General features: G+C 43.5%; 4 protein-coding genes, 1 long non-coding RNA gene and 1 pseudogene across 7 annotated transcripts; 4 read left to right on the top strand and 2 right to left on the bottom strand.

Annotated features, from left to right (window-relative positions):
• The first annotated feature begins 18,615 nt into the window (after positions 1-18,615).
• LOC124526542 (allergen Fel d 4) lies at positions 18,616-22,693 on the top strand. Its single transcript, XM_047099586.1, has 7 exons — positions 18,616-18,715; positions 19,073-19,209; positions 19,927-19,997; positions 20,713-20,823; positions 21,148-21,243; positions 21,444-21,489; positions 22,419-22,693. The coding sequence occupies exons 1-7, from the start codon at positions 18,626-18,628 to the stop codon at positions 22,426-22,428; spliced, it is 561 nt and encodes a 186-aa protein (XP_046955542.1). The 5' UTR covers positions 18,616-18,625; the 3' UTR covers positions 22,429-22,693.
• A 16,919-nt stretch (positions 22,694-39,612) lies between these two features.
• Positions 39,613-42,878, bottom strand: LOC124526538 (uncharacterized). The gene is made up of 5 exons (XR_006965688.1): positions 42,653-42,878; positions 42,337-42,458; positions 42,046-42,174; positions 40,138-40,428; positions 39,613-40,052 (listed from the first exon to the last, which is right to left on the bottom strand). It is a non-coding gene; the product is annotated as an uncharacterized LOC124526538 (long non-coding RNA).
• Positions 42,879-75,259: 32,381 nt separating this feature from the next.
• SLC46A2 (solute carrier family 46 member 2) lies at positions 75,260-85,527 on the top strand. The gene is made up of 4 exons (XM_047068078.1): positions 75,260-76,544; positions 77,992-78,075; positions 78,487-78,643; positions 84,620-85,527. Exons 1-4 carry the CDS (start codon positions 75,413-75,415, stop codon positions 84,675-84,677), a joined length of 1,431 nt encoding a protein of 476 aa, XP_046924034.1. The 5' UTR covers positions 75,260-75,412; the 3' UTR covers positions 84,678-85,527.
• Positions 85,528-88,462: 2,935 nt separating this feature from the next.
• On the bottom strand, positions 88,463-206,298 carry SNX30 (sorting nexin family member 30). 3 transcript variants are annotated; one of them, XM_047068060.1, is made up of 10 exons: positions 206,012-206,298; positions 151,999-152,190; positions 140,375-140,485; positions 127,068-127,226; positions 122,617-122,812; positions 120,960-121,159; positions 107,453-107,539; positions 96,587-96,739; positions 95,035-95,090; positions 88,463-88,646 (listed from the first exon to the last, which is right to left on the bottom strand). In XM_047068060.1, the coding sequence occupies exons 1-10, from the start codon at positions 206,165-206,167 to the stop codon at positions 88,463-88,465; spliced, it is 1,494 nt and encodes a 497-aa protein (XP_046924016.1). In that variant the 5' UTR covers positions 206,168-206,298. The 3 variants fall into 3 exon arrangements, with proteins under 3 accessions (XP_046924016.1, XP_046924020.1, XP_046924029.1); XM_047068064.1 differs by lacking the exon at positions 88,463-88,646 and adding an exon at positions 88,850-94,865 and having other exon boundaries at positions 206,012-206,295; XM_047068073.1 differs by lacking the exon at positions 88,463-88,646 and having other exon boundaries at positions 88,850-95,090; positions 206,012-206,293.
• Positions 127,509-127,609, top strand: LOC124505326 (uncharacterized; annotated as a pseudogene).
• Positions 206,299-236,154: 29,856 nt separating the features above from the next.
• Positions 236,155-255,464, top strand: INIP (INTS3 and NABP interacting protein). The gene is made up of 5 exons (XM_047068053.1): positions 236,155-236,275; positions 237,424-237,506; positions 250,966-251,068; positions 253,656-253,746; positions 254,861-255,464. Exons 2-5 carry the CDS (start codon positions 237,482-237,484, stop codon positions 254,954-254,956), a joined length of 315 nt encoding a protein of 104 aa, XP_046924009.1. The 5' UTR covers positions 236,155-236,275; positions 237,424-237,481; the 3' UTR covers positions 254,957-255,464.
• The last annotated feature ends 2,942 nt before the right edge of the window (positions 255,465-258,406 follow it).

Raw genomic sequence — 258,406 nt, 5'->3', positions numbered from 1 at the left:
CCTCTGAAACAGCATACCTGTATTCCTTGGATAAATACTTAGTAGTGCAATTGCTGGGTCATAGGGTAGTTCTAGTTTTAATTTTTTGAGGAACCTCCATACTGTTTTCCAGAGTGGCTGTACCAGCTTGCATTCCCACCAGCAGTGCAAAAAGAGATCCTCTTTCTCCACATCCTCACCAACATCTGTTGTTGCCTGAATTGTTAATATTAGCCATTCTGACCGGTGTAGGGTGGTATCTCATTGTGCTTTTGATTTGTATTTCCCTGATGATGAGTGATGTTGAGCATGTTTTCATGTGTCGGTTGGCCATCTGGATGTCTTCTTTGGAGAAGTGTCTATTCATGTCTTTGCCCATTTCTTAACTGGATTATTTGTTTTTTGGGTGTTGAGTTTGGTAAGTTTTTTGTAGATTTTGGATACTAACCCTTTATCTGATATGTCATTTGCAAATATCTTCTCCCATTCTTGTCAGTTGCCTTTTAGTTTTGCTGATTGTTTCCTTCGCTGTGCAGAAGCTTTTTATTTTGATGAGGTCCCAATAGTTCATTTTTGCTTTTGTTTCCCTTGCCTCCAGAGCCATGTTGAGTAAGAAGTTGCTGCAGCCAAGATCAGAGAGGTTTTTGCTTGCTTTCTTCTTGAGGATTTTGATGGCTTCCTGTCTTACATTTAGGTATTTTATCCATTTTGAGTTTATTTTTGTGTATGGTGTAAGAAAGTGGTCCAGGTTCATTCTTCTGCATGCCGCTGTCCAGTTTTCCCAGCACCACTTGCTGAAGAGACTGTCTTTATTCCACTGGATATCCTTTCCTGCTTTGTCAAAGATTAGTTGGCCATACGTTTGTGGGTTCTGTATTCTGTTCCATTGATCTAAGTGTCTGTTTTTGTGCCAGTGTTTTTTTTAAAGTTAGGGATAGAAGGGAACTTTCAGGATATTTACTAGAAACTTATGTAAACATTGTGAATAACTAGAAGCATTCTTACCAGAAGCAGTAATGAGAAATGATTTTTCATGTCACTACTATTAGCATTGCTCTGAAGGTCCCAGATAATAGAAGAAAAAAACCGAACTGGTAATATTTCAAAAGAAGAGAAAAAGAACTGATATCATTTGAAATGATATGTTGGGTGACTAGAAAATCCAACTGGTAGAACTAGTAAGGTGGAGATATATAAACTATCAACAGTGTATAAATAAAAAGCTGTCTTAAATAGAAGAAATAGAAAATGTAATGGGAAAAAGTGACTGTCACAATATTGACAACAAATTTTAAAATACCAGAAATAATCCAAGAGATGTTTATAGGATAAATCTTTCCTGAAGAACATAGAATAATGTAATAACAAGAGAAACATATTTGGAAAAATAGTTGTCAATTTATTTCAAATTTATCTTTGTAACTCAATGAAATTTTTTAAAATAACATTTTTATTGTGATATTCTCACACCACACAGTTCACTCTTTTAAAGTACAATTCAGGGGCGCCTGGGTGGCGCAGTCGGTTAAGCGTCCGACTTCAGCCAGGTCACGATCTCGCGGTCCGTGAGTTCGAGCCCCGCATCAGGCTCTGGGCTGATGGCTCAGAGCCTGGAGCCTGTTTCCAATTCTGTGTCTCCCTCTCTCTCTGCCCCTCCCCCGTTCATGCTCTGTCTCTCTCTGTCCCAAAAATAAAAAAAAAAAAAAAAAAAAAAAAGAAGATAAAGTACAATTCATTGGTTTTTAGTATATTCAGAGTTGTGGGACCATCACCACTATCTAATTTCAGAACATTTTCATCACCTCAAAAAGAAACCCCATACCCATTAGCAGTAATTCACGATTGCCCTTCTCCCTCCAGCCTCAGGTGACCACTCATTTACTTTCTCTTTCTGTGGGTTTTTCTACTGTGGTCTTTTCATATCAGTGAAATAACAGAATATGTAGCCTTTTGTGGCTGGCTTCTTTCACTTAGCATAATATTTTCAAGATTCATCCATGTAATAAGTATCAGTACTTCATTTTGCTTTATGGCTAAATAAAACTCCATTGTATGGATCTACCACAGTTCATTCATGAGTTGATGGACATTTCAGTTATTTCCACTTTTTGGTTATTATAGATAATGCTGCTGTAAACACTCATGTATAATTTTTTGTGTGGACATGTTTTCAGTTCTCTTGGATATGTGCCTTGGAGAGAGAGAGTTGAGTCACAAGTTAACTCTGTGTTTACCTGTTTGAGGAAATGCCAGATTATTTTCTAAAGTAGCCGCACCATTTTACAAGCCAACCAGCAACATGTGAGGGTTCCTATTTTTCCACATCCTTGTCAACATTTGTTTTCTCTGTAGAAGATATGTGCATATTTTCAAAAATATTTACACATATAGGGGCGCCTGGGTGGCGCAGTCGGTTAAGTGTCCGACTTCAGCCAGGTCATGATCTCACGGTCCGTGAGTTTGAGCCCCGCGTCGGGCTCTGGGCTGATGGCTCAGAGCCTGGAGCCTGTTTCCGATTCTGTGTCTCCCTCTCTCTCTGCCCCTCCCCCGTTCATGCTGTGTCTCTCTCTGTCCCAAAAATAAATAAACGTTGAAAAAAAATTAAAAAAAAAAATAAAAAAAATATTTACACATATATACAGTAGGTATATTTTCATAAATATTTTTATAAATATACATATATGTATGTTTTCTTTGAAGAAATGTTCAGATCCCTTGCCCATTTTAAATTAGATTGTCTTTATTTAAAAAGTTTTAAATGTTTTTATTTATTTTTGAGAGAGAGAGAGAGAGAGCGCATGCACGAGTAGAGGAGGGGCAGAGAGAGAGGCAGACACAGAATCTGAAGCAGGCTCCAGGCTCTGAGCTGTCCGTACAGAGCCTGACCCAGGGCCCAAACTTGTAAACCACATGATCATGACCTGAGCCAAAGTCATACATTTAACTGACTGAGCCACCCAGGCTTCCCAGATTAATTGTCTTTTTATTGTTGAATTGTAAGAGTTCTTTATGTATTCTAGATACTAAAACCCTTATAATTTGCAAATATCTGTCCCATTTTGTGGGTTTTCTTTGGACGTTCTTTGAAGCAGAAAAGGTCTTAATTTTGATGTAGTCCAACTTACTTATTTTTTCTTTTATTGTTGTCCCTTTGGTGTAATGGAGAGTTGAAGATTTATGTATTCTAAGAGTTTACAGTTTTAGTGCTTACTGTTAGATCTATCATCCATTTTGATTTAACTTTTTTGTATATGGTGTGAGATAGGAATCCAACATCATTCTTCTGCATGATATTCAGTTGTCCCAGTACCTTTGTTGAAAAGACTATTTCCCACATTTAATTGTCTGAGCATCCTTGTCATTCAGTGACATTTAAAAATTTTAGCACACTAAATATAAGTATATTTGAGTAATTAAAAGAATGTTAAAAATTAGGAACAACAAATGGGGCTTGTCTTCCAAGCAATTCACACAGTAGCCTGTCGGAAACAAAATAGTTGGTACACCATAGATGAAACCATTGGATCTGGAGAATAGAAAACAGAAAAATGTGTATATATGAGAATCTAGTTTATGGTAACAGCATAGAATAGTAGAGAAAGAATAGACTAGTCGTTAAATGATATTGGGATGATTGGCTGTTTACTTGGAAAAACAATTACCTCAGCATACACAAAACTAAATTGTAGAAGGGAATAAATGAATGCTATTTTATGGTCCATGAGAAAGCTGGGCACATAAGTCTGAAGTTTTCTTCAGATCATTCCACAACCATTATTGAATAAATACAAATTTAAGAATTTTGAAAAAGTTTTATTATAACCACTGACAGAATTATGGCATGAATCTCTGATTTGTGGGGCCCAGGGCAAAATGAAAATTCAGGAATCCTTGAAAATCAGGAATCCTTGTTCAAAAATGTGCCCTGAAAGGTACAAAAATATTAAGAGGTTTTTTTTCCTTTCTGTGGTCTTTTTGGTGTTTTTTAATTTTCTGTTTAATAGCATTCTAACTAAAGCAAAATTTAAAGTATTAACATAAATTTTACTTTTATCTTTCTATTGTGCAATGTCAGCTTTAAATGCAACAAACAGCATTCAACTCATATGTGGGATCACCAAAATTAAGCAAGTTGGGTTTTGTAATTCACATATGCACATGCATTTCATTCTCCCAGAAGAGTAGGAAAATGTTGCACAAAACGAATGCTCTTTATTTCACTTCTTGACATGTGCACATTCTACCAACACTCTTTCCCTCCAGCTTCCTGATGAGTAAGGACCAAGAGGAAAAGGAACTATGTGTTGTACTACCTTTTCTTTTCTATCTGTGTCATAATTTTCAGCATCAGTAAATGCAAGTATGTAACTCTAGTGACAAAAGCTAAGATATGGTTCCTTGGTATCGTTTGTATTTCTTAAACCATTGCTTGCTTTCTGAGATGGAAATGAATTTCTCATTCAAACAGCTCCGCCTACTTTCGCTGTCACCACCTGTACTTATTCAGTTGTAGATACAAAACACTTAACCTTTCTTAAGTCTCAACTGGATTCCTACATGCTGTGGGTCCACTGCAATTCTCTGTTCATGGGACGGGGAAAACATCATGTGCAAAGGGATGGTAGGGAATGGCAGACATAAGTACTGTGCATATATCCTCTGTCCATGCACATGCTCCATTGTCCCAATGGGTTGCACTCTTGTGAAACAAGCCCTGCACGTGCACAGCCCAATACATTTGATTCGTCTAGTCAGTTTACAGATTGATCCCTGCTGCCTAACTGGTGAGTGGAGCATGCGGCATGGCGATGGCCTAGTTCAAGGCTGCCCCAGGGGAGGGTCAACTTACCACTGAGCCAGCTACACCGCAGGGCTGTGGACTGTGTACCCACTGACAGGAGGGTGAGCCTCCAGCTTGTCCAGGGCTACTTGAAGTATTCTTCCATGTGTGAAGAACATGAACATCAGGCTGGGTGTGCAGGCTTCCAGACAGGTGGCTGTGCTGAAGTCTTTACTTGGTTCTTTTTAATATGAGGTATGCTGGAACTTTGTAGTATAATGTTATTACACATCTTTTCTTCGCAAAACTTCCATTTTCCTGAGAGTCACTTACTGCTTTGTAGTTTTATTTTCTTTATGTATGTCTCCCCTATTCATTAAGTATCTGGCAGAAGTATAAGTTGCTTTTTCTTTCTTGAAAAAAATTTTTTTTAAGTTTATTTATTTATTTTGAGAGAGTGAGAGAGCACAAGCAGGGTAAGAACAGAGAGAGTGGGAGAGAGAGAATCCCAAGCAGGCTCTGCACTGTCAGCACAGAGCCCAATGCGGGGCTTGAACTCATGAACCGTGAGCTCATGACCTGAGCCAAAATCAGGAGTCGTCGCTCAAGTGACTGAGCCATCCAAACTCCCCGCCTTTTAATTATTTCTTTTCTTCCTCTTCTTTCTGTTTTTTTTTTCTCCTCCTCCTCCTCCTTTTAAACTTGAAGACACATTCCTCGCACTCTTCCCCCGTCCAGTCAGGTACTTGCTCTTATGCTAACTTTGTCGCTGTTAGAACATTCCTTTGCCATTATTCCAAGAGTTCCCTTTGCTTCTCTCTTGTGTACCATCCCATTTCCACATCTTTCTTGTTCTTTGCTTCCTTCCTCATTTTATGACTCTCTTCTACCAGAAACTTCCCAATAAAGGATTTGTGGAAATGAAAATGTTCAACTTTTCCTATGTGAAACAGTGTTCATCCTATTCCTACATTTGATTGGCTGTATTTTGTAAACTCTAGGTTAAAAATGACTTTCAGACTTTTGAAGTTATTTTGCCATCATTTTTTAGCTTCTAATGTTTCTGTTTAAGAATGCCATCTGATTGGGGCACCTGGGTGGCTCAGTCAGTTGAGCACTTGACTTTACCTTGGGGCATGATCTCACTGTTTGTGGGTTTAAATCCCCCCTGTTGGGCTCTGTGCCAACACTCAGAGCCTGGAGGCTCCTTTGGATTCTGTGTCTTCCTCTCTCTCTGCCCCTCCCCTGCTCCCGCTCTGTGTCTCTCTCACTCTCAAAAATAAACATTAAAAAATTAAAAAAAAAATGTCATCCTATTTTGCATGTGACATTTTTGTCTTGTTTCCTTTTTTAAAAAAAAAATTTAATCCAAGGTAGTTAATCCAAGGTAGTGTAATAATGATTTCAGGAATAGAATTTAATGACTCATCACTTACATATGACACCAGTGCTCATCCCAGCAAGTGCCCTCTTTAATTCCCATCACCCATTTAGTCCATCCCCCCTACCCACCTCCCCTCCAGCAGCCCTCAGAAAACCCCTCCAGAAAACCCTTGTTTTCTGTATTTAAGAGTCTCTTATGGCTTGTCTCCCTCTCTGTTTTTATCTTATTTTTACTTCCCTTACCGTATGTTCACCTGTTTTGTTTCTTAAATTCCACATATGAATGAAATCATGTGATATTTGTCTTTCTGTGATTGACTCATTTGGTTTAGCATAATACACTCTAGTTCTATCCACATTGTTGCGAATGGCAAGATTTCATTCTTTTTGACAGACGAGTAATATTCCATATATATATATGTACATATAGACATATACTACATCTTCTTTATCCATTCATTAGTCAATGGACATTTGGACTGTTTCCATAGTTTGGCTATTGTTGATAATGCTGCTATAAACATTGGGGGAGGGTGTGTGTGCCCCTTCAAAACAGCATTTTTGTATCCTTTGGATAAATACCTAGTAGTGCAATTGCTGGGTTGTAGGGTAGTTCTATTTTTAATTTTTTGAGGAACCTCCATACTGTTTTCCAGAGTGGCTGCACCAGTTTGCATTCCCACCAGCAGTGCAAAAGAGATCCTCTTTCTCTGCATCCTCGCCAATATCTGTTGTTATCTGAGTTGTTAATGTTAGCTATTCTGACAGGTGTGAGGTGGTAGCTCATTGTGGTTGTGATTTGTGTTTCCCTTACGAGGAGTAATGTTGAGCATCTCTTTGTGTGTCTGGTAGCTATCTGGATGTCTTCTTTGGAGAAGTGTCTATTCATGTCTTTGCCTGTTTCTTCACTGGATTACTTGTTTTTTGGGTGTTGAGTTTGAGAAGTTCTTTGTAGATTTTGGATACTAACCCTTTATCTGATATGTCATTTGCAAATATCTTCTCCCATTCTGTTTGTTGCCTTTTAGTTTTGTTGATTGTTTCCTTTGCTGTGCAGAAGCTTTTTATCTTGATGAGGTCCCAGTAGTTCATTTTTGCTTTTATTTCCCTTGCCTTTAGAGATGTGATGAGTAGGAAGTTGCTGTGGCTGAGGTCAAAGAGGTTGTTGCCTGTTTTCTCCTCTAGGATTTGATGGCTTCCTGTGTTTATGTCTTCCATCCATTTTGAGTTTATTTTTTGTGTATGGTATAAGAAAATAGTCCAGGTTCATTCTTCTGCATGTTGCTGTCTATTTTTCCCAACACCATTTGTTGAAGAGACTGTCTTATTTCCATTGTATATTCTTTTCTGCTTTGTCAAAGATTAGCTGGCCATACATTTGTGGGTTCATTTCTGGGTTCTCTTATTCTGTTCCATTGATCTATCTGTGTGTCCCTTTTTGTGCCAGTACGATAATGTCTTGACGATTACAGCTTTGTCATACAGCTAAGTCCTAATTGTGGTGCCTCCAGCTTTGGTTTTCTTTTTCAACATTACTTTGACTATTCAGGGTCTTTTCTGGTTCCACGCAGATTTTAGAATTGTTTGTTCTAGCCCTGTAAAGAATGCTGGTGTTACTTTGATAGGGATTGCATTGAATATGTAGATTTCTTTGGGCAGTATCGACATTTTAACAATATTTGTTCTTCCAATCCATGAGCATGGACTGTTTTTCCATTTTTTTGTGTCTTCAATTTCTTTCATAAGCTTTCTTCTATAGTTTTCACTGTATAGATTTTTCGCCTCTTTGGTTAGGTTTATTCCTAGGTATTTTATGGTTTTTGGTGTCATTATAAATGGGACTGATTCCTTGATTTCTCTTTCTGCTGCTTTGTTACTGATGTATAGAAATGCAACTGATTTCTGTACATTGATTTTATATCCTGTGACTTTGCTGAATTCATGGGTCAGTTTTAGCAGCTTTTTGGTGGAATGTATTGGGTTTCCCATATAGAGTATCATGTCATCTGCAAAGAGTGAAAGTTTGACCTCCTCCTGGCCGATTTGGATGCCTTTTATTTCTTTGTGTTGTCTGATTGCTGAGGCTAAGACTTCCAATACTATGTTGAATTACAGTGGTGAGAGTGGACATCCCTGTCTTGTTCCTGACCTTAGGGGGAAGCTCTCAGTTTTTCCCCATTGAGGATGATATTAACTATGGGTCTTTTGTATATGGCCTTTATGATCTTAAGGTATATTCCTTCTATTCCTACTTTCTTAAGGGTTTTGATCAAGATAGGGTGCTATAGTTTTTCAAATGACATTTTTTTTATATAACTCTTAGATTCTTTTTCTCCAGTGTTCTCATTTAAGTGTGGTATTCCTTGATTTTGGTTTCTTCCATTCACTGTCCTATAAATCCATTGTTATCACTTTATTTTATTTTATTTTTTTAACTTAAAAAATTTTTTAAATGTTTATTTAAAAAAATTTTTTTAATGTTTATTCATTTTTGAAAGACAGAGACAGAGCACAAGCAGGGTTGGGGCAGAGAGAGAAGGGGACACAGAATCTGAAGCAGGCTCCAGGCTCTGAGCTGTCACCACAGAGCCCAACGTGCAGCTCGAACTCACAAACTGCAAGATCATGACCTGAGCTGAAGTCGGATGCTCAACTGACTGAGCCACCCAGGTGCCCCTAAATGTTTATTTATTTTTGAGAGAGAGAGAGAAAGCAGGGGAGGGGCAGAGAGAGAGGGGGACAGAGGATCCCAAGTGGGCTCCGCGCCGACAGCAGACAGCCCAACATGGGCTCATACTCACAAACCATGAGATCATGACCTGAGCTGAAGTTGGACACTTAACTGACTGAGCCACCCAGGTGCCCCATTGTATCATTTTACATTCTACCAACAGTGTATGGAAATTCTTCTGGTGTGTGTTGTTGTCAGGTGTTTAGTTTTGATTTTGTTCTTGCCATTCTCGTTAGTGTATAGAAATAGGTCATTGTAGTTTTCATTTTAAAATGTAAACAAACGGGCTCCTGGGTGGCTCAGTCGGTTGAGCATCCAGCTTCGGCTCAGGTCATGGTCTCACAGTTCGTGAGTTTGAGTCCCATGTCAGGCTCTGTGCTGACAGCTCAGAGCCTGGAGCCTGTTTCGGATTCTGTGTCTCCCTCTCTCTCTGTTCCTCCCCCGCTCGTGCTCTGTCTCTCTCAAAAATAAATAAACATTAAAAAGAATTTTTATTTTTTTTTTTTTTTTTTTTTTTTTTTTTTTTTTTAGAATTTATTTATTTTTTTTTTTTTTTTTATGAAGTTTATTGACAAATTGGTTTCCATACAACACCCAGTGCTCATCCCAAAAGGTGCCCTCCTCAATACCCATCACCCACCCGCCCCTCCCTCCCACCCCCCATCAACCCTCAGTTTGTTCTCAGTTTTTAACAGTCTCTTATGCTTTGGCTCTCTCCCACTCTAACGTCTTTTTTTTTTTTCTCCCTTCCCCTCCCCCATGGGTTCCTGTTGAGTTTCTCAGGATCCACATAAGAGTGAAACCATATGGTATCTGTCTTTCTCTGTATGGCTTATTTCACTTAGCATCACACTCTCCAGTTCCATCCACGTTGCTACAAAAGGCCATATTTCATTTTTTCTCATTGCCACGTAGTATTCCATTGTGTATATAAACCACAATTTCTTTATCCATTCATCAGTTGATGGACATTTAGGCTCTTTCCATAATTTGGCTATTGTTGAGAGTGCTGCTATGAACATTGGGGTACAAGTGCCCCTATGCATCAGTACTCCTGTATCCCTTGGGTAGATTCCTAGCAGTGCTATTGCTGGGTCATAGGGTAGGTCTATTTTTAATTTTCTGAGGAACCTCCACACTGTTTTCCAGAGCGGCTGCACCAATTTGCATTCCCACCAACAGTGCAAGAGGGTTCCCGTTTCTCCACATCCTCTCCAGCATCTATAGTCTCCTGATTTGTTCATTTTGGCCACTCTGACTGGCGTGAGGTGATACCTGAGTGTGGTTTTGATTTGTATTTCCCTGATAAGGAGCGACGCTGAACATCTTTTCATGTGCCTGTTGGCCTAAAAAGAATTTTTAAATGTAAACAACAAAAATATCAAAATGTCATTTAGGTTCACTTCCTCCCCGTACGAAAAAGAGTAGTAATATCCTTTTTGGTTGAGGAATTTGGAAATGAGACTTTTATATATTGTCGCTAAAGTATCTATCTGTGCAGGCCTTTTGGATGGGAATTATCTATTAAATAAATCTTCACTTCCTGTCTACTATGCCAGGCACTGTCCTAAGCACTAAGTAAAATGGGGGATAAGACAAAGTCAGTCTTAATGAGAAAAACAGATGATAAAATAAACACAAGATCTTCTATATCGTCGTCACTGCTAAGAAGAAGGTAAATGGGGGCACCTGGGTGGCGCAGTCGGTTAAGCGTCCGACTTCGGCCAGGTCGCGATCTCGCGGTCCGTGAGTTCGAGCCCCACGTCGGGCTCTGGGCTGATGGCTCAGAGCCTGGAGCCTGTTTCCGATTCTGTGTCTCCCTCTCTCTCTGCCCCTCCCCCGTTCATGCTCTGTCTCTGTCTGTCCCAAAAATAAATAAATGTTGAAAAAAAAAAATTAAAAAAAAAAAAAAAAAGAAGAAGAAGGTAAATGGTATGCCACAAAGTAAAGATGGGAGGTTGGCAAACCTAGATGGCAGGGTCATAGAAGGCCCTTCAAGAAGGTGATATGTAAGCAATTTGCTTAACTAAAAGTAAAATGTGTTTATCTCTTTTTTTTTTTTTTTTTAATTTACATCCAAATTAGTTACCATATAGTGCAACAATGATTTCAGGAGTAGATTCCTTAGTGCCCCTTACCCATTTAGCCCATCCCCCCTCCCACAACCCCTCCGGTAACCCTGAGTTTGTTCTCCATATGTATGAGTCTCTTCTGTTTTGTCCCCATCCCTGTTTTTGTATTATTTTTGTTTCCCTTCCCTTATGTTCATCTGTTTTGTCTCTTAAAGTCCTCACATGAGTGAAGTCATATGATTTTTGTCTTTCTCTAATTTCACTTAGCATAATACCCTCGAGTTCCATCCACATAGTTGTAAATGGCAAGATTTCATTCTTTTTGATTGCCGGAATATGTACGTATACACACATACACACATATATATACATATATATGTATATATACACGTATATATGTGTGTATGTATATATATATATATATATATACATACACACATACATACATACACACACACCACATTTTCTTTATCCATTCATCCATCGATGGACATTTGGGCTCTTTCCATACTGTGGCTATTGTCGATAGTGCTGCTGTAAACATGGGGATGCAGGTGTCCCTTCAAAACAGCACACCTGTACCCCTTGGATAAATGCCTAGTAGTGCAATTGCTGGGTTATAGGGTAGTTCTATTTTTAGTTTTTTGAGGCACCTCCATACTGTTTTCCAGAGTGGATGCACCAGCTTGCATTCCCACCAACAGTGCAAAAGGGTTCCCCTTTCTCTGCATCCTAGCCAACATCTGTTGTTGCCTGAGTTGTTAATGTTAGCCATTCTGACAGGTGTGAGGTGGTATCTCATTGTGGTTTTGATTTGTATTTCCCTGATGATGTGTGATGTTGAGCATGTTTGCATGTGTTGGTTGGCCATCTGGATGTCTTCGATATGTTTACCTCTTGATCAAGAGATTTCTCCTGTAGAAATCCAGATTACAGAAATATACACACCTACACACATACACACAAGTGTGCCAGGGTTTCACAAGTGTTTCCTCTCTTGTCCCACTGCAGTGCATTCTAGTTCACAGCAGCCAGGGGTCACCTCTGAAAACTCAAATCCCATCATATCACTTCCCTGCTTATAAAACCCTTCAATGACTTGTACTTGAGGTAAAATCTAAACTCCTCGTCTTATAAAACCCATTCCCTATTTCTAGCTTAATTTTGTTTCATACCCTTTACCCCCTCTCTATTTAGCATCCAGCCACCCTGGTCTGTTTTTTCTTCTTCACATAAGCTAAGCCTTCGCACTTACTCCTCCCTCTGTCTGAAAGCTGTTGCCTACATACTTCCTGTGTTTGGCACATTCTCAGCCTTCTGGTCTCAGCTCAGGACTTGACCTGAGTCGTCTTCTTGACCACATGGTGGCTGGTGTTCCATCAACTTGGTTAAACCGAGAACCAGATTACTCAGCAATGCTTCCTCTATATAGTTCCGGTTAGAGTTGGCCAAAAGAAGAGCTTGCATGACATTTGGAAGGCAGAAGTAAAGCAATGGCCATTACTCTCTGAAGTTCATTATAGTCAGATGAGGTGGTGGACAGATAGATGCAGACACACCCAGCTTGTACTTGACCTCCCTACCCTTGCTGTACTTCTGCCATTTTTGGCATGGAATAATCTGGGAATTGCTGAAATGTTTTAAAATAAAGTATACTTTTTTTTAAGCAAAACAGGCCTTTGTAGTGCAGCTGTGATCGCCCATCCTTTGGGAAAAAACACCAGAGAAACATCAATTTGTTGTTAGATGGTGAAATTTGCCAAGTCCTATAGAGATCATTCAGTGCTTCCTAATGGGGATGCTATTGATATTTTGGATGAAATAGTTCTGTGGGGGACCAGCCTAGGTATGGCAGAAGGGTTAGCATCCCTGGATTCTGGTCACCAAATGTCAGTAGCACTCTCCAATTACTGTAAAAAACAAAAATGTCACACTCCTCCCCCATTTCCAAAACCTTCCAGGACTAGTGCCCTCCATAGTTATGAACTACTGAATCTTTGCATTTTTATCCCAGGTAAATGGAGGCCAGAGAAGGGGAAGAACTTGCCTAAGTCACAGACAAGACGTATATAAAATAATCAGAGAAGATTTATTGATAACTTGCTACACAGAGCCCAGGCATTCTACTAGAAGCTGGCTGGGGTGGGGAAGGGGAAGAACACAAGAAATACAAAACGTGGTCTCTAGCCTCAGAAGAGAGGAAGAGAGTGCAAAGACTAATTTTTATTAGGAACTTATTGCATTCTAGCACTTTCAAACCTTTTCTGTTATCTTTGCAACAATTCTTTGAGGAAACCAAAGGCTCGCAGGGCTTAATTGTAGTCAGAATTTGAACCCAGTTTTTTTATGACTCCAAAGTCACTATTATCTTTTCAATGGAAAGATGGCCTTCTGGGTAACCTGGAGCCATATGTACATAATTACTTGCTGAATTTCAATGGGTGGATCTGGAGGCAACTATCACTGGATTCTTGGTTTGCTTACCTACAGGGAGTCCTCATGCTGTGGTAGAAACTTTAAATTAGAAAAGAAGGTAAAGGCTTATGTTTTCACCCCTGCTCCTACTCTAAGTGGGAAGAGAACTCTGGACTTCTTTTGAGAAGACTACTTATTTCTAGATATTAGGATGGTGTGCCAGACATAAAGATGTATTACTCAGATTCTCCTTCCAAGAAAAGTGCTCATGGCTGAGCTGTGAGAGTGAGGTTAGCTGATAGCCTCCACTGTTAACTCATTCAGATTTGCCTCAGTTCTTTTTTTTTAAATTTTTTTTTTCAACATTTATTTATTTTTGGGACAGACAGAGACAGAGCATGAACGGGGGAGGGGCAGAGAGAGAGGGAGACACAGAATCGGAAACAGGCTCCAGGCTCTGAGCCATCAGCCCAGAGCCCGACGTGGGGCTCGAACTCACGGACCGCGAGATCGTGACCTGGCTGAAGTCGGACGCTTAACCGACTGCGCCACCCAGGCGCCCCTTGCCTCAGTTCTTGAGCTAAGGTACTGGTCTTCTTGGGGTGGCCCAGCCAATGACTGAGCACTACTGTGGTACAAGGTCCTATCTGTGTCTGCCTAATGCAGGATGCTTCTAACATGCTTCAGAGCTTCCCACTGGCCTGACAGAGATGTTGTCAGCTCTGTGTCATCTTTTCCTAATCCTTCCATAGTCTTGCTGCCTCCTTTTTCCTTTCACAAATGTTATTCCCTGATAAGCCTTTTATACCACTAAATCTGTCTCAGCATCTGCTTTTTGAGGACCCAGCTACCACAGATGGATTGTAGTTAGCTCCAAACAACCTTTCATCAGTGAAGGGAGTGGATATTTTAGAACTGGATTTGAGCTGGTACCGGCAGAATGGGTGCTGGGAACCAAGAAATACTTCTACTCTGGCACATGAATTAAATAAACTTGTGTTTCTTCCTGTTCTTCTTGGCACTGGTAATGTCTTGGTATTATATAACATGGCTTGAATGTTCCCACTGGCTTTCTCAATGAGTGATTTGTTCAATTAGTCAAGAGTGTGACTGAAGACAAGGTCACTAAGTCCATTTCCAGCCAGCCAGTTGGCGTGAGTCAAGTTGCTGGGCTATAAATTGGCGGTTATCTATTTATATATGGATTCCATAAGCCCCAGTCATTTGGGGGCTTGTATGCCAATCATTTCTCAACCACCTGGCAGACTGTCCCCCTTCCTTTGGGTCACTTATAAAATGCCCTATATTTGGCATTGAGTGAGGAAGTCTTAATGTGGTTAGTGACCAAGTTAACTTGAATCCATGAATGGAAAAGAATAGTTTTTGCTTTTTGGTATGGAAGTGTCTCCTAATTCCTTATGAGAAGAACAATATCTCCAAATCATCAATCCAACCATTCATCTTTCAAATATTTGTTTACTAAAAAGAGTTGTTACTTGTCCTTCACTTGATCAGGCTCTTGGCAGCTACAACTACAGAATTGTATTTTTGAGGAATCTACACGCAGCTTCTTCAGTAGTAACTACAAAGCAGATGCCTCTGAGGGTCTAAAGCATTACTCTTTTCTGTTCCGTTGGTCCTTCATGTCAGAAACATTAAGCTTTGACCTGTGCAGTGAAGTCATGAGAGTAGGGAGTCTGGGATCAGACAGTCTTGGGTTCAAATATGGGTTATCCCACAGACTGGCTGTGTGATCTTGGTTGGTTTACTTAACCTCTCTTAAGTCTTAGTTCATACCTCTGTAAAACAGGAAACCTATCATATAGAGGTATTATGAGGATTATATGAAAGACTATTTGTAAAGCACTTAATCTAGTATGGAGCTCTTTATTTCTGACATTAAAATATTATTTTTACATATCAGGCCCTTGGACAGAGGATATTTGTACTGCTGTATCCTCATTGTAACTATTTGCCTTAGTAAGTGGATTCTGGCACAGTCCAATCCTTGAACTTTTAAAAGTGACTTTGAACAAGGCCTTCTTTCTTTGATTACCAAATTGTTCCCAAGTTTGATGAACTCTAAAAGCTTTAAATATAGCAGTTGCTGATGCAACTTGACTGTAATGTAGCAGTTTGGATTCAGGTGTCATGTTTGAAATGTGGCTATATGATTGCATATTAGCTCTCTGGTCTTAAGAGGTCGGTAGATATTTGGGGCCTAGGAAGTTCAGCCCTGGAATAACTGGCTACCCTTAACAAGAATGAGGACCATCTCAGCTGATCCCATAGAAGAGAAGGTGCAAAGGTCAGCTCCCCAGCACAGCAGCAGAGGCCGTGAGGTACACTTAGTCCATCTGCTGCTGTTGTGCTGAGACCGGCTCATCAGAAGTGCTGTTTGTCCGCTAGCAGAGAGGAAGGGGTCCATTTCCTTGGGGCTCATTGGCTAGCAAACCAAGTCAATTCTCACCCCTTTCTCCACAAAACCTTTACTTCCCAGAGACCCTCTCTACCCCTCTTCACTGGACTGGGAGAGGGCTGAAGTCTTTTAAAGCGTGTGTTCCTTAGATGAAGCTTCAGTCATCTGGAGGGAAAAAATTCTGGCTCTGTACCTGAAATTAAGTGATTGGTTTTTAATTGAATCAAATTATGTTTTTTTTCTCCTTTTATTCTTCATCTTCATTACTATTGGCTTCTCTGTTTTTATATATGTGTATATGTGTGTGTGCATATATATACATTTTATATACACGTGTGTGTGTGTGTGTATATATATATTTTTTTTTTTTTTGCCAGTATTTTCTCCCAGTCTGTGGCTTGTCTTTCGTCTTCATTACAGTAGGCTTCTGTTTTTATATGTGTGTCTGTGTGTGTGTAAATATATATATGTATATATATTTGCCAGTATTTTCTCCCGGTCTGTGGCTTGTCTTTCATTCCTTTTAAAGAATGACTTTTAAAGAACAGAACTATTTGATTTTGATGATATCCAATTTATGACTCATGCTTTTGGTATTGTATTTAGGATATCTTTGCCTAACGTAGGGTCACAGAGGTTTTCTTCTCTGTTTTTGAAAAGTTTTGTAGGGGCACCTGGGTGGCTCAGTTGGTTAAGTGTCCGACCTTGGCTCAGGTCACCATGTACGGTTTGTGGGTTCAAGCCCCATGTCGGGCTCTGCGCAGACAGCTCAGAGCCTGGACCCTGCTTCAGATTCTGTCTCTCTCTCTCTCTGCCCCTCCCCTGCTTGTGCTCTCAAAAATAGACATTAAAAAAAGTTTTGTAGCTTTAGATTTTTCAATTTGTGTCTATGATCCATTTTGAGTTAATTTTTGTATACAACATAAGGATTGAACTCCCCGGCATCATTTGTTGAGAATATATCCTTTGTCAAAAATCAGTCATTCATTAATACAACACTGTCTTTATTATGGTAGCTTTATTTTAAAAATCTTGAAATAGAACAATGTTTATCTGCCAACTTGTTCATCAATTTCAAATTTATTTTAGCTATTCTAGACCCTTTGCATTTTCAAATTTTTAAAATATATTTGCCAATTTCTAGCAAAAAGTGACTACAGGGATATTGAGTTTTGGTTAATCAAATGGAGGGAATAAAGTACACAGACTTTGCCACCAATTGAAGGTCAGTTCTCCCATCTCAAGGGATAGAAAACCCATAACCAGCCCATAATGGCTAAAATTATATAGACCTCAAAATACCAGTGCCTGGATATCAGTTGAACATAAATTAGGAATGGCCACACAGGAGCTGGCAAGACTTTTTAAAGTGAGCCACAGATTGAATGCTACAACCCCTAGGTTCACTGCCCTCTACTCAGCTCCTTCTTTGATACCAACCTCTTTCTGTTTGGGGGAAGTGAAAAAGGGGATAAGGCACAAGGCAGAAATGAACCATAAGTTTAACAAGCCCCTTTCTAACTTTCAAGACCTATGCTAAGTCCCACCTTCTCCAGAAATAATTCTCTGACCCTACCAGCCCAATATGTGCTAAACATGATGAGGGTTCTTTCTATACACATCATCTCATTTAATCCCTATAGTAATCTATGAGGCATGTATAAGGAAACTATCAGAGGAAGTTAAATCTGTCCTCATAGCTTCAAAATGACAGAAATAGGAAGGAAGCCCAGATCTACATAACTCCAAAGTCATGCTCCCTCTTTCTTTAAATGTTCATTTATTTATTTGGGGGGGGGGTGGGGAGGGGGAGAGAGAGAGAATGAATGAATCCTAACCAAGCTCCATGATGTCAGTGCAGAGCCAGAACTCATGAACTGTGAGATCGTGACCTGAGTCGAAATCAAGAGTCAGATGCTTAACCAACTGAGCCACTCAGGCACCCCCAAAGCCGTGCTCTTAAGCCCTTTCTATGTGATACCACCTCTCTAGTGTCACTCCTTTTCTGACCTACAATGGTATGGACTTAATCCCACTCAGTTGGGTTATTTCATATGCTTGTAGTGTCAAGTTTTTATTGATTATATGAAGTATTTCCCCAACTCCATTGATAGTTACTTGAAGCAAGGGATGATATCTTGTACTTCTCCATTTCTCTTATGGGGCATATGGTATAGTGAGGTATACTCAGTGATTAAACACTTGTCCATTCATTGTGGGGAAAGAAAAAAACGTAGTGATTGAGTTCAGAGAATAAGGAAAAGAAATTAAAATATACTGAATAGAAGCCATATTTCATTATTTTATTCAAACCTGTTTTGATCAACTCTATTTTACTGCTTTGTGGAAGGTACTATCATCTTTGGTAGAGGTAGTGTCTTTGCTTCTGAAATTAGTAAAATTGAAGTGATGCACCCAATTCTGCACACCATGTGAACAATGGAACATAGATTCCCTACACATTCCCTTTCCAAGTTTTATTCCATTCCTGCCTCACATAATTGGCTCTCTGATTCCAAGCCAGATCCACAGTTAAATCTGGTTCCAAAAGGCAGGGTTTTTTCCACTATTTTTCTTGAGTGTGTGTTTTGAGAAATTTAAGGTCATTAAGTAGATCTAAAAGAGAGGAGATTGCCAAGTTTCAAAAGGGCAAGAACAGTCTTTGGCCTCACACCAGTGAATGATACACCATTTCGTGGAGTGGGAGGAGGGAAGGTGGTGTCCAATGGATGAAAAAACTGGACCCAGAACAGATATAAAAACAGAGGAGCCGGGGACTGGAGCCACCATCAGGGAGAGACTCGCTCCCAGTGACTGTAGGGAAGACCGTGCTATTTCCTGCCAAGATGAAGCTGCTGTTGCTGTGTCTAGGGCTGACTCTAGTCTGTGCCCATGAGGAAGAAAACGTTGTGAGAAGCAACATCGATATTTCAAAGGTAGAGTCTGTAGAGTATAGTAGCTTCTGCCCTTGTGGGGTAGCGTGGAGGATTCTGAAGTAACGTGGTCCTACCAGAGAACAGGAGTTCCTTGATGTATTAGACCAAAGGGGTGGTTTCAGACTTTTGACTAAGAGCAATTGTACCATATTAAAAGAGAACACTTGGGGACCTCTGTTCTTGCTTTAGGGATGGTGGAAAGAGCGCTAGATGTAGTACCAATTGACCTGAGTTCTAATTCCATCTTCACATCATTATTATGAGTCCTGGCGCACAGGCCAGGTTCAAGGAGACAAGTATTCCTATGGAGTTCCCTCTCCCCTTTTCTTACCCAATCATTTTACTGATTTATTGCAGATTTCAGGAGAGTGGTATTCCATTCTCTTGGCCTCAGATGTTAAGGAAAAGATAGAAGAAAATGGTAGCATGAGGGTTTTTGTCGAACACATCAAAGCCCTGGACAACTCTTCTTTGGCCTTTGTATTTCATACAAAGTAAGTGTGGTCTTTGTCACTTGGGAGAGGAAACACGGGAGTCTGAATATGGTGTTGGAACTCTGTGTGTGTGAGGGTACACATACCTTCTGGGTTTGTATTAAGAGTCCATTATCTGACACTGATCCAGGACCTGAAGAACCTGGGCCTTTTCTAGATTCAAAGATAAGAATTATGACAGAAACAAATTCAAATAGGAGTAGAGGAAGTACGGATGGGGTAGAGGGTATCAGAATCATAAGTAATGTAACAGTACAGCATAAGTTTGGAGCACAGGACTTGGAATTGACAGCCTGTCTCTCTCTTGAATCTCTTATGTATGACCAAGAAACTTCATCTGTTTCCACCCCAATTTTCCCTTGGGTAAAGAGGATGATAATTCTCTTTAATGGTTTATTTTTTTTGCAAGGACCATGTGAGGTAATGTTTGGAGAGCACTTCTGTGAGAGGCTGGCACATGGTGAACACTAAGCTAATTATCTAGACAGGTAGTTGTAGTGATAATAGTGGGAAGTAGTGGCAGAGTGACAGTAATGGAAGTAGTTGACTCATTCTTAAAGTATCACAAAGTAAAATAATGTAAATAAAAGCTCTTTGGAAACTGTACTCCCAAAAACGTTCAACAATGAAGTGGAATCAGAAACCCAAATTATAGGTAGAGTGTGAGGGAGCTGGGGCATCAATATCTCTTGGACATCAGCTTATTCTGTTTTACAGAGAGAATGGAAAGTGTACTGAAGTATTTCTGGTTGCTGACAAAACAGAGGATGGTGTATATAGTGTTGTGTGTAAGTATATTAAAAAGTCTTTCTAAATTCTACTTCCACTCCAAGAATTTAATAAACGCCAATATCTTCAAGATCTTGACCAATTCCTGATCAGTAGCTTATGTACATTATATAATGAGGGGCCATCTAATAGCCAAATCCTGAATCTGGAAGAACCTTGGGTAAAAAAAGTCAATGCCTGGCACATAATACCATCAGATAAAGAAGGTAGTTTGCTTATATATACCTCCAGCAAGAAAATTGACAAAAAAATAAGTGGTGGGACAGCTTCTCATTCCCTGCCTACTTTCTGATGATGTCTGCTGGTCATTGCTATAGCACATCATCGCTCAGGATATAGAGCACTGGGTATGTAATGCCAGCGGGCCTATAGAGAGGATAGAGACACATAGTTGGCAGAAATGGTCAAGGGAGGTGGGTGAGTCTCAGGGAGGATGATAGAGCATAAGTTGCTGCTATGGCTGAATTTTTCTACTACTAGTAGTCAAATACCAGTATCCCTTGGATGTCGCCTCATGAAGCCCAGGGAGATGTAAATGAGGACATTAAATATTACTCTATCTTCCAGGATATGCACTTGAATTTGTTTCGTAGTTGAAAATAAGTAAAGGGGTTTCCTTACTTCCCGTGGATCTAACAAGCTCTGACCTATCAAGCTCTGAGAGGCCAGCACACGGTGGCACAAGTTCTGAACTGTGTTCTGTTTCCTCCACAGATGATGGATACAATGTATTTAGCATAGTTGAAACGGTCTATGATGAATATATCCTGTTACATCTTCTGAATTTTGACAAGAAGAGACCATTCCAACTGGTCGAGTTCTATGGTATGGTATTTTCATGCTGACACTCATCTTGGGGTGGGGAAGGAGGGGAAGGAAGGTAAACCTGGAGACAAAGTGGTCCTCCCAGTTTTTATCCTGGAATGTCTCTCCTCCTCTGAAGACAGATGCTCACCTTTGGTAATCTGTCTTCCTGCCAGAACCATATCCTAAAGATGTCAAATTCAAGACAGGTTATAACCCATCCCCAAGACTTCCGCCTGAGCACCCAATCAGTGCTGTCCATTTTCCATCCATCTGGAGCCACCCCCTTATGAGCCTCAGTGACAAATACATAAGACACAGCAGTTACTGTCACTCTCCCCACAGCCCGAGAACCAGATGTGAGCCAAAAACTCAAGGAAAAGTTTGTGAAATACTGCCAAGAACATGGGATTGTTAACATACTTGACCTGACTGAAGTTGGTAAGTATTGTTATTTTCTAGTTTTCTCTTCTTAAATTCCCATGTTACTGAAGGGGGAAAAAAACAATAACAACAACAACAAAAAAACAAGAGAAGGCAGTACCCCCAATCAGTCCCCTTTGCCTTAACCTAGAGAATCATTTGGTTTCTCTCTGGCAAATAAACTGGGTTCGGTGTTTGTATGTGTTCTGTCTCTACAGATCGCTGTTTACAGGCCCGAGGAAGTGAAGTGGCCCAGGACTCCAGGTTGGTGATCTCTGATGGAAAGGGGGTGGCCCTGGGATCAGTGCCTTCCAAAAGCATTAGGAGTTTGTGTCCAAAGATGACAATAAAAATAATTTGGTAAGGAAGCTTGTGAGGAGAGCTTGAGATGTGGAATTGGAGGAGCTGGGTTCAGGACTCATTCCTACCATGAACTTTTGAACAAATGACCTAAGCATTTACCAAGGGAATAATGATGTCTACCCTGCAGAGTTACCATGTGGACATAATGCTGGCAAAAGACTTCAGTAATTGATGACATGCTAAAAATCATTAAGACTTAAAATTTGAAATGGAGAAAGGGTAATAGGACACGAGTATGAAACTCACATCCATTTCTGTGTTTATGGTTGGTCTTCCAAGCCCAGAAGGCATTTCACCCTCCCAATTTACAACAAACATTTCTTCCTTTGATCTTTGTACATCCTTAACTTTTCACCTGGGAATAGAGCTGTCTGAACTTCCAGTTGTCTTTTAAACTGGAAAACAGACACTGAATCTTCTCATCAGTTACCTACCTTAGATTTATTGTGGAGCTTCATTCAGATAATGTAGCTTGCGTAAAGCAGACATTTAATAAAAGGTAGCTATGGCTTTGCCGTTATCTCTCAATTTATCTAAAACTCTTCAAAACTTCTAGTGCTGAAGGTGGCAGAACAAGCCTCGGATCCTTCATTGCTCTCTTTTTTTCATAGATTCAGTTTGGGGACAATAAATACAAGATCAGCAGTAGAAAAAAGGGGGGGCATTTATTCATTGCCCTCCCTCCCCTATTCTGGCAAATAACATGTTACAATACAGCTTGACATCTACTATTCACCATTTGTCTCTATAACAGAAGTTCTTTTTGCTTCAATTCAATCCAAGGAATGCTTAATAAGTTTCTGTGTTCTCTTTTTCATTTGCTTATTTAGTGTTGAGTGAATGCTTCCTTACCTGGGCTCCAGGATCTTCCCTTCTGTGGTCCCCACACCATCTAGTGACAAGTGCTGTGACCTGATTTCCATCATAATCACATAGGAAAGCATTATCTCTGCATCTTCAGAATCTTCCTTAATTGTCTAGGAAAACATTAACCAACCAAGATTTCAAGATTTTCTCCAAATTTTCCAGCTGTCTTTCCCATACCCAGGAGAACTCTATCGTGAATAAGAACTTCCTGTACCTGGTCAATAAATGATTAGCCTTGCAGTCCTGTGGTTTGTGTATATGGGAGTGTGGGGCCGACAAAAAGCAAATGGGGGGGACCTCCTTGGCTCTGCACCCATAATCCTTCTCTAGCTTCTCAGAATCTTTCCTGAGTTTCTCCCTCTGCAGTAATTCTCTGTCCCCATGAGTGCTGGTTGCCCTTTGATTTGCCTGTTTCTTGGTGATCTGATAAGATAAACTTTCCCATAATTTGCCCCGTCTTAGAATTCTCTTTCTCCATGGACTGTTGCTGAGGCTGGTACCAGCTCAACATGTTTCAGGACATGTCCCCATATTTTAGCTTCTCTGTGTCATCCGTCCTATTAGATGGTTAGTGTCCTTCCGTACTCTTGGAAAAGTTCCTTCAATCATCACTGTTATCTGTTGTGAACATATTAGGTGAGATTCCATTAAGTGTGAGCAATACCTACCTTCAATAATCTGGGCTTGGTACAGTCAGGAGGCATCAAGGAGGCAAAATGCTATCAGCCTCTTCTTTTGGGAGCTTACAGGGAAAGGGAAAAGGAAATTAATGATCTTCCACTCACAATCCTTTTGCAACAGTGTAAAACTTACACATGGGTGTTGGGGCAGAGCAAGACCTGGGTGGGAGTTGTCATACAAAAAGAATGACTCAGTCGTTATGAACGTACGGTTAATTAGGGAGAGCTTTATAGGCATGTGACCCTCCCCACATCTTACTCTGCCTCCAGGTCAGAAGAATAAGTTAGGTTCAGACTTAATTGCTCCAGACTTAAGCATTTGGTCTTATTGGCTGAAATACGTCAGTAGGCTTTGTAGAAAGTCAACCTGTCATGCATGCGAAGATCTTTTTGTTTAATTGAAATGTGGTTGACAGACAATGCTGTTATTAGTATCAGGTATACAACACAGTGATTAAACAAGTCTACCAAAATGGAGTGCCATCTCCCCGATGCCAGAACTCAAGAAAATCTAGGACCCCTCATTTTTAAATGTTAGCACTTAAGGGATAGAACAGCTGTTACCCAGAGGGGCATGGCCCAACATAACCCTGAGAGTGCTTAAGGCATTACCAACAATAACAGTGCAAGGAGGGCCACAATGATGATCGATGAGGGAAGATGGCTGGGTGTGCCACATGTCAGCCAAGAGGGAAGCACAAAAAGACCCTCTGTTGTTCCTAGGTCAAGATGGCAGCTGGAGCTCACACTGAAACTCTTACCTGTACTTCCCAACTCCCACAAAGTTATTTTCATCCATGAGTGGTTGCTAAAATAGGTGTTTCTGTGGGGTATGCGATGAGGGGTCACACCGCCTATTCCACCATCTTGCTGATGTCAACCCAGATTAGCTCACCAAAAAGACACAGAGAGAAGGACATTGAGTTTTCAAACCTGTTTTCTAGAGTATCAAATGAATCAGGCATCAGATGAAAGTTATGGTGGAAGCATTCATCACGGGGAGCTATGCTATTGTTTCTTCGTACACTGTTCAGGAACTGGAGGGCCAATCCCCTTGGGAATTTTCCACCATCATATTTAAATTATTAGTTGTTTTTTAATAGTTTCTTATCATCTCATTGCCCATCAGCACATTCTTGGGTCTGAAAACAAATTGAGCTGATTAAAGGAAGGAAAATAAATCTACTGCAATGAGCACCAAGTGTGAATTAAGATTACTCTGTAGATCATATGTACCACGTTTCCTCCCAAGAGTTAAAAGTATATGCGAGGAAACTCTGCTTGTGCATCAAATGCAGTGAGGATTCTTCTTTGGCATTCAGCTGGACAGGAGAAATGGGTCCCGGATTGATTTTCTGTTCACTGTAACAAATCACTACAAATTTAGTGGCTTCAAAACAGGACAAGTTTTGGAGGTCAGAAGACTGACACAGGGCCCACTGGGCCAAAACTAAGTGAACCCCAAGTCTGTCAATTTATTCAGATAATCTTCTATGTCCTTTCTTAGAGTTTTTAAGTTTTCTCCTTAGTAATGTTTTTTATTTTTGAGAAAGAGTGAGCGAGCAGGGGAAGAACAGAGGGAGACAGAGGATCCCAAGCAGGCTCTGTGCTGACAAGAGAGCCTGATGTGGAGCTCGAACTCACGAATTGTGTGATCGTGCTGTGAGCCAAAGTCAGAGGCTTAACCGACTGAGCCACCCAGGCGCCCTTCTCCTTAGTAATTTTCTAATCTTCTTGTGTGTTCTTGGTTGTTGGTTCCCATATACTTTCACTATTTGTTTTCTGGGTTTTTTAACCATTAGTTATTACCATGAGTTTTTGCTGGTATAGAAATGTTATTGATTTTTGTAAGTTGATCTCTTTAGCAACCTTGATGGCATTTTTTAATTACAATAAAATCAATCTAATACTTTGTGGATTCTGTTGGTTTTATAGATATGGTCGTATTATCTGCAAATACATGTTAATGTAGGTCTTCGAATCCTTACACGTCTCTTTCTCTTTTTTTCTCTTTTCTCCCTGTAACATTAGCCAACCTCAGGAATACTTTAAACATTGAAACCACACTTTCTTTACTAGGGTTTGGCAAACTGTAGCCCACAGGCCAATCCTTCCCTCTGCCTATTTTTGGATAGCCCGTGAGCCAAGAACATTTGCAATCCATGTGATATTAGAAACACTAATTTTCAACCCCAGTTAAGCAAAATGTTATTCCCTCCTCCAATTCCATTCTAATAGACCTACATTAAAATAAATTATACTCAATATATTTTAAATTTCATCAGAAATATGAAAATATGTTTTCTGTGTTATTATATTGGTACCTACATAATATTTTTGATTTTCACCTCTTGGCCTGCAAAGCCTAAAATATTTATTATGTGGTCTTTTAGAGAAAGAAGTTTGCCGGTCCTCTTTTCTATACATGGCCTCTTTCCCCCACAAATAAACAGGTTTGCCAAACTGAACCCCTCAGAGTGCTTTCAGTAAGATGGGCATTTGATTATACATGATTGTGGGATGAAAGAGATATTTATAAGCTGTCCCATTACTGCTCTTCTTCAAATATCATGACTGACTTAAACCTGAATAGAGGAAATTTAGATAAATGTCAAATAAAATCCCAGAGTAAATATCAAACTAGGACACCCTGAGGTTATTTGGGGATTTCAAGGACAAGGATAAAGATTCCAAATCTCTATTCTTGGCTTAGAGGACTTTGTCATTTGATTTCTCCTGTCCCAGAACTTTAGTTGAAACTGTCTGTTCCTGGAAGCAAGCCCATTAAGATACTAGCTGTTGTTAAAAATTAGCATTTCAGGGGTGCCTGGGTGGCTCAGTCAGTTAGGCGTCTGACTTCGGCTCAGGTCATGATCTCGCGGTCTGTGAGTTCGAGCCCCGCGTCCGGCTCTGTGCTGACAGCTCAGAGCCTGGAGCCTGTTTCCGATTCTGTGTCTCCCTCTCTCTGACCCTCCCCCATTCATGCTCTGTCTCTCTCTCTCTCAAAAATAAATAAACGTTAAAAAAAAATTAAAAAAAAAATTAGCATTTCAGAAACACTGTTCTGTTGGTTTCAAGAAATTTATGATGGATATGTTTTGGTTATTAGAATAGACAATTTTGGTAAAGAAAGAGGGCTGGAGTGCCAGATTGTTCAGGAGAGCCTGGCCAGGAAATAAGACCTGCTCAACAGCACAGACAACGATTATCCAGCTGCCAGGATTCCCACAACCTAACGTAGCTACCCTCATTCTCCATGTTTCTGTCAAGGCTGAATTAGTTATGCACATAATTTTTTTTTTAATTTTTTTTTTAACGTTTATTTATTTTTGAGACAGAGACAGAGCATGAACGGGGGAGGGTCAGAGAGAGGGAGACACAGAATCCAAAACAGGCTCCAGGCTCTGAGCTGTCAGCACAGAGCCCGACGCGGGGCTTGAACTCACGGACTGTGAGATCGTGACCTGAGCCAAAGTCGGCCGCTCAACTGACTGAGCCAGTCGGTGCCCCAGTTATGCACGTAATTTTTTGCATTTTCTAGAGATTTATGTCAATGCTGTCACCAGTATGTATGCTTCTTTTGTTGTTCTGGCTAATTTCAGCTGGCGTAATTATTTTGAGGCTCATTGATTTTGTGCTCGTCAGTAGTCTGTTCCTTTTTATTGGTGAATAGTGTCCTGTTTTACAATGTACTAAAATTTTTAATCTATTCATCTGTTAGTGGACACTTGGCTTTAATAACTAAAGCACAATGAACATTCACGTATAAGTCTATCTATGGACATGCTTCTTTTGGGGCATACCTAGGAGCGGAATAGCTGGGCCATTTACTAGGTGTGTGTTTAAGTTTTTAAAGAAATTGACAGACTCTAGAGTGGCTGCATCATTTTACGTTTCCATCAGCAGTGTATGAGATTTCCAGTTCTTCCATATCCTCACCAACACCTGGTATTTTAATGTTTATTTTTGAGAGAGACAGACAGAACGCTAGTGGGGAAGGGCCAGAGAGAGAGGGAGACACAGAATCCGAAGCAGGCTTCAGGCTCTGAGCTGTCAGTACAGAGCCTGACACAGGGCTAGATCTCACGAACTGTGTGACTCTGACGTGAAGTCAGAAATTTAGCCAACTGGGCCACCCAGGTGCCCCCACTTGGTATTTTAGGTAGGAAAAATTAATAATGTGTTACACAGAACCCCAAACTTCCCAACGTTCCCTAAAATCCAAGGAAAACATATGAAGTGCCTATATGGAAATAAAACTGGTAACCAAATGTTTAACAGATGTACTAAGTACCTTTGCAACTTATTACCCAGACCTTTTTTTTTTCCTCCTTTGCCTTTAAATATCCCTGACTACAGGAAAGACTATCCAATGGAAAGAAGATGGTCTCTTTAGCAAGTGGTGCTGGGAGAACTGGATTGCAACATGAAGGGGAATGAAACTGGACCACTCTCTTACACCATATACAAAAATAAACTCAAAATGGATGAAAGACCTAAATGTGAGACAGGAAACCATCAAAACCCTAGAGGACAAAACAGGCAACAATCTCTTTGACCTCAGCTGCAGCAATTTCTTACTCCACATGTCTCCCAAGGCAAGGAATATAAAAGCAAAAATGAACTATTGGGACCTCATCAAGATAAAAAGCTTCTGCACAGCAAAGGAAACAGTCAGCAAAACTAAAAGACAACCAACGGAATGAGAGAAGATATTTGCAAATGACATACCGGATAAAGGGTTAGTATTCAAGGGGCGCCTGGGTGGCTCAGTCGGTTGAGCGTCCGACTTCGGCTCAGGTCACGATCTCGCGGTCCGCGAGTTCGAGCCCCGCGTCGGGCTCTGGGCTGATGGCTCAGAGCCTGGAGCCTGCTTCCGATTCTGTGTCTCCCTCTCTCTCTGCCCCTCCCCCGTTCATGCTCTCTCTCTGTCTCAAAAATAAATAAACATTAAAAAAAAAAATTTAAGGGTTAGTATTCAAAATCTATAAAGAACTTACCAAACTCAACACCCAAAAAAAAATAATCCAGTGAAGAAATGGGTACAAGACATGAATAGACACTTTTCCAAAGAAGACATCCAGATGGCCAACAGACACATGAAAAGATGCTCAACAGCACTCACCATCAGAAATACAAATCAAAACCACAATGAGATACCACCTCACACTGGTCAGAATGGCTAAAATGAACAACCCAGGCAACAACAGATGGTGGTGAGGATGTGGAGAAATGGGAACCCTCTTGCACTGTTGGTGGGAATGCAAACTGGTACATCCACTCTGGAAAACAGTGTGGAGTTTCCTCAAAAAATTAAAAATAGAATTACCCTACGACCCAGCAATAGCACTACTAGGAATTTATCTAAAGGATACAGGAGTGCTGATTCATAGGGGCCCATGTACCCCAATGTTTATAGCAGCACTTTCAACAATAGTCAAATTATGGAAAGAGCCCAAATGTCCATCAACTGATGAACGGATAAAGAATATGTGGTTTATAGACACAATGGAATATCACCTGGCAACGAGAAATAATGAAATCTTGCCATTTGCAACAGTGTGGATGGAACTGGAGGGTATTATGCTAAGTGAAATAAACCAGTCAGAGAAAGACATGTTTTCACTCCTATGTGGAATTTGAGAAACTTAACAGAAGACCATGGGAGAAGGGAAGGGAAAAAATAGTCTCAAAGAAAGAGGGAGGCAAACCGTAAGAGACTCTTAAATGCAGAGAACAAACTGAGGGTTGATGGGGTGGGGGGGGTGCGGGAAGGGGATAGAGGGGAAAAAGGATGATGGGCATTGAGGAGGGCATTTGTTGGGATGAGCACTGGGTGTTGTAAGTGATGAATCATGGGAACCTACTCTCGAAGCCAAGAGTACGCTGTATATACTGTATGTTTGCTAGCTTGACAATAAATTATACTTAAAAATAAAAAAAATATTAACTAACTAGCTAGCTAGCCCTGACTGATTTGAGGCTTGTTCTCCCATCTCCTCATTTGACTGCCTTGGTATCCCACAGTCTGGCTTTGCTGTGTGTCAGGCTCACAAAGCCAGGGTCAGTTACAAATTAGGCAAGCCAGCCACACGCTCTTTGCCTGTGGTTCATGGGTCCCCAGCTGTAACACAAGTCCCATGAGGAAGGCAAGCAGCTGCCTAGGCTCTTTGTCCTAGGGACTGTCCCCAGGACTCCACCCTGACAGAGGGCCACCGACCTTCTTTGATGCTTAATTCTTGTGGCAAAGAAACCTGTTTCTCGGTCTTTTTTAGTTTCCATTTGGCGAGTACCCCGTGAGGGTAGGTTCTTCTTCCTCCCATGTGGGTTGGCTCTCTTACCCTCTTTTTTCTTGCTCCTTAATGGAGCAAGAAGGGGTTAACTAGAAAGCCATTTGGTTCAATTGATGAAACCCTGACTTTCAGAGAGGAACACATGAATGCTCACAGAGGTACTCTGAGCTTCTTTGGTTTGTTGCCACAGCTTTTGGTATCTTTAGATAAAACCAGCCATGTTCTAACTGGAAAATGGGAAATGACGATTCATTTCCTTCTTGCAGCCCCTTTGGGCTGTATTCTCCAAAACTGGGCAATTTTTTTTTAATAACATTGTTTGACAGAAATATTCATTTGACTCTGGAGAAAAATGGCCAATAATGGATCTGTAAATTACACTATCTTGCGATTTTATTTTATAAAAGGGAGATATTTGGAAATTGGGCCTTTAAGATTTTGTTTGCACCTGATTTGCATATTTGTATGTGGTCATGTATGTTGTCAGTGTGAGATATTTTCTCTAACCTTCGGTGGTATTGCTGAGATCAGCTTGTAAAAAGAGCTTTATTTCCTTGGTTTAAAGGCAAGCACTTGTAAGAATTAGCCATTCTAAAACTCAGAGGCAGGTTTGAGGCATGCTCTCCAGACTCTTAATTTGACTGCCCTTTCTTTGGACTTTCCTTGAAGTCTCCAGGGTTGGCTTTGCTGCCCGTCGGGCAGATGAACGTGGGTTCAGTTATAAAACGAGTAAATTGTAATATTGGCATGTAAAAAGCTTAAAACATTGCTTCTTCATCACCAGAAATGAACATGGTTGCTTTGTGTTCAGTAAGACTGGGATGCTTTTCCTAGAACATCAAAGATGAGTATCCCTTTTGTTGATTCTGAAGTTCTACCAATTGTATTTGGAATATAATTCAATCTTTCCCCACAGATTAAAAATGTGGGTTTTTTTTTTTTGCTTTTTCTCATATTTTAGTTTACAGTGTAATGATTTCAGGAACAGAATTTAGTGATTCATCACTTACATATAACACCCAGTGCTCATCCCAACAAGTGCCCTCCTTGATGCCCCTTGTCCATTTAGCCCATCCCCCCACCCAACACCCCTCTAAGCAACCCTCAGTTTGTTCTCTGCATTTAAGAGTCTCTTATGGTTTGCCTCCCTGTTTTTATCTTATTTTTACTTGCCTTTCCTTATGTTCATCTGTTTCTTAAATTCCACAAGTGAAATCATGATATTTGTCTTTATTTTGCTTAGTTCCATCCATGTTGTTGCAAATGGCAAGACCTCATTCTTTTGATGATGGAGTAATATTCCCTTGTATATATCTATACCACATCTTTACCCATTCATCAGTTGGACATTTGGGCTGTTGTTGATAGCACTGCTATAAACATTGGAGTGCATGTGCCCCTTCAAAACAGCATTTTTTTTTATCCTTTGGATAAATACCTAGTAGTGCAATTTCTGGGTTACAGGGTAGTTCTAATTTTTTGAAGGAACCTCCATACTGTTTTCCAGAGTGGCTGTACCAGTGTGCATTCCCACCAACAGTGCAAAATCATTCTCTGCATCCTCAAAAAAAGTGGTTTTTAAATGTAAGTTTTCCCTAAACATTTGTCCCCAAACCCATTCTGATACAACTATTCCATGAACAGTTGGGTATTGCAAACTAGAAGACCAGGAACATTGTCTAGTGTATGCCTTTATTTCTGGTTTTCCCCTGGGGTACATCCTAGTATCACTCTCTCCACTCACCCACCCACCCCTGCACCACACGTCTTGGAGCTGGGTGTGACCATGTGGCTTGTTCGAGCAGTAATCATTAGAAGTGATGTACATCACTTTCTGGAAGGAGTTTTGAGAGCCAGTATGCATTTTATCCATCTCTTCCTTTGCCACATTGCCAGTACTCAATAGTCACTCTATCTACCTGGTCCCAGAGGGTGATGACCCAAAGCTCCAACTTGTGATGGTGGTTTGCTTTGAGAAAGAAATGTTTATGGCATTGAGCCACTAGGATTTGAAGGCTGTTATCACAGTGTAACATGGCCTACCCTGCCCAATACATGGGAGTCCATTATGGACCCTCAGGTTTTGCTAGGAAAGCAAAATTCCTTTAAGTTTTCAAGTATATTGCCATGGAGTTATACCTAACATTCTCGTGTATTTTGTAGTCTTGTCTAATTATGTTATTAGGTATGTTGCCTTTCTTAATCTAATTCTGCTCTTGTGCTATATGAATCAACCTATTGACAAAGACGAACAAACTTTTAAAGACAAAAGTTTTATTTTGTCTTTAGCCTAAGTTAGGGCAGCTGCCTGGGCACAAAGAGTGCTCCAGTGAAGGAACATTTAGTACGGGGTTAGAGGTGTTTTTATATAAAAAGTTACAAATGACAAAGAACATTCCAGAACGTTACAGGATTTATCTTATGTTCTTAGTATGTATAAGCCTGTATAACTTTAATCTTATGGCAACAAGGTTTCTTTTAAATTTGTGTTTTTTATTTTTGTAATATGAAATTTATTGTCAAATTGATTTCCATTTGTGTTTTTTTTTTTTCAAACAAAGCTGTTTCGAAAGGGTACCTGCACCCCAGTGTTTACATCAGTGCTATCAATAGCCAAAGTGTGGAAAGAACCCAAATGTCCATCAGTTGAGGAGTGGATAAAGATATGTGTGTGTACATATATACACATATATATATATACACGTAATGGAGTATTACTTGGCAATCAAAAGGAATGGAAATCTTGCCATTTGAAAACTACATGGATGGAACTAGAGAGTATTATGCTAAGCAAAATTAGAGGAAGACAAATATAACTTCACTCATGAATTTAAGGTACAGAACAGAAGAACATAAGGGAGAAGCAAAAATGTAAGAACAAGAAAGGGGACAAAACATAAGAGACTTCAAATACAGAGAACTGAGGGTTGCTGGAGGGGGTTGTGGGTGGAGGGATGGGCTAAATGGGTAAGGGGCATTAAGGAGGACACCTGTTGGGATGAGCACTGTGTTATACGTAGGGGATGAGTCACTGGAATCTACTCCTGAAATTACTGCACTATTATGCTAACTTATATGTAAATTAAGAAAAGAGGGGCACATGGGTAGCTCAGGAACTTGATTCAAGTGGAATTTCAGGGGGAAGAAAAACCGTTTTGTTTTTGTAACTCCAGTATACCATATGCAGTAGGAAGTCCTACTGAGCACCAAAAATATGACACATAATATGCAGGAAGATTTGTAGAAAAGCACATGGATAAGAGAACCATGTTGTTATCACAAAAGAATAGATACAAACAGAACAAAGCACAAATTTACTGTTAGAGTTCTGCATCCAGGTGACTCTTAGATGTTACCTGCATTAGAAATCTTAGCCTCCATCTTCAAAATGCTTCAGCCTTCTCAGGCCACCCTCTAGATGTATTTAACAGTTTTAAGCTTAAGTTTCCAGCAACGTTCTTACTGCTTCAAGGCATGTTTACAAATACATCTGTAAAATGCTTGGAGAATGTGTTAAGGGAATAGCACAATTAGCTATGTGGCCTGGAAGGCTGCTTCTATTTACAAGATTACTGCTAGGGCTCCCAGTTAAACATGGTAACTTGGACACAGGATTACCTGTGTTCTATCCTGAAACCCCAACTATAGTGAACTTAGATGTTTGAGAGGAGAATGGAGGCAGAATCCCTTAAAAAAACAAAGAATAAGAGGAGGTAATAGAAAAGAATGATAACAGATTTGGGAGTTGGCAAGCAGAACATCAAAGGCTGTGTTAGCAAACCAGAGAGAGTCAGAATGCAGCATCTGCTGGGGAAAGAGAAAGCTAAGAAGAATTGGGATCTTTTATGCAGCACTCCGGAAAGGTCCCAGCCAGGGACAAAAGGAACATCTGGTACGAGAGATCTGAAATGCCCTATGGCACCACCCCTGCGGCAAGCCAAGAAAGGAGATGGTCCAGATTGGTACCAGGGGGAGAGTAGCAAGGGCAGGGAGGAGTAGCAAGTTTCTGGATGTATTTTGAAAGACAACCAATAGGATTTCTTGATGGTACGTGTAGGAAGAGAAAAAGAATCTTGGGTTTTTGCCCAAGCAACAGGAAAAGTAGAGTTGACGTTAGTTGGAAGAAAATTACAAGTTTAAAAAAGACCAGGTGTTCACATGTAGACAAGTTTGAGATGCCTATTGGACATCCAAGTGGCAATGGTGAGCCATTATCCGTTATCAGTGGTCAAGAAACTAACATGCCTTCTACCCTTCTGTCTTCCCAGTCTGTCACCCAGGCACGTGAAAAAAATCCAGATGTAAGTGAACACAACACATACGGAAATGCCATTGAAGATGGGCTGCTCCCCTCCCCAAACAATATTCACTCCTCATTTCTATATTGTCTTGGCTTTGGCAAGTTTTCCTATGAAAAATCATAATTGTTCACTGACTGGCATAGTTAAGCCAATAGGAGTCAAGACCAGATCCATTCAATTTGTACTCTAACAATATCAGAATCTGCAATATTGTCCTCAGGTATACTCCAGGGTTCCAGCTGAAGCAAGCCCACGAAGCCATTAGTGTCCATCTACATAAGTGGCTCTTTCCTTAGGTTTCTGTATCAACTAAAGCATTAATCCACAAGGTACAGGATGTATTAACAATTGCAGTTACCTTGGCCCCCAAGGGGGAAGTCTAGGGTAATTCCCTCATCCATAACAACCCAAGCCAGAGAATTAAGGCTGACCTGGGTGCCCACTAGGACCAAGGAGGTGCTTCCTTAAACACTTCCAGGTGACCTCTTCAGGTGTAAGCCACTGTTTTAGGCGAGAGAAAAGCTGATGTGTAGCTTCCACATAAGCCATACAATCCCAGGAGAGAATATAGTGCCCTTGGAAGAGTTTAGTTTTGGGAAGTTCCCTGAACTAGGATCTACATTCTGCAGAAAGCACAGGTTGACAGCAGCTCCAACATGGCCTCCTAGCCGACGGAAAGTCTTTGGGTCTCCGGCTCATCCATTTGGAAGGTCTGAAGACCATTTAGTTTGTCTCAGTGCTAGCCGGGTCACATCTATCTACATCATAGAATGGTCAGAGCCATCTGACCGAGGAGGGCAGACTCAGCCAGTAAATTTCTTTCACCCATTTGGGAGGGACCTACCGTGGACTTTCTCCTACAACACAGCTGAGGACAGTTCTGAAAGACAGGTCATTAATGCCCTTTCCTCCCCTGACCTGAGCTGCTTTGTTGTTCCCTGCCACCCAGGTCTTCTGTCCCATGTCAGTAGCTATAGCCACTTTCTGTCTAGTCATCCCTTACTCATTCGAGCTTTTCATCAAGAATCAGGTGAGAGACCTTTTTATAAAACTTGATACTTAAGTTGGAATCCCTTGGGCATCCCTTTCAGGGAATGATAAACAACCTGAAGTACTGATAAACAACCTGAAGTACTATCAGGGGCGAGACAGGCCCTGACTGCCACAGGTGGGGGTGGTCAAAGGGCTGCTGAAATCCATCTGTAAAGCAGGAGAAGGGGAAACCTCCCTTGCGATATGGCCATCCCCACTGTGGGAGAAGCAGGTCAACTTACGGCTCAAGTCACAGGCTGACATGCAACAGTAGCCTCTGCATCAAGAGCAGAGTTAGGTTCGATCAGACAGTTGATCCCAGTAGGTCTCAGATGCCTGGGCATAAGCCAGTTCTGAGTGACCCAGACGGTTCAATCAGCAAGCATAACATCTTTGATTGTTCTTCCACTTGGAGAAGTGCAGCCTGCCCAGACAGCCAGGCCATTGACAACAGCCCACACGTCTGTGTTCTGCCCAATGGGGTGACCACATCTACTTCTACTGCAGGGCTGGCTCTGAGGGGGAACAGCTATATCAGCTCAGTGGACACTGCGAGGTTTCAACTTCTCTAAAACCTCATCAAGCCAGTGCATTGTAGGCTCAGAAGATGGCTCCACTGGGCTAGGGTCTTTGGCTCCAGCTGGGGACAAACGGGGTGTGTGCAGTAACTGAAGCTTCCATAAGGAATTGTGTGCTTTTCCCCCAAGACAAGACAAGATACTGCTGGGGTCAAGACAGCAATGTTCTTGAATAGATGAGGCCATTTCTTGACAAGACTTTTGGGCTTTTTCTCCCTTGTTAGTCTCAGAGTCCAAGTTAACCAACCCCAGAATGGCAATTTGAGAACTGAGCATCACAAGGCCTTCACAGATCAATTATTCCAACTCACTAAGAGCTAAGAGCAGCTTTCCAAAAGGAGTCCCTCTGATGTGGCTATAAGTCTTAAAACCCCAAGGGCAAGTCCAGGTAAAATCTGTCTCCCTTTGTTAAAGGCTCTAATCTGCAGAGTCAAACTTGTTCGGTCTCAAATGCTTAAAGAATCTAAGGTGTTAGGGGTCCTTTGTGGGGTTAGGATGTAGAAGTTAGGGCAAAGATAGCCCCTTTTCCCCCTTGAGTGCTAGAGAGATGGGATATCTTGAACCCATCTATAAGAACAGAAGAAATTTTACTTGGCACCCAGCCCCTCGGATTTTTTCAGATTTGTCCACCACCCCTGCTGACAGAAGTGTGTAACACTGGTCAGGGCCATGGAAACAGAGGTCTTGTTGGTTGGCAGTCAGAAGCCTATGTAGTGAGAACTTCGGACATCAGAGGGTAGAGGCTCCCATGATGAATTCTGACCCTCATACTGGCAGCAAATGGCAGTGGAGTTAGTCCTACTAGTGATTTTCTATATAGAGCTCTGCCCCTAGCAGGCTAATCCCCTCTGGAATGGGGAAAGGCAAGCATATAACAACTCTTACAGGATGCAGCAAAAGTGGTTCTAAGAGGGACGTTTATAGCAATACAGGTCTACCTCAAGAAAAATTGCAACCTAACCTTACACCTACATCTGAAGGGCTGGGGCAGGGGGCATTTGGGGGGGGGGGGGGAAGACACACACACACACAACCATAGGCCAATATCTCACAACTATAGATGCAAAAATCCTCAAAACTTAAGCAAACCAAATCCAAGTAAACATTTAAAAAATCCTACAGCACGATCAAGTGGGATTTATTCCTGGGATGCAAGACTGGTTCAGTTTTCACTTATCAACATGATACATTACATCAATAAGACAAAGCATGAAAACCACATGATCAAATAGATGCAGAAAAAGCATTTGACAAAGTATAACATGTATTCACGTTAAAAACTCTGCCAAGTTTAGAGAAAACATACCTCAACATAACAAAGGCCATGTATGAAAAACCCACAGTGAACATCATACTCAATAGTGAAAAACAGTTTTCCCCTAAGGTCAGGAATAAGACAAGGATGTCCACTTTTATTCAACATAGTGCTGTAAGTCCTAGCCATAGCAGTCAGACAACGTAAATCAAAGGCATCCAAATTAGCAAAGAAATAAAACTACTTGTAGATGACCTACTGTATGTAAAAAACCTTAAAGCTCCACCAAAAACTATTAGAACTGATTATTGTATTCTGTAAAGTCACAGGATATAAAATCAGTATACAGGGGCACCTGGCTGGCTCAGTCAGTAGTGCATGCAACTCTTGATCTTGGGGTGGTGAATTTGAGCCCCATATGGGAGGTAGGAGGAGTTTAAAGAAAAACAATTTTAAACATCAGCGTACAGAAATTTGTATTCGTCTCCACCAATAACAAAGCAGCAGAAAGTGAAATTAAGCAGACAATCCCACTCATGGGGTGCCTGAGTGGCTCAGTTAAGCATCCAACTTCATCTCAGGTCATGATCACACAGTTTGGGAGTTAGAGCCTTGCATTGGGCTCTGACAGCTCAGAGCGGAGCTTGCTTCAGAGTCTGGGTCTCCTATCTGCCCCTCCCCCGCTCATACTCTCAAAAATAAGCATTAAAAGATGTACAAAGAAAACCATCCCATTCACAACTGCACCCAAGACAGTAAATTATTGAATAAACTTATCCAAAGAGGTGAAAGACCTGTACTCCAAAAGCTAACAGATGAAATTCAAGATGCAAAGAAATGGAAAGACATTCCATACTTGAGTTGAAAGAATATCATTAAGAGGTCTATACTACACAAAACAATCTGCAGATTTAATACAATACTTGTCAAGAATACCAACAGAATTTTTCACAAAACTAGAACAATCCTAAAGTGTATGGAACCCTAAGATTTGTATGGAACCATAGAAGACCTCAAGTAGCCAAAGAAATCTTGGAAAAGAAAAACCAAACGAGAAGTGTCAATTCTAGATTAAGTTATAGATTATAAAACAGTAATAATTACAACAGTATGGAACTGGCACAAAAGTAAGCAGATCAATGGAATAGGGCAGAAAAACCTAGAAATAACCCACAATTATGTGGTCAATTAATCTTTAATAAGGAGGTATGAACATACAATGGGAAAAAGTCTGAAATGGCACTGGGAAACTGGACAGCTACATGCAAAAGAATGAAACTGGACCACTCTTTCACCATGAACAAAAACTCAGTAACGGATTAAAGACCTAAGTGGGAGACCTAAAACCACAAAAATCCTTGAGAGCACAGGCAGTAATTTGACATCAGCTACAGCAATATTTTTCTAGATCAGTCTCCTAAGGCAAAAACAAAAATACAACACAACTATTGTGACTACCCCAAAATAAAGAGTTCCTGCACAGTGAAGGAATGGGAGAAGATATTTGCAAGTGATGTATCCAACAAAGTAACAAAAATATATAAAGAACAGCGACAACTTAAGACCCCAAAAATAGTCCATTTAACAAGTGGGCAGATGTCGACATTTACTCCAAAGAAGACATAGAGATGGCCAACAGACATGAATATATGTTCAACCTCACTCATCATATGGAAAATGCAAATCAAAACAGTGAGATATCACCTCAGTCCTATCAGGATGGCAAACACACACACACACACGAAGAAAGTGTTAGCAAGGATCTGGAGACAAAGGAACCATTGTGTATTGGTGGGAATACAGACTGGTGTAACAGCTCTGGAAAACTGCATGAAGCTTCCTCAAAAAGTTAAGAATCTAACTACCTTAGTTCCAGTAATTGCACTACTGGGTATTTACCCAGAGAAATAACACACACACACACACACACACAAATTCAAAGGGATACATACACTCCAATGTTTATTGCATTATTTACAATAGCCAGGATATGTAAGGTGTCAGTGTCCATCAATGAATGAACGGATAAATATGTGGTATGTGATTATTCAGCCATAATGAAATCTTGCCATTTGCAACAACATGGCTAGAGTTACAGAGTACAATGCTATGTGAGAAGTCAGAGAAAGACAAATACCAGATGATCTCACTCATGTGGAATTTAAACAAATGAGCGAAGAAAAAAAAAAACTAAAGAGAACTGATGGTTACCAGAAGGGGGGGATGGGGATAGGTCAGATAAGTGAAGGGGATTAAGCAGTACACTTATGATGAATAAAAAATGAAATTTAAACTCCCACAGTCAGATGTAGACACAACAAAGAAAGCATATTGGGTCAGCCCAAAGGATCCCATAACCCAAGATCACATTAGTTTTTCTCCTCACCAGGACCTTGAGCCCCATCCAGGCATCCCTTCCTGCCCTCGACCCAAGTAGGATAGAGACTTTGGCGCCTGTGTCCCCACCCTGCCCCCATCCAGTATTCCCTAGATGTGGCTTTTTCCTTAGAGTGGCTGGTGGGAGGGATGCAGGAGCAGCGGAGAGGGAGAGACCAGCTCTGCACCAGCAAGCAAGGCCTATGTACTGTTTCCAACAGCCCGTCAACTGCTCATAGCATCTCCCAGTGTAAGAGTGAGCCACCACCAACAGCACTATTTGGGTTTCAGGTTTCAATCCCACCTTGCACCGGTCAGTCTCCTTCACGGGTAGGCCAGAGAGAGGCTCTTAGCCCATTACCACTTGGGCCAAGAGCACTTGCTACCAGATCCCAGGGTATTTGCTTCTCCTATCCCCTAACCCAGGCTGCAAAGGGTCTTGTCCTTTCTTTCCCAGAAAGCCACATTTCATTCAGCATCCCACTCTATCAAAACGATCAAGAACTGTGGAGAGTCTGAGACTATTCTTGCTTGCAAGCTAAGGAGACCTGCCACGTTCTACATGCTTCCCAGCAGACAGCAGGAGCTTCACATTTGGAGTCCCTTTGCCCCCCACCCCCACCCCAAGTCCCCTGGCAGCAACGTGGAACAGGCTTAGGTTGATGCTATGCACAGAGTGGCTGTCACAGGAACCCTAATATCCGGAAACCCCACCAGTTTAAAGAGGCTGCCAACAAAATGGCAGATTTCAGCCACCTATCATAAGAACATTTCCTCAGGAGTATTCAGGAAAAACCCAGCTTAGTTTTCAGTGACTTACAAATGGAATTCCGGCGAGATATGGATCTCTGCAATAGAGGTACCAGTGCCTACCAGTTCCTACTGTCTCCTCCCACATCTTGCTAGATCCTACGACACCAGCCCTCAGCTTGGGTCTGGCTGAAGTCCAGAGCCCATTTTGTTCTCCATCAGCTCCGTGCTGTGGTTCTGACAACATGGCCTGGCCTCCTCCTTGTATAGGAGATTCCATTTTTTTCTTTGAGGATGTGGTCCCTTGACTTGCTCAGTGCTGTGGGTGGGACCTGTGGAAGCAAACTTACATCACACAGGGGATACTCCTTCCCCTTTCCCAGGGGGTGTTCTCTTGGGAAGAACCAGGGGACCTACCTTGTCCTGACAGGAGTGCTCTCTTCCCATTCCCTCCAAATGAAGATTACTTTTTAATGGTCTTCACGGTCCCCCATTAGTATTTAACTTCCTCAAAATCCAGGTTTGAGGCCTTCGGAGTCTGGGGTCTGTCAGGAAAGTCTGCTGGTTTGGTGAGAGCGAAGAGGGTCGCAGGGGCCTGGTATTTCGGCTGGCAGAATGGGACTGGGGGACATGGAGAAGTCGGAGTTTTAACTCAGGCCTACACTGCGCTCATTTTTCAGGAGAGGCTCTCCGATGACAAAGGCTGCCCTAGGGAATCATTGAATTCGAAGCCAATTAGGAGAGTGAAGGAGAAAAGTGGAGGTTTGTTAAAAGAGAAAACAATTTAAGTTTCGAGAGAGCTAAAGCAAGCACACGAGCAAGCAGAGGAGAGGCAGGGAGAGAGGATCCCAAGCAGGCTTTGTGCTGAGTGTGGAGCCTACTTGGGATTCTCTCTTCCTCTCTGCCCCTCGCGTCCTCTCTCAAAATTAACTTAAAACCACCCCCCACCCCGGAAGTGAACAGGTGAAACTTGCCAAGTGCTCGACCTCAGCGTACAGCCAGGCCTCATCATCCTCACACTTCCTACTTGGGTCCAGGCTCCAGGTGTTTTCCTTTGTGTCCCTGGTCCCAACCCAACGAATGGGAGAAGACAGCCTTAGCAAAGTGGCTCTCCATGGGGAGTGATTTCTGCCCCCAGGGGACGTTTGGCAATAGATACATGTTTTGGTTATTGCAGCTAGGTAGGGGATGCTACTGACATCTAGTGGGTGGAGGCCAGAGTTGTTGTTAAACATCCCAAGTGCGTAAGATAGTCCACCTGCCCCCCACAGTAAAGAATTACACAGTCCCAAGGATCAGTAGTGCCGAGGAGGAGAAACCTTGCAAGGGGTGAGTGTAAGTCTACCCTCAGATGAGCTCGGTTGGTGTTTAAGGCACAGAAATCCCTCATTCAGACACTTCATACAGGTGCACTGAGTTTTTTAGATGTATTTTTAAAAGCTTGTTATTTTTGAGAGAAAGCATGAGGAGAGAAGCAGAGGGAGAGAGGGGGACAGAAGTTCGGAAGCAGCCTCTGCACTGACAAACCATGAGATCATGGCCTGAGCCGAAGTGGGATGTTCAACCAACCAAGCCACCCAGGTGCCCTGGGTGCACGGAACATCCCCTATTAGGCTTAAAGATAATTATTTTCCGTAATTTTCTCTGAAGCTCCACTGTCTGCCTCCAGCAGAAAATAGTCTTCCTGATTTCAAAATAGACTTTGACCCTTTCTATTGGAGATTGAATCTCTTCTGGATTAGTACCCCATGCTTTCAGGATTTCTCTCTTATTTTTGTTTTTCGCTCCCCGAAGAAAATTCCTAGGTGGGGGGGGATTGTTCTCACTTTGGGGAGACGGCAGTGACAGCCATCAAGTGCCCGCTGGCTCGTGCTGACTTTCAGAGGCATCCGGCCCCTGCTGCCCCCAATGCTAAAGCCCTTCCCAGCCCCCAGTTTCCTCTCCCCTCCGCTTCCCTGGTCTCTTCTCAGCTGCTCTTCCTAAGAAGGGGGCCACTGCAGGTACCCCGCTCCTCTTTCTGGGAGGATTACCATTCCCAAGCAGTGAGGAATGGTCTCCCGCTCGCCCTACAACACTCCAGAGCCCAGAGGACTGCTGGGGGGTGGGGGGGAGTGGGTTTCTCGCACCTCTCACCCCCCCACCTCCAGCCACCACCCCACTCTGCTGCGGTGGCCTAGCTGGAGGCGCTTTCCGTACAGGTCACCTTCATTCTCTGCCTCTCCTCACACTCCCCCAGAAATCTGGTCTGGGGCTTCTGTTGTGACCCCACTCCTTACTACTGGGGGGCACCAGAAAGAGGTAGCTCAGGGTCACTCAAACACTCACCAACACAGAACGCTCTTAACATTCCCTTCCAATTCTCAGGCCAACTCACGTCCTCCTTCTGTGGTTAGAAGCAGCTTTCTTCCACGTCCTTGGTTATTCGTAAAGCAACAGACCCCTAGGCCAGGGCACCTGGGGGCGTACAGAATCCAGAACAAGTGGTCACACTCTGGCCTCAGCTTCAGACCTCCATAATTGGAAGCCCTGAGGGGAAAAGCAGCCTCTTGGGTGTTGAGCTGTGACGGTGGTAAGAGGGAGGGGAAGAAAAGGACACAAATAGGGAAGAAAAGTTACCTTGATGGTTACAGCTGACAATTGAGGGGAAGGGAGCTGTTGCTGGGGTCCTGCTGACCACCGGGAGCTGTCACGTACGAACTCTGCCAGAGCTGCATACTTTTCCAAGAAAAGCCAGCAACCTGAAGATGTACGTGAAATGTCTTGGTTTTAAGTAATGCCAAGATCTTGTAGACCAAGGGAGACTGGTTTGGTGGCCTGATATGTCCTGTGTGCCGTAGGCTTGTCTCAGCCTGCCCTCTGGCAACCACAGGGGGTACGTGGGAGGGAGAGGGAAAGATAGAGCCATTCTTCCAAACCCCGGGACAGAGCTTACCATCTGAAGTTCCCCCCAAGACAAGAATCTCACTGCCAGCAGCTTGAAGTCCATGTTCACCGTTGTCTGAACCGCCAAGACCAAGAGTTTCAACGTCCTAGCAGGGTCAGGCTTCTGTGCTTAAATACTTTCCCCCAGATGAGCCCCAAGCTGGAGCGGGGTTGGACTGCAGGCTACAGGTGAGTCAACTGACCCCAGCTGTGCAGACGGGAGGCAGCAATCCCTGACCCATGGCTGATTGGTTCAGGAGCCTTCTAGGAGCCAACCTACAAGTGAGGATGATTCTGTCTCTCTCAGTAAGATACTGGTGCACCTGGGCTTAAATTGTAAGTCCCTTGTGCATGAAAAAAGGATTTTTTTTTTCCTCTTAAAGGAAAATATGTCCCATTCATATGTTAAGCCTTTTGCTGCATATACATAAGCCTTTTGCTCCTTGAAAAATAGCGTGTTTTGCATGAATTAAAACTTTATGTCGATATGGCATCACACTTTTCCTTCTGCAACTGCTTTTTCCCATTCACCTCCTGTTTGTAAGATTTAAATAAACAGAAACGGGTAAAATCGTAACCATAAGGAATTTTTTCTTTTTTTTATTGTGGTAAAACACACATGATATAAACTTTACCCTCTTACCTATTTTCAAGTGTACCGTTTTAGCAGGTGTTAAGTACATTCACAGGGTTGTGCATCATTACCACTCACCTCCAAAATGTTTTCCAGCTGATAATATTAAAACTCTATACCCATCATTATAGAATATTTTAATTTGGAAAATTCCAGATTAAATAACAAAGGATATAGAAAATTTAGATAATCATTATTAATAATCCAAATATTATATATATACATATATATATATATATATATATATAGAGAGAGAGAGAGAGAGAGGACTATGAAAATAGTATATATTCACTATTTTGGGGGGTACAATACCTGTGGTCATGGGTTTATTTTATTTTATTTTTTTAAATTTACATCCAAGTTAGCATATAATACAACAATGATTTCAGGAGTAGATTCCTTAGTACCCCTTACCCATTTAACCCATCCCCCCTCCCACAACCCCTCCAGTAACCCTGTTTGTTCTCCATATTTATGAGTCTCCTCTGTTTTGTCCCCCTCCCCATTTTTTATATATTTTTTTGTTTCTCTTCCCTTATGTTCATCTGTTTGTCTCTTAAAGTCCTCATATGAATGAAATCATATGATATTTGTCTTTCTCTGACTAATTTCACTTAGCATGATACCCTCCAGTTCCATCCACATAGTTGTAAATGGCAAGATTTCATTCTTTTTGATTGCCGACTAATACTCCATCATATCATTTTCTTTATCCATTCATCCATCGATGGACATTTGGGCTCTTTCCATACTTTGGCTATTGTCAATAGTGCTGCTGTAAACATTGGGGTGCATGTGTCCCTTCGAAACAGCATACCTCTATCCCTTGCATCAATACCTAGTAGTGCAATTGCTGGGTCCTAGGGTAGTTCTATTTTTAGTTTTTTTGAGGAACCTCCATACTGTTTTCCAGAGTGGCTGCACCAGCTTGCACTCCCAACTTGTGGTCATGTTTTAGGCCACAAGGAAATTATTCATTAATTCCGTGGTTATAGAAAATTTAAAACTTTGATTTAATCTTTTAAAACTCTTTTTAAATGTTTATTTATTTATTTATTTATTTATTTTGATAGAGAGTGTGCACGTGAGCAGGGGAGGGGAAGTGAGAGAAGGACACAAAGAATCCCAAGCAGGCTCCGTGCTCAGCGCAGAGCCTGACCTGGGGATTGATCTTACGAACTCAAGATCATGACCTGAGCCAAAATCAAGAGTCAGACACCTAACCAACTGAGCCACCCAGACACCCCTAAAAAAAAAATCTTAAAATTTTTTTTTTTGATGTTTACTTATTTTTGAGAGAGAGAGTGAACAGGGAAGGGGCAGAGAGAGATAGAGACATAGAATCCGAAGCAGGCTCTAGGTTCTGAGCTGTCAGCACAGAGCCCGATGCAGGGCTCGAACTCACAGATGAGGGGCTTGAACTCACAGACCAGGAGATCATGACCTGGGCCAAAGTTGCACACTTAACCAACTGAGTCACATAGGCACCCCCTAATAAAATCTTTTAAAACTCTAGATGTTAAGTCACAGTGCTTTTAAATGGGAAACCTTGAGACATTATAGCCTTGTTCATACAAGTACTTTAAGAATTAAGAGTTCAGGGGCGCCTGGGTGGCGCAGTCGGTTAAGCGTCCGACTTCAGCCAGGTCACGATCTCGCGGTCCGTGAGTTCGAGCCCCGCGTCGGGCTCTGGGCTGATGGCTCGGAGCCTGGAGCCTGTTTCCGAGTCTGTGTCCCCCTCTCTCTCTGCCCCTCCCCTGTTCATGCTCTGTCTCTCTCTGTCCCAAAAATAAATAAAAAACGTTGAAAAAAAATTAAAAAAAAAAAAAAAGAATTAAGAGTTCGGTGACACTCCCTGGTGCTAAACATGTCTTTTGCATATCATGCTCTGAGGTGACTGTCTCCACAAATAACAGGGCTCAGGAGGGGAGTGTTGAAAGCCTGCCTATCCAAATGTCTGTAAGCTAAGAACTGACTGCAAACTTCCTGTTCCTCATGGGATGTGACCTTCCGGTTCATAAAAGGGACCAATTGTTTATAGGAATGCAGTCTGTTCAGTTGGACTAATCAAGCATCGACCAAAAAACAGGCGAATCACTAAACAGAAAGGCCAATGGAGAAAACAAAACAGAAAATCCAGATATGTAGCCAAGTGCATATGGGAATTTTATATAAAATAAGGCAGTATATCCCGTCACCGGGGAAAGGATAGACTTTTAATAAGTGGTGTTGCCATGACTGACTAGGTCCATGGAAAAAGAGAACACTAGGATATGCTTCAAAATGGCTCAGAGAGCTACAGATAAGGGGGGAGAAACCAGAAGAACGAGAAGCAATAAGAGAAAATATTGATATAATTGACTACACAAAAAAATCAGAAAGCTTTTGCATGACAAAATATACTCTATGGAACAATCAAAAGATAACTGACAAACTGAGAAAAAAATGTTGGTAACATATCACAAAGTGTGAATATCCCTAATTTTCTTAAAAGCTTTTAAAATTCAAAAAGAGGGGCGCCTGGGTGGCGCAGTCGGTTAAGCGTCCGACTTCAGCCGGGTCACGATCTCGCGGTCCGTGAGTTCGAGCCCCGCGTCGGCTCTGGGCTGATGGCTCAGAGCCTGGAGCCCGTTTCTGATTCTGTGTCTCCCTCTCTCTCTGCCCCTCCCCCGTTCATGCTCTGTCTCTCTCTGTCCCAAAAATAAATAAACGTTGAAAAAAAAATTTTTAAATTCAAAAAGAAAATAATCGATGTCAGGATGAGAAAAAATGGGGAAAAAATAGGAACAGGCCACAGAAGCATAAATGCAGATGACCCTTAAATATGAAGAGATAATGCACCTCACTCAGAGGAGAAAAACAAGTTAAAATTATACCGAGATACAATTTCTTACCCATCCAATTGGCAGAAACTCCCCAGTCCGACCATCTGCTGTGTTGGTGAGGCAATGGGCAGACAGGTGCTCTCAGAAGCCGCCGGTGGTCTTCTGGGGGGTCTTTCTCTGGAGGTTCATGTAAACCAGCCAGCAGGACTATAGCACCACCTGCTGCAAATGTCAAATTAAAAAAAAAAAAGCAGATGACCTTTTTTTAAAAAGTTGAAACAACTGGTAGAAAGGATTTGAAATCCCCCCCCCCTTTTTTTGTCTTCTTTAAATCACTGGAGATAATGTGTGTATTAAGCCTTTTAAATTATTTTTGCTGAATTTTACTTTTCTAAAACTTTCATCACTTTCCTCTAAAACCATTGCCTGATTTATGTTTCCAACTGTGACAGGCCTCATTCCGTTAAGAAAGTCACACGTGCACACACTACCAGCCTTTATTGATAATAATAAATCTTCAGTGATCTTTAAATGTAAATATATTGCTGAGGAGCACCAAAAGAAATGATGACTGCAATGGACTGAGCATGGCAACATGAAAATCCATGCATTAGGTGTCTAACATAATGCTGTGCCTTTTGTTTTCTATATGTTTGAGTCACAGATGAACAGAGCGCTGCATCAAGATGACAAGAGAACTCCAAATCCATTACAGTAAGGGGTCAAGAGTATTTGTCAATGAGAATACTTTTCAAGCAACCCCACTGGTCGCTTTAGAATTCCAAAATGAAAACTGTTACAATGGCGACATCTGGTGGTCACCCTCTTAACCAAACGACTAAATGAAGCACCACCAACAGTGGAACAATCTGAGATGATGTGTCTCCTTGTGTGATATACTAGGAAGCACACTGCATCACCTATGACAAATTCTTGCCCTAAGTGTTTAACTTGAAGTTAATCGGGCCTTTAGCCCTAGGCTCCAGTTTACAGGACATGCAAGGGATACAGGAACAGGTTAAATAGCACAATGGGGAAACAGACCATTCCAGAAGGTAGAGTATTAAAACACAAAACAAAACAAAAAACAAACAAACACCTGGCCTATTCTCTTCAAAAAGTCAAAATCGTGGCGGCAAAAAGTCAATGATGTAGGGAAAACAGTAGGAGGATTGTTCTCAGGGTACTATTGATCACTGATCTGTTACTTGAAGTTTCTGATAAAGGTTCACTGTAGCCAATAGAGTCACATTTTTTGGTAGATGAGGTAAAGAACTGCATGGTGCCTACATTTGACAAAATCCCAGAAAGCTGCAAGACGTTACTAATAAGTTGTGGAGTTGAAAGGAACTTTTCTAACCCATCAGTTATAAAACTACTGTCCTATCAAAAAGTGATCAGTGTGCAACAAACCTGAAGGGGAAAAAAAAAAAAACCCAATATTACAGAGATGTGTCAGGCAGTTAATACAATTTGTGATATTTGAGGTATGTTTTAGCTTTGTGATATTTGAGGTACAGTTTAGCTTTGTGACATTTGCAATTTGTTGTGATTTATTTTCCCATTTTTTTTAAAGCTCCATGCTCAGCAGGACTTGAACTCACAACCCTGAGATCAAGAGTCACATGCTTAACCAACTGAGCCACCCAAGCACCCCTATTTTCTCATTCTTAATAAGTACTCATTTGGGGGTCTAATTTTGTTTGAGTAATTTTAAATTTTGTTAAGAAGGTCCCCAAAATTATATAAGCTCAGGTCCCACAAAACTTGGGTCTGAATGTGATGTCAGACAAGGTGCTTTCCCTCCAAGCCTGGAGAGTGGGGAGGGGCGGTAGGAAAGGGACAGTAATGAAGCTGGAGAAGGGAACCGAGGGCAAGCCACAAAAGGTCTTGATGCTAAGGGGCTTTTCTCTTGCAGAAAACAGGGAGCCAAGAAGAGCCCTAGGCAAGGGAGTAACGTGATCAGAGATCAGAACTTCCACGAGCCTTGTAGGGGAGCCCCGGATCAGGGAGACCCAGGGCCGCCTAATGCAAGAGTCCTAATGCAAAGGTGAGGACAGGTTTTCAAGAGCTAGGGATCCAGTCGTGAGCTTTACCCAAACTTCAGGAGAGACTGCAACGAGAAGGGTTGTTTATTTTTTTTTCAACGTTTATTTATTTTTGGGACAGAGAGAGACAGAGCATGAACGGGGGAGGGGCAGAGAGAGAGGGAGACACAGAATCCGAAACAGGCTCCAGGCTCTGAGCCATCAGCCCAGAGCCTGACGCGGGGCTCGAACTCACGGACCGCGAGATCGTGACCTGGCTGAAGTCGGACGCTTAACCGACTGCGCCACCCAGGCGCCCCGAGAAGGGTTGTTTAAAACCTGATAGAACATTCCCCTTTAAGACAGTTCTTTAGGGGCGCCTGGGTGGCTCGCGTCGGTAAGTGTCTGACTCTTGATTTTGCGTCAGGTCGTGATCTCACGGTTTCATGAATTCAAGCCCCGAGTCAGGCTCTGTGCTGATAGTGTGGAACCTGCTTGGGATTCTCTCTCCCTCTCTCTCTGCTCCTCCCCCTTCCTCCCTCCCTTCTCCCCCTCTCAAAATAAATAAATAAACTTAAAAAAAATTGTCATGTTTATTTAGTCATATACTTGGATTTCCTGTCCCTTTAAGCTATCTCCGTAGAAACGATTCGTTATATGATTCCACAACTTAATCGGTTTGCTAACAGTTTTTCAATCAGGTGTTTACACATGGGGGTTTACTTCATTTCACTTATAAGCGATACTATAAAGGTGCCTTAACTCAAGCATCAGACCACCTTTTGGCATAACATACAGCAAAAAACATTTTTTAAAAATGCTGGCAGTACAGCTTGTAAATCAAATTAGCTCACAATGTGCACACGTGTTTCCCGTAGGGGAGCAGCATTGTTGCTATACCACAGTCAACCTGGGCCCACCCCCTATATTACAAAACAAAAAACTACCTAGCACTATTGATTTAAAATGCCTTTTTGTTCTGAGATTGCCCCAAATCGCCACTGTTTGTGACAGCAAGTTCAGCCATTTACTGTTTTTCTTCAGAGAGAAACAGACACTCTTCTTTTAAGTAAGCTCCACACCCAGCAGGGGGCTTGAACTCATGGCCCCGAGATCAACAGTCACAGGCTCCACCAGCTGAACCAGCCAGGCATCCTGAGAAACACTCTCAACAACCATCTTTGCCCTCTGTCTACCAGGTGGGCCTGCGCTGGCAGCAGCTGTTTGGGGCAGCACAGATTAGAAAACAATCACTTTAAAAGGATTATCCGGGGCGCCTGGGTGGCGCAGTCGGTTAAGCGTCCGACTTCGGCTCAGGTCACGATCTCGCGGTCCGCGAGTTCGAGCCCCGCGTCAGGCTCTGGGCTGATGGCTCAGAGCCTGGAGCCTGCTTCCGATTCAGTGTCTCCCTCTCTCTCTGCCCCTCCCCCGTTCATGCTCTGTCTCTCTCTGTCCCAAAAATAAATAAACGTTGAAAAAAAAATTAAAAAAAAAAAAAGGATTATCCACGGGGCGCCTGGGTGACTGCGGCTCAGGGCATGACCTTGCAGTTTGTGAGTTCGAGCCCCACGTTGGACTCTGTGCTGACAGCTCGGAGCCTGCTTCAGATTCCGTGTCTCCCTCCCTCTCTGCCCCTCCTCCCCCACACATGCTCTCTCTCTCTCTCTCTCTCACTGTCTCAGAAATAACATTCTTTTAAAAATATTATTAAAATTTATATTTTAATATATTAATTATTAAATTAAAAAATAAATAATACTGTGTATTATCTGTTACACAGTAGTATTGTGTAATACTTTGATTCAGCAGCTAAACTACTATGTCTCTGGCCTTAATTTCCCAAATGCCAGAATCCTTAAAGGTTTTGATTAGGCATGAGCAAACGAGAAAGATAAGGAACTCTTCTTACACAGAAAAGCTGAACTTGAGGGACTTTTCTGTTGATTCTCAGATCATGTTTACTTATTTATTTATTTATTGAAAGTTTATTTATCTATTTTTGAGAGAGAGAGAGCACGAGAGAGCACGAGCACAAGCAGGGGAGGAGCAGAGAGAGAGGGAGAGAGACAGAAAATCCCTAACAGGCTCCACGCTGTCAGCACGGAGCCCAATGCAGGGCTCAAACTCACAAACGGCGAGATCATGACCTGAGCCGAAATCAAGAGTCAGACATTTAAACCACTGAGTCACCAGGTGCCCCTCAGATCATGTTTTTTTTATTAAAATTTTTTTTTCAATGTTTATTTATTTTTGGGACAGAGAGAGACAGAGCATGAACGGGGGAGGGGCAGAGAGAGAGGGAGACACAGAATCAGAAACAGGCTCCAGGCTCTGAGCCATCAGCCCAGAGCCTGACGCGGGGCTCGAACTCCCGGACCGCGAGATCGTGACCTGGCTGAAGTCGGACGCTTAACCGACTGCGCCACCCAGGTGCCCCTCAGATCATGTTTTTAAATAAAAAGCCTTTTATACTAATTCACCTGTTAAAGTACGAATAAAGAAATTATTCTTTTCAAATATTTGATCAGAAAGTGAGCACATGTTTAACAGAATTCCTGATATATAATAATACATTGTGAGATGCTAAATCATATGCTATTTTAATCATGTAGACAACATCTAGACTGATCAAAACTCTGAGAAATTTTTATATGGCTTTACATGGGGGGAGCTCAAATGTTAATAAACTTGTATTTTATACATACTCACCCCAAATAAAGTGGATTCTCGTGAGATGTTGTGCAAAGCTGGAAATAGACAATGCTGGCAGGACGCTCCTGGCTGATCAGGCTGAGCACGCCGGTCCAAGACCTCAAAAGCATGTGAGAGGCAGGGGTGGCTGCAGGCCAAGGAAGAGAAGATCAAACCTTTATGCAAGGAGGGAGAGAGGTAGAATTAAGTCTCTGCCCCTCTCCTGTTTGCACAGTGCCCTCATCAAAAATGGAGCATTAAATAAAACACATCTTTATACACCAGGGGTTACTTTAGGTCACATAGTCTTAAACCTGAAATTAGAATGTCCCCTTCAATATATTCATTGACATTTTGATGTTCATTGCACAAACAGGTCTTCTCCCTTCTCCTAGGGCTGAGGCCAACTGCAGACTTCAGGGGAATGCCTTTTTCTCTTTTTTCCTGCTACTCGTCCCTCAGATTCCTAATGGCAGCTCCTAGCCTGTCTGAGGTTGGATTGCAGGGAGAAGTGAAAAGGTTAGTGCTTGGCCGATACTACATAAGATGGCTTTGTGTTCTCTGACCTTGGCAGGCGGTTAAAGCTGACACTTTCTTGCGTGGGTGCCCATGAGGGGTTGTCCTAACTGCTACCCCATGCTGTAGCCAGGGCTCCTTTGACTTGCTTCTTCCTGTCCGTACATCCATCTCCAGCATCTTCCTATAATATGTCCTAGAATCTTCCCTGGAAGGTCATCCTCTTGGATTAATCATGGTCAATATTTTCTGTAACCGTTTCTGAGAATCTGTGGGTTTTGTCCTGCCTTTTGTGGGGAATACAGTTGTTTTCCAAGTGCACACTCTACTGTGTTCCATGGCCACTTTGGCATATTCAGCTCTGGATCAGACACCGGTTCCCTGGGTCCCCAACAGCAGAGAACAGGTGTTCAGATCCATCAGATGGACAGGATCCCTGAAGGAGGCCTTTGCCCCTAGTTACTGAGAGGTGACCGCTAGGCCCTTAGAATATCCCACCTGATAGGAGTGCTTTGGTTTACCTATGGGCCTTGGGCTATACCAGATAGTCTAACAGCGTGGCTTATGATGGGGGGTTAGGGCCACACAGTTTCAGCTGGACCTCCAAGGACTAGAGACTAAAGAAAGTTCAGCCACACAGGCTCCCAACTCTGTCTGCATGATGGAGCTCTAATAATAACTCTGAATACCGAGGCTCAGGTGAGTTTCTCCGGTTGGCAATACTCCATGCATATTGTCACACATTTTTTCCAGAAGAGTAGAACCGGTGTTGTCCATGGCTCCCTTGAGAGAAGACAGCTGTAGGCTCTGTCCTATGCACTGTTTCCCTTGGATGACTTCAATCTGTATCCTTCTGCTGTAATCAAGCATAACTGTGAGTATCACAGCTTTCATTGAATTCTGCGAGTCTTTTGAATGAATTATCAGACCTGCAGGTCGTCTTGGGAACTCTCCAAACTCACCATTGGTGTCAAAAGTGAAGATCTTGGAGACAGTTTCCCTTACATTGCAAGTATCTTGCACAAGCAGATGTTCAATAAATGCTTTTTCTTTCTTTTTTTTTAAGTTTATTTCTTTACTTTGAGAGAGAGAGCACAAGTGGGGGAGGGGCAGTGAGGAAAGACAGAATCCCAAGCAGGCTCCCCCCTGCCAGCACAGGACCCGATGTGGGGCCCAAACTCATCAACTGTGAGATCATGACCTGAGCTGTGATCAAGAGTCAGACGCTTAACCGATGGAGACACCCAGGCGCTCCAGTATTTTTTGAATGAAGGAGAAATGAAGCAATCTGTATATACTAACAGAGGAGGCCAGGCCAGTTACCTAAGGGTAGTGTTTTCTCAAATACAGTATGATAAAATTTTGTGTTCACATGACTTGCATGACAAAATTAAACTTTTTAATCCTGTGGGTTTTCTTCCCAAGTACACTTGGACTTTTCCGGTCAAATCTCAAACATATTTCCATTGCTACACGACTTTAAAATTGAAACACCAAGCCGTTTTCTGCCTGAAGAGGGGGAATAACAGCGATATTAGAAAGCTCTGTACAGATCATAGGAGGGTTTGAGGCTGGCCTCGCAGCAAGGTGTACTTTCCTCCAGAGCTACTCCAGTGTGGACACCCAGAGGGCAGCTGGCCGCAGGAGAGACAGACCTTCCACGGATACCTGGCAAGTGCTTCACACAGTCAGGAATGACCATGCCAAGAAGCCTCAGGAGTACAAAGCTGCTGGCTGTGGACAAAGTGAGGTCTCCTCTCAGTATGAGACCATACTATTTGTGACCCCAGAGAAGGATAAAGCCTAGAAATGTAACTTTGAGGGCTTCCTCCCTGCTCTCCTTCCTTTGGGAACACAAGGAAAGCTCTCTGTCTCCTTTGGCACCTTTGACCTCAGGGACAGGTTACTTTCCATAGACATTTCAGGGCCATCATTTCCTTCTACAGTATTTTCCAGAGTGAATAGCTGTGAGGCAGTTGCCATAGAATCATATGAGAGAACAGAGCGTTCATATGACAATGAAGCCCAGACGTGGAGAAAAGAACTTCACATTCCTGATTCCTATCAGCTTTGTGATGGTGTGAATTCTTCCAGGAAGCAATTCTGGCCTCAGAAATCACCAAAGAAATATTGGCTACATTATCCAAGACCTGGGATCACTGCCCTTTCAACTTTCGGGTTTCCAATTGAGGGATAAAATTTTGATCAGATCTCCTCAGGTAATGCAAAATTTTACTTCAGATTCCCATACTGTCCTTTGAAGAATTCTCACTTCAACTCTAGAAATTTAAAGTCATCTTCCACTTTCAAACTTCAGTGTGTCAGTTCTTCATTAATGTAATCCATGTGTGAGGTGGTGCCTCCCAGCCCTTTAATTTCTAGAGAACATTGGCTTGCACCCCCCTCAACAGTCTATAGAAGTCCAAAGCTTTCTCAACATTCCCTATAAGTTCCCAGGGGGTCCTCAAGTTTTCCTGGCTTCCAGCCTCGTTGTGGGCTGCGTTTCTCTGCTCAGCCTCTTCTACAATTTTCACAGAATTCCCATGTTCACAAACAATTTTAAGTGTTTTATATTTTCTCAAACATTTGGCGCAAGTTCAGTAGTGGAAGCAACCTCATATTGAACTTGAGATATCACCATTCTCAAAAATATCCACCTGGGTGGCTCAGTCAGTTAAGCATCTGACTCTTGATTTTGGCTCAGGTCATGATCTCATGATTCATGGGATCAAGCCCCGCATCAGTCTCCATGCTGATGGCATGGAGCCTGCTTGGGATTCTCTCTCCCTTTCTCTGCCCCTCCCCTGCTCATGCCCACTCTTTATCTTTCTCAAAATAAATAAATAAACTTTAAAAACTATATATACTTTAAATCCCCACACAAAACACCCCATCTAATCGTACCATCTCTCTCCATCCTTTCTTCTCCAACCTATCCCAACATATTTCATCATTGTAGCAGAGTCATTTAATCATCCTACTTTGTCACCATCGTTCTTGCTCTTGAGTCCCATTCTCTATTAATCAGTTTATCAAGACATTTGCCTAAACAACAGACAGTTCTCTGAGTGAAAAGAACCCTGTGTAAACAATTAAAGTGTTTTTTCTTCATTTGATAAAGAACTGCTGGGTTCAACCAGTCAATGATTATCCCTGCAGACCGTTCATTCATGGAAACAGACACTGTTTTATACTGGGTTCCCCCAGGACAGACTCTGAAACAGAGTATGTAGAAGGTCCGTCAAGGAGTGTTCTTGGAGGTACCCCTGTGAGGAAATCAGGAAGGCAGGATTGGGCAGAAGCAGAGAGATTGTAGTAGGATTGCAACGGACACCATAGCTCTGGAGCTGTGCTTCCTGGGAATGACATGGAAATTCGGGCAAAATGGTTCATTGTGCTGAGTGTGATTATGTGATTACTAGGGAGAAATACAGCTATGGGCCGGCAATATTGCCAGCAGCCAATATTAGATGCATTTGCCCTGAAGAAGGGATCTGAGTAAATTCTACAATATCCACTGAAGCTCATGCTTTGCCTCTCAGATGCATCTGGGAATGACTTCTCCATAATTCTGGTTGGCTTGGTTTGCTGGGAAACTTACAAAACAAGGGCTAGTGAGAAAAACTATAGACCCCCCCCCCACACACACACACTGCCACAGCTAAATTGAGGGTATAAATGATACTCATCATCCCCTCTCCACCTCTCATTACATATTCCCCTCAGCCCCCGCTGATCTGCGTAACTTACCTGGAGAGATGACCAAGACCATCATCCCTAAGGTGGCTGTGCCTAAATCTACTGTCTTTCCCAGGCTTTGGCTACTACCCTTGTCCACTTACCATTAAAACTGGCCCTTCATGGATCTTTCGAGCACTAAACATATCCTTCCCTGCCCCACTGAGTAGCAGCAGCACTAATTACTCCTGAATTTCCTTTCTTGCCTGCTAGTCTCTTGACACACGAGGCTAGAAGTGCCTGAGCAAGAGCCATAGCTTAAAGTTCGATGGAATTCTTACTGTGTTCCCTGATGGAAGCGGTCCCTTCCAGACCTGCAAAGTGAAAGCTACAGGGACGGGAAGCACAAATTCCCCCAAGGGGGTCACTTGGAGTGATGGTAAGTGGAGCCATTTCTACTTCCATCTTTTGGTTTCCAGAGCTATACATTCTGCCTTCTGGGAACAGGGAACAGCACCTTCTAATGGTCACTGATTTAGGATGTCCTGGATGGTACCTCATCCTGATAGGATGTTAACTCTAAACTGAGATCTTGGCTGGTCTTACAAAGACTATTCTGCCTGACCTCTCGGTGATGAAATATGTGATAGAACTAGAGAATCCCATGACCGTGCACCAGCTACCATGTTTCTTTTGCTGCAAAGTAGGACCCTTTGATCACTTGCTGAAACCAGTCCATAAGGTCTCAGGGGGTGGTGCTGGCTGAGACCCCACATCAGGGAAGATAGACCCATATAAAGAATATGTATTGATCCTGGTCAAGGTGATAGCTGCCCCTTCTAGTGCACAAGGGACATATTACAGTCAAGTTGCCGTCAAGTGGCTGGTTAGTTTCCGTGCGGATGATGCTCTGTCAGGGGCTCAGTGCTGGTCTCGGCTTCCAACAGGCCGGACTTTCAACAGACGCAACATTCCTACCTTGGCAAACTTACACAACCAGCTATACCTCCCAGAAATTTTCTGTTGGGAGGACTTCCTGCTCTCTAGCAGCACCACTCCTGAGAAAGGCGCTGGTACAGCAGCAGACCCTCGGCTCGCGTGGGCTTGTTAAGCGGACACATTTGTGAACCGACCTCAACTTTCTTTGCCCCTCCATCAGCTGTCCTAAGAAATCCCTCAGGCAGCTAGTGCTGAGAGAGAGGCACTGGATGACATGGGATCTGGGCCACCTGTTCGTGCAGCGAGCTCGCCGTCCTCTGGCCCTCCTTGTGCCCCATCCCAGTGTACCCCCTTCATCTTATGACAGATCGCTCTAGGCCCACCCAACCTCACAGTTCGCTAGTCTATAGATGGCATAGCCTTTCTCCAGTAAGTGCAATATCCACTACGTTCTCCTTCATGGAATTTGGAATTCGAGTAGGTTAACAGAGTTTTAATCATATTGTCCTCTCTGGTCTGGGTTACATTTTAATCCCAGAGGCCAGAAATATTCTTCCTCAGGGGTGCCTGGGTGGCTTAGCGGGTTAAGCATGCGACTTCGGCTCAGGTCATGATCTATTTGTGAGTTCGAGCCCCACGTCGGGCTCTGTGCTGACAGCTCGGAGCCTGGAGCCTGCTTCGGATTCTGTGTCTCCCTCTCTCTCTGCCCTTCCCTGACTTGAGCTCTGTCTCTCAAAAATAAATAAGCATTAGGGGTGCCTGGGTGGCTCAGTGGGTTAAGTGTCCGACTTTGGCTTGGGTCATGATCTCACAGTTTATGGGCTCAAGCCCCACGTCAGGATCTGTGCTGACAGCTTGCTCGGAGCCTGGAGGCTGCTCCGGATTCTGTCTCCCTTTCTCTCTGCCCCTCCCCGGCTCACACCCTGTCTCTGTCTCTCTCAAAAATAAACAAACATTTAAAAATAAATAAATAAATAAATAAATAAACAAACATTAAACGTGTTTAAAAAATATTCTTTTTTTGGTCATTGATAGATAGTTGGTCACTGCATATTTTATCTTTATCACTACTATTACACCTCTAAGCTTCTCCCCACTAGTCAAAAGAGCCAAATTTCCTAACCCTGTGGTAAGGAATCTTCACCAGAATGTCTTTGCCCCTCCTGTGGACTTCAGAGCCAAGCTTTAAGTAAGTTCTGTAAATTCTCATGGGAAAAGCCTTCCAGGCACAATGGTATTGAGCTTTCCTTAAATACATTTTATTCTGTGTATTTTATATTAATTTTCCTGTGAGCTGGTCGAATTATTGGGTTCTTTATGTACACTCTTTCTGAGTGATCGCATTTATTCCCGCGGCTTCTACTACCAGTGTGCCATGTCTTAGATCAATCACCATTACCATCCCAGGATCTAAAAGTATGCTAGCTATAACTCCGTTATTCATGACCCATCGTTTTTATTAAATCACAAATCTGATAGGCTAAGAGTGCTATGCTGTTAAATTTTGCACACGGCACTACTTATGAGGCTGAACACTTGTTCAAGGTGAAAATTACCTTTTCCTATTTGAATCGACTCTTCTGGTCACTGTAGTGGAATCTGTGGCACTCTCCCCAGCTCGCTCTTCCGGGACTGACACATTAAGCCCCTCAGATGCTAAGAGGGTTCATGGCTGTCGGCGGTCAGCTGAGTCCCCTCTGGGAACAGATTTCAGCTGAGGAGAGAGCTGCTTCACCGGAAGTCACACCCCCTTCTCCAGGACAGTCTGAACCCAGTGGCTGATCAAGTTGTGGGGAGGGAGGCCTAAACTTAACAGAAGACCACGGGGGAGGGGAAGAAAAAAAAAAAGGTTAGAGAGGGAGGGAGCCACAACATAAGAGACTCCTAAAAACTGAGAACAAACTGAGGGTTTATGGGGGGTGGGAGGGAGGGGTGGGTGGGTGATGGGTATTGAGGAGGGCACCTGTTGGGATGAGCACTGCGTGTTGTATGGAAACCAATTTGACAATAAATTTCATTAAAAAAAAAAAAAAGGCTTAGCGGCCTTGCCTCAAGCTGGGCCAGCTCTGAAGGATCATCCCACCTCCCCATAAGGTCAGCTGAGGCCTTATTGCAACTGCATTGCAGTTCACCTCCACCCTCTGACTGACGGCCCTTCTCCCTCTCCCTCCTGGTGATGGTCCCCGCAGCACTCCGCGATAAACCTCCCACACACAAATCTCTATCTGAGTCCGCTCCATAGGGAACCCAATGTATGCGCCCATTTTTAAAACCTGAGAATGTTTGTCTTATTGTTAAAAAAATTTTTTTTAATGTTTCATTTTTGAGAGACAGAGAGAGACAGAGCATGAATGGGGGAGGGGCAGAGAAAGGGAGACAGAATCCGAAGCAGGCTCCAGGCTTTGAGCTGTCAGCACAGAGCCTGATGCAGGGCTTGAACTCATGAACCGTGAGATCATGACCTGAGCCGAAGTCGGATGCTCAACGAACTGAGCCACCCAGGTGCCTCCTCTCTTACCCTTTATTATGGGACTGTCCTCACCTTCCTTCCCCATCTTGCTCTTCTGAGCTAAGATATGATATGGAAGAGATTGTTGACCCAAATTGGGGTCACTTGCCAACTCCTGGACTGGGGCTCCAGTCTCTGATCCCTTCTCTAAAATAGGTGCTCTGGTGTCTTGGTCCTCAGAGGTGGTAAGGTGGTGAGAAATTGAGCCCTATCTACCTACCTCTAAAGAAAAACTGAGGCCTCAGCTAAAAAAGGTTGAGGTCCAAAGATACCGAAATAGGGCAGTATAAGCCTGGGGTTTTGGAAAAAGAAGGACTATGTGCTGACAGGGAATTGGGAGAGAGTTCTCACACTGAGGGAAGTGAGCCAGTAGAAAGGAACTCCTGTGTGTCCTCTGAGCCCAAACCCCATGAAAAGTCTAGGCTGACACTTGTTGGTCTCCTATATGACAAGGGGACAGAGGCAGGAATCTCTGATTTCAGAAAACAATTAGAGCAGGTCTCCTATTCTCGGTGAAATGTGGTAAATTTGAGAAAACTTGCCTCACGTGATATTTTCCTAAGACATGTTCAGTGAAAAAGTATTTATCTTTGAGTAGCTTAAAAGCTCAAAACTGCCCAGAACACAAGATGTTCTCCCCTAGGGTGCCTTCTTCCCACGTAATACCTCATGTACATGTGGCCCATAGTACCTTCTTCCCTGTGGCCTTCTCCAGTGTCTCCAGTCCTTCCTCTTTACTGTAGAATCCTGACCCGTCACTTGATCCCTCACCATCCTAATTCTTCAACGGGCTCCTTTCCAGTGGCTCTCTTCCTTCTGTCCCAAATCCTCCCCAATAACCACGCTTGAAGGCCAACATCATGTTGCAGAACTCCACAAGGCACCGCTGACACCATGGTCTATGGGAATGCCACCTCCTGGAGCTGAGGAGGGCACACGATGGGACGCGTCAACAGTGATGGATGGGGAAGGGAGCTCCCTCTGCTCACTAGGTGGCGCTCAGGCAGTTTTCAACTGCACGATGTGCCGATGGTTCAGAGATTGACCAAACCGATTTGGTGAGTTTATTACCATTTTTTAAGTCAAGTAACCCTCTATTACAAGGGTCCTGGGATTATAGACTCAGATTCTTTATTTTATTTTTATTATTATTATTATATTTTTTTATTTGAGAGAGAGGGAGCACAAGCGGGGGACAGGGGCAGAGGGAGAGAGAGAGAATTCCAAGCAGGCTCCACGCTCAGCGCAGAGCCTGATGTGGGGCTCGATTCCACAATCTTGAGATCATGACCTGAGAGGAAATAAAGAGACACTCAACTGACCGAGCCACCCAGGCATCCCTAGACTCAGAGTCTTTAAAAAAGTTTTGAGTTTGCATATCCTCAGCTTTAAACATCTCTAGTAGAAGCAGTATAATTCCTACTAAAACAGCTTATCTGCTGTTCAGTCATTTGCCTGTACATTCATTCAAGAAGCATTTACTGAGCACCTACTATGTATCAGGCACTGTGCTCTATAATGAGGATTCATGTGAGGATAAAAAGAAAAAAAGCATGATGTCTACACTTATGGACCTTGCAGGCATTAATCAAAAATTCATACAAATACCATTAAACTGTAACAGTGGAAAGAACTGCAGATGAGAGGTACATGATGCTATGAGAACACTTAATCGCTCAAGACATGAAGTCCAGGGAAGGCTTCCTTGAGAATGGATGACTGAGTTAACATCTGAAGGGAGAGTAGGCGTTGATGAGATAAAATGGAAGTGGAATGTCATGAGCAGAGATAAAAGCATGAGGGGAGTTTGAGGAAGCAAATGATGAAGACCAGTGTGGGTGGACCACTGTGAGCAAAGGAGTGTTGAGTGGGGGTGAGGGCAGACAGGAGCAGTAGGGAGAGCCAGACCCAATAAGCCTTCCAGGCCATGACACAGACTGTGGTCTTTATTCCGAGAATAATTGGAAACCGCTGAAAGGTAATAAGTAGGAAAATGATTTGATCGTGTCTGCACTTTACAAATAGAACTTTGGCTGCAGCATGGCTAAGATAGTGGGGGGGCCTTACTGATGTGGGAAATAATTTATAAGATTATTGTAGTAGATTGGGAGAGAGAAGTTGGTGGCTTGGACCGAGGTAGGTGTTTGCAAGGAATTCTTGACTTAGAGCAAAGCAAAATTTACCTCTAGTGGCCCCAGCAATTTCTTCTGGGATCACAAAGAACAAGTCAACTCCCCATCAACATGGCGGTCCTTTAAGTAGATTAAGGAATGGGCTGTCCCACCTCCTTTTCACTTGAGCTCATTGAGGGATTTGGTCTTTTTTGGCCAACTGAGACTGTTCCATCTTGCCCTCGTCACTTTGTCCTCCTTTCTTCCTGTTTAAGAAAGTATGATTCTTCTTACAGGTCCTCAAATGTACTAAATATTAACTCACTGTCTTCACTGCCCCTTTTGGAACAATCTTAGTCGGCCAATAAAGACCAAATCCCTCAATGGGCCCAAGCTTCTGGAAGATTAATATGAACGCAAAAGATGGCATTGAGATGGTGCCCTGATTACAGTACGAAGACAAACAAGAAAGAGTTAAACCTACAACCCGGCAGCTAGAAAACCAGAAATTAACACCCTAGTCTCCATCAGGCTGACAATAACAAAAATCAACAGTTATTGAGACGATTTTAAACATATTACATACTTTAACTCACTTTGTCCTCACGACAACCCTTAGGGTAGGTCCTAACATTGTTCCCATTCTACTAATGAGGAAAAAAGGTAGGGGAGACTAAAATCACACGGCCGGTAGGCATCAGAGCCAGGACTCAAAGACTAGCCTGACTTCAAGGGCCTGTGCTCTGAGCGACCACACTACCCTGCCTTCCTGGACAAGGAAAATTATCTTCAAACTTGAAAGGGAAAAATAGATATGATGAAAAGGAATTAACCCAAACTGGCTTAGAGAAGAAGATAACCAAAGAATTCAGAATCACTTGATTAAATTCCAATATAACGCCCAAATGAAAAATATTTTAAGACAACAAACGAAGAGTCAGATATAAATCCAAAATAAGTCGCTCATCTTTAAGAAATATTGGAAGATGGCTGGAGATGCTCAACAAATTAAAAAGACAAATTTCCAAAACAGAGAAAGGATCGCTTTTAAGGAACTGACTTCCTTTATATTTCTCTCCATCTTACCTCACTTCCCTACTAGTATCTTTTATCATTGTCCGGGAAGTACCAAATAGCTTTAGAAAAGGCTCTGAAATTTTGGCTCTTTTAACCAGTTACCCACTCATTTTTCACAAATATTTCTCGAAAATCTGCTCCAAGCCACACAGACTGCTTGGTGCTGGAGAGTTGAAACAGGGTTCCTATCCTCAAGCAACTTTCTAGTGAGTCATATCATTACTGATACAGTAATTACAAAAATGGGGGCATAATTATCAACTGAGTCATAAACCAAATGTGCTATAGTTATTTAAGAAATTGGTCCCAGAGAAGTTTCTGGTTTTTTAGTGAAAAGCCAGACTGCAAATGGCTCTTCTATTATATTATTTTAATGAAATGTACACAATGGAAATCCATATTTAAAATCTTCCAATGACGTTAAAAGTTGGAGCGTAGTCTTATAGGAAGATTTTGCCTAAAATTAGAATAAAAATTAAGGTTCTAAAATTATACTACACAAATCATTGAAACATCGTTAAAAACCTTAATTTAAAAACTGAAAGTGAAGAATATGCTTTATAAGTCAGTTTTTTTTTTTCAACGTTTATTTTTTTTTATTTTTTGGGACAAAGAGAGACAGCATGAACGGGGGAGGGGCAGAGAGAGAGGGAGACACAGAATCAGAAACAGGCTCCAGGCTCCGAGCCATCAGCCCAGAGCCTGACGCGGGGCTCGAACTCACGGACCGCGAGATCGTGACCTGGCTGAAGTCGGACGCTTAACCGACTGCGCCACCCAGGTGCCCCTATAAGCCAGTTTTAAGACTTATTGAGATATACTTCATACGCCATAAAATTCATTCTCGTTAATGGTACAATGTAGTGGATTTTAGTATATTCACAAGGTTCTGCAGCCACTGCCACAAATTCAGCACCCTTCCTATTGCCACCTCCCTACAGGCCCCGGTGACCACAGATCTATTTTCTGTCTCTATGGATTTGCCTAACCTGGATATTGCATATAAACGAAATCACAGAATATGAGGCCTTTTCTGTCTGACTTCTTTCACTTAGAATACGTTCAAGGTTCATCCATGGTATAGCATGTACGTGCACTTCATTGCTTTTTATGATGGAATAATATCCTATTATAGGGACATGTCACATTTTATCTGCTCATCAGTTGATGGAAATTTGGGTTGTTCCCACTTTTTGGCTATTATACATAATGCTGCTACGAACTTTTATGTTCCAGTTTTTGTGTGGACATATGCTTTCTATTTTCTGGGGTATGTACCTAGGAGTAGAACTGCTGGATCACATGCTGAGTCTATGTCTAGCCTTTTGAGGATTTGCCAGAATGTTTTCCAAAGTGGCTACACCATTTTCCACTCCACCAGCAGTGTGCAAGGCAACATTTATTATTGTCTTTCTTTTTCTTATTATAGCCATCCTAGGGGGTGTGAAGTGATATCTCATGTAGTTTTAATTTGCATTTCCCTGACGGATAATGATGTTGAGCATATTTTCATGTGCTGATTGGTCATTTGTATATGTGCTCTGGAGAAACATCTATTGGTATCCTTTGCCCATATATATATATATATATATATTTTTTTTTTCTGAGAAAGAGAGAGAGAGAAAGAACACATGAGTGAGGGGCAGAGAGAGAGAGAAAGAGAAGGAAAGAAAGAAACAAAGAAAGAAAGAGAGAAAGAAAGAAGAAAGAAAGGAAAGAGAAAGAAAGAAAAAAAGAAAGAAAGAAGAAAGAAAGAAGGAAAGAAAGAAAAAGAAGGAAAGAAGGAAAAAGAAAGAAACAAAGAAACAAGGAAAGAAAGAGAAAGAAAGGAAAGAAAGAAGGAAAGAGAAAGAAAGAAAGAAAAGAAAGAAAGAAGGAAAGAAAGAAAAAGAAGGAAAGAAAGAAAAAGAAACAAGGAAAGAAATAGAAAGAAACAAACAAAGAAAGAAACAAAGAAAGAAAGAAACAAAGAAGGAAAGAAAGAGAAAGAAAGAGAGAGAGAGAGAAGTGGGGCTTACCTGAAGTGGGGCTCAAGCTCACCCGATGTGGGACTCAAACTCATGAAGCATAAGATTGTTACCTGAGCTGAAGTCAGATGCTTAACACCTGAGCCACCCAGGTGCCCATCCTTTGCCAATTTTTAAACTGGGTCATCTATCCTTTTATTATTGAGTTGTAGGCATTCTTTATATATCCTAGATACAAGTCCTTTATTATATATATGATTTGTAAACATTTTCTCTCATTCTGTGGGTTGTTTTTTAATTTTCTTGAAGGTGTTCTTTAGAACACAAAAGTTTCTGATCTGGATAAAATCCAATTGGCCGGTGAGTTTTGAGCATAAGTGGTGGATGGATGTCACTTCCTGGGCCAACTATTTAATTGCCAATGTGAGTATCTCTAGAACTCTCTTTAAATGGTGACCAGAAGTGTTTTAGTTGGTGGTGGTCCTGAAGGATTACAGTGAGCAGAGCCCTCCTGCTAACCCATGGTAATAGAAACGTAGCCTGAGAGAGAAATAAATCTTTGTCATTTTAAGTCACTGAGATTTGGAAATTATTTGTTACCACAGCATAACCAAGCCTATCATGACTGATACACATGTCTTTTGTAATTCATTAGTTATCAGAATATTATCAAATATGAACCAAAAGACTTTTAGCTCTATGAACTATCGAGTACTTTATATTTCTTTCCATATTCAATCAATAATTTCATATAGCCATTTCATATGGGAAAATGCCCTTGATATATTAAGTGAGAATACAAACTTTCAAATTTAAACTTTTTACAAGTTTATTTATTTTTGAGAGAGCGAGAGAGTGAGAGAGAAAGAGAGCATGAGCAGGGGAGGGGCAGAGAGAGAGAGAGAGAGAGAGAGGAAGAGAGAGAGAGAATTCCAAGCAGACTCTATGCTGTCAGCACTGAGCCCGATGTGGGGCTCGAACTCATGAACCATGAGATCATGACCTGAGCCGAAGTCAAGAGTCAGACCTTTGACTGAGCCACCCAAGCACCCCAAAAACTTTTAAATTTAAAAACAAAGTGCTAGAGTGTTGACAGTGGTCATGTCTCTCTGTTGGATTCGATTTTTATTTTTTCTTCAGAGCTTGTCTATATGTTGACATTTATTTTTATAATTTTATATTCAATATTCACCTATTTAAAACATACATCTACCTTAGAAATGGCATTTATATGTTTATTATTAGAAGAAAATCTAGGGGTGTTAGGGTGGCTCAGTCGGTTGAGCATGAGACTCTTGATTTCAGCTCAGGTCATGATCCCAGGGTTAAGGGATCGAGCCTCATGTAAGGCTCCTTGCTGAGAACTTAAGGTTCTCTCTCTCTCTCCCTCTACCCCTGGCTTGTGTGCTCTCTCTCTTCTAAGGAAGAAGAAGAAGAAGAAGAGGGGTCCCTGGGTGGCTCAGTCACTTAGACTTCGGCTCAGGTCATGACATCCCAGTTTGTGAGTTTGAGCCCCATGTCGGGCTCTGTGCTGACAGCTCAGAGCCCGGAGCCTGCTTCAGATTCTGTGTCTCCCTCTCTGTGCCCCTCCCTGCCTTACACTCTGTCTCTCTCAAAAATAAATAAGCATTAAAAAAATGTTTTTAGGGACACTTAGGTGGCTCAGTGGGTTAAGCGTCCGACTTCAGTTCAGGTCATGATCTCACAGTTCATGGGTTTGAGCCCCGCATCGGGCTCTGTGCTGACAGCTCAGAGCCTGGAGCCTGCTTCGGGTTCTCTGTGCCCCTCCTCCACTCGCACTCTGTGTCTCTCTCTCTCTCTCAAAAATAAATAAATGTTAAAAAAATTAAAAATGTTTTTAATAAAAAGAAGAAGAAAATTGAGCATGAAAGATGTCAACCATTCTGTATATTTTTATCTTGCCGTCTAACATTTATAGAAAATTATGACAAGAATTGTTACCTCATATCAACAGAATACATCTCCTACACATTTAAGTGATCGGCCAGAGGACACAATTTTACATGCACTGAGTACCGGTGCAATGGATCATACTAATTTCGTATTTTTCATTTAATGTTCTGGAATCGGGAGTTACGTAACATAATCACAAATACAGGTTTATGTCAAATGAGCTGCGGATTATCTTTATTATATGAAAGCTTGTCCGAGATATAATATGGCTTTTATCTCAAGATGATGAATGGATATACGCATTACCCCTTCTTCCACTCAAAATATTATTGAATGCAGAGGGAATATATGCATAAATAAGAATAGCTCCATTGAGTCAAAAACAAACAGGATAGAGGCCATCAGTGACCCAGGATGATCAAGGAACATCTGAAAAATGCTGAGCAGATAGAATCCGATTGAAGGCAAAACCCATGGAGCAGAGAAGTCCCCAAAAGCAAACCAGTCGAAAGAGGAGAGAGAGAGAGCGCCGTTCTGCCCCTTTATTAAAGGGAAGTCATGTGACAAACTCCCACTGCAATGACTCAACCCAAATGTTCAACACACTGACCTGACTTCTGGAAGGGGAAGCAGAGGCATATTATTTTCTTCTTGGCCCTTCTGTGATTCTGCAAGTTTCACAATATCCACATGTGGGAAATCCCCTTAACTGTTCCATTTCTTCCTCAGCCTTTTACACCAGGTTTGTGTGTCCCTGACACTTTCACTCCCTGAAACCAGAAAGTGACTATGTGCCTAATCAGCTACAGAGCTGTTTCCACGACAGTGTGATGGCCATGCTTCTCCACGATCTACTTTTTGTATTTCACAAAGCGAGATCTGACTGAGAAAATAATAGTTCAGGCAAGCAGATACTGAGTCAGGGTGACTCATATGCACACATATTTCAGTTTTAAAATAGAAGGAATGCTGCCCTTTTTTTCTTGCTTTCTGTCTTCCCTAAATAACACGACATGGTTTTTGAGACAGGGCTTAGGTAGTTAGGAACGGAAACTCTATTCTCATTTCTTAATTTTTTTTTTTTTAACATTGTGAGCATTTTTCACTTTGAGGTAGCTGATCATGTGCTGGGTGAGGAGTAGAGCTCAGAGCCCCACTCCTCTAAATTAGGGAAGTTCAAGTCTCCATCAGCACCTGACAGGTGGGCTCTTTCATCCTAGAGAATCCCTGTGGTGAAGCTCCTGAGGGGATAGAAGTTGTGGGGGGGGGGTGGTTAGGGTGGTTAGGCTGAGCTGAGAAGCACAAATGTGTGTGTGTGTGCGTGAAGAGTTGTTATATCCCGACCAAAGAGGATCAGCCACAGCTGGTTAGCTGAGGTGGATGTGATCCCAAAGGCTCCTTTGCCAGAAAGGTTTCTTGGTGTCTATATATGAGGAGCTGCCAGGAGGTAACGAGACAGGAAATATGGAAATGTGGGCTGTAGCTCCTGGCTGTACATCCGGCCCCACTGCAAAGCTTTCAATAAATCGGGGCTTGGAGAAATTTAGCAGAATTCTGAGTTGACCTTTGTAGATTTTACTGAGCAGTGACAATCTGTCCAAAGTGAGTACTGATGTGGCTAAGAGTCTCATCCCAAAGGATGTTAAACTTAGCCCCATGGCCACATGCTACTCTGCTGCAAATCCATGCTAAGATGCCGGAGGGTTAAGTTTAGTGTTATCCACCATCACTGCTGGAGACAGGGCGAGTAATGCTATGGAAGGTCTGAGTCACAGAACTTAAAGACTAGTCCTTACTAACGAGGACTTGGGGCCTCAGCTTTTTCAGGAGGCTGGTCTAAATAAAAACTAACATTTCGCCTTCCTGTCTCTAAAAGTCTAAACCCATGGGTTCCCCAGATAAGATCAACGGAGTATATTTATTCACTTATTTGACAAACACGAATTGCATGCTGCTAGGTGCCAGATGATGTGTTTTCGCTTTGATGGCAACAAGAACGTGGTCCCAGCCCTCGTTGATTTTACAGTCCAATGGCACCAAATATATGAATCAAATTTATCACCGGAGCCACTGTAAAAATTGCAACTGTGACAAGAAAAGGAGTTATATAGTACCAAGGACCCCTATAAGGGGGGGGGGGAACAATGACTTATCTAGAAAAGTCAGCAAATGCTTTCCTGAGGAAGTGGGACTGGAGCTGAGGCCCAAACGATAAGTAGATGGTAGCTAGGCAAAACACAGGACATTAGCCGGTTCTAGATAGAAGTAACAGCATGTGCAAAGGCCTGTGGTAGGAAGAGCAAAGAACATTTGGGAAGCCAATATGGCTGGAGTAAAGACAATAAGAAGGGAACATGGTACAAGATGAAGGGGGAAAAGTAAGTAATGACCAGACTATGCAAGGCTGGCAGGCCACTGGTATGGGGACTCAGCTTTAGAACAGAATGTGTATTGTGTAGAGATAAATCTGGTTTTAGTCCTGGAGAGGAATGAAAATGGATACAGATAAACCAATTAGTAGTTTATTGTGTTGGGCCAAGCAGGAGATGACAACTCAAAGTAGGGTGCTGCGCTAAAAACAGAAAGAAGTGGCCAGAATCTAGAGATATTTAGGAGGTTAAATCAATATGCTTTTGTAAGGGATTGTGTCAAGAAGGCTAGAGAAAGATATCAAGTGTATCTTTCATCTTCTAGCTTATACATCTGGATGAATGACAGTGCTGTCACAGTGATAGGGAACGCTGTAATGGGGGTGAGTTTGGTCTTATGTTGAGAAGACATCCAGCAGGTAGTTCGTGGGTCTCTCTTGGAGACAACTTAAGTCATCTACATACACACGGTAGTTAAAGCTACATGTGTGGATGAGATTATTTAGAGGAGAGACTAAGGAGAAAGCCTATGAAAGGAGCCTGAGGAATTCTAACTTTAAAGACTGATTAGAGTTTCAGGAATCTCCAAAAGTGAAAGAGAAGAGTGGTCATAGAGATAAGCCAGGAGGGTGTGGTGTCACCTAAACAAGAGAATAAACTCACAGTTCTAGGAAAGAGGTCAAAATGCTCAAAGTTTGCTCAGAGTCAAGTAGGGTGATGTGGGATCACTGGTGACCTCAGAAAACCTGTTTTCTGACACGAAAGAGCTGGAAATAAAGTAGAGTATGGTAGAAGGGCTTGAAAGCTTGAGAAGAACGGCTAAAGTCTGAACGTGTGATTTTGGAGAATGAAAGACTGAGGGTTGGCTGGAGAAACAAGGTAGGACTGTGGACTGTGAAACAGTTGGACTGTCATTGGAGTTAGTGAAGGTATCATTCAAATCTGCCCTACGGTGACACTTCCCCCAACAGTCCTCAGTTACTTGAATGCCAGCGGGTCATTGGGTTCATCAAGGGGTTGATGTGAGTTGAAAAGACAGAAGCACCAGAGAGTTTGATCTATTTTAGAGGGCGTTGTTGAAATAATGTTCCAAGAAATCAAAGATAAATAGTAGAGGAAGGGAAGAGAAGGAAAAGGCTATGGTTTGGAAAATCATACATTAGTATAGGGTTATGTGGCTCCTGATTGGACCATACAATCACGGACGTGAAAGCAGTTGAACAAACAACACAGAAGAAGAGGCTGTAGTCAGAGTGGGATCTTTGCATGGATGGTTTTGGAGGTGACACAGCTATAGCTGATGAACAGATCCAGAATCCAAGGGGGTCTGTGACTCACGAAGGGGTAAGTTCTCTAGAGATGAGAGGCCTTGGGTTTGACTCTATCAAATCTCTGCCATTTGCAATTGATAGAAAACCGGAATCGAACTGGCAATTACAAAAGAGAATGCAGAAGCTTTTGTTACTAAGAAGGAGAGGGAGTGGTTTAGCCTCAGGCATAGCTCAATGTGCTCTGCTCAGGCTCTCCTCCGTACAGGTTCCCATCCTGGCAAGCTCTTCTCTGGTGGCAGCAAAACAGCTGCCAGCACCAGGCTTTCATCCTCACCAGTCAATATTCTCTTCCCTAACTATTTAAGCCAAAGTCCTGGGCCTCAGTCTTATTGGTCTGAATCTGGGTCACATTTCCTTCTCTAAACCAATCACTGTGATCCCAAGACACTCACTGTGATCGGCCGGAGCTGAGTGTTGTTACCAGAGTAAGAGTCAATGTATCCTGACCGGCAAAACCAGCAGATGTCTTTCTTCTTCTGCAATGTGGAGCAGGTTGTTCAAGAAGCTATTCAGGTTGGAGGCATAGCCTGGGGTAGAGAGGAATCCTATAAAGCCAGAGTCTGTGATGAAAGAAGAGCCTGGTCTGGCCTGGCATCAGTGACGTCATGTGTGAAGCAGAACTGGAGTATTAGTACAAGTACCTTTTGATAACTCTACAGACTGAAACATCTTTGAGGACAAAGGATCTTGCATCCCTGGTACTTTCTAGTGGGCTTGATATTTAAAAAATGCTTGTATATGGATGGATAGGTAGATGGGTGGGTGGATGGATGGTTAATGAATGAATGAGCAAATGAAGCACTGAGTTTGAAAATACCCTCAGCAGGAACAGGTTCACAGTATTTGACGGAAGTGTTCAACAAAGAAATTCATTTTTAAAACGTCTCTCTTCTATCCAATTATGTCAGAAGTGGAGCACCATGAAAATAACAGACTCCGAAGTCACACAAACCCAGGTGCAAATTCTGGCTCTGTACGAGCTTGTGCAAATGACAAGCTCCCTCAGTCTCTGTTTTCTCACCTATAAAATTGGGCAGCACGACGGGGCCGCCTCCAGCAGAAAGGCCGATGAGACAATCTCCCAAGAGGTGTCACTCATTATGTTGATACATTGATTACAGACGGGGCCCAGCTCTCAGCCTGACACTATAAAAAAAAAAACTCCATTTCGTCAGCACATGGAGAGGAAGCCATTTCCAGATAGAGTCCCACGTGAACCAACTTACAAAGGCAGATAGATGAACCAGAATGCCAACTTACTAATTTACCATAGGAAATTATTTGGAGTAACTATTCAAATCACTAGCACTTTCTCCCTGTGTGTGCAGCTATATTTGGGAAGTAAAAACCATGACCAGAAGATTGCTCGTGGTCATGCAAGGGGACTGAGGCTGCCTCTTGCTGGGGGTGATGGACTGGCCACTGGGAAACCCTTCACAGACAGGGCTTGGATGGTCACTGACAGGGCTTGTCTCTGCCTCCTAGGATGAATTGGTGCATCTTCCCTTGGTTCCATTACATTTTTGTGTCCGTGAGGGCATCTGATTTTCCTCATTTGCAATGTCTGGGGGAAAGACTGAACTCAGCCCCTGAAATATTAACAACAGAGAATAACACCTCAAGGGTGTCCCTGGTCCTCAAGATCTGGATCAATGGCCTAACTCCCCAAGTCCATAGCCTATTAAGTCCTAAGCCTTGTTCCAGATTCCAGCAAATCCTTGGGAGATCGATGTTCTTGTGGTGTCCTCCTCCTCCTCCTCCTGCTGCTCAGCATTGTGTCCGCCCAGACACCATCCGCAGCTTTCTTACTCATTTCCACCAAAACACAGCACTCACTCCACCAAAACATTCCCGAGTAGACTTTTCTAAAGAACTGAGGGAGCAGGGAGCAGCCTCAGGAAGGGTTCACATACACGCAAGAAGACAACGAACGATCTGCTTAAAACCCTTATTAGACATTTCTATTCTTCTAAGGTCCTTCTGACCACCCAGACATGGGGGATTCCTGTCCTGGCCCATCCCACCAACGCCCCAGACTCACTTCCTCCCCACACCTCTTTTCCCTCGCCCCTCCCCCGCACCCCCCCCCCCCTTCTCTCCCCGCCCCTCCCTCTGGAGAGCACCAGAGGAGTCCCTGTCCTCAACTCACTCACAGAGCTTCTACTCCCTCTCAGGAGACTCGTCCATAGCTGAAACCCAGGCCTGGGGATTTCACCTTCTAACCGATCTAAGGTGTTTTCCCAACAAACACCGTTCCTTTCTAAAATGAATTTTGGAGCCATCCGTTAAGAAAACAGAAGTGTTTCCTAACTTGATTGTAAACTGCCTGGGATATACATTTGATGAATAAAGTTCCATCCACTCCTTTGTTCCTCTCCATTTATGTAATACACTGTTGATCAATAATAATTACAAGATGACTAAGGCGTTTCTGCTCCTTTCCACATTCCTGTGCTGGTTGAGAGGGCACCCTCAAATAAAGCCCTAGTGCTTGTATTTTCCCAATAGCTATAGGCTTGCAGAGACTAGTGCCAAATACTGACTTCCCAACTTACTAGCTGTGTGGCCTTGTGCAAATTACTTAACCTCGCTGGCCCCAGTTTCTCCAACCATAAAATGAAGTGATAGACTAGCTTATGGACTTTTTGGGAGGACTACATTCATTCATTCCTGTAAAGTGCTTAGAACACAGTAAGGGCTCAGTAAATATTAGCTGCTCCTCTTTTTTTTTTTTTTTTTAAGTCCCTTTCTCCTCAAATAGTGTGACTTTTGTACTTTAATAAAGTCAACCTTGAGCTAGAGACTAAAGTGGCAGGGTCAGGGTTTACCTTGGCTCAAGGCCATACCCTGCTAATAGTCTAGGATGGCCAGGCACTAACTCAGCTGGAGCCTACAGTCAGAGATGGAGGGGGTAGTGGGACATGATGAAAATATAATCCAAACTAGAGTGGCCGAAACTGGCAGAAATACAGACTGCCCCGGGTCTGGTTCATTTCCGGGTCAGAGGATGAGGTCCAAGGTTGGAGGGTCCCGGGGCTGGCTAGCATCATGATGACCTGTCCTAGATCCGGGGGGGATCTCTCAGAGGCCCCTCAAATTTCCTTAGTTTCACAAGAGGATGAGAAGAATTGAGACAACATGGACCCTCCCAGGGAGGATAAAGTCTACCCTCTAGAGTCTGCAACCCCAAGAGTAGACAGACTGCTTGATGAAATGGCCAAAGTGGCCCATACAGTTCAGGTTGCCATTCTCACGGCCATATCTGACTGCTGAATACCATTTCCCTGTAACCTACCCATCCCCTGGAGCCTCTGCACTGCACAGGGACAGGCTGGCTTGAACTGGTTCGCTGCAGCCTCTGAAAAAACAGGGTTAGGAATGGAGTGGGAGAGCCAGGCATGGGCTGGGTGAAACCGGCACCTCCCAAGGTGGGCCTAGGCAAGGGGAGGAAGAAGGGAGTGAGAAAGCTTTGAGGGGGACTGCAGGGCACATCTTGATGGGAGATGGGTCTATTTGCAGAAGGCAGAGTTGTCTGGGTCGGACACAAAGGGCTGAGCAGTGACCGGGAGGGGAACAGAAGATTATAGCTCAGTTACAAGGCAAACATATCTGCACAAACTCATTTGGAGTTTAGTCCCTCCTTCCATGAATACATTATCTGTTTGACTTTATAAATGCTCCCTGCGCACCTGAGTCTCCCTTGTGCGGCTTCAGGGTCCTGCTGGTCCATGCTGCCATGGCTGTGTCGGGGCCAAACAGACAAGGAGACAGGTTGTGTGTTTTGACTCTCCATCCCTGCAGTGACCCTGAAGAAGCGTCTTTCTTCTTGGGGCATTAAAAAAAAAAATTTTAATGTTTATTTATTTTTGAGAGAGAGAGAGAGAAAGAGAGAACAATGGGGGAAGGGCAGAGAGAGGGAGACACAGAATCCAAAGCAGGCTCCAGGCTGTCAGCTCAGAGACCGACGTGGGGCTTGAACCCATGAGCCGTAAGATCATGACCTGAGCTGACATTGGACGCTTAACCGACTGAGCCACCCAGGCGCCCCCTTCTTGGTACATTTTTGCCCCTGCACCACCCATCAGCCTGATCCTTTTTGCAGAAGTGTGCACTTAAAGGAGGAAGCAAGGCAGCCAGAGTAGCAGAGGGCTCAGGCCAATCCAGGGCAGCGAGCCCGTGAAACGGAAGAGCAATTGCAAGGAAACAGAAAGGGTCCTGGGGATTTTATTCGGGAGCAGACGACTCTGGCGACTCTCTTCTTTCTGGTGGGATCTACCCCCTGCCAGAGAGTTTTGCCATCTGGAGGGACACCTAGGGCTGGCAGGACCTCTCTGTCTGTCCCTTGGCCCTGAGGTTTGAGGCTGGATCCTGCAGGCCGGGGCACATGCTAACTCCAGGCCCGCCAGTGCAGGCACTCGAAGCGGGACTGTTCTCCCAGAGGCCTTTGTCTTGGTCAAAGGGCTGAGCCTCGCTTCTCCTGAGGTTTTGTTTGTTTGGATTTTTTGTTTGTTTGCTTGCTTGCTTGCTTGTTAATTGTGGTAAGAACACTTAACACGAGAGTTTTAACAAACTTTTAAGTATATAACGTATTGTACAATGTTGTACAGCAGACCTCTGGAGATTCTTTATTTGCTTAACAGAAACTTTATGCCATTGATTAGTGATTCCTCCACCTCTGAAACCACCATTCCACTCTTTGACTCTATGAATTTGACTATTTTAGATACCTCACGTAAGTGACATCACGCAGTATTTGTTTTTCTATGACCTGCTTATTTCACTTAGCATAATGTCCTCAAGTTTCATAAATGTCACCAATTGCACAATTTCCTTCTTTTTAAAGGCTGAATAGTATTCCATTGTATGCACACATATCACATTTTGTTTATCCATTCATCCATCGGTGGACATTCAGGTTATTTCCACATCTTGGCTATTGTGAACAATACTGCAGTGAACACAGGACGGACATCTCTTCGAGATCCTGAAAATAAACAAGTGGGACTCCATCAAACTAAAAAGCTTCTACACAGCAAACGAAACATCAGAGTGAAACACAACCCACAAAATGGGAGAAAATATTGCACACTTTCCAACTGATAAGAGGCTAATCTCCAGAATATATAGAGAACACCTACAATTTAATTGTAAGGACAAAAACAAAAACAAAATAATAGCCCAATTATTAGTTGGGTTATTAGCCCATTGAAAATGAGTTAATGACCTGAATAGATAGTTCTCCAAAGATGACACACAGGTGGCCAACCAGCATGAAAACATACTCAACATCACTCATCATCAGAGAAATGCAAATCAAAACCACAAGGAGAAATCGCTCACACCTGTCGGGATGGTTATCCTATCATTAAAAAAAGAAAGAAGATAACAAGACAACAAGTATTAGTGAGGGTGTGAGAAATTGGAAGCCTTGTGCACTGTTGGTGGGAATGCAAAATGGTGCAGCTTCTATGGAAAGTAGCATGGGAGTTCCTCAAAAAATTAAACCTAGACCGACCCTATGATCGTGGGATCCCACTGCTGGGTTTTCATCCAAAAGAACTGCAATCAACATCTCAAAGAGATAGTGGCGCTTCTCTCAAAGTCTTGCTACCCAGATCCCTACAGCAAGCAACACGGGTCCCCTGTTGCTTTTACAACCCAATAAAATAAAACCTCACACCGAAGCCCCGAGCCCAGGCAGAATCCTAAGCCCTCCCCACCACGCGCCCAGACTTGCCCTCCAGAAACAGTGGAATCTTGCTCCCTGCCGGGAGGGGGTTGGGGGGGGGGGGTCTCAGCCCCGGCCGCCGGGACAAGCTAGGGGAAGGTCGGGGCACGCCTGGCTGTGGGGCAATCGGCCCTCGTCAGGCGGCCGCGCTCGTCGGAGCAGCGTGACGCGGCGACCGGAGGGTGGCGACGCGGGGGGCCGAAACGGGCGGTGCGCTCCCCGGCGCCCGGCTTCCTGGGCGGCCGCTAGCCCTGCTCGGCCGGCGGGGGCGGGGGCGGGGCGCGGCCTTAAAAGGCCGGGAGGAGTGGCCGTGCCCGGGGGTCACCGGCACAGGGTCGGCCGCTGTCACACGCGCCCCGGCTCGGCCCCGTCCCGCGCGCACCCGGGAGCACGGCGCACAGTCGCGCTCGCACCGAGTCCGGCCAGCCCTTCCGGCCCGTCTCCGAGAGCCCTCATGGGCCCCGAGGCCACCTGCCCGTGGAGCGGCCCCCTGCCTCGCCTCCGGGTGAGGACCTTGATCGAGCCCGTGGTGGCGTCCACGCAGGTGGCCGCCTCCCTCTACGAGGCTGGGCTGCTCCTCGTGGTGAAGGCGTCCTTCGGAGCCGGGGCCTCCTCCAACCACAGCGCCAGCCCGTCGCCCCGGGACGCTCTGGAGGACGAACAGCAGAGGGCCATCTCCAACTTCTACATCGTCTACAACCTGGTGGCGGGCCTGACGCCCCTGCTGTCCGCCTACGGGCTGGGCTGGCTCAGCGACCGCTACCACCGCAAGATCTCCATCTGCGTGTCCCTGCTGGGCTTCCTGCTCTCCCGCCTGGGGCTGCTGCTCAAGGTGCTGCTGGACTGGCCCGTGGAGGTGCTGTACGGGGCGGCGGCGCTGAACGGGCTGTGCGGCGGCTTCTCCGCCTTCTGGTCGGGCGTCATGGCCCTGGGATCCCTCGGCTCCTCCGAGGACCGCCGCTCCCTGCGCCTCATCCTCCTCGACCTGATCCTGGGCCTGGCGGGATTCTGCGGGAGCATGGCCTCGGGGCACCTCTTCAAGCAGATGACTGGGCACCACTCGGGGCAGGGCCTGGTGCTGACGGCCTGCAGCGTGAGCTGTGCCACTTTTGCACTTGTGTACAGCCTCTTGGTACTGAAGGTCCCCGAGTCGACGGCCAGTCCCAGGACGGCACTCCCCGCTGTGGATACGGTGTCAGGCACAATTGGCACGTATCGTACCCTGGATCCCGATCAGTCAGACAAGCAGGGTGTGGAGGGGTACCCTCCATCTCCCGGGAAAGCAGTGCCCAAAAAGACTGTCATCGCCCTGCTCTTTGTGGGTGCCGTCATATATGACCTGGCAGTGGTGGGCACCGTGGACGTGATGCCCCTTTTTGTGCTCAGAGAGCCTCTCAGGTGGAATCAAGTGCAGGTGGGCTATGGTATGGCAGCCGGGTACACCATCTTCATCACCAGCTTCCTGGGCGTCCTGCTCTTCTCCCGCTGCTTCCGGGACACCACTATGATCGTGATTGGGATGGTCTCCTTTGGGTCGGGAGCCCTCCTCTTGGCTTTCGTGAAAAAGACATACATGTTCTACATCGGTGAGTCTGGCATTCTCGGGGAGGCAGGACGAGGACACGGCCGGCCCCTTGAGTCGTGGGGCCGACACCAGGGATGCTGTGGTCCGGGTGTCCCCAGCTCAGGCCATACCCCCTGCCTAGGAAGTTACGAGGGAGACAGGATCATGTGCAGTTGAGTTCATCTGAGTTGTACTGTCTACTGGGTCATCTGTGTTACCCGCCGAAGTGGCCTCGAGTGATGCCTGTGGCTCTAGGAAGTCAGCGGAGGTTGGTCGGTGGGCCCGTGGTCAGGAGGGAAGGTTTCAGGTTGGCCTTCGGAGACGGGGTTGGATTTCTTCTCTCCAATTTTAAAGGGATAAAACATTAAGGTAATCAGGCTGAAAAGGTCCCTTAATTAAAGTCATTTGGGGCCAAGCATGGGCTATTCAAAAATGGATTAAAAAAGGCACAAATGCCTTCCACAACCAATGTAATAAATTCTTTCAAGGAAGCAGAATGAAGTTTCCACCCGAGGACACAGGTCGGACAACCACAAGCAGAGAGCTCTTTAGACCAATGTTGGAATAGAACTTTCTACACTGATAGAAATGTCCTAAATCTGGTCTGTCTGATAAAAGCAGCCGCACGCCATGTGTGGCTATTGAGCACTTGAAATGGGGCTGGCACAACTGAGGAGCAGAATTTTCAATTTGACTTGATTTGATTTTAATTAACTCATATAGTCACACGTGGCCAGTGGCTAACACATTAGAAAAAAACAACTCTACACGGTTATCAGAGGCTCTCCCTTGGCTGAGGTCACACATCTCAGAAGACACCTAACAAAATGGCAACTTAGGTTTGGCCGACTCCCAGATAAACGGGCCACGTGCGAAAGCCAGAGTACCCCTCTCCCCTTCCCCTCCCACCACCTCTACCTTTGTCCCCCCCCGTCCCCCCCCCGCCCCCCCCCACACACACTTAAACACACAGCACATTGGGGTTAGGAATAAGGCATGTGAGAAGGAAAGGTGGTGGCGGCTGTACGTGTGGTATACACTCCTGGATGCAGTTTGCCAAAGTTCCTGGCACTGTCTACCAGAGGGCTTCATGAATGGCGACAGAAGACACCTCTGTCCCAGGGACAAGGAGAGGAGCCTAAAGTCACTCCCGTGACATCAGCTCTACTTCCCTAGATGCCACGTAACTCTGCCGACGAAGACACCCTTCACTACCCGTCACCGTGCCAGCTGTGCCCTGCCACGTCGCAGATGGGTCTGCGGCATCTATGGCACCGTCAGAGCTCAGGGGCTCAGCCCGCCCCGGAGAGGGTGTCAGCCTGCAGGCGGAAAAACCACTCCCTGTGGGGCAAGCCCGTGGGGATTGTGGGGAGAGGGGGAGGTTCCTGGTGAGGCTTTTGCTTTTTCCGATTGACTCCTTGGCCAAGCCTGGACACGACGAGGAGTGTTCTCTTGTGATTTCTTTCCAGCTCGAGCTGTCATGCTGTTCGCTCTCATCCCCGTCACAACCATCCGATCGGCAATGTCCAAACTCATAAAGGACTCCTCTTATGGTGAGTGAAAGGAATCTCTCAGAAGTTCTCTGCCCGGCCGGTTTCAGAGCTGCTTGGCTTGAGGCATAGGGTTCGGACTTGCAAAAGGCCCATGAGACGGTGCCAGAAGCAGCCTTGAATACTCTAGGAACACTCCGGTGTCCATTAGAGCAGAGGGGGTGAAAACAGGAGGATGGGAGAGACTCAGAAAGTCGGTCACTGAAAAGCCACCGTCAAAGGAGGACACTGCTACCCGCAGGCTGCAGGAAGATGCAGCTGACGGAGCCAGGAGTCCCGCTGGAACGAGCCAAGACTGAGAGGCGGCCCTGGGAAGGATGCGGAGTCTCCTGAGAGCTCCCTAGAGACTCGGCTAGCAGCTAAAATGGAAGGGACAGCAACATATCTTCTTGGTAACCTCTGTCCCTTCCACAGGAAAGGTGTTCGTCATCCTGCAGCTGTCCCTGGCTCTGACTGGGGTGGTGACGTCCACGGTGTACAACAAGATCTATCAGCTCACCATGGAGAAGTTCGTGGGCACCTGTTTTGCTCTCTCCTCCTTTCTCTCCTTCCTGGCCATCATCCCGATTGGGTAAGAAAGGAGAGTCTGGTTTGGGCTGGGGCTTTTGGGCTTAGGTCAGGGCCTCTTGGACCCTCTCCAGTCTATTATCATAAAGAATTATTTATTTGCAGCATTTATGCAGTGGGTTCTGAGGGGGCTCTCCCATAAATAAGAAGTCCTCCTGTTCTCCCAAGCTAATAATCTGCCAATCTGGGAAACCCCCGAACTCGTAAATAATGAATAGAGGGCCACAATCAGCTGGTTACTTCCTGGCAGTTTTATACTTCCTTTTGATTAGAGGCTGGGATTAGATATCCTCTTGAACCACTCCAACGTCTTCTCTGAGGTCCTTTTAGAGGAGAATCATCCTGCCTCACTTCACTTCCATTCTCTCCACGCCCTCCAAGGGCTGGGCACCTGGCAGTGCCCCGGAATCTCACATGCCCCTGGACTGTGGGAGCTCCTGGTAGGACTTGAGCAATTCCTTTGATCTCTGTGGGGGAGTCGTCTCATTTGTAAAATAAGAACACTCAGGTCAGGGAGATAACAAGCAGGAGGAAGGCTGGAGAAGCCCAAGAGAGGCAGTCTGCGGGGCGCCTGGGTGGCGCAGTCGGTTAAGCATCCGACTTCAGCTCAGGTCACGATCTCGCGGTCCGCGAGTTCGAGCCCCGCGTCGGGCTCTGGGCTGATGGCTCAGAGCCTGGAGCCTGCTTCCGATTCTGTGTCTCCCTCTCTCTCTGCCCCTCCCCCGTTCATGCTGTGTCTCTCTCTGTCTCAAAAATAAATAAACGTTAAAAAAAAAAAAAAAAAGAGGCAGTCTGGTTCCACGGTAAGAGCACTAGCCTAGGACATCACCAAGATGATCTTTGACCAGCCCTGTCCAGCGTGAGTCCCAAGAGCAAGCCATGTATGTGATTTTAAACTGTCTCGTAATGTTTAAAAATGGGAAGACGGGTGAAATTAATTTTAGTAACACATTGGACTTGACCCAGCATATCCAAAATACCACTCCAACATGTCATCAATTTACAAAATTAATCAATGAGTTGTTTTTTTGTTTTTGTTTTTTTTTCACTAAGTCTCTGAAATCTGGTACGTGTTTTATGCTGATGGCACATCTCAGTTTGGATCCAGGTTGAACACATTTCAGGTGTTGAGCGGCTGGCATAGCTAGTGACCGCTACATTAGACAGCACAGCTTCAACCTGTTTAGGCCTGTTTACCCCTTCTCCTTTAGTGAGGTCCTCTCAGGCTTGTATCACTCCCACCAGAGGAGAAAGGAATACAATAAACCTACCCACCGTAACATGTGAGGGATTTGATAAAGATTTGCATTTTATTTTATTTAATTTTTTAAATTTTTTTTAATGTGTATTATTTTTGAGAGCGAGAGAGACAGAGAGCAAGCAGGGAAGTGGCAGAGAGAGAGGGAGACACAGAATCCGAAGCAGGCTCCAGGCTCTGAGCTGTCAGCACAGAGCCCGACGAGGGGCTCGAACTCACAGACTGTGAGGTCATGACCTGAGCTGAAGTCGGACGCTTAAGCTTAACCTACTGACCTACCTACCCAGGCGCCCCAAAGATTTGCATTTTTAAAGGGTCTGCCTGGTAGCACAGAGAAGTCTACACATCAATAATGGTGGCATTACAGGCAGCAGAATAGAAAATAACTGAAGGCAGGTTGAAAGAAGTGGGAAGTGGATGGGGGGAAGACCCTTGTTGGAATTCTCACATCACATCATAATGTAGGTCCCTGCCCACATAGAAGGTTGAGCCTCCTTAGACAGAAGCCGTCAATAATGAAGGCTCTTTGCTCTATTTCATAGTTGAGAAAAGAAAGATTTGAAGTGAAGGAAGGGAAGGAGGGAGGGAGGGGGATGGAGGGGGATGGAGGGAAAGAAGGAAGGGAGGAAGGAAGGCAGGCAAGCAGCTGAGAATCTGTGTAAGCAGCGGCATGATTATGAGGGCCTTCTTGGCCCAGTTCTCATTTTTTCAAGGTGTGGGACTGAGCCGGACCTGTCCTCAGACTGCCCAGCCCTTAGGCCTTTTCCTGTGCCCCTATTTTCATGCGAGTCTTGGCTGAATGGGTTGGGCTTAGCTACCAAGACTTAGCACGCAATGCAAATCTGTCAGGAGCCCCAGTTTTTTGTCCAAGTGAGTAATGGATTAGTAGCCATGCCACTTGGAAGTTTACCCAGCCCTATTTGGCACACGGGCGAAATATTCTCATTAACCTAAACAAACAAACAAACAAAGGAAAACAAAAGAAAACCAGTCTGACTAATGGGTGGCACAGCTAGAGATATAAACGAACAAATGAAAGCCATGAGAAAATAGCAACAGTCGTTTTCCTTCCCACAGTTTCGTTGCTTCGTGTGCGTACTAAGTGGGATCCTGTGCCTTTGTTAAGAGACTTCAGGGCACATGAAGGAGGTGGGCCGCCCTTGAACGTCTCACCCCAGTGCGCTGTGTAACACGCACTTGGACTTGGCCATACTTTCCGTGCACAGAGTCTTATATCACAGATGCAGGGACAGAATCTTGTATCAGTCGAGTAAGTACTTGAGTGCTTGTGTGAATGAGGCACGTTAAGTAATTGCTAATTATTTCCCTGTCTTGTGGCCATTCAGCAGTAAAGAGACACATGTGCAAATAAAGCCTCATTCGCTGTATGCTGGAATCACCTAGAAAGGCTGAAAAAATCACTGATGTCTGGATCCCACCCCCAGAGATTCTGACTCGGTTGATCGGGAGAGCAGCCTGGGCCCAGGCCTTTTTAAAAGCTCTCCGGGTTATTCGAATATACAACCAAGATTGAGGACTCTGGTATAAAGGGAGTGTTTCCATTACCTTTCCCTTCCGTGAAGTCACTAAATAAACGAGATCCTGAAAAACTCTTACAGCTAGAAGAGGCCAAGGCTGAACCATCAATCATCAAGTGACAGCGACAGGGAAAACCAGTAGAGCTTTCTAACCACAGAAAGAAAAGCTACGTTCCAATGACATAAAAGCCCAGGAAGGCATGTCAGAGCAGGGAGGCAGAGGACACAGTGGAGGCAGAAGGCGGGGAGGAGGGGTCCCTGGGTCAGAGCTGCCAACAGCCTGCTTGCCAGAAGGGACCGTGACCCAGGCCTGCCTGGTACCAGAGTGAGCCCATTTCACGTGACTGTGAGAACCTGCCCTCTCCTGCTTGCTCCTCTTTTTTTTTTTTAATGTTTATTTCTTTTTTGAGAGCCAAAGCACAAGTGGGAGAGGGGCAGAGAGCGAGGGAGCCACAGAATCCAAAGCAGGCTCCAGGCCCTGAGCTGTCAGCTCCGACGCGGAGCTCAAACCCACGGACTGCAAGATCATGACCTGTCCGAAGTCAGATGAGAAACTTACTGAGCCACCCAGGCGCCCCACCCTCTTGCTCCTCTTGCAGTTGGGAGATGCTGAAGAAAGAACTTTCTGGCTCTGCCCATCCTCAACCCACTTGCCACTCTATCCCTCTCCTCCCTCCCCACCTGTTTCTTAGTAATAATAATAGCAACCCTGTAACTAGCTCTTATCATGTGCCAGCTACTACTTAAAATGTTTTAATGAATTTAATCTTCCCCCAAAGCCCTCTGACGTAATTACTATTACTGTTCTGCAAATAAGGATACAGAGGCGCTGAGGTATCACGTAACTTGTCAAAGGTTCAGAGCCCGTAAGTGGCAGAGACAGGATTTGAACGCAGGCAGTCTCTGATCCTCTACACCGCACTGCTTCTTAGTAGAGTCACCAGGTGCCAGGGTGCCACCTGTGCCGTCTCCTTAGAGAGCTCCCTCCTCGGGCTGGCTGCGCTCTCCTGAATTCTTACCGGAACGGACACGCGAGCGCCACCCTCTCTCTCTCCCCAACCTCCTCCTCACGGTCAGCTTCTGCAAAGGCTCGTGTGCACCTGCTGCCTGCGTCCTCACCGCCCACTCACTTCTCAGCCCAGACGTCCGAGGTCCCCCCTCGGCCAGCAGCGCTCTTCTCACTAGGGCCGCCGACCACTCTTCAAAGCTGGATCCAGTGGACTCGCTCAGCCCTCATCTCATCCCACGTGATTCTCCGCGGCCCCAGCACCCGTGCTCACTCTTGGCCGTCACTGGGCTTTCTCAGCACCTCATCACTTCTTCTCTACACACCTCCAAATGGAAGATTCTTTGGGGCTCTGCTCTGGGTTCTCGCTTCATATGCTCTCTCGAAGCAATCTAAAGCACTTTCAAGACTTCAAATTACCACCTGAGTTTCCAAAATTGGGTTCTTGACGCCTTCCTATGCCTGCTCCCCCTCCAGCCTTTGCCGCCTCCCTAAATGGCACCACCACTCACCCGGGGGAGGAACCGTCACCAAAGTCTGCCCTCATCTTCATCTCCCACACCTCCAATCCGTCAGGCCTCACTGACTCTACCTTCAAAACGGTCCTCAAATTCATCCTTTTTTTTTTTTTTTTTTTTTTTTAAATCACTACTGCTACCACCCCTAGGCCAGAGCACTTGAACGACCGGATTAGCCTCTGGACCATTCCTCCCATGTCCACTCTTGTTCCCTCCCATCCTCTCTCCACCAGGTGCCCAGAGCAATTTCCTTCAAGTGTTTAAACAGATCACATCATCTCCTGCTCAAAGCTCTGCTCTTGGCTTTCACCGCTGTTAGGATACAAACCCAACGTCTTCCCATGGACCACAAGGTCCTCTGTAACCTGGCTTTGCCAACCTCCGTAATTTCTGTTTCTGTCACTAACCACCCTCCGCGACCCCAGGTGTCAGCCCCAGGAGCGACCCCTCATGCTCTTCCCCCTTCTGCGCCCATGCCTCCTTCTTAACCCAACTAGATGTGGTCTTAAGCAGCATTTTCTCAAAAAGCTTTTGAGACAAATCCCTTTCTTAATCTAAATTAGGTCCTTTTATCATATGCTCCCAAAGCTTCCTCCATTTTCCTTCATAGCCTGATAGTTGACGGTTAGGGGTTATCTTTTCATACGCTTGCCTACCAGACTGTAGGCTCCCTGAGGGGAGGAACCATGGCCGTTTGGCTCAGCACATATCATCTGTGTCCAGCAGAGAGGCTGGCCTGTAAGAAGTACTCAAAAAGTATTTGTTTAATGAATGATCTGTTGGAAGGGTGTGGCACCTACTAGCCAGCATTGCTGGCCATCCGTATCCCAGAGCTGCCTGTCGGCTGACCATGAAGGCAGTGGCTGGCCATCGCCACCTGGCTTTGCTACTGGGGTCTACAGTGGGGGTCAGCCGCAGAGGCAGGGCTGTGACCTGGTGTCGGCCCACATCTGGACTTTCCTGCCAGCTCTTTAATACAATGAGTTTTGTCTCAAGTACAGTGCGTGTTCCTCCCTATAGAGCTCTGGGACTCATGGAAGGTGGGACATCAGAGATTTTGGAAGTTCCCGCAAAGCTTTCCCTTAGAAGGTTTGGACTTAAGTTGGCACCCCATCCAGCGGCTTCCAGGTGTTGACCATCAGCCAGGAAGAGGTTGCTGTAGCCTAGAAACTGAGGTTCCTAGAGCTCAAGCATGAGAAAACCGAGGATCCCAGAGGTGGAAGGACATGCCAAAGGTCATACAGATCCGAGACTTCAAGTCAGAGCTCCTAATTCCCAGGCCTCCTTTTTTTTTTTTTTTTTTACAAATATTTGAAAACAATGTAATGAGAATTTATGGAACAGATAAAGGGGCTATGGAAGGACAGAAGATGAGGCAGCGAATTCTGCTTGGATTAGCCCAATTTTGATCTTGAAATACACGTGGGAGTTCATCAGGCAGTGGTGAGATGGAGAGAGATTTCAGGAAAAGGAAAATGTAGATGCAAAGGGCTTGAGATATTATAGGGCTGGAATGGGCCATCTCTGCACTCAGAACAACATTCTGGGGACAATGGTCAGAGCCTCTCAGTCTATAGGTGGTAAAAAAGGCGGCCATTGGTGGGAAGGAAAAGGCACACCCTTTGCCCCATTCCAACTGTTTGTCTTGTAATTCTTACAGCATCGTGGCCTACAAACAAGCCTCATGGCTGCAATACGGAGACATCGCAGAGAAATGAAGGTGCTGACCGACGGGAGCTGAAAATACCAGCAATGGCTTCTTTTGAAGTCAACAGAAGGGACTGGGTGCTAGTGACCAAAGCAAGCCACTGCTCCAAAACCCCAGGTTCCAGCCAGAGTTGGCTTGGGCATGAGCTGCTCTGGCTCAGGGGTCCCTGGCGGGTGGGGAAAAGCACTTTCTTGGTGATAGAACTTTCTCAGCTTTCAGACGTCCCTGTCAGAGGTTAGGTTCTGGGGACAGTAGAGGGTGAACTTCCAAGGGTTAGATGCAGGGGGCCGTGCGCAGTCACACGAGACGCATAAAGGGCTTCAGACAGCAGCCCCTTTTCTTCCAGGAGTTGGTTCTAAGGTACCACTAACTAGTCACCTGGGTGCCGTGCTGGGGGTCCCCCAGGAAAACTCAAGCCAAAGCATGCATTTTCAACAGCCTAGAGGGAGCACAGAGGGGATGCTTTGTAAGAACTCCCAACAGTGAACATCAGCCAATATATATATATATTTTTTAATTAAAATAAAACCTTGAAAAAAACTTAGCTTTCTTCCCTGAGGCCTTGTTAGCTGTGAACACTCAGGAGAGATTTGGGGCTGAGGCTCTTGGCTTCAGGGTAGTTTTACTGCCGTCATTACTGTTGTTTTTAAGAAGCAAATATCAAACGACTTTCTTTAGTGGACTATTATATGGCATATTTTCAGTCAACAATACTTCTTCCCAAAGTGGGTGGTGTGGAGAGAGAGGGCAGAGGAGATAGGCTAAGAGCCGTCTTATTTTGAGGTACCTATTTTTACAGACTATTTTACTTACACACAGAAAAACAGGCTCACCTCCAAATAAAATCAACATTTACTGTATGCGTGTGAATCGTTCTTCCCCGGCCAGACTCCCTCTATAACTACAGGCATGGCATTCTTATACTGGGGTAAAACTTAAAGCTAGGGAATGCATCTCAAGCTCCAAGCGTTTGGGCTCAGAGAGTTTACACCTCTGATCTCTTGCAGGGAATAAACAAGCCTTTCTGGCATGTCTTCTAAGGTCCCGGCACCATGCTAGGTGCTGAGATACGGCAAGCACGTGACTGCTCATCCCCTGACAGAATGTTCTGTCCAGCAGGTGGAACAGACAGAACAGCTGGCAACCACATATCCTATAATAAATGCTAGCATAAGGGAGCATCTAACCAGGTTTAGGAGAGCAGGGAAGGCTTCTCAGAAGAAGTGGACTACGGTAACCCTGGAAGGATAAGGAGTCACCCAGGCCAGAAGTTAAGGGACAGTCCAGGCAGAAGAAATAACAAGCTGGAAGGCCTGAAGGTGAAAATATCTTTTGATATAGGAATTCAATATAAGGGGAGCAAAGAGGGGGGGAGGGACAGGTACCAAAAGGACAGAATCAAGACCAGGAGACTGGAGTGGTAGGGAGAAACAACAATACACATATAGAGCCTTAAAAAGAGTTTCTCTTTAATTTGTTTAATGTTTATCTATTTTTGAGAGAGAGAGAGAGAGAGAAAGAGAGACAACAGGGGGAGGGGCAGAGAGAGAGAGGGTGACAGAGAATCCAAAGCAGGCTCCAGGCTAAGCTGTCAGCACAGAGCCCGATGTGGGGTTCAAACTCATGAACCATGGGATCGTGACCTGAGCCAAAGTCAAGATGATTAGCCGACTGAGCCACCCCAGGCGCCCTGAAAGTTTCTCTTTAAAGTAACAGGGATAGCTGGTGGAAGATTTCACGCAGGAGTATGGAATGCGTCCTGGCATCCCTGAGAATGAACTGGGGCAGGAAGGGGCAGAAGGAGAGAGAAGACTTGCAGAAAGGACACAAGAGCAGAGAGTCTGGTAGTAACCCAGGTGACGGACAATGGCGGACTGACTTTGGATAAGATGTGAAGGTGCAGAACAGTAGAGGGACTTAGAGAAATCCTTGGGAGCTGGCGGTCAGCAGGAGTTGGTGACAGGTGATCTGCAGAGGGTGGGGCAGATGGAGGCAAGAATGCTCAGATTTGAGGTTCAGGCAACTAGGAAGAAGGCAGAGCCTCTCCCTGAGACAGACGACACGGGCGGAGGTGGGATGGGAAGTGGAGTTCAAGGCCAAGCTTACCTTGCTAAATTCTCACCGATTATGCTCCTTCCTCTTGGCTCCTTGCCTCCTGTCCCAGCCCCTGATCGGCTCCCCAACCCGGATGAATCTCATCATTGGCAGCTCCATTCCTGCTCCTGAAAAGCTGGCTTGGAGCATCCAGAAACATGTCCTTATTTGCTCCCGCTCACCCACCATACGCTTGTGGGTTTTAACCTGAGCTGGGCTCTCAAAGCCCCAGCACTGGCTCCTTTTCAATTTGTCACTAAGGTGGCAGTTTTGACCCTTCTCCACTTGCCCCAGGTCACCAATTCTTCTAACAGAGGTTCTAACCCCTTTGGTCTTCTCAAAGTGTGGTTTCTGAACCAGCAGCTTCAGTATCCCCAGGGAACCTGTTAGAGATGCAAATTATTTGGCTCCACCCCAATCAAACTCTAGAGCTGGGGACCAACAACTGGTGTTTTCACAAGCCCTCAAGCTTAAGAACCAATGTTATCTATGGGCCTTTCTCTTCTTAAGAATGTTCCCTGAGTCCCTCTCCCCCTCTTCCTGCATCCCTAATTTTTTTTGTTTTTGTTGTTAAGTTTATTTATTTTGGGGAGGGGGGCAAAGAGAGAGAGAGGGAGAGAGAATCCCAAGCAGGCTCAGTGCTGTCAGCGTGAAGCCCAACTTGAGGCTCAAACCCACAAACCAGGAAATCATGACCTGAGCCGAAACCAACAGCCAGACACTTAACCAACTGAGTCTCCCCCCAGGCGCCCCCATCCTTAATTCTTGAGGCCCATAAAGCTCTGTCCTTGGTATGTTCCCCAAGTAATCTAGTCTACTCTCAGGGATTCCAGAACACTTTTTCCAACAATCTGGTCGACACCTCCACCTGGATTTCCTGAAACATAATTCCAAACCAAATTATTCTCCCACCTCACCATCTAAGCTACTCCAACCTTTACATTTTTCTCCTGATTGTTTTCACGTGTGAGTTAATGATGTCATCTCCCTGCTCCCAGGCTTGAAAACGCCGTCTCATCTCTGATCCCCTCCCCTCACCACAGAAATCTCTTAAATTCATCACCCTTCCTATCGCCCATTGCCACAACTTTTATGATCTATTCCCATCTGTTCCCCAGGGCTTCAGTCTGACCACAGTCCACCAGCCTACTATCTCCATCACCTTCTTAAAGCAGTTACGAGAAATATATACCCCCCCCTTAATTTTCATTTGACAAAGCAAACGGGAAGGATTGTTATGGGAATACTTGCTATTTAAGTTGGCCATACCTAAACAAGTAATAGAAGAGTCTTCCCGTAAGAGCAGTCCAGTCATCTAAGTGTTGGCAGACATGTTGATGCTTTATATATATACATTATCGCCAATCCCATCAGCAACCCACCAAGGGAAAGCACGTCTTCATTGCAAAGATCAATATACTGAAGTTCAGAGAAATGGGACTTGCCTAAAACCACAGAAGTAACGAGTGGAAAAAGCTGAGATCTGATCCCAAAGCTCTCTTATCCCGCCTTGCTGCCTCATTGTGTATGACTGTAGTCTTGGATTAGTGATGTCTACTGTCAGTAAGTTCAAGTGCATTTCCAGTACTTTGGGGTCATTAACCGAGCATTCCGGTCTCCCTTCGAAACACACTCTTGACACCCTAACGAACCACAGGCATTTCTTCTTGCCTAACAGATTTTTTAAAAGCATCAGGGCAGTTAAAAAAAAAAAAAAATCAGGAAATGACTGGTCCTGACTGAGAAGATGTTGTGCTTTGCTATGGGATGGAGTAGGAAGAAATCCTCACGAAAGTACCTGGGCTGGCTGCCAGGCTGCCCGCCAATCACAGTGGTTGTGAACAGACACCAGGTAGTTTCTTCATTTCCCCAAATCGGTGCCAACCTGTGGGGTGTAGAAGGTAAACTGAGGATAAATCTACGGAGAAGTAAAGAAGAGTAAAAATAGGTTAATTATATCTTTTTCCTGGTGCTCTGTATATCCTGATTCTTGCAGGCAAACTCATACCTCTTTAGAGAAAACAAGAAAACAAAATACAAGGCACACGTGTTTTCCTGTTGTGTAAAGTGTTATAAATGACAACACAATTCAAGGTAAAGAAAGCATCATTCGTAGGTTTATTGGTCCATTACTTTAAGTTAATTGAGGTAAAGAAACCTTTTAAATTTACAAGCTAATAGTTAACAAGCAATACAAATTCTTTTGTTTACCTCAAAATGTAATACTAATTTCATAGTAAACAATGGACAGAGTTTTTTTATACACAGATATATGAAAAAAAGTGGACAAAAACCTCGTGCCAGCATCAAAAAATGCAACAAAACTTTTTTTTTTCTTTTTACAATCTCTGGGTTCCATAACAAAGAAAGAAAGAAAAAGGTGACATTCTTTTTAAAGTTTGGTAGCTTCATGAAACAGAGACTTTGACCTGGGAATAAATCACTTTCTCGTCCACACACATTCTTGAGCACATTTTTTTTTTTTTTTTTCACAGCTTCTGATTTGGCTTATTGGCAGCATGGAGAGAAGAGAACACATTTACACGGAGGGAGGACTTCATCAATACCTTGGGCGGGGGGAGGGGTTCTTCTAAAATTTTAAATGTGAAGAATGACCTCTAAAAATAAGAAATACAGTCCACACTTTGGACATGACCTAAGCAAAAGTTTTGAATCTCTTTTTCAACAGTTAAAATACAAGTTAGAAAGGTTGCTGGCAGTTTATTTTATGGAAATATATCAGATGTACATCATCTCTCAATGCATTCCCAATGCGCGGACATCGAGGAATCAGGCACACGGAAGTACAATGGTTGGGGGTGCCTATGGGACAGGACCAGACCTCAGGGGTGTCCAGGTGGTGGTGCTGACTGCTAACAGCTGCTGGTTTGTTGTTTGACGAAGGCCCAGCTGACACAGGTGTCTTTTTGTCATACAGATTCTCATCTTGTTGGCAATCTGCTTTCCCCTCCCCGTTCCCACACTGCGGAAAAAAGCCACCCCCCTTTTCTCCTTCTGGTACCATCAAGACTGAAGGGTTGGTCTGAGACTGTGAACAACCTGTTACTCAGGGGTGGGGACAGGTGTGACCTGCTCTGACCTGGCATGCAGGAAGCCCAGAATCACCTGGTGAGGGGGTGGCATTGCCAGGGACATGCGTGTTGCAATACTCCGTCACTGGTTTTAATAGTAAAAGCTCTATTAAAATGGACTAAAGAATCAATGGGTTTTAGGTTTTTGGCATTTCAACCTGTGGAGAATTTCTATCTGACACACGCTGCTCTGAGCCCCCCACCCCGCCCCCAGTTATCTTTTAAAAAACTGTTCCGCAGAATTGGGGTACACCATTAATATTGTCATAATCTAGAGTTCTCTGTATCTACGTGATTTGTCAATGCTGATACCATATATCCTCTACAATCGAGAGTGTGCCAAAAGGCACTAAGTTAATCTTTCACACTTTAACACACACACACACGCACACACACACACACACACGGTTCAGTGGTCCCTGTGTTTCCTTACATTATCAAAAATATCATTTGGCAATAGCAATACTTAGCTTTCTCTTCCCAAAAGGCAGCCCTAATTATGAACCTCACTTTCTTATTTCTTTAAGAGGGCTGAGGACTGGCTATGTTAGACCTCTAGCATTTAAGCTGAACAACTGATTATGTTTCTAAAAAATTCTTTCTATCCAGAATCTAAAACACACTAGTTGAAGAATAAGGCATATTAGTAGGTGTTGACAATTCTCAAAAAGTAGAGTTAGGCTTTCAACAGTCTGTGGCAATTTTAAAGTCTGGATTTGTTGATTTTCAAGTGCTAAACACACAGAATGTTTCTATATAAGACAAATACCTTACTGGTTTGTTATTTTTTTCCAAAGTACTTATTTACAGGCTATCTATAGTAGTAAAAACTGCCTGAAGAACATATTTTTCTGCCACATAGAAAGGGTTAGACAGCCAGACCCGGAATGCAATTCAAACATACGATTAAGAAACAACGATCAAACTCCCCGTGACAAAGGCCTTTCCTCCACCTTTCCTAACGCAGATAGCTCTGTGCACGCTCTCATCCAGGCGACTGTAGGGAGGCCAGACATGCTTAAAGCAGAAAGCTAACCACCTATTGGGTGGGCTGATGAAAAATCAGGTTCCTGGTTTATGCACTAAATAAAAAAAAAACCCCACGAGGAAGCAGAGAACAACTCCAACACACCCAGCTTGATAGGTCAGTCTGACCCAGGGCATCATGACATTTTACTCGAATTTACTGATAAATGCCACCTGCCATCTGAATGGAGAAAACATAAGAGGCTATGTCCAATCTGCTGCCATCTTGAAAGTGAGAAGGCAAAGCCAAATTCCCAAAATGTTTTGTAAATGGGGATGGACTGCAGTGTTACTCCAGCCTGACAATTAGATTACTCAGTTTCCACGGGCCTTTGAGAGTAGGCATCCGGGAAGGTGGGCCACAGGCTTGCTCTGCCCTGCCCTGAACACAGGCAGCCTCTCTTGAGCGGGAGCACCCTTCAGCGCAGCTTGAGGAGAGGCCAGGTCACCCCATCCCGACATCCAAACAGACGAGGCCAACATGGGCCCGGGAGGCTGTGGCGATGTCTCTCTCCTGCCTGCCTCAGGGCAGAGGGTAGAGAAGGACTACTCTGCAGTGTAATGAATGGCATGAAAACAAAGCCAGGGGCCCGCGATGTCAATGCTCTTGACGGCAGGGCCAAGTCACTCGCACCCTGGGTGTGTCCCAGGCTGACACCTACGGGCCCAAGAGACACACTCCACTTGCAGACAGGCAGTCAGGTCACCATGCCCTCCTCTAAAGCAGGACTTCCTGTCACTTCAAAACAAAGGTGGCCTCACGAGAAATGAGCAGCAAGCGTGCATTTAAATCCCTCGTGTGGATGGCGACTGTAAAACATTTAATTCGACAACATGTAGAACACGCTCCAGGTGTGGCTGAAATTTGGCATGAAGACAAACTTAACGTTACATTCACCACGACCCCCGGAGTCGTGCTGGCTTTTGTTGTTTCACCTAAAGGAAGGTGACTGGTGAGTTCAACGAGCAGCACAGTGAAATACGAGCCAATCATCTCCATAATTGCACTTATCTGAGGTCACTGGGAATCATTAGTAAGTCTTATTAAAGGACAAAACCCAGCCCCAAACCTGGCTGTGAAACGTGTTCCCTCCTCCTTCAGGAAGAACAGAGGTTTTTTGGCTTTGGGCAGAGTAGCCTAGAATCCCCTTGTGGATCCACCACATGATAAGGAAGACCGCAGTGTCCGTATCTGCCACAAAGCACAAGTGCTCCCTTCAGCATCAAGTGCATCTCTAAAATCTGCTCAGTTTCTAGGAATTCTCTCTTCTGCCTTAGCCTGGATTTTTAACCTGGGTGAATGAACCCTTCACTTCCCGCACCCGAGAGGCAGTTGATAGGCGTCACTCTGCATTCTGCTGCCATGTGCCCAAGACTCAAAACCTGTCCAAGTCTGTCTGCCTGAGGTCAAGCGTGTCCCCAAGCAAAAGCCTCCTGGGACACAACTATGAGAGAGGAGGCAGTGATCTCAGCACCACGACTTTGTGGAGCCAAGAAGGACGGGGTGACGAAGCCTCTACGAGGCAGTCTTTGGCACAGAAGTCTCCGGTCACACTTCTCACAGGGAATCCCCTTCATGCTCACAGAGATGAAAGGGCAAATGCCTGGGACTCCTGACCCGCAGAGGCTGGACGAGCCGTGGGGGTCGGGGAGGCCCGGGGAGCCTCCTTCACTGCCTACCGTCCCTTCTTCCTGGGCCTCCTCACCTCATCTGCCGCCAGCCTGAAGGAAGGGGCAAGCGTCCCTTCTCGGGCAAGACCATTTCTCCAGGGGAGTCTGGAACATATTCTGGTTCTCCCAGCTCTGGCGTCAGTGTCCCAGCTCTCCCTGGTGTCTTAAAGCACAGAAACATCACATGGCAAACAAACGGAGAAAGACAAGCCGTAAGATGCCCGAGTCCCCTCCGAGCTAGTCTTCTGCCTCCAATAACGTAAGGAACGACTGCGTCCCCCCTCCACTCCCTTCCCGTATGTCCCAGAGAGGAGCCCCATGACTGTTTTGAAGGGTTGCCTTCTTTTCCAACTAAACTTTCCACAGGAATGCTCCTGGGCTTTGGCAACTAGCGGCAGATGAGATCCTGGTCTTCCCATCAACTCTTCCCACGATTCTTTCCAAGCACTCATGACACCAGACAACGTTTTTAAAGCACGCATTCCACAAGGCAAGGCTTCGCACGTTCCTGGAGATGAGCGCTTGCTGCTGGGTCAGTCTAGTGCCTTCCACGAAATATCAAGAGAGGGCCGTCAACCCATTATTGGATATACACCCTGTTCTACCAGCAAGCTGTCAGCTTGGACCCAGACGTCCATCATCCATACCCGCACCAATGTGATGGCTTAGAGGTAGCATGAAACACGGACTCACCACTCGGGCTAGATGGCCTGTCCTTACCCTTCTGCTTCGATGAATCACTTCTAATTGTACCAAACAAAAATTCACATCGCAGGATTTGAGAACGGCGTGAGGGGGTCTGATGGTGCAGGCAAGTACCGACGGATACAAAAGTTCTAACTGAAACCGTGACTTCCTCAAAACATGAATGAAACAGAGCCGAACTGTTCTGCGCTGGCCTACTGCTGCACCCCTGGCATCACGGCAGTGGCCACCCAAGGTCAACGCCGCGGGCGCGAGGGGGTGGAGGAACCTCGACACGCTGCACGCGGCTGGGTACCTGCGGGTTACGACCCACGTGTGCGCCAGCGCCTCGGCCCGGCTGCGTCGCGACAAGAACACTAACTGCCTCTTTGAGGCTCAGGTTGATCATTTTACGGGGAGATGAGCCACAGACGGGAGAGCGCAAATGTGGCATAGGTAGCTTCACTTCAGGAGGAAAGAAAAGGAGTAAAGGAGTTGGAAGATAGATCCTCTTCGTCAGTTTCGTGTCGGTTTGAAGACTTGAGATGCAGCCAGTGGTCACTGGGGAACGTGGCTGCAAGTTGAAGAGGTTTTAGCTTATCGAGAAGCAAAGGGCTCGCTGTTAGCACTTGTCATCTTCGAGGCCCATCCAGGTACCGACTTCTCTTTCCGACCAGGGACTATTGAGGGTTAAAGCACTTCATATGGAACATGCACACGGAGTTCCCAGAACCTCCACTGTGTCACTATAGCACACCAGCCTCTCAACAAAAGGCCGCCCAAACACTCCGTGGACGTGGTAGGAGACACTAAATTAGGAGTTCTGGGTGAGGTAAAGGCAGACGGCACAGAGCAGACGTGGAGATGGGGCCTAGTATACGCCCACTGACCCCAGTTACTGGGAGCTACTCTGACCTCAGACAACACGGACTTCCCACCACGGGCCTCAGCTCTACTCTGACGACACTGAACAAGCAAAAGAAAAACACTGAAGAACTTCACAGAGAAAAATGCACCCCCCCCCATTTTACACAAAAAACAGTTTCCAATCTACCGCATTCTAGTGTCAGAAACAAGTTTGGGGAGCACTGCCCCCTCGGCTCCCCGAGGTATCGCACGAGGACAAGGACACTGGCTTGCTCATTTGGGCACGGACGCATACAGATGCTGATATAAATGGTCCTATGTGAACCAGAAGCCACAAAAGAGGTGCCACTCGTCACAAGCAGGCAGCAGGCCACACTCACAGCTATAGGCCACTGTACATTAAGGACTTTCCGTGGAGGTGCCAACACCCCCTTCTAGGCTGAGACAAGTCGATGCCCACACAGGTCAATTCCAGAGTCCCCGTGTGTCTGTGGAAAACGAGAGCTGCCCTCTGTGCCCGCCTTCCTCGTGTCCTGGAAAAGCAAGAACCGGGCTCTCTTCCACCACAGGCAACCATGCTGTCCCCAAACAGGAGACTGTAATGAGATGTCAGAACATCAGCTGGGTTGTCTCGTCCCTCAGCTGCAGATCTTAGTGTTCCAGATTTAATGGGCTCCTTCACAACACGGAGGTATGCTTCTTTCGCTGAGAGATGATTATAGCCTTACAGACTCCACCAAGGAATAAATACTAACGGAGAACCACTGTCAGACAAAGGTGGGTGGGGGGCGGGAAGGGAGAGAAATACACAAAGGAGAGATGATTCTGTGGCTGTTTTCTCAGTGCCACCTCTCTGGCACTACAGGGACGTCCTGGTATGGGGTGCCATGCCCTGTGTAGGTAGAAGAGTCTCGGTCCCAAGAAGGAACTTACTTGGCCTCTGGTTTCTCCTGTAGTAGTGGAATAATCGACTCCCATGCCATGAGGCACTGAAATGACAACACACACACACACATTTTCAACATCAGATTTTAGGAGCAGGTTCTTAACTCTTCTCTGAGCTACCCTTTTATTGTTAGTCCCACCGGGTGACCTCTGTCTCATGTCTTGTCTAAGTAATGTACGTACATAATGTAACATCCGAGGTCTACGTGGATTATCCATCACTATTAGAAACTGGGGATGTGGCCAGTGTTTGCTTTGAATATATCATCCCCATCTCTGAGACGAAAGACAGCAGGGTCTCTATGAGGCCTTAATGTACCGTCCACACAGCTCACAGCTGGCAGAAATTCTTTCCCTTCAAAAAGCAGAAAAGACGGCAAGCTGCAAGCCCTCAGGAGGCTCTAGGTCCTCAGCCAAGAGGAAGACTTGCTCCAGGTGTGGGTAGGACTTGCACAAGGATGTAAATGATGGTGATGTGAGCCAGCCACCTGACTCAGAGTGGGTGGAAACCCCACGCCTCCTTACTGACCTCAGATGTTTTGCTTGAATGGGCCACTCTTAGATCTCCCAACAGGGAATATAGGGGGAGGAAACTCTACTTACTGCATTTCATCGGATCCAAACATCATCATGTATCTTACATTCACTATTGCTAGTCCTCACAACTCCATGCAGTAGGATCATTATTCCTCATCTCTCTCTCTCTCTCTCTCTCTCTCTCTCTCTCTCTCACACACACACACACACACACTTCATATGGAGAAGATGAGACCCAGAGTGGTTACGTAACTTGTCTAAGACACGCAGCTAGTAAGTGGCCAAAGCGGATATTCTTTCCACTGCAGCAATCCCCTTTCATTCCAGATCCTTGTGAAGGGCCAAGAACCTAAAGACTGGCACTCTCCTCTGAGAGCACCCTACTTGGCAAAATGATCCTCCCTTTGAGCAATCTCTTGCATAAAGGGCACAACAGAAGAACCACACAAGACCTTGTGTAGAAGGAGCTCGGGGTGAAGCAGGTCTTTGTGCTGAGTCATTTGGGAAGGAGTTCTGAGCAGGTAGGAGGAGAGAGGCATCCTTTGGTCAAGTTGGGGAGCGGAGTGGTAAAATTACTCCATGCTTCCTTCCTTGGTGACTCTGAGGTTGGAGTAGAAACTAGACTCAGACCCCACGTAAGGGAGCCCCAGGAGCCTCAAGGAGCTTGCTTTCAGTGAGAGACCCCAGGGCCCTCTGGGTCCTGCTCTCTCCCTAGACTGCAGGCCTCCTGACTCAGGGGCGCAGCTAGCCGCCAGGCCCAAAGGGCCCGGGAGAAGAGAACTGCCGCTTCCGTGAGCAGCGTGTGCACGTGAATGCCCTGTGGGCACCCCCACGGGGGCCTCTGCTCCCAAACCTGGCGCCGCATCGCATCTCGCACAGTGGGGCTAGGACCCGCAGGGGTGGCTGCTGCTGGATTTCGGGCAGGCCCTTGCCCCAGGCTCTCTCTGGCTATTAGACGTGCTTCCTCACTGAGAGGGCTGGGTCTTGCCGGCACACTCATTACCTTCTCGTAGTATTGGATGTTCTTGTCGGCCATTCCCATGAGCAGCTGCCGGAAGTCCTGCCTCTTGTTGCTCTGCCACCGCTCCATGTCGGCTTTCAGATCAGCGTTGAAACACTCCATCCGATCCTGACATTTTTCAACATCTGCCGGCACCTGGAAGGGGAGTGCATTAAAGAGGTGCTCTGTACGTGTAACTTGGTGACTCATGCCTCGAGCTCCCTTGCCCGAGGCCAAATCACTACATTAAATGCCATAAACACACTCCCTCCTCGGCGGGGGGTGGTGAGGGGCATTTATTTGAAGGCAGAGCCTTGGGTTTTCAGGTCTAAGAAGGAATTCCGAAAAGTGCTATCCTGACCCAAGTCTTTGAACCCATCCAAGCACAGCAGAGACTCATGGGGGAAACACCCCACCCCCACCCCTGTTTATAAACAGGAAGAAACACTGCAATTCAGAGTCCAATATCTTTGGTTCCCCCTTTTTACCCATCCCTATATAAAAACGCGTGTAGATTTTGCAAATGTATGGCACTTATTGGGCATTGCCCTACTATTCTCCTCGGTCCTGTAATGAAACCAGAAAAGGTTTCCCCGTATCATAGGAGTATTCCCTTACTTGTGACATTTGATAATGCCTACCCTCATTCATCACAGAATTAATTGTAGTAAGATTACTGGCCCACTGCTCCTCTGAACCTCACTTTACAAGTAATCTAGAGACCTGTCTCTGCTCCCCCAGATAGCAGATAATCAAAAATGATGAGTCAAAGTTAGGTTAATTCTGAGGAAATAGGAAAAAGATCACTTATGCATGTCGAAAGAATCTGAAACATGAAGAAAAATATAGCAGGCAATTTCAACTTTTATTTAAAGAAGTTTAGACTTTTGCTTTGCTCTGGTGAGTTCATCCATCCTACACAGTCGGAGGGCCTTGTGGCTACTCTGGTCCCCAAAGCACAAAGCTGGCTCCTCTCCTCACTCAAGAGCACCACAAGCCTCTGAGGGCTGCCAAGGGGCCAACATACCTAAAACTGGGTCAGACGCCCACCTGCCAGATGCTTCCGGGCAAAAAAATGAGGCCTTGTACATTCTAAGTGCTGAGGCCTGTGACCCCAAATGTCTCCAAGCTGTGGGGCGCCATGAAGGGTCAATCCCTACCAACCTGGGAAGTTTCATACTCAGGCCTTACAGGCAAGTAGAGGACCCAGAAAAACCAATAAAGGGAAGGCAAAGGCTGAGGAAGCCGGACACAGGGCTTCCAGAAGGGCCGAGGGCCACACGGAACGTGTGGAGATGGCTGCAGATGCGGGAGCAAGGAACGTGAGCAGCCAGGGGCGGGGGTTTCAGGCTGGCCTGGCATGGGGTCTGAGCTTTGGTGAGGCAGAAGGAGTTGGGAAGAAAGAGACAGAGAGAGGCATCCCGGGAAACTTAAAAGTAAGGAACTTTTCTTTGAAGAGGGAGAAAAGCCTTTTCCAAAGCGCTGAGGTTCTGGAAGAAGAAAGAAAAAGGACTTGACTTTTTCTTCTGATGCCATGACTGAAGTCTCTCTGCCTTTTGCTGCTGCCTCACCTGTCACTTGTTGCCCACCTCAGTGGGGGGGAAGTGAAGACCAAGTGAGCCCCCGCTTTGCCTCTTCGGAGCAGAGCCTTCCCCAGGAACACAGTGAACCAGCCTCAGCGGAGGCCCCGTGAGCCAGCGTGTCCGGGTCTCACTCTCCAGCAGGCACAGTCCACCTCCCTTATTCCTCTCCTGGCTCCTGCGCATTTAAGCATCAAGGTGCAAGTTCCCTGGAGCAACTTCCTCTTTGCTTAACAAAACTGCTGTGGCCAGGAGGGAAAGCAAAGGTCTGAAAAGGGAACCTGGTCAGGGCCCGCTGAGAAGAGGGAGGCCAGGGTCTCTGATACAAAGGAATTCTTTTCTAGGAAAGATTCCCAGGTCGGTTCTGAAGACGGGAATTCTGGTTGACCCACAAAAATTAAGAGTCAAGGGGCAGCTGGGTGACTCAGTCGGTTAAGCGTCTGACTTTTGATTTCAGCTCAGGTCATGATCTCACAGTGCGTGGGTTTGGGTCCCCGTGTCAGACTGCACTGACAGTGTGGAGCCTGCTTGGGATTCTCTCTCTCTCCCTTTCTTTCTCTGTCCCTCCCCTGTTCATGCACACGCTCTCTCAAAATAAATAAATAAATATTTTTTAAAAGTTAAGAGTCAAAACCATGGCTCTGGATTTTATGATTACCTGAGCCTCAATTTGGGAAACATTTGGGACTCATCATTTTCACGACGTACTCTGTGCTTGGCACGGAGGAAGACCAAGATACTTTGCTCTCGGTAGATGGCTCTCGTCTCAGGTTGCCTATAGTTGAGCTGGGAAGGCACTAAATGTGCCTGGACATCAGGGTGAGAGGTTACTGGTACCTTCTCTTCACCCAGCCCCGCGGTGAGCACGCTGAGGGGGACCTGGACAGCCAGTGCAGCTTGGATGAGGGATCAGGCCTCCTTGAAGAATCAATCCCGCTGAGGAGACAGTGGGAGGAGGGCACTCCAGAGTGACGGTATGTACAGGTGAGAGAGGGAGACAATGCCTGGGCCCACCTCAGGAATAGCTCACAGGCTACAGTGCCCACAAAAGCATAGAGAGAGAACGCCAGCCAGCAAGATGGCGGCAGGGGTGAGTGCGGGGGGAGTGGTGCAGAGTAAAGAACAAGAAGGCTGGGTTCCTGAGGCCAGGTTTGGTCAGCTGCCCCCTTTTTTGGAAAATAGAAAAGCCTGTGCTTCCTCTAACTATACAAACAGTTCTAGAGCCAGACTTCCAGAATTTGAATACCACAGGTACCACTTCCTAGATGGGTGATGTTGGGCCTCTCCATGCCTCAGCTTCTGTTTCCGGATAATACCAACCACCTTATAAAGTTATTATGAGGTTGAACAAGATAATATGCATAGAATACTTGGTGCCCGGCATAGATTAAATGCCCCCCAAATATTTCTTAGTTCGGATCAGTATCGATACTGTAAATTGCTATTCTTACAAGATGTAAGTGCATGTGCCTAGCCCCTCCAGCAAGAATGAACATTATGAACTTTATTCCATGTCATACAAAAAGGTTTCTTTTTTGTCTTCCAAATATAAAACATTTTTAAATATATTCTTTCATACTTTACACCACTCTTCACCCATGCTACCTCACCCTGAGATTTCACCAGAGATCAGAGATGAGTCAACACCAAAATATACTGGCACGAGATCACCCCAGGTGCCCTGCAACCAGGGTGGCGGCTGTAACACAAGGGAGACGGCAGATCAGACTAACCTGGTGGAGACACAACTGACAGATGTGGCAACCCACTGCACGTGAGAAATAAGACACAGCTGTCAGAGAGGAGCCTGAAGTTTATAGTCTGGGTGACTGGGGGGGGGCGACAATGCATCGTGGGGCTCAGGATAAAGGACAGGTCCGTGGACCAGAAAAAGGAGGCAGCTACAGCCATGCGAAGGGTGAGCCCCCCCTCCCCACCCAAGAGGGGGCTGAGACAACTCAACCATAGCAACCACCTGGTTTGAGTATGGACAAAGGACATAAATGGATATTTATCCAAGGAAGATCTACAAATGGCCAGCGAGCCTATTAAAAAATCACTGCACATCCCTAATCATTAGGGAAATGCAAATCAAAACCACAGTGAGAACCACCTCAAATCCATTAAGACGGCTACTACAACAACAAAAAAATAAGTGTTGGCCAGGATGTAGGAAATTGGAACCCCTGCACTTGTGTAAAACTTTAGTACGGCACTTCCTCAAAAAAACAAAAATGGAGTCACCATATGATCCAGCAATTCAACTTCTTTTTTTTAAGATCTTATTTTTTTAAATTTTCTATTTAAAACATATTTTTTAAGGTTTATTTTATTTTTGAGAGACAGAGACAGAGACAGAGTGCAAGCAGGTGAAGGGCAGAGTGAGAGAGAGACACAGAATCTGAAGCAGGCCCCAGGTTCTGAGCTGTCAGCACAGAGCCCAACATGGGACTCAAGTTCACGAACCACAAGATCATGACGTGGGCCAAAGTTGGATGCTAAACTGAATGAGCCACCCAGTTGCCCCTATTCTTATTTTTTTAAGTTTATTGAGAGAGAGAGAAAGCAAGAGGGAGAGAGAGAGAGAGAGAGACAGAAAGAGAGAGAGAATCCCAAGAAGGTTCCACGCTCAGCACAGAGCTGGACACAGGGCTCAATCCCACAACCGTGAGATCATGATCTGAGCTGAAATCAAGAGTTGGATGCTTAACTGACCGAGTCACCCAGGTAACCCTAAGATTTTATCTTTAAGTAATCTCTCCACTCGGGGGGGTTGGAAATCACAACCTCAAGATCAAGAGTCACGTGCTCTACTGACTGAGCCAGTCAGGCATCCCTGGCGATTCCATTTCTGGGTGAATACCAAAAGACTGAAAGCAGGATCTCACGGAGATGTCTGTCCTCCCATATCCACTGCGATATTCACAACAGATAAAGGTGAAAGCAACTCAAGTATCTGTCCACAGATGGATGAATAAACAAAAAGGGGTATAGACATACAGTGGAATATGCTTCAGCCTTAAAGAGGAAGAAAATTCTGACATGCCACAACATGGATGAACCTTGAGGACATTTTGCTGAGTGAAATAAGCCAGTTATGAAAACAAACAAATATTATATGATTCTACTTACAAGAGGTGATAGAGTAGTCAAACTCCTAGAGACAGAAAGCACGATGGTGGTTTCCAGGGGCTGGGAGGAGGGGGAAATGGGGACTAATTTAATGGGTACAGAATTTCAGTTCCTCAAGATAAAAAAAGTACTCTGGAGACCCATTGCACAACAGTGTGGATTTACTTAACATGACTGAACCGTACACTTAAAAACAGTAAAGACGGTGATTTTGGTTATGTGTATCTTGCCATGATGCAAAAATTTTTTAATATATGGGGAAATCAAAGAGAGGGTTGGAGGGTCAAAGGGTGGAATTCATGGAGAAGCCTAAATCTGTAGGGTTAATAAGGGGATCAGCAAAGGATACTAAGAAAAATGAGCCCAGAAGCAGGAAGGAAGTCAGAGTGAGCAGAGTGATAGTAACACAAGGATGGAGAAGGAGGAGAGGGGAGGAGGAGGTGAAGGAAGGAGGAGGAGAGGGGAGGGTGGAAAAGAAGGGACCAAGAGGAACCAGGAGTTGGGATGAGCTGTCTGAAGCAACCAGCTACTGAAGGTGCCCAACTTAATGAAGAGGAAGGCGGCCGGCCCACACACTCAGGCTCCCGGTGTTCCCCCTTTTGTTTCTTTCTGGATGGTGTCCTTGTAACCATCGGTTCACTGACCAGGGACAACCAGCATTGCTCATCTGTGTTTTAATTTTTTGATTGAGGTGTCATCAGAGTTGTGCTATCTTGTGTCTGAAGGACGTGGCAATCGTGATACCCAATGCTGACAGCTGGCTGTCACTTATCACAAGACACCAACAACAGAAAAAAATCACCAGGTAAGACTCCAAAAGATAACACCTCTAAGTAGATAACAAGGCTGCGTTTGTCACAGTGGCTCCCTTCTCTCTCGTGAGAATTTTCGTTACAGAATATGCGTTGTTGGAGCGATGGGAGAGGGGTAATGTGGGATGAGCTGAAGCATTTTTGTGGGTTTGGGAGCAGGGTGGGAAGGAAATTCACATGAATATGTTGGCGTCGAAAAGAGTCTTCCCTTCATGTTCACTCCTATTGTTCGTGTTAACGTATAAGCTTCCCGTCCAGTTTGAAATGCAATTCCTCAGCCCCTCTTTGTTTCTAGTAGCAGCTTTGCTGTCCTCCCTGGCTTCTAGGGAGGATCATATTCGAGGATTTCCACAAGTCTGCGGTCCTGACAAGTGCAGCAGAAGGCAGCCCAGTAAGTGCCTATCATTTCGCCGACATCAAAGCTAAAATGAGGTAAGTCGAGTCTACGCAATTCAAATGTCCACTTGCCTGAGAAGAAACCTCTTCAGAGTCTGCTGAGTTTTCTCAACCCTAACAACAAGCAAAACTTTAAGTTCTATGATACTAACATTTGCCCTCAGCTCTAGGCTCACCCCCGCACACGGACAAGCCACAGCCACAGGGGTTCCAGCCAGCAGCGGGGGGGCCACAGGATCCCTCCCCTTCTTCCTAACGCAGCCACCCTGGTGTGAAATTCGCAGTGAGGGCCGAGGAGACCCGCAAGGCCACTTCTCTCTTCTGGGTTTTGGAAAGGTGATCAGTGATCACTGATCAGTGAGCCACTCCACGGCTTCACAAAAATCAACTTGCCCTCACTCTTTAGAGCCTCTTTTCAAGATTTCAACCTCTAAACAGGTAATTCCCTAGGCTTGCTACGTCCCTCAGATGTTGTTAACACACCCAGACCCCTGTGAAAACTGCCCGTCTTTGGGCAAGATACTCTCTTTCCTGCATCCCCATGACGGACCTATGAACAAGGCTGTTCCCGCCATAGTCACTGACAGAGTCCACCAGGTCCTTGGGGCTAAGAATCGCCCTAACCCACTTCCTGACACTCTGGCTTTTCTCTCACCGGTGGTAGCTCTGGGAAGCGGAGCTCAAAACCACACAAAACAGGGTCACCTGGGTGGCTCAGTCCATTGAGTGTCTGACTCTTGATTTTGGCTCAGGTCATGATCTCACGGCTTGAGAGTTTGGGCCCCGCATCGGGCTCTGGGCTGGTAGCACAGAGCCTGCTTGGGATCCTTTCTCTCTCCCTCTCTCTATCTCTTCCCCTCCCCTCAGAATAAATAAATAAACTTTATACACACACACACACACACACACACACACACACACACACACGAAACAAAGCACGGCAAAACCTTCAGCTACTCACTTCCTAGGTACCTCTGATGGGCTGTCAGGGAGGACAGGCGTTCGGGAGGGCTGGGAAGGCAGGGGAAACTTTAGAACGCAAGGAAACCATGCCTAAAACAGGGCAGTCAAAAAAAATTTTTTAAAGCAAAGTTAAAAACAAAAACCATAAGGGCAACAAACCAGAAAACGAGGTTCTCGGTCAGCACTCCTCCTAGAGATGAGCAGAGCTGGTATGGGAAGCAGAGGCTCCACCAATGGAGCGTCGGCTCCTACATCAGACACTGCTGCGCTGACCTTCACGTCTCCACAAGTCACACGTATGAAGCCCACAGGGCTAATGAGCAAACCAGTGCAAGCGGGGAGACGGAGCTGAGGAGCTGGGGAACTGAACCCAGGGTGATCGGAGTCCAAATTCTGTGCTCTTTCTACCAAACCCTTTTCCATTTGCAGAGGCCGCCAACGGAGCCCTCCTCCACCCACCAAAGTAGCTGCTGTCCCAGATCCAAACCTGGAGGCGCAATTTCTGCCGCTCCCACGGTGAGAGCACACTCATGGGCACCACCACCCCCGTGATGACAGTCCCTGTTTTGTTAATTACCACAATTGCTAAAAAAACGGCAAAATGAGCACTGGCATGGCTCAGTGTCTTGCCAGAAAGAGGGCAGACCAAGACTGCTCGCCCACAGTGTGGTGAGAGAATGGAGGCATGTTTAGGCCACCTACTTAGTCTCACCGGCTGGGAAGAAACCCTTCCCCCTCTTCTAAGAACTCCTGTGATCAAGAGAAGAGTCCTATAGGTGATGCTCTGGGAAGGTGAAAATAGCAATAGCAAGAAGATTTTGACACCCACTGGGAGAAGAGGAGGCACCCAGGCCGGCAAGAGGTGGAGAGCGTTAGAAAGGAGCCCCCGCAGCTTGTCTGGCTGGAACGTGGGAGCCAGAAATGGCCGCTCCCTGGGCTCCATCTGTTCCAAGGCGCTGTGACCTTTAGGCAGCCGGCAAGCCAGGACAAGGTCAGCATTTACTTTGGCGTATTATTCATAACCTTCGGCTCCTGTCTTTACAAAGGAACTGTCCCGTACGGAGCTCAACAGAGATTAAATGACAAACCAGCCTGCGAGAAAGCTTGTATTCAGTGGTGAGCAGCGATGAATGCTGTCAGAACATCTTCCAAAGACAGGGTCTTCGGCTTCCAAACTAGGCCAGTGACAGAATGTGCCAGCCCTCCCTCCCTAGCTAGGAAAAGTGACTTCTATATTTATATTGGAAAGCTAAATTGTTGAAATGAAATTTTGAAATCTATAAACACAGTATTTCCTGTCATTCCTTTAAATGAGATGGAGATATGGGCTCAGCAAATGGCACTGTGTTCCAGAATATCACAGGGATGGCTAGGAACTAGTCAAGGCAACGGGCAGCTGGAAGACGGAGGGTGGCTGTGCACACAGCTGCATTCCCATCATGGTCCCAACACACAGGACGGAAGCAGGCCAACAGCCTGTGGCAAAAGGAATGGAAGAGAGGTGCCTAGCATTCTGGCCAAGTCCCAGCTACACACACTGGGCCAGTGACAAGAGTCCCTCTCCGTATCATCTGGATTTCCATCAGATGTATGCAGACTTCACTCTCATGTAGGTCACCACGGGTGACACGGGCGGCCATGCCACAGGCATGTATTGTATGCCTGCTGCGCCTAGCACACTGGATAAAGACCTTGGGTATCAACAAAGCTGGGCAATTCATCAAGCTGCTTTGTGGCTCTTTCCTCACCCATGAAATGGGGAAGAATAATGCCTTCCCTCTGGACCTCAGATGACTGTTGTGGAGATCGTGTGAAACAATTTACATATATATATATTTTAATACCATATGGGGGCACCTGCGCGGCTCAGTCAGTTAAGTGTCCAACTCTTGATTTCAGCTCAGGTCATGATCTCAGTTTGTGAGTTTGAGCCCTGCATCAGGCTCCACGCTGGCTGCACGGAGCCTGCTTGGGATTTTCTCTCTCTCTCTCTCTCTCTCTCTCTCTGCCCCTCCCCCACTCGCACACTCACTCATGCGCTCGTTCTCTCTCAAAATAAATAAAATAAACTAAAAAAAAAAACTGCTATATGGAGCCAGGGTGTGCCACTTCTGAGGTTTGGGTTTCCAATTTCCACAGCTGGTTCCTTTCTGGGTGTATCACAGTATGGCTACCACAGCAGCAAGAACCAAGGCAGAGGAAGAGAAACAGTTCTGATGTAAAACTACTTTCCAGAACCCTGGGCCCCTGTTATTTATTTTTTTAATAACATTCCCTACCCCACCCCCTTTTAGAAAACGACTATACCTTCCAATTGCAAACAAAAAGGAACACAGTAACATAATGGTAACTGGCAAGGTGCTAAGGTCAGGCTGCAGGATTTCATCCTGGCTCTCATACTTGCTAGCTGTGAGATCGTGGGCCTTGGTTTGCTCATCTCTCAAATGGGAATAATAATGGCTCCCAAACCACATGACTGTCGTATGGAGTAAATGAGATAAGGTAAAGAGCTTAGCACGTTGTAAGCGCTCGCACATCGGCTATTACTACTCTTGTCTTTAATCCCGGCTGGGGGAAGGAAAAGGCAACACATGGCAAGGACTAGTACACCAGATGCATTTTTACAGTATGATCCTCTATCTAGACCCAGAGCCCTGTAGCTGAGGGTATCTTAAATAAGTTCAATCAGTGCTTCTTAAACTTTGTGGTAGAGAACCACTATTCGGTGGCTTTTTTCCCCAACACGACAGAGCTGTAGACCTACTATGCATAACTAGTGTGTAGTTTGCTCCACATGAGCTAGTTTGACAACACTCATGCTCAGTGTTCAACAAGGGTCAAATTGCTATAAAACTGCTGACTCTCAGCTTCTGCACCTTTCCTGTCATGGATTGGCGACAGCTTATGGATGAGTAAGCAAACCACACTTGTGAGAACACTGATCTAGACTGTTCTTCCCTTTCTCATCAATCCCATTTTACAGACAGGAAATGCCCTTGAATGGCAATGCTGAAAGTCTTAAAAAAAAAAAAACTCAGGGGCGCCTGGGTGGCGCAGTCGGTTAAGCGTCCGACTTCAGCCAGGTCACGATCTCGCGGTCCGTGAGTTCGAGCCCCGTGTCGGGCTCTGGGCTGATGGCTCAGAGCCTGGGGCCTGTTTCCGATGCTGTGTCTCCCTCTCTCTGACCCTCCCCCGTTCATGCTCTGTCTCTCTCTGTCCCAAAAATAAATAAAAAACGTTGAAAAAAAAAATTAAAAAAAAAAAAAAACTCAGGAAACAGCAGAAAACAACCCCCCGTGCTTCCAGGAATTGCTGTTTCAAAGGGACACATGCACCCCCATGTTTATAGCAGCACTATCAACAATAGCCAAAGTATCGATGGATGAATGGATAAAAAAGACATGGTATATATATACAATGGAGTATTAACTCGGCAATCAAAAAGAATGAAATCTTGCCATTTGCAGCTATGTGGATGGAACTAGAGGGTATTATGCTAAGTGAAATTAGTCAGTCAGAGAAAGACAAATATCATATGACTTCACTCATATGAGGACTTTAAGAGACAAAACAGATGAACATAAGGGAAGGGAAACAAAAATAATATAAAAACAGGGAGGGGGACAAAACAGAAGAGACTCATAAATATGGAGAACAAACTGAGGGTTACAGGAGGGGTTGTGAGGGGGGGGATGGGCTAAATGGGTAAGGGGCACTAAGGAATCTACTCCTGAAATCATTGTTCCACCATATGCTAATTAATTTGGATGTAAATTTAAAAAAACAAAATTAAAAAAAAAAAAGAAAAAGAAACTTCCAGAAATAAGACATCAAAGAGAACAAACAGGAAAAAATGACAGTGTGAACACAGCCCAGCTGGCACTGACCACCTTAGCTGTGTGGATCTGGGGACAAGGCTTCACTCAGCGCCAGCGAGGCGACTGCAGCCTTGTGGAGCCCAGCCCTCCCTCAGGGGCTCTCCTGACCTTGGGGCGGTCTTCCTTCCTCAGGGCCACAGCTTCTAGTTTGGCTTCGTACTCTGCTTGCACTTGGTCCCTCTTCTTCAGTACGCTCTGCGGGAGGAGAGAGGGGAAGAATGTAACACAGAGTTCACAAAGGAGCCTCCAAGGCCCAGGCAGTTGATTCTCGACCCCTTTCCTCCCCCAAATCACGGCGCAGGAGGCCCAGCCGCGTGCTCCCAGGACAGTCTGGCTGTGGTGTGACACAGGCTTGTGACACGGACTCCGGAGGAAGTGGGGTGGAAGAGGGGCCGCCTGTTGTCAGAGATTTCCAGCACAGTAACAGCCTGATACTGAAAGCAACTGAAGCTCCGGGCAAGGACAAGTGGGGGACACTGCCCATCCTCAGCCACACTGATGAGAGGTCTCAGCTTCTCTGTGTGCAGAGAGGACTCAGCTGTGGAGCCTGGAGAGTGACAATCCAGGATGTTCTCTGAACCGTTCATGGAAAAGTCTATGTCAGGAGAGTTCTGGACTCTGATTCATTGAGTTGATCGCTGGTGGACTGATTCGCTCATTGATCCAAGAGCCGCTCATCTGTCCACCCCTCTGGACCACGTATGCAAAGATCAAAGAGATACAGCCCCTACCTGAGGGGTTCCAGCTAGGGAAGAGGTGCATAGTACAGAGCTGCATCTATGTACAAGTCCAGAATCCCTAGAACCACATGGTGCGTCATCTAGAGTGAGTGATAAACGAGCTCAAATAGGGCCAGCCTAGACAGGACCAGGATGAGGCAAGCCAGGTGCCCACAATGCAAAATTTAAGGAGAAAAATCTCTCTCGGGCTCCTGTAAGTGCAAGGTCGGCACCTGAGCCGAGCATCTCCCTAAATCTGTGCCCTGGGCGTCTCCTTTGCCTTACCTGGTTCTGGCTCAGCTACTAAGACCACACTCGGTAGGACAGAAAAGGATGCAATCCACAGTCTAGAAAAACATCTGTTTCTCCAAGGGTTTCTTTTTCCTTCTTTGAGTGTAAGAAGCATGAACAGCAAATTAAGAGTGATTAAGAATCTTCTCGCCCACTACCTCAGAAGTCACAAACCGCTATGGAAGTTTCCAATCTCATGCTTTTCCCATAGGCACCCTCCAGCACAGTATGGAGTCAGGCCAGGAGGAGCCATTCCCTGGCTAGGCGGGGGGCACCTTGTGTCCCTGATAATGTGCTAACGAGTGAGGAGCAGCTGGACAGCTGAGTGCGCTCTGGGGGGAAACCTTCTCATGCAATGTGCCAACACGGGCAAACTCAAGTCTTCCCCTGAAGTATCTCCTTTGAGAAGAGTTCTACCTTGAGAAGAACATGAGGTAAAACTTACAAGAACTTATCTTTTGTTTGCCACTCATCTTTCTCCTGAGTGCTCTGAAGTTCCCTCCCCACACCCATCAAGCTTTGAGTAGGGATGTTTGCAGTGCTGTTCCACACAGCTCTCTCCTGATGCTGGAAACTGCCCGTAATCCACACTTAATACAGGGGCCATTAGCCCCACCTGCTGATTGACCTCTTGAAACTGGCTGGTCTGAGCGAGGAACTGGATTTAAACTTGTGTTTAACTGATTTGTATTTAAACTTAAATAGCCACCTCTGGCTAGTGGCCGCCATATTGGACAGCACATAGATACATACAGTAAAAACACAAAAAAGTTAGGGGTCTTTTATGGATTTCATAGAACCCAGAAAATATTCTAAATCTACTAGTCTGGTACCAGCAGTAATAAAAACTTGTAATCTCTACCCAAGAGAAAGAAACACACAGTGCTATCCATGGAGACACTTATGCGGTTCCCCAAGGCATGACGGGACAGCAGGGAGGGGCCGACTGGCCTCCTCATCACTGCCGTGGACTCCCCTCATGGCACACCTCATATCCGCCTGGAAAAAGCACATACCCAGGCTAGGAACGGGTTGAGCTGTTCCAGTGATATACTCTCTGTCAGTTGTGGCAAGAACCGCATAACCAAAGCTAGAAATGCTCTCAGAACAATGCCCTGGAATCCAGTCAGCACAGTGTGGGGCTTCCTGTCCCCCCGTTCCGTTCCAAGATTCTCTGCTGAGGATGCCAAGACCCGAGAAGGGGAGGGATGGCAAGAGATGTCAGCCTCACACAGCCACACCAGACAAAATTTGTCTCCTCTCCCTCTCCTAAAGCAGGTGAGGGGATCCCCAGATTCAGCCACACTCCTTCTCCTAGTTAGCGTGGACCCTCCCTGGCTCCTCGGTCACCTGCTACCCCCACGTCACCTGAAGTGACCAGAATGCTGCCTTCTCATGCAGGCTGCTGGAGGATTTGCACATACATCCCCACCTCACTGGGCAGCAGAAAAGACTCACGATGACCCTGCAGAAATAAAAGGGTATTATCCCCATTTTATAGATGGGAACACTAAGGTACAGCCGAGGGACCTGGCTGATGTCACACTGCTAGCAGCACAGTGGTGACTCACTCAGGCAGTTCCTGAGTGAGTTCCCACAGCGTGGGGTTTCCCAGTCTGACTGGGATCCCAACCACGCTACAGGTTGGGAAACATGTTCTGAATCCAGCTGAACTAAGACTACCATCCTCGTTGGAAGCATCTTTGCTCACGGTTGGTGATGACCTGAAAGGTGCAGCCTCGTACTCCAAACAGCACATGCTATGTTGATAAAACTGGTCAGACCACCCTGTGGTTAACGGGGCCTGAGCCTGAGACTGCAGGGGCCAAGAGGCCCAGTCAGCAGCTACAGAGAGGTCCCTCCATCCCTGAGTGACAAGCAAGAGATATTCACCGTCTGGGCGACTCAGAGAACTCTGTAGGGGTCCCTGATTCTAGTGGGTACCATAAATCCAAAGGTGACGTGCATGGAGACACGTTGCTACTTTGTGTCTATCTGCTCTTCTCCTACATAGCCGTCCTCATCCTGTTTCTGCCCTGCCTTTCTGTGTCTTCATTCGTGACCCAGGCCCTGGGGATACAGCAGAGAACAACACACACAAAACTCTTGCCTTCACGGAGCTCACATTCCAGAGAGGAGGCAGACATCACACAGTAAAATATATTAATACAGAATGAATGAGGCAGTGCCGAGCGTTGAGGAGGAAAAAGAGAATAAGACAGCAGGACGTAAAGCGCCAAGGGTTTGGGGGATGACAGAACTGTCCACAAAGTAGCCAGGAAGGGCCTCGAGGAGGAAGCGGCTTTTAATCAGACGTGAAATAAATTTCTCTCATATGCTGCGGGTTTTTCTTAATGTAGAACCCTTCATCGTGATTTTGAAATGGTCCTAGTAATATGGTACTTCACTACCCTTCTTTTCAAATGTAGAGAAAAAAAATGACTCCATTTTTTAGCAAATAAATTGTAAGGAAAAACAGATGGGGAGGGATTTTTTAAATACTTAAGAAACATATCAAAATATGAATTTTATTTGGATCACGATTTGGAAAAACACCTACAAAAACAGTGCCTGAGACCCTGGGGAATGAACACTCCAGCTTCATTGGAGTTTATCGGTTTATCAGTTTACTGGCTATTTGAAGAAATCTTAAGAAAAAATTTTAGGTGTGATGATAATGTGGTTCTTTTTTTTAAAAGAACACTTGTATTTTAGAAATATGTACTAAATATTTTTGTATGAAGTGCTCTGATGTCCGGGATTTGCTTTAAAATAATCTAAGGGGTTCGAGTGCCTGGGTGGCTCAGTCAGTTGAGCATCCGAGTTGGGCTCAGATCATGATCTCATGGTTCATGGGTTTGAGCCCCGTGTCGGTCTCTGTGCTGACAGCTCAGAGCCTGGAGCCTGCTTCTGATTCTGTGTCTCCCTCTCTCTCTCAAAAATAAATAAACATTAAAAAAAATAATCCAAAGGGGGGCACCTGGGTGGTTTAGTCAGTAAAGTGTCCAAGTCTTGGTTTCACCTCAGGTCATGATCTCATGGTTGGTGAGACTGAGCCCCGTGTCGGGCTCTGTGGTATCAGAGCTTGCTTGGGATTCTCTCTCTCTCCCTCTCTCTCTGCCCCTCCCCTGCTTGTGTGTGCACATTCTCCCTCTCTCTCTCTCAAAATAAATAAAGAAAACTTAAAATAAAATAAAATGAAATGAAATGAAATGAAATGAAATGAAATGAAATGAAAGTAAAATAATCCAAGGGGTGGAGAGCAGGTGGGCACAGAGCTAGAACAAGATGGGCCATGAGTGGGCAACTGCTCGAGCAAGCAGATGGGGATATGGGGGATTGTTACACTTCCACTCTGCTTTTAGATGTTTCAATTTTTCCATAATAAAAGAAAGTTAAACAATGGACATATAATACCAGTCATCCAAAATGCTAATAACAAGCTAATAATAAACCACTTAACTACAATGACAACAGTGTCTGGAAGTTAAATCAGACACATTCTGTGGTTTGGCGTTCAATCTCTGTACTGGATTTTTTCCAGAAAAATACCGCAATGGTCAGGATCAACTGGAAATCTCAACATTCCAGCTCCACCCCCAGAGCTCATGCTCAGTCGTCGGCCGGTGAGACTGTGGGCTCACAAACTTGTGGGAGGAGGAAGAGGTAGTGCAAAAACAGCTCCCAACGCAAAAGGTCAGCAGCTACCAAAAAGCCTCCTCACGTCCGGAAGGTTTTTGAAGCTTCAAATCTTTTCGTAAGAGGGACGTTAGGATGCAGGGTTGAGGAGGCAGATGAGAGCAGTGAGGACTGCTCAGCCACACGTAGAGAACTGCAGAGCAGAATGGTTCACACTGTGATATGCCAGGGGCTGGTGACCCAAAAGAACACCCCCCCCAAGGGGGATTCATGTAGAATAATGAGTGTTCAGTAGTAAGGAAAGATGATCAAATGGGAATAAAAATCAAATACCCAACACAGCCCTGTAGCTAGGTTTTGGGTGGCCCTCTAGGAGAGTATTTACCTGCAGGCAGGAACATGAGACCGACCTTGGTCCTGGTAACATAATTTCTGATTAAATGATTGAACTTAGGTGGTCCCTTTTGACATGCTCTTTTGACTCATTCTATTGGAAATGGACCACCTGTGAGTTAAATTTTCTAGGCCATGTGGGTAATACTGAAACCACAGATTTGCCCCTGGTTTTAAGAGATATTTGTTACAAAAGTTAAATTTTTTTAATTAAAAAAAAAAAGGTATTTGTTACAGAAAATTTGGAATATAAAGAAAAACACAAAAGAAGGGGACCTCTCATCTTCTGGGCACAACTGGTAACATGGTATGTCTTCACTCTCTAGTTTGTTCTCTTGAACGACTTCTTTGATGCTTCCCATTTCTGTGTTTTCTCTTCCTGGCACTCTTGTTATTCAAATGGTAGATACTGAGGTCTCTGGTCCTCTCATTTTCAAATGTATTTTTTTGTCTCAAATCCTCCATCCATCTTTTTGTTTCACTTTACAGGCGACTTCCTTAACTTCTAATTTTTTTTTTTCATTTCTATCATGGTTTTAATTTCCATGAGCTCTCTGCTCTCTAGATACTAAAAAATTCTTGTTTTATTGTTATGACATCTCTTTCTGAAGATATTAATGATTCTTTTTTCTTGGAAATGTTCTGCTCCCTCAATGATGTTTCACTCGGTAATACTTTTTTTTCTTTATTTTTACTTGGTATTCATTTTAGAACCTTCTCTTAAATATTCAGTGACCTTGTCTGCCCACTCATCCAATAGGGAAACACTAAAAACCTAATTGAAAGCTCTCTGCATGTTGAGGGCTTGTTGACAATTCTCTACAGGGACCCTGCTGGGTCATTTCATTGAGGAACCTTCTCCAATACCAGTCAGTATCTTCAAGTTTCTTCTCTTGGTCTGTTTAGACTTTCTAGAAAAGGCTCTTCTAATCCTTGAAGGGAAGATATAAGGCTGAGAGCCAAGCACAGGAAGATGACTAAAGTGTCAACATTTGGTAATCTTTTACTTAACATCCTGATTTTAGGATTTTAGCCCCCATCCTCAACGGTGCCTGGGGCCCCTGTGTCCAGAGACCCTCTGTGTTACCCTCCAGAGAATATGCCTCCAGTTCTGGAAGAGTATAGAAGAGACAGTCACCCCTGTGTGAGGAAGGAGGTCAGAACTAGAAGCTCTAACTTCTTAAACAGATTCCTAATTTTTCTCTTTAGCTTTCTCTCCCCCAATCGCAGAGGTACTTACTTACTTAGCACTGCCAATTCTCGACCTTTTTTGAAGGATTCTATGATGTAAACCAGGTGGCCGCTTAGTTTTTTCCCCGCACAGTCAGCTTCAAAGACAGCTTTTTTTTTTTTTTAATTTTTTTTTTCAACGTTTATTTATTTTTGGGACAGAGAGAGACAGAGCATGAACGGGGGAGGGGCAGAGAGAGAGGGAGACACAGAATCGGAAACAGGCTCCAGGCTCTGAGCCATCAGCCCAGAGCCCGACGCGGGGCTCGAACTCACGGACCGCGAGATCGTGACCTGGCTGAAGTCGGACGCTTAACCGACTGCGCCACCCAGGCGCCCCCAAAGACAGCTTTTTTGAGGCACTTGAGACCATTATCCCCTCTCAATTTGCTTTCCAGTCCCCATTGTACTGCTACTATTTCCTTCCCTGCTGCTTTTTATCTTTGCAGCCTTATACTTCAAACAAAACAAAAACACTCTAGTGTTATCTTGGTGAGGTCTCATGAAAAAGAAGTTTATATATTTAGTCTGCCATCCCTGGGAATCTCAGATTTTTAATTTTCACATATTTTTCTAACTTTTTGAAACATTTGAGATCATGTACATTTCTACATCTTGCTTCTTCATATTTTCAAGAAATCAGGCCCTCAATATATAATTACTTTTGTTTAGGAAAAAGGACTTCCCCCCCAACTCAATTTTCCAGAAAATCTTCATCCTTGCTTTCTTTTTCTTTCTTTTCTTTTCTTTTCTTTTTTTATTCAAGTTAGTTAACACAGTGTGGTCTTAGCTTGAGGAGCAGAACCCCGTGATTCATCTCTTACATATGACACCCTTGCTCGTCTTAAAAAGTGCCCTCCATAATGTCCATCACCCGTTTAACCCATCCCCACACCCAAAAGCACTACGAGTGACCAAACGTAAAGCCTCATCACTTGACTCATTAGCTCCACCTTGTGGCTTGTAAGGAAAAAGGTAGGCAGACCGCAAAAAAAATACCAATAACTGACATTTGAAAAAAGTTATCCTGGAACATTGTTCAAAGTATCTCCAACTCGAAGAAAAACTCTGTCTTTATTTATTTTTTTTAATGTTTATTTATTTTTGAGACAGAGAGAGACACAGCATGAACGGGGGGAGGGGCAGAGAGAGAGGGAGACACAGAATTGGAAGCAGGCTCCAGGCTCTGGGCCATCAGCCCAGAGCCCGACGCGGGGCTCGAACTCACGGACCGCGAGATCGTGACCTGAGCTGAGGTCGGACCCTTAACCGACTGAGCCACCCAGGAGCCCCAAAAAACTCTGTCTTTTTTTTTTTTTTTTTTTTTAAATTTTTTTTTTTTTTTCAACGTTTATTTATTTTTGGGACAGAGAGAGACAGAGCATGAACGGGGGAGGGGCAGAGAGAGAGGGAGACACAGAATCGGAAACAGGCTCCAGGCTCCGAGCCATCAGCCCAGAGCCCGACGCGGGGCTCGAACTCGCGGACCGCGAGATCGTGACCTGGCTGAAGTCGGACGCTTAACCGACTGCGCCACCCAGGCGCCCCAAAAACTCTGTCTTTAAAACCAGACTTCTGCATCTACATCTCACAACTCTAATCATGATCACCAATGACCCCCATATTATTGAATACAATGGTCACTATTGATCATGATCCTTCTAAAAACTTTTCTCTTGGCTTCCTCTACTATTTTTCTTCTACTACCCTACCAATCCTCTGAGTCTCCTTTTCCACTTGTTCCTCCTCATAATTAGGTACTGGGCCACTAAATATTGTCATGCCTCAGGGCCAGACCTAGACTATTCACATGGAGCTCATCTCACTAGATGGTCTACTCCCCTCCCATGGATTTAAACACCATCTATTCAATAGCAAATGACTCCCAAATTTCTATTCTCACTCTGAATTAAATTCATAACCAATTGCCATGACATCTCTACTTTAATGACTAATAGGCAGTTTTGTGCTCAATATGGCCCAAACAACTTGATTCCCAACCGCCCAATCTGTTCTGCCCCGAACTTCCCCATCCCAATGAACGGGAACCACTGTCCACCCAGTCGCTAAAGCCAAAAACCTAGAGGTCATCACCAATCCTTCCTTTTCTTACTGCACATTAATATAGCAGCAAGTCTGGTTGGCCCTTCATTCAAAATCTACCCAAAGCCACCACTGTAGCCCAAGCTCTACCACCATGGTTATCTGCCACATGGCTCCCTGTGACGGTCTCCTGAATGTCTCCTTGCCTCCACTATCATTCCCTACAACCCATTCTCCACATTGTAGCACTAGCTGTCTGCTTAAAGTAAAAATTGTATCCTGTCATTCCCCCGCATAAATCCAAACGCCTTCCCTTTTGTTCCTAAGATTAAAATCCAGACTCTTGCCAACCATGGCCTTTAAGAAGACACTACTATACATGTGCTGGCCCCTACCTATCTCTTTGACCTTGCCTCCCCCCACTTGCTCCCTTGCTCACTGGACTCCACTCACACCGGCCTTTCTGGTCTGCAAAGACCACCAAGGTCATTTCTGCTTTAGGACCTTTGTACCAGCTACTCCTTCTGCCTAAAATGGTCAATTCTCTGGTCCTTGCCCAGCTAACTCCTACGTGTTGATTCAAGTCTGCAACCGAGGCCACCTCCTCCATGTGTCTGTTCCTTACCATCCTCTTCTGACCCTCACCCTACCCTTGTCACTCAGCAAGACCTCTGAGATAAGCATGCTCTTTGAGTTGTAGATAAACCCATTTTTTAAAAATAACAAGATACGCGACATACAATCGTTATATAATTATTAATGCTCCAAACTGACAAGTCAAATTCAATTAAACATTTTCTGACCACTTTTCTATGAATAAGGCAGTGGGAAAGAAGACGGTTCTACCCTAACCTTCTTAAAGCTTCTCCTACCCATGTCCTGGTCATAAGGATGCCAGTATTCAAAAGGCACCGCCCAAAATTTGGTAAGGACTCTAAGATGTTCTCTTCCAGTCTATCACTATCCTAATTATGTTTTACACACAGTCTATAGGATGTGAAATCCCATATAAGGGCTCACCTGCACATATCTTCAGGGTGTTTAACTTGAGTCTTGGACCTGAGGGTAACTTTGGTACACCTCCCTCTTACACATCGTTCACCCTCTCTCCTCAGCATCCTTGAAATACATGACTTCAACCATCTTTCTAGTACAAGCTGTCCTCATTGTTCACTGAACATTGTTCATCTGTTCCACAGGGCCTGATAACAACCCCACCTTTTCTGTGCTTTCTTTCTACCTCCAAATGGAACAGAACATACCCAGCCACAAGTGCATTTAAAGAGAGACAATTTGAGACTCAGCCTTGAAAAGCTGGAACTGATCTGGTTTGCTTCTTGGCCAATAGTAAAGACACAGATACCAGGTGACTGTTCTTGAGAACTGTGGCCGTGGAACAGAGAAAAGATTTATCAGTGGGGCTCTATTCCTTCATCTATAAGGTAAACAAGAGAGACAAGATGATCCCAGAGACCTTTTCAAACTCAGAGAGGAGCCTTCACCTTAGCCCCATTAGGAGAACCTCAATGATCTCCAACATTTTCTTCATGTGGGAATCAGCTGACCCACATGTACTTCAAATCCCTATGGCCCAGGCCCCTGACTCCAAATGATGAGGACGAATTCTCACTTTGATCCACTCAAGACCATCATAGAGAAACAGACTGACGAAACATCAACACACCAAGACCTCCCTGCCAAAACAAAACTGGAAGGACTGTCTCAGTCCTGAAAAACATCCAGTCGTTGATACCAAACACATCGCAACCAGGCCTCCAGCAAGCTCTCTACTGCATGTTTAGTTTTCATGTTGAATAGCAAAGTCTATCCCACTTACCTCCAAAAGCACAAAGTTAGTTTGGAAATGGAATCATATAACTCTCTCAGAGAAATAAAACTCAGCCAAGAGGGGTGTCTGGGTGGCTCAATCGGTTAAGCATCCAACTCTTGATTTGGGCTCAGGTGATGACCTCACGGTTTGTGAGTTCAGGCCATGCATTGGACTCTGCACTGACAGCACAGAGCCTGCTCACGATTCTCTCTCTCCCTGTCTCCCTGCCCCTCCCCCATGCTTGCTGGCACTCTCTCTTTCAAAACTAAATAAACTTAAAAAAAGTCAAGCTAAGAATTCTTGAAGAGCAGCAATATCATGAGACAAAGGCAAGGGAGCCACTTAAGACACTTATTCCCTTCTCCCAAAGTCCTTAGACTTGGCCACATGAACCTTGACAATCCTTAGGAATTTGAAATAGTTGAGTGTTGGTCTAGCCCTGCATGGAGAAAATGCTGGAGGTCATGGACCCATGTAATCGTGGCATTGTCATCAAGTGACTCCTGTCTTACCCAGACCACTCTGCAGGACCTTTTCCTGTTGGAAAAAAGGGAGCAGGTGACCTTGTCTCTTTATAACCGGGCTTAGCTCAGCTCACCGATGGGACAGAGCTAAGGTTTCAGAGACCTCCAGTCAACACTTCCTCCTTCCTCTGCCCTTCCCAAAAAACACTGCATACACTCCCATTCTCCCAGCCTGAGTAACCTGATTATATGTTTTCAGGCTCAGTGAATAAGAAACTCAATACATATGCCTCATACACGGGGTGAAGAAAGAGAGCAAACAAACAAGTGTTTCTTTGATGTAGAACTTCAGTTACTCACATAAGCTTGTATCTCACTATATAATTATATTCTAATAAAGACGCCAGATAAACCTGTACTAAATGACAAACGTGAAATCCTACTTCAAGTACAAATATATATTAGGTACTAACATACTTGCCAAGTGCAAGAACAAAGTAATTTGTATTGTAATATCCCAGGACTGTGTATGCATCAGATTTTCAGTCGAGCAAGGTTAAGGGAGGATTTTTGATGGAGGATGTGTCTATATAAAAGACAAATTCAAAGATACCCCAGGGATTGTAAAATTTTATTTTTGTTTACAAAAACAGATACTATTAACTTTACAAGTAAAGCAAAATATTCTGGCTCATTTTAAGCAAGTCAGGATGTCTTTTTTTTTTTTTTTTGAGATATAATTGACATATAACATCATATTAGTTCCAGGTGTCCAGCATAATGATTGGATATTTGTATATATTGTGAATGTTCCCCACATAAGACTAGTTAATATCCATCACCACAGATGGCTCTAAATTTGTCTTTGATAAGAACTTTAAGATCCACTCTCCTGGCAACTTTCAAATACACAATACCGTATTATTAACGACGGTCACTATGCTGTGCATAACATCCCATGACTGATTTATTACTTATAACTGGAAGTTATAATGAAAGTTAGAATTAAATATGCAATGTGAGGGTCTCAGTAGAAAAAATGCAATAGAGAAAAATGTGTAGGAAATTCGTGGAGTCAAGAGCTGTGGTTTTCAGCCTCAGTTCCGATAATTACCAACAAAACTGCCTCAGGCTAATGACCTCACATGCGAGTTTTATCCTTATCATCACCATACCTACCGTCATTTCCACCTTACTGATAAGGAAATTCATATCATTTCCCTGCCCACTGTGAGAGCCAGACCCAATCTTGTCTTTTTAATTAAAGTGTTTGTTTCATTAGCAGTTTTATAGAGAGTATACAAGAGACAGTGAGTCATTCTAGCAGGAACGGTTTCCATTGTCCACAACGTAACATGTATCAAGAGCCTTAAAAGGTTCAGACCTGATGAAACAAAATGGAATGTGGGTAATGGGTATATGGGAGTCTGTCATACTATTCTCTTTGCTTCTATATATGTGCTTGAAATTTTCCATAATAAGGGTGTTTTTTTTTTTTTAATTTTTTAAACTATTTGATTCATTACCTTTTACTCCTCCTCTTAAGGTATAGAATACTTTCATATTGCCATGATCTTTCTGGGTTTCCATTTTTACAACCCAAAGTTGCCTGATGAGTTTCTCTCAAGAGATTCTTGCCAATCCTCTCTTAAAGGGGTGTCCTAGATCTGTCCCAAAGACAGATCAATAAACCAGAGGTCTCCATTGGGAAGGAGGTAGGAGGCTACTTGGGATGTTCAACACAGAGCCAGATACATGTCCTTTTCTGTTGGTCAGGAAGCCTGACCCTTTTGTCTAACTGATGCCACACTGTAAGAGTCCCTCTAACTATGCTCTTAAACTGGTTTAAGTACAGGCTGGAGTAGTTACTAGGGTAGGCATTAAAGCATCTGACCCCATCCTTATTTTGCATGGAGAATTTGAGGTTGGAAATCATTTGTCCTCACAGCTCCTCTGTCTTTTCTCATCCCTTGCTGTTAGATCAAAGCCATTCTGATTCTTATTCCATTTGTACATCATCCCCCTCTCCCTTTTTCTTTAAAATCATCTAAAATCTTATAACTTTCATTCTAAAATTTTGTAGTGATATGCTGTGGGTTGGCTCATTTTTCATTTCTTTTGCTGGGCAATCAGCATGCCCCTTTTTTTTTTATTTTTTTTTTTTACATTTATTTATTTTTGAGAGACAGAGAGAGACAGAACACAAGTGGGGGATGGGCAGAGAGAGAAGGAGACACAGAATCTGAAGCAGGCTCCAGGCTCTGAGCTGTCAGCACAGAGCCCGACGCGGGGCTCAAACTCACAACTGCAAGATCATGACCTGAGCTAAAGTCAGACGCTCAACCAACTGAGCCACCCAGGTGCCCCCCCCGCTTTTTTTTTTTTTTTTTTTTTTACAGCATGCCCTTTTAATTTGAAAACTCACATCCTTCAGCTTTGGAAGATCTTCTTGTATTATTTCTTTCATAATTCCCTTCCATCAGCCTTCTCTGTTCTCCCAGTTAGGATTTCTTCTCAGATAAATGTTGAACCTCTGAGATTAATCCTCTATGTCTCTTACTCTTTCACATTTTCAGTATTTTCACATTTTTGTTCTACTTTCCAACTACTTGGTTTCCTTATTTTACTTTCCAAGATTTCCTCAACCTCATTTTTTGACTTTACTCCTCAATTTCATCTCAGCAAGTCAGATTTTAGTTTCCAAGAGCTCTAATTATCCAATTATTCTTTTTCCATAGCATCCTGTTCTTGTTTAGTACATGTTATACCTCCACGAACTCTCAGAGAACATTAAGAGTTTCTTCCATACTCTTTTCCTTCATTTAATTCACATCCTTGTTTTGCCACGAGTTCTATTTATATGCCTATGAGGTCAGTCCATATGTGTGATCCTACCCACCCATGAAGAAGGAAAACTACACTACGTGTGAATAGGCAATAGTTACTTTTTGAAAATGACTAAAACAAGGAACTTACTTAAGTGCACGAGAAGTGAGCATGCTTACCTTCATAGAGTCAGAGTATAAAATATATTCCCTGAGCACAGGTAGAAAGTCTTCTGTCATGTCATCCGTTAGCTCTTCCAAGGCCGTCGAGCAGTTGCCAATGCAAGCTGAGACGCCCTCCAGGGGCTCAGCTAGCTCCCCTTCTAACGCACTCCACGTGGAGTACACAGGCCCGTATTCTCTCAGCTCTACAAGGTACTCTGAAGGGGAAAAAGAAACTAATTAAGCCTTGGCTGGTAATTAAGACAATCACTGGTATCACTGGTATTACTGACTCAGTAACAAGAACTCCCTATAGTCAGATGTATTTCCTTGGCCATTCACTGACCTGAATGTGCTCTCCTTTAAACACAACATTGTTTATAATTTTTTTAATCTCTAAACACCCATCTTATAGTTAATATCATAACATCACCTGACTTTACCCCATAATGGGAATGCCATGACTCTGGATAATGGGGACCACAGTGCTTTCTGGGGGAAGTGGTAGGAGCCACATCCACCAACTATCTTCAAAAATAACCACTCACCTACTCATAGAGTGAAGACGGATTTTTAGCAGCAATGGGGACAGAGTTTCACATAGGTTTAGGGGGATGTTTTTAAAGGAAAGAAAAACCAGTCACAATGGAAAAATAATGGGATTCTAGGAAGTATTTTGATATGGATGTGGTCTCACATAGGCAGAATTACTCTCGCTCAGAGGTAACCCCAACACCTTGGTCCCATCAGAATTTATTCCACATGCTCCTTAGATGTGGATGGTACCAAAAGCTATCTCTAGCACCTGCAGGCCCTAATACCATCAGTGGGTAGAGGATAATGAAAGTACAGGGAACAAGGGGAAATATCAATTTATTTACTCTCAGAAAGAAAATCTAGCCCATCATCTGTCACCAGGATTCTTGCCTTTAAAGCAAAACATTGCCATTTTTTAGTAACCAGTGGATGGCTGCTGCTGGAGAATTCTTTTCAATATGTGTCAGATCTTGGGCCAGCATGATTGTCAACACTGGTCTGATCTCTCTGGCCTCCACATGTGTGAGAAGACAAAAGGTCCTAACATTCTGGGATACAGAGAAGCAGGTGACCACAAGAGGGCTGGGGAGAAAGTGGTGGTAACAACTTGGTAGGTTAAAGAAAGGTCTGACAAGTCCCCAGGTCAGGAAGAGTGGGTCTGAAATGAAGCAGGAGTAGGGCAGGTGAGTCAATTTCAAGTTGAAGGCTCATGAGGATCATAACTTTGGCAAACACAGGTCTCGAGGCTGTCCTTTTGAACCATCTTTCTGGCAGAAAAGGTACCAAAGTTTTGCTTTTTAAATTATAATTCCTATGAATGAATGGAAGTTGAGTCAATGTCTCCACTTTTAAAGCTAAAGTTGAGAGAGAAAGAGAGTCATGGAAAAGCCTGGAAGCTCAGAAGTGGCTGTTTGCCACGAAAGCAAACACAAGGCTGAAGAGCAGGGCAAAGGATGGAGCGCAAAATTATAGTCTGGTCACAACGACCTCCTCTGCTCCCTGTATTTATTTATTAGTTTTAGAAGTGAAGCACGGCCTCGTTCTGTCGTGCCAGTATTTCTGCAGTTTGATTCTGCTGAGCACACACGAATGCGCACACGCATCCTGGGCACGACCAAGATCTCGACAAAGGGCTCACCTATTTCTTCTTTGATGATCCGCTGGGCTATTCGATCAATGGTTCCCAGTTTGAGTGCAAAGGTATCTAAGTAGTCGCCTATGGCTGCAAACTCCAGAGGTCGACTCCTCAGCTTGTAGCCTCCGGTGACGTGCTTGACGGACTCGCCCACTCTAGACAGCAATGCCATCCCCTGCCTCTTGTAGGCGTTCAGGTCCTAAGGGTGACACGTTAACAGACAAACTCAGTCACTCCCACAGCCAGGATTCGGTGAACCAACTCCTTTAGGTGGTTTCTTCTTGGACGTGGAAGACTCCGGAAACAAGGACTCGAGTTAGAGGACTGACCACGTACATAGCAGTACTCCTCCCCTTGCCATTGGAAACACCAAGCACACAGGTGTGTGCTTTCAGCAGAGCACCTGAGCATGCTGTCCTTCAAACTCAACACTGTTTCTAACACGATTCTTTTAACGTCCCTGACAGAAGAAGATGAAGATGAAGAAGACAGCGAACTCAAAGATGAAGAAGAAGAAGTCTCTTTCTCCCATACAAAATATCCCAAGTCATCTTTAGGAACAAAATTCTAGAGCTGAAATTCATTCCATTCATTTATTTATATCTCAATCAAAGCCATATAAAGAAAGGAGGGAGGGGCGCCTGGGTGGCGCAGTCGGTTAAGTGTCCGACTTCAGCCAGGTCACGATCTCGCGGTCCGGGAGTTCGAGCCCCGCGTCGGGCTCTGGGCTGATGGCTCAGAGCCTGGAGCCTGTTTCCGATTCTGTGTCTCCCTCTCGCTCTGCCCCTCCCCCGTTCATGCTCTGTCTCTCTCTGTCCCAAAAATAAATAAACGTTGAAAAAAAAATAAAAAAAAAAAAAAGAAAGGAGGGAGAAGCGGGTGAGCGCAGGAAACAGCGACAGAAAAAGCAGTGCAGGAAAATCCAAGCCAAGGATCGATGTTGTAAACAACAAAACATTTTACGGCAAAACGGGAAATACATTGAGCTACATAATCTACTGTATCTAAATTTAAAGAGCATATTAATCTATCAGGTCAAATAAACTTCCTATCATCAAACTCCAAGAGGAACCTGTAGCATCTCCAGATTGTTCTATGTCATGCCTTCAAAAATGGTTTCATGGGGCACCTAATGGCTCACTCGGTTGAGCATCCAACTCTTGGTTTTGGCTTAGGTCATGATCCCAGGGTCATGGGATCAAGCCCTGAGTCCGGCTCCATGATGAGCATGGAGCCTGTGTAAGATTCATTCTCTCTCTCCCTCTCCCTCTCCCTCTCTCTCTCCCTCCCCCCTTGCTCTCTCTTCCCACCCCAGCCCTACCTCACTTGTGTGTGCAGGTGCTCTCTCTCTAAAAAAAAAAAATTTTAATGGTTTCACACAAGATCAGATGTCTGTTCCTTATATCCACCCTCAATACAAACAGAAAAGTAATTCCCAGTCCTAGTAGGGCATGTCTACAGGGAGATAGCACAAGGCCATTGCTTTCTGGTCACCTCGTCTGATTTAGGGATAGAGCAGAGAACAGGCAATAGCGGTTAACACAGCTGTCCTCCCACGTGACAACACACAATCACACACAATCACAGATTCCGATCTTCATAAGTGTCTGAAGTATAGTCTGCTCCTTCTTCTTTATGCAGCCAAAGCCTTCACTTTTGCTCTTGATCCCACTCTTTCCTAGCTAGACTTCGCCCACAAGCAAGGCTCCCGCCCCACTGGCCACTCCCTCTCCTGTCTGTATCTTCAACTTCTAATCCTTGAGTCTGTAAAATACGCCAGGGCTCACCCATCTTCAAAAAGGCAGCAATTTCCTCTTCCACACACCCCTGTCCAGTCTCTCCTCTTCCTTTTGAAGTCAGGCTACCTGAGAGAATGTTCTTCTAAAGATTCCATCTCCCCTTCCAACCTCAGATACTCTAGACGAAAAACACCCCTGCAGACACCAGGTTTTCACAAGATTCTAACTGAAGCCTGGCAGTTCTTGGCATTGCTTCTACAATATTTTTTGGAGTGGGGCTAGATCCAAAAGGGCTCGGTGGACTGCAGAAGCTCTATTTCAAGTAGAGGCTTAAAAGAGAACCCCCAGTTAACCAAGTCAATTCATATATAGAATGAAGCTATTTAGTAGCACCTGACTGCTGCACGCATTCTGCCAAAGATGAAAAAAAAATTATTCGAACACGTTTGATACTGAGCATCTCCTCTACCCTCTCCGAGCATTACTGGCTTCTCTGTAATGACGCTTCCAGTTTGCGACAAGATCGGGTCATCCCAAGAAAGAGGAATACCTCTTCCTTCGCTGTGACAGAACATGTAAAGGGTTTGCCTAAGAACAAGACCAAGGGAGGAGGGCACTTGTTGGGATGAGCACTGGGTGTTGTAGGTAAGCGATGAGTCACGAGAATCTACCCCCAAAACCAAGAGCACACTGTATACAACGCATGTTAGCTAACTTGACAATAAATTATAAAAAAAAAACCAAAAACAAAAAAACAAGACAAAGGTTTTCAAGGTGTGTTAAAAGGTGGAGACAAGAGAGGGGGAGATGGGGAGTCACTGTAGTTTCATGTCACACAGTGCAGTACACTGTTTCAGGCTCACAAGATGAATAGTCGTGTAAGTGTGTGAATATACTTAACGCCACTGAAATGTGCATTTTTTAAAATGGTTAGGGTGGTAAATTTTAGATGTATTTTACCACAATCAAAAAGAAAGAAAATAAAAGATGGGGGTATTTGGTACATTTAATTCAGCAAGTAGAACTGAATGAGGGTTAGAATTGGTTGTTTTAGAGCCAATGCTCTGCATTCACTCGCGTGAAGTTGGATTTTGATTAAGACGCTGAAGGACTTTTTTTTTTTTTTTTTTTTACATCACCTTTCATACTGAATACCATCCGCCACACGCAAATCTTTCCACTTTATTTTTCACATAGATTCCTAATGACCCACGGTCCGTGCATTCTCTCCCATTGTCTCTCTGTTCAGTAAAGATGACCAAGACTGAGGCCTGCCTGAACAACGACCTGATACGTGGGTGAGGCACTGAGCTGCATGTGTGGAGAACAGGATGGATTTCACTCTGCATACGAGCTGAAAGAACTATATTCGAGGATCTGTTCACCAGGAAATACTTATTTTGAAACAGAACATGGGTTTGACATGGGCGGTGGGGGACAGGCCTCTGGGAAAAAAGAGAAGATGAATGGGCATGTCATCAATGAGGGGAAAAAATGTCAACTGAGGTTTAAAGAAAAAATACTAAAGGACTTTGTCATGTGGTTTCCATTGTCTGGAGAACGGCACCCTCTCTAAAATCTTTAAAATTGACTGACTTTAAAATATTTCTCAATTTTGCCATTTTGAGAAAGAAAACTGGGAATCCCGGAGCCTCAACACCCTTGCCAACATGAAACAAATTACCTGTGGCCTGAGTTTGGGAATATGATTCACGAAAGTAAACAGATGGGGCCGCGAGGAGCTGGCATGAGAGTGTGAGCCTGAGATCCCATTTCTGTAGACATTGAGGGCAGAGTGTGTCAGACTTCCTGCCAGTTCCGCCAACCGGAAGTGCACAGAGAAGCCAGTGAATGACCAACCTGGGTGTGAACACACAGAATCCGGCAACTATGTGGGACTCAAATGTTTCTCTGGCAAATGCTTGGAAAATGCCCACCCAATAGGAATTTGGCTGCGGGCAAGCAACACTGAAGTAGTCTTTGTCAGGCAGTCTGATTTAGAGCGGAAGTTTGGCCTCTGGGGCCTTAAAGACCTAATTTTAAATCCCAAGTGATGCCACTTGAATATGTACCAATTCCCTGAACTTCAGTTTCCTTATCAGTAGAATGAGATGTTGAGTAACCTCTCACAGGGTTCCTGTGAAGAACATCTTTATCAAACACTCATTAGATGTTCTTTCCCTCAGGGCCCACTTGTTGGTTAGAATGGCCTCACCTATTGAAATGCCAAGAAGAATTCAAGGAAACACTTATCTTTGTTTAGGCAAGTGAAAATACTTCCTCTCTGCTGCAGTGGGGGTGTTTCTCCTGAATTCTAACATGGAAACCAGGATGATGCAAATGAACACCAAAAAAATAGAGGGATTTGATGACATCCACTATAGTGGGCCATTCCCAAAGGTGGTTTGTGAGAGAGCAAAGCAGCTTTTAAGAAAGAGCCCAAAGAGGGGCACCTAGGAGACTCAGTCAGTTACGCATCTGACTCTTGACTTCGGCTCAGGTCATGATCTCATGGTTCTGGAGATCAAGCCCAGTATCGGGCTCTGTGCTGATGGTGTGAGGCCTACTTGGGATTCTCTCTCTCCTTCTCCCCCTGCCCCACCCCCTCTTCTGCATGCTCTCTCTCTCTCTCTCAAAATAAATAAACTCAAGAAAAAAAAAAAGAGCCCAAAGAATGCTAATTTGGGGGAGGAATATGAAAAATTCTGTTCTTACCTTAGCAGTAAGGAAAACATTAAAGTGTTCATTGAAAGAGAGCACAGGATGATCTGTAATTCTTTTTAGGAATTTATCCAAAGCTTTTCTTCTGGTCTCCACAAACTCTTCTGAAAAACGATCTACAACACCCTTCACCACAAACTTCTCAGGAAGCGGCTATGAAGACAGGAAGAAAAATATTCAGAGTAATTGATAAGACCGTGGAAAGAAAAACCACAGGCTAGCAAATAATTCTTGGGACTCATTTGTCCAAGAACATATTCCTTATTCAGTTGGCTGTTTAGGTAGGCATCAACAGAAACATTTCTGAAACACAGAGATGGAGTAAATCACAACTATCCTTCTCAGTTTTAGAACTCAAGAAGTAAAATGCTAGAGAATAGTCCCTGGAATACAGCAAACAGTCAGTCAATATTTTTCCAGTAAATCCAGTCACGCTCGCTTCAGCAGCACATACCCTAAAATTGGAACAATACAGAGGTTAGCATGGCCTTTGCGCTAGGATGACAGTAAATCCAATAGTATGGCTATCTACACATTGCTTAACACACAGGGGGTACGAGAGAGTTAGGGCCGGAAAGATGGTCTAAGGAGAGAAGGCAGACAATATCAATCACACAAAAATTTATTTAAATATATTTAAATATATTATTTTAATTAAATATATTTCGATTCTATTCCCAGTTCAAGGGGTAAAAGAACTTGATGAATGTGAAATAAGTACATTAGGCAAACCCTTGTAGCTAAAAAATACCTTTTCTAAGCCAATCTTTTGTGTAGGTGTATGCTTGAAAGTTCTTTTTTTTTTTTTAATATATGAAATTTATTGTCAAATTGGTTTCCATATAACACCCAGTGCTCATCCCAAAAGGTGCCCTCTTCAATACCCATCACCTCCCCTCCCCTCCCTCCCACCCCCCATCAACCCTCAGTTTGTTCTCAGTTTTTAAGAGTGTCTTATGCTTTGGCTCTCTCCCACTCTAAGCTCTTTTTTTTTTTTCTTCCCCTCCCCCATGGGTTTCTGTTAAGTTTTTCAGGATCCACATAAGAGTGAAAACATATGGTATCTGTCTTTCTCTGTATGGCTTATTTCACTTAGCATAACACTCTCCAGTTCCATCCACGTTGCTACAAAAGGCCGTATTTCATTCTTTCTCATTGCCACGTAGTATTCCATTGTGTATATAAACCACAATTTCTTTATCCATTCATCAGTTGATGGACATTTAGGCTCTTTCCATAATTTGGCTATTGTTGAGAGTGCTGCTATAAACATTGGGGTACAAGTGCCCCTATGCATCAGTACTCCTGTATCCCTTGGGTAAATTCCTAGCAGTGCTATTGCTGGGTCATAGGGTACATCTATTTTTAATTTTTTGAGGAACCTCCACACTGTTTTCCAGAGTGGCTGGACCTGAATGTGAGACAGGAAACCATCAAAACCCTAGAGGAGAAAGCAGGAAAAGACCTCTCTGACCTCAGCCGCAGCAATTTCTTACTTGACACATCCCCAAAGGCAAGGGAATTAAAAGCAAAAATGAACTACTGGGACCTCATGAAGATAAAAAGCTTCTGCACAGCAAAGAAAGGTCTTAAAAATGTAATTTCCTGGGGTGCCTGGGTAGCTCAGTTGGTTAAGCGGCTGACTTCGGCTCAGGTAATGATCTCACAGTTTGTGTGTTTGAGCCCTGCGTTGGGCTCTATGCTAACAGCTCAGAGCCTGGAGCTTGCTTCGGATTCTGTCTGTCTGTCTGTCTGTCTCTCTCTCTGCCCCTCCCCCACTCATGCTCTGTCTCTTTCTCTTTCTCTCAAAAAATAAATAAATGTTAAAAAAAAATCTTAATGTAATTTCCGTTGCTCTTACTCAAACAAATTTCTCTGTAATATTTACTTTGAGCCAATATTGTGGGCAATTTAAACCTACCTGGCTACTGAGGGATCTTTGAGCTTTGACCTATTCCCATAGTAGCTTGATTAAATGCTTGATTAAAAGGCCTTTCTTGTTACTGCAGTCACAGGGAGACTGTGCATGTCTGCTAGTGTGCAATATGAAAATGTTTGGGGTATGAAATATTAAAAGAACGTTTGCATTAAAAATTGAGCAAAAGATTGGTAGACATTTTTTTCAAAGACCTACAAATGGCCAACAAGCACTTCAAAAGATACTCACATCATTATTCATTAGGGAAATACAAATCAAAACCACAGTGAGATACCATTTCACACCCATGAGAATGGTCATAATAAGGGAGGGAAGGAAGGAAAAACAGCAAAACAAAGAAAAGAACAATGTTGGTGAGGATTTGGAAAAACCGGAACAAGCATTTACGTCCACAACCCCCTTCAGCCCCATATTCTGACCATATAGAGTTTTTTTTTTCTTTTAAATTATAAACCCTCAGGGCACCTGGGTGGCTCAGTCAGTTAAACATCTGACTCTTGATCTCGGCTCAGGTCATGATCTTACGGTTTGTGAGTTGGAGCCCCATGTCAGGCTCTGCATTGACAATTTGGAGCCTGCTTGGGATTCTCTCTCTCCCTCTCTCTCTCTCTGTCTCTCTCTCTCAAAACAAATAAATGAACTTTAAAAATAAAGAAACCCTCAAGTTCACGCACATACACACAAAAACAGACACAGGACTTCACCAACCCCAAGAAGCGGAATCTTAAGGTGTTTGGAGTGGGGAAATCAAGAAGCAATCCAGATTTAGAACCCTTTCAAAGACTTAGAAACTGGCAACATCAACACCCCTAGAATGCAGCACTTGAGATATGAGGGGATCCAAAACCCTCAACTTGAAAGGGCTTTGGAAAGTCAGTATGATTTAACTCCTAAATAAAGACTGTGGTTCCATGCCTCCTGGGTTCATATCCCACCTCTGCCAAGCTTTCTGACTTCGGTCAAGTTCTGTAATCTCTCGGTACCTCGGTTTCTTTGTTAAAAAAAAAAAAAACAAAAAAAAAAGCTAGCAATAGTGCCAGCCTCTTGGTGTTGTTATAAGGATTAAATTAGCTACTAGGCTGAAAGTGCTTTACACAATTCCTGCCACAGAGTGAACACCAATAACAGTGGCGGGGGGGGGCAGGGGGGTTCTTTGTTGTCGGAGTGGCAGAAGCTTCAGGAAGTATTGATCTTCAGAGGCAGCCATGTTCAGTGAAATCTTGAGATGGTGGGAGTACGATGCAGAGAAGAGGCTATGAACTGAGGGGCTTCTTTTAACTAGATCAGGAGTTCTAGAGAGCACAGTGGAAAGGTTGGAAATGAAGAAAGAGAGGGGAGTCAGGTCAAGACTAAAATTACAGAGCCACATGGAGATAAGATGTCCAAGTAGGACATCCAGTGGAGCTCATGCCTGGGGAGAATATTAGAAACACAGGACGGGGTCAGATATACAGACCATTCAGCCCAGTGTTCTGGCCCAGTCAAAAGCACAGGAGAATCTGTCTTAATACGGTATGGTTGTTCTTTAGGATAACTTCCTTATTTTGATCAGTTCTTCCCCCATTCCCTTAGATAGCCATTGTCCTTAAACCCTACACTCAACCCCCAACCTTTAACCCCTCAACCTTTAACCTTTAACACTAAGCGGATTACCATGTCTCTGAAGTAGGAACCAAGTATAAGGGCATCACATAAACATTCCCTAACCATGTTGCTTCCTCCACAGATAGACATCTCAAGTCCATTTCTCAGGTCCCTGTGGACAACATACCTCCCCAACTCACCACAAAGCTAACTATCCCATCTGTGTCTCTGACCCGTTACTTCACAATCATGCGTATGTTGTCATCAATTAATTATACCTTCTCTTTCCTGTATCTTCAACATTTCCTCCTCGGCTGGCTCTGTTCCCGAGTCTACAAAAATATGGCTCGTTCTCTTCCTACCAAAAATAATAAACCCAACTACCCCTTGACCTTACATCTTCTCCACCCTCCTTCAGGGCTCATTCAACCTTTTTGAAAGAATTGTTTCTCTCTTTTTTTTTAATTTGAGAGAGAGACAGAAAGAGTGCATGAGCAGGGGAGAGGGGCAGAGGGAGAGAGAGAGAATCTTAAGCAGGCTCCATGTTCAGCACGGAGCCTGAGGCGGGGCTCAACCCCATGAACAATAAGATCATGACCTGAGTAGGGGCGCCTGGGTGGCTCAGTTGGCTGAGCTTCCGACTTCGGCTCAGGTCCTGATCTCATGGTCTGTGAGTTCGAGCCCCGTGTCGGGCTCTGTGCTGACAGCTCAGAGCCTGGAACCTGCTTCAGATTCTGTGTCTCCCTCTCTCTCTGACCCTCCCTGATTCATGCTCTGTCTCTCTCTGTCTCAAAAATAAATAAACATTAAAAAAAATTAAAAAAAAAAAAAAAAAAGATCATGACCTGAGTAGAAATCAAGAGTCAGATGCTCAACCAAATGAGGCACTCAGGTGTCCCTAATCATTTATCTTAATTTCCACTCCTTCCATTGGTTTCTCAACCCATAACCTTCCTCCACCCAAAACAAAGCTGTCTTTGGTTCTGCCTTCAATGCTACATTTCTCTGCCTTATCCCCATCCAATGCTGACTCCTTTTTTTTTTTTTATGTTTATTTATTTATTTTGAGAGAGAAAAAGCGTGCTTGTGTGGGCCAGAGAGAGAGGGAGAAAGAGAATCCCAAGCAGGTTCTGCCCTTTCAGCACAGAACCCAACATGGGGCTCAATCTCATGAACTGTGAGATCACGACCTGAGCCAAAATCAGGAGTTGGACACTTAACCGACTGAGCCACCCAGGTGCCCCCGGAGACTGCTCTTTTAAAGATGATTGATGACTTTCTAATTATCAAATCCAGGGGATATTTTTCTGTTAGTATTTCATGACTCCTGTTGAACACATTCTGGTTTGCTTATGCTGAATAGGACTTGGGAGGAAAGCCTAATGAACAGATAAGTGGCTAGGTGTGCCTCATTTAACATAACAGATAATGTGAAATAGTTATTCATTCTTCAGATTTAGTACATTGAACTTTATGTTTAATGAATCAGGGAAGTGTGCTATTTAAAGGAACCCTGCAGTGAATCCTTCTGCAAACAGAAATTTCCTTCTAACCATTATTATTCCCACATGTACAGGGCTTCAGAAATTTGTTTCTTCCTATTTCAAGCCTTAAAGGGCACATGCCTACAATCAGCCTCACCTTCTACCTTCTGACTTGTTTGTGCAGAGGAATCTGGGTTGCTGATGAAATCAGGCACATCTATAGATTGTAAATGAGCAAGTGAGGAGCTCAACAAAGCTCCAAGCACGTGGTAGATGTCGTCTGCATGCCAGCTCTTTTTATTACCTTCTAAACATTGAGAACAGAAGGCAAAGGGGAAGTGGACCAAAGGGTGGAACTTCCACGTATCTTTTAGGCCAAAATGTTTTTTAAAAACCCTCTGGGTATGTATACCATTTCACATCCACTAGGATGGCTATAAAAGGGGGGTAAAAAAAAAAAAACAGGAAAAAACAGGAAGCAAGTAGTGGAGAAATTGGAACCCTCATACATCGTTGGTGAAAATGTAAAATGGCACGGCCCCTGTGGGAAACAGCTTGGCGGCTCCTCAAAAAATTAAACGTAAAACTAGTATATGATCCAGAATTCTATTCCTTGGTATGCAGCCCAAATAACTGAAAGTAAGTGTTCAAACAAAACCTTGTACAATCAATGTTCAAGGAGCATGATTCAAAATAGTTGGGTTGGGGAAAAGGGGAATGAGAAGTGACTGCTTAGCGGGTATGGGATTCTTCTGGAGGTGGTGAAGATATTCTGGAATTAGATAGTGGTGGTGATTATAACACACTGTGAATACACTAACAGCCACTGAGTTGCACACTTTAAAATGGTGACTTTTGGGGCACCTGAGTGACTCAGTCGGTTAAATGTCCAACTCCTGATTTCATCTCAGGTCATGATCCCAGGGTCAGGATAGTGCCCGCCTCGGGCTCCACACTGAGCATGGAGTCTGCTTGGGATTCTCTCTCTCTCTCTCTCTCTCTCTCTCTCTCTCTCTCTCTGTCTCTCTCTCCCTCTACCCCTCTCCCCTGGTCATGTGTGCTCTCTAAAAATTAAAACAAATAATAAATAAATAAAAATAAATAAAATGGTGAATTTTAGAGGCACCCGGGTGGCTTAGTCGATTAAGTGTCCAACTCTTGTTCTTAGCTCATGTCCTGATCTTGGGGTTGTAACTTCAAGCGTCATTAGATTCTGTGTTGGGTGTGGGACCTACTTTTAAAAAAACAAACAAGTGGTGCCTGGGTGGCTCAGTCAATTAAGCGTCTGACTTTGGCTCAGGTCATGGTCTTGCAGTTCTTGCGTTCGAGCCCTGCATTGGGCTCTGCACTGGTGGTGTGAAGCCTGCTTGGGATTCTCTCTCTCTCCCTCTCTCTCTGCCCTTTCCCCATTCGTGCTCTCTCTCTCTCTCTCTCAAAATAAATAAATAAACTTTAAAAAAAAGGGTTTAAAAAACAAAATGGTGAATTTTATGTTATATGAATTTTACCTCAATTTTTAAAATAAACTGGGGTGATGGAAGCAGATGTCAGAGAGCAGAGAAGAGGCTGTGCTGCTGGCTTTGAAGGTGGGGGAAGGGGCCATGAGCCAAGGGATGTAGGAAGCCTCTGGAAGTCGGAAAGGGCGAGGAACAAACTCCTCCCTGGAGCTTCCAGAGGAAATGCAGACCTGCCACCTTGATGTTAATCTACTGAGACCAGTTTTGGACTTTTGACCTTCAGAACTATAAAGTAATATATTTTTGTTGTTTAAATCACTTAAAAAAACAAAAACAAAAACAAAAACAAAAAACTCAGCTGGAGCGTGCGTGAGGGGGAGTAAGAATAGAGATGAAATAAGATCGGCCACTGGGGATAAATGCCGAAACTGGGTGTGAGTACATGAGGGTTCATTGCACTGAATCACTCTGCTTTCATATATTTAACATTTTCCATAAGGAAGACGTTTTTTAAAAACTACACATGCCCATACATGTTGAACCTACAAAAAATCCTATTTGCAAAGCATTACAATAACCCATTAAATATTGCAAGGTATAATCTTATAAAACATTTACATTTTTATAGCACTTGATACTTTGGCAGAGCACTTTCACGTGTATTTTGTTTCATAATAATTCATAAGACAGTATCTTATAATCTGTGAAACAAAAGCATGCTTCTTGTAGATTGTCATGGAAAGCTACTATTTTGGAGTGCGAAATCTGGACAAAGATTTCAATTGCTCAATCTTGAAACGGTCCAACTTCCCCTTGTCAGCATTTAAATTGCTTCTTCGTCAAATATTAATTTGCAATGAATGGCACATTTCAATTCAACAAATACTTAGCAGTACACCCACTACATGACAGAAAACTAATTTTCCTACCCTTATCAAACAAACAGAAAACACTGCTCCTAAGAAAAAAATAACAAACAAATAAATAAAAGAGCATCAAGATAAGAAACTTTACCCCCATAAAGAACCACCATCAAGCTTGGTTTAATTCAAAGTACTTGAAACCTCAACCAATGTTCAACTACTTATTAACTTAACCTACTAAGTAAGCTGAAAGTACGTATATGCTTTTTTAACAGTACAAAAAAGAGGAACCAACTAGAAAATGAAGTTAGAGTTTTTACTGATCATTTCACATTAAGAAAAACAGTTGCTGCATGACAAATTTCTTCTTAATAATTCCTACCAGTTTACCGCTACCAAACTGGGTATATAATTAATACGAATGCATCCTTCCAGCAAAGCTTCCTTCACAAAAATTGAAGCAAACGTTAACTTTCCCAGTACAATGAAACACTAAAGAGTTTAATAAATGCTTGTGCTTCGTCTCCAAAATCTATCCGCACCCATCAAATCATGAGATCTGTTGTCATAACTGGTTGTGCCCCCAGCAAAAGAAGTATTATAACCAACTTCTGAGCCAAAAAATAAACTAGGAAACAAGAACCATGTTACAATGAAGACGTTCCTGTGACTCTGACTATAAAGATAATACAGTGAGTTGTCACTACTAGATGACAGACACATCCAGCACTCTTCTAGGTGTAAGGTGACCTTTTAAGAACATGTGAGCATTTCTGCTTTTCAAGTTGCAGAGCAATAAAGCAATAAATATAAAAAGAAAAAAATATATAGAGGGAGCCTGGGTGGCTCAGTTGGTTAAGCATCAGACTCTTGGTTTCGGCTCAGGTCATGATCTCATGGTTCGTGAGTTCAAGCCCTACATGGGGCTTTGCACTGACAATGCAGAGCCTGCTTGCGATTCTCTCTCTCCTCTCCTTGCCCCTCCCCCTCTTGTGTGCGTGCGTTCTCTCTCTCTCTCTCTCTCTCTCTCTCTCAAAATAAATCAATAAACTTAAATGCACGCATATATATTTACTTATATATGTGTGTGTGCTGCAGCCCTAGAAAATATCAAAGTACTGTTAACAGGCCAGAATTTGTTAAAGACACAAAGCAGAAAAGACTGAATTGAGAGAAAAGTCAGTCAATATTGACCATCTTGTGATTCTACTCAGGCAAAGGAAAGGTTGGCCTAGGAAGTAAAGGGCTGCGTTTCTCCAGTACAGCCCCAGAAGCTGCCAAGTTCAGAGTCAGAGGGGCTGGAAACAGGCCTGAGGACAGTCAATGGGGAAAGGAAAATGAAAGAATGTGGGTTTCTCCCTAGAACCGCAGTCTGGCTGGCTGTTCGCTTACAACTGCACATGGTCCCAGTGAAGCCCAGGTAAAATGGGAACTTGATCTCCATGTTCCTAACACAAGTAGTATAATCGGAAAGGTCAGGAATTCTCACACATTTTTAACCATAGCTGACTTAAACTGGCGCACATACACACACACACACCCAGAAACTCATTCTCCCAAATTTTCCGACTAATTCAAAAGACTCTGAAGTTCATCTTGAAAAATAAAACATGTGCAAACAGCTAGAAAAGCCCTGAAAACAAGTATATTGGCAGGTGGAGGCGAGTTGAGGACCTGTACAACCAGATGTTGAAATGTTCTGTAAAGTCATAATAATTCAGATAGTGTAGGAGGGGCACCAGACTAGAAAGATCGATGAACCACAGGATCAGAAGCAGCCCAAGCACACGCAAGTCTGATGCATGATTTGGTCTGATGCACAAATGATGATAAAAATGAATGATTACTCATAAGTGGTTCTGGAACAACAGAAAACAGAAAAACACAACAGTGGTTTTCACCACCTGAAAAAAGTACAGTCCTCCCATGTCACATCAAAACAAATGCTTCTTTATGTTTTCATAAAAAATTTTAAATGTTTATTTTTGAGAGAGGGTGAAGAGCCGAGAGAGAGGGAGACAGAGGATCTGAGACGGGCTTTTGCACGAGAGCCCAGTGTGGGACTCGAACTCACAAACCGCAGGATCATAACCTGAGCTGAAGTCGGACACTTAACCGACTGAGCAACCCAGGCGCTCCAGAACAAATGCTTTTTAAATATACAAAAATGAAGGGTAACTTCATTTGCAGATATGGAGTTTTTACAAACCAATAAAAACAACATAAAATGAAGAGGCAAGTCATAAAAGAAATGCCAAAGTCCAATAAAGTCATGGGAAGATATTCCGCCTCATTAGTTAAAGACATGAAAACTTACTGTACAAAAATGAACTCAAAATGGATAAAAAACTAAAAGGTACGAGCTACATACCTTTTAGTACATAAAATTTTAGAAGCATTTAGCATATAAAAAAGATTTTAGCATGTAAAATTTTTAAAAGAAAACACAGGTGTAAATCTTCATGACCTAGGATTAGGCAATTATTTCTTAGATAAGACACCTTTAAGCACAGTGAAAGAATAAACAGATAAATAAATAAAAAACCTTTGCACTTCCAAAAGACACCATCAGAAAAGTAAAGAAAGGGGCACCTGGGTGGCTCAGTCAGTTAAGCACCCAACTTCGGCTCAGGTCATGATCTCACAGTTCATGAGTTCAAGGCCCACGTCGGGCTCTGTGCTGACAGCTCAGAGCCTGGAGCCTGCTTTGCATTCTGTGTCTCCCTCTCTCGCCTCCCCTCCCCTGCTCATGCTCTGTCTGTCTGTCTCTCTCTCTCTCAAAAATAAATAATAAACATTTTTAAAAAGTTAAAAAAAAAAAGAAAGTAAAGAGACAACTCATTCATCAGTAAAACTTTTTGCAAATTGTTATCTCTAATGAGGGATTTGTGTCTAGATTATATAAAGAACTAATACAACGCAATAACAAAAAGATAACCCAATTTTAAAATGGGTAAAGGATCTTAAAGATATTTCTCCAGGGAAGACGACCAATGGCCAAGAAGTACGTAAAAAACATTCAGCCGTCAGGGAAATGCAAATCGAAACCACAAGGAGATACCACTTCACACCTACTAGGAGGGTTATAATCAAAGAGGCAAATAATAACAGTGTTGAGGAAGATGTGGAGAAACTGGAACCTTCATACACTGCTGGTGGGAACGCAAAATGATGCAGCCATTTTGGAAGACAGCCTGGCAGTTTCTTACAAGATTAAATATACAGTTACATATGATTCAGCAATGACACTCCCAGGTATACACCCAAGAAAAATGAGACCACACAAAAACCTGCACACGAATGTTCACAGCCACGTTACTCATAGTAGCCAATAAGCGGAAATAACTCTGACATCAAATGTGAGCAGGTAGACTAAAAGTGACAGGTCCATACAATGTAATATTATTCGAAAATAAAAAGTAATGAAGTCCTGACAAGTCCCTCAACACAGATTAGCCTTGAAAACATTATGCAGAGTGAGAAAAATCTAGTCACAAAAGACGATATACTGTATGACTCTACTTTATACGAAATGTCCAGAATAGACAAATTTATAGAGACAGAGAGATTAGTGGTTGCCAGGTGCTGGAAAAGACAAGTTTAGGAGTTACAAGCAAGGAGAGGAAGGTTTCTTTTGGGATGATGAAAAGGCTCTAAGGTTGATCATGCTAGTGGTTGCACAACTCTGTATACTAAATATATTAAATATTGATATACAAATATACTAAATACTAATACTAAATATACTAAAAGCCCTTGACTTGTATATTTTAAATGGGCAAATTGTATGGTGTATGAATTATATCTTAATAAACCCGTTTTTTTAGATTAAAAAAATGAAAATATAAACAATAGTTATATGTTGCATGTCTACTAGGTCTCTATTTGACAACAAACTTTCTAGGCAGGGTCCCTTGTCCATATTATAACCCCTGACCTCCCCCACAGTACTTACCAGGCCTAGTAAAAGACTAACACAAAGTCGATGCTTAATAACAGATAGACAGTTTCTAGTCAAGTTGCTGGAGGATGACGTCTGAAGGGGAAAACAAGAATTTGTTTCCAGTTTGACTTTCATGTTTGAGTTACAGATGCCTTCCTATATTATATCTCTCTCCACCCCAAACATGTACCAAGAATTTATGAATAAATTTATGTCTCCATTTGCTTCTAGAGTACTTTCCTACTCATTGTTTCTACCCTGACCACAGGAAACCATACTCAAAGATACTCATTCCCCAGGCATTCTGGAGACTTCCATCCTCTTTCAGTTCTGGCTTCAGGGTCGATGCATGAGTGCTACCAGCAGGTGTCTCTGTCTAACCAAACTTCAAATACACTAGCTGCCAGCAGGTGGTGCATAATTCCCCCTCAGGCACAGTGTGAGCTAAACATAAAGAACGCCTGACTTCCTTCCAAACAGTACAGCATGGAACAGGAGAGAAAAAAAGAGTAACCGTATAGTGGAGAAACCTGACAAGCACTACGTCAAATAAGGTGATTGAGGTTAATATCAACAGTGATAAATATTGCTGATAGCATGTACCTTTCGTATGATGTGATGAGAACGGCACTTCCCCTGCCCCCAGCAAAACACATTACCCTAAGTTTAATCATGAGGAAAACATCAGACAAATCTCAAATGAGGGACATTCCACAAAACGCCTGACAGTTTTGAGTATTGTCAAAGCCATAGAAAATAAGGAAAGCCTGAGAAAGTATCACAACCAAGAAGAACCTACAGAGCTATGACAGCTAAAAGGAAGGTGGCATCCTAGATGCGATCCTGGAACCGATAAAGGACATTAGGCAAAACTGAGGAAATCTGAATAAAGGACTTTTAGTCGGTAATCATGAATCCTTACTGGTTCGTTAATTGGGACAAATGTGCCATACTAATGTAAAACGTTAGGCAAAGGCAGGTGTGGGCTATATGAGAATCCACTACACTACCTTCGCAATCATTCTGGAAATCTAAAACTGTTGTCGAATACAAAGTCTATGAAAAAAATGATTCACAGCTGCCAGTTTTGCCCAATGACGATTCTATTTTAAGTAACAGTTCCAACTGCTTAAAAATGAGTTTCTTCCCCTGAGAAAGAATGCAGTCCCCGGCAAACTCCATCATTTCTATCACGGCATATTCAGCCTCTTCGAACCATGGCGGGAAAGCACCGGAAGATGCATGCGCAACATGAAAATTGGCAGTGCTAAGAAGTTATTCAACCAAGGGTTTCACTGAAAGATAAAGCCTCTCTGAAGAGTTTTATGACCCAAATTGCGCTCAAGTCCCCAAAGACCCAAGAAACATCTGGGGTCTAAATGGTTATTATTTCTACTGGGGGAAAAAAAGTAGTCAGAAAAATACTCAATATGTATGTTGATTTAAGTAGTCTTTTAAATTTTATTTGCTCTAGTTCTGTTTTTTTTAATGGGTAGATATGAGTAATAGATAAATATTATGCTGCTGCTGTAAACGGAGTTAGGTGGCTTGGGGTCTGTTTTTGAAATGAAAAACTAGGATTGAACGGCGCCGTGCTAGATTCCTGCTCCCTGAACTACCCGTGTGTCTAAAGAGAGCCCAGCTGGCTGTCATGCGAGGCATCACCTGGTGGCAGCTGCCCAAACCTCAAGAACGTATGTCTGGAAAGGTAGTAAAACAGACAGTCTTTCAGTGGCAGCAAATCAGAATTAGGACTCTTTATACCTCAAAAAACTGTCATAATGAAAGTGAAAATCTACCCCAGCCTACTCAAGAAACCAGCATGAGGACAGCAAACCGGAAGCCAAAACCCCGAACGTGATACATCGGATAGCATCTGTGAAAATGTTTCATGTACGTTTGGTGCGAGAATGTGGTATAAAAGGTAAGACAGAATCTGCCCTGAATTTAAGGGGTGAGGGCTGAGTAAACATCCTCAGGAAGGACAACGAAGGAAAAGAGAGGAACCAGCTGTAATGACTTAGTACCTACGGGAATGAGATGAGTCGGCTGGGATTCCTCCAGTTTGTTCCTCAGCCAGTCAAAATCCTGGTATCTTCGACGAACAGAATATTCTGGCAGGTCAAACTCTACCCGCGTACTCTGCAAATAAGAAAGGTGGAACAAAGTAAGTCTAAGGGAATAGTACCATGTCTTGGCAGAAAGGAAGGAAAAAAGCTCTCTTTGAAAAACCAAACTGGGCAAGAACACACTTTCCTTCCACCAAAGCACCAGCCAAAAGGCAGCAATTACCAACACAAAATGAGGAGTCCAGGCCCCCAGGGCCCGGCTCAAAAATCCAGGATCTAGAATGAAAATGTCGAGGCTTTTGTTTTTGTTTTTTTCCCCCTGCCCTTAGGAAATGGAACTCCACTATCCCTCAGAATGTGTTTAGAAACATTTGATTCATTTCCTCCAGGCTTAACTTTGAGGATTTCTTTTAGCAGAATAATTCTGAGGATATTGCTACTGAATCCCAATCCATGTTTTCTGTTAAAAGAAATGAAGTCTCCACCTTCTGCTGAATATGCTGACAAGTTTTATCAAAGGCTGAGGGAAGACAAGCAGACAGAAAGAGCTAAGGGCACACCTGCTCGTTCAAGAGCCAGATTGGATGAAAATAGAAAACGTCTTGTTTCATGTGCCATATTCTGCGAAAACTATAACCTTGGAACTATATTGTATTTTAGATGATTAGAAAAAAAAAACTAGAAAGGAATGCCAAGATGTCATTGTACTGCAGAAAAATATTCATCTCATCTCATCTCTGTTCTTGTTAATTTTTCTGAAATTGCGATTGCAGCACTCTGGTAATGAAAACCAGTGCTAAATAAAATGAAATTAATTTATACCAAAACAAGATTTTTACACGTTAGTTTGCCCAGACTAAAACCGTGTCTCAGCTAAAGCATTTTCCCCTATGAGGGTATAGACTATATACCACAGTCATAGCTCTCAGAAATGAAAGGTCAAAAATAAAAATGGCTCAAGCCACATTTTATAAATTTACTCTTTCAGGCCGAAAGTCTGTTTTAATCCATGACCCTAAGAAAATCTTAAAAACATATGAACAAGCGTTAGCCATCAAAGAAAAAGCTGGGAACAGCGTTGGCATTGAAAATTATGATTTCACCCTTCCCAAAAGCCGTGCTCACACAGTCCAAGCAAAATTGTGAAATTAAAGGATTCGGTCTTGGACTGAACCCCAATTAACTCTTTCTGTAGCTTTTCCCCTTTCCAAAGTCCCATGCACAACCTTCCCCTATGATGGAGGGTACAGGTGGGAAGACGTGAGGAAATTCATTCAACCTAAGTGTTTGTGATTTATTAGAAGACTCCCCGAGTGAATCAGCATTGTCGAATTGGGGAGGAAAAAAAAAAAGAATGCTTGAATTAGAAGAAAAAAAAATCACTGCTGATGAATTTTCAGGCATGAGGCTGATGGAAATTTGAAGGGTAGGTAGGCTGACACTCCTTCCAAGGCTGGGTGAGGAAAGGCCTGGGCAGGAGCATTCCTAGCACCTACCAGATTCCTGAGACGCCACTAAGCCTCCCAGAGCCTAGGTTTCCTCAACAGTAAGAAGAGGGTTGGAAGGGACATTCTTCAAATCCCCCACCAGGCTCCATCTGAGGACTTGCCGACGATGGGCCCATAAAAGGTGGATTGTGATGTGTGGCAAATGCAACCTGTTTTCACTGTAAATGCAGTGATGGAGGAGTCTACTTTTTGCCTTCCTAAACGTTACATGTTATCAACCACTTCTCTTTATTATGCTTTTGAAAATCCTCTTCATAAATTGTAGTTTATGTAACGTGTCTAACTTTGAAATCAGTATTTGGTAACTATAAAAAGCAGTATGATAAAACACAAGTTTTGTTTCCGCTGTAAACAAGCTCACTGTCGGGGAACTGGCTTTTTTTTTTTCCCCTTCGACTTACTCAGGTTAGACATACTTATTTTAAAACTTCAGGAAAAATAAAAGAAGAAAAAATAAAGATCGGTCATAAACTCTCTTAAATTAAGAGGGAAAAAAAAAACCCATGATTAGTATTATGGTTTATATCTTTCCATATTTTTTCTATGCATATCCATTCATTCACTCATATTTTCTAAGTCTCTAACAATTCTTAGATATCTTTCTGTTAGCAAGTTCAAATCTAAGAATCTCTTAAATTCCTAAAGACAGAATTACTAGAGAAAAGAGTACGTGTAGTTTTAACTGACAAACTGCTTCCAGAAATATATCAACTTATATTCTTAACTGCATATTCTCCTCAACCAGTGGTTGTCTTTAATGGACTTACAACTGAAAAATAGTACATCATCTTTGTTTTCTTTTGTTTGTTTTATTTTTTTAACATATATTTATTATTGAGAGACAGAGAGACACAGAGTGTGAGCAGGGGAGGGGTAGAGAGGGGGAGACACAGAATCTGAAGCAGGCTCCAGGCTCTGAGCTGTCAGCACAGAGCCCGACGCAGGGCTCGAACTCACAAACCATGAGATCATGACCTGAGCTGACGTCAGATGCTCAACCAACTGAGTCACCCAGGTGCCCCTGTTTTCTTTTGTTTTTAATGACTATTGGGGTCGAACATCCTTTGAAATATTTGTTGGCTATAGATTTTCTTTGTGAGGAGTTTCTTTTTTTAAATTGTCAGTCAGGTCTTTTTCACTTGTGTAAGTTCTTTATAGCAAAGGGTTTTTCTGATACAGAATTTTAAAATTCAGCCATTATTCCCCTTTATGGTGGCTACAGTTTGGTGTCATGAATAAGAATGCTGTCCCCATTGCAAGCTTTTAAAAATATTAACCTGTGTTCTCTCCTTTATTTATGGTTTATTTATTTTTGTCTTTAATTCCTACCATTCTACTTCTAGGAATCTACCATTAGAAAATACTTTTTAAACGGTAGCAAAGATATTTGTATAATGATGTTCACTGCAGTACTATTTAAAATAGCAAAGGAATGGAGCACTCAGGTGGCTCAGTTAAGCGTCTGACTCTTGATCTTGGCTCAGATCATGATCTTATGGTTCGTGAGGTGATGACACAGAGCCTGCTTGAGATTCTGTCTCTCATTCTCTCTGCCCCTCATCTGCTTGTGCGCACTCTCTCTCAAAATAAATAAATGAACTTTAAAATACAATAAAATAAAATAGGAAAGGAATCAAAACAACCTAAATGTCCAACAATAAAAACAGTTAAGTTATAGGATATTTATTCTATGATTATCAGTAATCATGTCTGTAAGACATCTTTAACATCAAATATGCTTCAACATAGTTTTTTTTGACAGAGAGAGAGAGCATGAGAAGAAGAGGGACAAGGAGAGAGAGAGAGAATCTTAAGCAGGCTCCACATTCAGCATGGAGCCCGACGCGGGGCTCTATCTCATGACCTGAGCCGAAATCAAGAGTCAGATCCTTAACTGACTAACCACCCAGGCACCCCTGCTTCAGTATAGTTTGAAGAAAAAAACACCAAGATTCAAAATTAATTGCACATACATTATGATTTCATTTGTATTAAAAATATGGATATAGGGGCACCTGGGTGGCGCAGTCGGTTAAGCGTCCGACTTCAGCCAGGTCACGATCTCGCGGTCCGTGAGTTCGAGCCCCGCATCAGGCTCTGGGCTGATGGCTCGGAGCCTGGAGCCTGTTTCCGATTCTGTGTCTCCCTTTCTCTCTGCCCCTCCCCCGTTCATGCTCTGTCTCTCTCTGTCCCAAAAATAAATAAAAAACGTTGAAAAAAAATGTTTTAATAAAAAAATAAAAAATAAATAAATAAAAATATGGATATAAAAGGTTAGAAAAAATCTAGAACTCATAATGACAACTGTCCTTTTTTATACTCATCCTTATTAGGTGCCTCGTTAGCATATTAGGTAGTGTGTCTCATATATCCATCCTTGTTTCCAAATCTTCTACCATTCTCATATAATACTTCTTTTTATAAATTTTTTAAAATGTTTATTTATTTTTTGAGACAGAGAGAGACAGAGAGAGACAGAGAGCATGAACAGGGGAGGGGCAGAGAGAGAGGGAGACACAGAATCTGAAGCAGGCTCCAGGCTCCGAGCTGTCAGCACTGAGCCCGATGCGGGGCTAGAACTCATGGACTGTAAGATCATGACCTGAGCTGAAATCAGATGCTTAGCCGACTGAGCCATTCAGGTGCCCCAATTCTCATATACTTTCATAATCACACACAAAAAATAAAGCTCCTTTATGGATATAATGGCTTAAATAAAGGAGTAAAAATTTGATGCTTTGGAAAGCAATAAGGTAAACAAAAACTATCATGAAGCAGAAGGATATTCATGATACTTTACTTTTATCACAGTTTGTTCTAGAAAAGATATATGATACATGAAATATGATTAAATGACACAAATTAGAAGTAGGTGAGAAAGATCAAGGGAAAAAAAAAACAAGGACAGAGAGAAAAACTAGAGCCACAAATGAGGCTAGGCACACTCACCGTGGAATTCTGCACACCTGCTAAAACTGGGCCACAGACACTACTGTGGATTTCTGGAGAGAAACCCAGTCAGTTTTGAGACTCAGAGTACTCCTAAAATATGCAGGCCAATAAAAACTCCAACCAGGAGCATGTAGTAAAATTTTCCTCTGTGAAATTCAGGGTCTAACTTGGTAAGGAGAATAAAGTAAAAAGGGGTTTTTTGCTCTATTTTCTAGTAACAATAAAAAAGAGAAAAGGGTACACCCACAGTTCCATTATCAGAGACAACCACTATACTGTTTTGTGTCTCTCCAAAATCTAGAATGCCCCACAAGATCACAAGGTCATGGGTACTCACCTAAAGTCAGATCTACAAATAGGTAACAGAGTGCAAGAGTTGTACTGAAGAATATTCATTTTTGCCATCATTCTATGTGAATATCTCTAGGCATCCCTGCCAACTTGTGGTCTTTGTGTGTGTGTGTGTGTTTTGTGTGTTTTGTTTTTGTTTTGCAAATTCAACACTTTAGAACACCTAGCACAGATCCACAGGGCAATCAATCCCCCCACCCCGCAGAGCATCTGTCCATTGGGCCTCATCTTACCACAAAAGAACTCTTATTCCTCAGGAGCTGATGTGCCTAACTACTGTGGCCTGGAGCCCCTCCAAAGAATTCCCATTCAACCCAAAATTTACAACCAGTTTACTCTAGAGACATTTGGTCTTCATCAGAAATGTCATCTGTCCAAGCCATAGCCGGATCCCCGTCCCTTCCCTGCAAAGGGCCCTCTTCCCTTGTCAAATATTAGCCAGCTAATCTCATCCTGCTTCAAAACCCTGCTACCCTAAGAGGGTACCTGAGAATCATGACCAGGGAGGCTTCTGGTCTCTCCTCACGCTCCTCGGGGCTTCCTTTCTCAGAGCTTCATTTTACACCAAGCCCTTCTGGAACACCCATTCCGTAATTAAATTCCTGTCCTTCTTCCACTTATTCAGATTCTGAAAGCTGGCTCTCCTCTGGGACTACAGCCTCCCTGCTGTCCCATCAGGTAGAACGCTGCTCATTTTCTCACATCTCACAAACTCCACGCCACCCCCCAAGACCAAGAGGTGCTGTTGCTATCCCCTTCACTCCACACTGCTCCCCAGCCCCATGAAAACCCTTCAGAGGCTCAGGCCATCAAGGTATGTGTCTCTATACCTCTCACACCTGTCATCTGCTGACACCCATCCTTTTCCTGATTCCCAGAAGACTCTAGTGCCTAGCTCTTGGGCTTCCTTTCCAAAGCCCTTCCAGAGTCTGGGTGCCCCTGAGATCCAGGTGGTTCATGCACACAACACCCACCTGTGAGCCACCAGCGTCTCCTTCCACTCCCATCAGGCTTTGTCACCTGGCAGAAGTTCAGACCTCCCTCTATCTAACCAGCACCTCCTGTATTTCAGACTCTTCCATTTCCCGACACCCTTGGTTCTGCAGCCTCTTGGAACCTACAATTCCTTGACATTCTGTCCAATCCCATATTTACTTCCTTTCTTATTCAGCATCAATTCCATAACCTATCCCCTTTTATTTGCCAATATCCTAAATATCCCTTTCCTAGTGTCCATTCACACGACTTTGGCAAAAATGCAACCGTGCACTTCCTGCTTACTAGACCCAGGTGTGTGAGCACGCTCCTGGAGGAAAAGCAACATCGGGCAAACACACTAACTGACACAATAAAATCTACCACTGGACCCTCAACACTGCCAAGTAGTCTCATACTTCCTTGGTCAGCTCTTTCTCTCTCATTTTCCACATCAGTTAATGAGAAGCCTGTAGAAGTCTTGAAAACTTCTCAGCCTTACTTCTAAACCTCCCCTTCCTTCTTAGCAGAAGACCTCGAGGGAAAACTGCAGCTAGAAGCACAGAGCCCTCAACTTGCTGCCACAAAAACCAAACAGGACAAAAATTCCCTTCCTCCTCTAGAAACAATGGAAAAAGTATACCTCCCCCAAAAGAGGCCACTCATTCCATCCACTTCTGCTCAGGCTATTCGCCCTCTCTGCTCTGCGGCTTCCATCCTCCCCTCCAAACTTCACCTGAATGTCTCCTCTAGCAACACTGGGCTCTGGGCACTTACACAGGTCATGTCCATCCTTAAAACCAAACAAAAAGCGCCCCCCTCCCTTCAAGTCCGCACCTCCTCCAGCTCCTGTTCTCACTTCACCTGCAAACTGCCAACACTCGTGTCTTTCTTCTCACTCACTCGAACCCACTGCCAACTGGGTTCTGCCCCACGACCCCAGGGCAATTGCGCTCACCACAGTCACGGATAGCCCTCTTGTCATCAAATCTAACGCCCGCTTTGCAATCCTTGTGTATCCTTGATCTCTAAGTGGCACCTAGCCTGAGAAGAGCCAGTTGGGGCACAAGACTTGGTGCTTACTAAGGAGATGGGGTAAGAGACAAGAGGAGGACAGCTCCTAAAGGAAGCTGAAGGCTCCTGTCTATTTCCACTTCATCAGTTTCAACAGCCAAGCCAGGTAGTAGACGGTGCACAGTGCTGGGGAAGTGGGTGGAGCCATCCCTCTCTGGAAAATCATGCCTTGTGGAAGTACAGCATAGACAGATCTGGATTCAAGTTCTAGCTCCATCACACATCAGCTGCATGTCTTTGAGTAATTTTCTTAATATGTCTGTGTCTCCGTTTCCTCATCCACAAAGGAAAAACACCACCTATACCTGCTTCAGTGAGCGGTATACAGAGGATTAACTGACAATATATTTAAAGCACTTGGCACGAAATAAATGGCAGCTCACCCATATAGCAGAGCACTGTTGTCGTCTTAGAAGTGACAGCATGACGGTGTGCTTACTGGCATTTGCTAGCAGAGAAAGATGCCGCACCACATGCAGTGAATGGGCAGCCTGCAGAATACTCATTTTCGTACGTGGATAGAGACAAATTGCTCAGAAATTTAGAAATGATTATTTCCGGCTGGTGAGCTTATAGATGCCCTTTTATTTTATTGTTTTAGCTTACTTGAATTTCCTAGTTTCTCTACAACAAGCACGTATTACTTAGATAAAATAAAAGGTTTCTGTTACAAAAAAAGCACAGCACCAGCACATGGTAAGTGCTCAGTAATTAGTTACTATGATGATGATACTTTCTAAAAGCCTGCAGAGAAGAGCCAGGGTCTGCCTGCTTGCCTTGAAAATGCCCAGGCTGGGGCGCCTGGGAGGCTCAGTCGGTTGAGCGTCCGACTTCGGCCCAGGTCACGATCTCGCGATCCGTGGGTTCAAGCCCTGCATCGGGCTCTGTGCTGACAGCTCGGAGCCCGGAGCCTGTTTCAGATTCTGTGTCTCCCTCTCTCTCTGACACTCCCCTGTTCATGCTCTGTCTCTCTCTGTCTCAAAAATAAATAAACATTAAAAAAAAAATTAAAAAAAAAAAAAAAAAAAAGAAAATGCCCAGGCTGGCTCCCCACCAGACTGGAGAGGGAAGGTGCCCATGACTTGGGTTGGGGTAGAGAAGGGCTCTGCCTGCATTGGCTCTCAGTCCTAGGCTCATTTTATCTCAAGCAAAAGCAGCTCTCTACTTTGTCCAGCTTTGGTCATCAGGAATCTGAAGTAGGACAGGGGAGTCAAAGCTCAAAGTAATAAAGTATTTGTACAACCTCATCCTCTGACCACTATCTCTGCTAGAAAACCACAGCAGAAGTGGGGGTCCCAGGGCAAGACCAGTGTGTGAGACCCTGTGTTCCTGTTTGTAATCCTCCTCTCATCCCCACACATCACAGGGTGCGTGGCTACGTAGTGATATGTGTAGATACGCTTTAATGCAACGTTCAGAAAGAAGGTCCCAAATGCACCACCAAGACATTAACCTTGGTGTGATTACCTGAACCAGGAAAAGAAAAGGACTCTGGTTTGAGACAGAATTGACAGTAAGAAGTAAAACTTAATTCTGCAATGAGCTCACCCAGAGGTGGGAGCATCACAGAGAAGTGAAAATGTGGAATTAGAACTTGGAAAAGTTCTGACTTACAGGGAATCAAATAACCCCACAAAGAAGGGACAAAGACAAGAACACCGAGGAAAGGGGGTAAGGAAGGACGGAAACAGACGGGCACAGGGGAGAGCGGTGGCCAGCAGCAGGCGCCTGAGCCTGTGACTCAGTGAACAGAGGTCCCGCAGTACTGGCATTCTGGGAGGTCCGCTGCAGGGCAGAGGAGTCAAGGAGGGTGGGAAGTGGTAAGGCTGGCGAGCACTGCTGTGCCAGCGAGGCGGTCACCTCGTCATTCAGCTGTTTTAGAGCATAAATTTCAGAAAAACAGGTTTTGCATTTCGCTGACTACAGAGTAAAAAATACGTTGGCCCTGGGGCAAAAAACGGAAATAATTCACGGGAAGACGGGTATCAACCTAGGACCTCTGACGACCTAACATCCATCTAAGCATCTAGATCACTGCCTGAGAAATAACAGGCACCCGGGGACAACGGTGACAGGGGAAGACTGCGTGGATGCATGTACATGTGCACACATACGTGGACAAATTTTCTAATGCGAACCAGGTGCAGAAAGCGACAGGGCAGTAATAGCAAAGAAACGTCTGACAAAGGCTGAAATGTCCATAGGGAAAAGATACTCTATAATCATTGCATAAATAGAGATTAAAAAACTAAGCTCTCTCTATATTCATATGAACATGGAAAGGTCTTCAAAAATATTGTAGAGGGGAAGTTAGAAAACAATATTGCAGTGAAATCTGAATTATATATATTTTAACTATATATGCACATATGTAAACACAAAAAAAGACTGGGAAGGATGTATACCAAATTTCAACAATGGCAGCATTTAGCGAGAACAACTTAAGTGAGAAGGGCTAAGTGAGACTTGTATTTGGTCTTTATCATCATTTACTTTATTTTTCACAATAAAGTATTTATAGTACTTGTACAATTTTTTAAATGTTTTCGTTTATTTATTTTGAGAGAGAGAGCATGCAAGCCTGGGAGGAGCAGAGAGAGAATCCCAAGCAGGCTCCATGCTGTCAGCACAGAGCCCGACATGGGGCTCAAACTCACGAACTGTGAGATTACAACCTGAGCCGAAACCAAGAGTCGGAGGCTTAAAAGACTGAGACAGTGCTCCAGTACTCGCATCATTTTTTAAATATAGCACTGTCAGGGGCGCCTGGGTGGCTCAGTCGGTCCAGGATCCGACTTCCGCTCAGGTCACGATCTCGCGGTCCGTGAGTTCGAGCCCCGCGTCGGGCTCTGGGCTGATGGCTCAGAGCCTGGAGCCTGCTTCCGATTCTGTGTCTCCCTCTCTCTCTGCCCCTCCCCCGTTCATGCTCTGTCTCTCGCTGTCTCAAAAATAAATAAATGTTAAAAAAAAAATTCTAAATATAGCACTGTCATCCAATAAAAGATCAAATCTGAGTGTACTTTACTCTCTGCCTTTTTCCCCCCCAAAGAATTTAGACAAGTACAGAACCTACTAAATTTTCAAAATAAAAACTTAATTCAGGGGCACCTGGGGGGCTTAGTCGGTTAAGCCTTGATTTCGGCTCAGGTCATGATCTCACAGTTCATGGGATCCAGCCCCACATCAGGCTCTGTGCTGACAGTGCAGAACCTGCTTGGGATTCTCTCTCCCTCTGTCTGCCCCTCCCTTGCTCACACATACACACTCTCTCTCTCTCTCAAAATAAGTAAACTTTAAAATATTTTAAAAAATCATTTATTTTCTACAATGAAAAAGAGAAAAGGCACAGAAGAGAGAGGTATTCATAAACACTTCTCCTAATACCATTCACAAAGCCACCTTCAATCTATTAAAACTTCTAAAAATATCTGTAAATCCTTCTTCATCATGTGGCCTGTGGTGGCGGGGGAATACCAACAAACAGGATGGTTTCCTGAACAAAGTACTTTCTTTATTCAAAAATATAAAGTGATGACTCCTGAGATAGGTTGAAACTGTAATTAAGTCTTGGTCTACTGTACTGGGAAACAAATGACTCCATTTTCGGGTTTGTTTCTTTTTTAATGTATCCTTTTATAATAAGCTGGTAACTAAGTAAAACCAGTAGAAGTATACGTTTATGTATTGATATATATATACATAGCGATCAAGTATATTTTCTCCTAATAGTGTAAATATTGTTATTCTTCCTCTGGATCAGTGATTCTCAACCAGGAGTAATGTTGTCCCCAGGGAATACTTGGCAATGTCTGGAGACATTTTTAGTTGTCTCCACTGGAGGTTGGAGGTGGGTACTACAGGCATCTAGTGGGTAGAGACCAGGCATGCTGGGAAACATCCTACAATGCATAGGACACCCCCTCACACACACAACAAAGAATTATTCAGTCCAAAACATCAATACTGCCAAGGATAAGAAACACTGCTTGAAACCTAAAATTGTACTGCTACTTAAAATATTGAAAAAACAATTGAAAAAGTAAAGATACATTAAAGTTACTCTTTTATAAGTAGAATTAGCTTAAGAGTATGGATTTGAAAATAAAAATATGGGATTGATAGTCCTAAAAATTCAACTTAGAATCCTGGTTACCTACTTTGAAACAGTGAACAAGTTAAAGTCTCTGCCTCAGTTTCCTCATCTCTAAAATTATAACTAGAAGATCTACCTTTTAGGGTTGCTGTGAACATTAAGCCAGACAATCTCAGTACCCTGTCCACTACCCACCTAGCACACAGCAAAAATGCAATAAATATTTGTTCCTAATCTTCTCTTCTTCCCCTCCCCCTATGATCCATTTCAAATACACCAAATTACAACCATGGTCTTGCCAGAGATTTCGAATGATACAGCAATTCATAAATTTCAATAGTAATGTGATATTATTAACATTAAATAATATCATGACCAAAAATAGGTGAAAGTCGAGGGATTAAATGTTTTATTTGAAAGACCGCAGTCACAATTTCTCCGTTTTAAGATTAAAAATTCACATATAATCCTTTTAATCTGAATACATCTACTCTGTATCAAAAAGCCACATCCACCATTGAATGAAGGTGAATCGAGTCATACAAAGGGAAGGGAGAAAGCAAGAACCATGAAGGTAGGCCTCCAACTCATTAAGACCATTCAACAGGGGTGGAAGGTAATGACAGGACCTACTTTGGTGGTGATCCTATACGTAATGTAGGTCTCCATGGTACAGACATGCTTCTTGGGGTCATCAACTGTGACAAAGAGATCTCTGGTCTCACCATCAATGTCATCATCAAGCTGAAGTCTGTTGAGAAGGGAAGATGAAGAAGCTGGACTCGAAGTACCTGCTGGGGTACCACCGTTGGGCAAAATGAGATCCTGAAAGAGGAGAAGAGTCACCTTACAAATTAAATGAAAACACACATCTGGAGAACATCAGCAAAAGTGGCTGCTTTAACCAAACCAAGAAACATCTCTAAACATAAAAGTAATGTTCAAAGAAACTGATCCTTTCTTTACTTAACATTTATTTATTTATTTATTTATTTATTTATTTATTTATTTATTTATTATTTTGAGAGAGAGCACACGAGTGGGGGAGGGGCAGAGAGAGAGGGGAGAGAGAATCCCAAGCAGGCTCTGCACTGTCAGCGCAGAGCCCGATGTGGGGCTCAAACTCACGAACCGCCACATCATAACCTGAGCTGAAACCAAGAGTCAGACGCTTAACCAACTGAGCCACCCAGGTGCCCTTTATTTAACATCTTTTAAGTGAACAGGTCTTCTGTGACTAATAGAAACAAACTGTGGCAGTACTATACACCAAATTCATGCCAATTCATTGTCCAGCAAGCACTGGAGGAACCACCAGAAGCAAACAGTTGAGGGACAGAGAACATAACAGCCCCACCATCGTCAGACTTTGACAGAGAAAGAATGCCATGCACACACCGCAAGAGCATTCTCCTTTCCCCCTTTCTCAAGATCACCTGGGCCCAGGTAGACATTAACACATCGGAACCCTCTTAAATACTTAGCACATTTAAAAACTCAATCAGCCATCACAAAGAGACCACTAAACATTATGTGCCTCCTGAAAGCAGTTCCCACCACCACCTAAAAAGTATACTTGCCAAAATATTGAATCTGAATCCTGAATAAATCTCTAGACACAACATCAACTTGTAGGAAATATAGAGGAATGAGGGAGATATTAAACCATACTGTAAGTATGAAATCAGAAAAACCCATGCTGTATGAAATTAAAGAGAACCAAAGACCGAGCTTCTTCAATAAATAAACTGCAAGGAGACAGAAAGACAGAAGGAGCACCTAGAGATGTAAAGCGATCTGAGAGACCTATTGACACCTGCAGTGGATCCTGATTAAAACAAGACGTTAGGGGCACCTGGGTGGCTCAGTTGGTTGAGCATCTGACTTCGGCTCAGGTCATGATCTTATGGTTCGTGGGTTCGAGCCCCGCATCAGACTCTGTGCTGACAGCTCGGAGCCTGGAGCCTGTTTCAGATTCTGTGTCTCCTTCTCTCTCTGCCCCTCCCTGGCTCGCTCTCTCTTTCAAAAATAATAAACATTTAAAAAATGTTAACAGATTTGGTGATATTCAGGGAAATGTAAATACTGATCAGTTATTTGATGGAATTTAGAAATAGGTGTGATAACAGAAGTATTATGATTTTACAAAGACTTCATCTCTTAGAAATATATAGAAAAATATTCATGGATGAAATGATAGGATATGCAGTATTTGCTTCAAAATAATTAAGAATAGGTAGACGGAGATATAGATGATACAAGATGCCCCAAGGTTGATAACTATAGAAGCCAGTATCTGTAGGTTTCTCCTCTTTTGTATATGTATAAATTTGTCCACAACATACAAGTTTTCAAATGGCGGGAGGGGTACAAATGGCAGAAAAGAAAGAGATGGAAAATTTTTTAAATTATGGACCTCTTTTTAGGCCTTAGTGGGAAGCTACTTGATTAAATCATGTTCCTGCAATATCCAAAAAAGGTAGTCAGTCTTACCTCTTTTGGTTTTTAGGTTTAATAACAGACAAAGCCCTGTCTAGCAGTAGATGTGAACATCTATATGTCACTTTGGAGTCATCAGAAGGCAAAGACTAAGGAATACAATAAGAGACTGACACCATGGAAAAGACCTTGGAAACACTGTTGTCCTGTTGGTCATTAGATCACAAGTTGGAGATGGGGAGATGCTTTCCCTTGAATTCTCTCTTCTTGTCTGCAGGTTGGATATGACTTAGCCCTCAGGTAAGAGGACACAGAGGAAATGAGAGGTCAACCTAGCAGTCACATCCATGGGCTCTAGCTGGAAAGAGGGCTGTGACAAGGTGGAGTCTGGAGTCAAGGGCAATGTCACCCAACTCAATGGATGATGGAAAGTAAACAGATAAGGCACCTTCCTTTGTCTCCATTTCTAGAGTGCAGATTAATTTAGTCACATGCATGATTACACAATGTCAAAAATATTTTTTGTGATTGCTAAAAAAATTCCATATTCACAGAAGACCCCACTCTCCACTTCTCCTCAGCCCAAGGGCTTGTCAGCTGGGAAGGCGAACCCTACAGTAGCTGCCCTCAGTGTGGACGTGACTGTAGAACCTTAGCTACAGCAGCATCAGCTCATCTGACGGCCCTGTCAGCATACAGACAGGGCATGCAGTGGCCATACCCCAGCGTCTAGGGATCTGAGAAGACACCTTCTCTGGAGCTCTGCGATAATAACCATCGTGCCTCCATCATTTCAGTAAATATTTAAACACTGACCTCAGGCACGGCCCGCACCAGGCATTGCAGGGGCCCACCCCTACTTACGTTTCATCAACACTAGCACACTGGCCCTCAGAATGGCTCTGCCGATGGCTAAGCATTGCACAAGAGAAACAAAGAACTCAAAATCTTTAGACAGATAAGCCAACATGGGCTCTGACAGCAGCCTTCCACCATCTGGCCTGGACAGATCTTACCGGCCTTGTTTCTCACGACTTCAGTTCTGGAACCCACCATGCTGTTTCGTGCTCCTCACCTTTGCTTGCAAAGCTACCCCTCTTTTTTATGTAGTGGTCTCCAAGTATCTCACTTGAATCTGTTCAAATGCACCCTTCTCTTGGAATCCTCCATTGATCCACCCCCTAGCAGAAATTAGTTACTCCTTCTCAGTACTTTGAAGATACTACCACTGAAGCAGTTTTCAGGGTTTTGGGTTTTTTTTAAGTTTGTTTTATTTATTTTGAAAGAGAAAGAGCACACAGCAGGGGCAGAGAGAGAGGGAAAAAGAGAATCCCAAGCAAGTTTGCACTGTCAGCGCAGAGCCCGATGCGGGGCTCAAAGTCAAGAACCATGAGACAAGACCTAAGCCGGAATCAAGAATTGGACGCTTAACGACTGAGCCACCCAGGCGCCCCAGCAGTTTTCAGTTTTAATCATTTATTTACATATGTAACATCTACAAACACTGTGAGTCCCCAACAACTGTGACTGTGTCTTGTTCACCTCTGTGTGTGTGTGTGTGTGTGTGTGTGTGTACACATCTGTTTGCAGGTGTCCCAGTGACTCCAAGCCAACTTCCCTGACCTTTGCTCTGGGACCTCTGCCAATAACTTTCCAAAAGCAGCCCACACAAAGGTCTGAGATGTCTTGGCCAGACAGCGGGAAGTTAACTTGTTCTCAAGTCAGTTGGTGGGGGTAGGGGTGGGGGAGGGAGAGTCAGTCAAACAGACCTTATCACACTGAAGACTTTTTCCTCCCAGGACTACGTGACCAGGGAAACACTCATACCCTTACTATCAGGTGTTTCACGGAGTATTATGTAAGCACATATGAATAGTCGACGACCTACAAATGTCTATAATTTCCTAAAATGGGAGCCCCCAGCTCAGCTTTCAATGGCACATGTGCACACAGTGTTTCCACATTCTTTATATATACGTACACTATATATATATATATATGTATATATATATATATATATATGAAGACTATAATCTTTATACACACCCACAGATATACAGAGAGAGAGAGAGAGCACACATGCGCAAGTGCAGGGGAGGGGCAGAGAGAGAGGGAGAGAATCCCAAGCAGGCTCTGCACTGTCAGCACAGAGCCTGATGTAGGGCTCGAACTCACCAAACAGGAGATCACGACCTGAGCTGAAGTCAGATGCTTAACCAACTGAGCCACCCAGGCGCCCCTGTGTCCACATTCTTATTTCATTACAGCTCATGTCAGCCTTGTGATGGTTAGCAAGACAGATATACTGTCTCTGCCAAGAAGGAGGCAACTCAAAAAGGTTAGGTCATGTGTCCAAATGAAGCTAGTCATTGCTATGCTAAGAGCTGAACGCAGGTTTCTAGTTCTGAGTTCAAGGTTCTTATCAAGCTGAACGCCTTTTGTGTGGCTTTTTCCAACCCAACAACATCCCTCATGTCCACCATCTGGCCATAAATCCTTCTGGGTAAATATGAAGCTTCTGTTTTCAAAGCCAGTCAAGGAAAGCTAACACTTCCCTTAGGGTCTTAATACAAGTTACGCCCTCAAATGACTCCCTCTCAAGATATGGTCCCCATGAGAAGCAAATGTGGAGGGAAAATATGAAAATCAAGGGGCGCCTGGGTGGCTCAGTTGGTTGGGCCTCAGACTTCCGCTCAGGTCATGACCTCACGCCCTGAGGGTTCGAGCCCCGTGTTGGGCTCTGTGCTGATATGATAACTAGGAGCCTGGAGCCTGCTTTGGATTCTGTGTCTCCCTCTCTCCGTCCCCATCCTGCTCACACTCTGTCTCTCAAAAATAAATAAAGATTAGAAAAAATATTTTACATTTTTTTTAATGTTTTTATTTATTTTTGAAGGAGAGACAGAGACAGAGCATGAGCAGGGGAGGAACAGATAAAGAGGGAGACACAGAATCCAAAGCAGGCTCCAGGCTCTGAGCTGTCAGCACAGAGCCCGATGCGGGGCTCGAACCCACAAACTATGAGATCATGACCTGAGCCGAAGTCGGACGCTCAACCGACTGAGCCACCCAGGCGCCTCAGAAAAAATATTTTAACAAAAATATGAAAATCTAGGAAGAGAGGACAGTCCAGTACTCTAGCAGCAGGCATGCAACAGTGAGAGACCTAAGTTCTCGAGCAGGTGCTATGGGACAGCAGCACGTTTCTGACCAACATGAACCATGGAATGCGAGAAGTGGCAGAATCCTTGGCTCAATGCAAAAGGCTTCTGGTTCATTCTTGCTGCCCTAGGGTCAGGCTTCCATACTGCAGCCAGGCAGCTCTTTGAGAAGTGTTAATCAGAGCATGCCACTCCCCTGCTCAAAACTCTCAAAGACACCCACTCACACTCAGAATCAAATCCAACCTCCCTCCCATAACCTATGAGGGCCAATGTGACCTCACCATTCCCCCTGACCTCATCCTTGACGTTCTTCCCCTGCTTCACCATGTTCCAGATGCACAGGTCTCGGCTCACCTAGACCTGAGTGCTTCCATGTTTGCTGCTCACTGCACCTGGACCAGTCCTCTCCCCTCACATTCCCACGTGGCTGGCTCTTCTCTTCAAATAGGTTCCTGCTAGGGGCGCCAGGCTCAGTTGGTTAAGTGTCCAACTTCAGCTTGGGTCGTGGTCCCATGGTCTATGGGTTCGAACCCTGTGTCAGGCTCTGTGCTGACGGCTTAGAGCCTGGAGCCTGCTTCAAATTCTGTGTCTCCCTCTCTCTCTACCTTTCTCCCACTTGTTCTCTCTCTCTCTCTCTCTCTCTCAAAAATAAATAAACATTAAAAAAAATAAAAAAAAATAGGTTCCTGCCCAAATGACACCTTCTCAGCCCACAAAAATCTAAAAATACCCCTGCACCCCTCTATCACTTCCCAGAGCCTTCCCTGCCTTTATTTTAGTCACAGACTCTCACCATCTGAAAAGTTATTATGTATTGACTGACGGTCTGACAAGAGGAGAGACTTTGTCATATTTTCTTCTCCTCTACATAGTAGGCACTCAACATATATCTGATAAATGAATGAGTCTTAGAAATGATCCAACTCAATCCCTTGCCAGTAGAAGGGACTCAATAAAGGTCTGTCAAATGACAATGACACCGAGCCTGGCAATGACTGGGCAGTTCTGAACCCCAGTTCAGAGTAGACTCCGGCAAGTTTCTTAACCTCTCTATGCCCTAATCTCCTCGTTTATAAAATGGGTATAATGGGATTGAATTAGCTAGTACATGAAGCAGATGGAATAGTGCCTGGAACACAGTGGGTGCTACAACACTAGTAACAGACTAAAACACAAAAAACAAAAAACAACAAAAAAAGCCAAATCAACTTGCCTGCAAGTATTCTTGCATCCCCCTGTAGACTATGGGGCTGGGCTCACAACAGACACTTAACAAATGCTGCTGAAAATAAAAACTGTATGGGGAGTCATCGCTGGTGCCTCAAATACACTTTCCTTAATGATTTTCCTGTAGCTACAGTAACTCTTGTGAAAATTACAACATATAAATAAATGAAAACACCTCGTTGTTCCCAAATATTAACTCTCACCTAATGCAGGTTTCAGTTATAAGTGAATTTCTTCTCCCCCTCTACCCCTTTTTACCTAGGAAGAGAAATACGTACATGAGCTGCTACAGAAACCCCTCTGGTTCAAAGAATTTCAGTTACCAGATCCACTATCGTGGTCAGCCAGGCAGAAGACAGATTATTAAATTAACATAAATCACTGGCAAAACTCTATATTACATTATACACGTGGTTTATGAAAAGAAAGTGGTATACATTAGGAGTCAATATGGATTTGATTTTTAGAAAGTCATGCTTAGGGAAAAAAAAAAGGAGAGAAGGACAGAGACAAACCAAGAAAGAGACTCTTAACTATAGAGAACAAACTGATGGTTACCAGAGGGGGGTGGGGGGTGGGGAGTGTGTGAAATAGGTGATGGGGATGAAGGAGAGCACTTGTGATGAGCACCAGGTGACTAAAATAAAAACTAAAAAAAAAAAAAAAAAGTCCTGCTTAAACACTCGAAGCTCTCTTTTTGATACTATGAGAGGGAAGTGGGCAACATGATCTAGTTTCAGGAGAGCTTGATGTAAGGCGTCCTCACACTGAAGGGGAGAGTGCTCATAATGTACCTGACTCGTCTCTATTTACCTGCCTCCTGCCAGGCACACAGGAGATGCCTGAAGAATGAATAGGTCCTACAGAGACTGAACAGAACACTCCTGATTGTTGACTTTGTCGTAAAGTTGAATTTAAGCCCACTTTGGAGAATACAATCAAAGGGAAACTCTCAAAAATGTTCTGTTCAAGGATGTTCATAGCAGAGCAAAGAACACGGAGTGAACCCTGGAAAAATCCCAAAGGCTCGATAACCAGGAAATGATCGTGTTTATACTAATAGGAATGTTACACACTCATTTAAAGACTATAAAACTAGACTCCTAGATAAACTCTGTGAGCTGAGCACAGACACACCCTGCTCTCTCCCTCTTTCCATTCTCCAGATACTCACTTAACAAGCTACAGAAGGGAAGAGAAAGAGCAGTGAGGGGAAAAAAAGAAAAAGAAAAAGAAAAGCAGTGACTAGAATTGGACCAGACTGGAAACCAGGCAAGAATGCCATCCAAATGCTAAAACCTCCAAAGGTTTTCTACGGGATATAATTGGGACACAAGTGAGGAAAAGAACTAAGAGGTATCTTTAACCCATGTCCCTGAAGTCACTCAAGGTTATCAAGGTTTCCTAAGAAGTAGAAAATGCCCTGAAGCCCTCACCTACACTCTAATTTGAAAGTGCAAACTTCTGGGGGAATGGGCAAGTGGGAGGGCCAACAGCGGGGCAAAGGAGGACCACCAGAGTATCTGGCTGCTGTGGACAAGGGGATGCCAAGCACAGGCAGATACACCGTGTAAGGACCACCAGCAAAGGGTGTCTGCCCACACACACTGCTTCCTCTCACCATGAAGGGTAGAGATGCAAATGCAAGCCAAGAGCCAAAGGAACATGAAGGCAGCTGGCCAGCTGCCCTGGGCAGATCCAACCAACCACAGAGACCGCAAACTGAAGGAGCTGGGCTCCACCGAGATGGGGAGAAACCCCAAAACAAGAAGGAAGCCAGGCTATGCTGGATCCAGATGCAGAGAGAAATGAGGCCAAGTTTCCCTGAGTGACTATCCAGGACCCTGGCTTTCTTCCTTCTGACTCTTCCCCACTGCTAGATCACTCAACTGATCTGGCAACTGATAACCTAAGATCTGAGAAGACAATTCTAACATCATGGGGAAAGAGAGGGGATCCATTAATTCACTTGTTCTGATAGGTGGCAAATGGCAGGCCTGCATTACCTCATTAGACACAGGAAAACCTAAAAATATATCCAGCCTATCTTCGCTCATCATTCAGACCCAAGAAGACCAAAACATGAAGAAAGTAGCCCAGTCCTCAAGAGCAGATAAATACAAATATGTATGATTTACCTCATGAAATAGAACACTTTAGGCTCTAACAAAAGTCAAAACTGGAAGAGGGAATAAAGAAGCTAAAGTATAAACTGAAAACAGAAAAGAGTAAATATTACAAGCCAAACCAGAATATATTTCTTCTAAAAGATGAATTAGATCAAGTAAAATTTAGGAAGTCTGATCAATATACAGTGGTGGGGTAGGGAGAGGAAGAGGCAGTAACTATTACCTCTTTGCATGATTATAAATTACAAGGATGGGGCGCCTGGGTGGCTCGGTCGGTTAAGCGTCCAACTTCAGCTCAGGTCACGACCTCACGGTCCGTGAGTTCGAGCCCCGCGTCGGGCTCTGGGCTGATGGCTCAGAGCCTGGAGCCTGCTTCCGATTCTGTGTCTCCCTCTCTCTCTGCCCCTCCCCCGTTCATGCTCTGTCTCTCTCTGTCTCAAAAATAAATAAACGTTAAAAAAAATTTTTTTAATAAAAAAATAAATTACAAGGATATGCTGTGAAAAACTATGCCAATGAACTTGCAAGTCTAGATGAGATAGATACCTTTGCAGGAAAATACATGGCCAAAATGAAATTTAGTTGAGGTAGAAAATCTAAATAACCACAGAACTGCTGTCACAGAACTTTTACTGAAAGGTAAGCTAAGCCCCATGGTTGTACAGCTCAGCTCCACCGAAACTCAAGGAGCAAGTTCTGTTTTATCCAATTACTCTAAGACACATACTTTTAAAAAATGGAGAGGGGTGCCTGGGTGGCTAAGTCATTTAAAGCATCTAACTCTTGATTTTGGCTCAGGTCATAATATCACAGCTCATGGAATCAAGCCCCGCATGCTGTCAGCATGGAGCCCGCTTGGGATCCTCTCTTTCCCCCTCTCTCTTTCCCTCCCCTGCTCGTGCTCTCTCCCTCTCTCTCAAAATAAATAAATATTGGGGCACCTGGGTGGCTCAGTCAGTCAAGCGTCCGACTTCAGCTCAGGTCATCATCTCACAGTTTGTGGGTTCGAGCCCCGTGTCAGGCTCTGTGTTGACAGCTCAGAGCCTGGAGCCTGCTTTGGATTCTGTGTCTCCCTCCCTGTACCCCTTCCCACTTCTGAAATAAGCAAACATTAATAAAATTAAAAATAAATAACTTTAAAATTTTTTAAAGAAATAATAAACCTTTTAAATCATTTTATAAGGATTAACTATATCTGATATCAAAATACCAGTACAGAAAAGGAAATTAGATAGAAGTGTAAACATGTCAATAAAGTAACAGCAAGTGGTATATTAAAAGAATTTTTAGGGACACCTGGGTGGCTCAGTCAGTTGAGCATCTAACTTCAGCTCGGGTGATGGCCTCATAGGTTGTGAGTTTGAGCCCCGTGTCAGGCTCACTGCTGTCAGTGCAGAGCCTGCTTTATATCCTCTGTTCCTCTCTCTCTCTTTGCCCCTTTCCCCTCATGCTCTCTCAAAAATAAATAAACATTTTTAAAAAAAGAATTTTTAAAAAGAAGAATATATCAGGGCACCTCGGTGGCTCAGCTGTTTAAGCATCTGACTCTTGATTTTGGTTCAGGTCATGATCTCACATTCATGAGATAGAGCCTCATGTTGGGCTCTGTGCTGCGAATGGAGTCTGCTTGGGATTCTCTCTCTCTCCCTCTCTCTCTACCTCTCCCTTGCTCGCATGCTCTCAATCTCTCTCAAAATAAATAAACGTTTTTTAAAATAAACTAAAATAAGTAAAACTCAATTAAAACAAGCATATTCACATACAAAATTTTTTTTAAAAAAGAAGAATATATCAGGATCAAGTCAAATATATTCTAGGAAATCAAGAGTAATTTAACATTAGGAAATCTATTAATGTAATTTATTATGTTAACTGATCACATAATCATTGTTGAATATAATCATGTCCTTATTGGTATCAGTCATTGGTAATGAATTGGTATCAGCCATTCCAATAAAATCTCAAAGTAAAATTAAGAAATTAAAGTAAAGTTCAAACGTAAAGCAAACAAGCTCAAAGTAAAAGCAAATAAGTGAAACTTCTTTGCAGTTGAATTTCTGTACACTAATAATGAAGTAGCAGGAAAGAGAAATTAAGGAAATAATACCATTTACAATTGCATCAAAAATAATAAAATATCTAGGAATAAACTTAATGAAGGAGGTAAAAGACTTATAATCTGAAAACCATAAAACATTGATGAAAGAAACTGAAGATGACACACATAAAAAATATTCCATGTTCATGGACTGGGAGAACAAATACTGTCAAAATGTCCACACCACCCAAACAACCTACATATTTAATACAATCTCTATCAAAATAACAATAGCATTTCTCACAGAACTAGAACAAATAAGCCTAAAATTTGTATGGAACCACAAAGACTCCAAATAGCCAAAGCGATCTTGAAGAAGAACAAAGCTGGAGGTATCACAATCCCAGATTTGAGGTTGTACAACAAAGCCATAGTAATCAAAATGGTATGGTAGCGGCACAAAAACAGACACATCAGTGGATCAAAATCTACAGTCCAGAAACAAACCCATAATTATATGGTCAATTAATCTACGACAAAGGAGTCAAGAACACGCAATGGGAAAAAGACAGCTTCTTCAACAAACGGTGTTGGAAAAACTGGACAGCTACATCCAAAAGAACAAAACTGGACCATTTTCTTACACCACACACAAAAAATAAACTCAAGATGGATTAATGTGAGACCTAAAACCATAAAATTCCTAGAAGAAAAACATTGGCAGTAATCTCTTTGACGTAATCTCTGTTTGGCCAACAGACACATGAAAAGATGTTTAATGTCACTCATCATTGGGGAAATGCAAACAAAACCATAATGAGATAATCACTTCACACCTGACAGAATGGCTAAACTCAAGACCACAGGAAACAACAAGCGTTGGGAGGATGTGGAGAAAAAAGGAACTGTTGCATTCTTAATGAGAATGCAAACTGGTGCAGCCACTGTGGAAACCAGTAGGGAGGGTCCTCAAAAAATTAAAAAAAGAATTACCATATGACCCAGTAATTCCACTACTAGGTATTTACCAATGAAATATGAAAACACTAAATTTTAAAAGATATTTGCACCCTACTGTTTATAGCAGCATTATTTACAACAGCCAAGATATGGAAGCAACCCAAGTCTACCCACAGATGAACAGATAAAGAAGATGTGGTGTAAGGGCACTTGCATGGCTGCATGGCTCCGAGGGTTAAGCATATGACTGTCGATATCAGCTCAGGTCATGATCTCGCTGTCATGGGATTGAGCCCAGCGTCAGGCTCCGCCTGCTAAGTGCAGAGCCTGCTTAGGATTACCTCTCTCCCTATCTCTCTGCCCTTCCCCTGCCTGTGCGCTCTCTCACTCTCTCTCCCAAAATAAATATTAAAAAAAAAAGATTATATATATATAATGGAATATCAGCCATAAAAAATAATGAAATCTTGCCATTTGGAACAACATGGATGGATCTTGAGGGTACAATGTCAAGTGAAAGAAGTCAGTCAGAAAAAGACAAATAGCATATGATTTCACTCATATGTGGAATTTAAGAAAGAAAAAAAAGAAAAAAAAGGGAAACAAAAACCAGACTCTTAAATACAGAGAAAAAACTGGTGGTTGCCAGAGAGGAGGTGAAAGAGGGATGGGTGAAACAGGTGAAGGGATTAAGAGTACTCTTATCATGATGAGCACTGAGTAATGTATGGAATAGTTGGATCATTATATTATATGCCTGAAACTAATATAACACTGTATGCTAATTATACTGGAATTAAAAAAAAAATTTAGTGTTTATTTTTGAGAGAGATAGACAGAGCATGAGCGGGGGAGGGGCAGAGAGAGGGAGACATAGAATCTGAAGCAGGCTCCAGGCTCTGAGCTGTCAGCCCAGAGCCTGATGCAAAGCTCGAACCCATGAACCGCGAGATCATGACCTGAGCTGAAGCCGGCACTTAACCTACTGAGCCACCCAGGCACCCCTAATTATACTGGAATTTTTAAAACAAATACATAAAATTTGTTTAAGAAACAAAAACAATACTGGTTCCATGACAGATTTTTCCAGGAACCAGGCTGGATATGATGAGACTTTTAAAGAGAATGCGGAGGGGTAGGGGAGAAACAAAAAATAAATAAATAAAGCTCCTAAATATCTTTAAGAGTTTATATCAGAAAACATCAACAATGAACCTTGAAAACATTCCGTGAAAGAAGCCAGACATCAAAGACCACACATATCATTCCATTCATGGGAAATGTCCAAAACAGACAAATCCTTAGAGATAGAAAACAGATTTTTGGTTGCCAGGGGCTTGAGGGAAGGGAGAACAGGGAATCAGATGTTTGATGAGTATAGGACTTCTTTTGAGGGTCACAAAAATATTCTGGAATTAGACAGTAATGATGTGTGCACAATGCTGTGAATACACTAAAAACCACTCAACTGTATACTTTAAGATGGTGATTTTAGGGTACATGAATCAGATCTCAATAATATTTGGAAAGCAACAAACAATATGAAATATTAAAGGCCTGTCTACTAAATTCAGAAACAAGATTCTGATACCTAATATCACTCCATTATTCAAATTGTTCTGGAGACTCTAGCTAATGCAATGATGCACATACACTAGAGCTCCACGTACTGAAGTATTTAAAAAGAATACTTAAGAATACTTAAGCTCAGTTGGTTAAGCGGCCGACTTCAGCTCAGGTCATGATCTCGCAGTTTGTCAGTTCGAGCCCCGTGTCGGGCTCTGTGCTGACAGCTCAGAGCCTGGAGCCTACTTCAGATTCTATGTCTCCCCCTCTCTCTACCCCTCCCCTGCTCACGCTCTGTGTCTCTCTGTCTCTCAATAACAAATAAACGTTTAAAAAAAATTTTTTTTTAAATACTTAAAAACATGCAGTGATCCATCATATCACTCCATGGCAAGAAGTCAGTTTCCCCCAAAATTATATGAAATTTTAATAACCATAACAGAGAGAAAATGTATTTAAAACATTTTAAAATGATCAATCTGAATTGCTGTAAAGTACTGAACTAAACAGTGTTCAGGGACAAAGGAGAGGACATGAACTATATGGTAGATGGCATTATCATTTGCAGTTATTAACTTCCTTCCTGTACGGGGCGTCTGGGTGGCTCAGTCGGTTAAGCGTCCGACTTCAGCTAAGGTCATGATCTCATAGTCCGTGAGTTCGAGCCCCGCATCAGGCTCTGTGCTCAGAGCCTGGAGCCTGCTTTGGATTCTGCGTGTCCCTCTCTCTCTGCCCCTCCCCTGCTCATACTCTGTCTCTCTCTGTCTCTAAATAAAAACATTAAAAAAATTAAAAAAAAAAAAGAGGACTATACATTCTTACCATTGCCAGGTGACTGCCCACAGGGAGGGCACATCTCCACCCCACTGCCTTCTGGTTTGGCTATGTGACTTGCTCTGACCAATGGCACATGAGCAAATGTGACACACATACCAGATGGGAGCAGACACTATTAGAGCCGCTGCATGTTTCCACCAGCTCTCTTGTTCTCTCTCCTCTGCCCTGAAGCTGGCATGACCCAACTGGGGCTGCTCCTTCAGAATGGAATACTTGTGGACAAGAGCCATAGTGACTGACTCATACCCACCGACACATACCGTAACCTAGAAATTAATAATGTTTGCTGCAAACCTTTGAATTTTTGGAGTTACTACCACAGCAAGGCTGACTAATACATATAATTATACAAATTCCTATATAATTTTTTTAAATCTAAGTATGGAATAGTGAGATGAACAATATGAAACTTTAAGATGTAGAAACATATCTTTTTTTTTTCTCATAGAGTTATTCAAATACATCTTAACTCTATTTCCTAAATTCCAGGACCCTACTTGCTTATTAGCAGGAAGCTCAGTCCTCCTTCCTTTCTACTCTCTGCCCTGGAAACCCTATCACAAATATTCTCCAAAACCTCAAGGTTGCTTGCACAAGTATCTCCAAGTTCCCAAGACCCACAAGTCTGCAGTTTCTAGGTTGGCATCTTCCCTGAACATCTTACCTTTTCTAGCTTTGGATTCTTGACAGTTTCTTTTTCTTCCTTTCTTTCCTTTCCTTCCTTCCTTCCTCCCTTCCTCCCTTCCTTCTTTCCTTCCTTCCTTTTCTTCTTTTATTTTAGAGAAGGGGGGAAGGACAGAGTGGCACAGAGAGAGAGAATCTTAAGCAGGCTCTCAGAGCCTGACTCAGGCTTCAATCCCACGACCCTGGGATCATGACCTGAGCTGAGACCAAGAGTCAGGGGTGCCTGGGTGGCTCAGTTGGTTAAGCATCTGACTTTGGCTCAGGTCATGATCTCATGGCTCGTGGGTTCACACCCCACATCAGGCTCTTATACTGATAGCTTAGAGCCTGGAGCCTGCTTTGAATTCTGTGTCTCTCTCTCTCTGACCCTCCCCTGCTTGCACTCTGTCTCTGTCTCTCTCTCAAAAATAAATAAACATTAAAAAAAAAAAAGTCGGATGCTCAACCAACGGAGCCATCCAGAAGCCCCTGGACCATTTCTTATGAGGTAAAGACTCTTCTTTAGACATGGGTTAAGAAACTACCTGTTTCAGGGTGCCAGGGTGGCTCAGTCAGTTAAGCATGGGACTCTTGATTTCTGCTCACATTACGATCTCACGGTCTTGAGATCAAGCCCCGTGCCAGGCTCAGCACTGGGTATGGAGCCTGCTTGGGATTCTCTCCCCCTCTCCCTCTGCCCCTCCCCTGCTTGAGTGTGTGCACTCTTGAAAGGAAGGAAGGAAGGAAGGAAGGAAGGAAGGAAGGAAGGAAGGAAGGAAGGAGGGAGGGAGGAAGAAAAGAAAGAAAGAAAGAAAGAAAGAAAGAAAGAAAGAAAGAAGAAAAAGAAATCACCTGTTTCAAAGCTTTATTTATAGATTAATAAAGCTGTTTAGAAACTGAAAATATTTGCCTAGATTTTCTATCAGAAAACCTGCCCTTCAAGTAAAATCCACCGACTGGCTTCATGCAAAAGAAGGCCTCCAACGAGAACACAGTGAAGCCCAAATGAAGGAGGACAAGTCTACATTCTTTGGCTAAGATTCCAATGCTTTTTCTAAAAATCTCCAGACTAACAACCATTTCTCCAGACATTCTTGTGATTCTTAGGAGCAAGGGTTTTTCTCCCATCCTCAGATGAATTTAAACATGACCCCTTTTCATTCCTTCTAAGGAGGAAACTCCGTTTCAACCACATATTGAACACCTAACACACATTAGCTCAAGTGTTGATGCAGAGCTACCACACAAAAACAAAAGGGCAACCAAACACTTTAAAAGTGTTTCAAGGACTCAATCCAGCTGGACGAAGGGGCATGAGAACCTCTACAGGTGCAAGGCAATATGAGTCCTAATGCAAAACAAAGGAGGGGGACAAAGGATGTTGGGGCAACGTGAGAAGGAGAACAGTGAATTTGCCCACAGGCAAAACAAAGCTGTGGGAGACCAAGCTGAGAAATCACAACCCTTGAAGGAGGAGAGGTATTTTCAAAAGTCTGTCCCTAACTGAATGGTTACTATGACTCATAACACAAAGGTTTTGCCTCTATTGCTAGCCAGGTATGTGCAGGCCATCTGGAGGACTCAAAAACCCAGGAAGGCAGCTTTCTAAAAGTGTGGGTTAAACTGACTGGGTGGCTCAGTCAGTTAAGTGTCTGACTCTTGATCTTGGCTCAGGTCTTGATATCAGGGTGGTGAGTTCAAGCCCTGTGTTGGGTTCCACGTTGGGCATGAAGACTACTTAAAATAATAATAATAATAATAATAATAATAATAATAATAATAAATAAAATCAAAATGTGGATTAAATCTCCCCAAAAAGCACATATTCAAAGAAAATGTGACTCTCCCTAAAAACCTGCTCTTTTTTGCCCATGTTGACCTACTCTATCAATTAAAAGCTAGGTAAAGACATTCCCCCACTGACGTTTCTGCATCAAATTACACAAGGGTCTGGGGCATAGAACCCCTCAGAGACCATCCAAGTTGTCTGAGTCAGATATAAGAAAAGCCTTAGAAGTGGCATGCATGAGGTCACGTAAGTGGAAATGCCAGGAATCCAGGTCTTTGGTCTCTATTCTAGGGTCGTGCTACACAACCTAGATGCTTCCTCCTTGTATCTTACATAAGAAGGTGAGTGATGTAGACAAGCAGAAAAAAGATCAATTGAGAAAAACTTACATTATGATTGGTAACCAACAGAGGATAAGTGACATTTCATAAAGATCAGGAAGTTAATCTACTGTGATACTGTCTAAGGTCCTCCTTTATACGTTCTTCCTACCCAAACCCACTCCTTCCACTTTGATCTGTAACAAAAGAAGCAAAGAAGGAAGATCTGGGCTTAGAGTCCAAATGACCGGGCTTGCATTCTGGCTTGGCTCCTTGCCAGGCCTGGGGTAAGGCACCCAATCTCTCTGAGCCCCCATGTCTCCATCTAGACATGGAGGGTGTACATATTAAAGAAAAACCATAACGTGCCTAGAAGAACCCCTCAATAAATGTTGGTTCTTTCCCATCCTTCGCGAATATCTCTTAACTGTACCATTCATTCATCTTACAAAACCTGGGTCTAGGGGCACCTGGCTGGCTCAGTCGGCAGAGTTGTGGGTTCAAGCCCCATGCTGGGTATACAGATTATGTAAGAATAAAATCTTTAAAAACAAAAACAAAAACCTGGTTCTGATTTTCACATTTTCGTGCTACCATGTGACACAGTACTACACATCTGGATGCGCTCCGTATTCGATGGAACAAGTTAAAATTTAAAGAAGGGGCATTTTTAGTTTTCAGAACAAGGACTTGGAGGAAACAATATACTATACATAGCTGAATATGTACTAGGTGGCCAAATACTTGTTGATTAACCGTCTTTCCAGACCAAACATTTTCAAAGGCAACAATCTTTCAAGTGAGAAGCAGAACAAGGCAGGACTCAACTACCAATATCAAGTGCCAGGGGGCTACTGTGCAGTCCTCGCTTACCGCCCACACCCCTCGGCTATGCCTAAAAAGCCTAGCGCACTGGGGCTCCTAGCTGGCTCAGCCAGTGAAGCATGTGATTCTTGATCTCGGGGTTGTGTGTTCAAGCCCCATGTTGGGTGTAGAGAGGACTTAAAAAATAAAATCTTTAAAGAAAAAAAAAAAGCCTTGCACATTTAGTAAAACTAAAAGTGTCCTTGCCTCAAAAATTACTTCAAGTATACCATTCCTCTCTAACAGGGACTCTTTCTCAGGAATGCATAAGCACCGCATGCCAAAAATTTATGTGCAAATTTCTGTGTGTGCACATGGGAATTTGAATCCTCCTTCAGAGAGAACCTACCATTTTTAGAGTCCCCAAAATACCCACGGGGAAATAATAAGCACTGTGGATTCTAAACTCCTTAAATTAAAAAGAGGAAACAGAAGTACATTTCAACTTCCATGAGCTCCCCAACTTCAAACTGCCATCTTGTAAAGTACCCTCACATGCCATGATTTGTGACCCATATACCCTACTTTTGGGGGTGGAGATATTCTTAAACCCTCAACCCAAACCTAAAACTAATCTGAGACGAGAATTTGTTAAATTAGAAAGAACTATGTGACTAAATTCAAATAGGTCACGCTTGCTGAAAAAATGTTTTTTAAAAAAGATGTTTATTTATACTTGAGAGAGACACAGAATGTGAGCAGGGGAGGGGCAGAGAGAGAGAGAGACACAGAATCCGAAGCAGGCTCCAGGCTCTGAGCTGTCCGCACCAAGCCTGATGCAGGGCTCGAACTCACGAGCTGTGAGATCGTGACCTGAGCCGAGGTCAGACACTTAACAGACTGAGCTGCTCAGGCGCCCCCCCCCAAAAAAGTTTTTACCTCATTGTTTTTCTCCTTGTACAGGATGCATACATAGTAGTCTCTCAATACGACTTTTGTGGCATTCAGCACAGTCGTTTTGATTCAGGAATCTGCACTTTACCACAAAGGAGCTAAAAACTTTTTCTGTGGAACTCTTCAAAGCCTGAGAAAAGGTTTCCCCACAGCATCCCATTGAGAAGGCTTAAGTGTGTCCGGCCCTTACCCCAACGTGCAAATGCATTTCCAGACTTGAGATCCACCTGGCTGCTCCAGATCTAATTCCCACATTCCTGCTGACGTGACTCACACCGGATGTGAGGGATTTCTTTTAATTCCCAAGGTTAATTGATTCACTGGCATAGAAAAAGGCACTCAATAACTGAGAGTCTGATCACAGTCTAAACAGTAAAAGAAAAAGCAGGAATAGAACATCCTAAACCAAAACAGCTCAAAAGAGTTTTGCAACTAAGTAGCCAGACAAGGAAAGCAGAAAAATGACAGGAAAGAGGGGCATCCAAGAAGAGGGCTTTAACAAGGTCAACTGGCCCTCTTACGTGGGTGTTCCCAGCTCAGAGGCAGAAATAAGCCCTCCAGGTAGCAGCAGGGGGACAGAAACAGAGGAAGGAAAACAGTCAAGGAAAGAATGAGGAAAAACATCTCACGACCTTATGAGCCTACAACGAGGACAAAATGTTGGATGTGGGTGGTTCCCATGTGGCAGCGTGGCAATGGCTGTGAGATATCCATCTACACAGAGAGGCAGGGAGGCCTGTCCTGAAGCCAATATGCAAGAGATCAATAAACAGCAACGATTTCTCAAGACGTCTTTCTTTACTCTTCACACATGCTAGGGAAGAACGTCAACTGTCCGAAGTGAAGATTGCTATTTTTTTAGCTAAGGTTGCTGGGCAGGGAAGGGAGGGGTGCTGATAGATTAAAGGAGAGCACACTTTCTTCAAAGCCACTCCTTAGGTATAGCTGTTGTCTGACAAAACTTAGCTAAAGATCATATTCCTCTTTTACACATAATTAAATGCTTTAAGCATCCTTCTTCAAATAGTAAAAAAAAAAAAAAAAAAAAAAAAAAAAAAACTTGATTGTCTCTACGAGATAGCAGACAGAATGGGGCAAAATAAAGATCACTTTCTCTTTATTCTATAGACCAAAAGAGAGATGTTTTCCAACACATGGGGGATTCAAGTAGCCTAATTACCACGGCACTGTACTCCACCATGAATCAGAGGATATAGAAAGAAAAGTCTATTCATTCATGTATCTGTCCAAATAAACACAGAGTTCTCGCTAAGAGCCAGCTACTACCTAGATGCAGGGGAAAGCAAGTCGGGAAGGGATCTACTTAAGGAATTGAGTGTTAGGGCGGAGCATGGGGTGCGGCACAGGCCCAGGACAAACAACAATGGGATATAATGTGATCAATGCAGAACTACGGAGAAACCCCACTGTGCTCCAGTCTTAGGGAAAGCGACGGTAACTCTGCCTGCTGAGGAAGGCTTCAGAGAGGACAGTCCGCCTGGGCTTCGTAGGATGGTGGGAGTCTTGGCTTAAAACTCCAGCTCTCCTGGGGCACCTGGGTGGTTCAGTCAGTTAAGCGACTTCGGCTCGGGTCATGAGCTCATGGTTCGTGAGTTTGAGCCCCACATCAGGCTCGCTGCTGTCCAGCCTGGTGCCTGCTGCTGATCCTCTGTCTCCCTTTCTCTGCCCCTCCCCAGTTTGCACTCTCTCTCTCTCTCTCTCTCTCTCAAAAATAAACAAACATGTTAAAAAAACAAAAAAAACAAAAAACAAAAAACAAAAAAAACAACCTCCAGCTCTCCTAATAGCTATGTGGCTGCAAGAAAACCACTTAAATTCACCAGTGTTTGCTGGAAAATGGCAAGACCACCCTGTCCGGGTGGCTAGGCTGTCTGGAGAGGCTTGAACACGTCTGTATAAACAGTGAAGAGCCACTTAATGGAAGAGAAAGGCGTTCTGGCATGGAACTTGCCAAGGGGTGAGGTGCAAAGACACAGCTGGGGAACATCATCGTGGATAGGACGTGGTCATGAGCCATCCAGGGGGAGCCGCAGGTAGGAAACAGGGCCTGGAAGGCAGATTGGCTCCAGACTCTGAGGGATCTTAAATACCATGCTTAAGAATTTGAGGTACACCCTGTAGGCAACGGCTAAGCGTTTAAGCAGAAACGTGGCAATCGAACGTTAAGTTTTACAAAAAAGATCTTGGAAAAAGCACAAGGATTAAGAAGGGAAAGAAAGAAGAGATCAGGGAGGAATGAGTTCAGGAGCTGCTGTAATTGCCCAGACACACTCGCCCTTCCGAATGGTACTTGAACCAGGTGTAGATGCCCATGGAAAGGAAAGGACAGATGAGAAGCCAACGCTAAGGTTGGATGGCCAGGGAGATACTCTGAGGAATGTTTCCTAGGCAGAAAAATCAGTCTGGCCACACTAGGGGGGGCCAGGGATAGGGGGCAGGGTGTCATGTTTCAAACACACGTAAATTACAGAGGATTAGAAACTGCTGCAGTTCTAGAAAAATCAAGGAAACCCAAGTTCAACAGCCCTGCGTGCTGCCCTTAAATCCTCGGAGCCCAACCTTAGGTCAAGAGGGCAAGTCCTGTCAAAATGACTGTTCAGCAAAGACTCAGACCAAGGTCACCAGGTACCTGACATTCCTACCCACATGGGAGCTGCCTCCCTGGGTGGATTCCTCCCACTCACCTCCGGTCACCTGCTTCAGCGATACCTGATCCAAGTCAGTTTTCCACTGTCGCAAGCCAGCACCCCTCACTGCAGGAACTCCCACAGGGAGCCTTACGCCATTGTCTGTTTAAGGAGGCCAGATGGACAAACAGCCCACAGGCTGTCATCATGGCCCAGCTCTGACACCTGGCCAGAGGGACACCTCGGGTCATCTGAACCAACCCTAGGCAGATGGCAAAAGGTGGCCAACTGAGCACCATGGAAGCCTGGGCTACGAGTTGACCCAGACACGAAACACAGCCCCCAAATAGAAAGCAAACTCTTAGGGCTAAGAAAGATGACAGGACTTGGAGACACAGCCACCTACACAAATACCACTAAGTCAAATGCAGGGAAGGTAAAGAAATGAAATTTAAGCTCATACTCTCTGCCAGGCACTATGCAAGCTTTAACCCTTAAAATAACTCATTTAACCTTTAAAATAACGCAGGGGTGGGGTAAGGAGAAAGATGTGAGCTTTATTATCCCTGTTTTCCTATAAGAGAACAGATCCAGGGAGGTTACAGGATGGGCCCAAGATCACTCAGCCAGGAAAAGGCAGAGGCACAGCTCCAAGAGTCCACAGCAGAGGCTAACAGCCCTCCACTACCCACCCCCATGTCATAGATTTCATTAAATAGGCACCTACTGGACAAGAGACCCCCACTACCACCACATGTGCCTTCGCATCTGCACCAGCACCTGGTGGTAAGCAATCCTTCGTAGGTCGTTTCTTAAAAATAATTCCTGATCCGCCAGTGTCAGAGAAATAAATGAAGCTCTTCTCTCAAAGGATTTTAAGAGCCAGCCAGCTCCAGAGACAGCCAACACAAAGGAACAAAACCCACTAACAAACAGCTCCATCTGCCTGTCAGTGATCTCCATGGACTCCAGAAAAATAAAACAAGACCCCACCACAGCTTCTGCACTTAGAAATACACCTGAGTGATTAGATACCATTGTGCATGGGCACATCTGGCTTGAACATTCAGTGTTAATGCAGGGAGTAAGGGCTTCTCATCCCCAGAGAACTCTGGGGTAACATAGACCCTGCCCAAATAGCTTGATGATTCACCCTGTCATTCCTGAAATTGGCAGAACAGATCTGAGTTAACACATGGTAACTATGGAACTTCAAATAATGAAAGAAGGAAAGATTATTCAATAAATACTGATGGAGAATTTGGTTAGCCATTTAGAAAACAATTAAGTTATATCCTTCTCCAATACCAAGAGCAAAAATAAATATCAGGAGTAAATATCATAAAAAGTAATAATATATGATGATTTAGGGTACTTTGTGTTTTGTTTTGTTTTGGCTTTTTTTGAGAGAGTTTAAGAGTGAGAGAGAGAGGGCATTTGCTGGGGGGACCGAGAAGGGGGCAGAGGGAGAGAAAGAGAGAATCTTAAGCTCAGCAGAGCCTAATGTGGGGCTCAGTGCCACGATCCCGGGATCATGACCTGAGCCAAAATCAAGAGTCAGATGTGCTCAAGGGGTGCCTGGGTGGCTCAGTCGGTTAAACTTCTGCCTTTGGCTCAGGTCATGATCTCAAGGCCTGTGAGTTCAAGCCCCACATTGGGCTCTGTGCTGACAGCTCAGAGCCCAGAGCCTGCTTTGGATTCTGGGATTCTGGGTCTCCCTCACTCTCTCTCTCTCTCCCCATCCCCTGCTTTCACTCTCCCTCTCTCTCAAAAATAAACATTTTTTTGGGGCGCCTGGGTGGCGCAGTCGGTTAAGCGTCCGACTTCAGCCAGGTCACGATCTCGCGGTCCGTGAGTTCGAGCCCCGCGTCGGGCTCTGGGCTGATGGCTCAGAGCCTGGAGCCTGTTTCCAGTTCTGTGTCTCCCTCTCTCTCTGCCCCTCCCCCATTCATGCTCTGTCTCTCTCTGTCCCAAAAATAAATAAACGTTGAAAAAAAAAAAACATTTTTTTGATTAAAAAAAAAAAGAGACGCTCTCTTTTTGATTAAAAAAAAAGAGAGAGAGAGAGACTGAGGCACCCAGGTGCCCTATATATGACAATTTATATCGGTTCAGCAAACTTTTTTTGTGAAGGGCCAGATAGTAAATGTTTCCAGCTTTGCAGGTCATACAGTATCTGTTGCAATATCTCAAGTCTGCTGTCGTAGTCCAAAAGCAGCCATAGACAGCAGGTAAATGAATGAGTGTGGCTATTTTCCAGTAAAATTTTACTTGGGGGGTCCTTGGGTGGCTCGGTCGGTTGAGCGTCCGACTTTGGCTCAGGTCATGGTCTCTCAGTCCCTGAGTTTGAGCCCCACATCGGGCTCTGTGCTGTCAGTTCAGAGCCTGGAGCCTGCTTGGGATTCTGTGTCTCCCTCTCTCTCTGCCCCTCCCCCACTCACTCTCTGTCTCTCAAAAAATGAATAAATGTTAAAAAAAATTTTTTTGACTTGGACACTGAATTTTGAATTTCACTAATTTCCACATATCATGAAATACATATTTTCCCCCAGCCATTTAAAAATGTAAAAACAACTTTTAAGACTGATGGTGTCAGGGGTGAGGGATAGGGGAGGACTATAAAAGGCTAGCGGGAGGGAGCCTTGTAGCAATGAAACAGTCTGTATCTTGATTGTGGTGGTCCTGGTTGGAAATACTTACACATGTGGCAGAAGTGCACAGAACGAAGTATATACATGCACCCACACACAAATGAGTGCATGTAAAACTGGGGAATGTGAATGAGTTCTGTGGATTATACCAACGTTAATTTCCTGGTATTACTAAGATATTTGTGGAGGAAACTGGTTAAAGGGCACCTGGGACTTCCTTAGACATTTTTGGTAACTTCCCATGACTCTATAATTATTTCAAAAAAAAAAAAAAAAGTTCTTAACTCATGGGCTGTACAAAAACAGGTGGCTGGCCAGATCTTACCTCTTAGCCTTAGTCTGATGATTCGCGACTTACATGAAGAGTACATATAATCCTATGTATTATATAGGATAGGGGCTTTCTATTTCTATTATATAGGGAGGGGCTTTCTAAGCCCAAAACCAAAAGCAGAATCCGTGAAGGAAAAGACTAGGAGATGAACATATTTTTTTCTCTACATCAAAACACACAACTAGTAAAAATGAAAAGATAATAGCAAACTGGGAAAAGAATGTGAGCGTATATAAACATAAGTTGTTTGCTTTAACATAATAAGGGTTTTGAAAATCAACTTAAAAAAACAGCCTGATGCAAAAACGGACAAATGGATGTAAACATGACCAATAACAATAATTACTCTGTATCAACAGCAAACAAAACAAAAATGAAAACTAGATATTTTTCCCATCGAATTGGCAAAGATTAAAAAAATTTCCTCTGGATAAAACAAATAATCCAGTTAAAAAATGGGCAGAGGACCTAAACAGGCATTTTTTCCAAAGAAGACATACAGATGGCCAACAGACATACGAAAAGATGCTCAACATCACTCATCATCAGGGAAATGCAAATCAAAACCACAATGAGATACCACCTCACACCTGTCAGAATGGCTTAAATCAAAAAAAAGAAAAAAACAAAACCCACAAGAAATAACAAGTGCTGGCAGGGATGTAGAGAAAAAGAAACACTCATGCACTGTTGGTGGGAATGTAAACTGACACAGCCACTGTGGAAAACACTGGGGAGGTTCCTCAAAAAATTGAAAGTAGAAATACCATATGATCCAGTAATTCCACTACTTGGTATTTACCCCAAAAATATGAAAACACTAATTCAAAAAGATATACACACCATGTTTACTGCAGCATCATTTACAATAGCATTTACAAGATATAGAAGCAACCCAAATGTCCATCCATAGATGAATGATAAAGAAAATATGATATGTATATACAATGGAATATTATTCAACCATAAAAAGAATGAGATTTTGCCATTTGTGGCAACACGGATGGACCTAGAGAGTATTATGCCAAGTGAAACAAGGCAGACAAAGACAAATATCATATGATTTCACTTACATGTGGTATCTAAGAAACAAAACAAATAAACAAACAAAAAGCAGAAACAGATCCATAAATACAGAAAACAAATTGATGGTTATCAGAAGGGAGGGGTGGGGCATGGGTAACATGAGTGAAGGGGAGTGGGAGATACAGCTTCCAGTTAACAGATGAGTAAGTCACAGGGGAAAGGTACAGCATAGGAAAAATAGTCAGTGGTATTGTAATGGTGTTGTGTGGTGACAGATGGTGGCTAAACTTCTGGTAAGCATAGCATAATGTATAAACTTGTTAAATCACCATGCTGTATTCCTGAAACTAATGTAACATTGTGTGTCAACTATACTTGGATAAAACGTGTGTGTGTGTGTATGTGTGTGTGTTTACGTATCAGCAAAAAATATACATATATATATATCTCCATACGTATATATATATATGTGTGTATATATATATATAGGTATGTATATACATATATATATGTACATATATACATATATATGTATACATATATATACATATATACATATATACATATATATACATATATACATATATACATATATATACATACATACATATATACATATATAAAAATATACATATATATATATCTCCATACGTATGTATATATATATATGTGTATATATATATATATATAGGTATGTATATACATATATATATGTACATGTATATATCCGTATATATACATGTACGTATATGTATAAATAGTCATCAGCAAAAAAAAACCCTAAAAAAATCTTTTAAAAATCTTCTAAAGCCACACTGTTTCTCCTATACCGCACTAAAAAAATACTTAGGACAACTACAAAATAAAATGTCTTTTTCAAAGCTCTGTTCAGAGTCAAAAGAGCAAGGAAGGCTTTTGTAAACAAGAAGAGAGAGCATGGGCTGAATGACAATACTCGGTTTAGGGGAATCTGTGACAGGTTGAACTGCCTTAGCTACAGAGAAAATGTTGACAACAGAACCTATGTCCCCTTCTTTAACCTTCAGCCATGCCTCAGTGTCACTGATACTCACACCAAGGACAAAAGTGCAGGAGACACCACCCACATCCATTTGTCTTCAATGTCTCAATGTCCCAAGTGCTTTTCCTCTGTCAGTTGTGACTATTGGCAGACGGTAATCTTGATAGCCAGTGTATTTCATCTCACTATGGAAATTCAAGCCCCAGGAAAGTAGACAGTCCTCAAAATCACCCAAGGAAGCAAAGGACACAAACGGCTGTTGGCCAAATGCTGTGCTGAGGCAGTGTAAGAACCATTTTTAATGCTATGCACATCTCAGACAGAGGCATGGTGTGGATATGTCCTGGGATGCCTTCTTCCTTCTTGTCCACCTAGCCAATGCCCATGTGTGCTTCAAGACTCGGATCCAAAAATACCCCTGGTAAGATGTGTTCTTTCTCAACCGACCTCTCCATCCACAGTCCGCCAGCACTTGCCCAGTATGGGTTACATATCTCTCACAATGCTGTCAACGGGCCCCTGGGCCTCGCCCTTTCATAACACTTGTCTTTCGCGCTATCATCGCCTGTTTACCTACCTGTTCCTGCCACGGAACCCTAAGGTGTGAGGAACTATGGACCTGGTATCAGTCATCTTGGTATCTCAGCATGGTGCCTGTGGCAATTCATATCCCACATGCTTATCTGCAGCGTGAGGCGGCTGCTTCCCCATCAAGAGCTGGAGTCCATCAACCCTCCCTGTTCCATCTGCGTGGACCCTATGCTTGCTCTGACCGAAAGAACAGCGCAGGAGTGATGCTGCATTTCCTGTCTCTTGGAATGCTCATTCTTGGGACACGTCCTCCAGGAACCCGTCTACCACACTGTGAGCAGCCCAAGCCACGTAGAGATGTCACTCTAGTCAACTGCTAGCCACAACTGTGTTATCTTAGGCATCCAGTCCGGCTGAACCCTCAGATGACCACATGAGAGACTTCCAGCAGGAACCACATAGCTGAGGACAGGCCACTCACAGAACAGCAAGAGATAAGAATAAATTTGTGTTTTAACCTACTTCATTTTGGGGTTGTTTGTTAAGCAGCAGTGCATAACCAGGATAATATCTGCGTGGCACACAGGAGGTACAAAATGAAAGAACAGTTAAATCAGCTCCGACATAATATATGGCACAGAGCAAACAATTTAGTAGCTGCCGCTATCATTAAAAATTGGTGGATAGAGAATAAACAAGGAGAGAAACTGGTTAAAGGGGCTATCACACCCCTGCCAGTGGAAAGTAATGAGGAACACTAAGTCCACAATGGTGGTGGCTGAGCCCTGTATTTGCTGCTCGTGTCACTCAGATCCCAAGGAAATGACAAAAGAAACATAAAAATAAGAATAAATTCATTTAGGGGGCGTCTGGGTGGCTTAGCCGGTTAAGCATCCGACTCTTGATCTCAGCTCACGTCTCAATCTCAGGGTCATGAGTGCAAGCCCCACGATGGGCTCTGGGCTGGGCATGGACCCTATGTAAAAATAATAAGTAAAAAAAATTTTTTTTAAAGAATAAATCCATTTAAAAAGTCATAAGGGGCACCTGGGTAGCTCAGTCGGTTAAGCATCCGACTTCAGCTCAGGTCACGATCTCGCAGTTAGTGGGTTCGAGCCCCGCGTCGGGCTCTGTGCTGACGGCTCAGAGCCTGGAGCCTGTTTCAGATTCTGTGTCTCCCTCTCTCTCTGACCCTCCCCAGTTCATGCTCTATCTCTCTCTGTCTCAAAAATAAATAAACGTTTAAAAAATTAAAAAAAAAAAAAGATAAAAAGTCATAAAACAGGGAGGTATGCCATCAGTCAAAAAAAATCTTGAGGGGCTTCTGTAAAAGGTACAGCAGACAGGATCAAACCTACAGAAAAATCAAACTTAGCCAGAGTCGAGAAACCAAAACCAAAATGGGCCACAGTGGGAACCGGGGGATACAGTAAGAGATGGGACGCGCTGCACAGGGCCTGGGGAAGAAAACCCAATTCAGAAATGACAGCAACTCATAGCAGGAGCGGGCCCTGAGATGGTTAGGGGGGGATGATGAAGTGCAACTTGAATAAAGAAAGGAGGAGGCATACTTTGGGATCAGCTGTGAAATTCTCCATCTGTAGGGCAACTCTGGCCCCACTTCCTCAATTAAGAGCAGTCCATCTAGGGGCGTCTGGGTGGCTCAGTTGGTTGAGTGTCTGACTTTGGCTCGGGTCATGAGCTCACGGTTTATGGGTTCGAGCCCTGCGTCGGGCGCTGTGCTGAAAGGTTGGAGCCTGGAGCCTGCATCGGATTCTGTGTCTCCCTCTCTCTCTGCCCCTCCCCCGCTCGTGCTCTGTCTCTCTCTCCCTCTCTCAGAAGTGAATAACATTAAAAAAAAAAAAAAGAGTAGTCCATCTAGCCTATTGTCCTTTATCAGCCACACACCCTGACAGGAAGGCCACCAAGAGTAATTCCAAGTGTCTCTTCTCTATCCTCTCCTTACCTCATTCCTTACCTCCCCACCCAATCACTGCAGTCAGGACAAAGGCCATAGAGTCTCTGTGCACTGCTTGTGCATACATATGGACATGTTTATACACACACACACACACACACACACACACACACACACACACGTATGACCACACAAATACGCACCCCAGTGGCAGCACAAGAACAAAGTCTCATTGTGTGAGGCAACAGCATGTGCCTCTCCAAGAAGGTAGAAGCAGCAGGCCCCCCATGTGCAGACCAGAAACTCCACGCACTCCAGTCTACAGGAGGTCAGTTCCTGCCCTAAGTCAACATCCTCATCTTGGACATCACATTCTGAGAACAGGTCCAAAAACGAGCGCTGAAACAAACGGAAGCGAGATTAAATTTAAATAGAGAAGTAGAAATATTGGAAGGGAATGAAATAAAAAATGAATCCATCATTCAGAAGATCAAATCAAAGAATCCTCCCAAAAGACTGAAAATATAAATGATAGAATGAGCCAAGAAAAAGTGAAGTCCCAAAAAGGAAAGACTAAAATCCAGACGGTCCTTTTCCCTGAAAAGGGGAATGAAAAATGAAAAGGACATAGACAAAGCAGTAAAATTGAAAGGGCTTCAAGGGGAAATACCTAAGAAAAACACACCTCTAAATAGCAGCAGGCTGGTGAAATTTCTAAACTTAGGAAGGAAAAATCTAGAAATATGTGCAAGATTAGGTAAAGAAGAAAAAGAATCACCAGCACAGACTTCTTATCTGGGAGTGTTAAGTGCTAAATCCACTGAAAAAATGGAATGCTATGCCATCATTGAAAGAGGAGCAAGATAGGGGAAGAAAGAACTTTATGTCCCAGTATGGAACAATCTCCAAGATCTATGGCTAAGCTTAAAGCAAGATACAAAACACTGCTAAAGTATGCTACTATTTGAGTTTTTATTTACTTTTTTAATTTTTAAAAAATGTTTATTTTTGAGAGAGAGAGAGAGAGAGAGAGAGGGAGAGAGAGAGAGAAGAGGGGCAGAGAAAGAGGGAGGCAGAGGATCCGAAGCAGGCTCTGCACTGACAGCAGAGAGCCCCATGTGGGGCTCAAACTCAAGAACCGTGAGATCATGACCTGAGCTGAAGTCGGAGGCTTAAGCGACTTAGCCACCCACGCACCCCTACCATTTGAGTTTTTAAAAAAGATTCGATGTATGCATTTTTATATTTAAACGTAACATAGGTCTCTAGAAAGTTTCTCCAGAAACCGGTAACATTAATTGCCTCTGCCGAGGGGAACCAGCTGCCAGAGGAAGGGAGGTGATGGGCAAAAGGGACACTTTACCACCAGATAAAATGTTGTTATCTTCTGTATTTTCTGCCATTTGGATGCATTGCCTACACACAGGAAAATCTCAGTTTCAATCTCTCTCTTTTGCTCTCTCTCCCTCTCTTACACAAACACACACACACACATATACACACATAAATTTAAAGTAAAAATACAAACCACAGAGTAGAAGAAAATATAATACGTGTATCTGACAAAGACTTGTATCCAGAATATATCAAGAGCTCAGTAAGAATATATATGTAGTGGGTAAGTGCACACACGCACATATACACACAGGAATATTATTCAGCCTTCAAAAAGAAAATCCTGCCATTTGCAATAACATGAATAAACTTGGAGGACATTATGCTAAATGAATTAAGCCTGACACATAAGGACAAATACTACATGATCCCACTTATATGAGAAATCTAAAACAGTCTATCTCACAGAAGCAAAGACTGGAATGGAGATCGCCAGGGGATGGGGGAGGGTAAAATAGGGAGGTATTAGTCAAAGGGTACAAAGTTACAATTATACAAGGTGAATAAATTCTAGAGATCTAAAGTACAGCATAGTTGCCTACAGTTAACAATACTGTATAGTATACTTAAAATTTTGCTAAGAGCAGGGCGCCAGGGTGGCTCAGTCAGTTAAGTGTCCAACTCTTGATCTCACCTCAGGTCTTGATCTCAGGGTCATGAGTTCAAGCCCTGAGCTGGGCTCTGTGTTGGGTGTAAAACCTACTTTAAAAAAATTTTGCTAAGAGGGTAGACCTTATGTTAAGTGTTCTTGTTACAAATAGTAATAATAGTATTAATAATACAAAGAGGGTGGGAGAAAACTTGGAGGTGATGGGTATGTTTCTTTTTTAGTAGTTTTATTATGTTTTATGTATTTTGAGAGAGAGAGAGAGAGAGTGCGTGTGAATAGGGGAGGGGCAGAGAGAGAGAGTTAGAGAGAGAGAGGGAGCCTAAAAAGGCTCCTCACTTTCCGTGCAGAGCCTAACTCAGAGCTCAAACTCACAAACCATGAAGTCATGACCTGAGCCAAAATCAAGAGTCAGACGCTTAACAGACTGAGCCACCCAGGCAACCCTTCATTGTGTCTTTCTAAAAATTTGTCCATTCCATCTGAGTTATTAGCATAGAATTGTTCACAATATTCCTTTATAATGCTTTTTTATTTCTGTTCAATAGTAAAGACTACTCTTTCATTTCTCATTTTAGTAACTTGAATCTTCTCTTTTTCTTGGTCAATCCTGCTAAAAGTCTGTCAATTTTGTTCCACATTTTTTTTCCACATAACCAATATTTTGGTCCCATTAGTTTTCTGGTTTTTTTCTACCCTCTAGCCATTCCATTGGTTTCCACTCTAATCTTTGTTATTTCCTTCCTCTGCTTGCTTTAGGTTAGTTTGCTCTTCTTTTCCAAGTACAGTGGCTTAATTTTTAATAGCCCCAAACTAGAAACAACCTACATGTCCATTAATGAATGAATAAATAAATTGTGGTACATTCACCCAGTGGCATACTGACCATAATAAAAACAAGCTACACGTATAACGATATGATGAAGATCATTATGTTGAGTAAAAGAAGCCAGACACAGGAAAGTATATATTTTATGTTTCCAAATATACAAAATCCTAGAAAATGCAAACTAACAATAGTGACAGAAAGCAAATCAGTGGTCACCTGGGGCTAAGACTGGAGGAAGGGATGGACTATGAAGGGGCAGAAGAAAACCTGTGTAGATGATGTTCTGTATCTTGAATGTGCTCACAGCTCAGAGCCTGGAGCCTGCTTTGGATTTTGTGTCTCCCTCTCTCTCTGCCCCTCCCCCACTTGCGCTCTGTCTCTCTCTCTCTCTCTCTCAAAAATAAATAAACATTACAAAAAAAATTTTTTTTAAGCAGGCAACGGAGCAACTTCTATTTGTGTCTGAAGGGGAAAAACACAGCCAAATTACCACTCAGAAAAGAGTAACGTATATTCTTCAGGTGTTGTCATATAATGTATATCATCCAAGGTTTCTCTTTTAACTTCAGACATAATGTAGCATACTGAAAAATAAATCAGAATAAAGCCTTGCTCAAGAAAGAACACATTAGTTTTTAATGGAGAGCTGATGTTACTGTGAGGTTTGATGCAATTAAGAAATGAATTAATAAAATAGAAGAGGCATTAATTTAAAAAAAAAAGATCTATCACAATCAGGAACTCAAATTCAGGATAATTTCAATAAAACGTTGAAGGGGAAGTAAAAGCAAGCCCAAAGTCTTTCCTGTTCCGAAGAAAATTATAGTTACTAATTAAATCTTGCCTATGGTAGAAAAATATAAACATTGGTCAAAGAGAAACAGGAAATAGAACTTGGGAGAAAATAAAATTGAACAAAGCATACCTGATCAATCCAACCAAAGTCAAGAAATGGAGAAAAGGGAGGGAAAAAAGGACAGAATAAACAGAAAATAATAAATCTAAAACACCATATAAAACATTATAGCAAACTTGCACGCCTGAGTGGCTCAGTCAGTTAAGCATCCGACTCTTGGTTTCAGCTCAGGTCATAATGTCATGGTTTGTCATGCCTCTCACATTGGGCTCTGTGCTGATACCATGGAGCCTGCTTGAGATTCTCTCTCTCCCTCTCTCTCTGCCTGTTCCCTGCTCGCGCTCTCTCTCTCTCAAAATAAATAAAGCTAAAAAAAAAATTAGCAAACTGAACGCAAACCAAGTAAAATTCACCCTAAGTATAAATGTAAATAAGGTTCAGTATTAAGAATCAATTAATTATATTAATTCATGCAGAAAAATCAAATTACCATTTCCATAAATGCTAAGAAGGCATTAAATCCAAATTCCACTCCTGATTTTTTTTAAATAGTAAGTTAGGAATTTAAAAAACTATTAATTTGATAAGAAACCAACAGCAAACGTTTATCTAGTGAGAAAATACTTAGTACATCCCCTTCAACAAGTAACAACATAAGCATGCCCTCACTATTTAGAGTATCCATTGGTCCTGACCGATGCAATAAAATGGGGGGAAAAATCTTATTTGAAAGGAAGCACTGAATTGCAAAATATATTAATCCCTTTTTTTTCTTTTTTTTTTTTTTAATTTTTTTTTTTTTCAACGTTCATTTATTTTTGGGACAGAGAGAGTCAGAGCATGAACGGGGGAGGGGCAGAGAGAGAGGGAGACACAGAATCGGAAACAGGCTCCAGGCTCTGAGCCATCAGCCCAGAGCCCGACGCGGGGCTCGAACTCACGGACCGCGAGATCGTGACCTGGCTGAAGTCGGACGCTTAACCGACTGCGCCACCCAGGCGCCCCAATCCCTTTTTTTTCTAAGCAGACAATGAACTGAAAAATGATTTGAAAGGTATTATGAATTCAGTAAGGTGGCTAGATGCAAGATAAAATTACAAAAATCAATAGCTTTCCTACATACTGGCAATAAGCTAGAAGAGAACAGCAACAATTTTGATTTTAAACCTTTATCTTTTAATTTTGGGGTAGGGGAAGAGAAACAGGAACCTGAAAAGCCCTGAAATGCATTAGACTGTCCCAAGACGATTTGGCTATAAGCACCTAGAACAGTGCCAGGCACTAGATAAATATTTGATGAATAAGTGAATGGAATATGAACTTCCTGATTAAGTCTGGTTCTTCTCGTCTATTTCCTTTGGGAGGGAATTCTCTTTTCATACCAAACGAAATAAAACTTTCTTCTCAAGGTATAGAGCTCACATATCAAAAAGATTCCTCTTTTGCTTTTCAGCATCATGTTGAATGAGCCAAGAGTGATTCACTTAGTCAAACAAAATAAAAATCAAATAAAAAGAGGAAATGAAAATGTCTACCATAATCAGATCATGGTAATAATCAGATCAATTGTAATGTAATAGAACGTAATTGCGAATATTTATTGTAGGCTATTTATTTGTTAAAGGTATCTACAATTTGGCCTTGGAGTCATACTTTATAAAAAATAATCCTAGCAAGGACTCAAGATTTTCTTTACCACAATTTATATATTCTTCTGAAGAACTGGGTCTATTTTTTCTGTTGTTTTGTAAAAATCCTTCATCATACAACCTTGCGGTAATAGAAAGCATTTTCCATTTCTTTCATCTTTTATTTTCTGAATATTCACACCACAAGATGCACCTATCCTTACCATCAATATCTATCAATAATAGGCAAAGAATACTCTTTATAGTCATCTAAAACATGTTGCTCATATCAGTAATGAAAATCAGCTATGAGAATAGTTTTGGGGACCCATAATGCATAATCTCATTAAGTTAGCAGAAAACCTTATGTGGTTCGCACTATTATTATTCCCATTTTATTGACAGGAAAACAGAAGTTCAGGGCAGGTAAGTTACTTGCTAGCAGTAAGTGACTGTATTAGGATTCCCTTGACTAACTCCAAAGGCTCCATTCTTTCTACTTAGCTGCACCTGCTTTGAACCTACATTACTCTAACATCTCCAACGTAAATTCTAAATTTCTTTACATAGAGTACCTCTTTGCTTTGGAAACAGGGGTAGCAAATAAACTTTATCCACTCAGCTACTGGTAATACTATTTCTCATGATTAACAGATCCTCTTATCCACTTACTGCAAAATCATAAACCTATAGATAGATGTTTTCTTGATTCATATATAAATCAACAGCAAGACTTTTCCCTCAGCCTTATCATAATTTAACGACAAAGAAAGTTTAAAATGAACAGTATTGTGTTTTTGTTTGTTTTAAATTAAGCAGCAAACACACCAAGGTCAACACTTGAAAACATACTCATATATACGATACCGAAGCTGATCTTTGTAAAATGTAAACATTGCTTCCATAATTTATAATCTTGGGACGCCCTAATACATCTTTAATAAATGTGACGCTTTCCACTCAACACTTAGCACTGGACACAGCAAGGTCCAAGAGAATAAGAATGATTTAAGAAAAACAAAACAAATAACAACAACAACAAAGGCAGTGGCTACCTTGTTCTTCAGAGTCAGCTGAAAGTAGAGATATGACCATTTTGCTCAAACCATGGCATTTGAGACACACTTAGAAATCTGTAGCTGTGCATGTTAGCCCCAAATTTGGATTTCATTCTGTCTAAAAGCCTACACAGTCTAGTCTATCCATACTGTATAAGACAATTTCTAGGTTACTCAGAAAGTTTCACAGACCTAAATAATGAGCCATGTCTCCCCAGGAGTATTGGTTACACCAAGAGAATTAAGTCAACTCAATTGTACCACCTAACAAAGAGATGTCAGTCTGATCACTAACATAACCACCTCTCAGTACCACTTTTTCCATTTACACTTGCTTGAAAGTTGGCCATCCCTCTCTCTAGGAAGCTACAATGAAGCCCAGGTAAACCATTCACCAAGATAAAGACTGTGATCAGGGAAACTGGGAAGTACAAGAACTCCCATCACTGGACCGAAAACACAACATCCCCTCCTCTTTCACTGAAACAGGCAATGGCCAGGGAAGCCCTTCTGGCAGGAAGGACAGAGGCAAGAGAGTGAAATGGGGGTCCAGGAAAGTCTGGACAGCCAGTGAAACAACAGTTGATCTGGACCAGGAAAGAAAAGACTTTCTTAACCCAGGAAAAAAAGGCAGCTCAAAAAACTGACTGGCCATCAGAAGAAAAGGGTAAAGATCACTCTGAGCTACTATTCACCTGTATTTGATCAGAACAGATGAAAAACTACCAGAAAAGCATTATCTCTTTTATCCCTTCAGTTAACAGCTTAGCCTTATCCCTTTTAGGTGTTGAGTAGTTATGGTTCAGTTTTCAAGCAGTGACAACATCCACATCTACTCAACAGAACTACCAGTGACAGTTTCATTTTCTGTGTTTGTCTGAAATTGGATCTGGGTTAGTCAGGGGTTGGTTAGTCAAATTTTTCCTTTTTAATCAGTATCAACTATTACTAACCAAATTAGAAAGAGAGTAGGAGGCTTCTTTCTACTTTGGTCAAATAGCCTCCACGGGAGGATGACTACACTCTCAAAGGGTCAGAACGTGACCCTCTGAGAGGTAATGTTGCATCCTTCCAAGGCTAGTATGCACATTCACACCTACACTCATACACACACACGAACGATAGTAGACTACACAGTGTGTGTGTACCTTTTCTTTCTTTCCTTTTTTTTTTTACTTAAAATATCTTGCCATTGTTGCATATCAGTGTATATAAGGCTGCCTTATTTATTCCCTTTAACACTGCATTTTGTAAATTAACACAGTTTACAAATGGCTCCCTACTGATGCATATTTGGGCTCTTTCTTATCGCCTAATATCAGAAATAATATTGCAACAAATACCCTTATAAACACATCATTTAGCACATGTCCATTAACTGAGTCAACAAACATGTGAGTACCCACCCCATCCTATGCTTTGCTCATGCCCTAAAATTCTAGCAATCAGCAAATCAGATAGAGTCCCTGCTCTCAAGGAGCTTAGAGCACAGTGTAGGAGATATACATGTCTGACAGCAAACTCCCACTGGGCGAATGAGAGGAACTGATCTCAACCTTGGCTATAAATTAGAACTACGTACAAAAACCTTTTTTTTAATGTTTATTTATTTTTGAAAGAGAAGAGTGTGTGTGCATGTGCACACACACACACACACACACACACACACACACACACGAGTGGGGGAGGGGCAGAGAAAGAGGGGGACAGAGGATCCAAAGCAGGCTCTGTGCTATCAGCACAGAACCCAATGTAGGGCTTGAACTCATGAACCATGAGATCATGACTTGAGCTGAAGTTGGATGCTTAACCGACTGACCCACCCAGGTGCCCCAGAAACCATTTTTAACAATATTGGTCTTGGGGCACCTGGGTGGCTCAGTCGGTCAAGCAACCAACTCTTGATTTTGGCTCAGGTCATGATCTCAAGGTGGGTTTGAGCCCGAGGCAGGGCTCTGTGCTGACAGCGTGGAGCCTACTCAGGATTCTCTCTCTCCCTCTCTCTCTGTGTCCCTCCCCCACTTGCATACTCTCTCAGCATACTGTCACTCGTGCTCACTCAAAATTAATAAACATTTAAAAAACAAACCAAAAAACCCACAAAAACAAACAAAAAACAATACTGGTCTCTGGGCCATCCGAGATTCATTAGATCCAAATTTCTTGAGGTGAGGCCCAAACATCAGCATCATCTAAGAAGTCCTCTGATGATGTGAATGTTTAGTCAAGCCTGATAACCTTATTCTAAGACAGTGCCTCTCAATTTGTAATGTGCATACAAATAACTAAGGGATCATGTCAAAATGCAGATTCTGAGTCAGTAAGTCTTAAATTAGGCCTGAGATTCTGCATTTCCAATGAGCTCCCAGCTAATGTCAATGCCACTGGTCCACAGACCACACTTTGAGTAGCAAGGTTCCACAGTAATAGTAAGGGACACAAACACAGTGGAGACAAGCGTGGCAAGGGTGGGCAAGTGAGAATTCCCACAACATGCCAGGCAGCTCAGGAATGAAACCATTTGGCAGGGACATAACGCCCTAGGAGAGGATCAGAGAGAGAAGCAGGTACCAAACACAGAAGGCCAGGGCTTGCACCATCACTGTGTAAGCAATGGGAGGTCGCCGCACGGCTTCAGAGATGGGAAATGACACAACAACGCAGTATTTTTAGGAAGGTGAATTCAGGCTACAGTGGTCAGAAAAGAGTAGGCTGATTGTAAAAGCAGGAAAATGAGATAAGATAATCGTACATCTTAATTAGGATGTTGACTAGGACAATAGAAATGAAAACAGATATTAAAAAAAGACAGTGATGCTGCATACAGGAAAGAGATACTTAAGAGGTGAGGCCAAGAAAGGTATGGTTTTAAGTACTCTTGCCACAGAGTGATTTTAAGGTGCTGAAAACAAGAATCCTAAAAATACTTGGGAAGATGACTTTGTAGCTAGACCAGAAGATTTGGGAATCCTAAACCCTGATGTGGTAGTGAAGTCCATCCAGAGATGGTACGGAAGGAGAGCAACGGGCAGGGACCGTGACTGGGTGGACCCACAGTTGGAGTCGGAAGGAAAAAGAGGGGGATTCAGAGAGGCAGGGGTAGACCAGGGAAGGACCAAGAGAGGACAGATTCAATTCATTCGATACATATTTATTAAGCATCTGCTAAGTGCCAGGCATCACGCTAGGGAAATAACAGCAGTGAACGGAATGAGACCCTGAGAAAAAAAAAGAGAGTGAAGAAAAAGAGGAGGGGAGGTTGGTTAACATCATGAGTCACAGAAAATGGGCACTCAACCAGTGGTCTGGAAACCTGGGTCCTAACCTCAGTTCTGCCATGAGCTAGCTGGGTGACCCTGGTCTGACCAATCGCTTCTCTCTCAGGGCCACAATTTCAAGTGAAAAAAGACGGTCCTGGGTGGATGCCCTGCAGGGCCTCTGCAGCTCTAACTGCCTGGGACTCCACATCAGGAAAACAGCCTTTGCGGGTCTCTGCAGTAGCAAGCGGTAGGGGCAGACCTGGACCACAGACCTGGACACCGAGGCAAGAGGAGGCAGATGGCGAGGCAGATGGGAGAAGTGCGCAAAGACCGCTCATCCGAGGAGCCTGGCGGTGATGGGGAGAGTGAAGGCAGAAGCCAGCAAGCCTTGGGAAACTTCCCTAACAAGGGAGACTGGCATGGTGAGGACGAAGGCTGAAAAAGCTAGAAAGTGAAATGAGAGAAGAGACAGGAGCTAAGTAAGACACAGGAGAGATTGGTTTCATTCCCCCCCACCCCTTCAGAGGAAATGCAACATGCAGTGCCTAGTATAATGCCTAATGTGCGTAAGTCCTCAGAAATCAGGGAGGGGGCTTGGGGAAGGATGCCAATTCTCTAGCAGTGATGGTGGTTAAGAAGAATGGGTTCTGAAGTCAGATAAAATTTGTTTTAAGATTTTTAAAGTCTTAAATCTCTATCCCCAACATGGGGCTCTAACTCACAGCCCTAAGATCAAGAATCCCACACTCTTCATACTGAGCCAGCCAGGCGCCCAGACAGACCCAAGTTCCCAGCCCCACCTCTCCTCTAGCTCTGTGACTTGGAACAAGTTACTTCTCCTCTCTACATTTTCCTGGCTGTCAAAGGGGACCAAGACAGTAGCTATAGCATAGGGGAATGCACAGAGATGATACAGCAAGGCTCCCAACCAAAGTTAGCGTGCTGTAAATGTTAGCAGCGATTATAAGCATACCCTGCTGTTATCTCTGGGTGAAGGTGGAGATAACGGAGGGAACATATATGCTGGGCACCCTCTATGAGAAAGAGGCCAGAGCAAAGGGAAAAGAAAGTAGAAGCAAGGGTTAGAAAAATGAAAAAGAGTCTCAAGCACACATTAAACATGAAAGGCTGGGCATGGGGGGAGATCACATTGTTTTTCTAGAAACAGGGAATGCTAGAATGTTGACAGGGGATGCAGTAGAGTATTCCAGGCAAGTGCCACCATCAACCCAGACTGGAGAAGCAAGCCCCAGGAAGCAGGCCTCATCACAAGCACACCCAAGGAATCCAATAGTCCTGACCTACAGCACTAAAATGGTAAACGGTAATTTTAACAGGACCTGGAAACCTCTAAAGGAGATAGTCAGGGCCAGCTCCATGGCCGTGTGACCTGTGCTCCCACAGGACTCTGCACTCAGAAGGGTTCTGCACCCTCAGAAGGGTTTAATGCTCTGCTGTCACCATCTTGAAATTCTTTAAAAAATTTTTAACAAGGGGACAAGCATTTTAATTTTGCACTGGGTCCCACAAATTACATAGCCAATCTTGGATACACTAGTAAGTAACATTCACCGTATTAACATATGCATAATAAAATCTAAGCGCTAAAAAATCGTAATTTCCCATTTCTATCAGACCGGAAAACAATTATTCAGATTCTCACTGAAATCCCAACATTGACCATTAAAAAGATAAAACCTGTAATAGGTAACCCAATGCCTTCTTCATTTTTTTTTTAAAGTTTGTTTATTTATGGGGCACCTGGGTGGCTCAGTCAGTTAAGCGTCTGACTTCAGCTCAGGTCATGATCTCATGGTTTGTGAGTCTGAACCCCGCATTGGGCTCTGCACTGACAGCTTAGGGCCTGGAGCCTGCTTCAGATTCTGTGTCTCCCTCTCCCTCTCTGACCCTCCCCTGCTCACGCTCTGTCTCTCTCTCTCTCAAAAATAAACATTAAAAAAATTTTTAAATAATACGATAAAATAAAATAAAGTTTAATTATTTTGAGAGACAGAGAAAGCACAAGTGGGGGACAAGCAGAGACAGAGGGAGAGAAAAAAAATCCCAAGCAGAGCCCAATGCGGAGCTCGAACCCATGAACCATGAGATCAGGACTTGAACCGAAGTCAAATGCTTAACCAACTGAGCCACTCAGGTGCCCCAATGCCTCCTTCAAACATGCTTTACTCTAGAATTTCTTCAACTCAAAAAATCACTCTGATTAACCTTGTGGCATTCCATGTATACCCCTATCATCATCTTAAACTGCCACGCTTCACTTGTGTCTCCTCTGCCTCCTTTCCCGGGCCTTGACTGCCTAAAGGTAAGGTCATCTTGTTCATCTAGGTATCCCCCAGGTATGACACACAATAGGCCCAAATAAGGCTCCGAGAAATGAACAAAAAGTCCAAGTGCCCTTCACAACTGCTGATACAAGTCACGAAATAAACAAGATTTGCCTGACCAGACAGTGCAGAGAAAGGCTGCTATGTTGCACTTTTTCAGCATAGTTGCTGATGCCAGCAGAATGACCACACACCCAGTTCCTCAGATCACACATCTGCCTTAGTGAAATAGCCCTAAAGAAGGCCTAGGCTTCCATGTTTGCAATAAAACAGCTATTCCACAAACATGTTTTTTCTAATTATAGACGTGTCCCAGACTAATGCCATTTCCAGAATTGAGGTATCTTCATTCCCAAGGAACATGCCTTACACAGCGCACAGAACAGAGAAGCCACTCAAATGCTTGTAGAATAAATTCATCTTAGAACTTCAACTATGAATATGATTTATTGATTTTAGTAAGAAATCGGCTTTAAAAGTATATATATACCCTCAATGGGGAAAGGACAGCCTTTTCAACAAATGATGCTGGGAAAACTGGGAATCCACATGTAAAAGAATAAAGTGGGACCCTGATTTTACACCATATACAAAAATTAATAGACTAAAATGGATTAAAGACCCAAACCTAAGACCCCAAACTATAGAAATCCTAGAAGAAACGCGGGAGAAAATCTTCATGACATTGGATTTAGCAATGATTTCTTGGCTATGACACTAAAAACACAGGCAACAAAAGCAAAAATAGACAAGTGGGATTATAGCAAACTTTATTTTTTTTAATGTTTACTTATTTTTGAGAGAGAGAGAGAGACAGAGTACGAGCAGGGGAGGGGCAGAGAGAGAGGGAGACACAGAGTCTGAAGCAGGTTCCAGGCTCTGAGCTGTCAGCACAGAGCCCGACACAGGGCTTGAACTCATAAACCGTGAGATCATGACCTGAGTTGAAGTCCGACACTTAACCAACTGAGCCACCCAGGCACCCCAGATTATAGAAAACTTAAAAAAATTGTGCCAAAGACACAAAGGCAATCTGTGGAATGGGAGAAAATACTTACAAATCATGTATCTGATCAGGGTTAATATCCAGAATATAAAAAGAACTTGTATAAATCAACAATAAAAAGTCAAATAATCCAATATAAAAGTGAACAAAGGACTTGAACAGCCATTTCTCCAAAGAAGATACGCAAATGGCCAGAAAGCATATGAAAAGATGCCGAGCAGCACTAACCATCAGAGAAATACAAATCAAACACAACTTCACATCCATTAGGATGCCTACTATCAAAATAACAAGTGTTGATGAGGATGTAGAGAAATTGGAACCTTTGTGCACTTTTGGGGGGGGGACTGTAAAATGGTGCATCTGCCATGGAAAACAGTATGAAAGTACCTTAAAAATTAAAAACACAATTACCATATGATCCAGCAATCCCACTTCTGGCTTTGTATTTAAAAAAAAAAAAAAGAAATGAAACCAGGATCTCAAAGAGATCTTTATACATCCATGTCCACTGCAGAATTATTTACAAGAGCCAAGGTAGAAGCAAACTAAATGTCCACCAGAAGATGAATGGATAAAGAAATGTGATAGACCCATACAATGTAATGTTATTCAGTCTTTAAAAAGAAGAAAATCCTGTCACATGCTACAACATGGATGAACCTGGAGGACCTTATTCTAAGGAAACAAGCCAGTCACAAAAAGATAAATACTACACAATTCTATCTATATAAGGTGTCTAAAGGAGAGGTATCAAACTCATTAAGACAGAAAATAGAATGGTGGTTACCGGGAGTTGGGAGAGGGGGGAGATGGGAGTGTCTGCTAATGGGTATGATGAGGTATCTTTGGGGTGATGAATATTCTGGAATTAGAAACTGGTGAGAGTTGTACAGCCTTGTGAATATATTAAACCACCACACTGTGTGTTTTTTAAAAAGTGGGTTTTATAGTCTGTGAATTATATCTCAGCTTTTCTTTTAAAAAGCATTTATACCTTAGGAAATCTAGTTTTACTTTTTGACCTGTTTCTCCCAAAATTTGTTTTATTCTTGCCACGATGATTCAGCCAGTCGCTAAAGCTTCTGACTCGAGAGTCTCCCTTGTAAGTAGTCTTTTACTGTTTGCCCAGTACACCTCCTAGCTGCTCGGGGACCTTGTAGCTGGAGTGAGAGCTGACTTTCAGACTCTTTCCCCCCACGGTCGGACCTCTGGGCCAAGTCTGGCTCATCACAGTACTTCAGGCCGCTGGCCCAGTAGATTGGTCTCAGACTGGGGGTGTAACCCAAGCCAGGTCTCCCTGAGATTTTTCCCTGTGTGAGAGATTCACTCCCCCTCTGGAGGCACAGCTGTAAACTGTGAGGGATGGGAGCTGCCAGTTGCCCCATTTCCCTCCCTCACGGATAAAGCTGCTCTGAGAGCCTGAAACGGACCCTTGGGAACATTCGGACCCAATTCCAGCTCATTTCTGTGGTTCAAGTGAGCCCGTCCACAGGCTGACCTTTTTGCTTATTAAGTTAGTGAGAGCTGGCTTTCTCTCATTTGCAAACAAAACTCCTGAGTAATACACTCCTTGAGATCAGTGAGTCAAAACTCCACTTAAACTGTCTCCTCCCCCAACCCTCTGCTGCCTCAGTCTTCTCCCTGGACTACCAGCCTCTTGAGTCGACCGATCCTATCCCAGCTAGAGCTCAGTCACAGTGACCTAACAAGCGTGGCCCTGCACCTTCCCTGCTTAAAATACGACTGGCCTCCCCATCGCTCAGGATAAAGCCCTTCCTGTTTGCCATTATAGCCGGCCAGCTGCCCACTACCTACCTCTCGAGCCGCACTACTCAGCAGCCCTCTCACGGGCCACTCATGCAACCAGACACTGCCAACCAAGCTTTGGCACACGCTAGCTTTTCCGCCCGGGTTACTGTCCCTTCCTCTGTCCATTTGTAAAAGAACTACTTCTCCATTCTTCACCTCAAACATCATCTCCTTTAGAAAAGCCACCATCCCCCTAAGCATCCCTGCGTCTTACGTTCATCATAACCGTAGTCAAGACTGTCAGTGCCCCACCCGTATCTCCTGGCCCTGACCAGTTCAGTGCCCACTGGCCTGACTTCCAAGTGCCAGCACCTGCTTTTCCTGGCCTGACTGCCTCCCCTACTTTGCCCACCCATGGAGCAGACTGGAAAGTGCTTGGGGATTAAATGCCCAAACACCCCATCCATGGAGCGCTCAACCAACGACTGACAAGGTTACTGTCTGAAGACCCAGCTGCCTCACCTGGGTTGTGGGTAACGGAGGCGTGTGTTCGGTACAGGCTCCAAGGCTTCCCAGGGTAACACTCAGCCGGGCTCAGTGGAAACCGGCTTGGTAGCTTACCTTTTACTGGTGCCTTCTGTTCCCTGTCTCACTTTCCTTTACCTCTCAAATAAACTACTGGCAGTTAAATCCTTTCTCAGGGTCAGCTTCTAAGGCAATACAAACACCTGGCATTTACACGGTATTTACCGTGTGCCAGACACTATTCTAGACACCCAATCTTCAGGACACCCCCGTAAAATAACCCAAAATTTACCTAGGGGGACACTGAGGCATTACAAGGTTAAGAATTGTGCCCCAGGCCTCAGAGCTAGTAAATACATTTAGCATTTTTCACATTCTGTTGCAACCATCTCTTCTCCACTGGACCAAGAACCTCTCGAGGGAGGTTCCTACTTTTTTCATCTTTCTCAACGTCCTCAGCATCTAGCAGAGCTAGGCAGACAGGCACATGCTCGATAGATAAAGGTTTTTAAAAGTGCCTGCACTCTGCTACCCAAACATTCTGTTTCTCTTGCCTCTGTGTCTTTTCTCAAACAGGAGTCCTGAAACACCGTTTCTCATATCCCTCTTGCCCTTTTCTTTTTTTTTTTTTAAGTTTATTTATTTATTTTGAGGGGAGAAGTAGGCAGAGAGAGAGGGAGAGAAAGAATTCCAAGCAGACTCTGCACTGTCAGCACAGAGCCCGAAGCGGGGCTTGAACCCACAAACCGTGAGCTCATGACCTCAGTCGAAACCAAGAGTCAGAAGCTCAACCGACTGAGCCACCCAGGTGCCCCTTCTCTTGCCCTCGTCCACACACCCCCCTCCCAGACCACCCCTGCCACCACCACAGAACAGTAATTCTTGATCACTGCTCTGGCGGCCAAAATAAGGAATTCTGTGGGGCAAGGCTGACACCAGACAGCATATGACCCCTCTAGTATCTAGTAAACGAACCCCATTGCTCATTCATCAATCAGCGCACCTTCGCCAAGCTGTTATTTCTGCATTTTCATACAAGACATCTGTCTTCTTCCCTGTAACCCTCACTAATAATGTTCAAGTCTCCCCTATCCTACACCCTTCCCTTCACCCTGTGTTCCCCTCCAGCCACCACCCTTCTTATTACCAAACTACCACAACCCCCTGCCTTGCATTTGATTGTCGGTCTCCACGTCACCTTCTGCATCGTCCACTGCCATCTCTAATTGGATCTACTGGGGTTACGTGTCTATGTAATGAAGAAGAGCTTTCCAGAAGCAGCGTTTGTGCTAAGGCTTTCAAAGGTGGGGTTCAGACAACCCCTGTCCTTACTCCTGACCTCAAACTGCACCCTAGTCATCTCTCCACTTCCTGCTCACGCTTGCTCCCCAGTCCGTGTGCCCCTCTCCGGGAGGGCACCAGTCACCCCCACTGCACCAAAACAAGCCATCCTTAATGTCCTACTCTTTCCTCTTGCAGGCAACGGCCCCAACCTAAATCCCCGGCTAGCACTCCCACGACATCTTTCTCTGCCAGTCACTCCCCGTCCCAAGCGCTGACCGCACGTTCGCCCTCTCGAAAACCCTCCAGGGTTGGCTACTGCCTAAGAAATAAAAGCTAAGGGGTGGCCTGGGTGGCTCGGTCGGTTAAACATCCAGCTCTTGATTTCTGCTCAGATGGCTCAGGTCACGATCTCCCGGATCATGAGTCTGAGCCCCGTGTCTTCGGTCACCTCCTGACCGGTTTCCCTGCCTCCTCTCTCACTAATCCCCACTCTAGACCCTCAAAACCCATCCCAACACATGACTAGACTCAACCCAACTCCAGCGGGCACAGGTCTTTCTCATCTCAGGAGCTTGCTCCAGCTACTCCGTCAGCCCGTGACGCTTTGCCCACTTAGACCAAAAAGGCTCCCCAAACTCCAAGGACCTCGTGAAGACACCACCTCTGCCACCATAGCTGATGCGTAGGCATACACCCTGATGGTGGGGCTGACCAACAGGAACAGAGCACCGTAGCTGATGCACAGGACATCACCACAGAGCCCAAAGCCAGGCTCAAACCCATGAACTGCGAGATTGGACTGAGCTGAGCTGAGCTGAGCTGAGCTGAGCTGAAGCCGGACGCTCAACCACCCAGGCGCCCCTCGGTCAACATTTTTCTGAAGTGTCAAGTGACAAACACAACTCAAAACAGTGTCAGTAAAAGGGAATCCGTGACCTTCTGGAACCAAGAGGCAGTGCTAGCTTCAGGCATTACCAGCACAGGCGGATCCAGGACTCAGGTGGTCTTCAGGGCCTTTCCCCCTCTTTCTCTCCCAGCTCCACTTTCCTCTCTGGCCTCATTCTTCAGCGGGCACTCTCCACACTGCAGCAAACAGAGGTTCACGGGCTACCAGAAAGAGATGCTCTTTCCACCAGCACCCATCTGAGCAAAGACCCAAGAAAGACTGTTTGGCTCTGCTAGAGTCTCATGTCCACCAAGGAAGATATTTTGGTCAATGGAAGATACTGATGAAAGACCAGAGAGGCCAGTGTGTTTCCCCCTGCCCCCGACACCCCCCAAACACTTTCCCTCTGGTTCAGATAAGCATCCCTGGCAGCAGCTGCTTCTGTCCAGGGTTATCCCCCTCTGTGGACCCCACTCTTGTTGAGCAGCCCTGCCACAGCTCTAGTTCCCACAGAAGCTCCTAGATTCTACACCACCTCCTCCCATTGACCCTCCAGCACTGACAGTGACAGCAGTTTCCTTGTGGTTATTCTCTCCGGGTTAATCTCACCATCTTCTTGACTTCTCACGTTTTTCATCACTGATGTGATCAATTCCCTGGATTATAGGCTCTCAGCTGGAAACACCTAAGGGGCCTTTCACCCTGACCTGACCACAACTGACACAGACATTGACAGAGAATGGGCAGAAACGCACAAGAAAATACGGAGAGTACAATACCTGGGGATAACCACCATCAGCACCTCACATTTATTAAAGGCTCACTACTTATCAGGCACTACTCTAGGCATGAACTCCTCAGATCTTCCTATCAACCTTGTGATACAGGTACTTCTGTTATCCCCTTTTTACAGATGACGACACGGAGGCTCAGAGAGGTTCACAAAGACTGAAGACAGGCGGGGCTGGGATTTGAACGCAGACAAGCTGGCTCTGGAGTGCCAAGCAAAGAGTATTTCAAGTAAGAGGGTACTCAACAGCGCAAGTGCAACCTGCCAAGAGGTCAGGATGGATAGGGACCGTGAAGCACCTACTGGATTTTGCGAGAAGGAAGTCACAAGGGGACTCGGCTAGTAAAGTCAGAAACCCGACAGCGGCAGGCTGAGGAGTTAGGAAGAGTAGCAGACCTTACTTTCAACAAGTCTGTCTGGGGGCGCCTGGGTGGCGCAGTCGGTTAAGCATCCGACTTCAGCCAGGTCACGATCTCGCGGTCCATGAGTTCGAGCCCCGCGTCAGGCTCTGGGCTGATGGCTCAGAGCCTGGAGCCTGTTTCCAATTCTGTGTCTCCCTCTCTCTCTGCCCCTTCCCCGTTCATGCTCTGTGTCTCTCTGTCCCAAAAATAAATAAACGTTGAAAAAAAATTAAAAAAAAAAACAACAACAAAAAGTCTGTCTGTGAAGAGCAGTCACAAAACAGATCACGAAACGGGGTAAGAAAACAAAAGGCATCACGGCAAAGTTTTCTTTACTCCTGGTTTAAGAAGCAAGGGTGACCTGAAGATGTTTATTAATGTTTATTTGTTTTTAAGAGAGAGAGAGAGAGAGAACATGAGCCAGGGAGGGGCAGAGAGAGAGGGAGACACAGAATCCGAAGCAGGCTCCAGGCTCAGAGCTGTCAACACGGAGCCGGACGCGGTGCTTGAACTCACAAACCGTGAGATCATCGCTGGTGCTGAAGTCCGAGGCTTAACCGACTGAGCCATCCAGGCGCCCTGAGTATGTTTATTGATAGAATGAGCCAGGTGAGAGGGAATGTGAAGACACAGAAATGGGTGAGGATGATGAACGGAGTGAGGTCTCAGAGAGGCCAGAGGGGGCAGGCCATACAGTCCAGGGGTGCCTTAGAACCCCTTCTACAGCAACTGGGGCAACCAAGAAAGAATGGCTACGGATTCACATCATTTCATAGTCTGGAAAAAGGAAGGTCTTTTATGGTGGCTTCTGTCTTCTCATCAGCAGAATGGGAGGGTAGAATGGGGGGAGGGGGAGGTGTGAGGAACAGAGAAAAGCGTCAGATCAGCCATGGCACAGAACAGGAGCCTCTATGGAAAGAAAGGAGTGCCCAGCACCACTGAGGCCCCAGTTGTGGTTAAAACCAGTGAATTTACACTGGCAGCAATTCTCAAGGTGCAGGAAAAGATCTGAAGCAATGGAATGATCCAGGCTGGGTGTAAAAGGAGGAGAGAAGGGAGTCGAAGAAAGGAAGTGGAGGGAGCAACTGATGAGATGAGCCAACCCATCTAAAGGAGGGAGGTGAGAGACACCTGGCTGGCTCAGTCAGAAGAGCAGGTGACTCTTTATCTCAGGGTCATGAGTTCAAGCTCCATGTGGGATGTAGAGATTACTTAAATAAAAAATAAAAATACAAAATAAAGGAGGGAGGGAAGTACAAGTGGTCAGAGAACAGGTGCAGACAGTAATGACTAACTGAGGGGACGGTAAGGCAAGAGAAGATATCTGATGGCATTATCTCTGAGCCCGAACCGTTCTGGGCATTATAGCGCAAGGCTGTGGCCAGGGAGAGGGCAACTGAATTAAAAAAGAGGTGAAGGTGGGTGCAGATTCAAGTCAAGAAGCTGATAGTTTTGTAGGTTTGAACAGAGTCACCGTGAGGTGAGGGCATGACTTGAGAAGACAGTGACTTGGGGTCTAGAGATTTTAATGAAGAAGAATGAAAGGCCGGAAGTTAGAAATGACAGGGAAGAAAAAGGTCGTGGAAGGCCTACAACGGACATTTGTTTCTGCTTGCCTCACATTCCTTTGTTCCTCCTTCTGTTAGCAGCCTCCTGATCCTGCTTTGGTAACCACCTCCATCCTCCCCAGGCACACATGGGGCTTCTAAAATACTAGTAATATTCTTGTGGGTGCCTGGCTGGCTCCGTTGGTAGAGTGTGCAACTCTTGATCTCAGGGTTGTGAGTTCGAGCCCCACATTAGGTGGAGATTACTTAAAAATAAAATCTTTAGAAATAAATAAATAAGGGGCACCTGAGTGGCTCGGTCGGTTAACCATCCTACTTCAGCTCAGGTCATGATCTCACAGTCCATGAGTTCAAGCCCCATGTCAGGCTCTGTGCTGACAGCTCGGAGCCTGGAGCCTGCTTCAGATTCTGTGTCTCCCTCTCTCTCTGCACCACCCCACTCCCCCACTCATGCTTTGTCTCTCAAAAATAAATAAATGTTAAAAAAATTTTTTTAAATAAATAAATAAAATAAAATAAAATACTAGTAATATTCTCTTAATCTGGGGGGTAGGAACATGAGTGTTTATTGTTCTTTAAACCGTAGAGATACATTTTATTCTTCAAACCATATGGATACATTTTATATACTTTGCATGTACATTTCACAGTTCAAACAAACAGACCTACCAAAAACTTCCCTTCTCCTCTCTCCAAAGATGAGGACCCGTGCAGGTCTGGGCATCAGAGTTACAGAGCTTGGTTTCGGCACTTACCCGATTTAGGCCCATGAGACAGCAGCCCAGGGCTTTTGCTGGAGCGCTCAGCAAAGAGGTGCTCTCTTCCTGCTGAAGTTGTGAAGCTTATGTGTAGAAGGTAACCCTTCACTAGCTTGAGAATAAAACTAACACAGAAGAAAGCGGAGCCAAGAGATGACAGATTCCCAATATCATTTGAATACCTAGTTCCAGCCACTCCTGAAGCCAAAATACCTGGGGCTTTTCAAAAACATAAGCCAGGAGGCTTTTTTTTTCCCCCCCCTTTGGCCAGTTTGCACTTGGTTTATGTCCTTTTAACTAAAAGGAAATGAATTCAGTGGAAGAGCCAAATAAAGGATTCTCAATTCAACAGCCTGTGTGAGCCTTTTCAACATATAAGTCAAATCATGTCCCTCCTTCTGCTGGAGACACTGCAATGGCACTCAAAGTAAAGGCCTGTTCTCAGGGTGACCTATGAGGCCCTACACAATCCGGACCCTTCCCCTCTCTGCCGTTGGCCAACTCTCCACTGTTCACTCTGCCCCAGCCACACTGGCTTCTGGGCTCTTCCAGTCCACACTAGGCTGATGCCTTCAAGACTTTGCTTTGGCTGTTCCTTCCACCTAGAAGGACACTCCTCCAGATATCCACTCGCTAACTCCATCCCTCATCTCCTCCAAGTCTCTAGCCAGTGATCCTGACTCCCCTCATCCTACTTTTTCTCCCTCCCGTAGCATTCTTTATATAACATAGTATATAGTCACAAAAAGTACCCCATGAGGGCAGCGGTATTCACTGGTTGACTCATCTCAAGTTCCTGGAACAGTGCCTATCTCATAGTAGGTCCTCAAATACGTGAATGAACAAATAAAATGACATGAGCCTCCAGGGAGCAGAGCTTGGTTTATAAAAGGCAGTGGAGGGGCACCTGGGTGGCTCAGTTGGCTAAGCGTCCAACTTCAGCTCAGGTCATGATCTCATGGTTCATGAGTCTGAGCCCCGCATCAGGCTCTGTGCTGACAGCTCAGAGCCTGGAGCCTGCTTCGGATTCTGTGTCTGCCTCTCTCTCTCAGCCCCGACCCCACTTATGCTCTCTCTCTCAAAAATAAATAAATGTTTAACAAATTTTTTAAATTAAAAAAAAAGGGCAGTGGAGAGAAAGGAAACTGACCTCCATCTCCTGATCCTGATATAAGTGGAGTACAGGAGGAAAAGACAGCTCCATTTTGAAGACTTTGGCAGAAGCAGTAACCTAAGAGGGCAGGAAGTAGGCAGAAGAGTTCAGTGAAGAGGTTGAGGATGTGGGAAGGGTTGTTAACCACAGCTGGGGCTTGAGCGGGCTTGGTGTTAAGTTCTGGGAGGCACGCAGGAGTTGGAGGCTGAGTCAGGGGAGAAGTAGCCCAGAGTGGTTTGCAGATGAAAGTAAAAAAGCGAGGCAGGTCAAGTGGTTTATTTACATTTTAGGAGGAGATGAAGGATGTGGTGATAGAAGGCCTGGTGAGTTCAGCTGGCATGAAAAGAATTCACGCAACCCTGGGAAGATAGGAAGGATTCTCCCGTAGCTCCAAGGTTTGGATGATTTTCAAAGGCAGTGGATGAAAAGGGCATATTTGGTTGCTGCTCCTTCTCAAGCAAGCATCCCAGATGCCACTCAGTAGCGTCTGCTGGACCGAGACACAAGACTTCCCTGTGCTTGGCAACATCCTGGGTCCACAGAAAGCAATTCTCCTCCGCATAATACAATAACCCTGCACCACGAGCAGCCTGTCAAACCCTCGTTCTCCAATCCCAGAACTGACTCTGAACCAGGCATCCAGGGTCACGACGCACTGTCCAAAAAGGCAAGAAAACAGGTTTCTTTTCAAAGACCGATCACAGCACTCAGCTTTCCTACCTGTCCTCCAATGACCCGCATGCTGCCTGGGCAAGAGAAAGCAGGGCAAAGAGAAGCCTTCCTTCCACTGGTCCTGACTCACCTCTGTTGCATGCTAGCTTCTCTCTACAGAAATTTCTCCAGAGTTGCTAGAACATACATGCACGCCAAGATTCAAGGAAAATATTACTTCCAGTCAAAGAAAGAAATTACATTACTTAGCCTCCAAGGAAAAGTGGCTTACTATAAATCAGGCCCTTGGGAGTGATGTCATTTTGATGCCTCTTACAGCTGTATGGAGACTTATTAAATATTCAATAATTAATAATAATGGCTTCAAGACTGTCTTCTCATAGAACCGGAAGCCAGGAGTAATTAGACTTGGGCCTGACTTCCTGCCCACCAACAAGACCTTGGTGGTACAGGGCATTTGTCCTCCCAGTATTTATTAGTAAAATGCCCATATTTCTGAGACAAGTGTCCTCCAAGAGTGGATCGCTAAGCAAATGTTTAAAATAGCCATTAGTGGGGGCACCTAGCCGCCCCAGTACAAAAGAGCCATGTGACTCTTGATCTCAAGGTCATGAGTTCAAGCCCTACGTTGGGTATCACAATTAGTAAATAATAATAAATTTTAAAAACCTTTAAAATAAATAACTAAAATAGCAATCAGTGTCATCCAGCATTCAAGATAGCCAGATAATCCCTGTCTCCTGATATATTTTTTAAAGATTTTATTTATTTTTTTTTATTTGAGAGAGGCATAGAAAGAGAGAATGTGAGGCGTGTGCACACATGGGGGCAAGACAGAGGCAGAGGGAGAGGGAGAGAGAGAATCCCAAACAGACCCCATGCCCAGCACAGAGCCGGACACAGGACTTGATCCCACAACCCTGGGGTCATGACCCGAGCCAAAACCCAAAGTCAGATGCTCAACGGACTGAGTCACCCAGGCACCCCTACCTCCTATATTTATACCCTCTTCCCACTTTGTACTAGCAGTGTGATCAATAGAATACGGCAGAATTATGTCACTTCCAAGATTAGATCATACAAGAGTATAGCTTGAGTCTTGGGATCACTTGCTCTCTTGGACCACATTCTCTGGGGGATAACTAGCTGCCATGGCAAGCCGCCCTATAAAGAGGAACTAAGGCCTGTCAACAGCCAAGTGAATGAGCCTGGAAGCTGATCCTCCCCCAACCCAATCTTCAGATGACCCCAGCCCTGGTCAATGCCTTGACTGCTACCTCAAAAGAGACCGGAGTCAGAACCACCCAGCTCAGCTGCCTCTGGATGACATGACACTATTGACCCACACAAACTATCTGCGGGTGCTAAATGTTGGTGTAATTTGTTACACAGCAATAGATAATTAATTCACTATCCTGAGAAGGAAATCAGAAGGTTTAACTTCGTATCCTACATGCACACATGCATGCAGGAACAATTTGTCTTTAAGAGAGTAACAAATTATTCTTTCAGTCATTTGACAATCACTTATTGAACGTCAAATATGGGCAAGGTATTTCCAAGCAACATAACTCTTCATACAGTTTGTCATCTATAAAATAAAGAGAAATAATCACAAGGAACCCCCTCCTCCACAACACACACCTCAACCTGCTCAATTCATTGGTTTAATTAGCTTTTTAAGTCTTTTTGCTCTTAATGCTCTACTCCCCACTCCTGGCTTTCATAAACTCTTTCAGGAAGGTACATCAAGTCCCCCTCCATAGCCATTTTGAGTGCTCAGTGCACTAATACTCATTTTTATTGTATCACATGCCCTCCCATCTACGGGGGAAAGAGGTCCCCTCTGATTGCATTTAACATTGGGACAAGGAGGAATTCATTCAGTATTTTACTGGGAGGAGGGAGTCCTGATCACAAGTGTTGAGAACAATTCTAATTTTGTTGAGAACAATTCTAATTTCTGCATATCGGTGAGTAGGTGGCCACAGCAGCGCTGAGAGAATCACAGCTCAAGTCCTGGTCACAGCTGAAATGGCCATGGGGCAGGGGGTCATGGGGATGCCGCCCCTCGCCCTTCACCGTACTCTGCTGTCTCTCAAAGCAGCAGGGTTATTATGCCGCTCTAAGAATATCAGGAGCTTCCTTCTGCACAAAGAAGGTCAAAGGGCGAGCCCTCCTTCCATCAACCACAAAAAACGGGCCTCTGACAAAACTAAACAGTGTGGAAGGCCGTGAGAGGTGAAAGAAAGAGCCCCAGACAGAAAACCACAGCGAGACTCTCCCCACCCGCCGGCCGGGGTCTGAGTCAGGTGACTCCTCGGGGCACACAGCAAACCTAAACAAAGATCACTCCCCACATGACAGAGCGTGAGGAAGACGACTCGGGCAGCAAGACCAACGCTGCCGCTCCACCAGGGAAAACCATTAACTCTTGCTTCTTTGCAGTGCCAGGAAAGTAGGGGAGCTACAAGTCACCCGGCAGCTCAGCCTTCGCGGATGCACCGGGAGGAACTCGGAACCCCATCCCAGGGCACACGCGCCGGGCACTGCACACCCGCCACTGGCCGCACCACGCGGCCAGGACCCCTCCCCTCCAGCTGTCACCCGCGCTCGCGACCCGTCACGGCGGGGCATGCCCGCCCCCTCCTGCCGCCCCCCCCCTGCGGCTACGACCCCGCGGGGGCGGCCGGGAGGGACGATTTTCCGATGGCTCTGGGGAGCCAGGGAACGCCCGCCCCCGGGCAGGGGCGCCAGGGTGGGCGCGGCCCGGGGCCCGGAGGGAGAGCTCGGGGTCCACCATCCCCCGCGAGAGCGAAACGCGCCTCCCGGTCCCCAGCCCCGCGCGCCCCACCTTGTCGCCGAAGCTGCGGGCCATCAGCAGGTCCGGGCTGGGCGTGCTGTCGCCGCCCACGGCCTCCTCGCTGCTGGAGCCGGCCAGCGGGTGCGGCATGTCGAGCAGGGAGTGGGGCCCGGTGGACGGCAGGCCCTTGGGGGGCCCGCCCGACATGGCGCGCACGGCTCGGGACGCGCCGCCGCCGCTGCTTCCTCCTGTGCCCGCCGCGGCGGGCTTCCCCGGCGCCCGCGCCCAGGCCCCGCTCGGCCGCGGTCGGTCGGAGGCCCTGCACCGGCCGGGCTGAGAACCACCCCCGCCGCCGCCGCCGCCGCCCGCCGGCTCGTGTCTACCCGCGAGGCTCCGGGCCCGGCTGCGCTGGGCTGCTCCGCGCCGCGCGCCCCCGCTCCGCGCCCGAGCCCGCCGCGGTTCGCTCGCACCTTGGCCGGGGGCGCCCAGCCAGCTCCGCCACGCCGCCCAGCCCGCTCGCGGCCCCGCCCCCGCGGCGCCTCGGCCTGCCCGGGAGGAGGGGAGGGAGGAGAGGAGGAGGGAAGGAGGGAGGACAACAGGCGCGCCCGAAGCTCCGCCCCCGCCCGCCGCCCGCAGGAAGTGCGCCCTGAGCCCTCGGCCGCTGTCCTCCGCGTGGCCACCCTTGCCTCCAAGAGGCTACCCTGTGGAGGCTGCGCGCGGCCCCCGGACAAATATTTAACGGAAATCAGAGGTGGAAAAAGACGTTGGAGCATCCTGTTCCATTCCTCCCGCGTTTACTGAGGCGCCCGCGGCAGGCACGCGGGGGGCTGGGGGCTTTGGGGCCCGCACGGGAGTCGGGATCGCCTGGCCTCGAAGATGACCCAAAATGGAAGGAATCACGCCGCATATTATAGGAATGGCATAAAAGACTGTGAGGCGCAAAGGAGCTGGAGGACACGGGGTGGGAAACCTAGAAGGGAATTCAAGGAGGCCGTGTGAGGGTTCTGACCAAGCGCGCCTAGAGATCCCCGGGCCCTCTCGGTAAACCTCAGAGGAGGGAGCATCAGAAAGGGAGGGAGTGCTACAAATGATGTAGGACCCAGACTCACACCTTGACCCAACTGTGCCTTTTGAGAGAACCCAATTTTTCATGCGTTTGTGCTTCCTTTCTAGGCCTTTGGCTGGGCTGAATTCTCGTTTTTATTTGCTAGCAGAGTGGAGATAGTCAAGGCGTTACTTGACCCGTTTGGGGTGGAAGTTCACCGACTTTAACCACCTTACCTGTCTCCGCATTTTCTTAGGGCCAGGTCAGTAGGGGGCATCAGTCTGCGCAAGAATAGATGGCTTCCAGCAAAGGAATGGGTAGGGAGTATTTTTGCCTATGGATTTCCAACCTCTTTAGGTTTGTCCAGTTTCATCTGACAAATCTTTAAGATTTTATTTTATTTTTTAAGTTTATTTTGAGAGAGAGAGAGAGAGAGAGAGAGAGAGAGAGCACGCGGGCGAGTGGGGGAGGGGCGGAGAGAGAGGGAGAGAGAGAAACCCAGGCAGGCTGCATCCACTCTGTCAGCACAGAGCCTCAGGCCTCCAAATTCATGAAACTGAGGTCATGACCTGAGCGGAAATCAAGAGTCAGATGCTCAATCGACTGAGCCACCCAGGCGCCCCTCACCTGACAGATCTTGAAGTTGGGATTCACTGTGGTCTCCACCATGCCTTTATGAAGAAACAAGTGATCCTTCAGCTGGAGGAGAATGCAAAGAATTGAAGCTGAGCTAAAATATCACTCAGAGACTCGCTGAGCTTCAAAGACCTTATTTCCCCTGGGGTAATTCGCTGAGCCTTAGCCCTCAAGTTACCAGCTTTTCTCTCCCCCACATGGGTCTGCCTTGTTTGGGGACAATAGGACACGGAGGGCACTGGGAACAACTTTAAATTCTGCTTCTTGTCTACCTCCCAGGAATGCCAACGTCTGGTCCTCCTGGAGATGGGTAAAATTAATACTTTTATATTCAAGGCCTGCTTACAATGACTACAGACCCTAGTAACTGTTCTTATAACATCAAAGTATGTAGCACGGATATAACTAGAAATGAATGTTCTATAGATGTATAATATAGGTGATTTTTACAGAATAGTGTTATTTATTTTAACAACCAGGCCACCTTAACATAATAGAGATCTTATTTTACGAAGACTCCACATAGCTTTCTCCTCAGGTCACCAGGAAAGAGTGAAAAGAGAGCCACATTTGGATTCCTGCTTCGTCACTACAAGTGGGTGACCACGATCAAGTTTCCTAACCTTAATGAACCTGTTTCCTAACCTAGAAAGGAGGGAGCGCATAATAATAGTTACCTTGGTGGTGGCTGTGAAATAGCATATTCAGCAGGTAACGTTCCTAGCAAAATGCTGATGCAGAATAGACACTCCCCAAATGTTCATTCCCTTCCTTTCCCCCTCTATCCGGTTTTCTCTACTATTGTTACAAAACAATAATTATAGAGTTTTCATAACTGAACATGCTGCACTCCAAACTCCTCTGTTTGCTTCGTTTGGGTCAGAGTACCATTTTTCTGTGCTCCTCCCAAAAACAAAAAATAAAACCCAGAAAACCAGAGTTCCTAAAAGGCCATACGAAAGAGTTTATTTATTTTCCAATTTCCTGGTTGGTCAATGGCATCTGGCCACAATGATCCAGTGGGTAGTCATCAAAACTAAAGAAAGTGAACTTCCATGGAAAACATTTTGGTATAAAGTTTCCACCATTCAAATTTAGCCCAGAACTGCCTATTCATACTCACCACTTCCTGTTGTATTTTAGTATTCCTTGTGGTGGGAAACTGTCACTGAAATAACGTTAAGTGTCCTACAGTATTTGACTGTGCTACTAAAAGTTTTCGGAGAAATATGGTGGGAAGGAGGAAATGTGAAGTTTTTATATCTGAACGGAAGGTTCTCGTGTTTGCTGGAGTTTATGGAGGGAAGCTTGGATCTCTAGGGCTGAGTTCTGAGGAAGAACACACTGGATATTATATGTACGTGGGGGCACAGGGTAGATGCCACCAACCCAAGAACACAGGATGGAGCCTTCCGGCATCCAAAGGGAATCTTAGGCACTTAGGCTGGCACCTTTCTTGAGACAGGGTCTTGGACCCCAGAATTTTTTAAGTTTGCCAAGCCGGAATCCTGTAAACCTTACCAGCAAGTCTATCTGGGCTTTACACGAGCACCCAGACCTCAGAAACAAAGCAGAGTCGCAACAAAGCATTCTCTCTTTCTCTCCCCTGGTACAGCATGTGCTTAGGCCTTATTCATGTTTGTGTTAGCTGCTTATCCTCTCCTGGTTTTTAATACAATCGTAGCTTTATTTTATATGGCATCCCAAACCCTGCCTCAAAATAACACCACCACTTCTGAAGTGGATGGCTGATGAGGACAAAGGGGGTTTTCAAAGAGCATTCAGAATGACATGTAGAAAGCCACAGAAGCCTGTCTCAAACAAGAGGGCAACTGAGAAGACACTATCGCCAACACAGGCAAAATTGTATGGACAATCTAATTCAGCCAGTGATGTCCCAAGAAAAAGAAAAAGCCAGCAGGTCCACTTGAGGCCAGGATCTGAAGAGTTTTGTAAACAAGAAATTGGACTTTGCCCCAGAACCAGCAGAGAGGCTTGTGGCTAAATCATAGGATCGTTTTGTATTTCCATATCGAGACTCCTGGCCCCCAAAGCACTGAGACCTTCTGCAGTGGATAATGCAACACAGGCCATGGAGCTGGTGCCTCAGATCCACCTGTGAATTTGTTAAAATGAAAATTTTTAGGTCCTATCCAAGAGATTCTGATTCTGGGTGGGCCTGGAATCAACATTTTTTTTTTTAATTTTTTTTTCAACGTTTATTTATTTTTGGGACAGAGAGAGACAGAGCATGGATGGGGGAGGGGCAGAGAGAGAGGGAGACACAGAATCGGAAACAGGCTCCAGGCTCTGAGCCATCAGCCCAGAGCCTGATGCGGGGCTCAAACTCCCGGACCGCGAGATCGTGACCTGGCTGAAGTCGGACGCCTAACCGACTGCGCCACCCAGGTGCCCCTGGAATCAACATTTTTAAACAAGTCTCTCGGTGATACTGATGCTGATCTATAAACTGCACTTTGAGAAACACTGTTCTCTGAGCTCCACCCATTTCTCTAAACCATAAGCTGACATTCCAAACCACCTTTTGTAAACAGCATTTTAAGTGCTTACTTTGGAGAAATTTCCTGTTTGCTGAAAAGTTTCTTAAAAGACAAATTTTTTTTGCAAAATTCTATTACAGGGAACTTTTGCCCTAAACTTTAATGGTTCTTTTTATGGAGCATCTACCAGGTTCTTAAAATTTTGGAGAAGAAGCTCGGTGAACTAAACTGTCTGTTGACAGATTCATTTTATAGCTCTGCCTGTGGAATGCCTCACAACAGAGTGGGTATTTTTCAAAGCACCCAAAAAGGCCATTCTTTGGATGGCCTTGCAAGCTCCTGGTAACTGGGCTTCGTCTGGCCATAGAAATGTAATTCACCACCTTCACAAGGGATACCTGCTACCTGGCTTTCTTCACAGGCAGGCTCTGGAGGGTGTGGGTTTGTACATATTCTTTTTTGGTGGCTACCCATTAGAGAGGGTGAGCTGGAGAAGATACAGAGCTGACAAATACTGGAAGCCCAGGCATTGAGCCTCATTAGTAGTGAATCTTTAGATAAGGTGGAAAACCTACTTACTGGCTGTGTACCTACTTACATGATAGTTTTTGGTTCCATTGCTAGGAATGATCCTTACAAGGCATCTAGAAGGTAAACATTCAGATATCCTATGACCCAGTAGTTCTACTCCCAGAACACAACAGAAATGCATGAGTATATTCATCAAAAATGGATTTGCGAATCTCTACAGCAGCAGCATTTGTAATAGCGAAAACTAAAAATAATTTATGCAACCGTCAACAGTGGTATAGTCACACGAATGGAATGTTACACAGCAATGACAGTGGAGGAACAACATGGTGAGTGAATCTCACAAATACAATTTTTTTTCTTTTTTTTTAATGTTTATTTTTATTTATTTACTTCTTTATTTATTTTTTTAATTTATTTTTAAGAGAGAGAGAGCAAGCAGTGGAGGGGCAGAGAGAGAAGGAAACAGAATTCCAAGCAGGCTCCATGCTGTTAGCACAGAGCCTGACATGGGGCTTGAACTCACGAACTGTGAGATCATGACCTGAGCTGAAACCCAGAGTCAGATGTTCAACCAACTGAGACACCCAGGCACCCCACAAATACAATTTTTTAAAAAATGTTTATTTTGAGAGAGAGAGCGCGCACACGCATGCGTGTGCATGTGTGCACAGAGAAGGGGCAGAGGGAGAGGGAGGGAGAGGATCCCAAGCAGGCTCCAGGCTATCAGTGCATAGCCTGACACAAGGCTCAGTCCCACCAACTGCAAGATCATGACTTGAGCAGAAATCAAGAATAGGATGCTTAACCAACTGAGCCACCCAGGCACCCCACAAACACAATTTTTTTTAAGTAACCTCTATGCCTGGGGCACCTGGGTGGCTCAATCGGTTAAGCGTCCGACTTCAACTCAGGTCATGATCTCATGGTCTGTGAGTTCAAGCCCCGCGTCGGGCTCTGTGCTGACAGCTCAGAGCCTGGAGCCTGCTTCAAACTCTGTGTCTCCCTCTCTCGCTGCCCCTGCCCCCCTCACGCTATGCCTCTGTCTCTGAAAAATGAATAAACCTTTAAAAATAGAATCTCTATGCCCAAGGTGACACTCGCACTCATGACCCCCAAGATCAAGTGTCACATGCTTTACTGACTGAGCCAGCCAGGTGCCCCTCACAAACACAGTATTGAATGAAAGAAGCCAGATACAAAAGAGTATCTACTTTATGACTCGCATGGTTTGAAGTTCAAAAACAGGCAAAACTAAAATGCAGTGCTAAAAGTCAGAATAGTGTTACCTTTGTCTTTGTGGGGGTTTCTGGGGTACTGATAGTATTTTCTTATCTGGGGACTGGTTTCACACAACACATTCATATTTTGTGAGCCTTCATGTTAGGCTGCATTAAAAGTTTATGTAAAAAAGGCATCTGGTCTATGACCCTCACTTCCTAAATGAGGAAACTGAGGCCCAGAGATATTAAGTAACTTGCTCAAGGGCAATCAGCTGTTGCTGTCCTACTGTTAAGTGCTTCCTTCCATTTGGATGCATAGTGATTCACACGTGGGTTTGGGCAATACTTGCTCAAGTAAACCCAAAGGTAAAGGAGTGAGGACATAAAGAAAAAGGAGAAGGACAGCGATGTCAGCAGCTAGTATTTGCCTACCAGTCATTTGTCCTTTCCCCTGGTGGTTGTCTGTTTCTCTTCCACCCTCCCTTTTGAACGCAGTCTTGTAAGGGCTTGGTGCCTGGAGCCGCTACAGCCATCTTGTGGCCATGAGTGGAGATATTCCCAGTACTCGGGCATCATTGAGCCAAGGCACCAGACTCCAAATTTCTTAAGTAAAAAGTAAACATTCCTATGGTCCCAGGCAGTTGAATTGGGACCCCTGTGACATGCAGCTGAACCCATCCTTAGGAATTCAGAGGAAGAACAATACAAGCAGGCAGGAGAGGATCTCAGAAGAGAGTCCCCCTTGTGGGTAGCAACATTCACAGCAGTGGTACCATCCTTCCATCATATGCATTCTCAGATGGGGCCATATTGTCCCTCAAAGGGGTGAAAATCGGTTCTTGGGGTAGCAGTAGGGCAAAAAAAAGTCTTAGCTATTACAATGGTTTATGGCTCTCCAAAGCTGACCAACAAAATTTTATTCTTCAGTATTTAATTTTTCTTGTTTTGGCAAATTTAAACCTACTTCACTTTTCCCCCTTAGGGGCAGTGATGAGGATAAAGGGTTGAGAAACACTGCTCTCTAAAGACACAGGAGGGGACCTGGGTGGCCCAGTCAGTTAGGCATCCGACTCTTGACTTCGGCTGAGGTCGTGATCTCACGGTTCGTGAGTTCAAGCCCTATGTAGGGCTCTGTGCTGAAAGTGTGGAGCCTGCTTGGGATTCTCTCTCTCTCTCTCTCTCTCTCTCTCTCTCTCTCTCTCAAAAATGAATGAATGAATAAATAAATTTTAAAGATGTGGGAAGAGCTGTAGAACAGAAGAGGAATAGAGTTCCCGGCTTCCTAAGGTTGAGCTTCTGAGCCTTCCCAAAGCCTCGGAATTCTACCAGCTCTTCCCAGAACCTTGGCCCAGATTGGACCACTGTAGTAGGTCTAGCCAGACCTGCTCTGCTCAGCCCATCCTGTGCCTTGTCACCCAAGTGATCAATGACTGCGTGGGCCCACAGTCTTGTCCTCACTATACAGAGGTAAGGGGAATGCAGACAAGAGGCCTCATCTTTCTTTTTTTTTTTAAGTTTATTTATTTTTGAGAGAGAGAGAGAGACAGAGCATGAAAGGGGAGGGGCAGAGAGAAAGGGAGACACAGAATCTGAAGCAGGGTCCAGGCTCCAGGCTCTGAGCTGTCAGCACAGAGCCCAACGCGGGGCTCGAACTCAGGAACCATAAGATCATGACTTGAGCCGAAGTCGGACGCTTAACCAACCACCCAAGCTCCCCAAGAGGCCTCGTCTTTCTGTAGAACCTATGGGCAATGTAGCAAGATGGTGCCGGGGGGCACAGCAAGGAAGTTACACTCAGTGCCCAGACTTTTGGTCCAGGTGAGGTGACTTGCTAATGGCAGGGCCCACACCATCTGCTAGCTAAGGTCATTGATCATGCTGGTATTTCAGATTCTCTGATTGGCAGCGCAGGAGGCTTGGTCTTCCCACTCGGGGGCCTCCTTTGATGTGGCAGGCAGCCCACCATCACCACCCACTCATGAAGGAAACAGCAGATTCAGGAAGCCGCACTCACCACATACCCACTAATCTGGTTCTCTCTGCTTGTTGGAATAGTAGCCTTTGAGTTTAGGCCAATATATGGAAACTTCTAGAAGTTTTATCTGCTGGCATGCTCATTTTTTCCAAAATCAAACCCAGTCCCTTGTAAGACTTCTTAAATCACACTGTCCTACACTAATGAAGGTTCGTTCAACTCCCAATTCCTAGTGCGTGTAGTGTATCTTGGCTCCTCCAAGTCAGCATCCTTGTGAGGTTGTCAATCTTCTAAGTTCACTCATTCCACTGCTTGTTGTCATCAAGTCAAAGCAGACTGAAGTTCTTCCTAGGAAGAGCCACACATCCAGTCCCTCAGAGTGGGATCTTAGGAGGTTATTGATGATGCCATTAAAGTAATTGAACACTGAAATGAAAGCAGAGTTGTAACTTCACCTTGAACACGAGGTTTCTGTACAGTCTCAGGACAAAAAGCTTTGCTCTGCCAATTTCAGTCCATCCACCAGCACCAGTACTTCCCAGAACCCCCTGGAGGGCTACATGGCTCGTACTTTCTGGAGATCAGGAAACTTTAAGGGGATACCAGAAACTAAATCATGCCACTGCTCCCTTAATAAAAAATGTATGCTACAAAATCATAATTTGATATATTAGCATAATTACAAATCGTACTTTCTTAAGCTAATTTTCCTGGAGTAGAGAGGATGCCTTTTAGTTTTGATAATATTGCTGCTAACAGTATTCCATTACATGGGTAAGAGAAACTACACCGTATCTGCTCCTTCCAGCTGAGACCTAGGGGACTTAGCCTAGTTGGGCAGGGAAAGATGGTAGATGGAATACCTCTCACCTGCCGCTTCGGGTAGTACAGAAGTCAAGAATGATAGAGGTGAGTAAGGTGAGAAGCCAAGATAGAAAAACCAGGGTAAGGGGTCTTGCTTGGTCACTCAAGCAAGGAGAGAGGGGAGGATGAAAGCAAGTGTCAGTGGGGAAGAAGAGAATCAGGGTTCAAGAACCAGGAACAACAGGTTGAGAAAATAAGCCTTCTGGTGGTCTTGAGCAGCATCTTGGGGCAAGAGGGGGTAAAGGATGTCATTGTGACCCATTGAACTTCCTAAGATAGGAGGCATGGAGTGGCCAGGACAACCAGAATCAGTTATTCTGGAAAGCTTCTCTGAGCTGGCTGGGGAATCTGGACAAAGGAAATGACTTTTCAAAATTCATTTCTGACCCACCTACAAAATTTGTTCAAATTAAGCATGAGGTTGCAGAGGCACCAACTCTGGGAAAGCAGGATGCTTTCTTGGCATAGATATACTCCCTCAGGAAGGATGTGGCTAGCAAAAATGCTTCCCCTCCCCCAATTAAAAAAATTTTAGAATAATTTTAGATTTACAGAACAGTTGCAAAGATAGTGTGAAAGTTTTCAAATACCCCTCATCCAATGTCTTCTATTGTTAACACTCTATATCACTATGGTACATTTGTCATGAGAAGCCAACCTTGGCACGTTACTATTAACTAAATAAATGGTATACTTTATTGGATTTTATTAGTTTTTCCCTAGTGCTCTTTTTTCTGTTACAGAATCTTGACCAGGATACCTCATTACATTGCACAGTCATGTCTCTTAGCCTCCTCTGGTTGATGGCAGTTCTCAGACTTTCCTTGTTTGTGATGCCCTTGCTGGGGCATCAGGCCCATCAGGCATTTTACAGAATAGCCCTCAATTTGGGTTTGTCTGTTGTTTTTCTCATGGTTAGACTGGGGTTATGGGTTTTGGGGAGGAAGACCACAAAGGTGAGGTAAAGTGCTACTCTCCTCATATCATATCAAAGGTGCATACGCTCAGCATGATTTGTCATCACGATGTTAACCTTGATCACCTGGTCCAAGTAGTGCTGGCCAGGTTTCATTACTATTGTCACTCCTACTCTGCGCCCCACCTCTTCCCATACTGTAGTCTCTGGAAACATAGTGCTAAGTGCAGTTTGGCTCCTTTTTGGCCCTTGCTGTTAGGACCCCATTTTCAATTCTTTATTTGAAAGAGAAAGTTGGGGCGCCTGGGTGGCTCAGTCAGTTCAGCTTCCGACTCTGGTTTTCGGCTCAGGTCATGATCTCACAGTTGGTGTGTTGGAGCCCCACATCACGGTCTGCATTGTCCATACAGAGCCTGCTTGGAATTCTCTCTCTGCCCCTCCTCCTCTCTCTCTCTCTCTTTCTCTCTCTCTCTCTCTCAGAATAAATAAAAATAAAACTTAAGAAAAATAAAGAAAGAAAGAAAGAAAGAAAGAAAGAAAGAAAGAAAGAAAGAAGGAAGGAAGGAAGGAAGGAAGAAAGAAAGAAAGAAAGAAAGGAGAAAGAAAAAGAGAAAGAAAGTTACTTGGTCAAGGCAGGTCTCAGAGTACCAGGTGAGCACACACTCTACCCTAAGCAACCACACATGGGATGATCAGGACTCTGCTTGTTGGGAGTGTTCCTTGCCCTTGCTCTTGCCTTTTGTTCCTGGCCCTCAAGATATTTATCTTCCCTCTAAGTCTGTTGGAAGGGAAACATCTCTCTCATTAGGTACAGTAATTTCTTCCTGAAATCTAGTCAACAGGCAGGGTTCTACTTGATTAGTGACTAGGAAAAGATTGAGAATACATTCCAGATGAAGTAAAGATGTAAACGTAAAAATAAAATATTAGCAGAATGTTTAAAGAACCTTGGAGAGAGTAGAGACCTTAAAGCCACATAGGAAACTACAGAGCTAGAAGTTGTAAAAGAGAAATATTTCACTATAGGAAAATTAAGAAAAGTTGATACTAAAAGTACCCTATGTCAAAAGATAAATTGTGATGGAGAGTGATAGATAAAGTGCACAGGATTTCTGTTGGGGGTGATTAAATGTTTTAAAATGGATTGAGGAGATGGTTGCACAACCCTGTGGACACAGAAAGAACCATCGAATTCTAGACTTTAAATGGGTGACGGATACGTTAATTAGCTTGTGATAATCATTTCACAATGTATGCAGATATCAAAATATGCTGTACACCTTAAATATAGTTTTGTCAATTATACCTCAATAAAGCTGGAAAAAGAATATTCATCAATCAATCAATGGGCGAATAGTATGATACGTGAATTACATCTCAATAAAGATGTTATAAAAAGGGGCGCCTGGGTGGCTCACTCAGTTAAGCATCTGACTTCAGCTCAGGTCATGATCTCGTAGTTCGTGAGTTTGAGCCCCGCGTTGGGCTCTGTGCTGATAGCTCAGAGCCTGGAGCCTGCTTTGGATTCTGTGTCTCCCTCTATCTCTGCCCCTCCCCCACTCATGATCTGCCTCTTTCTCTCAAGATAAATAAACATTAAAAAAATTTGTTAAAAAGATGTTATAAAAAAAGACAAAGGATAATCTAGAGAAAATTATTTGTCACACATATGACCCACTGGTTTTAATATCCTTAATACACATAGCCCCTACAAATTAATAAGAAACAATCAATCAAAAATGACCAAAAGAAGGGCACCCGGCTGGCTCAGTTGGTGGAGCATGTGACTCTTGATCTTGGGGTCATGAGTTCAAGCCCCACATTGGGCACAGAACTTGACAGAAGAATATGTACAGTCAATTCAATGAAAAGGAAATACAAATGGCCAATATATATGTGAAGAAATATGCTTGATTTCACTAGAGATCTATGAAATGTCAACAAAAGCAAAAAGATACAACTTTCGCTTATCTTACTGGCAAATGTTGAAAGACAAATAAATTATAATTAGATGAGGATTCATGCTTTAGGAGGTCTAAAATTTAAACAGTTTGAAGACCCTTTTCAAGTAAAGGAATTTAAAATTTCATTACAAAACTTACTACAAAGGTAAATATTTACAATGAGAAAATCACCACAATAAGAAATTTTATGAATCTGATCACAAATATTCCCCCCCAAATTTAAGCTGCTTATTAACTGCCTGACACACCTCTACAATACTATTTTTCATAGTCTTTGGATGTATATTCCATAAGAACTTCCTCATATGACAACTATCTTATAATATTATTTTCTATAGAAAGAATAGAAAGTTACTAAAGTCTCTCCTCTAGCATGGCTGTTTGAAAACATGCTTATTACTGATAGCTTTAAAAAGCTACAGCGCAAATTTGTTGTTGGTAATGTGCTAAGAGCCAATCTGATACACTGGCAGGCATAAAATATGTGGCTTCCCACCAAACATACCTGCTGCTTGCAGTGTTGTTACAAATTTTTAGCCTACAAGCACAGGAATTCTAATTGTGTCTGAGGCAAGTTCCAGGTGAATTTATAATTGTATATACTGCTTTACCAAGGATACTAACAGAAGAGAAACACCTGCTTAGAATTCTATCGCTTGGACAATGGGAAGAGTTTTCTACAGGGGTGTGTGGGTGGCTCAGTCGGTTAAGCATCTGACTCTTGATTTCAGCTCAGGTCATGATCTCACGGTTGGGGAGTTCAAGCCCCACATCTAGCTCTGCACTGGCAGTGCGGAGCCCGCTTGGGATTCTCGGTTTCCCTCTCTCTCTGCCCCTCCACTGCTCGTGCTCTCTCAAAATAAATAAATAAACTTAAAAAAAAAAAAAAGAATTTTCTACAGACCAGCTTCTGGCTCCATACATTTCACACTCTTTCTCCTCCAGTACTCTCATACAGCTGGTGCCAGGTGCCGTTGGACAAGTTCATTTCATGATACAAACTCTGGCCCTGTGTCTTCAGTCACATACTTGGAAGCCATTCCTATGCCAGATGTCCAGTGATAACTTCACTATGCACAGAAGTGACAGTGAATAGTAAACCTCATAAATACATCCGCTAAACTCAAATAGACACATCCCAGCTCAACTTTCTTTCTTTCTTTCTTTCTTTCTTTCTTTCTTTCTTTCTTTCTTTTCTTTTTCTTTCTTTTTAAGTAAACTCTACCCTTAATGTGGGGCTCAAACTCACCACCCAAGATCAAGAGTAGCATGCTCTACTGACTGAGCCAGCCATCCAGGTGCCCCTCTGCCTCCCCAGCTCAACTTTTGAAATGCCTGCAGCCACTCCAAAGCCATCCAACCCAAGGGGAAGCATGAAGGCAGGGAAATTTGGAGTGAAAAGGCACAGTAGTCTTAAGTGGCTGTGGATAAAGTAACCTACTTTTTCAAATATTACAGAAATACACAACCCTGTGAGCAGAGTACTAAGACTTCTCCCAAGGCCTTAAAGGGGTAGAGGAGTAGGAGTAAAGAGCCCTGAAACTTAAGCTTCATGTGACATCTACCTCCGCATCCACTACTAATAAGGGTACGGGGAACTGGGTGCTGTCAGTGTCAGCACAAACCTGTGATTCTACCAAACTAAAGGCTCTAGTACCTACTGGCATATATGTGCAAAGATGTTTATTGCAGCATTATTTGTAGAGGAAAAGAGAGTGGAAATAACCTACATATACATCACTAGGTAAAAGGTTGAACAAATTATAGTACATCCACACTATAGTATGTAGCAATAAAAATTAGCATTTTGTGTATTGGAAGGCCTATGATACATTAAATTTTATTTATTTATTTATTTATTTATTTATTTATTTATTTATGAGAGAGAAAGAGAGAGAGAGAGAGAGCATGAGTGCAGGGGAGGGGCAGAGAGAGAGGGAGAATCTTAAGGAGGTTCCATGCCCGGCACCAAAGCCCAACGTGGGGTTCAATCTCATGACCATGCGATCATGACCTGAGCCAAAAATCAAGAGTTGGAGGCTTAATCGACCAAGCCAAACAGGCACCCCAAAGACATTAAATTTTAAAAAGCAAATGGTGAAAAAATAAAAATAAAAATAAGTAAATAGTGAATGATGAAGTAACATGTATAGTGGGACCACTATATATGAATGTATGTGTGTATAGGTTTATATCAGAAAAGGAAAACGAATGGTAGGATATGCACCAGACTGTTAAATATTTTATCTTGGGGTGAGGGGGGCATCAGGGCAAGGGCTAACCACATTAACATTTTAACTTTTTTCTTTCTTTTTTTTTTTTAAAGAGAGAATGTGAGTGGGGTAGAGGCAGGGAGAGAGAAAGAGAGGGAGGGAGGGAGGGAGGGAGAGAGGGAGGGAGAGGAAGAGAGGTAGAAAGAGAGAGAGAGAATGAATCTTAAACAGGCTTCATGCTCAGCAATGAGCCCAATGCAGGGCTCCATTCCAGGACCTTGGGATCATGACCTGAGCCAAAATTAAGAGTCAGAAGCTCAACCGACTGAGCCACCCAGGCATCCCAACATTTTCTTTCTACAACTTCATATTGTTTCCTTTCACACATTACAAAGAGCATTTATTTCTTTTGAAATTTAAAAATTCTAATAAGGAAAAATTTTTAAATCAAGACATGAAACATCCGAGTTAAACATATTTACAATACTGGGATGCCCGGGTAGCTCAGTCGTTTGAGCATCTGACTCTTGGTTTCAGCTCAGGGCATGGTCTCACAGTTCATGAGATGGAGCCCCAAGTCAGGCCATGCACTCATAGGGTGACCTGCTTGGGATTCTCTCTCTCCCTCTCTCTCTGCCCCTCCCCTGCTCATGCTCTGTCTCAAAATAAATAAATAAACTTAAAAAAATCATTTTTGCAATACTTCCTACTTCTTTTCCAAGGCTAAGCAATATTCTTTAGGTAAGCCAATCTTTTGCTTACCTTTCTCCATTTGTAAAGTGATATAATTACAAAAACTTTAAGAAATCTCCATTATATCCCAATTAAAAACACTTTTAAAAACATCTCTTACGACATATCATTTTTTTCTTTTTTTAAAAAGATTTTATTTATTTATTTTACATTTATTTATTTTTGAGAGACAGAGACAGAGCTTGAGCAGGGGAGGGGCAGAAAGAGAGGGAGACACAGAATCCAAAGCAGGCTCCAGGCTGTCAGTACATAGCCCGGCGTGGGTCTCGAACCCACGAACTGTGAGATTAAGACCTGAGCCAAAGTTGAATGCTCAACTGACTGAGCTACCCAGGCGCCTCTTAAGATTTTATTTTTAAGTAATATCCATACCCAACATGGGGCTCGAACTAACAACCCCAAGATTAAGAGTCACACACTCTAACGACTGAGCCAGCCAGGTGCCCCAGGTATCTCTATTTCAAATTATATTTATATGCCACACAACAGCAACAAAGACAATTTTCAGTCACAGTCCTAGACTTCCACCTAACAGCTATGTCCCACCCCTCTCCTCCATTTTATGGACATAGTCCTTTCTGTCTTACCTCGCCTTTATCAGATGTGTCTTTTTATTTTTTTAATGTTTATTCATTTTTGAGAGGGGAGGAGAGGGGCAGAGAGAGAGAGGGACAAAGGATCATAAGCAGTCTCTGTGCTGGCAGCAGCGAGCCTGATGCGGGGCTTGAACTTATGAGCTGTGAGATCATGACCTGAGCCGAAGTCAGACACTCAACTGACTGAGCCACCCAGGTGCCCCCCAGATGTGTCTTGAGACACGTGGAAACAAACAAGGTTGAATTCATGTCATATAATTTGACGTACACTACAGAAGCATTTCCGATTTGAGAAAAAATATCAATTTTACTTATTAGAATTTTTTTTAACACTTCAGATTTATGTGCATCTTTGCTGTTAATTGTATATATAATGTGTATTTTTTTACTGGAACTGGTATGTTCTCAGCATCTCATTTTGAGGATGATCTTAAAAGGTTTTTTTAAATATCCTGAATACTACAAATATATAAAATATAGCAGCATATTCTGAATTGTCCAGATGACCACTCTTTAGTTGACTAATGACATAGATATCGGCTCCCACGTTTATTTTTTTTAATGAAATTTATTGTCAAATTTGTTTCCATACAACACCCAGTGCTCATTCCAACAAGTGCCCTCCTAAGTGCCCATCACCCACTTCCCACTTTCCCTCCCCCCCCCCCCACCCCCCATCAACCCTCACTTTGTTCTCAGTATTTAAGAGTCTCTTATGGTTTGCCTCCTTCCCTCTCTGTAACTTTTTTTCCCCTTCCCCTCCCCCCTGGTCTTCTGTTGAGCTCCTCAGGATCCACATATAAGTGAAAACATATGGTACCTGTCTTTCTCTTCCTGACTTATTTCACTTAGCACAACACTCTCCAGTTCCATCCATGTTGCTACAAATGGCCAGATTTCATTCTTTCTTATTGCCAAGTAGTATTCCATTGTATATATAAACCACATCTTCATGTTGCTACAAATGGCCAGATTTCATTCTTTCTCATTGCCAAGTAGTATTCCATTGTATATATAAACCACATCTTCTGTATCCATTCATCAGTTGATGGACATTTAGGCTCTTTCCATAATGTGGCTACTGTTGAAATTTCTGCTATAAACATTAGGGTACAAGTGCCCCTATGCATCAGCACCCCTGTATCCCTTGGGTAAATTCCTAGCAGTGCTATTGCTGGGTCATAGGGTAGATCTATTTTTAATTTTTTGAGGAAACTCCACACTATTTTCCAGAGCGGGTGCACAAGTTTGCATTCCCACGGCTCCCACATTTATATGTAAGATCAAAAAACTACCAAATATTTCCACTTTAATTTCCCTATATTAATGACAAATGTAACACATGTAAACTTGTGCCTAGTCAGGCCCATCTAAGCATTTGTGGGGCCTGGGGCCTCAGTACAGATGCAGGCTCCATATGTCTAAATATTTAAAAGTTATAATTCAAGTTAGGGGTGCCTGGGTGGCTCAGTCAGTTGAGCGTCCATCTCTTGATCTCATCTCATAACTGTTGGTTATGGGGGCACCTGGGTGGCTCAGTCAGTTAAGTGTCCGACTTCGGCTCAGGTCATGATCTCACAGTTTGTGAGTTCAAGCCCTGCATCAGGCTCTGTGCTGACAGTTCAGAGCCTGGAGACTGCTTCTGATTCTGTCTCCATCTCTCTCTCCCCCTCTCCCACTCACGCTCTGTGTGTCTCTGTCTCTCTCTCTCTCTCGAAGAATGTTATAAACATTAAAAAAAAATTTTTTTTAATGTTTATTTATTATTGAGAGACAGAGCATGAGCATGGGAGGAGCAGAGAGAGGGGAAGACACAGAATTTGAAGCAGGCTCCAGTCTCCGAGCTGTCAGCACAGAGCCTGATGCAGGGCTCGAACTCACAAACTGTGAGATCATGACCTAAGCTGAAGTCAGATGCTTAACTGACTGAGCCACCCAGGCATCCCTATAAACATTAAAAAAATTTTTTAATTGTTGGTTATGCAAGAATTTATTGAATTCACATCTGATCTGAGACACGGTATTTGGAATTTGTTTTTTGTCTTCCCTAAGTACTTCTGCTGTTCACCTATTCCCTGCACTAAAAAGCAGTGTCCATTTCTGGCCTTTTGAGATAATAGAAAAAATATATATTGGTGTCTGCCCCCACCTCAACTCATTCCTGGCACAGGGCTCCTGAAACCTTTGTAAATTCCTAAGTGATAAGAACAGTAGGAGCATCTTTGGTTCTAAAATTTGTTCTTTGGGGGCACCTGGGTGGTGCAGCTGGTTAAGCATCTGATTCTTGATCTCAGCTCAGGTCTTGAACACAGGGTCCTGAGTTCAAGCCCCACGTTGGTCTCCCTGTTGGGCACTGGGCCTACTTAAAACAAAACAAAACAAAACAAAACAAAACAAAACAAAACAAAACTAATAAAATTTGGTCTTTGAGACCGGCTCCCAAGACAGGGCGCCTAACCAATCCCCTTAGAACTTCCTACGTGACAGGAGTGCGTTTTGTTCTAATGAGATGACTGAGTGGGCTCCTGCATGGCTCCAGGAAGGGGGCTAGTCATCAGAAAGACCATGCCATGACTAGAAACTTGGAATATTCAGCCCCACCCTCCATTCCCCTGAGAAAGGAGAGGGGCTGGAAATGGAGTTAATGATGGATCATGCCTCTATGAGGAAGCCTCTATGAAACCCCAATTGTACAGGGTTTGAGAGCTTCCAGGTTGATGAACACATCTACACATCAGGAGGGTGACACAGCCCAACTCCACAGGAAAGAAGCTCCTGAGATCAGGACCCTCCCCAGAGCTGGCCCTATGTATCTCTTCACCTGGTTGTTTATCTATATCCTGTAGCACGTCCTTTAATAAACTGATAAATGTAAGTAAGAGTTTCCCTGACTTTCTGCGAGCTGTTCTAGCAAATAATCAAATCCAAGGGGGAGTAGCCTCCAATTTGTAGCCAAGTTGGACAGAAGTTGTGGGTAACCTGGGGGCCCTCTACTTGTGACTGGCATCTGAATCAAGTGCGGGGAGAGAGAGGGCAGTCTCACGGGACTGAGCCCTTAACTGATGGGGTCCGACACTATCTCCAGGTAGATGGTACCAGAATTAAGCAGCATAGCTGGTGTCACAGGACTGCTTGGTATGGGAGAAGCGCACATGCACTTGGTGTCAGAAGTGCTGTGCCCTGTGGTAGCAGGCAGTGTGAGTACAAGGGACACACAAGACTGGGTTTTTCCCAACTCAGACCTCAATGGGCATAACCCATAAACCTTCACAGCTTTCCACCCCAGCCGCCTTTTGATTCAAAAACATAGGGCAAGAGATGTGAAGTGTTTCCATGGAGCCTGAATAGTGTTAGTCATAGCAGCAGATGGCCAAGGCTCTAGGTTGTGCTGGGCCAGTGCTCAAGTGACAGAGGTTGTCATCTGCTCTGGAACAGATGGGTGCATGTTGTGTGTACATGTGTGTGTCATACAGGACCCTCTAAGATGTGGGGGCAGAAGCCCCTCCTGCTTGGACCTGGGGTAGTCTTGGGCTCAGTGAAAGCCAAATGACTTCACACTATACCATAGAGGTGAAGGTTTTACAGTCATTTTGTCACCCAAACCCGAGTTTGGCTGCTCACAGCTCAAAAGCCGAATACTCAAGAGACAAGCGTTGTTTGGAAAGGAAAGTTTGCTTTATTCAGGAAGCTGGCAACCTGGGAAGATGGTGGACTAATGTCCAAAGACCCTTTCCCAAAGTCCCAGACCAAGCAAGGTTTTTTTTTTTAAGGGGGAGGCACAGGAAGTGGTAAAGGTCAACAAGTAAGGGGAAGCATTCTCCATGTGACCTGAGGCAGATTTGCATCAGGGAAGGCTGTTCTCTAGTGTGGTCAAACTTGATCTTCTGGAAACACCCGGTTCCTTGTTTCCCCAGGGTCAGTATTCTGTTGAAATCTCAAAGAAGCTATAATTAGGCTATAAGTTAGAAGGCACAGATTAATGGGTTATAGATATGTAGCCTTTAGGCTGCCTGGAACACAGTTACATTCTGAATGGAGAAAACTGGTGGGAGACGCAAGGAAACCCAGAGAAATGCAGGCTGCTGTTAAGAGCATCTTCTTCACACTGTCAACAGAAAGTCGAGTTTACCAAAACATGTTACATGAAATTTAATGTACTGACTTGAGGGTATTAGTTTTGTGGTTTGTGTCTAAGCTAAACACCTGATTTCTAAACAATTCTTAATTTTGAGGAATATCATATTTACTTTGAAAGTCTTGCAGGGACACATGGGTGGCTCAGCCAGTTAAGCGTCTGACTTTGGCTCAGGTCATGCATGATCTCACGGTTTGTGAGTTCAAGCCCTGCATTGGGCTAGCTCCTGTCAACACGGAGCCTGCTTTGGACCCTCTCTCTGCCCCTCCCCTGTTCCTCCTCTCTCTCTCTCTCAAAATGAATGAATGAATGAATCAATCAATCAATCAATGTCTTACAAAGATAGGTAACCCTCACAGAGGCACAGGACTTGTGCTGATTTACAGGTGTTAAGAGATTATTGAAAATCATCATTCCTGTTGCCAATTAGGTTTTAGATACTGAGCAGGAACCTTCCATTTAAAACAATGGGATGTTAACTAACTTGGATTTAAATAAAAAAAAAAAAACTGAACTCTTAACAAAATAATAATAATAATAAACAAAACAATTGGAAAATACTCCTAAGAGATTACAGTTGTAGCACTTCTAACAGCTAATGTTGGTGCAAAATTGTCCTGTCTGATTTGTCTTGTATCGTCCACGCTGCCCAACATGGTGATTTGCATGCAGAAAGCACTCAGTGAGAAGCTCAGATAGTTATGGGAAAAAGGCAAACTGCAAAAAGGCCATATGCACTTTTAACCAAATTTTAAAATAATGTAATATATTTAAAATGCAGTAAAAGTTTAAAGGTATGTATTGGAGCAAAGAAAGCTACATTCAGGAAAGTGGCTTGCCTCAGAGGTGGAGAGAGAGGAGCCGGATGGGAGGGGTATCAGGGATGATTTAAATGTATTTGAAACATACCGTTTTTAGGCTAAGTGGTATGTTCCAGGGTGTCTAGTGTATTATTAGCTACATATTTTTAGAAGCCTGAAACACTTCATTAAAATGCAACCCAGACAAAAAGGCCTGTCCAGCATTTGTTCTCAAGCATTCTCACATACATGCTGCGACAGGCCGTGAATAGCACTGTATTAGCTGCCTGTGGTGACTCTAACAAGTGACCACAAACTTGGTGCCTTAAAAAACAGAAATTTATCCTCTCACGGTTTTGGAAGCCAAAAGTTTGAAATCTATTTGATTGCGCTGAAATCAAGGTGTCGGCACAGCCACACTCCATCCACAGGAGGGGAGGATGTCCTTTGCTCCTGAAAGTGGGGGTGCAAGCCCCCACAGGCCCCACAATAAGGACAGAATGGCTCCTGGCTGCCTCTGACCAGAGTCACATAGCCCTTGGTTACTGTTATAGACACCTTCAAATTGCCTCAGGAAATAACATAAAGTTGCCTCCAGAAAAGTCTGTGGGATGTTGTGCTGCCTGAGATAACATACATAAGGTGTTGTGTTTGCAAGAAAAAATAATAATAGTCTGAAGCTCAGTAATCATCACAGGATGTAAAACCTTGGCCTCTGGACTCTAGAGATGACATCACTAATGCAGCTGGCGGAGAACATCTTGCAGTTCCAGGGCCCTAAAGTGGAACGACCAGTCCCCTGAAGCAGAAGGACCACCTCATTACAATCTCACTGAAACCAGACATGGAGTCAGTGGAAGGGACAGGATGATCAAGAAAGCAAGTATTACAGCTGGCCAAATCCCTCATCAATCAGCATGATCCAAGATCCTGAGTCCCTTAGCCTGAATTTCCACCTTTTGAAAACCATTGCTCATAAGCCACCTGGGTGTGCAGGTCTTTGAGCGTGAGATCCCCCTTCTCCTGGGTGGGGCCACACCAGTAAAGAGCCTACCTATCTTGCTTCACTGCAAAAGCTCGGTGTCAGATTTTTCATTGGCTTGCCCTGCCTTGTTAGGTTACACTTCTTCCAGCACACTGTCTTCTCTTCTGTCTTTGTCAAATCTCTGCCTGTCTCTCTCTTTCCTTCTCTCTCTTTTTAAAGTAGGCACCATGCCCAATGTGGGGCTTGGACTTACAACCCTGAGATCAAGAGCCACATGCTCTACTAACTGAGCCAGCCAGACGCCCCTCCCTGCCTCTCTCTTATAAGGACACTTGTGATCGTGTTTAGGGCTCACCTGGATAATCCAGGATAACCTCTCCAACTCAAAATTCTTAATCTTACCTGTAAAGACCCTTTTTCCATCTAAGGTAACATTTACAGGTGTCAGGGATTAGGACTTGACCACAAATAACTTTACCCTTAGGCACAATAGGAATTCAGTCCATTCCTAAGGTTTGGGTTGAATAAAACTGGCCCAAGAACAGAAAATTAAAGTACTCATTAATTAGAAAGGAATTTTAAGAATGCCAGGGGACTTAGAGCACGCAGCATGGGATGGAACTAATATTTTATCATTAACGATCTCTAGTAAGAGCGCTTCAGACAATTTATTAAATTTACAAATGGCACCAAGCCTGGAGGAGCTGTTAATAGTCCTAGTGTTAACAGTTTCAGAAGAGCAAACACCTTGAACTTTGGTGGGACAGCAATGCTGAAGAGCATGTTAGCTGCATAGTGAGAGTCCACAAAGCATTCTTTGACTAAAGGATTAGATTAGTTTTCAAAAGAGTAGAAAAGCAAAAGTGGGGTTCTGGCCTCCACACTCAAAAAGCATGTTAGAGATAAAGACAGTTCATTCGTTTGTGTTTTCATTAAATGTTTAGTGAATAAAGGAATAAAAGGGCCCATTTCAGCTTCAACTGGGTTTAAAACAAAGTGGGCGTGTCTGCTTGGCACCCTTCTGATGAGGGAGAAGGCAACCTGACACCCCACAAACCACGCCCACAAACCACCCCCAGGTGGGCTAGGTGACACTCCTCAGGCACTCCTGGCTGCCCAGGAACAAAGGAAAGGACAGAAAACAAATGGTTAAACTGATAGAGTCTCTATCAGTTTACAAAAATCTTAGTAATATTACAAGAAAAGGGTAATCTTACCGATAGCCTAATCTCCAGGAATTCCCTACTGTCTTAATGTTAATGCTTTGCTAGAGGGAAAAACAACATTAGTCTGACAATGGCTAAACCTCCAAGTAATCTGTGAGTCTTTTTTAGCATATAAAAAATCCCTTTAAGAAACTTCCTCTTGACATCATGCCCCCCCCGCCCCCCCCCCCCCCACTCCACAGTATATAAGCAGTCACTCTTCACAACCCCAGTTCAGCTTTCTGCCCATGGGTCCTGTCCCTGGGCTTTAATAAAATCACCTTTTTTGCACCAAAGATACCTTCAAGAATTCTTTCTTGGTGGTCAGCTCCGAACCCCCACCACTCCAAAACATCATCACTTCTAGGTACTTTGAGGATTCCAAAAGGTAGTGGAGACCTGGCTCCTTAGAGGTGACCACATTAGAAGTAGATGACAGGGGGTGCCTGGGTGGCTCAGTCGGTTAAGCACCCGACTCTTGGCTTAGGCTCAAGTCATGATCTTACAGTTTGTGAGTTCGAGCCTGGCATCGGGCTCTGCACTGATGGCACAGAGCCTGCTTGGGAGTTTCTGTCTCCCTCTCACTCTCGGCCCCTCCCCCACTCTCTTTCTCTAGCTCTCTCTCTCAAAATAAATAAACATTAAAAAAAAAAAAGAAAGAAGTAGATGACAGGAAGCATTACTCTGGGCTCATGCTGCCATGCTCCGTGAGTAGCTTAATGCAATTTCATGTGTCCTCTTGTTAAGGTCCCAGTAAAAGCATCAGGGTTCAATTCATTTTAATTAAAGGGACAAACAAGTGGTAAAATTAACTCTTACTTTTTAAAGTCAATCAATCTGTTAATTAAAACATTTCCAATCTAATTTTTCCAACCCTTGTGGTCCTCCTATCCTTGCCCCAACACCTTTACCTCCCTCCATGGGAAAAGAGGCAGAGTGACCTAACGCCTTGGTGTCTGTGCCACACAGACTTGGCTGGCAAACTGTGAACCAGACCCAACTCCACATGGGGCCTCAATCTGCACCAACTGGTGGCAGTGACCACACTACAAGCTGTTATCCTTGGCCATGGTTATACACACGAGGGGCAGCTTCGACTAGTGGTTTGTGTCTGTTATAAAGAAACAACAGGCCCCAAATGGAGTCACTTATGTTAAGTCTCACCAAGAATACCTAATAGCAGTTTCAGCCTCTCCCAGGAGTGGAGTTTAAACCAATCTGTCTGAAATTTTCTGAGGGCACTGGTGAAGTAAGCTCATGATAAAACCCCACAATCCTTTCCCTCTAACTGGAAGGTCACCTTGCCTGGAACAATCCTTTCTTTTCTTTTGCTATTAATTTCCTTGTCCTGACCTGTTTCTGCCTATAAAACCTTCCATTTTGTACAACTCCCAGAGCATCCTTCTATTTGTTGGATGGAATGCTATTTGATTCGTAAATTGCTGAATAAATCCAATTAGAGGTTGAATTTTTGTCCTTTAACAGTTCATTATCATAAACAAAGAATGGAGCGAGCATCTTGGACAAGTTACTTCATTTTTTAAAGTCTCAATGTCTCCACATCTTTAAAGCTTAAAGATGATCATTGTATCCTTCTCAAAGCTTAGTCTTGTGACAACACATGTGGAGTCCTAGCATACAGCAAAGATTCCATAAAAGAGACCAATTACCTCTAAAGTTTGTAGAGGTTTCATTTCATGGTCTGCAAATTCCCCTTAACCAAATCATCTGTCTGCCTTTTGATTTAACTGAAATCCACTCTCCTTCAAGGGTAGCTTCCTTCACATTCCTATAGTAGAAGGTGCTATTATTACTCCTTTCCACAGATGAGGAAATTGAATAGTAATTGAACAGTGTTAACTCAGTAAGTGGCAGAGCCAGAATCTTAATCAGGATAGTCTGGTTCTAAAGGCTGCTCTCAACCCAGTGGGCAATTTTACCCCTTTTTGTAGTTACTTCACCCCATTTTATGTTACAGGATCTGAAATAAGAATACTTTGTTTGTTTGTTTGTTTGTTTAAAGCAATGTAGTTGTAGTAGCCAGCTCCTAAAATGATCCCTGCTTTGGACTGTGTCCCCCCAAAATCTGTATGTGGAAATCCAAATGCCCAGTATGCTCATATTTGGAGGTAAGGCTTTGGAGGTGCGTGGGTCACAAGGGCAAAACCCTCACATATGGGATTAGTGCCCATTTAAAAGAAATTTCAGGGGTGCCTGGGTGGCTCAGTTGGTTAAGTGTCCAACTTCGGCTCAGGTCATGATCTGAAGGCTCCAGAGTTTTGAGCCCTGCATCAGGCTCTGTGCTGACAGCTCAGAGCCTGGAGCTTGCTTCAGTTTCTATGTCTCCTTCTCTCTCTGCCCCTCCCCTGCTCACGCTCTATCTCTCTTGTCTCTCAAAAAATGAATAAACATTTTAAAAATTAAAAAAAAAAAGATTTCAGAGGGGTGGCTGGGTGGCTCAGTCTGTTAAGCCTGTCATGGCATCAAGACAGACCTCCCCCATCCATCCGGCTGAGCATGCAGCCTGCTTGGGATGCTCCCTCTCCCTCTCTCTCTCTCTCTCCCTCTCCAAATAAATAAACTTTGAAAAATAAATAAATAAATAAATAAATAAATAAATAAATAAATAAAACCTCGGAGAGACCCTTTACCCCTACTGTTAAAGTAGGCAGTTAGTTAGGCTTTGACAGGATGACAAGAGGCCAGCAAGGGGGAGTCATGAACCATTCTCAGGAAAGTTAGAGACCTGTCCTGGCAGCATTCCAAAAACAAAGCCACATGAAGAGCCAGATCAAACTAGGTAGGCCCAAGATAAAGAAGGCCAGAGACCCTGACCAAGTAAGGGAGAAAAGGCAGGAAACCCTGAGAAAGTCCCGCCCCAAATAACAAATATTCCATCCCTCAGTTAACAACTGTCAATAAAAGATACAGACCCAACCCCGCCACCTCCCCCCCAGCTATCCTTTGAGCTCTCCAGTGCATACCCTCTCTAATAAACTCACTTGTAATGCTCAAACACTATATCTGGTCCATCTTTAAACACTTCCTTGCAGGAGACCCAGAGCCTCCAGGGACATCCCGGGGATGGGCTGGGTGGAGGCCTCAGGGCCCAGTAGTCTCCACCACTCCACGGGCAACACTATTACCATGTGAGGTTACTACAAAAAGACAGGTGTCTGTGAATGAGGAAACAGGCCCTCACCAGAGCCAGATGGTGCCGGTGCCTTGATCTTGAACTTCCCAGCCTCCAGAACTGTGAGAAATAAAATTCTGTTATTTATAAGCCACCCAGTCTATGGTATTCTATTATAGCAGCCTGAAGGGACTAAGACAGTCCCAAGTGTTTCTATCTCCCAGGATTCAGAGCCTTGTAGTCCCTTCTAGACTGTATCAAGGCTGGTCTGTGAGCAATAGTATATAGCAGGAGAGTTGGGAAGTCACTCCTAAGATCATGTTATAAAAGACACTGTTGGCTTCTGTCTTGGTCACTCTCTCTTACTCTTCTATCACTTGCTCTGGCTGTGAGTTGTCATGTCATGAACAACCCTGCAGGCTGAGGAACTGAAGCCTCCTGCCTTCAGCCATGGGAACGAACTTGCAGGCCGATCCTTCCATCCAACTGAGCTTTCAAATGATTACAGCCCTAGCTAGGATCTTGGCTGCAACCTTACAAAAGATCCTAAGCCAGAACCACCCAGCCAGGCTGACCGCATTCCAGTCCTTCAAAAACTGTGATAAGAGAATGAACATTTGTTGTTATAAATTGCCCAAGTTTGGAGGTAATTGGTTACAAGCAACAGAACTAATACGGCAACTGTCTCAAACTTCTACACATTTTATTTCAAAGGCTGTCTAGCCTAATGCATTTTCCATAAATATTTAATCACAAAATAGCAAAGGAGAGTTAAGGTGGCTCCACCTGGAAGTTGGGGATTATTCTCACCTCTCTACTCTGACATTAAAAGCCCATGACAATCATAATGGCTTTATGGGCTGTTATCTGGCATTTCCTTATCAGTTAACAGAGCCACGGGACTGTCACATGCATTCTTTTTGTTGTGGACTTTCCCCAACTAGATGTGTAGAATCTGTGCGTTTAGTAGCTGACCTATGACTGAGTACCGTATGCGGTAAAAGGCAGATCTGTCAGAGTTGCCACAATTGCCACCAGCCATTTCCAGAACTCTTTTCATCTTGTAAAACTGAAACTCTATAACCCATTAAACAATGGCTCTCCATTCTCTCCAGCCCTTGACAACTATCATTTTCTTTCTATGATTTTGACCAAGTACCTCGTACAAGTGGAATCATATAGAATTTGTCCTTTTCTGTTTATTTCATTTAGCATAATGTCCTCAAGGTTCATGCATGCTGTTCCATGTGTCACAATTCCCTTCTATTTTAAGGCTGAATAATATTACATTGTATGTATGGGCCACATTTTGTTTATCCTTTCATTTGTGGATGGACAATTGGGTTGCTTCTACCTCTTGGCTATTACGAACAGTGCTGCTGTGAATATGGGTATACAGAGACCCTGCTTTCAATCATTTTGTGTATATGCCCAGCAGTAGAATAACTAAATCATACGGTAATTCTATTTTTAATGTTTTGAGTAACCATCATCTTGTCTTCCACAATGGTTGTACCATTTTGTATTCCCACCAAACAGCGCACAAGAGTCCCAATTTCTCTGCCAACACTTACTATTTTATTTTCTGGGTTTTTTTCTTCCATGTTTTTTTTTTTAATGTTTTTATTTTTATTTTTGAGAGACAGAGAGAGAGAGAGAGAGAGATGGACAGAGAGGGAGACACAGAATCCAAAGTAGGCTCCAGGCTCTGAGCTGTCAGCACAGAGCCCAATGCAGAGCTCGAACTCACGAACCGTGAGATCATGACCTGAGTCGAAGTTGGACGCTTAACTGACTGAGCCACCCAGGCACCCCTTCTGTTTTTTTATAGTAGCCATCCAATGGGTGTGAAGTGGTCATTCATATATATTTTTATTTCCTTTTTATAGATGACAGAACTGAAACATTGAAAGGTAAAACAAGGGCTCATAATCATTAAGTGTCAGAGCTAGGATTTGAACCCAAGTAAACTCACCCACTAATAACCAATATGCCAAAATTCTTGTGAGGTGGCAGTTCCAACAACTTCCAAGGAGAAGACTGAGGGGCAGTTCAAAGACTAACATCTACCAAGTAAAGGGCAAAAAAAAATAGCAGCAAATTAAATTCATTTTTCTCCTGATAATGTTCTCCCAAAGCCTGGAGGCTGACCTTGCCAGGAAGTTACAAAATATTCTTCTGGAGGTAGGACTCTTTTTTTTTTTTTCTTTTCTCCATAAATGGGCTTGTTTCAGAACATCCATTAGGACTTAGACTGCTAACAGACACATGAAAAGATGCTCCACATCACTCACCATCAAATACAAATGCAAATCAAAACCACGAGACATCACCTCACACCTGTCAGAATGGCTAAAATTAACAACACAAGAAACAACAGGTGTTGGCAAGGATGTGGAGAAATGGGAACCCTCATGCACCGCTGGTGGGAATGCAAACTAGTACAGCTACTCTAGAAAACAATATGGAGGTTCCTCAAAAAATTAAAAATAGAGTGACCCAATGATCCAGCAATTGCACTATTAGGTATTTACCCAAAGGATAAAAAAATACTGATTCAAAGGGACGCATGCACCCCGATGTTTATAGCAGCGTTATCAACAATAGCCAAATCATGAAAAGAGCCCAAATGTCCATTGACTCATAAGTGGATAAAGAAGATGTGGTATATTTATAGTGGAATATTACTCAGCCATAAAGAAAAAAATGAAAACTTGCCATTTGCAACCACATGGAGGGAGATAGAGTATATTATGCTAAGCTAAATAAGTCAGAGAAAGACAGATACCATATGATTTCATTCATACGTGAAATTAAGAAACAAAACAGATGAACATGGTGGGGAGGGCGAGAGAGACGTAAACCACAAAAAGACTCTTAACTAAAGAGAACAGACTAAAGGTTGATGGAGGGAGGTGGGTGGAGGATGGGCTAGATGGGTGATGGGTATTAAGGAGGGCACGTGTTGGGATGAGCACTGGCTGTTATAAGTAAGTGATGAATCACTAAATCCTACTCCTGAAACCAATACTACACTGTATGTTAACTAACTAGAATTTAAATAAAAACTTGAAGAAAACAAACCAAAAAAGGACTTAGACTGGAGCTTTCTTATGCCCTAGTTTCTGTATTATCTAATCAGGCCACCTAAAACGAAAAAAATTTCCTAAGGTTTTGTAAGCTGTATACATCCCAGTCATCTTTTTAGTCAGTCCAGGACTCAAAAAGATCTTTATAAAAAAATTTTTTTCACATTTATTTATTTATTTATTTATTTATTTTTGAGAGACAGAGACAGAGCACAAGTGGGGGAGGGGGAGAGAGAAAGAGAGGGAGGAAGACACAGAATCCAAAGCAGGCTCCAGGCTCTGAGCTGTCAGCACAGAGCCCGACGCGGGGCTCGAACTCAAAAACCGTGACATGACCTGAGCCAAAGTCGGAAGCTTAACGGATGGAGCCACCCAGGCGCCCCAAGGCCTTTTTTTTTTTTTAACATTTATTATTATTTTTTTAGTAATCTCCACACCCCACGTAGAACTCCCAACTCACAACCCTGAGATCAGAAGTCATCTGCTCTTGCAACCGAGCCAGCCAGGCACCCCTCAAAAAATGCCTCTTAATTGAAAAGCAGTCTTGGCCGACTACCAGAATGCTCACGTATTACACTTTATATCTACATTGAAGATGTCAGCAAGGGCTGGACTCTGAGGAATTCCTTCCTCCAGAGCAGAGACAATGTGTGAGACTTAAGAATGTGGGCCTTAGCATCTGGCAAACATTTACTCCTTTGAAACTCAGGTTGTTACTTGACATAAAGTAATTCAACATTTCTGAGTTTCATACACAAATATATAAATATAAATCATATATAAATCAGGAAATGGCAGGATCAGAGCCCGATGCACAAGAAGAACCTAGCATGCAGAAGGCACTCAATACATGCTTGGTAGTGTTATTATTTCAGAGATCCATACGTAACAAAGTTGTGCCTTATAAACATTTACCATTGAGCAAACATTAAGAATCGATGTTCAAATTCTAGAAATATTTATAACAGGGGTTACCCACCACAGAACAGGTGAAACACACCAATACATGGTTACCTTTTAATGTAAATAGGTAGATCTGTAGATCAGGCATCAGGTGATCCCACTAGGAAGGGCTTTGTGTTCTGAGATGTGCCACAGCCATTTCTTAAACAGATTATAGCACAGTAGCAAACACTTCTACATGTTTGGTGCTTTTCTTATGTATAATTATGTAAACTATAAAAAAAAAAATCCCTGGGATTTGTGGAAAAGTGCAGACGCAAAACCCCAGATGGTTGTTGAATAATAAAAGCCAGCCCTGCCTGTGAAGACTGGCCCTCCTCTTATCCTAGCCGGAGTGGATTCCTATCGTCGCAGGCCTGGCCAGGATAGTGACTTTTCTCTGAACAGTGGCTTTGACGAAAGGGCCACTCGTGGTGCTAAGGTCTCAGCCGGTCTCGGCCCCGCCCCTGCCGGGCAGAGCCGGCAACAAGCGTCTCCCTGAGCCCCGCCCCCAACAGCACAGCCTGCATCTCCCATGAGCTTTTTCGGCTGTCACTCTTCAAAAGGGAAGTGGCGCCTGCGCTGAGCAGTTAAAGCACGAATCACAGTGGGCAGCCGCTGCTGTCTGGAGGCGGGAGGCGGGACTTCCGCTCCCTCCAGTGTACGTCAGGCAGGAGGCGGAAGCGTAGCGGGGGCGGGAAGGTTGTAGGGCTGCATGTTGGGCTCTGTTTGCAGGTGTTTAAGTGGTCGCCCCCCTTTGAGAGAGCGATCTGGACGCGTGGAGGGTCCTGGACGCTTTCGTGTCCCGGGTAAGTAGGACCACCTGATGGCGCCGGGGGATGGAAGTGTGTGGCGCCAGCGCGGATCTGCTGCCGCGTTCTTTGTTGCCACAGGGTAGCGGGTTCCCCACCTTCTTCACTCTCCCTCCTCTGGGTGGTGTCGGCCGCAGCCCCCCCCAGCCCGCCCTCCACGCCCTCCTGCAAGGGCCCTTTGAGTCGCGGGTGCCGCCTTGTCACATCCCCGGTTAACGTTCCCCTTCACTAGATGGCCCTCTTTCTTCCCGACCCAACCTGCTTGCCTCGCCCTGTGCTTCTGCCGAGGAAGCGCCTAACGATATTTTGTTCAAAACCGCAGTCCGTTTGCTAGCCCTTGTAGTTTTCCGGGGTTCCCCTAAAGGCATCCTTCATCACGTCGAAAGAATCAGCTCCTCTCTGCTTCCGGAGCACTGGTTACGCCTTTTAAAGAGCGCGTTTGTTAAACTTATTCGTATGGTTGCTTGAATGAGAGTATATTTTCCCATAGGATTGTATGTTCCTTGAAGGCTGGCGTAGGGTCCTGCTCATTTACGATCTCCCCAAGGCCTAATACAAAAACCACCAAGTTTGGAAACTAACAGCCCAAAGTATTCTTACTAGCTTTGTGACCTTGGGCACGGATCTCCCTATCTATAAAATGCTGATAAGTAAAATAATTTCAAGCATCTTAGTGTATGGTGCAGACTATATACTTGGTAAATTCTAGGCTTGTTTTCCTTTTTAGCTTTTAGTATACACAGTAGTTGCTGGATATATTTTAAGTGAATCCAAAAGCACCATAGCGGAATGATTTTTTTTCTTTCTAGCACTCATATTGATGCTGTCAATCGGTTGATATATGTGGTAGTATTTGGTAAATACAACGTAATGGTGTATATTAAAGAGAGTAATGCTAAATGTTGGTATCAACATCTTCAAGAATAAAGACTTAACGTTCTAATTAAATACTTGAGGACTTTGCAGAGTTTAAATTTGTGATTTAAGTCTGTGTGCTTTTTCAGATGTATGTTTCTGTTGAAACGAAGACACTGCAAATGTTTCATTGTAGGAAAGCTAGCTGTTCCTGACAACTTTTAGTTTGTTATTAAAGTATGGTGCATTTTATATGTTTGTACACGTATTTTTTTTTTTTTTTTTTACAGGAGATTGGAAATTGCTGACCAGTTGCCACTGAACATAGTTGAAGCAAAATAGGAAGATATGGCAGCAAACTCATCAGGACAAGGTAACGCATGCTGGAACTTGTTATTAATGGGAACTTTTCCCCATAATAGTGAACATGTTTTAATAGAAAAGTTAGTATACAGCAGTTAACTGTAGTCAGAATAAAAAATGAATAGCAAAGTAAAAACCCTGTATTTGAAGTAAGTCCAAGATTGTATCAGATATATAACATTCTTAATAGCTATTAATTCTATGTTTGTTTGTTTTTTTCAAATGTTTGTTTATTTTTGAGAGTGAAAGAGCAGGGGAGGGGCAGAGAGAGAGGAAGAGAGAGAGTCCCAAGCAGACTCCACATTGCCAGCACAGAACCCGCTTGATCTCACAAACTGTGAGATCATGACCCAAGCCAAAATCAAGAGCTGGATGCTTAACCAACTGAGCCACCCAGGCGCCCCTATTAATCCTGTATTTTAACCTGTGTTAAGATTATTCACAGTGTAAACCTGTGTTCTCTTTTACTTGCAATCAAAACCACTTTAAGTTTATTTATTTATTATAAGAGAGCGAGCAGGGAAAGGGGAGAGAGAGAGGAAGAGGGAGAGAATCCCAAGCAGGCTCTGTACTGTCAGTACAGAGCCCAATGGGAGGCTTGAACCCACGAACCTCAAGATCATGACCTGAGCACCTAAGCCAACATCAGGAGTTGGACACTCAACTGACTAAGCCACCCCAGGCACCCCTCAGAACCACTTTTTTTTTTTTTGAAAGAGAGGGCACAAGTGAGCAAGGGGCAGAGAGGGAGGGAGGAAGGGAGAGGAAGAGAATCCCACAAGAGGGGGAGAGAGAGAGAAAGAGAAGCCGGGCTCACCTTAAGTGGGGCTTGAGCTCATCCGATGTGGGACTTGAACTCATGAACCATGAGATCATGACCTGAGCCAAAGTCAGATGTTTAACGACTGAGCCACCCAGGCATCCACATGTCAGAACCACATTCATTCATTCATTCATTCATTCATTTATTTAAATGTTTATTTATTTGAGAGAGAGAGAACCCACACAAGTGGGGGAGGGGCAGAGAGGGAGAGACAGAATCCCAAGCAGGCTCTGCGATGTCAGCACAGAGCCTGACATGGGACTCCATCCCATGAACTGTGAGATCATGACCTGAGCCGAAATCAAGAGTCGGATGCTTAACCAACTGAGCCAGTCATGCGTCCCCAGAACCACTTTTAAGACGTTATATTATCACCAGGCAATATCCATGCCTTTATCTTCATTTGTTCTAGAAACTTTCATATACATCTCTGTTTAGAAGCTCTCTAAAGCAAATCAAGTCAGACACATCCTAGAGAAGGAGTTTTTATTTAAAAATAAATTTTGGGTGGCCCAGTCAGTTGAACATTGGACTCTTGATTTCAACTCACAGTTGATCTCAGTCATGGGCTAGAGCCGTGAGTCAGGCTCCAAGCTGAGAATGGAGCCTGGTTGGGATTCTCCCTCTACCCACCCTGCTCACGTGCGTGTGTGCTCTCTCTCTCAAAATAAATAAATAAACTTAAAAAAAATAATAAAATAAAAATAAGTCTTAGGGGTGCATGGGTGGCTTGGTTGTTTGAGCGTCCAGCTCTTGATTTCAGCTCAGGTAATGATTCCAGGGTCGTGGGATCGAGCTCCACATCAGGCTCTGTGCTGAGCCTAGAGCCTACTTGAGATTCTCTCTTTCTCTGTCACTGCTCTTTTCCCCTGCTCACACTCACTCTCTCTCTGAAAAAAAAAGTTTTACAAAGTAAAATTTAATCTCTAGAAAGTATTAAATCCCACTTCGTAAGTTGTTTCCTGTTCCACAACTTGAAAGCAAACCTCTATTTCCTTTCCCTATCAACTCTGAACTTTTTTTGACCCATATGTTTTTATCCTCTCTGTTCTGATTTTTTTAACCTTAGTTTTGTCTTAAACTTCATATAAATGGAATCACAGTATGTGTACTTATTTGTGTCCAGCTTCTTTCACTCACTGTCATGCCATGTATCAATCGTTCATTACGTTTATTCTGGAGTAGTTTTCTACTCTGTATTTACCACCATTTTTTTATTCATTCTCCTGTTCAGGGGTTTTGGGGTTGTCTCAGTTTTGGGCATTGTGAATACAGTTGCTTTGAAAATACTCGTTTATATGTCTTTTTGTAGATATTTGGATTAATAGATACAAGTGGAGCAACTGAGTATATTGTTAATTTTATAAAAAACTGCCAAACCTTTTCCCAAACTGCTTGTACCATTTTACATTCCCTCTGGCAATGTATGAGAAATCTGGGTGCTCTACATACACCGTTATAGGTCTCTTTAATTTTAGTCATTTTAGAGGACAGGAAGTGACATCTCATTATAGTATTAACTTGCACTTTGCTGATGACAAATGTTGAGCTCTTTTTTGTACTTCCTGGCCATTGTAAATCCTTTTATGTGATTTGTTTGAGTGTTTAGTTCATTTTTTAAAAATTGGGTTATTTTTATTATGAAGTGTTTTGTTTTTTTAAGAGTCTGGATATAAGCCCTTTGTTACCACTAATTACATCATCTGGATCATCTTGGAGTTGGTTTCTGTTGACTGTATTTTTTTTTTTTTTTTTGAGTGTGGGTCATGTTTTCCTTTTTCTTGCTATACTTAGTGATTTGTTATTGGATACTGGATATTATGACTAATACATTGTAGAGACTCTGGATTCTTTTTGTATTCCTCTGAAATGTGATTTCTAGCAGATGCAAGCCTTCAACTCAACTCAGACCCCAAACTCTTGTCTCCTTGTGTTGGGCAGTAGCTGAAATCTCTGCTCAGTCTTGTAAGCTTCCAGCTGCTACTTTATTGCTAAATCTCCTGGGGTTTCCCCCATACATGTGTAGTTTTAGCAAGAAGCAAACACTTTGGGTGGATTTTACAGGCTTTACTCCCTGTGCCTTTCCCTCTTGGGTTTCTCCCCTTATTTTCTGGCTACTCTGCCAGCCCTGAACTCTGTCCTCTGATACCTCAAAAGCCAGTAAGGTGAGGCGATCCAAACTGTGAATTGAACAAAAAGTCACACATTCCCAAATCTCCCTAATTGTAGTTTCTGCCTGATTTGGGTTCATTTCTACTGCCTTCACATAATGATTTTTTAATGCTTTGTCCAGAATTTAAACTTCTACAGTGGCAGGGTTGGTCTAACCAAACTACTCTGCCAGTACTGGAAGTTGGAAGTCTGCTGTCTTATTATATGTAAACTTTTTTTAGTATATTAGTTGCATTTAGGGCAAACTAAAGGTTGCCTGAGTTTTATAGAAGTGTAATGTTGTGAAAAGCTAGCCATGGTGACAGTTGTAACTAGCTAAGAACTGTTCTGTTCTCTCAAATAACCATGTGTGATTTGTGTGCTCTGTGAATTAATCACAGGTCAACGTTCCCTTCTGGTCTTTGATCTCTTCTTTTCATCAAGTTATCAGATTAAAAGTAATTTAATTTGAACCAAAATAAAATCAAAGATCTGTCTATTTTTGAAAGGAAATATGCTGCTAAAAAAAATCACACAGTCCAGTCCAGATGAAAATAAATTTTAAGTTATCTGTTCTAATACCACAAATAATCGAGATTTACAGTTTACTGGTTATTTTTTTTCCACATTTGCAATAAAACACAATAATTTTTAGGGTTGTTCTTGATTTATCCATAATCATCTTCTGTGAAACATCCCCTAATCTAAATAGAAGCGAATTTAGATTAGCCTTTTGGCTTTTGTTGTCCATGATTTTGTTGGTGTCCTGGGCTGCTATTAGGCACCAGCAGAGGGAGTCCATATCATGCACCATAGATTCCAAGTGAATTTTTAAATTCTTACCTATTTGGATGTATTGCATTTTACTTTCTATATTAAATTATTTCTGTACTGTTTACGTGTATAGGAACTACTCAATACAGAGATTGAATGCCAAGTGCCATAATTATCTTATAATGATAACTGAGAGAACCATGACTGAAAAAGAAATCCTGATCTGTACACTGCAATTTGTTAATGTCTCTAGTATAGAAGACAGAATCCCATTGTGTTCACTGAGCCCTCTAGCAGATCTAGCAGTCTGTCATACTGTGGTAGCAGTCAAGACTGCTAATTTCATAAGCTCTTGGCAAACCATCACTGAAGTCTCCTATTCTTAGCATCTGTCGTAGTATGGAACATTTGGTTCGTTCTTAATAACTACTTGATGGATGAGTAACATTTTGAGAATTTTAACATGTAGAGGCAGATTGTCAAACTGCTATTTGGCCAAGGTACTATGTAAAGAATCTTTCATTATTGGTAAATATCAAGGTCCTATGTACGTGTGGATTGGTCCGACCAATTGGACCGACCTGATTTCAGACACAGAGAAACCTAGTGAAATAGTAAGAAATGTGAATTATTTTCCCTGACTCTTTTATAGTTATCTCAAAATGTTTATAGTAATAATTATAAGCCCTGCAGATCAGGTGGTGGGAACTACTGATTTGGGACCATACTAGATGTTCTTAGCTGTGATTTCAGGGTGCTATGTAAGAGTGGGGTGGCATAACTCTTGGGAGGTGTCTTGCTTGACCTCAGGCCCAGATATTATCTTACCCCAAACCATCTATAGCCCAGAAGAAAAGCAAACATACCCTTAAGCCTTGTACTAAGGTATACTACATCTTAATTAAGAGTTTGTCTCACTGAAGGATAAAAATCATATTTAAATTCTTGCATTTGTATATTTTAAAATGGAGAGTGTGGATGCAAAAATGCAATTTGCAGTTGGGGTTTTTTTTTTTTTTTAGATTCATTTATTTTGAGAGATTGTGGGCACATGCACGAAAGCAGGAGAGGGACACAGAGAGAGGGAGAGAGAATCCCAAGGGACACAGAGAGAGAGGGAGAGAGAATCCTAAGCAGGCCCTGTGCTGTCAGCATAGAACCCAACACAGGGCTTAATCTCACGACCCTGGGATCATGACCTGAGCTGAAATCAAGAGTTGGATGCTCAACCAACTGAACCACCTAGGCGCCCCTGCAGTAGGTTGTTTATTTTTAAAGATTATTATTATTTTTTAATTGTTTTTTTGTTTATATATTATTTTTGAGAGAGAGGGAGAGCAGGGAAAGGGCAGAGAGAGGGAGACAGAGGATCTGAAGTGGGTTCTGTGCTGACCACTGAGAGCCCAGTGCAGGGCTCCAACTCAGGAATAGTGACATCATGACCTGAGCGAAAGTCGGACGCTGAACCAAGCCACTCAGGCGCCCCTACAGTAGGTTTTTTTTTAAGCTAGATTTCTTTTTGTGTCACTTATTTTTTTATTAAAAATTTTTTTTCTTTAAATGTTTATTTATTTTTGAGACAAAGACAGGATGCGAGTGGGTTAGGGGCAGAGAGAGAGGGAGACACAGAATCCAAAGCAGGCTCCAGGCTCTGAGCTGTCAGCACAGAGCCTGACTGGGGCTCGAACCCATGAGCTGTGAAATCATGACCTGAGCCAAAGTCGGACGCTCAACCGACTGAGCCACCCAGGCGCCCCATTTTTGTGTCATTTTTAACTGCAAAGCAGAGTACAGTATTTTTCTGATGTGCTAGGATTGATCTGTAGGCCCCAGGTTCAAATAGGAATGAAACTGAGTTGAGGCAGAATTTGCTGTAAAGTAGCTTCATAGAGTATGTATAGTTAGGAGAGAGCTTGAGATCCATTCAGTCTGGCCTGGAAGCCCTGTCCTGTGAGTTAACCTAGAAAGCTGCATGCTAATCAGCTTTACTCTTTGTAATAACAACTATTCACTGAAAGTGGATTGGCAGAATGGGGCTGATGAGAATCTAGTGATGTTAACTAATAGAGAATGCTAGATAGTAATAGCTAGTATTTATTAAGCAGTTACCACATGGCAGGCTGTATGCTATATTTCCTATATTTCATAAAACCACCCTTTGAAGTTGTTACCATTGTCCCCATTTGTCCTGCAAAGTGAGATGATTTTCCCAATATTAAATAGTAACTGGTAGTGCTTAGATGAGAAATCAAATTGATTCTGTGCCCACGTCCCATGTTTTCCCATACTGCACTTTAGCTGAGGGATTAGAACATTCTAATTATAGCATCTAAGAAAAAAATGGGAGTTCTAGAATAGGGGCAGAGACTTCTTAATCTTTGTATCTCTTCTGCATCTATTATGAGGCAGAAAATCCTTGTACTGAATGAAAAAAGGCCCTGTGAGTTTAAGAGGAAAAAAAAAAAAAATGAGTGATGAGGAAAGGTCCGTTCAAGCAGATCACTCATCATCTTATTTAGCCAGTGCTGAAGATGGGAAACCTCAAATAGGTAGAAAAAGTGGCAGTCGCTTACAGGGAGTAAGTCCATGAAGTCTGAGAGAGAACTTGAACACAGGGAGATCATCTGAGCAGACAGTAGTGTTTATTCCTTTGATAGGTATTTTCAGTAAAGTCCAAAAGGTGGCTAAGAGTTTTAGATCTCACCGGATATAAGAAGTGTTTGCCATTCACTAGATACCTAGAAGCTAATTATTGGTAATAATCAACTCATGTTGACTTAATGTGATATGCTTTTATTCTGCTAAGACTTAGACATCAAGCAGTCTCCCCTGGATGAGGTTTGAGCTGTAACCACGGAGTACATGACATATATCATTAGGCAGAATGGTCCCTCCCCCACCAAAGATGCCCACATCATAATCCCCAGAACCTGTGACTGTGTTACCTTATGTGGCAAAAAGAACTTTGCCATGTGATTAAGGTTAATAAGGGCCTTGAGATGGGAAGATAATCCTGGATTATCCAGGTGCACCCATTTTAATCACAAGTCCTTAAAAGGAGCAAATTTTTTCCTGGCTGTGGTCAGAGAAATGACAATAGAAGAAGGGTCGGAGAGATGCAACGTTGCTGGATTTGAAGGCAGAGAAAGGGTACCAGGATCCAAGGAACTCAGGAAGCTTCTAGATGCTGGAAAAGGCAAGGAAACAGATTCTCCACCAGAGACTCCAGAAAGGAATGCAGCCCTGATTGTAGCCCAGTAAGACCACTGAACTATAGAACTGTAAGATAATAGCTTCATGTTGTTTTAAGCCACTGAGTCTGTAGTAATTTGCTACAGCAGCAATAGAAAAATAGAAATAATTCACCATGTCAGAAATCTAGGAACCATCCATGACGCCTTCCTCATTCCTTACTTTATATTTACTCTATCAGTGTCCTGTTGATTCACCTTCCTAAATAGCTCTTGGATCTGTTCCTATCTTTCCACTTCTCTGGCCTGTCATTTCTCGCTTGTTCTACTGTAATAGTCTCCTGTTTTCTCTTGTGTAGCCTAATCTCAGCATTGCAGCTACAGTGCTCTTTTCATAGGGAGAAGTATCATTTTTCCCCCACCCCTAATGAACTTATTTATTTATCCTTTAGATTTCAGTTCAGGCATTACTTTCTCTGGAAGCCTTCACTGGTGCACTTGCTCCCAGTCTAGGTCAAGTTTACTCAACATTAATTCCCATGGTAATGGTTGTTATAAGTGTTTATAGAATTTTCTTTCTTTATTTCAGACTACTCATCTTAGATTCTAAGTATACATTCATTTCTGTAATTATTTGATCATTTCTATCCTCACTGGACTCTGACAGCCATGAGAGCTAGAATCATGCCAAGTTCTGGCTTATCATTGTATCCTTAGAACTTTATCTAGTGCCTGTGTATAAAGCATACACAATAAATATATGTTGATTCAATAAATGACTTAAAACATGTTAAATAGTGCCACAGTGACTTTCCTTTAATACAAAACAGGTATCTTAAGTATGATACGTTGATTTAAAGTATAGCTGTGAAGGGGCACCTGGGTGGCTCAGTCAAGCGTCTGACTCTTGATTTCGGCTCAGGTCATGATCTCATGGTTCGTGAGATTGAGCCCCACGTTGGGCTCCGTGCTGTCAGCACAGAGCCTGCTTAGGATTCTTTCTCTTCCTCTCTCTCTGCCCCTCCCCCTGCTCACATTTTCTCTCTCTCTCTTTCCCTCAAGATAAAAAAAAAAAAAAGTATAGTTGTGAAGAATATCTAGCTTGTAGGATAACCACCTCAAAGGATTTGAATAACATTTTAAAATATCTTTTAAAAAGTGTTATGAAAGCAGTTTATCAACTGTAATTGGAAAGTGGATGATTCATAACCCTACTGAACAAAGAAAATAATTTTCATTCTTTAGCTTTAGAGTTTTGTTTTTTTTTTTTCAGTAGAAAGAATTCCAGTTAGTGCTTGTTTACATGTGATAGAGCTATTCATGTAAAGTGAATATCAGCTGTTAGGTTTTATTTTTTATTTTTAAAATATTTATTTGTTTTCGGGAGAGCTCAAGCAGGGCAGGGGCAGAGAGAGGGGACAGAGGATCCAAAGCAAGTTCTGCATTGACAGGCCGACAGCAGCAAGCCTGACGTGTGGGGCTTGAACTCACGAATTATGACATCATGACCTGAGCTGAAGTCAGACGCTCAACCGACTGAGCCACCCAGGTGCCCAAGCTGTTAGGTTTTAATTTTTTTTTTTTTTTCAACGTTTTTTATTTATTTTGGGACAGAGAGAGACAGAGCATGAACGGGGGAGGGGCAGAGAGAGAGGGAGACACAGAATCGGAAACAGGCTCCAGGCTCCGAGCCATCAGCCCAGAGCCGGACGCGGGGCTCGAACTCACGGACCGCGAGATCGTGACCTGGCTGAAGTCGGACGCTTAACCGACTGCGCCACCCAGGCGCCCCTGTTAGGTTTTAAATGTAATTGACGTGAGGCTAGTTCCTCAAGAGTGTTTTTAGTGACCAAAAAATGTGTAGGAGTTAAATGTTTCTATGAATGAATGTGGAGATGAGAATATATATATGGTTGTGGATGGAGGTAGGGTTAAAGTTCTAAAAGTAGAAGTATTTTAGAGACTGCTGCTTTATTCTAAGATAATTGTTAGGGAACAGGTTAATTATAAAGGAATATTAAGTACTGCACGTGAGATGTATCTTTAACACCCTTACGCTTCTAAGAATATAAAAGTTGGATGTAACTTTATGAAATGTGTAAAAGAATGTAGCAATGTTAAATTATGGCACGAGATAGGTGTGTGTTTTTTAAAAAAAAAACTCATGTAGTGAGTATAGTAAAACAGTTAAATGTTATATTGGTGTCCTAGAGTTTGTTTGTATAAACCCTAAAGGTGGGAGACTCTCACTACATAACATTATACTTTATTTATTTATTTAAACGTTTATTCATTTTTTGAGAGAGAGGCAGAGAGAGAGAGAGCATGAGCAGGGAGGGAGCAGAGGGAGAGGGAGACACAGAATCCGAAGCAGGCTCCAGGCTCTGAGCTGTCAGCACAGAGCCTGATGCGGGGCTCAAACTCACAAACTGCGAGATCATGACCCGAGTGGAAGTCAGATGCTTCACAGACTGAACCACCTAGGCGCCCCCCCCCCCTTTTTTTGAACGTTTATTCATTTTTTGAGAGAGAGCATGAACATCATTCAATACAACCAGATAAACTACCTAGTTTGTGCCTTGAGTTTCAAATTTGCAATAAGTTATTATTACTCCCTAAGTGCTATCTGTTGACTTTTATATACTCTTATAATGTAAATGTTTTGTGCAAAACAGACATGTAAAATAATACTATATATTATTTTTTAAAAATCAAGAAGGAAGCATAGGTTTCAGGGGCATTAGACAAGATTAGAATATAAAAGGCTGAAAGATCTGACCATACCCTTTCCCTATAAAGTTTAGCCTTTGTGGCTCTCAGCTGCCTGTAGTTACACATTAAGATCTAGAATATTATGCAAGAGATCATTTTGTTTGGTTAGGCTGGAAAAGGAGTTGATTGGGGAAGTTCCTTTAGTGACGTTTAGGACATAAAATTAGTTGGATTAAGTGATTGGTTAGATGTGGGTAGGAAGAGAGGAATTTAAAACTTGAGCTTCTGGGTGGGAGCATGGGGGCACAAGTGAGATACAGAGATAAGCATTATCCCCTCTTTACAGGGAGGAAAGGCTAGGAGCTAGCCCAGGCCAGTGACCCCTTGTTTAAATATTTTAATGAATTCTTTGGAGTCTGAGGGGATTTTTTGCATGGAGAAAAATACTCATCACTGCTCATAATTTAATTGACGGTGTATTAAACCTACTCATCTAATAAACTAAGTCCTAAAATAACATTTTTTAAACCTGTAGAATTGATTATAAGCTTATTTAGTTAAATTCTCTTTAATAGTTTAAATTAGAATTATAATTAATATGACTGTGTAACACATCCCTAATTATTGCAAAACTTAGTACACTTAAATCGATTTTAAAATATTAACCCATGATTAATTAATTTACTCATTCTGTACTTGTTTTTTGTATCTTACTGGGGCTATAATAATTTTCTCAGATTCTTACCTCTGTACTTTCCCAGGATCCTAGTAATTTTTCTATACTTTCCTAGGGTTACAGTAATCTTACCACTACCAAAAACAAAACAAAATTTCAGACAAGTCAGGAGTTAGTGTTTTTGAGAAGTTTGATTCTCAGCCAAAACACAAGATTTGGTAATGCTTTTAAAGATTAAAAGCTTAAAAGCTGTGGTGGTGTGCACTGGGTCCCTTCTATAATTAAACTTTACCTGTTAAGTTAGTTAATGGGATTTTTGCAAGCTCATGCCGATCCATAGATTTTTGGTTTCTTACAACCTGGAGTTAGTCCCTGAATGAAATACTTCTGTGTTCTGTTTTCATTATGAATTGCCCTTTTCTGGTAGCTTTACTGCCAGGATTTCATGCGTTTCATCTCCGAAGAGGTCCGGGATTATTAGGTCTATACAGTTAGTTTTCTTTAGGATATTTCACTAATTCATCCAGTTAGAACTCAGAGTTTCTACTTGGTCATTGTGTGACATGGGTGCTCATTGCCACTGGGTCCCCTTTTAAATGGTGTATATGGGTGAGGACCTGCACTGAATCTACCTCTCCTGTTCTTAGTACCTAACCTGCTTTTTCTGGAACTGTTTGACTTAGCCCCTGTTCCCTGTGCCTGCCCTGCCTCTCTGTATCTTAACAAAAAAGTATTCAGCTATATTTTATAAACAGGCACATTTAATAGGAGAAACAAACCCCTAAATATTAACACTGACCTAATTATTAGCTATAATTATTATAACTAATTATTAATTATAATAACTGTTATTTTCACCCTTCTTTACAACTATATTTTTATGTATTTTAACTTTCCCTTTTGTATCTTTCTATGAAGTCATGGCTTATCATAGATTGAATTTGTTCTATTTAGCTATAATTATTATTCTCTTTTTAATGTTCCAATTGTGACAGCCTGGCTAACCTTAAGTTGGCTTCCTTGTCTTCAGCACTACCCTGGACATTGTTTAAAAAACTTCTTCCTTCCTGACCACTAGATGTTCCAGGCCCTTCTTGATTTTTTTTTCTTGCCCTAAGACATGCACCTAGAACTCTGGTTCCTTTTCCTGGAGGAAACACATTTAAAAATAGTTTACGTTGGGGCGCCTAGGCGGCTCAGTCGGTTAAGCATCTGACTTTGGCTCAGGTCATTATCTCATGGTTGATGGGTTCGAGCCCCGCGTCAGGCTCTGTACTGACAGCTCAAAGCCGGGAGCCTGCTTCTGATTCTGTGTTTCCCTCTCTCTCTGTCCTTCCATCGCTCATGCTCTGTCTCTCTGTCTCAAAAATAAATAAACATTTAAAATTTTAAATAAATAAATAAAAATAATTTATGTGCATTTATATACAAAGAGCATTGAAAAACTCGGTTGTGCTTGTATTTATCTGAACGTTATTTATCAAATTATCTTCATGTAGTCTTTTTAATGTTTTGTACATACAGTTTCTGTGTACATACAATTACTTTACTGATAGTGACCCTAAAACATTTTTTTGTGAACAAACTAATCTTGAGGGAAATTGATATTTCTGTAAACAGCAGATCAGTACTTTCCAGTGTGGTTATTTATTTTGCTCATCACATAATTTAGACACTGTCAGATTTTTAAATTTGCTTTTCAGGACTTTATTTTATTTTTATTTTTATTTTTTTAAGTAATCTGTACACCTAATGTGGGGCTCAAACTCACAAACCTGAGATCGAGTTGCAGGCCCCACCGACTGAGCCAGCCAGGTGCCCCAGTTTTCAGGACTTTTTTTTTTTTTTTTTTTTTTTTTTTAATTTTTTTTTTTCAACGTTTATTTATTTTTGGGACAGAGAGAGACAGAGCATGAACGGGGGAGGGGCAGAGAGAGAGGGAGACACAGAATTGGAAACAGGCTCCAGGCTCTGAGCCATCAGCCCAGAGCCTGACGCGGGGCTCGAACTCGCGGACCGCGAGATCGTGACCTGGCTGAAGTCGGACGCTTAACCGACTGCGCCACCCAGGCGCCCCAGGACTTTTCTATTTATAGTATCTCTAAATTCCTACAAAAATGGAACCACAGAATTATCTTCTAAGAATGCATTAGCCTCTTTTGAGAAGTGGAGAAAAGTCTCGTCCTATAGGTGGAAATATACCTAGTGGTGTAACTTGCTTTACATGTATGTAACTTCGTGTATACAGATGGAAGAGTGCTCCTTTCCCTTGGAAGGTGTTCTTCAGTTTACAGAGACCTCACTTTGAGGTTTGTTTGCCTGTCTTTTATCTTTCCATTTGTTTTCTTCTGAATTAGGGATCAGAAACTCAAATGCCCACAGGGCGTATAAACAAGTTGAATAAGGACTGCAATAAGTTAGAGAGTGCCCATTAAAGGTGAGGACTGTTCATTCTAGTTAATTTTTACCACGGGGTATCCAGATCCCTTGTTGCTAGTTCTTAACATGTTTCTAGAGAAGCAAGAAGTCTGAGAATTTTGTTTACATTATCTCAATGTTTACATGTTGGCATTTAATTCAGATTTTAAAAACCTAGTTGGATACTGCTCCTGGGCCAGCACTTTGCCCCCTCTGCTCTAGATCTTTTGTAATTTAAAAATCAAAAGCCTAATGTTACGTACTTGCTAACAGACACATCTTTCTGCCCCCCCCCCCATTAGGCTCCATTTCTTTCCCAGAATTGCTGTGTGGGCAGTCACCGTTTTTTGACTTGTTCCTTGAAAGATTGTGCGTCATTTCTGAATGAAAGCAGTTGAGAAAAAGAAATATTGTTTAGGTCTGAGCATGTCTGTTGCTGTTTTCCTCCTGAAAACCTTGGTGATTACAGTTCTTTAAAACTAAGTCTTTCGAATCCTCAGTCAGTATTAGGCTTTACATGTATCCGTGGGCCGTGCTGGTAAATTCGCTGGGAAGTAGGCAGTGGGAAGAGAGTAACCATCTAGGGAAACTACTTACTAGTGAGTTTGTTATCTTGTTAGAGAATAGAATTTGCTTTCTGGGTTTCTAGATGGCCTGGGTTTATAAAAATATCTCTAAAATGTTTTTTTATTTCTCTCTCCCCTCCACCCACTGTCTTTCTTAGGTTTTCAAAACAAGAACAGAGTTGCGATCTTGGCAGAACTGGACAAAGAGAAAAGAAAATTACTCATGCAGAACCAATCTTCAACAAATCATCCCGGAGCTAGGTATTGACGAATAATATGGGTTTTATATTCAGTGATATAAAAAATATTTTGGACAAAATACCTCAAGTTGATTGGCAGTGGTTTATTTCTCTAATATTGGAATTTACATGTTATATTTTGTTTCCTAGTTAGATTTGAAAAAATTAGACAAGTAGATTTTGTTGGATTTTAAATATTTTAATTCTAACTAGAATATTCAATGTTCCCTACAGCCTGCTTTTTAAAAAAGAAAAGGATTTGTGTGGTTTTTGTTTGTTACTGAAATTATTGTCAGCATCCCACTCTTTAAGCGTTCTGTAAAGCAGGTAAAATTTAGGTATCTTGATGATCTTTGTGTTCAGTTTCTGCCTTCTTACATCTCTTCCTTCAGATTATCCCATTTAACCGCCACCCTAGCCTTCCTCTCTCTTTCAGCCAGACCTCTTAAAAGTGCTGTTTATCCTCATCTTAACTGACTCCCTTTTACTCCTTAGTGCACTCCACTTGGTCTTGAGGCCCCCTCTCCCTGCTTCCCAAGAATAGGTGCTCCCCTAAGTCACTTGCACCCTCATTGTAGATAAATCCAATAGGTCAGAGTCCTTTTCTTACGAGACATGTTAACATTATTTGACACCACTGATCACTCCCTCCTTCTGCAAATACTCTTTTTCCTTGGCTTCCATTCACTCAGTGTCACACTGTCTTGATTTCTCTTGCAGACATTTCTCCACTGCCTGTCTCGTGAATGTCAGTGCTCCAAGTCACTTGCACCCTCATTGTAGATAAATCCAATAGGTCAGAGTCCTTTTCTTACGAGACATGTTAACATTATTTGACACCACTGATCACTCCCTCCTTCTGCAAATACTCTTTTTCCTTGGCTTCCATTCACTCAGTGTCACACTGTCTTGATTTCTCTTGCAGACATTTCTCCACTGCCTGTCTCGTGAATGTCAGTGCTCCTCAGAGTTCAGTTCTAGATCCAGTTTCCCAGTCTTCTTACATCTTTTCCATTGGACAGCTGCATCCACTTTCACAGCCTGTTATTTATGTGCTGATAACTTTTATCTAGTTTTCTCTCCCAAGTCCCAAACCGCCTCCTGGATACCTCCACTCTGATGTCGTTGAGGCATTTCAAACTTAGTATGTCCCGAGCTTAACTCCTCTTACCTTCGTGCCTCTAACTAACTACTTAATATTCTTGGGTTTCTTGTCTCGATGGATGGTACAGATCTACATAAGTGTGACCTTCATTTATTATTATTATCCTTTCATTTCTATCTCCAAGCATTTACCATTCTTTTATGTTTATACTTTGAAATGTGTTTCAAATCTATTCTTCTTCATTGCTACTGGTCCTGGCCACTCTCATTTCTTGCCTCAATTACTACAGCTGCTTCCTCACTGAGTTTCCTGTCATCTTAAGTCTTCCTGAATACATTTACCAGTTGTGTCAGTTAGGATGCTTTAATCTAAAAGTAACTGAAAACCAAGAAAATGGGCACGTACATTAGGATGTACGTTAACCAAGAGTATGAAGAGCAGGGGTGTCCAGAGTGGCGTCATGCGGTGGCCCGACAGTGTCAGCAGTGCTCTGGCTTCCCTCTGTGCCTTTCTCTGTGGGTCACCGGCTCCCTAATGGTCAAAATACGACTGCAGTAGCCTCAGCCTCACCTCTACACTGAGCCACCTATAGAGGCCAAAGCCAGAAGGTTCCTCCCCTGTGTTCCTTTTGCAAGAGCATGGAAAATGTTCTCAGAAGGCTTCTGGCAGACTACCCATCAAGTCTAGTTGCCCAGAATTGTGTATCTTTCTCTTGCCTAAGCCAGAAACCAGCAAGGGGAATGGCACTGTCTTAACACCCACCAGAGTTCACCCCCTGAGAGATGAGCCTGGCCGGCCCTGAAGCATGGAAACACTGATAATAGAACTAAGTTTGTGTTCCATTGTCAAGGAAATAGGAAGACCAGCAGTTGTTGAGGTGACCAGCACTGTCTGCCATAGTGGTGGTCCTTCAGAGCCATCGTATGGTACTGATGATCATGTCACTTCTCTGCTTCTAATACTCTTGGGGGTCTCCCTTTACTGTTAGGATATGGTCTACATTTCTTAATGTATTTCACAAGGCTTTTCATATCCTGGCACCTGCCTTCCTCCCCAGCATCATTTTTTGCTAACCCACTTCACCCCTTTTCAATCCTGACCTTCAGTCCTATTGAACTCTTAATTCCTTCAGACACATCAAGGTCTTTTGCCCTGGGCTTTTTTACACTTGCTGTACCTTCTGCTTGAAACATTCAGTTCTTCTGTTTTCATCATAAATGTAACTTTATGATAGACTGGAGTAACCTCAGATCTGTTTGAAAGTAAGGGACCATAAATCATCCCCAAAAAATCATCAAAAAAAAAAAAAAAAGAGTAATTCAAAGCCCCAGTAAATAACATAGGCTTTCTTCATATAAATTAACGTCGACAGTGGGAGAAGGAAAAAAAGACTTACTCTGGAAGCCTTTTTTATCCCTATAAAGAATATATAAATGAAAAATGTGATTCAGAAGTAAGGAAGTCTCTACTTTCAACAGCCAAATAACTAAAATTCCCATTTTAGCATTGCACTCTCGAGACCCTCTCTTAATAAGGACTTCCGGGATCATGCCGAGCAGCAGCATATTGCAGCCCAACAAAAGGCAGCTTTGCAGGTGAGCCAAGTGTAACTGACATTCTTGTCTCATTGGAGATTTCCTGGATCTTGGAATCCAGCGCAATTCCCATTTTGTATTTCAGTGGAACGATATCAATAAAAGCGTTGTGCACATCATTGCAATGGTTTTTTGATGTTCAGTCATGCTCAAAGGATTTGAAGGACCAATACAGCAGTAATGAAAGTATCTTTTATGGTTTTGACACCGCCATGATTGATTCTGTGCCGTACCTGGCAAGGGATTGCTTGTGTACAAAAGAGTTTAGGATATTTGGATGGACAGAATGATGTTAAAAGCTAAACTGCCTAGTTTAATGGTATGTACATACTTTTTTCGAATTTGTCATGCCGTTACATCCCTTAATAGTCTTACTGGTTCTTTGTTGTTTGGATTCTTTTTTTAATGGTCAGTATATGTTTAAAGATTCACGCTGACCATAGGAATGTGATAATCCATCAGTTTTTAAAATTTTGCTCTTCATAGTAATAATAAACAGTTTTAGTATTACAGTGATCTTGGATAGTTTAACATTCTCAGAGACCTTGAACAAGCCATCATTACCTATGCTTTTAAACCTTGGAATTTCAGAATTGGAAGAGACATAAAAGATCATCTCACTTCAGGCAACCTAAAAACAGTCTTCCTTTCTCTAGCGATAGAGGGAGGTCACTGGTGGTTTTCTGTTACTTACATTACAACATTCTCAACAAAATGTTGGTGTCTTAATCACCAGTAATCGGCTCCCTTCCCAACTGCTGCCCTTCTTTCTCAAGTTCCTGCTTTGTTGATTAAGAGGAGATCTCTGGGATCTTCGTTGCTAGTTTTTCCTGCTCCAAGGAACAAAGTAATTCATGTCTTTGACTCATTATTGACTTTAGAGAATCACAGAGGAGAGAGTGGGTCTGATAAATGAGTGCCTGGTGCAGCTTGTTAATATGAATTTTTTATTACTGTCCATCTCCCGTGTATTTAAACAAAATTAGCAGCAGCAGAACTGATTTTTAAAATAAATTTTGTCTCAAGGATAAGTAATTTTAATGCCTTGGTTGAAAAACTGTGACTTTTAATAGCTTAATTGTTTTTTGTTTTTTTTTTTAACTCTTCCTCCCAGCACGCACATGCACATTCATCTGGATACTTCATAACTCAAGACTCCGCATTTGGGAATCTTATTCTTCCTGTCTTACCTCGCCTTGACCCAGAGTGAAGAAAATATTTGTAGCAAAGGCAACTATATCAGATGCCAAAGCTACTATCATTTAGTGCTATACAAACTGTGACTTACAGAATTTTGGTGAACTTTTATACTTTTTGCTTCTTTGAAAGAAAGGTATGTGTAAGTCGAAGCAGAAGAGGAGGGTCACCAGGAGGATGCGAGCTTTGGGAAGTGTACTCGCTGAGGAACTGATGATGCTACTTGTCACTGTTTTGTCACACAGAACAGTTCGGTTTTAGCTCCAAATCAGACTCTGGATTGGATGGTCCCATACATTCACCCCCCGCCCCCAACTAGGTGGCCTGAATATATCATTGTCCACAATAGACTTTCATGAACCATTTATATATAGTACTTAACTTCAAAAAAATGAGGGTGCTTTTAAAAATGTGAACCAATGGACTTAAATAAGTTACATTTATATTTGCTGTTTATAGAATTGCTATCAGTGTATCTTTTGTGTTTATAGTCAACATGTCGTCCTGAAATCTTTAACTCATAACTGTCTCTCCTGTTTTCATTTTCAAAGAAAATCTAAGATACAATTAAGTTACCAACAAATCTTAAACATCTTTTATAAACCTATGCCACTATAAATTATGTGACTAAATGCTATTAAAAACAGTGATAAGAGGGGTGCCTGGGTGGTTCAGTCTGGTTGAGCCTCTGATTTTGGCTCAGGTCATGATCTCATGTGAGTTCGAGCCCCGAGTCTGGCTCTGTGCTGACAGCTCAGAGCCTGGAGCCTGTTTCAGATTCTGTGTCTCCCTCTCTCTGACCCTCCCCCGTTCATGCTCTGTCTCTCTCTGTCTCAAAAATAAATAAACGTTAAAAAAAAATTAAAAGAAAAACAAAAAAACAGTGCTAAGAAACGTGGTTTTAAAATTTGTGCATGCTCTTATTATTTAGTGTTACTACATGTATGGTGTCCCTGAGTTTTATCGTCCATTTTTGTTCTAATTAAAAATGTATGCAAGTCAAGCCCCTTTTTAATTTAAGGAGTTAGGTTAAGCAAGTTTCTCAATATGACACATCTTCAACAGAATCTGGGGTGCCTGTTTAAATAGGCAGTGCCTCCTACCTTACTCCAGTCCTACAGAATTAGAATCTCTAATTCAGAACAAAGTCTGAAAACTATTGGTAGGGGAATTCAATTTTCACCACACACACACACACACACACACACACATATATATGTATATGTGTATATATATATGTATATGTGTATATATATATGTATATATATGTGTGTGTATGTATATATAAAGTCATAGATTTCTATGTTCATGAAACTTAGAGGTCATTTAGCTAAAATCTACATTTTTTTCTTACCTTTAATAGGATTGAAATTATATTTTATACTATATCACAGATACAGTATTTTATAGCTACTTATAATTGACCTCATATTAGCCTTGAGTCCCCATCATTTCTGGTGGTAGGAACTGAAACTTAAAATTCCAGTTTAGGTCAATATTTAATCGAAGTTCATCTCCCTTTTCAAAGGGTTTCTTTCCCTCCTTCCCTAGATATTTGCAACAACCGCTTAGCTCTATGTTAACCCAAACTAAAGCAAGGGTTGACAATTCTAGACTTGGCTGTGCCATTTAGATTCTTGAGAATTTGAACTGATTTTCTGCATTTGGGTGAGGTGGCAGCTGTTCCACTGTAATGGTCATTATTACAGCAAAGGTGCCCTTACTCCCTGCTGCTGAGGAGCTCCCAGGGACCCCTGGCCCCTGTCCTGCCTCAGGCCCATCCAGCTCTTCCTTGGGACTTCTACAGTGGCCCTCATTTTCTTGAATTGTTTTGACAGTTTCTGTTCTGTGCAACCCACGACTGATTGGCATGGTTCTAAATTTATTGATGCTAAGAAGATAAAACATTTGGATTGTATACTTTTTATATTGTTGAAGCCTCTACCTAATGTGTGGCTTATATAACCTAGGTAAAGAGATCTTTTTTACAGTGGTATCTTTTCTAGTCTCTTAGCCTTTTACTTATTTGTTTTTTATTTTTGAGAGAGAGAGAGAGAGAGAGAGAGAGAGAGATCGTGAGTGGGGGAGGGGCAGAGAGAGGAGGGTACAGAGGGTCTAAAGCAGGCTCAGTGCTGACAGCAGTGAGCCCGATGAGGGGCTTGAACCCACGAACCGGGAGCTTCAGCCCACAAACCGTGAGATCATGACCTGAGCCAAAGTCAGATGCTTAACCAACTAAGCCACCCAGGTGCCCCAGTCTTAGCCTTTTAAATAGATGTTGCTAAATCCTGCAGTCCTGGCTAGTAAGCACTTCCTTGCACCCCTCTCCTGGGAGTCACTTACAAATTCAGTTCCATTCCGTATGTATTTGTTAATACACACCCTGTAAAACATTGTAGTATGGTGGGGGGAACAGGAGGCTTGCTCTGAAAGAAGTCATAGTGGAGAGGAGCCTGTTGTGGCATAGCAGAAATGATAAGGAAGCCAGAGGGCAGTGTACCATAGAAGAGGCATTCAGAACACAAAGCATTCTAGACAGGCCTGGAAGTATTGGTCCGATTTTACCTGGAAGGGCAGGAAGAGCTGCTTCAGGCAAAGGTCAGGATTTCATAATCAGAAGTAGGAAGTAAGACCGTTGGGAGGGCTGCGGAGGATAATGGGAAGGGCAGGGGGCCAGTCAGAAGCCCTAGATGAGGCCCATACCCCCGAGTATGGGTGAATTGTGGTAACTCATTCAGCCTCTCTTGGCATGTCACTCTGTCTCACCTGTAAAATAGGAACAGCACCCACTCTGCCTACTTCATAAATTGTCTAGACCAGTATTTTTCCGAGTGCAGGCCTCAACCTGTTACTAAATTGAGAAGCCAACTTAATGGCTTTAATGGGGTGTGACCAGCATTTTTTTTCTTTTTTTGAAAAAAATAGCATGAGAGTGCATGGCATGTGGTAATAGGAGATTTTGTTTCACGAGTCTTCTATTTCCATGTGTGTGTGTGTTTTGCTTGTTTTGTTTGTTGTACTAGTATGTAAGATCTCTGAGGTGAGGATTTGTTTCCTTCCCTCCCCTCCTCTTTGTTCACTACTGTATTCTGTTTAGTTTTTGGCATATAGTAGGTGGCCAGTACCTGCTTATTGAGGGAATGAATGGATATATATGACCTGGGTCGTGATGGAGAAGGTATTTGTTTTGTTTTTTTTTCACTGTGAGTCACCCCAAGAAAAAGTCTTGAAAGCCACTGCTCAAAAATACAGATAATAGTGCTTTGTATGATTCTGTAATAAAAACTAAAATGACTCACTGATTTCAAACAGATTTTGTTTCCTCTGAACAATCTATAAAACGTCTCATTAAGTGGTCTCAGTTCTTTGTTTCGCTTTGGCAGTAGAAACTCAGCCTTTCTAGGAGTTTAAGGCCCACGGAGGCAAGGGTCTTTGCAAACATGTTTACACTGAGAATAAAAGG

The sequence above is a fragment of the Lynx rufus genome, unplaced genomic scaffold, assembly GCF_022079265.1.
Source record: "Lynx rufus isolate CCGP_SWC_20201006 ecotype Redwood Valley unplaced genomic scaffold, mLynRuf1.p SCAF_10, whole genome shotgun sequence".
Classification (NCBI taxonomy): Eukaryota; Metazoa; Chordata; class Mammalia; order Carnivora; family Felidae; genus Lynx; species Lynx rufus.
The sequence above is the reverse complement of the archived record's forward strand: the minus strand, read 5'-3'. Positions and strand labels throughout refer to the sequence as shown.

Coding starts and splice junctions, on each gene's coding strand:
- LOC124526542 (XM_047099586.1), top strand. CDS start 18,626: ATGAAGCTGCTGTTGCTGTGTCTAGGGCTGACTCTAGTCTGTGCCCAT. Junction 19,998..20,712: donor TGGTGTATATAGTGTTGTGT/GTAAGTATATTA, acceptor TTTCCTCCACAG/ATGATGGATACAATGTATTT. Junction 20,824..21,147: donor CCAACTGGTCGAGTTCTATG/GTATGGTATTTT, acceptor CTCTCCCCACAG/CCCGAGAACCAGATGTGAGC.
- SLC46A2 (XM_047068078.1), top strand. CDS start 75,413: ATGGGCCCCGAGGCCACCTGCCCGTGGAGCGGCCCCCTGCCTCGCCTC. Junction 78,076..78,486: donor CATAAAGGACTCCTCTTATG/GTGAGTGAAAGG, acceptor TCCCTTCCACAG/GAAAGGTGTTCGTCATCCTG. Junction 78,644..84,619: donor CTGGCCATCATCCCGATTGG/GTAAGAAAGGAG, acceptor TAATTCTTACAG/CATCGTGGCCTACAAACAAG.
- SNX30 (XM_047068060.1), bottom strand. CDS start 206,167: ATGTCGGGCGGGCCCCCCAAGGGCCTGCCGTCCACCGGGCCCCACTCC. Junction 152,191..206,011: donor CCCGCAGCTTCGGCGACAAG/GTGGGGCGCGCG, acceptor CTCCTCTTTCAG/GATCTCATTTTGCCCAACGG. Junction 122,813..127,067: donor ATGTTTTCCTTACTGCTAAG/GTAAGAACAGAA, acceptor TGTCACCCTTAG/GACCTGAACGCCTACAAGAG.
- INIP (XM_047068053.1), top strand. CDS start 237,482: ATGGCAGCAAACTCATCAGGACAAG. Junction 237,507..250,965: donor AGCAAACTCATCAGGACAAG/GTAACGCATGCT, acceptor TGTCTTTCTTAG/GTTTTCAAAACAAGAACAGA. Junction 253,747..254,860: donor AACAAAAGGCAGCTTTGCAG/GTGAGCCAAGTG, acceptor TCTTCCTCCCAG/CACGCACATGCACATTCATC.